Source organism: Camelus bactrianus, chromosome 11 (assembly GCF_048773025.1).
Source record: "Camelus bactrianus isolate YW-2024 breed Bactrian camel chromosome 11, ASM4877302v1, whole genome shotgun sequence".
Taxonomy (NCBI): domain Eukaryota; kingdom Metazoa; phylum Chordata; class Mammalia; order Artiodactyla; family Camelidae; genus Camelus; species Camelus bactrianus.
The window spans coordinates 67,965,670-68,200,697 of NC_133549.1; the positions used below are offsets into that span (position 1 = coordinate 67,965,670).

Consider the following 235,028-nt stretch of genomic DNA (forward strand, 5'->3'; position numbering starts at 1 on the left):
GGCCCCTCCCCAAAGAGTCAGAGATCAGTGTACCTTCAACCAACTCCAGACATAACAGACCCCCGCTTATACCCCATAATACCCAAGGAGTTTGGACTCAGGGTCCAAACCTGGTCTCTACCACATGCAAGCTGTATGACATTTGGCAAGTTACTGTCTTTGGGCCTCATTTCTACACATGTAAAATGAGGACGGACATGCCTGCTTTATGAGGCTGTTGTGAGGATAAGAGAAAATGAGGTACATGTGAAGTGTTCGTAACAGTGGCCATTGCTGTTGTTGTAAAATGCATTTTTTACATTTCCCCCACTGCTCCTCACCATTACCTATCACAGGTGGGGCCAAGTAGAATATTATTATCTTGGATCTTTGGGATAGAAATATGTACTGAAATCTTTGGTGTCTTTGTTTTCTTTTAAAGTTGATGGCCTCATCAACTTTAATGGCAGGAGTTCTGCCTGCTTGGGGACTTTATAGCCATTATTGTATTTAATATGTGATGAAGGACTTATATGACATCCATTATACAGATGAGAAAACTGAGGCAGGGAGCGGTCAGATAACTTGTCTCAGGTCACAGGGTCAGAAAGTGACAGTGCCAGGGTGTAAGCCTAGGCCTGCTTGGCTCCAGATTGTCCCACCACACAGGGCCCTTCCCGCCTCTTGTGTTTCTGCTCTGGGTGTTGCCTTGCCCTTTCCTGAGTGGGCCTCTTAGGGTGTCTCCAAGGCCAGGGACAGTCATGATCATTGCTTCCTTGTCTTCCAGGGTGTGGCCTGAGTACACAGTAGGTCCTCAGTCTGTGCTGCTGAACAGGGAAATTGAGTCCCACTTAGCAGGGAGATGAGTCCTATCAGGAGGGAAGTGACTCACCCGGGCCAGCTGAGTGTGAGGGCTGTGTCTGTGTGTCTGTGTGTGTGTGGGTAGGGGTGGGCGTGGACGTGGTTCTGCACAGATGATGTGGAGGGAAATCCAGGCTGGTGACCCAGTCCCTGCCATCTTTGCCAGCCCCAGCGTCACAGAGCCTCCCGTCCCTTCCCAGGCCCTCTCTGCCTGAGGCCTCTCTTCTCTTCAAGCTCCTTCCCCACCCCAACACGGTCCTCATGTGTCAGCCTTCAAGATGCCTCCTCCACACCTCAAGACTCTATGCTGAGCCTGCAAAGGGGTGGGGGTCAGGGGTTCTCAGAGCCACCCTCCCCTCCCCAGCCTAACACAGGCATCTGCCTGGGGTCACAGCCACTGTCAGCTTGGATGAGAAGCTGGCTCCTCCTTTGCCTGAGGAGAAGCTCTTTGGGTATCTCCAAGGCTGGGCCCTACTATTTTTAGATGCCATCCCCTCCCTTCCCTCCCAGCTTCATACCAGCTGGGGGAGGAAATGACTCACTCAAACTCAGACAGGTAGAGGCTGCCTTAGTGAGCCGCAGGCCAGCCCTGCCTGGCTCCAGCCCTCGGAATGCCCCACCTGGGGTCACCCCCGAGTGGCCTGCCCCTCATCCTGAGGATAAAGCTGTTGGGATCAAGGCCCAGGGTCTCGTTAGGCCTTTTGTGGGCTCCCTCTGCTATTTGTCTCACAGGACTGAGGGCAGGACACTTCCAACAGGTTGTGGACCCTCTGTTCACCTTAGCAGACTCCAGGCCTCTAACTCTCTTCTGGGCCTGTGGTAGGCCCCAGCCCAGTCTGAGGGGGTCAGGCAGGTCAAGCAGACTGACTGTGGTCCTACCCATTAGCCTCAGTGGAGACCAGGGGTACAGAAAGAAGAAAGACTGCTCAGTAGGGGAAGGGGAAGACATGAAGACCCTGGGTATGTGCGCCCAGCTTGTCCCAGCTTGCCCACGTATGAGGAGTTTACTAGGACCGGGGATTTTCAGTGCTAACCAGGAAAGCCCTGGGTAAGCCATGACAGCCGGTCACCCTGGTGCTGAGTTGTAGGCTGTATCTTCAGAAAAGGGCAGGTGTTGGGAGCTTGTTTGGATTTCTTGGCCTGGTTGCGCCCAGTCAGGACTGGAGGACCAAGTTCCTGGACAGACCTCTCTCTGGTCAGGGGATGGTTCTATTCACCTCCACTGGGGAGAGACTGGGCCTGGGCTGTGTGAAAGGCCAGGAGCTCTGGGCTGGCTGAGAGACCCAGGACGCACCTTGGCTGGGACGGCTCTCCTTGCTAAAGCCAGAGACGGGGAGGGCGGGCAAGTCAGCATGGGGTTCGGGGCAAGGATGAGCAGGGCTAGTATTGGGGGTAAGGAGAGGTGTCGGGGAGAGACACTGGGAATAGCAGGAAATAACGATGAGAGCATAGGGTTGGCATCAGGGAGGCTCGGTTCCAGGCCCCCTTACTGCCAGTGCCTCAGTGTCCCCAGCTGTAAAATGGGAAGAGGGGCACCTATCCCACGGCCTCAACTGCCTGTAGTGAGGAATTTGAGAGAATGCCCGGGGCAGTGGGCGGTGGCAAGCTGGAAAGCTGGGGCTGGGGTCGTTAGTTGCAGAGGCCTTGCTGGAGCTGATAGCCCACAGAGCTCTCAGCTGGTCAGGGAAGTGGGCAGAGGATGCCTTCGCTCTCCTCTCCACCCCAGATCAGCATCTGCGTCAACATGGCCCCTGGCCTCACCTTGGGGGTCATATCAGGGGAGCAGTGGCCAAGGCCCAGACCTTGATGGGGGCACACACTTTGCCATTGTCCTCCTCACCCTCAGGGTGTTGGCTCTTTTTCCACGGACCAGGGGTCAGTGGCCTAGGCAGCAGCTCCCACAACTGAACTGGGCAGCCTTAGGCAAACCACTTCTCTTTTATGGGCCTCAGTTTCCTCATTGGTAAAACTGCGGGGTTAGATGGGATCTCTGGTTTTTCAATATTTATTTTTGCAGTGGAACTTCTTCTCCAGTCAGAGTTCCAACTGCACTAAACGGAAGAGAGGACAGGGGGCAAATGAAACCTGGGCAGGGCTGGAGCACCAGGCCCCCCTCACCCTCACACCCCCAGGGGACCAAGGGCTCAAGGGGACACAGCATGAGACCCTCTATAGGGAGCCTGCCTTCTCTAACACTCTATTATTTGTGCCTCTAGGGCAAGGGTGTCCTGGTTTCCTTCCCCAGGCAGCCCAGTTAGGCCCCAAGCCCAGCACCTGGCACATTCTACCAAGTATAGAAATCTCTGAGTTCTCTAACGCCTGGTTCCTGCTGACAGAGGTCTGTTTCAGCCCTTGTTATAGAAGTCAGTGGGATCATAGGCCCCTTGTCGCTTCTCAGGGAAGTGACAGGACTGAAGCCTATGCCACAGCCAACCTTGTGGGGCACTTCTGGGCTTGTGAAGGATTTCCACATACCTCATCCCATGGGCTCCCCAACAGCTGGCAAGACAGGCCTGAGATTCCCACTTAGTAGGAATCTTAGACTGGCTCAAGATCCCCCCACTGTGGGTGCAGAGCTGGGCACCTAGCCAGGAACCCTGGTCTTTGCCTGGAGCCACAGTCAGGCGCACCCAGCCAAGGCCCAGGCTTTCCCTTGCTTATCTCTGGGATGCTGGCACCTGCCGGCACCAATGGCAGAAAGAGGAGGTAGGAATCCACGAGGAAGGCAGGAAAGAGGGAAAACTTTCTTCCTTATCCTGGAGGTCTAGGGCAGCCATTCTTCCTAGCTAACCAAAGAGTCAGGGTTACCTGCACTCCACCCCATCAACTTCCCTGCTTCAGTCAGAGAAGGGTGGGAAGGGGGAGGAAGGGACCTCAGAAGCTGAGACTGCATGAACAGGTAAGGGAGGATGCCAGCGGCCAGGCAGCTGACCCAGGGTTGCCCAAGGGCTCTCAGGAGGCCCCCCGTGGGCACTGACATCAGCAGTGCCCTGGAGGGACGTGCAGTCCTTGGGCTGTCTGCTCTCTCACGACAGCAGGCATGGGGAAGGGCCGAGCCAAGTCAACAGTTCCTCGAATTGTGTTACAGCCTCGGCCTGCCAGCTCCGGAGCTAATAATACAAACAGATGTAGGGTCACACAACTCCGTCCCATGACCTGAATCCCACCCTGCCGCGTGAACTCAGGCTCAAGTCCCGGCGTCCTGGGGTGAGGCTGGGTCCAGGGAGGACTCCAGCCCCCAGGTCGGCCTGTTTGTACAAAGCTCACCCAGGTCAGGCTAGCAGCCCATTGACTTCACTATTGACAGAGGCTGGCATTAAGGACTTAACCAGTGAGGTCTGTGAAATGATAATGATTGTAATAAAATTTTTTAAATGATACAAATGAAAAGTGTTTATGTATAATTTTAAAATTATAACAAGAAATTTTAAGTGATACGAATGAACTATGATAAAGATGCCCTTTACAGCTGAGGCTGGAAACCTAATCTCCAGACTTTGTGGCCAGGGCTTCAGTGCTGAGAAGGGACCAGAGGGAGACTGAATACCCTGCCTCCACCACCACCATATGCTGTGTGAGCCTGGGGCTCACAGCCTGAATGTCACAGATAGTCGCTACCGTTGTGGCAGTCAAGGAGGCTGTCGGACACACAGGGTCCAGGATGCCATCCTCAGCACCTGGGCCCTAGGCTGGTGGCCATCAGGTAGCAAGCCTGCCAGCAGTGACCCTGCAGCCATGGCCAGGGCAGCACTGGGGCAGCCCAGGGAAAGCACTGGGTCTGTGTCCAGGAGTGGGTGCTGCCACCCGGCCCAGGCCTGAGTGCCACTGAGAGCATCATCTTCTACCCATCAGGGGTGGGAAGCGCTTCAGTCAGCGAGCAGAGGTCCCCTGGAGGGTGAGCACTGTTCATAATTCTCACGTGAGCCCTGGTACAGCCATCCCCGCTCGGGGAGAGGAGACATGGGGGTATCTTCTGGGGGACTCTGCTTCCCCCAGGAGGTGGGGAAAAGGGAAAAGGTGTTACTCAATGCTTATCCCACAGGAGACTAGTTACCTCCCCCCACTCTCCAGCTAGATGCTGGTCCTCACTGGAGCCCTGTCAGGTCTGGCAGAAGCGTCCCTGGTCCTGTGCGTTGGATTATGGCTTCAAAGCTACCTACATGGCGACCCTGGGCAGGGTGGGTGAGGTGGAGAAAGCTGCAGAGGGACTGCCACGAGGGCCATCAGAAAGGCTTCTTGGTACTGGGGGGCCCTTTCTTCTTCAGCAGTGTTCATGGAGGCCCCGCTATGCCCAGGCCCTGGGACTGCAGCCCTGAACAAGTGGGCAAGCCCCAGACAGGAAGTGAAGGCTTCTTCCAAGAACAGCACAGGGACCTCCAGTTACAGTATGAGAGGGCAGGCTGGGCCAGGCTATGGGAACAAAGGAAGGCCTCCCAGAGGAGGAAAGTGGAGGAACAGCAGGGAGGCCTCAGGCAGAGGGAGGTGGGCAGCATGTCAGGGAAGGAAGGGTGGGTGGAGGAGGCTCTGGCAGGCAGCAAGGTCGAGTGTGAGGGCCTGGAGGCCATGGGGAGCCAAGAAAAGGCCTTCCCTCCATCCTTCCAGCCTCCACTTCCCTCATCTGTAAAGAGACAGCCACCATCCTCCTGTGCTGTTAGGGTGCCTGACTCTTGGGCCCCCTCACTGTGTCCATCAGAAAAAATGGTAACAATCCAGTTAAGGTAGTAATACTGCTGATCAGAGTCCCTGAAGGCCTTAAACTTGACCTCTTGGCCTTACCAGCACCAGCTCCACTGGGGAACTGCACCCTGCCCTCTCTAAGGAAAACCCCAGCCAGAGTCAGAGCTACAAAAGTCAGCCCTGCCCTCCCTGGGACTTTGTTCAGACTAAATTAATGAAAGGGAAGATGGAGGTGGATGAGGTGTGGCAGTTAGAACCCCACACTTCTCCCAAGCAGAGCCCCAACTCCTGGGCTCTGGGCTCTGGCAGGCTGCTTGGCCATGGGGGTTCCAGAGATGCCCCTTGCACCCCTTGTCCTGACTGGGCCCTGGACCTTTATTTCCTGCCCAAAGAGCTGTGGGGCTTTGGAAGCGACAGGAAGCCTAGGCCCTGCTCCTGGTGAACATCCCTCCAAGAGGGTCTTGGGGGGAAGGGGTGACAATGTGAATGCCACAACCTAGTCCTCCAGCTCTGCCAGCCTCTGCCCCCATCCTCTCCCTGCTTCCTGCAGGGCTGGCCTGACAGGGCTGTCTCTCTAGGGCAGGGCCCAGCACCAAGAAAAGCTCGACATGCTTGCTGAACACATAACTGTGTGGACAGGGAACAGCCCGGGTTCCAGAGGCACAGGGTCCCTTGTTTGTTCATCCCCAGTGAAGTTCTTCCTCTGCCCAAGGTCACTGGATATGACTGGCAGGATGACAACTGGAAACCTGGCCTTTGTTTTGTTCCTGAGTGCGGTCGCTCCCATACTTCCCCAGCTCCGGGACTTTGCTCACTGTCCCCTCTGGTCAAGAGCAGCACCTCACCCGCAGCCCTGCCCGCACTCCCACCTCCATCACTGATGCCTGTTTCTTTACCGACAGTCCCCAGCCAGAGCCGCTCGCACCTGCCATGCTCCCAGGTTTGTTTCTGTCACAGTCCTCTGCCCACTGGGTCTGCTGAGCACCGGCTTATCCACCCGGCCTGTAGTTCCTCCAGGGCAGCCGTCTGTCGCCTGTGTGGTTTCGGTGTCTGGTGCTCAGTTAATCTCCCTCGACTGAAGACAAATAACAACACTTAGAGCTTCTATGTACCAGACACTGTTTTTTAAGTGTGTATATGTGATAATTTTAACTCTTTATAGTAACCCAATGAGGTAGGTGGTTTTATTACTCCTATCTTGAAGATGAGGCAGAGGGAGACTAAGTGACATGCCCAAGGCCACCCAGCCAGTACATGGATCAGCCCAGGCACCTGGGATACAGGGTCCATGCCGACCCCCCACAACTGATCTACCGTGCTGCCTCCCGGGAGTGATGCCAGCTCAGGGAAGCTGCCCTGCATGGTAGAGTGGACACCTTTGTCACTGCCTGCAGACAGAGTGCACAGCTCATAAGAGCAGCCCATCCTCAGCCCCAGCCCTGGCCCCTCAGATTAAGTCCCACTTTCCTTAGTGTGGCCTTTCCCCTTTCCCACCCCTGAACTCAGGACTCCTGCCACTCGGCACAGGTGGGTGCGATCTCCCAAGGACAATGAATTCGGGTTCAGCAAACGTTTGCAAAGAATGCTCTGCTACACAGACCCCCAAAGGCACGCACAGCTTCATGGAGACCCTTGGAAAGGGAGACATTTCCCTCCTCAAGTCTCAGTTTCCTGCTCTGGGAAATGGGCTGACTCGCTCAAATCACATGGTGTGACATTTAGTAAGGCTTCTGACTTGCCCCAGAACCCACGCTACGTCAACAGTCTGTTTAACAGAGTTGGCACTGCGGTCTGTGCATCTGACCCGGACAGACAGGTGACTCTGCCAGGGAACTCGTGGTGGTGATGAGGTTATAGTCGGGCTGGGGTAGGTGCTCCTTGCCCCTTGGAGCAGTTCCCATCTCGAGACCAGGGGGCAGCCTGGGACGAGATAAGCTAGTTGATCCTAGGAGCTTGTATGGACTAGTGGCTTGTTTTGCCACCTGACAGTGGGTGGGGACACTTGTCAAAGGCTTTTTTGCAGCAAACAGTTGGACGGAGCCTGTCCCACCCCTTCTGGCTTGCAGAGCTGCAAGCTGAAGGCAGGGGGTTGGGGTGGGTGAATGGGGGCGGCTGGCAATGCCTCTGCCAACTGCAGCCAACAAGTGGCGGCTCGCAGACCGGGCCGGGCTGGCTGCGGTGACCCGGGCGAGGGCAGCCAATGAGCTCCCGGGCTGCAGTGGCACCACTGGGCAGCCTGCTTGTCTTTGGCTGGAGCAGTAGCAGGAGGAGCCTCAGGCCACCAGTCAGGGCTGCCGGGCCCTGTCTCTGGGAGGCCCGGGCAGATCTGTGGCTCTGTTCATGGAAAGCCCGACTCGGCTTGCCACATTTTTAACTTTCCCGACCTTCTGGGGGAGGAGGGCGGGCCGTGGAGGTGGTGTGGGAAACATGGCTGGGAACACTGTGCAGCCAGAGATGGAAAGAAACATTTCCCTTGCTCTGGATCCAGGGTGGGGAGAAGGAAGTTTCTGAATCTGTTTGACTGACACCTTGACATTCTGGATGGAATGAAGGGAGGGAGCAGGACCAGGGGGAAGCAGAGGTTGTGATCATACACCCTGGATTGGTGTCAGGGACCCCAGGGTCCTGGCCTAATTGAGTCTCTTACCTTTTGCTTCAGTGGAGTCAGCCCTAGAACAATTCTTGTGACCGAAGTGGCTGTCGGCTGGGGCAAGTGGTGAGGGGACATTCAAGCTGTCACCAAAAACTCCTTGACGTATGGGCTGGACATTATCAATAGCAACAGGGGCTTGTGCCCCCCCCCCAGCTCGCACAGATGCACCAACGCCAACCAATCACATAATAAACATATATTTATAGATATACAATTTCAGAATTCTAATTCAAGAAATACAGCTTCTCGGGGGATCCATTAGGACCTATGTTCTTATTGCACGTGGCTCAGCCCATCTAGGGACGTCTACCAGGACCAGATGGTCAGGGTGGTGGGGGCAGAGCACCGGGGGCCCCAAGGGTGGGGCGCTCTTACCCACATCCAGTTCTTAGCATCTCTCTGCACCTGGGGTGGCCGCTTCCTCACAGGGCAGGACCTTGTTTAAAAACCATGTTTGACATTTCTTGGCCAACCTTCCTTTCCCAGCAAGAATCCTATTTGTTGGGGGACTTTTAAAAAAAGAGCCAAGAGAGGCTCTGGGAGGGTGGTGATCCCACCCTGGCTGGCAGCTTGGGGTAGTAAGGCTTTGGAGGATGGCGGACTCAATGAAATATCCACCGCCAGAGGAAAATTTGGGAAAAACGGTAATTCCAAAAGGCCCAGTATAAACTGTGGGAATAAATAAAACCTCCCTCCCTTCCCCTGGCAGCAACTGCTGTTTTGAGAAAAACTCTCATTTGAAGGTTAAGATAAGAAAACCCTCCCGATTCACGTACATCCTTTGTCTAAAGCATGAGAGAAGGCTGGGTGGCATCATGTCCACAGAGGGTGGAGACAGAGGTGTCCAGAGTCACGGACTTTCTTCAGGAGTTGGCTGCTGCCCCAGGGTCCTGGGCACCACCTGGCTGACTCTTGGAGGAAAAGCCTTCTGGAGTCCTTGGTACATGACTTAGGAAAAACTAGACGTAACCACAGGGCTGTGCCCTGTGGCACCTATAAGGCAAAACTCACTTAGGGACTGAGTGGGGAGGGGGTCAGAGGGCTCCTGGGCACCAGGACCAAGCGCCCACCTGAGCTGGCCAGAGCGTGAGGTGGGTGGTCTCACCCCCACAGGCCGCCGTCTGGGGCCTCTACCATGACTCAGTACTGACCTGGCACCTGGCCCCACGGGCATTTTCCGCCCTGCAGCCTGCTCCCCTCCAGCTTAACCATAAACCTGGCAACCTTCCAAGTTTTCTACACATTTATCCCATCATGATTACTGCTGCCATCAAAAACAGGCTGGGGTTGAGGGAACGTTAAAAGCTACGACCCGACTTTCCTTATGCTGTCTGCTGTGCCTAAGGTCTATCCTTTGAAGGACCAGGCTGCCTTCCCCAAACAGGTCTCGTTTTCTACAACAGGGGAGAAATCAACTAAACAACTTAACCAAATCCCTGCAGAGGTTAAAAAGTAGACTATATATATATATCTCTTTATATATGCTATTTACATATAAATAGATATATATACACATACACGCATCTATAAATTACATTCTATGGAGAGTTCTCTTTCTTCCTCCTATCCTTGGCCAGCACCTCTGATTGCTTCCACTGAGGTGACTGCTGGTGGCTCCGGGGAGGAGAAAGAAAGGCAGTTGGGCGCCCTCTCCCCCAGCCCTTCCCACAGACACTTGCTGCAAGTTTGACATTCTACTTCCGTTGCCATGGTTTCCGTAGCCTAGGAGAGAGCCGATGTGGAGCCAGAGCCTCTGCCAGCCTTGGGAGGAAGGGAAGCAGCCCTGTGGCAGGTTTTCCTGTCTGTCCTAAGAGCTTTCTGCATTTACTGGGTGAGAGAGAGGGCAGTTGTGCGGCGTTCGGCCTCCAATTCCATTTTAATTTTTTTTCTTTTTATGTCTTTCCTTAAATATACAGTCCATCACCTTGGCTCAGTGCATGTCACCAAAAATTCTCCAGGGATTTCATAGTCTGGGGAGGAGAGGTAACAGTTAGCTTTGCAGTCACATGCCCTGGAGTGTCTAGCTTACCCTACACAAACTGGCCCCCCGCCCAGCCGGGCCCTGTCCTGTCCACCTCAGCCCTCCCGCCCATCTCCCTCCTGCAGTCTATTTCTTTCTCCCAGGGGCACTAGCAAATGGCCTCAAAGCAGACTCTGGAGCTGGATCCCTGCTGAGGGGACAAAGGCAAAGGAGGGGGTGGGCAGGCTACCATCACAGAAAAGAACCTTCACCGGCTCTGCCCACACGCCTCTGGGCCTGGTCTAAGCTGTCCCCTCTGGCAGACGCTAGGAACAGAGCCTCCTACCCACACACAGGGGTAAAGGAGGCAGGGATCCTGCTACCAGCACCTTTCATTTTTTCCCACCCCTTCTGTGCTGAGGGTTCTGTGTCTGGTCCTGAACTTATAACCTTCTGTTTCCTTCCTCAGACCACAGGTGAGATGCCTGGGCAGGCTGGATGCCTGTGGCTTCCAGGCTGCCAGGTGCAGCATTCAAGAGTGCCTCTGATCCCACCAGACGAGGAGCAGCCTGGTGCACGGGCCTCTCCCGCTCCCAGGCTGTCGGCCCCCTCCCCTGCCCATTGTCTGGCTGCCCATCCATCTTGTTCCATTTCCTCCCGCCTGGAAGGACAGGGGAAGAGGAAGGGCTCTTGGCCCACCCGTTCCCACATGGCTCATCCTGGTGTCAGGTGGGGAGCGTGTGGGCCCAGTAACACTTGGTAGCCTAAATCCCAGGGCACAGATAATAGTTGGCTGCACTTGGAAAAGGGCCAGGGGGACTTGATGGCTAGAGCAGACCAAGGAGGCACGAGTGGCCATTAGCAGCAGCCTCGTGCTCTGGCATCTGCCTGGCTCTTGGATGTCCCACAGCTCCGGAGCCAGGGGGTTGGTGGGGTGGGGTGGAGCAGCACTAGGGGGCTGAAACACACTTCAGCTTCCAAGCACACCCCAGAGTTGTCTGAATTCTGCAGGCTAGAGGTCAGGCCGGGGACAGGGAAACTGTGCCATGATCACCAGGCTCCCCACCTCCCCCTTTGCCTCACGACCAGGGCCAGAGCTGCCAAAAGTTGCAGGGCAGAGGAGGCCCTGGCTCATACTTGGACCTCAGTGGCACGGCTGGCCCAGGACTATCCATGCAGGGAGGCCTGCACCTCTGACAGTCGGTTACAGCTTGGGGTGCCCATCTTCTGTGCTTTGTGGTACATATCTGTGTCGCCAAAGTAGCGGGCCCGGTACAGCAAGCCTTCCTCTGCAAAGCAATGGGTCAGGTTTAGGGCACACCTCTAAGACTGCTATGATGCCTGCTTGGCCTTGGGCGGTGATGTGGGGAAGCCAGCTGCAGGCCCAGGAGCTGGGGCAGAGCTGGTTTCCCTTTAGGGTAGACCCTGGAGAAGCAAATATGGTCCCAACTTGGGAGCGGAATAGAAGCCCCTTTCTATAGAGTGTAGGTGAGGGCAGCCAACGTGACAACATGTCATCCTGGTCAGACCTCCCCAGGGTCCCAAAGATAGATCCAGATGCCCGTCAGTGGGTGGCCAGGAGATTTGCTCTCATCTCGCTCTACAGCAGCCAAACAACAGGCTGACTGCAGTGATGTAGGGGAAGCTGGAGGAAATCTCCAGGTGGCCCCGGCTCCCAGCCCTGGGGAAGTGCAGGGGTGGAGTCCAGCCCTTGGCTGGGAGGTGGCTGGCTGGCACAGGGCAGTGCCAGGTGCTGGGCCCACCAATCGCAGGGCAAGCAGGGCTTTCTCCTTCCCTGCTCTCAGGCTTTGTGCCCCCAAACAAGTGCACGTGAGCATGTGCGCGCGCGCGCGCGCACACACACACACACACACACACGCTCACACACGCTCACACTTACTTTGCTGCTTCTCCTTCCAACAGTTGTTTCGGAGATTGGCAATATAATCATCTTCCACGTTCCGTTCAACCATTTTGAGGCTGGAGCCTGTGTATTCCTCAGAGAACGTGTCCGCCACGTAGTAGACGACATTCAGGTGGTCAGTAACTCTCTTGTGGACGTGGCCCACTGATCTGGCCAGAAATAAACCAGGCACAAAGTGGGTGTGGGTCCCAAGGCCCAGGGCAGCTCTAGGGTTGATTTGGGCCCCCGACAGGCAGCACCACACAAGACACAGGAGTAGCTGCTTCCCTCCCAAACTGGAGCAGGAGATCTCACCACCCAAAATGAGGGTCTGGAGAAAAGGCAGGGTGTCCTTCCTGCACGAGGGGCCCAGACTATGGCAAGCCTTTCCTTGGGCTCTTTGTTTACCACACGGTTGGCCTGTTGACCCGAGGCCTTTGGGGAGAAGTCCCTTTCTGAGGCACCCTGGTCAGGGAAGTAGGGAACCTGGAATGACTCCAGGATCCACATCTGATGAGCTGTGTGACCCGAACCCCCTGTGCCTCTGTGTCCTCATTCATCCAAGCCAATCGTTGCTAGGGGCTGCCTGCCTATCTAGTCTAGAGTTAAGAGGCTTAGGAACAAAATGACAAGAAGGATTCCAATGAGTTACATCTTTCCAACTCTTGGATTCTATCTTCTAGCTCCAGCTGCAGGCTCTGCAAGCTCTGGGAAGAGCTTCAACATGCAGACAGGAGTCAGTGCTCTGGTGAGGACAGCCCCTGCCTGCCCCCTGCTGCCTCTCAGCTCTCCCACTGCAGAGAAGCCTGGCAGCAGGCCACAGAGAGCCTGAACTCACTGGTGGGGGTCCAGTGGACCGATTCTGCCCCCTGCTGGCTGACAGGGATCCTGCCAGGCTCCCTGGCAGAGCCAGGCCACTAGGTGGGGGCAGAGGGTTCTCACCAACAGAAGCTGAGCAGCTGCTCATATCAGATAGTGCCCTACATGCTGGAAACAAATGAGGGGAGCTGGGGCCTTAAGTGCCCAAGTTCACTACTGGTGGTTGAGACCATATATTCATCCAACTAGTGCTGTCAAGCATTTCTAAGGAGCCTGGCATACTGTGCGTATTATTCATTCAATTTTCTCAAGCAGGTAGATGATGTCCCCGTTTTATAGATGAGGAAACCAAGTCTCAGAGAAGTTACATAACCCATCCAGGGTCACACAGCTGTTTAGTTGGCAGAGGAGCTGAGATTCAAAGCCACCCTTGCTGACTCTAGAGCCCCTGTCCTTTCCATGGCCCCAGGGCCCCCAACCAGAGTGTAAGAGCAGCGGTTCTTATCTCAAGGTCAGCAGATAAGATGGGGAGAGTGTCATGAAACCTGTGAAGTCATATGCAAAACTGTGTGTGCAGAGTTCTGGGAAAGAGACCTGCAGACCTGCCTTTCCTTAGGGGACTGTGATTCTAAAAAGATCAAGAACCTGAGTTTAACAGGGAAAGCCTATTTTCTCAGTAGCTTTCTGCACTTTGATCAAGAACCTGCTGGACCAGGATGGGAAGGAAGGTCCCCTGATGGGGGTGAGACTCCCATGTTCCCTGTCTGCCCACCACCCGGCCTCGCCCCCAGCTGCGGGTACTCACGGTCGCAGGCTCAGACTGTAGGGTGGACTGGAGACCATAAGCTGGCTGAGAGCTGACACGAGGATCAGGATGAGGATGGGCATCAGCTGGACAAACACCCCCAGCCCACCCTGGAGGGAAGAGCCAATGGTCACCCAAGCCGGACCTGGGTGCAGGTGTGATGTTGGCTGCAATCACCACCAGTTCCCCCAGCACAACGGAGCCTGAGTGGTGGGAGTCAGCTGCCACGCAGGCACCACTCCCTCCTCCACCTGCCAGCTTCCCCAGATAGAAAGAAAGCAGCAACGGGTGTTAAATACGGGTGGAGGTGGGTACACATAGTTACCTGTGACAGAATACCAATGAAAACAGAGCAGAAGTGGCTGCCTCCAGGAGGACGGAAGGCAGGGCTGGAGGGACTCACACCTTTTTGAATTTTGAATCATACAGACTAAACTACCAATTAAAAAACTGCCAGTTAAGAAATTACAAAAAAGTTAATAAATTTGTTCACTGTGTGATAATTTGTGATTTAAAAAAACTCTCCTGTAGGTTAAGTACACACAAAAATAAAAGTTTAAAAAATGAATAAACAAAAACCGAGGGCCACATTGTCCCCTCTGTCTGCCATAATTTCAAATGCTCTCCAATTGTCCACAGTATTTTAATGTTAGCCAGTTGTTCTCATAATCTGTGGCATTCAAAATATGCTTGACACATTGCCAGTTTTTGTATACATATTTTTAAGAGCACTGAAAAGAAGCAAAGAAAAACCAGTCCTATGTTGTCATCCTTTACAATTCTCTCATGAAGTTTATCTTTCCATTGCTTGCAAAATGTCACTTTGGCCTTAAAAACAACTGGACTACACAAAGGCCATTCACACTCAAACCTGTCTGCAGGTAGAGAAGTTTCTGCATTACATTTCCCAAGAAAGACCATCAAGCCCCTACTCCCATTGTGGGTGATGTGGAGTGTGGCTCCCTCTGGTGTCCCTCAGCAGAATGGCAAGCAGGGGCCAAGAAGGCTTCCTGGCTGAGTCATGGGGGCACTGCTGTCCCAGAATAGTTGGCTAGGGATGTCACTCCCCAGCCCAGGTCCCACACCCTTGGGTGGGACTAGGCACCCTCCCCGTCCTCTCCCCAGTGCCCTCACTCACATCACCCTGGTTCTCCCTGCGGTCCTGCCTTTGATGGTACGTATAGCGCATGCGGCCGTTGCTGTAGACATGGACGTTACCTGGGGGTCAGAGGGACTGAGTCAGGAGATGGGGCTGCTGGGAAGGGGAGGGGCTGGCATCCAGGCGCCCACCATCACTACCAGGGAGACCTGACTATAGGGGGAGTTGGGGTACTTACTAGATGGAAAGCCACCGCCAAAGAACATGTTGAAGAGGTCTTCAGGGGAGATGTCGGCCTCAAAGCCACGGTGGAAGTCCCCATGCCCATGGCCGTGCCGGGCTGCCTGGCTCTTGTCATCACCAAACTGGTCATACTGCTTCCTTTTCTCTGGGTTGCTGAGTACTGCATATGCTGTGCCGATAGCTGGAAAAGAGATAGAAAGGTCAGGCTGGAGGTGTGGGTGGCAAAGGGCTCGATTCCTTCAGGTATTCAAGTGGTGCTCTACAAAGGAGTCCTTGGGGCCAGTGGGAAGTGTGGCTGTTTGGCAAGAGTTTGTATGTGGAGTCGGGGTGGGGTTTGGGGGGAAATACTTCTGCATCCAGGCAGCCCGCGCTGGGTGCACCACTAAAACTCAGGCTCCTCATTTTCTACCTCCTGACAATGGTCCAATTTTTCCTACATGCCAGATCCTTTACGGGGTTTATCTTACTTACTCCTAACAGCCCATCTCCATTTTACCAATGAGAAAACTGAGGCTCTGAGAGGTCAAGTGTAAGTTCACACAGGTCTGAGGCTGCAGAGCCAGGACTCAAATCCAAGTATGTCTTGCTTCAAGTCTGCTCTCTGACTTCATGAAAACCACCAAAACGCCCCCTTCTTCATTTCTCTCTCTTGACGTGTCCAGTAGGATGGGGCATTCCTTTCTGCAAGTTATGTAATCTTGAAGTCATAGCACAACTTGAGGGCTGAACACACGCATGATGTGCTGTTGTAAACTGAGGGCAGCGGGAAGTGCTGGCCACGTGCCTGGGCTCTAGTAAAGCCTCCTCCACTGCTGGTGGTGTGGCCTGGGTGAGCCCCCTTTTCCCTGGGGTCCTGTCCCAGCTGTGGAACCTTGGCCTAGCCCAAGTGGGAAGCCTGTGCTACAAGCCCTCCTTGCTCCTTTTCCAGTGGCCCACTCTCTCAAAGGAGTAGGTCAAAGCAGCAACTGCTTCAGAATGTGCAACCCCTGAGAATAAGGGCCTCGAGGGCCAGATCTGGAGAAACATTAACCACAGCTACCTTGCCTCTCCACTCCCATTCTCCTCCTCCCTCCTGGGCTGGCGGACAGGCAGTGGGGGAAGATGCCCTCAGACTGCCCCATGTAGCCTGGAATGGAACACCTGGGGCAGGCCCCAGGAGACGGCACACCAGGTCGCGGGGTCTGCTCTGCCGCGGGCTCCCCATCTGGCTATGGTCACAGCCCCGGGACTACACAGACCCTGTCTGGGCCAGGCAGGGCTAGTCAGCATGCTTCCCTCCAGAGGGAGGTCAGACTAAGACCCTGAAGGTCCCATTGAGGACAAGGTGGGCACAAGAGAAGAGAGGCCTAGGGGAGATGGGAAACCACAGCGCTCAGCAACATGGTGCCAGCACAGAGCCTGGTATGTGCCTAGTATGTTTAATGAAAATAGAAACATGAAAGGGCAGCTTATGATTTCAGCCAGAACTGCAGCACCCATCCCAGAACCAACAGGCCCTGAGGCCAGAAAGACTTCCATGCCCCCACCCCAGGCCTTAGGGCGTGCGCGCTGTGAGAGGGAGCATGTGTGTGTGAAGAGCCTGGGTGGGCTGTGCATGGCTGCTGGCGGGAGGAGGCCACCAAGCCAGGGGCTCCTGGCCTGGGGTAGCACGGGGAAACTACTACCAGGACCCCAGGATGGGGAAGTGAGGCAGGAGGCCTGCTTCTGCCTCGCAATCACTGTGAAACCTAGAGACACCATCAGCCCTCTTTTGCCTCAGCTCTGCTCCTGTCACCCCCAGGGAATTAGGAGGAAGGGGAGGCAGAAGCCGCCCTGTCTGAGCTCTGACAGGCCCGCTGGGCTAGAGGGGCTACTGGGACCTTCCTCCCAGGGAGCAGCTCCTGAGCTGTAGGACCTGAGTCCAAGACCACTCTCTGGAAAAGCCCCTATTCCCTCCCTCCCAAGGACAGAAGAACACCCAGACACCAGGAAAATGGGGCTGGCTTACCTTTGAAAGCTTCAGTGGCACCAGGCGCATGGTTCTTGTCTGGGTGGAACTTGAGGGCCAATTTGCGGTAAGCCTTCTTCAGGTCCTCATCTGAGGCCCCTCTGCTCACCCCCAGGATCTCGTAGTAATCTTTACACTGCTTGACCCTGGGGGAGGGAGCAGAGTGTGGGGGTGGGAGGGGAGCTCTACGTGGGCCCAGGCTGGGAGGTGAGGCGGGCAAGGAAAAGTGGTGTGGGTGCTCAGCTCCGAGCAGGCTCAGGGGACCAGCAGGACAGGCCCAGTGGGAACACCAAGAATACACTAAGGATTTAAGAGGGGGCAGCTGCTGTTTCTGCCAGGCCAGGAACCTCTTCCCTGAGCTAACGGCACCCTCACTGGAGGCAACCTCAGGACTGTCCATCTGTCACTCGGGCCTCTGTCTGAGGGCAGGTGCGTCCCAAGCTCAGCCAGCTCTACTCCCTCCTGGCAATCCAAGTCCGAGGGGCTAACGGAGAGGTCAGACAGGGCAGGTATCTGTTCACCTCATCACAGGGCCCTGAACAGACGCTAGTTCTCTTCCATCAGTTCTTACTCCTGAGGTCCCTGGAGACTCCTTGACTCTTGGCTTATTTCAGGCTTTCCCACCTCCCCACAATCAGTTTCTATTGCCTACAACGCATGGGCTTGTCCAGTCGAAATGCTGTCTGGTCAGAAAGACGTACTTTGGCATAAGCTCTTATGGCAAACTAGTCACGCTAGGCCACACACAGGCTGAACCCCAGGTCTGAAGCTTGCTAATGTCTTCACCAGCAGCCAGGACCATGTGGGAATGGCCTCGGAGGGGCGCCTCAGGCTAGCTGGTGGGGAGGCCTGGGGGAAAATGGGAGTGGGGGTATCTATTCCTGAGAAGCCTTGGCTGGACTGTCTTAGCCTGGTAGTAAGCGGCTCTGTGCAGGGCCTGCCCATGCCTTGGGAGGGATACCCTCTCCTGCCTCCTCTCCACCCTGCTTAGGCTCTGGTCTGAAAGTGTGGGCTGGAGGATTATCTGGAGGGGAGACCAGGCCTCATCTCTTGACAAACAGAGCCATGTAGAGGCCCAGGGCCTGCTGGCCAGCAGCAGAGGAAGCCAGCGGTGTCAGCATCTACAGCCTCTGCTGTGGGCTGTCTTGGCGGGACGGGACAGTGCAGCTCTGGTGCCCACACTCTATTCCAGGGCTTTGTGGGAGGCAAGGTGTGAGTAGGTGACAGGCAGCAGGAAGCTTCTCTAGATCTGAAAACATCCCAACAGCGCCAGGCTTGGGCCCCGCCCGCCGGGCCCCACCCTCTACCTTTTCACGGATGCTACTTGTTCTGCGGTGTAGCCTTTGGTGCTCTCTCCTCCTCCGGCTTCACCATTGGCTGAGGGGGTGTTGGCCCCACCTGCTTTCCTCTGGGTCGCATGGGTTGACTCTGTGGGTTGGGGTTGGTCACTGGCAGACTGTGGTTTCTGGTTGAGGGACTCGATCAGGGCTGTGCAAAGCAAGGAAAGCGTTCAGGGCTCCTGCTCCAGCAAGGCCACGTGCAAAGGCCGAGGGACTGACTGGCCCCAGGAGATCCCAGGACCTGCACATCCCATGTGCTCTTTCCTCCACCAAAGCCACCAGCTCCTTCCTTGACTTGGGCCTGTGAGGGGCTAATGGGATAGTCACCTGCTCTCTTAGGCCCACAGTTCTCAGGGTACAGGTCATCTTTAAACTCCACATAAAATAAACTATTAACTCTCTGTTCTTAAAATCCCAAAGTACTGTGTTTAACAGACACCCTCTGTTGAATGCCAAGATGGGTGAAGTACTCTGTAATGGGGATCCCACCAAACATGACCATCCGAGTCAGCTGGGATTGGTCAGAAGGCTTCCTGGAGGCCTTCGCTGAGCGGTGGAGAGGAACGGGGGCAATGATTCTCCCCCAGAGGGCGGAGGTGGTGTGAGACTCAGGATAGACATCTGCTGTGCTTACTACTTACTACTTGCTACTGTTAGCTTTTTCCAAATGGCTGACCATGTCAATGTCCTACTTCAGTGTTCAGAGTCCATACAGGGCATTAGTATCCCCCTCAGTGAGGGGCACAGTTATTCAATACCAAGTCCCTGGTCCCTGCCAACTCAATGAGGAAAGGCCCACATCTCTGGGCACAGACCTATGCCCCTATAGAACACCTCTGTGCTGAGGAAGGACAGTAGCATGGCCCCGCCTGTCCCCAGCTTCTCTAAATGTGCCAGATGTTTGCTGGGCTCCAGGCACTGTGCTGGGTATCAGACACTCTCTACTGCAACGCATGTGGGTCTCCCCCGAAGGGCGTGGAGCAGGACTTGCTGGGAGCAGAGCACTGGCTCACGTGGACCACTGCATCCTGACCCACTGCTGCCTTAGTTGCAGTAAACACGTGTTCTCACCGGGTCAGCAGCCAGGAAATCCAAACAGAGGTTGACAGGCGAGCTTGCCTACATGAGCAGGTGGAGGGGCTCCTGGAATAAACCCTGAGAGGGTGCTCAGCCAGGAGCCATAGTGATGAGCGCTTGCTGGAGTAAGCAGGCCTGGACATGGTTTTCGCCAGTTTAACCTTGATAGTGGCCCTGGAGGGGGGTCTTATTACTACCATCCCTGTCGTGAGGAAGGAGCAGCATCTGATCACCTGCACGAGGTGACTAGGCAACACGTGATGTTACTATGGGATGTTCAGCTCCCGAATCCACACCCTCGGCTGTGCTGCCATCCTAGAGCCCATCCGTCTGGCAGAGGGAGCCCCTTCTAGCACAGTCGTTCGAAGTACAGAAGAACAGCTCATTCTTTCATTTCATTCAGAAAGACCCAGCTTAAATCTCACCTCACTGCCTAACACTTGGACCCTGGCTGATGTGTGATATGTCTCCGATTCTCGGCTTCCTCACAGTGGGGGATGAGGAAGAAATGAGATGTGTCTAAACAACCGGCACAGAGACTGAAAGAGTAAAGTTCAAAATGAGGAGCTGCTGATACTGTGACAAGGGCTGATGAACTGGCTGGCCAGGGAGGTGAAGGGACCCAAGGTGTGTGTGTGGAGGTGGGGGCGGATCGGGAGGCTCCAAGGCTAAGGAAAGCAAAGTCTCAGGACCCAGCAGGCTTTGGACCCAGTTGTAACCGCGAGATTTCAGGCTGTCCCAGACTCCGGGTCCATGCCAGGCACCAAGGAGATGGCAAAGGAAGAAACCAACAGAGAAAGTGATTCTGATCAAGATGGGAATGAGGGAGGAGCTGGTTTGCTGGTTTCCTAGGGCTTTTAAAGAAGTCGTTTATTTTTGATTTCTCTGGAAGCCCCAGGAGTCCAGGCTGATACCAAAGGACAACATGATCAGCCATTCAGTTGCTGTAGGTACACAGGAGTGTCAGCCAGGAAATGGGATTGACTCGCTCCAGTACCTTTCCAGGCAGATTCTGGAAGCTTTTTAGGCAGTTGCACAGAACCAACCAGTCCAATTTCCCTCCACTGCAGAAAGAGAGCCCAAAGGGGAATGAATGTGTTCTGGGTCACAGACAAGGTTCCTACTTGAGTTGACAATTCAAGATTTCTGGTTGCTGACAACTGAGTATCTCTTGTGGCCTGGACACCCCGTCTGCCAGGCCTGTGGGATATGACTGCTTCATCGTGACTCACTGTTACATCCCTCATGGCACAGTGGCTGATAGGCAAAGTGACAAAAGAGTAGGAGATGGAACAGCTGAATGTGGCGATGGAGTTAGGACTCTGCCCATTCCCAGGAAAGCTGGTAGATATTTAAAAAGAAGCGAAACTGATGCAACAGACCAAAGCTGGGATGAGAGCAGTGGGAGATGAGGCAGATGTGAGAGCATTTCTATGGCCAAAGCTACCAGGGGCGGCCCCTCCTCAAACCCAGACTGGAGGGTCAGGCTGCCTGGGTTCAAATCTGGCCCCACCACTTGCTGGTAGTCATCTGGGACAAGTAAACTGAACTTCTCCATGTAAAACTGTACCTCCCTGAAGAGAGTTGAAAGAATAAATGACTAAATGAGTGAATGCCGACAAGGGACTGAGCGCAATGCCCAGCAAATACTATGTGTCGTCTGCTACCGTCACTTCATCTCCGGGCTCTCAATATCTGTAGTGCTCAAAGTTGGGAAGGGAGGCTGGAACAGGGAAAGAGCCTGGGAATGGGGCTAGACAGCCTGGTTCCCTCGCTAATTAGCCATGAGGCCTTGTCAAGTTATCTAATTCCTCAGTGACGACATGATCCCTGCCCTCATGGGACTGTTCTGAGGGGCAAGTAAGATTCAGTGAAATAAGGTAAATGGAAGGACAAGCGCACAGTGGGGCTCATAAAGGTTGACTAACCCGACCGTGGACCTCGCCAGTACTGGAACTGAACGCCAAACCCTTTCGGCTACCAATCCTCCCTTCTCCCTGTGTGCTGGCCTTCCTGACTTAGTCTGGATCCCACAGCCGGCCATTTCATAGAATCTTGGGCAGCCTTTGGCATGGACCTGCAGTCTGGGATGGGCTGAAATCTCATGGGTGCAACTTGTTCCAAAGCCTGCTGAGTGCTGAGACTTTGCTTTCTGAAGCCTTGGAGCCTCCTGGCGCCCCCACCTTTGGGTCCCCTCACCTCCCTGGCCAGCCTGCTAGCCAGTTCACCAGCCCAGATCATAATGTTACCAGCTACTCATTGTGAACTCGGTTGGTCTCTGTGCCAGGTGCTTCTATAGGACCTGAGGCAGGTGGGCTGACCTCCATGACTAACCCTCTCTTTGTTTGCTGGGGAAACTGAGGCCTGCCAATGTGCTCATCAGCTCCTGGGAAAACTTAGCACTTTCCACCATTGTTACTAAGCTTCAGGCGAAGCCAATGGCTACCAGGCTGCAGAAGCTGGATAGAAACTCTCATAAAGAGAATGACTGGCTCCGCTACCCCTGCCTTGTAACTCTCCAGCTCAGGGCATGGCTACTGTTCCTGAGGACAACTGTCCAGCCCTCAGTGCCTTCCCACCCCTCCTCTTGCAGTACGTGTTTCAAGTTCCCTCACAACCTTTCACTGTGAGGTCCCTCCACCCTTCAAGGTTTCTCTGAGCCTCCTCTTACCCCTAACCCTTCCCTCTGTATGTCTTTCCACTTCTCCAAGACCAATCCTGCACCCATGCTCTTGCTCCTTCCCCTTTCATTTTGAGACTTGTCCTTTTCCCACATGGCCGCTGCCACAACTGACAGTGCTGCTCACCACCTCCTCGACACATGGCTCCATGGCTACCTGGCCACTGCCCTCTCCTGGGATTGCCTCTTCCTGATGCTGCTCCATCTCTCTCTGCCCAGTGGCTAAGGGCAGATGTGACCCATGGCTGTGGCCGCAGCTGCTACAAGGTTCACTTTTCCCACAGTGACCTCACCCAGGCTCAACTCTAATGAGCTCCAACCAACGGATGATACCAGATTTTCAGTCTGGAATCTGGAGCTCTCTCCTGAGCCCCGAGCTGACACCTTCTTTGGAACATCCCAGTGGCACCTCACACTCTGCCCATCTCTTCCTACCTTTTTTTTTTTTTTTTACAGTGCAGGTCTTTTATTTTCTTTACACCTCTCATGCCATGAATTCATAGGGAATGGGTTCTAACAGTTCAGGCTCCTTTCTATTGGTTCTCACGAAGTGGGCTTCTCTGGGTGGAGCAGGCTGGCGCTTCAGCTGAACCCAAGTACCTTTCTCTTTGGCTTCCTTCTTTTTCTGATCATCTTCCCTTACTCGTTTCAGGAAGCTATCTCGGCTTTTAGAATGCTTAATATGCTCAACACACACATTAATTCTCTTGACAAGAATCTTGCCCTTAACTTGTTTGTTTACAATAATGCCAACAGCATGCTGGGTAACATTGTAGACTTTTCCAGTTTTGCCATGGTAATGTTTGTGGGGCATTCCTTTTTGAACAGTACCGGTTCCCTTGATGTCTACAATATCACCTTTCTTATAGATTCACATGTATGTGGCCAAAGGAACAACTCCATGTTTCCTAAAAGGCCTAGAGAACTTGTAGCGGGTGCCCCTCCTCTTTCCCTTTGTATTGGTCATTTCGGCGAATTACTGGAAGATGGCGGTTCCGGCTGAAAGGCCCTACCCATGTTCTTTAGCCTTGGTTTCTTCCTGGTTGCACAGGCTTGGATTCTAAGTCCCCACTTCTTCTCAGCATCCCTTTCTCACCGAAAGCTCGGTACTTCCTCTCCAATGTCTTTATCCTCATCCATGAGGCCTTATCTCAGGTCCTCTTAACTCATAACCTACATAATGCAATTGTCTCCCAACTGGTTTCTGCCTTGAGTCTCTCTTCCCACTCATTAACCCTTTATGCTGTTAAGAACAGCACCCTTAAAAAAAAAAAAAAGCACCCGTATCTTACTTTTGGTATGCAAAATGCCAATGATTTTTTCTAATTTTTTCTAATACTACAGAATAAAGTGAAAATATTCCAGCCTGGCAGGAAATGATTCCCACAATCTGGCTCCATTCTATTTTCCAAACATAGTCCTGTCTATTCTCAAATTACCACCTCCACAGCCTCCAAATCTTGCTACACCCATCCCTTCCCCTACACCTCTTACAATTTCCAGCCTCCATGTCCTTTTCCCCATATGCCCTTCTTCAAGTCTCCTACCTTCCTTCAAAGTGCAGTTAAAAATGCACCGCCCCCCACACTGTTCCACTCCCTGAAGCCTTCCCTCACTGTGATTTACCATTATTTTTACATCCTTGTCATGATACTGCTTATAATTTATCCTCCATGCTTCCCAGCCCGAGAATTCCCCTCTACCTCACCAGTCTGAACTCACGGAAGGCAGAGACTGGATTTTTCACGTCCATCCTCAAGTCCTCAGCATCTAACAATGTGCTTAATTTATGCTTAATCACAGTTCTTACTTTATGATTTGCAAAACTATTTTTTCTGTAACTTTGTCTCCTTCACTAGATCATAAGCTCCTTAAGGTGAACAACCATGTCTTGCCAATCCTGCTATAATCACTTAGCATCAAGCGGAGACTTTGCAAATAAAACAAAACAAAGACATCTATTGCATTAAATGAGCAACTGGAATGAGCTCAAACTTCAAACATTAAGTGTAGACAACTACTAATATTTTTTTAACCAAGGTTTCTCCATCTCAAGCCCAAATTACCCCCACATCCTTGTCAGCTCAGTGTAAGACTGCAGATGGCACAAGGTGAAGTGTACAGACAGGCATGAGGCATATACTCTTTCCAGAAGAACATGAATATGACAAATAGGCAGCAGGTCACTCTTCTGTCTGAGCAAATTCCAGTACTTGTGCTCCAGGAAGGAAACTCATCTAAGCACCTGAACTGAGCGAGGAGGCCTGCTGACAGAATATCTCCACAGGCCACGATGTTACCATCCTTTCCTGGCAGCCTGCTTCTGAACCCCAAGAAGTATCAGAGTCAAAAAGAACTCTGAGAGCTGGAGGGCCCCCAACTTTCTCTAGAGGGCTCCCCTCTTATAGAGTGTGATTTCACAGAACAGTTCCTTGAGCAAGTTACCTCAAGAGTCCAGGAAAATAGAGAATGAAACTCTCTCTAATGCACACAGGCCAAAGATCAATCTATAGAGTCAGGAGGGAGGAAAATTCAGGCATTCCAGGCTGCCTCTTTTGCCAGCATTCCCCTTTCTCAATTTCATAAAGTGGGCAGGGAAGGTCAGAAGGCTGCCTGCTGCTCTTCGGGTTCATTTCATTTCTTTAATAAACATGTATAGAGACACAGAACTTTCCAACTTCTAGCTGTGTAATCTTTGGCAGGTCCCTGGCCACTGAAGTATTTCCTCATTTATAGAACAAAGATAATGATCTTTGCTCCGACTCCCTGATAGGGCAGGCTGATGAGAAAATACATTCAAAAGAGCTTTCTAAACTGAAAAGTCCTATGGGGATACTTTTATTCACATTATCTGCCAACCCTCTAATTTTCCAGAAGAGGAAACCCAAGCTCAGAAAGATCACATGGTAGCAGTCAGGATGGAACCCAGGTCTTCTGATTCTGAGTACCTACTGCAGGCCAGACAATTTACTAAGTGGTAACTGCAGGCACAAACCCTGCATCTTTAATGGACGATCTCTTTCTCCCCTCCAGCTTGTATGACGAAAAACTCCTATGAAGACTTAGGTTAAAGAAAAAAAAGGATTCCTGGGTACAGTGAGGTGATGAGTAGTACAGATAACCTCACTATTCCCTCTGTGGTTTGGAAGCCTCAGTCCAGAGCCGCTTAGCAGCCTGGTGCTGTCCAGCTGTCCATATGACTGGCCACTGATGGACTCTCGGGGGCAAGGGAGAATGGGGGTGGCTGAGGTCAGCGTCTCCAACAAGGCCAAAGCTCGAATCCCGCAAGCGGGAGAAGAGGCTCCAGGAGGAAGTGAGGAGCCCGGTCTCAGGAGAGACAGTCCAAGGTGGTGTGTGGAGTGGGAAAAAGGCAGGCTCTAGTTTGGGGATGGTGGTCCCTGGCACTCGTCTGGAGTCGTGTCAGGGAGTGAAGATATGGAGACGCTTTTTCAGGCCGTCCGAAAGTCAGAAGTCTTCTTTCCCTCTCTAAAACCCATTCTCTTCTTCAGAAGAGTTATGTTTATTTTCCTAAACTATAATATTGCCCAGGCCGGCAACCGGCCCTGGGCCACCGAATGGCCCCTTGGGAAAAGTAGTTCGATTTTGCTTCCATGTAAGTTCCCTTCGCACCGTGTGCCACCGCTTCTCATTCTTGGGGGGAACTCCAAATCTCAAGAGGTTTCCACAAGCACTGGGAAAGCTGAAGTCGCTGTCGCCCCCGTCATCAGGTGTCCAGCATCCTGGAGAGGCTTGGAAGTCAAAAGACTACACCTCCCGGCGGCCACCACGCGTCTCAGTGCGCAGGCGTAGCCGCGCCTCGCCACCCCTCCCCCTCTTCCAACTGCTCCCGTCGGTCCGTTCCCGTATTCCCCCTATCAGTTCTAATGTCCCCTCCGTGTCTCCGGCGCCTCATACTCACCGCGAACTCGCGGCGTCGGGTAGAGCCGCTGCGCCTTCTCTAGGAAGCGGAGCGCCCGGTCGGGCTGGTTGCTCTGGATGGCCTTGAGAGCGATGCTAATACAGCGCTCGGCTTCATCCTTGTTGGATTCCATGGCGGAACCAGAGCGCGGAACCAGGGAGGGGGAGGCCGGGCGAGCGAAGGGCTGCGCCAGCCGCCGGCGCGTCGCGGGGCAGGCGGGCGCAGGATGATGACGTAAACATTCGCCCCTCCTTTTCCGAGATTTGAGCGAGATTTGAGCGAGGGCGGAAGCGCTACCGTATGTCTTCTAAGAGGGGGACGTCAGGACGTCTAAGAAAGGCATTAAGGGTGCATACCCACATTCCTGGAGCCTACGGGGTCCTTTTCGGAGGTCTTAAAGTTTCGTATGCTTGCATGTTCTTGGTAGTAACTATGCGTTTGAGACGAAGGTCGCTTATTTATTCATTCAACAGATATTTATTGAGTACCCACTATTTGCCAGTCTAGGTAGTCTTGAACAAAACCAAACCCATGCCAACTTACATTCGAGTGTGTGTAGTGGGGTGGGGAGACATCCAATACAGAGATACAGTAAAATAGTGATAAATGTTATGAAGAGAAAAAGAAAAAGAGAAGATAAATAAAGGGATTGAGAGAGGATGGTGCTATTTTAAATAGCCTGATGACTTCAATAGAAATCTGAATTCAGTGGAGAGAGAGCGAGAGCGCGCTCGCGCGCAAGTGACCGTGCAGGTATTCCAGATGTGACAATCTAGAAGAAAGGTGGTCCAGGCAGAAGGATAAGCAAATACGAAGGCTTTGAGAGGGGAATTTTTTGGTGAGTTCTTACGGGATCAACAAGGAGCATGTAGGATTCCACTTTATGGCTCTGTCAGGCTTTTCATGCCTACCAATCAATCCAGTGAAAGCGATCTTACCAACGCTACCAATGACCCACTTTGGCAAATCCATCATTTCTCAGTCCTTATATTACTTGGCCTCCCCAGCGAGATTTGATAAGAGGTTCCTACAGGTTAGGAGGTTATTACTATAATCCGGGTGAGAATTAATAGTAACTTGGATAAAGGTGACGGTGGAGGTGTTAGAAATAGTTAAATTCTGGATATATTTCGAAGACACAATCAAAATGATTTTGGATTGGATGAATGATGGATTGAATGTGGGATATGAGAGAAAGGAGGTGAGGATGACTCTAAGATTTTGCCATGAGTAAGTGGACAGTTTTCGTTTACAGAAATTGGGGGAAGATTGTGGGAGGAGCAGTTTGGTAGAGGGACTATTAAATGTTTGATTTAGGGTGTGTTAAGTTTGTGATGCCTTCTAGAGTCAAGGGGAGATGTAGATTTGGAATTTGTATGTAAGTAAAGTTTAGAGAAGAAGATGGGGCTGGAAATGTAATTTTGGAAATTATCAGTATATATAAATGACATTTAAAGCTTTGAGACCAGGTGGACAAAGAAATACGGTATTTAAAGCTATGGGGCTACATGCACCAAGAAAGTGAGTGTAGATGGGGAACAGTAGGAGTCTGATTACTGAGCCCTCTGCCACTCTCGTATTTAGAGGTCTGGAAGAGGAGCAGCTGTCCAGGAAGGGAGAATGAAGAAGCAGTCATGAAGTAAGAAAATTACTTTCACTTAACAGATGTTTCAAGAGGGAAGGGGCCAAACTTCGGCAAATCCTATGTCGAGGCCAAGCAATATGAGGACTGAGAAATGACCAAGAAATTTTACAAGGTGGAGGTCAGCGGTGACCTTGACAAGATTGTTTTCAGTGGGTGGTAGAGGTGAAAGCCTGATGGGGATGGATTTAAGAGAGTGCGAGTGAGGATGAAATGGATTAATAATAGTGGAGAGAGAGGAATGTGGGGAAGTTTTGTTTTTTAAGATGGGATATATTATAGCATTCTGTGATAGGAATTATTTAATTGGGCAGGAAATTTTGGTAATGAAGGAAAGAGAGGAGACAGAGGAGGTGGAATCTGGGGCACAGGGGAGGGCATGGCTTTAGATAGCTGCCTGGACAAGTCACTGATTTTCAGGAGGGATGGCAGAGTGTTCAGGTATGCTGCGGGCTGGCTGGTAGATCTGGAAGTGAGAACACGAGGAAGTTCTTTTTCAGATTGCTCTTATGGTCTCAGTGAATAATAAGCAAGGTCATGGCCTCGTTGGCTACATGGTCACCCTTGAAAATTTCTTCACCTCCAACCTTCCTTTCCATGACTGTACCCTTCCCAATGCAAACTCTTATGACTCCAAGCTGGAGAGAGTATCCCGGTGGTGAAGAAAACAGCCCCTTCTTAATAAGACAACTCTACGCTGAGAGAAAGTTAAGGTCTCCACTAATTGATAGGTCTTTCATTTGTCTTAAAGGATAAACCCTGGAACACCTTTCAAACAGCCTCTCTGAGGTTTGTTGACCTTGGGCTGGTAGGGAGTCCCCTCTCCTGCTAAGCATCATGAGGTGTCCTCTTCCATATCCTCAGTGTCATGAGGCCCTGCTTCTCTGGCTGACCACAGGTACTTCCCTTTGTGAAGAGGGTACTCGTGGAAAAGAAGACCCGTCATTTGTTGTGTTCAGGAACCAGACTGTAATTGCCCAGCTACTGGCTGGTAAGCCCTCCTCTGCTTTCCTACAATGTATACAACAGACAAAAATCTTATTTAAATTTTGAGTCCATCGTCAGTAACTTGGTTTGGTTGCTGGAGTCTGGAGAAGGATCTGGAGAGGCAGGTGGACTAGGTGTGTGGTACGACCTCTTCAGACCTCATTTTGGAATTTCCCTTTCCTCACTTCTGCTGCTGAGCTGTGCCCTGGAACTGCTTCAATTCAGAAAGGATTTGTTATTTCAGAAGGGATTATAAATTAAGCCTGAATGCTGGTCTAACCAGCCTCCATTATCACTACCTCCCTTTCTAATAGATCTTGAACTGGGTGTCTTGTTTTTTTGTCCCGAGGCCATTTGACTTTCTGTGGGTCCTTCTCAGTCCAAAGGCCAGGAAGAAAGCCACATTCCTGCTCAGTTCATGTTAAACCTGACAGCCCTTGGTCTATAGATGTTGTTTAAAAACCAAACTGGTATGCCAGGGATGACCTGAAGTTACAGTTTCTCCTTCATAGTTCTTGAAGTCAAGTTGTCATGATTCTGATCTAAGGAAAAAATTAGAAACTTCTATCCTGACTAGCTGGAATCATGGTATCAGTGGAAGGATGTAGCCTAAAAAGAGAGACAAAATCCTTTCTTGTCTCAATGGATATCGAGAAGTCACTGGGAAAATGAACCTAAGAATCTCCTCATTTTGCTCCTAGAACTGAAACAACCCTTATATTAGGTCACCACCAGCCTTCAGTTCCTCTCCTCCAGGGACACCAAGAATTCTTTCTGACCTTAACATGCTTTAATCTCCTCTTGTCCCCTCCCCATCTCTACTATGATACATTTAACCCCACCCCTGTCCAACTGCCTATTCTCCTTAATTATCCTTTCCACCGTCCAAGTCTAACTCCTTCTTCAGGGCTCAGCTTAAACTCATATCTTCTCTGTGAAGAGATGGAATTAATTTAATAGTCACATGTCCACACTGAAAGCCAGGCACTGTGCAGAGCTTTAGGGATTCAGAGATGCACTATGAATAAAAGACAGAACCTGACATCAGGGAGCTCCCGATCTAGTAAGGGAGACAGATTTTAAAAGAATTAAGAGTATTATGCTGTACACCAGAAACTGTCACAACATTGTAAACCGACTAAACTTCAATTAAAAAGAAAAAAAGAATTAGAAGACAGTGTGGTAAGTACAACGGGGGGCTGTGTGTGAGCTCGAAGAGGCTCAGTAGAGGGAGCTGTTACTTGTGTGTATAGAACTGGAAAGGCTTCCTGGGGGAGGTGACATCTGAGGCTGGGTCTGAGGCTGGAAAGGGTCTTCTCCTCCAGGAGCTCTCTCTGCTCTGAACTCCCATAGCACTTAAGCCTGGCCCCTCCATGGACACACACCCTCACTGCCCTGCACAGATGGTGCCCTGCAGTTGTGAGTCTGTTTACATCCTGTCTCCAGCTAAACCAAGATGAGATCTTGCCCTCAGTCTCCCCATGGTCTGAGCACAAGGCCTGATACCGAATAGAGGCTCACTTCCTATTTGTTAAATGAATAGAATAAATGAATCCCAGAGACAGTTTTTTCTCTTCCCAAACACTTGCTCCAGTTTCCCTGAGCTGGCTAAGGGGATAAATTCCTTCCTAAGAATTCAGGAACATTTGCCAAGTCAGTGGAATGACCCCCACTTCCTGTTCTTTGCTCTTTTGCTCTCTGACTCCCTGCTGCCTCCAAATGTGACCCTCCAGGGCCTCCCTTTCAAAGAGCTCCAGGCTCCAAAATCTCTCTCTGAAGAAAGCACCCTTCTTGATTAAACTACGACATATGATGGAATGCAGCTGTGGGAATGGTTGGGAATGAGGTTTTTCAATGTATGCCTCTTTTATATAAGTTTGATTTTTGGAAACATGTGAACATTTACCGAATAAAAAAAGAGAAAACCTAAACCTGACATTGAAGATGATGAAAATTCACCAAGAGTGTGAATGACTGATAAGTAACTGAATTTTCAATTTGAGCTTCAATAAATTTGTTGAACGAACACATGAAGATTTCCCCATAGCATCTCCAAAGTTCTACTTCAGGCTTTGCTCTTTCTCCTTAGAGGAGGAGGAGTCCTCCACACCTAGGGAGGGCCAGAGGCTGGAGGCTGGAAAGATAAGGGCAAGGACACTTGGAAGCCCTTTCTACCAAACTTGTCTGTTTCAGGGATATCCTAAGTACAGTTTCTTTGATTCAAACTCCTTTCATGTCAGTGGTCTCTATTCCCAGCTTCTCTTGGGGAAGAGAAGGAGCTGGTATTAGGACACTGATTTAGACTTCATGTGTCCGTGGTTATTTGGCCTTGAAATTGGGAGAGCCCAGGTTTTTAGGACATTCCCCAGACCCCTTTCCTGGGTCCAGACTCAGATCTACCTACCTACAAGATATCTCTACTGGGATGTCTCTCAGGCACCACACCATGTCAAAGAAATTGCTCCATCATTCTCCACCCAAACCCGGTTCTCTCAGCCTCCCAATCCCCCTGCAGAGCACTACCATACACCCAGGTACCCAACAAATCTGGGTTTCAGGCTGAATTATTCACTCTCCTCTATTATCCTCCAGTTTATATATTTCCATCCTTTGCCCTCAGGCCTGATTTTAGCATCTTACAAATCTGTTAGCAACTCTCCAACTCTGCAGTCATTCCCCTAATCCAGGCTTCCAAAATCTGTTAACTGGATTATTGTGGCAGTCTCCAACCTGGATTCCACTCTAATCCATCTGTAGCATTGCAGGCAAGTTATCATTCCAAAATGCAAAGCTCATTATATCATTTTCCTGCTTAAATCTTTTTGTGGCTCCTAAGTATCATTAAGATAAAGGTCCAAACTCCTTATTGGAGCTTACAGGGTCCTGTAGAACCTGGTCCTATTTTTTTTTCCCCCGCCCTCATGTAAAGCCATCTGGGTAAGTACTTTTTGTTGTAAGTAGATTTTTAACTACAGATTCAATTTATTATAGTCTATGCAGATCTTTAAATTTTTTCTTGTGTCTGGTAAATTGTTTTCTAGGCAACTATCCATTTCAAATTTATTGGCATAAAGTTGTCCACAGTATTTATTTAAACTGCTGTAGTATCTATTTATATGCATTAAAAAATTTCTAATATTATTGGGGGAGGGTATAGCTCAGTGGGAGAGCTCATGCTTAGCATACACAAGGTCCTGGGTTCAATCCCCAGTGCCTTCATTACAAATAAATAAATAAATAAACCTAATTATCCACTCCCCCCACCCTGAAAAAGAAAATTTCTAATATTATTTTTTCTTTTTTTTTTTTTTGGTTTGGGTTTTAACTTGTTGTTCTTTTTCCAACTTTTTGAGGCAACTTTCCAACTTTGATGCTTAGCTTATTGTCAGCCCATCTTCTAGAAATATGTATGGATGTTGTTAAGACATTTCTAAGTTTTGCTTTAGCTGTGTCCCACAAGTTTTAATATCTAGTATTTTCATTATCATATTCAATTCTAAGCATTTTAAAATTCCCATCATGATTTTTTTCTATAACCAATCTATAAGTGTGTTTCAAAATGCCCAGCTGTATTTTTTGTTATCTTAATTAGTCCTTGGGTCACAAAATCACTTCCCAATCTGTACCTCCTGGATACACCTTAGAACTTCAGTTTTCAGAAATGCGCTTTTTGGCCGTTGGACCTTTGCACAGTTGGTAGCCATTGCCTGGACACTACTTCCCCCTTTGTTAACGCCTGCTCAACCCTCAGGTCTCAGCAGTTTTTTAATTAAAAAAATTCTTTTCCCTCTGCAAGCCTGCCTTGAACTTCAAAATTTGGATTAGATAGCCCTTTTGCTTTTCTAAATGCTCTCATACACCCTATACTTAAACTTATTGCTTCCTTTGTCCATTTTCCTACTAAAATTTTAGCAAACTCCTTGAAGACTTTGCTCAGTGCCTGGCCCACAGTAGGTAAGCAGTAGAGTTGTAGAATGAATAGGGTGACTCTGACCCTTTCACTTGCCGGTAAAAACTCCCATCCTGGAGCCACAGAGAACAATACACGGCTGCTTTCCTTCCCTCTGATATCGTCATATCCTTAGTGTCTCTCTTCATGGTTATGCTCCATTTCTGGTTGTTCATCCTGCCCCGCCCTGCCCCATGCCACCGAGGTCCCTGGGAGGCCGTCTCAGCAGCAGGACCAGGGCCAGGCTGGGCTCCAGCCCCTTCCCCTCCCCTGCTCCAGGAAGTAAGTCCCTGCAATGAGCCTTCTTGCCAGCAGATGGCACCCAAAGCCTGAAAACAGAACTGCTCTGCTCCTCTATTCCTTTCCTGAGCTGCTTGTCGGGACACATAACCTGGCTTGGGCTGTGCTTGGGCTTGGAGAGGATGCTCTGGCCTGGAGACCTGGTTCCTATGCTGCTGTCCTTTCCTCCTTGTCTAGTAGCAGTCGTTGCCTGGAGTCGTTGTCCCTTTGTCTTAGAGTCTAATTCAGTTCTAGTGCACACACTACAACCAGAACTAAAACTAGGTGCACAACATTGTAAAATGACTATGACTCAATAGTAAAGTGTTTAAAAAAAATCCACTTTGGCAGAATAAGAGATTCTAAATTAAAGAAAATAAGTGGATTATACCACCCAGGAAGAAAGTTCTGAAAATAAAGTGTGATGAAGGATGTTCTATACCACATTCGGAAATTATACACTACAATAATACTGAATAGTATAGGAACTGCACAGATCAGCTGAAAACAAACCCTAGTATATATCAGAACTTCACATATAAATGTGGCATCAAAATAATAAGAAGAATAAATGGTGTTAGAACATGAAAAAAAAAAAGAACTAAAACTAGGTGGGGCACTAAAAGCTATTAAAATGATGACTTATAGAAAAAATTTTCTTTTTTACTGAAGTATAGTTGATTTAAAATGATGATTTTTGAATATCATGTATGTTCTTTTTCAAAATTGAACTATAGTTGATTTAACATATTGTGTTAATTTCAGGAGCAAAGTGATTTGGAGATACATATTTTATCAAAGAAGCCCAGCAGCTTGGCTCCGCTCTTAGTTTCTTTTCCTCCCTAAAGCCTATGGGCTAGAACTGGTCAAAAAACTGTTTTTCATAGTCGAGAACGGCTGTGGGTGTGCGGGAGGAATTTACTGAGGCACTGCTAGTATCACTTTTACATTGTTCAAGAGTTATTTTCTTTTTAGTTTTATTTATTTATTTATTTATTTTAAAATGGAGGTACTGGGGATTGAACTCAGGACCTCAGCTCGTGCGTGTTAATCACGCACTCTTACCACTGAGCTATTTCCCTTTCCACCAAGAGTTATTTTTAAACTAGCTTTTGGTGGTGGACTGTTTCTTTCATCATGCCACTGCTTTGGGTCTGAACTTCGTGGGTGACAATCTCACAAAAATTATACGGAATTACAGCAGTGTTGTTATGGGCAGGGGTAAGTGATCCCTGGGAGCCAAAAAAGGGGCTATTAATCCTGTCTAGGAGAGGAGCGAGGAAGGGACAGTTTGATCTGAATCTTGAAGGAGGTGGGGGAAGGCTGTTCTATCTAGGTGGAAGAAACAACGGGAAGTAGAGAGAATGGGTCTCCTTGATGGGCTCAGCATCAGCTAGGAGGACAAGCAGGGCGAATGTGGAGCGAGAACTACTAGGAAAAAGGGCTTAACAACAGACATGACAAGTTAGGAGTATGGGATTAGCAGATACACACTACCATACATAAAACAGATAAACAATGAGGATTTCCTGTGTAGCACAGGAAGCTATAGTCAGTATCTTGTAATAACCTATGATGGAAAAGAATCTGAAAAAACAAAAAGAGAAGCACAGATCAGCCTTTTGTGTTTCTAAATGCTCCCAGCCTACCCCCAAACTCTGCCTCCTACAAGCCTCTCGGCCTACTTATATGCTTTCTGGTTCAAGGACTTCCTTAGGGCATCAGCCTCTCCTGGGTGACTTAGCTTGTACCTCTCACCTGCAATGTTTACCCTGCTGTGCCAAAGTGCTGCTGTCCTGCCTTCTTGAGCACCTGGACCTCCTCTGCTTCCTCAGGCACTCAAAGGAGCTAATGGAGTTCAGTTGGAATTCCACATACCTGTGATAGCTGCCCTCGACCCTGGGTTTCCAAGTGTTGCAGGTGAAATCCTTACCTTCTCCTGCTATGCTCTGGTTTTCAGCTTCAGTGAACCCAGGCAGGCTAGCAGATCTCCTCTTGTAAGGGAATGAATGCCCCACAAAGGCTGTGAATGGGACTTTTCAGGCTAGAGAAACGAGGATTGGGGTAAAGAGTGATTTTGGGATTCTGGGACAAATTTAAGAAAAAGCTGATGATTTTGCTTATGATTCAACTCTGGGGGCAATGAGCAAGACAAAGGCTACATTGGGTACCAGGAATATATATCTCAAGAAAGGAAACAGTGGTAGACAGATGAGGTGCATGAATGGCAAACTCCTTTGAGAGATAATCTAATCTGCTCCCAGAAAGGACGTGAGAGGTGAGGTTGTTAAATTGCTCTGGAGAAAATGCTGGGGTGGGCACTGTCCTTGTGGAGTCACAGGTATAGACCCAGGTCTCTGTTCTTCTCTGGCTGATAAACGCTCCCTGCCAGCTTTGAGGCCTTGCAGGAAGCACTGGGTTTTTTGTGTGGTAGTTCTATTACATCGGTCGTGGGCCCCTGTCATGCCAGGGAGCATTACCTGGAGGTTCTGGAGGCTGCAGGAACTCTGGAGGAGAGCTGAAGGAGAAGTTTCTGGACCTGGAGGAACCTCAGGGCCCATTAAGCTCAACCCTATCTGTCATTTATTGTTGAGGAAACAGATGGGAAATTACTTGCTTGCTCAAGGTCACACTGAGTTAGTGGCAGGGTTGAGTCCATAAAAAACAATGGTTGCTACAGTTCTTAACACTTAGGTCCACTGAACCCAGATGATTTCTCATGTACTCGGCCACCCCATCTTAGTTCCTTATTGTGGGGCAGGAGTTCAAGGACTATGTACTTTGATCAAGGAGGAAATGATATCCTAACTGTGCTGGAACAAGGCCACCACTAACCTCCAAATGCCCTCACTTTTTGTTTATGCCTAAAGTGGCCTCCCAGCTGGAAGAACCAGACACCGGCGGAGAGAAAACATGTTGGCTGCTAGCAGGATCTCAAACCCAGTGGAGAAGGGAAATGAAAAGGGCCCCAGAGGATCCTAAAATAAAGGAGACAAGAGCCTTGGGAGGAGGGTATTGCAAACTGTTGTAATTAAAGTGATATTTTACAAGCGTCTAAGACAAGAGGGCAGACAGGCTCTGAGCCAGGCCTCAGCTTCAGAGGTGCACCCCTGGAGGGGAAATGGCACTTGCAGGGAACGTGAGCTCAACCACTGCTGCTCATTAATAAGCACAGTCGTGGTGAGTCTTCTTAGGGAGCCTGAGGGGAAAAGAAGGGAGTGGAGAGAGCCAAGGAGCAGCTGCTGTGAATTCCCAATCTTGCCCCATTCCCACCATGCCCCTTGCCTTCCTGGAGCAGGCCTCAGAGCTGCCCTGGGGACTGACACAAATCCCTCCTCTGGCACAGGCCTCCTGCCAGCTCAGGGTGCCCTGGACATCCTTGTTATCATTCATCACTGATTTCCTTTCGCCTGCCAGCAGCTTCCCTCATTTGTAGCTTAAAAACACCAGCAGGAGGAGAAGCAAGGGATGCTCTTGCTAATAATCAATCCACAGCAAAATGACTCAAGAACTGGGTGTTGCCAGGGTGGGCAGGTACGTGGATGGTTCCGCCTTCTTTATCAGTAGGGCGCTTGACTGGGTGGTACTGCTGAAGGTGCCAAAGGTCTGCACTTTTAGGACTTGCTCTTGTTTCTGAGAACCTATGGTGATAATCACTGGCTCAGAATCAGCCTCACAGAACACTGGGATAGGGGAAGGGTGGAGAGGGGAACTGGATGACCGCCGAGATCATTCCCAGGAGGATGCAGCAGAAGCAGCAACAGGGAGGGCTGTGCCGAGGCTCTGCTCAAGGGGCCAGAGTGCTGGGGGTGGAGAAGTGGCTCCTCTTACAGTCTGGGGCTACTGTTTGGGCAAAGCAAAGTCCCAGGCAGTTTCCTGTGCACATTTCCACATGGCCTGCATGAGCCGGGTGAAGCCCATGTCTTTGGGCTTCTCCAGGCCTCTCATCAGCCGCTGCTTCATGATGGAAACAAATTCCTTATTGCTCAGCTCCCCATTGCCTGGAAGAAGAGACAAACACAACAGGGACAAGTGAAGGCCTTCAACCAATGAGAAAACTGCACTGCTCACATCACATAGGTTCCAAGGCCTAGCGCGCTGTCACAGCCAAATTCAATTCTTGTGGCTTAAAATGAACTGGTTTGCATCTTCCATGACGTTTCCAAGTACAACTCAGTAGATAGTTCAGTGCAGTGTGACAAAAGCTGGATGAGCATGTATGTCAGGTCCTGTGCTAGGTGTTGAGAATAAAGAGATAAACCAGACTTTACCCCTTAAAATACCATCGGGAGAGACACATACATGATTTCAACAGTGTGGCAAACGCCCTAGTGGGGTGAATAGAGGATGCTGTGGGGACGCAGAGGAAGAGTATCAAACCCAGCTCGGGGGGGTTGTGTGCAAGAAAAGATCAGTAAAGGCTTCCTGGAGGTGACTCCTAAGTTGAATCCCAAAGGATGAGCAGGAATTGGCCAAGCAAAAGGGAGTGAGGTGGGGGAGGCAGTCCAGGAGAGGTAGGAGCACAGCGAAGGCACAGGCAGGATGCAGCACAGCTGCTGGAGAACTCCAACGGGGTAGGTCTGACTGGACACACAGAGGTGGGATATGGCAAGTGAACCAAAGAGACAGCGGGAGACAGGTCCCAAGGATCTTGTATTCTCATTAAAAGGGTTTGCACTTTATCTTCAAGGCAGGAGAGGACTGTAAAAGGGGAGTAAGATGTAGCTGGATTTCCACTTTGGATCGATTTCTCTGGCTGGATGAATGTCCTATGCAGTGATGTGGACAAACTGCACCAAGTTAAGGAATGAAAAAACTAGAAGGATTCAAAGGGGAAGTTTCACACAAGTGGGAGCTTTTGATCTGGTTCTTAAATTCTATGAGCACAGCTTCCTGGAGGAAGGTGAACAATGACTCCTGGCTGTGAGACGGGCAATGGAAGTTAATGTAGTACAGAGGGACGCAGCACAGTTCGGTTCAAATCCTGGCTTCGCCATCTCCTACTACCTTTGTGATCCTGGGAAAATAACTTAACCTCTCTAAGTCACAGCTTCTTTATCTGTAAAATGTGGTAAATAACAATTCCTATGTCAGAGGATTAAATGAGAAGCTAGCACAGTGTACCTGGCTCATGGTAAGTGATGAAAAATATGTGCACCTCCCTGGTTAATATTATCATTACGGTATCAGCCAACATCGCTGAGAAGTAATACCAGAGCAGAACCAGGATCTCTTACATGGGCTGAACTACAGAGCGGTCACAGACACGACAGACTACAGTGTGGAGGTGGAATGTAAATGACTAAATATTGCCCTGGGAGGCAGAGACATCAGTACCATCTTCTTCCTAGAGACATTCAAATACTTGAGTGCTCCTAATCTTCTAAGCAGCAAGCTGGGTCTAATATTTTGTTTCCATTTTTAAGATCCTTATGGTCATAAATGAATTTAGGCCTATAGGCAAATTGGAATTACAAGAAGAAATGGAAGACCAGGGTTTATATTTCTCAATGTCATGATGCTGAGAGCTGAGCTAACGATATGGGAAAGGGGTAAGGTGAAGAGGTCTGGGCTGGTACCCTGGAGCTGTCTGTAAGGCTCCAGTGAGGCTCAGTTTCTCCGCTTGACTCCAGAGGGCTCCTCCACTCACCATCACAGTCAAAGAGTGCAAACACCACATCACACACGTGGTCTGAGAGTTCCACTTTAGCCACTGTCCTGGCCACCTGCTGCATGGTCACTGAAAGAAGAAAAAAAGATGTTGAGTTAGCACAGCCGAGGGACTTCCATTTTGCTTTTCCTGAACAGGAAGACAAAACTATTCAGTCATAATTAAACATTTTCAAGTGTACTTTAGTCATATTTAAGAAAATGATAATTCAAGAAAAAAAAAAGAAAAAAGAAAATGATAATTCAGTCTTTAATCCATAAACTCCTTTCTTTTTCATCTCAGGTTCAATTTTTTTATACTGCTGCCACACTTTAGGAGGTATGTATATAATTAAGTAAGAACGCCTGAAACTAAATTCATAGAGAGAGAAAGTAGATTAGAGGCTATCAGGGGCTGGGGAGTTTAGTAGTTAATGGGTATAGATTTTCTGTTTGGGATGATGGAAAATTTGGGAACTAGTGGTGAAGGCTGTACAACATTTTGAATGTAATGAGTGTCACTGACTTGTATACTTAAAAATGGCTTAAAAGGTATCTTTTATATTGTATATATATTTCACCCCAATAAGAATTTAAAAAGCAAAAATCCAAAAATATGTGAGGATGGAATTCTAACAGTCTAGAGCATGCAGTGGTGGCTTTTCTAATAAACTCTTACCAGAAGAGTGCCTTGAAAAAAAAAAGAATGCCTAATATTACTATAGTCTCTTTCTTGGCATCTCCCTCCCACTAGAAAGAACACAATAACAAATAGTCAAGGAAATCACAGCGAAAGGAGGGGGAGGAGGGGAACAAGGAGGCCTGTCTGAGTGCACTGAGGCTTCACCCATCAAGCACTGATTGACAGCGGAGATCCTGCAAGGCTGAGCTTCTGCCCTCTTCCCGACAGGTCCTCCCCTCACCCCACCAGACACTTTGTCCTCTCCCACTGTGCCCCTTGCGAGAAGCAGTGGCCCCCTCTCGCTAGATCAGTATACAGCCTCTCTTTTCTTTTTCCAGACCTCAACAGAAAATCTCTTCTCTCTTGCCATTTTCTCTTTCTCTGACATTTACTGGAAAACACTAGCAATCATGTGAGAATTGGGTTCGCATGAAAAACCAGCTGGGAAAGACTAGGCAATTTTCCCTGCCTTCTTGGCCATTTAGCTTCAGTCAGATCCAGCTTCATCTCCAAATTATGTTATTGCTTACAGACACTCTGAAGTGAGGTAAAACTCAGAGCAAAGAAAAAGATGAATTTCTACTTATGAATCAACTAGCAACAAAGTGTTTTCTCTAAACCTCAGGTTAGATGCCTCCAGAAGCAACGTGAACTTCAAGTCAGTGTGGCTTCTGCTTCTTTCATTACTATCATTTCAGTTCTTTCTTGTCATTTTTTGCTGCATTTGATCTTTCAGTTCACCTCTAGCACCTACATATATTCAGCACAGTGCCCACAAGGTCAGCTGATACAAATGCCGGAGCAATGTGGAGAAGCAGGTGATGCCGCAGGAAACTGGGCCTGCAGCCCCAAGACCTGAGCTTGAGTCCTAGCTCTACCACCAACTTGCTGTGAGACCCTGATGGTCATATTCAGATGAGGGGATGCCACAAGATAACCGCTGAGATGGCTTAGCAGTGCAAAGAATGGCTTATTGGTCTTTTCTTGAATCTGAGGGTGAGGCTGCGGGTGGACATATACAGAAACAGCTGAGGATGTGTGTGGCGAAGGGGAGAGGAAAGGTCACAAGCTGGGCTGTGCCTTAATTGTGGTTCACAGCTTCTGGCTGGAGGGGGACTAGGCTGCTCAGGAGGCTGGGAAGAGCCAGATTCTTCTTCCTGCAGCTTTAAATTACTGTTCATACCACCCTTCTTTCTGCGACGTGAGTTAGGTTGAAGAGGGGATCAACATACTTAAGCAGAATATATTATTGTGTGGATGTTCAGGAGATGTGGTTAAGTGCTGACGGAGGAGATGGGGCCTCCACAAGACTGGAGAAGTTCTAGGGTTTAGAAACTTAGCCTCGTAGGTCTGGATACTTGATTCTCTCAGCTGGCTCAGGAAGAATTGATTCCTGCTAACTAAGCTGCCCAGGGAAGGAAGAGAAACCAGAAGGCCAATTTACAATGAAAACAGTAACTGTTAAGAGAACTAAAATGAAGACAGCTGGTCATTATACTTCTCAGTAGGAAAACCTACTAAGGAAACTCAATTCACCTCAGAAAACTGCTCAGTAAAAACAGAATCAGAAGACACTGGATGCTCTCAAACTGTGATCAGCTACTGAACTGCCCTTTGTGGCCACAGAAATATGTCCTGAAAAGTGGCTCAAAACCTGTTCTCTATCAGGTAAACAGGAATGCTTTTTGTTAACCATTCCTTTTTCTGCATTTCATACCAATCCTACACTTATGTTATAACTGATAATACCCCTCTTTTTCTCTTTCCCAGTTCCATTCTCTCAGGGCAGAGTGCCTACTGCCAATTCCTCTTGACATTCCAAGGGCCCATTCTTTCCCCAGGAAGATGTACCTTTTCCTCTAAATAATATCCAAGAATATCAGTGAGTGCACTTGGCATTTTTCAGTGAAAAGCTCATTAAAGTGGTATTAAGTGATTGGGGAACTTCTGGAAGCTACTGGCAGGAATGCCTTGTTACAAATGCCATCTCTCAACGGAACAGTTACAGATTACATTCCATCTCACGTGGAGAGGGCTCTGATGCCATCTGTCCTACAGGAGGGAAAACCAGGGATGCTAGGTTATTGTAAGTCAAGCCACTGGGACGTTACCAGCCAGCAAACAACCTAGCTGGGGTGCCCTCTCACAGTCCAAGATCCCCAGGGTATGAATCAGAGCAGTGGAGGAAACAACAATTAAACTAGCTAGTAAGCTGTCCAGCCGGGAGCCCTTGGGACAAGTAGGATGACAGCACATTACAAGCCAAGAGCTTGACAGCTGGTCCTGAGAGTTGGCTCATTCAGATTTGCTTCCACATCTCTGAATCATAAAGTCATAATTAAATCACAGCAAGCAGAATAATCCCCCCTTCAGATCTCGACTTCCCCACGCAGACCAGTTGTTGGCACTGGAATTTGGGTCTCCCCTATTTGATGATGCTAATTGATTGATGGTTGGGATTCTAGTTTCTAATCTGAAAAGATGTCTATATGGAGCATGAAGTCACCTTGGAGAAGACCTAGGTGTCCAAGGCTTCTCTTCTCCTTTTGTACAAATCTGGTCCAGCTGCCTGAACAATAGATGGACATGAGATTGGGTGATTTCTACTAGAATAGGATAGGGAAGAATTTGTAGAAACGGGCTCAACTGGCACTCAAAAATGTGCTAACCATCTGGCTTTTTGAAAAGTCCAGGCAGAATCTGAGTTGTGCCAGGTCCCCAGTTTATTCTCTGGCATAGTCCATGACTAGACAATTCACCAGCAAAAAGAAACACATACTGAGTTCGTGTGACTATAATATCAGAAGCTATATTATATAAAGCTATCCAGAAAGAAAAAGAATTCTGGAGGGATCAGAGTCCAAATATCCACTTAGAATCAGAGAATCTTAGAACTGGAAGAGACCTCAGAGGAAATGTAAAATGTAAAATGTAAAATGCAGAGAAGTTGAATAACTTTCTGAGAGTCACAAAGCCAGCTGGTAGCTGGGTCTAAAATATAGGTCTCCTGACTTCCAGCCTAATGCTGTTTTCCCTTTCACACTGCATCCGCTTGCTCCCTTATATGGATACAATGGGTCCCCCATGAATCTGTCACTCTAAATAAGGGAAAGAGCTCAGATGAAAGAAAAGCCAAATTGGGGATTACTCAGTGCTGGTGGGCAGGGATGAGTCACTGAATATTTGGGGGTTGTGAGGAGCCAGCATTAGAGTTTGACTACAGATCTGATTGTCCTATATGGTGGAAGACATGACCATTCCCTTGGAACTTACACTGACAGTTTTAAAGATAACTTAGCAGGTTGATTAAAATGCAATCCAATGAAAAGGAACTGAAACAAAGGTGGCCCTGGGAGCTTCTCCCCGCAGCTGCATCTGATACACAGATAGAAAGAACTATGGATGGTGTGACCCAGTTAGGAGCTGCCTGTCTCTTCCCAAAGCAAAGGTGCTTGGAAAGGTGATACGCCAAGTTGAGTTGACAGTCTCTAGCTGTGTGGCCATGTGATTATGCCTGTCTTCCTGGACTATAGTGGAGAAAATCAAAAGCTAGCTTGTGACTGCTAAGGTTAAGTGAGGGGAGACATTTCTGCTTCAGCTTTGGAAAGGCTTATGATGCAGATGTCTTAGTTTCTTAAGTCCATCCCTAGATGGGTTTGGGAAAGGTGGGGACAGGGGGAAGGATTTCCCCTTAAATAGCACTTGTCCTTTCTTCTGTATGCTCTTCTAAGATACTTTGGCTAATACAACACACACATTTCAATCTGATTGAGGGGGTCGGGGTGGGGAGGAAAGGACATTATTTAGAATAACAAGCAATTTAAGGAGCCAAGAGCAATACAGTATACTAATAATGAAAATTGTAACAATTCCTTGTTCTGCACGGTGCTTCTCGGCCACAGGCAGGCTGACCCCTCTATGTGCTCAGATTCCCCTTTCAGAGGTGATGCTGGTGATCCTGGCTCCTAAATTCTGGTACATGCCACAGAGAAAACCTGTGGTCAGGTTTTCTGAACCTCAGAGCATCATCCCAGACTATTGTTTCAATGGGCCTACCTGCTTAATCTAGTACAAACTAACTGGCAGTAAGATATACTGCCATTGCTTAGGATTAAGCCAGTGGCTTCAGTAAAAATGCTCATCATATTTTGTCCACAATGGGCAAGCATTTCTACCAGAATCATTAGGCTGTCAGTGACTTCAGATAAAATACCCAGAGGGCAATCACAGTTCACTGGGGGAAATCATATATACAATCAAGATTGAGAAAAACATAGGAGAAATATCAGAGCTATTAATAGACACATATAAGTTGCCCATGTTAGTTCATCAGTTGTACCAAATATGCCACACTGATGAGGGATATTGAGGGCTGGGGAGTATCTATGTGTAGGTAGGGAGGACTATGTGGGAACTCTGTATTTTCTGCTCAATTCTGCTGTAAACCTGAAAAATGAAAGTCTAAAAAAATAAAGTCTATTAAAAAAGACTAAAAGACAATAAAATGACATGAAGCCACATTAGAGGTACTAGTATACTAAGCAATAAAATAATCTACTCAGTTAAAAAAAAAGACATGTAAGTTACAGGGGAAGAGTCTGTACTTGGTAGGAGGTACATTTTGGATTCAAATTCTAAAGGATTAAAGAGACAGAGTGCTCCAGATTTGGTGTGTACAGTAGTGAGTGATGGAGAGGGGTGGAGGAATCAGTTTAAATAAAGCACTGAAAGCAGGAAAGGATGCTAAGCCTGACTAGAGAGTGAGAACTGTAGATGCAGGTGGGAGCAAGAGCATCAGGATAGATTTTGCAGAGGGCCAGTCAAGTCTCCTTGCAGGGAAACCTTTATAACACAGTCAGGCATTATTTGGAGACCAATTTATCATATTAACTTGCTTTGCCTTCTCTGCCTCTTTACATTTCATTCTTTTTTATTTTAAAAAGTTATTTTTCATTAGGTAATACATTCACCTGTTTCAAATCCAAATGGGACAAAAGGGTTAATGTCTCCTTCCCAAACTTATGCCCCAGTCCCTTTAGTTGTCCAGAGGCAACCCATATCTCATTTCTCCAGAAAGATCTTATGGATGTAAAATCAAATATTTATTCTTCACTTATTCCCACAAAATGGAACTATATTAAATATATGGTAATGTCTGACTCATTTAACAACATATCTTGGAAATAATTTCATTCCAATACATAAACAGTTCCTTTTTGATAGCTACATAGTATTCCACCAACAAGATGTATCATGATTTGGGGGGAGGGTATAGCTCTAGTGGTAGAGCACATGCTTAGCATACACAAGGTCCTGGGTTCAATCCCCAGTACCTCCTCTAAAAATAAATAAGTAAACTTAATCACCTTCCCTCCAAAATAAAATAAAATAAAATAAATTTTAAAAAAGATGTATCATGATTTAGATAAACAGTTTCTCATTTATTCTAACTTCAATCTTGAGGAGGAAGTGCCTTTTACCTCCCCTTTATAAAATTGCTTCCTTGGTGGCTTATAGTTGTTAGCTTCAACAGAGCCTGAATCTCTAATGGCTAAAGTTGAAAGCAAATGAGATATTTAAATTCAGCCTACTGAAATTATACAAAAGACTAAATATTCTTCACCTTTACAAGTATCTTATCAAAACTTCAGACACTTATAAGAGTAGTAATGCCTAAAGCCCCCCAAAAGCAGTGCTTACATTAAATACTAATCTCTATACTTCCCCAGTTAGTATAATTCCTTTCTGATCATTTTCATTGCAGGATGTAATGTTGGCTGATGCTGTTCTTACTTATCTATTTAAGATATGGTTTATCCTACCCTCACTCTCCCCTCTCCCCCAGTGGTAGTCATGAATCCCTAAAGCAGCTCTCTTCCTCCTTGGGGGTATTTACATAATTTTACTAAATCACAACACAGTCAAAGCAACATATTTAAGCCAGAATCAATCTTTAGAATTGCTAAGTGACTTTAAATTTGGGGAAAAATCAGGTCTCTTCAGAGAAAGTGCCTCATAAAGCAAACATTCCTTTCAGAATTTGAGCTTCATTGCCTACACCATGACTAATTTTGTTTTAAAAATTGATTAACTTTGTCTTAAATGAATGGAATCCTGGCCAACACTCCTCTTCACACATACATGTTTTTTTACAAAATGCAATAATGAGCTGATGCATAAGGGCTTGCCTCCCACAAACTTTATAAGAGAAATTATAAATAGGAGCTTTTTTCTCATAACCTTTTCCCCATGCATCTTTATGACATTCCTACCTCCTGCCTTTGTGTTATGGCTGTGTGGGGATGCTCTCCCATACATTCTTGCTGTGAACCTACCCCAATTTCTGCCTTCACATAAAAGCACTAAGTCTCCTATATAATTCTCTAGGTCCTACTAGCAGTGGGTGCCATGTACCAAAAACAACAGTGGTATGGAAGTCAATGAACCTGAATCTCTGGTCTCAGTTCTGTATCACACTAGCTGTGATTTGAGCAAGTCATTTTCCTTCATGTGTTAAGTGAAGAGGTTAAAAACAATAAAATAATAAGGGTTTAAGTAAAGTGATTTCTAACCTCCCTTCTAGCCCTAAAATTTTATGACTGCCATGTTAATTTTTTTTTAGATAACATGGCTTAGATTAGTTAAAATGTCCGTATCTTCAGAAGTCCTCAAATAATAAATCTAAAGGTGGTAATTTCTGGAATTATGGCTGGTATGGTGGGTAGAATTCTGAGATTCAGCATTCCCACATCTTGTAAAATCTCCTCTCCTTGAATATGGGCAGGACCTGTGAATATGATGTGATACTACCCTTGTGATTAGGTTACTTTATATGGAAAAGGTAATGGGATAGTCAATCCCATGATTACAGTTATATAAGAACCCATCTTGGCACACTGGGGAAAGAGATTCTCCTGCTAGCTTTGAAGAAGTGAGCTGTCATTTTGTGAGAGGGCCACATGGCAAGGAACTGTGGCAGCCTGCAGAGAGTGACCCCTGGCTCACAGCCAGGAAAAAAAAAAAAAAAAAGGAACCTCAGTCTTACAACCAAAAGGAGCTGAATTCTGCCAAGAACCCAAATGAGCTTGGAAGAGGACCATGAATTCCAGATGAGAATGCAGTCCAGCTGACATCTTGATTTCCATCTTGTTAAGGCTGAGCAGGAACCCAGTTATCCTATGCCCAGACTCTGACTTACAGAAACCAAGGGTGGTGTTTTAAGCTGCTAACTTTGTAGTAACTTGTTATGAGCAAGAAAGTTAAGTAGGGAAGGTATTTATGGTTGGGAATATCCTTTTGAGGTTCCTCAAATCAAACTTTACATATAGCTGTGCTCATCCTAGGTACATTTTATGGAACTATCACTTTTCTGCAACTACTATACCAAGCTCCATAAATTAGCTCTTTTAGAGGCACTATACCCAAGGTTTAATTAAAATTTAAATTTCTTAACAAGAATATGAATTAAAACTTCCACCTTTCTTTTGGGAATTTAACAGCCTTGCTCTGTTTTCAAATGAACCTGATAATTATAAGTTAGTTCATTATCACACAGATTTGGATACAGCTTTAGGCTGTAACATGTCCCTTAAAACATTACTGCATTCAGTAAAAAGCTGATTTTATGGTCATATGTAGAAGAACATTTGGAGACATTTAATATCGCTCTAACTTGAGGTCAGAGAAGTTGTGACTTGCCCATCTCAAGGAAACTAATGACATGGGAAGGTGTCATACTCCTATCATTCTTCCTATCATCGTAGGCCTTTATTAGGGCATTTCACCATCCTTTACAGTATCTGACCATGTTTATTCACTTATTCAACATTAACTGAACATCTACTGTATATAAAGAATTGTTCTAGGCTCAGAGTAGGACACAGAGATGCGGAAAACATGGTTGTTGTCCTCGAGAGTTTACAGTCTAGTAGAAAATTCCCCCTTGAATGCTGAGGATACTAGAGATATTAATAGGGCTTAGATACTCCTTGGAGCAGAGAAGTTAAATAATGGTAATGCCTTCTGAAAGTAATGATCCTAAGAAGTTTTGGATGAATGATAAACTTAGGAGAAATTAAAAGCTCCAATCCTCCTCATTAGTAAGTACAAACAACTTATAACTTCTAAACTAGTAAGAATCTCAAAAAGTGGCTGAACAAAGCAGTACATGCTGCTTTTCTACGAGAACGAAAGTAAGCCTATTCAGGTCCTAGGGTGATTTTTAAAACAACTTTTTGCCAAGTTTCCATATTGGGATAGGCTGTTTCCAGTCTGTTAGCAGGCAGAGGAAAGTCAGTACCTTGGAGCTGAAAACCAGAGCAGGCAGCTGGGTATAATTATACTTTCAATCTAGTATATTAATATAGGATTACTTCATTTAATTTTCATAACAGCACTGAGGCAAGTATTCTATTATTACCATTCTATAGATGAGGAAACCGAGATTTTGAGAGCTTCAGTGGTTTGTTCAAAGTCAGAAAGCTAGTGAGTAGCAGGGACTCAAAATCAGGTTTGAGCTTAAAACCAGAATTTATGGTTACAGATGTGTTGCATATAGTTAACTCATAATAAATGCTAGATGTTGGACCTGTCTCTAAAAGTGTAACAAAGCACTGCCACACCAATGAGTAGAGGGGAGGAAGAACACCTTGATCATTAGAAGCTGAGAAGTCCACATCTATACGTCCTATAATTTGATGTTGAGGAACTGACAGTGTAGACATATGTCTCTTCTGTTCTGTGGCATCCTTTAACAGGATACCAACTTTCCTTACTTAAGTGACTAGGCTTTTGTGTATTGGTTTCTTCACCAAAGGGTAATAGGATCAGAAAAGTGAAGAACACAGATATGTCTACTGAGATGTTCCTATGTGGAATAAGCTAGATTAGACAACTCCAAGAGTCTGTGTCACTGTAGGGTATGCATTGCAGATGTCAGAGTGTGTCCGAGCTGGAGAACCTAGTTCTGAACAGAAGAGACAACTGTAGGGGGAAATGTCGTATCTCATCTTCAAAAGAAGGACACTAACTCCAAAACGTCATCGTTTATCACAAGGACTTTACTCTCACCTAAGAATGGTCAACTCTTCACCAAAGGGAACTGGGAGGAAACAGCCTAGAGCCTCTCTTCTCTAAGCTACTGAGAAGCATGGTTCAAAATGGTGAACTTGCCTTGCCTCCTCCTGGACTGCGTTTCAGCAAAGATTTTAAAATTCCAATAGCATTCTGGGATATACTGAGGGACAACTGTATTGGAAACAATACAGACTTTGGGATCAGAGAGCCTTGAGCTTGAATTCTGGTTCTACCAGTGCTCAGCTGGGTAACCAAGAGTAAGATGCTTCATTTTGTATTTCCTCATCCATAAAATGGGGAAAAATACTACCCACCTTTCAGAAAAAATACTTGCGGCTGCAGAAAGCATCCTGAAGGAGTTAAGCCACACGTCTTACTATTTATTTTCTTGGCTTGTCAGGTAATAAGGTAAACTGTACACACAGAATGACTATAAAGAATTAAGGACAACCAAGTCATAAATTCTGATTTTCAATTTAAGTTGGCTTGTGCTGTGGCATGAGTACTAAAGGCCATGGACCATATTTGTGTGATTATTTCCTTTATTATAGTTCAAAGTACATAGGGGACACAACTGGATCCACAAATTTACCAAATCTACACTGTCCTAAGGTGCTTCATAATGGGGGCTTTACTGTCCCTGGAAAGTTTTTATTCTCTTGGCAGAAATAAGAACACTCTAATTCAGATAGGCCATAGCTCTTTCTATGCAGCTCAAATAGTGTCTAACTTTTCCATCATAGGATGCCACTGGGAATGAGTCGTGTTCAATTTTCCATTACCTTCTTCAGCAGACTAGGTAAATCATTCAGACAGCCCTTGAGATGTTATATCTAATTTTATGCCTAGTATGTATATAAATAAGCAATAGAACCAATTCCTCTTAAGTGCTAAACAAAAGAGATGACCTACAGTAGAAACGTATATAACAGTTTACAGAGAAATGGTCAAAATTCACCAAAGATGTTTCATTCTTGCCTGAGAATTGTCATTCTCGCCTGAGAATTGTCATTCTCACATGGACGATGCAGAACTAAAGAAATAGCCTCAACAAAATCTGGCATTTGTACCCTGGAGGGATTAGATCAGGCTGTAATGTAAATCTGCAGTTGCCACCTGCCTAGCTTCTCCAACTGTTCTAAGGAACATTAGCTCTGTAAATTGTTAAAAGACATTTTGGGGCAAGTCAAGTTTGGGAACTCTATCACTCTCCTGGAGATTAATAATGCACATTAGCATATTAAAAAGTTGGCAGGAGCAGTGCTGCAGGAAGAAATTCTGTATAACCTGGCATTTTCCAAACTTATTTGAACCATGGAAAACATTTTTTTTTTTTTTGGATTTTGTTTTAAACCCACAGAACCATTAACATATTGCAGTGTATAATGTTCTTCACAATGCTGTTTGGGAAATTCTGTGCTAAATTATGTCTAAAGACACGTTTGCAAGCTCTAAAATAGCCAAGGAAGAGAGTGCCAGGGCCTCTAAAAGGTGCCGATTTCTGAAGGTCCTAACCTTTTGGGAAAAAATGAAGACAGTTAAGACTAAGAGCAGCTAAGACAGAGCAGCAGGCAGACAAAAGGACTCTGTCTCCACCTCCGCCTCACTCTTTCCCCACCCCTCATATGGGTCAGAGGCTACACTTTTAATTTCATGTCTAATTAGCACTTATCGCACCAACTTGAACAGCTTGTACACTTTTCTTTCTCCCCTAATAGACTGTGAGCTTCTTGAGGGTAGATCCCTGTTCCCAGCATAGTGCCTACCCTAAGCTGCTGGCCGAATAAACGGATGAACCACATTGAGTCTGGTTTACATCATCAACCTCATAATGGAAGTAGTGAATTAAACATTCCCTGCATGACAGACACAAGGTTAAGTGTTTTCTGTAGATATAGCCTCATAACAATGCAACTACCCTAATTTTAAAAACATAGAAACTAAATTCAGAAATTGCCCAAAGCTACTCAGCTAGCCAATGATGGAGCCAAGATTCAAATCCAGACTGTGTTCTTAACCATTACACTTTTCTTTCTCTCTTTTAATATCCATGTCAGCAGTAAAATTCCATGTTTCTGTGGAAGGAGAATGTGTACAGAACTCAAACCAACGGAACAATCACTAGTGGGACTATCAGGATCAGGAAGGTGTAAAAGCAAAGGAAAGAGTGTGAAAAAGAGACTGCAAAAGACAAGGCACATGTGGCTGAGTGAAGGGACTTGGAATGGTAGCCAAGCACAGGCTAGTCTTCTCACGCACACTGCAGTACATCAGTTAACATTGTCTGCTGTCCAAGGTGAGAGGTTACTGGCTTGAGATCCTAAGTCTTGTTCATGTCTATCAAGATGTTCATTCACTCATTCATTTATTGATCAAATATTTATAGCATATCTAATATATCCAAGGTGTTGTCCTAGACACAGGGATGTATCCACAAACAAGACAGATAAGCATTCTAGCAAACAGAGACAGATAATACATAAACACATAAATACATGAGAAAATATCTGGTAGTGGTAAATGCTTTGACACAGGCTGATGGACCTACCGAGGAAGTGATTTACGTGAGAATTGAATTACAAGGAGCCAAATACACAGAGATCCTGGGAAAGAGCACTTGAGGTGAAGAAACAGTCAGAACAAAGGCTCTCAGGTGGGAATTAACTTGCTGTATCTAGACTATAAGAGATGAACACGTGGAATGGAGTGAGCTGGTAAGAAAGTGATATTTGATGTACTCAAAGAGTATACAAGAGCCATGCCATATGGAGCCCTGTGAAACCAGGTAAAGAGAGTTGGACTATGGTTGGCTCCATGGAGAAATGGAGTCAGATTCAGGATGTTTTGGAAGTAGAGACATGGATTCACTGAATAAATAAATATGGGGTTGAACGAGTAAGGAATCAACGATAATGCTTACTTTTATTCCTCATAATTCAGTTAATAAGTCTTTATTAAGGATCTACTATCTATGTACAAAATATTGCAGTTAGTAGTCTCTGCCCTACCTAATTGGCCATATTTGTGAAAATTCAAGCCCAGGTCTCTAATTTATGGATAGGAATTAATGACAGTAATGAAGGCAGAAGATTTTAGGTTAATGCCTCTTTTTAAAAATTATAAAAGCTATAGACAATATAGTTAGTTTTTTATAATTTATACTAAGTAGTTAGGGAAGGCCTCTTTGAGGAAGAAATAGAAGTTACCCAGGTAAAGAATATAATTAGGCTTCTAACACAAACTGAGTTTTTAAACAGACAGTATAAATATTCTCACAGTAAATTAAATTCATAGTTTTTCTTTCTATTTTTGCTTTATTTGTGGACTACATATGAGTGATAGTTCTTGGTTGCTAGAGTGGGTTGAATGTTCCCACCCCGCCCCCTAAGATATGTCCATCTCTTAACCCCTGGAACTTGTGAATGTGACTTTGTTCAGAGGAAGGGTCTTTGCAGATGTAATTAAGGATCTTGAGATGATCCCAGGTAAGCCCTAAATCCAATGACAAGTGTCCTTCCAAGAGACATAGAGAAGAAAAGACACACAGGGAGAAGAAGGAAGGCCATGTGAAGACAGAGCAGTGATTAGAGTTATGCAGACACAAGCTAAGGAGAGACAAAGGCACCAGAAGCTGGAAGAGGCAAGGGAGGATTCTCCCCTAGAGCCTTGGGAGGGAGCATGGCCCTGCCAACATCTTGATTTGGGATTTGTGGCCTTCAGAACTTGTGAAATAGTTCTGTTGTTTCAGCTCACCATGTTTGTGGTAATCACCATGTTTGTGGTAATCTATTATGGCACCCCAGGAAATGAATTCACTTGGCTTCTCCCTCTTAGCTTGAATCTAGGCCAGCTTCTCCTAGATATCTATCTTTTACACTCAGGGAACCTAAAATTATACAGATACAACAAACTAAAGTCAAAACAAATGCCACATATCATATATCTCAAAGCCAAACATACTTCTGGATATCAGATATGACTGCATAATTTGTATCACTGCTTCTATTAAGAAGGATAATGAGGCATGAACTCTCCGGAGAGACTAAACATCGCAGGAAATGAATGGCCTGTGTGTCATTTGAAAAAAATTCTATCTTTCTTTCTCTTACCACTAGATTGCACTTTCCTTTGCTACCATTACCCTGAATCATTCTATTTTGTACATCCTACAATTTTAACACAGATAGTGATTCATCCTATATAATTGTTCTTTAAAGTAATTCTATTGTTTTTAGTTGGACTTTTCAAAAAAGTTTGCAAATATGAAGAGGAGCTTATTGATTTTATTTTTGCAATAAGTGATGACTTCATATCTTACATCTTTGTATTTGCAGATGCTGTCACATCTGTTTTGTGAAACAAAGCAATAAAACCAATGCTATTCTGAAGAAACGACTCAGTGGTATTACACACACATACATAACCTCCATGATTTCATTAATTTTTTTCAAAGGATTCTACAAAGGTCAGAGGAAGTATTATTTTAAACAAACAAAAATAAGCAAAGAGATAAATGCTATTTTTAAAAGTTGTATGGATCAAGAAAATGAAATAAAAGGCATCCAGGTTGGAAAGGAAGAAGTAAAATGATCTCCATAGATGACATGATTTTATATTAGAAAATCTTAAGAAATCCACAAAAAAGTGTTGAATAAGCAAGACTGTGTTTATAAAACTGAGTCAGTGCTTTGGAGAGGTTTAAAAATCACACATTGTAGTACCCAATGGTGAAATAAAGACATTGTCAGATAAAACAAAAACTAAGATTATTCATTGCTAGCACATTTGTACCATAAAGAATGATAAAGGAAGTTCTTCAGACTGATGGGAAGTGATACAGGTAAAAGTTTAGATATTCAGGAATAAATGAAAAACACTCAAAATGGTAAATATGAGTAAACAGTAAATGTGGGTAAGTATAAAAATTATTTTTCCTGTTAATTTCCTTTAAAAATGTACCTGCTGAAACCAAAAATCATGTTATGTGATAGGGATTGTATAATATATACAAATGAAATATAAATGACAACTATAGCATAAAGGACGGAGTGATGGTAAATGGAACTGTATAATCACAGGGTTCTTACATTTCATTTGAAGTGGTACAATATTAACTTTAAGTAAACCATGAAAAGTTATCATTTCCATAGAAATCACTAAAATACACAATGCAAAGAGGCATAGCTAAAAGGCCACTAGACCCAGTTCTATGTCTAGAAGAGATGAACTTTTTTTTTTAAATTGAAGTACAGTCAATTACAATGTGTCTATCTCTGGCATACAGCACAATATCCAGAGATGAACCTTAAAAACACAAATATGTTGAACATAAAAGAATAGAGGAAGACATACCATGCAAACAGTAACTACCCAAAAAGCTGGAGTAATTATATCAATACCAGACAAAACAGACTTCAAGAAAAGGCATATAACTAAAGATAAAGGGAGAACATTTCACAAGGATAACGAGGCCAATTCATCAGGAAAGCAGAAAAATCATAATCATTATGTATGTAGGCACTTAGTACAAGAGCTCAAAATTCATGAAGCAGAGACTGATAACATTTAAAGGGAAAAATAGATTCACGCATCATACTTGGAGATATTAACATTCTACTCTCACTGACTGATAGAGCAATTAGACAAAAAAGTCAGTAAAGACATATAAGATCTGAGCACTATCAACTACTTTCACCTAATTGATACTTTTAACACTATATTCAAAAATGCAGAATGCACATTCTTTTCAAATGCATATGAGACATTCATCAGAAAAATGACCATATGCTGGGTCATAAAACAAAATTTTAATGCTTTGAAATTTTATAGATTGTTTCTGACCACAGTGGAATTAAATTAAAAATTAAAAACAAGTGTGTATCTAGAAAAAGCAAAGTATTTAGAAATTAAGCAACATACTTTTGAATAACCCATAAGTCACCAAAAAAACACAAGGAAAATCAGAAAAAATTTTGAACAGAATGGTGATGAAAATAGAACATGTCAAAATTTGTGGCATGTAGAAAAAGCAACGTTCATAAGGAAATTTATAGCTTCAAAGGCTTATCTTAGAAAAGGCAGGTAAAGTTCCATTGTAAGTAGCTTACAAAAAGAAAAGCAAGGTAATGTATACCGAAAATAAGTAGAAGGAAGGAAATAATAAAATTATGAGCAGAAATCAACACAACAGAAAAAAACCATAGAGAAAATTAACAAAGTCAAAAATTGGTCCTTTGAAAAGTTTAACAAAATTGCTAACCCCTTAGGTGGATTGAAAAAGAAAAAAAAAGAGAGAGAGAGAAGACATAATGCACCAATGTTAAGAGTAAAAGAGGAGATTTCAAGTTTTATAGATTCTATAGATATCAAAAGGATAATGATGGGATATTATGAGCAGCTTTATGTTAACAAATTCAATAACAGACAAAACAGGCAAATTCCTAAAAAAAAAAAAAGACAACTTATCAAAATTTACACAAAACAAGAACTGTGAATTCTTGTATATTTATTTATTCTTGTATATTTATCAAAACCTTCTCATAAAGAAAACTGTATGCCCAGACAGTTTCATTGGTGAATTCTATCAAACAATTCAAAAAGAAAGAACAGCAATCTTTTGCAAACTCTGAAAATAAAGAAAAAAAGCCCCCAACTCATTTTATGAGAACAGTATACTATGATTACAAAACATGAAAAAACATTACAGAAAAGAAAATTCCAGACCAATATTCCTCAATATTTAGCAAAATGTTAGAAATAAACTTGACAATATATAAAAAGCCAATACATCATTAAAAAGTGAGGTTTATTTCAGGATAATAAGGAATAATCAATGCAATCTACCATACTAAGCAAATAAAGGAGAAAAGTCATATAATCATTCCTATATATATAGAAAAAGTATTTGACAAACTTCAACAGTCATTGATGATAAAAACCTTTTTTAAATTAGGAAGAGAAAGGAATTTCCTTAATCTGATAATGTGTATCCATGAACGGTCTTATCTAAAATCTAACTTAATGGTAAAATATTGAATGCTTTCCCTCTAAATCAAGAAGAAGCCAAGGATACCCACTGTAATCACTTGTATTCAACACTGTACTGGTGACTGAAGCAAATGCAACAAGGCAAGGACAAAAAGGCATACATATATGAAAAGAAGAGGCAAAGCTATCTCTGTAGATGAAAGGATTGCCTACATAGAAAACCTAAGGAATTCCCAAAATAACTACAAGAATAAGCAGATTCAGCAAGACTGTAGAATACAAGATCAATATACAGGGGGGAGGGTATAGCTCAAGTGGTAGAGCATATGCTTAGCATGCACAAGGTCCCGGGTTCAATCCCCAGTACCTCCTCCAAATATAAATAAATAAATAAACCTAATTACCTCCCCCTCATAAAACAAAAAGAAAAAAAAAAAAACAAAAAAAATCAATATACAAAACCAATTGTATTTTATAATACCAGCAAATGGAAAATGAAATAAAAATTCCATTTTTAATAGCATTAAAACTATAAAATACCTAGGCATAAAATTTTAAAAATATGTGCAAGATCTATACACTTAAAACTACAAACTACTGATGAGAAAAATCAAATGGAGATAACATGCTCATGAATTGAAAGACTCATTATCACTAAGATGTCAGTTCCCTCCAAATTAATCTATATATTTCAATGTTATTGTGATCACAATCCTACCTCCCTTTTACATAGAAAGTGAGAAGCTGATTTTAAAATTTATATGGAAAAAAAAGGACCTAAAATATCTAAAGCAATCTTCAAAAAGAAGAATCCAATTGGGAGAATTTATAATACCTGATACTTCAAGACTTTCTATAAAGCCACTATAAAGTAATCAAGACAGTGAGTACTGATACAAAGATAGACATATAGATAAATGTAACAGAATAGAGAGCTGAGAAATAGAAGCACACTTAAAAGGTCATCCGATTTTTGACGAAGGTGCCGAAGCAAACTAAAGGAGGGGCTTTTTAAACAAATTTTGCTGCTACAACTAAATATCCAAGTGGAAAAAAGATATCTTGACATCTACCCACACCATATTTAGAAATTAATTTAGGATGGATTATATATAAAATACAAGAGCTAAAACACTAAAGCTTCTAGGAGAAAATACAGGAGAAGATCGTCAAAGTTTGGTGTAGATAAAAGGTTATTAAGACCAGAAAGTAATAAATTTTTTTTTGATGAATTAGACTTTATAAAAAAAAAAAAGAACTTCTGCTAATCAAAAGACCTCATTAAGAACGTGAATAGGAAAGTCACAGACTAGGAAACTATTCACAAAATATGTATCTGATATAGAACTTGTATTATTATTCTATATCAAGAACTTCTACAATTCAGTAAGACAAACAATCTTATAAAAATGGGCAAAAGATTTGAACAGACACTTCACCAAAGAAGATACTGAATGACAAGGACACAAAAAGCTGCTCAATAATAGAAAGTATCAGGGAAATACACATTAAAAACACCATGAGACATCTTTATATACATTCCAGAATCACTAAAATTAAAAAAGACTGATACTGCCAACTGTTGACAAGAATGTGAAACAACCATGAACTGCTATACATTCTTCATGAAAAAGGATCTGACAGTTTTCTTTATAAATGAAATATTCACCTTCCTCTGCACCCCGTAATTCACTCCTAGGTATTTATCCAAGATAGAAGAAAATACATGTTCTCAAAAACACTAACACAGGAATGTTCATAGTGACTTTATTCAAGACAGCCAATAACTGGAAACAGCCAAGGTGTTTAACAGAAGAGTGGATAAATAAATCGTAGAGTATGTACACAACAAATTACTATTCATAAAAAAGAAACAAACTACTATAAGTGCAACACATGGATGGATCTCTAAAACATGCTGACAGAAACTTTAGAAAGACTGTACATTGTATAATTCCATTTGTATGAAGCTCTAGAACAAATAAAATTAATCTATGGTGGAAAAAGACACAGAATTAAGGTTGCCTCCTGATAACTGGGGGCAGAAACTGACTGTGAAGGGGCACAAGGGAACTGTACATAACTACTGAACTTCAGTTAATATTCATGCTGAAGTATTTAGGAGTGAAGGACATTTAGGTCTCTTACTTTGAATGCGTCAAAAAAAGAGATAGAGGGATGAATATATGCATAGATATCTTATCAGGGAAATACAGCAAAATATTAGCTAAGCTGGATATATGGATGTTCTTTGAGTAATTATTTCAACTGCTATGAATGTTTGAAATTTTTCATAATAAAATGTTGGGGAAAAAACTGGTTCTCAATTCCTCTGCTCTCTCACATTGTCTGTACAAACTGGAACTGAATTTGTATGAAGTTAGCCAAGAGGGGGTGCTATTCTCAGAGTTAGATTTATGTTAAAAAAAAAACAAACGCAGCTTTAATACAAAAAATAAGTCAAACCATTCCTTCTCAACAAAGAATGAATTAAAATGAATACTGACTTCAGCTTCACATTATATATGTCATGACTGGCTCTGATGAGAGAACTTCTGCAGTTTCATGCAGTGTGCCTCAGGTGAGATGCCTGTTTCCAAGACTAATCATTTAAAGATGGGCATCTGCCTTGACTATAGTGTTTAGCACAATAAAATATATTTGCTGAACTCGGCCTCTTAGGGCGAAATGCAAGGCTCATGCGATATCAACAAAACAAAACAAATCAAAAAACACTTGTCAAGTAAGACTTGTATATTATCATTAAGGAAGGGTAATCACCTAATACATTACAGAGTCAAGAAAAAACTTTTGGGTTTCATTACCTTTATCAAGAGACGCCCCAGCCATATGGTAAAAGCTCAATGCAGTGTCTACATCATTAATATTCTTTAGGAAAGTAAAGAAGTTCTCCACTTCCTGAAATGTCAGACCCTAAAAGAAGAGAGCAGTGGTAAGTCAGGTAGGAACCTGTACAAAAAGCAGTATAAAATGCAGAAAACTGGGCAGTTATTCATCCTTATAAATCAGAAATTTATGCTATGTATAGAACAGAGACTGAACAAGTTAGTCAAGGAATGTCAAATTTGTATGCAGCAGGGGAACAAAACTTTATTCTGAGAAAGGCATGGTGGCGAATTGCCTTCGTCTTATATGTAAAATTTGACATGAAACTGTTTACAGTGATGACTGGATATCTTTAATGAAAATATTTCTAACTGTGCCCTCCGATTAGTCACAATATCAGTTGGGACACTTCCTAAATGAGCTGTAGCCACTTGATGTATTATACATCTTATTAAGTAAAACTCATCAAGACTTCCATTTTAATAATCTACTCATAGGCCAGCTAAGTTTTTGAGGTTAGTTAAGCTAATTAAAGAATCACCAAAATCAGTGATATACATGGGAACGGTTTCAGAATTCAGTAGAACCCAGGCAACTGGTAAAGCTATTCATTATTTCAATTTTAAAGCTGCTAACGAAGCAATTGCCATGTAACTTTAATCTGATGAAATTCTGTGAATGAAGAAACTCTTTTCAAAAGCTGGTCAAAGATTCGCTGATCTTTAATTCTACTTTCTATGATGGCTCAAGAGAGTAGTTGGATAAACAGAGATTATAGGAAAGATTTGTCCTATTTGCCTACTTCCCATTTCACACATCATGCTGTGATGGAAATGAACACAATTTCTAAGAAGTGAATAACACTGAGGAGACACTGAGGTTAATGTCTTTTAATGAAACATCAGGTCCTTTATGGATTGCAGATGTTGACTGGCTTTTACTTAGTACTGTTCCTTTTTCGATTTCCATTTCCCCAAACTACAAAGTCCAGGAATACAGATCGGTGACTTCGTAAAAAGGAAACCTTAATATAGATGATCTGTAGTACTTTCCTGGTACTCTCCAAACTGGCCAATGGTGTTGTTCTCATTTTATCAATCAATTTTGGGTTTATGATTATGTCACATGATCTTTTAGTTGTTTTCCCCTAGAATCACAGAACTTGAAAAAGCTGTGTATTGTGGAATATGATGACCATATAGACAGGTGCATAAAATATAAATGTACAGCTTAACAAACTGTTGTAAAATGAACCACCATAAAAACTCCATTCAGGTCAAGAAACAGACTATTATCAGCATCCCAGAAGCCTCTCTACCTCCCTCAACATGGCCCTTCCCAGTCACGAGCCTCTTCTCCTCCCGGTGATGACAACTATTCTGACTTTTAGAGAATTCATTTCCTTGCCTTTTGTAAAAAATAGCATTACTATCTATTTAAGCATCCTTAAACATATGTTTGAGGAGTCTGGTTTTGAATTTTATAAATGGAACCATGCATATGTATTTTATTATAGATGGCTTCTGTCTTTAAGATTTTTCCATGTTTCTGTGTATATCTGTAGGTTCATTCATTTTTATTGCTATAAGTATTCCATTGTGTGAATATATCATGATTTATTTATTCTATTTGGGCTATTTCCAGTTTTTTGGCAATTACGAACAGTAGTGCACCTGTATTTAAGCATTCAATCAAACATTTATGGAGTACCTACTATGTACCAAGCTCCATGACTTCTGGCAGTGAACTGAAAGGCCTATATTAAAGCATTTTTCCCTAACCTGAGGTCACTTTCATGGTCTTGATCTAGACCACCCAGGGCTAATTCCTTGTACAAATGCCACAGTATGCTATCTAATGTAAGCCCTAGGCTAGAAACAACATTGTAAGAGAATTACACTGGACCAGAAGCACAGGTTCTACAATATCACCTGCTTGTGGATAGATACACTAATACCTTCTTCTCTATCAAAAGGCATACAGAGGTGGAAACAACCCAAGTGTCCATCAATGAACGAATGGATTAAAAAAATATGGTATATACATATAATGGAAAAGGAAAGAAATTCCAATACATGCTACAACCTTGAAAACATTATGCAAAGTGAAATAAGCCAGTTGCAACAGGACAAATACTATATGATTCCACTTATATGAGGTGCCTAGAGTAGTTAAATTCATAGAGACAGAAAGTAGAATGGTGGTTTCCAGGGCCTGGGGGTGAGAGGAAATAAGGAATTATTGTTCAAGGGTATGGAGTTTCAGTTTGGGAAGATGAATGGTGGTGTTGGTTGCACAACAGTGTGAATATACTTAATGCCACTGAACCATTTAAAAATGGTTAAAATGGTAAGTTTTGTTGTGTATATTTCACCACAGTAAAAAAAAAAGCCATGCTAAAGCTGTTTTACTGTACTTATTAGGGTGTGGATTTCCACAGGCAAGGGGAGGATAGGGGTTGAGTTATGAAAGGGTTTCCAAGGCTAAAGGTTAACGTAAAACCCCCAGGACAGAAAGCGCATGGCAGAGGAAATGCTTCCCACTCTGATAAACAACCTCCAGTGCTTGTTAGTTAATTTATCATGAAACATCAAGTACTGCAGCTCAAGACCAGAGCTTATGCTGAGAATTATTTGAGGACAGACGGAGAGAACAATCTGAATTCAGTGGCTATTCACCTGACAATTTAGAGAAACAGTGGAATACAAATCACACTATGTCACTATTAAATAAAGATATGTAACATTTTGCCCTTTTTTACATAGGGATAATTAAAAAATATTTATTGAGCACTTATTAACCACTCAGCACTATGTCAGGAACAGTGAGGGAAATAAAACTGTGTTGGATGTGGGCCTTGATTTTATAGAACATAGAATTTAGAAAGACCTTCTTAAAGAGAGGATGATGCCAGTCATGAAATTCTTATTTCTTGGTAACTGCCTTAGAAAAAAAAATCCAGAGGTTTATTAGAATAAAGTTAGAATAAAACTGTAGCCTGAGGTTTCTGAATGGAAAATAAAAGGATATGCTTTCTGTGAGTTAAGCTGTTCAGACTAGAAGGCTACGGCTTAAGCACAATCTATTGTCAGGTGATGAACTATAGACATAATAGTCACAAGGAAATATCCTTCTCTTAGGCTTGGCATCAAAGGGGTTTTCTTGACATCTATGGGGACCTGTTTATTCTGTGACCACCTGTTCAGTAAACCAGTAATCTATCTACATTTGGAAAGAACTTATATAAGGTTGGGCTCTAGATGACTAAAAAAAGAAGGTAAGACTAATTGTACTTTGACAATCTAAACACTTATTCATGTTGCTTAAAAATGAATTTAACATTAGGGAAGTTGTTAAACTAGCAAGTAGAATTATCACTCAAAACTAAAAGCAATTGATTAAATGTTTAGAAGAAAACAGAAAATCTTCATGACCCTGGGTAAAGCAAGTTCTTAGATATGATACCAAAAACACAATTCATAAAAGAAAAAAATTGGTAAATTAGAATTCCTCAAGATTAAAAACGTGTGCTTCAAAATACTGAGAAAACAGAAAAATGACAGACTGCGAGAAAATATTTTAAAGTCATATATCTTATCAAGGATTTGTATCCAAAATTATATAAAGAATTCTTACAACTCAATAATGAGATAATAATAATAATCCAATTAAAAAAATATTTGAAAAGACATCTTCCAAACAAGATGTATAAATGGTTAATAACTAAATGAAACAATGCTCAGGATCAACAGTCATTAGGGAATGCAAGTTAAAATCACAATGAGATACTACTACACACCTGTTAGAATAACTGAACTCCAAAACACAGACAATCACAACTTTCGGTGAGGATGTGGATAAACTGGAACTCTCATACATTGCTGTGGAAATGTTACATGCTACAGCCACTTTGGAAAACAATTTGGCAATTTATTAAAAAGAAGGTTACACGTAATTTTACTATATGACCCAGCCATCCACTCCTAGGACTCTCCTTAAGAGAGATGGAAATTAAAAGAGAAAACTGTCAAACAGAAAAAAAAAAAAAAAAAAAAAAAAAAGAGAGAGAGATGGAAATATAGGTCCACATAAATACTTGTACTTAAATGTTCACAGCAGTGTTATTTATAGTAGCCCCAAATTGGAAACAATTCAAATGTTCACCAACTGGTGAGTGGAGAAACAAATGTAGTATATCTATACAATGGAATACTATTTACTATTCAGCAATGAAAAGTAATAAACTATTAATATAAGCACAACATGATTGAACCTAAGAAATATTGTAACAGAAGCCAGACACAAAAGACTACATTATTATATGAATGCATTTATATGAAATGTCCAGAAAAGGAAAATATATAGAGACAGAAGAAGACTGATGGTTGTGTGGGGCTATGGCAGAAATGAGAATTGACCTGGAAACTAGCATGAAGGACCTTTTGGGTGTGACGGAAATCTAAAACTGGATTGCAGTGATGATTGCCTAACTCTGTAAATTTACTAACAATCATTGATGGATGAATTGTACACTTAAAATAATTTATATATACTTCATGGTATATAAATTATACCTCAATAAAACTTTTAAAAAATAAAAAGCAGTTGTACTATGAGAAGAGGGGTAAGGAAAATTTGGCTTCCTCTGGAGTCAGTTGTAAAGCCAGATATCTAACGCTGACAGGCCATGGGCAGTGCAAACACACTGTAATGATTCTACTGCCTTATCTTTTAATTGGTTAGAGCAAATCCATCTCCTGGGAATCAGTCTAATTGCCTGAGTTCCTTCTACGGCCCACTGAAGAGATGAAAGAGTCTCCTTCCTTCTCCCTTACAAGCTGTGCCTCTCACCATTCTTATCATCTATCATCTGCTCAGTTTTTAAAAACATTTAAATCATTTTTATATCATGCAATTTATGAATATGGTACAAAGTGTTAAATACAGAGTAATTCTTCCTTTACCCCAGCCATCCAGTCTCCCTCCCTGGTCACTGTCACCAGTTTCTTGGGTGCCCTTTCAGAGGTGTTACTATGCTTGTCTGGTTCCAATAAAACATCTTACCATTGCAAAGCCCACACTTTTCTTCAACTGGTCGGTGCCTGGCAGCAGGGGGGAAATTACACCATTTCCATTACATACATTTCTACAAGTACCTAATTGTCCTGAAACATCACTTCCTTCATGTGTTCATTCCTTCTGCTGACAAAATATCACTGATTTCCCACTGTCAACTGGAAAAATCCCAAACTTCTTGGCCTAGTATTCAAGGTCCTTTACAATCTATTTCTGTAATTTATCTTTCTACCTCACTAAGAACCCCTAGGCTAGAGTCTAGCAACACTGTCTTCCTTGTTTCCCCCAAACCCTTCAGCTTATTCAAATCATGGAGAATAAAAAGTGGCAATAAGCAGGTTCATCAGTAGGAAGATTGTGGACTCTGGAATGAGACAGTCTTGGATTTGAATCCTAGTGCCACTGAGGATGGAAAGTAAAAATAAAATAAAATAAAATAAAGCTGAGTCAGAATTTTTTCTAGAAGAAAAATTCACAGAAAAAAGGATATTGAAAGGAATGGGGGAAAATATGATAGAGGACATGGACCAATCTTTAAAATGAAGCCAAAACAAAACATGTTTCTCATAAAAAAGAAAGAAAGAAAGAAAATCTGTCTTTGTTAAGTAAGAAATATGGTGGTTATGCATAGCATGAATAGAGTAAAAACATGGTGGTTACTCACAGCATGAATAGAGTAATTTTCCCAGGGGTGGCAGGTTCCCCAATTCTTCCAGCTATTACTCAAGGACAAAACAGCCAGAGACGCTGATGGAGCAGGCCCCTCCAGAGCAGTGGCTCACAAGTCTAAATGCATATTAGAAGCACCTGGGGAGCCTTTTAAGAACTACTGATGCCTGGCCTCACCCACTGAGCTTCTGATTTAATTGGCTTGAAGTGGACCCCAATAGCCATATTTCTGAAAGTTCCCCAAGCGATCCTATTGGGAGACCAGGCTGAAAGCACTGCTTTAGAGGAAGAGTGTGATTAGGAGAAACAGAACTTTGCTAGAGAAGGGACAATATCTGCAATATGAAGCCTTGGATTTTAGTCCAGACTTTGGGTGGGTCATTAATTTCTCTTTCTCTCTGTCTCTATATCCTCAAAGGAGAAATGAGATCTAACAAAGCTATTAGAGAGACAAAAAAGAAAAATGGCTGTGAAGCATTGCATGGTCATTAAGTAATACGCAAATATTTATTTAATACTACCACAGGGCCCTTTAATCCTTCAGGTCTGGTTTGATATTTTGTACAGAACCCTACACAGAAAACGGTTCATGTGAGCCAAGTGAAAACTTACATTTTTATGTTAACAAATCCAAAGTGGAATAAAAGCAGCATTTAGAAAGCAGATGGTGATTCCCTCTTTAATGGGAAATGGTCCTAGAGAGATGGGCTGGTGACCTTAGGAGCAAAGGCCCTTCATTAACTCTCATTTTAGCTAATTGCTATGTTCACTATTTAATCAACATGAAAGTACAATCAATCTCCATCTCTCTGCTAAAGCAGGCTAGAAATTCTGAGCCAGAAGTCATTTAGCATCCTAGATTATCATCATCTGATAAAATTTGTCCTTTAACTTCAGAGCTCTTTTGCAAGGTCTTCAAGGTCCTAAATTGACTCCTGCCAAGGCTAAAGCACTTTATTCCTTTAAGGGCGGTATCTCCAACATCCAATTTATCAGTTTAAAACATAAATTCATAACAAAACATGAATTAACCTATATTATTTTAAGGCCAAATAAATGCCTGGAGCAAATTTCAAAAATAAGTCTGGTCAAAAAAAAAAAAGGAGTATATCTTACAAAATCCACCTAGATATTTGCAATCAATTTTCTGAAATTATAATTTCCAACAGATACGAGCTGGGTACTAGGCAGTGTAGGAGTTCTCTCTGGGAGAGAAATATTGTCCTCTGTCACTTTCCATTAATAAGTCTTCCTCCACAGCCACGGGAACACCTTGAGACAGGCTGGATTGAACTCTCAGAAGCTGATACTTTCTCTCAGAGACCAGTCTACCCTCAGTTGCAGTTCACAGCCTGTTCAAAGGTCCTTTCAGCTTTTCAACATCTAAGACTAGGAGGAAAAGGTCCAGCTGATAAGAACTGCTTTCCACCAACCTGGGGTGATGCTATTCATGCAAGATTTCCTGCACAAAGACTAATAACTAGGAAAACTGAGTAAGTGCAAGCAATCCTCTATTTTTTATTTATTTTCAATTACTGAGTTTTTAAAGCTAGAAGGGCCCTTAGAGCCTGCATCTAGGACAAGGCTCTTAATTCATGAGGTCAATAACGTTAAGTGATTTGTCTCATGTCCATGGAAACTGCTGAGGCAGGACTTGAACTCAAATCTCCTAGCTCCATGCCTACCACACCACACTACTTTGGCAATCCCTCATGGAATATGTTTAGTACCAGCTCAGTTTCCTGCTCTTGACCAAATGGTAACTGTTATCAGGTAGAAAGGGTACTGGGCTGAGAATGAGAAGATTTGGGTTCTAGCCCTTGCATTGCTCTGTGTGTTTCTGAGTGTTGTGTGTGTATGTGTGTGATCTTTAAGAGGTTTGGCCTCTTTACTAGTTTCTGCTTCAGTTTGTCCATCCCAACTCCTGGCAAAACCCCAGAATCTGACTCATCTACCATCTGCCTCTTCCTGTACCTGGTACAGCTCTAAAAGGTATCACAGAGCAGTGTTGATTAGTGCCACCACAAACCTGTAGTCTCCAATCTCAAATCCTGCTCAAAAACGCCCCATCATCTCTTTCTGAAATCTCTAATAACCTTAATCTCAATCTTTTTGCTTTTACACTTGCACCCTTCCAAACCATTTTTCATAAAGCAACCAGAGTCATCTCTTTAAATATACACAACCGTGTCATTTCACTGATCACAACCCTTTGATAGCTTCCACTGCACTGTGACTAAAACCCCAACTCGTTCCATGCCTAGGAAGTCCTGCATGTTCTGGCCCCATCTCCCTCTCAGACCTCATCTCAGGCCACTCTCCTCTCTGCTAGTACGCTCCAACCACAACAGTTCCCTGGCAGTTCCTCACACATGCCAGGTTTGTCTTTCTTGCTTGTTATGGACTGAATGTTTGTGTCCCCCCAAAATTTATACATTGAAGCCTTAACCCCCAGTGTGGCTATATTAGGAGATGAGGTCTCTCAGTCCTAAATAACTGAGGTTAAATGTGGTTATAAGGGTGGGGCCCTGATCTGATAGAATTAGTGTCCTCATAAGAAGACATGTCTGAGAGCATACTTTCTCTCTCTCTCACTGCACAAGCGCCAAGGCAAGGCCATGTGAGAACATAGTAAGAAGGTGGCTGTCTATAGGATAGGAAGAGAGCCCTCATTAGAAACTCAATTTGCTGGCACCTTGATCATATACTTCTAGCCTCCAGAACTGTGCAAAAATACACTTCTGTTGTTTAAGCCACCCTGTCTGTGGTATTCTGTTACAGCAGCCCAAGCAGAGTAACATACTGCCTCAGAGTTTTTAACACATGCTATTTCCTTCTTTCTGGAGCCTCCTCTCCCATCTTCTTCCTTTTCTTTCTCTTTACTCCTTCTCCGCTTCCTTATTTCTCATTCTAATATGCCCTCCAGTTGAGCCACTGTAATAAAACAGCTCTTCCAAAGGTCACCATTTTACCAAAACCAGTGGGTATTTACCTTCTTACTTTACTGGACCCTCTCAGTCCCATGTGACACCGCAGACCCCTCAGTTCCTGAACCTCCTACTTCCTTAGCTTTGATTTCACTACTTTTTCTACTTTTTTCTCTAATCATTTCCTAAGATTTCCTTTCGGAGCTGCGTAAATATTAGTGTTCCACTTGATTTTGTCCTTCGCCCACAGTTCCTTTCTGTATAACACTCTCCTCGGGCAATCTCATCCATTCTCATGGTTTTAATTCTAATTGTGTGTTGATGATTCCCAAATTTACCTCAGTCCTCTAACGTAGATCTGAATATCCAACTGCCTGCTAACCATCTCTACTTCAATAGTCCAGAGGCACCTTAAACTCAAGATATATACAACTGAATTCTTTATCTTCCCCTGTAAACCAGCCTCTCTCTTGAAATTCTCAGTCGCAGTTCATAGTGACACCCTTTGTTGCACCAAAAAAAACTAGGGTCATTCGGGGCTATCCCCTCTTCCTCACCCACTGCTCATTGTTTTTTTTTTCAGGTACCAGAGATATATTAGTCATAATCTTTGGTTCACCACACTCTCACTATGTGAGTATCTTTGCAGTAACAATATGCTTCCACAGTTCCTTTCTTCCTTTTGGCAAAGGTACCTACCTTGCCCTCTTTGAAGTGCTTCTTGAGCTGTTTCTGCATGGCAGTCAACTTCTTGGACTGCACCCCACTGTAGGCCAGCAGCATGCCACCAAACTGCCTCTCAGTGATTCTCCCATCCACAGGGTCATGACGTTCGAACTGGGAAGGAAACAGAAAGAATGTCCTTGGGGTCAGATGGAAAGTATTTTGACATGGAATGTGGAATGATCCACTGTGTTGGCCTGCAGAAAATAGCTGATGGCCAGGACCATATTTTTGAACCACAATTCTTACCAAGATTTAAAATAATTAGTCAGAAACAGAAGATCAGGGTTCTTATTCCAGTTCTGCCACTAGTTACCCAACTACTCTGGACCTCAATTTCCTCATGGATAAAACAGAACTGCTGTAACATCTCATACACCTTCGAGATCAGGAACATCCTTGTGGGAAAAAAAATAATGTTGAAACTCCATTCAAATTTATGAGTAACTTTTTTTTTAACATTTTTAAATTGAGTTATAGTCATTTTACCATGTTGTATAAAATTCCAGTGTAGAGCACAATTTTTCAGTTATACATGAACATACATATGTTCATTGTCGTATTTTTTTTGCTGTGAGCTACAACAAGATCTTGTATATATTTCCTTATGCTATACAGTATAATCTTGTTTATCTATTCTGCATATGCCTGTCAGTATCTACAAATTTTGAACTCCCAGTCTGTCCCCTCCCACCCTTCTCCGCCTTGGCAACCACAAGTTTGTATTCTATGTCTATGAGTCTGTTTCTGTTTTGTATTTATGCTTTTTTTTTTTTTTTAGATTCCACATATGAGCAATCTCATATGGTATCTTTCTTTCTCTTTCTGGCTTACTTCACTTAGAATGACATTTTCCAGAGACATCCACGTTGCTGCAAATGGCATTATGTTGTCGTTTTTTATGCCTGAATAGTATTCCATTGTATAAATATACCATATCTTTTTTATCCAGTCTTCTGTTGATGGACATTTAGGCTGTTTCCATGATGAGTAACATTTTTAGTAACAAGCACTCTCAAGATCTTCCATATCCTTGCTACTCAGAGAAAACTTAAAAGCTAGTTACTATAAATTTGATCAATTACACATTTGTAAAAGTCACATTAATTCCTCGATCTGTACTTAATATTGTTATATACTCAGACCTTAAGGATTTCAAAAAAAAAGTAATGTGTTTTTAAGTTTTCCCCAAAATGGTAATCAAATGCTAGGACATCAATAGAGCTTGAAAAAAAAATGTGCAGAGAGTAGGATGCCTTAATTAGACATGTTTACTTATTACAAAGCTACTGAAAAACCATTAAGTATATTTAAATATGCAGATGGAAAGGTTAAGTATAAAGGACCTCTAGATAATCTAAATAATATCTGAAAACTAAGATTTTCATTTTAAAATGGAGACAAGAAAATTATCTCAATGCCAGCTGCAGCGTTACTTATAAACGCATAAATAATAAAATGGCTAGAGATGGTTCCAGAAACCAATTAGAAAGCAAAAAGATTTCAAGATGGTAAAAATTTTCCATGGTTTTATTGGAAAATAACAGTTACCAGGAAACTTTCAGATTCCTGTGTGGCAGGGCATAATCCTGTTCTCCTAAGAGGATTATATATAGACAGAAGACATTGCTACATAAGGTCATATCAACAAACATTTCCCAAATGTCTGCTCATTGTCTAGCAATGTGTTTCTCTTTGCAGGGTACAGGAAAGTAGGAAAAGATTCAGTTTCTGTCCTTAGGGGCTTCACCATGCAGTAGGGAGATAAGACTTACATATGGGACGCAAAATAAGGAAGTATGCAGTTAAGAGTGAAATTCTTCTCAATTTTCATTTCCTTGGTTAGTTTGGTAAGTTGACAGACATCTTAATTTGTTTCTTCACTTGTCAGAATATGTCAGTGAGCAAGACACAAGAATCACATTCTAACCACAGTAATCATCTACTGAACGTGTACTATGGACCAGGTACTTCACCTGTATATTCTTTCATTTAATAACTATAACAACCCTATGGAGGAGATATTGTCAGTTCCATTTCACAGATGAGAAAACTGAGGTAACATGAAGTTACATGTGGCAGAGCTGGGATTTAAATGTGGCTTTGTCTGGGTCCAAAGACTGTATCTCAATATCACACTGTTTCCTCTTTCTGAGCAACGGTATATATTCATCCTATAGGACAGTCTTTGTCCTTGTTCTTGATAAACTCATAAAGCAATGGGGCTCAGTCATATTTGAGTGAGAAGCAAAACTATTTCCAAAGAAATCAACATCATCAATATTAAGTGAAAGGCTCTTTTTTTAATGCAACCATTCAGTATTTCATGTTTGTCACACTATCACTTTTACAGAGCTGATTAATATTTGACAACACCAAAAGTTTTCAGGGTTCGATTTAAGTTTGATTTATGACTCAATTTACCACCCTGAAACAAAATGGAGGACTGATAAAAATTTTTGCAAATGGGCATACTTTCTGCAATGTTTAAATCAGATTTTCAGTGAAATGTGATACCCGGGCCAAAGTTGGGCTTTGTCAAGGCAAGCAAAACAAAGCTGAGGTCCCTGCTCTCGAGGCTACACTTCAACAATTTAAGGTGCTATTTTACCCTTATCTGAGAGATTTCACAGCTGTGAAGAAATCCCATATGTTTGAATTAGATGAGTTACGCTTTATCCCATAAGATAGAGTCAAGGTTGAAATGTCTCTTTTCATAGTGTTGGCAGCAGCAGCAGCGTGATCGAGGCTTCTGAAAGCCTGCATTCATCTGCTCTCCACGGGAGCATAAAGCCTCACCTCTCCTATGTTTCAAAGGCAGGGAAGACAATTTCCAGGGGAGATCCCCAAGTAACAGTTCCAGTGCCCAAAGTACAATTTTCACTAATGTTCTTTGAAAACACACACTTGTCTTTTTCTATTATTATTATTTTAATAGTTTGATGTGGTTGGAACCTGAAAGTGCTAAAAAAACTAAAATTCAGCTCCATGCAGTGTGGCCCACTTCACATTTACTACCTCCTCTGTAATTTGATTTGGGGTGGCACTGAAGACCTAAGATGCTAAGATGCTACTAAGGTTAGGGGGCTTTGAGGGTAGTTTCTCAAAGACTGGCATTAGGGCTAAATTTTCAAGGGCACTAGCTCAACATCATGTGGCACCCTATGAATACAATCCCCAAGGTCACGAGAGGATCTTTGGGGAAAGACATAGGTTATTATAAAATTATCCCAGTGTAGAAAGCTTCTAATTGCATATCTGGAAGCAATTCAAATGATTGGCCTGTGTTTTATTTACCAAACACTGATAAAGTCTCATGTTCCACTTCAGTGACAATAAAGAAATTCCATTCTATTTGATCCTGGGGCACAGAACCTGTGCGTTCTAGCACACCACCTACCAGTTGCATTGCTTTTTCAGACTATACAACAAGCTACAGTAACCAAAACAGTGTGGTACCAGCACAAAAACTGACACATAAATCAACAGAACAGAACAGAGAGCCCATAAATAAACCCATGCACCTATGATTAATTAACATATGTCAAAGGAGGCAAGAGTATATACACTGTAGAAAAGACAGTCTTATCAACAAGTGGTGCTGGGAAAACTACGCAGCCACATGTAAAACAATGAGATTAAAACATTTCTTCATACCATGCACAAAAATAAACTCAAATTGGTTTAAAGACCCAAATGTAAGACCCTAAACCATAAACTCCTAGAAGAGAACATAGGTGGAACAGTCTTTGACATAAATTGTAGCAATATTTTCTTGGATCAGTCTCCTAAGGCAAAAGAAATAAAAAAAAAAAAAATAAATGGGGTCTAATTATATTTAAAAGCTTCTGCACAGCGAAGGAAACCCTAACAAAATGAAAAGACAACCTATGGAATGGGAGAGTATTTGCAAATGATGCTGTAATCAACAAGGGGTTGATATCTCAATTATAGGAACAGCTCATAAAAGTCAGTATCAAAAAAACAAACAATTCAATCAAAAAAGGGACAGAAGATCTGAACAAATATTTTTCCAAAGACACACAGATGGCTAATAGGCACATGAAAAGATGCTCAACATTGCTAATTATTAGAGAAATGCATATCAAAACCACAATGAGGTATCATCTCATATGTGTCAGAATGGTGCAGCCACTATAGAAAACAGTATGGAGGTTCCTTAAAAAATTAAAAATAGAACTACCAGATGACTCAGCAATTTTAATCTTAGGTACCTATCTGGGAAAAATGAAAACACTAGTTAAAAAATATACATGCACCCCAATGTTCATAGCTGCACTATTTACAATAGGCAAGACATGGGAGCAACCCAAATGCCCATCAACAGACAACTGGATTAAGAAGATGTGGAATATTACTTAGCCACAAAAAGAATGTAATATTGCTATTTTCAGCAACGTGGATGGATCTAGAGAATATTATACTTAGTGAAATAAGTTAGACAAAGACAAACACTATATTGATATCATTTATACGTGGAATCTAAAACATAAATACAAATTAATGTTTATGCAATGCAAAAGCAGACTCAGGTATAAAGAAAACAAACTTGTGGTTACCAAAGGGGAGAGGGAAGGACAGAGGGACAAATTAAGGGTATGAGATTAACAGATACAAACTACTATATATAAATAGATAAGCAATAAGGATGTACTGTATGGCACAGAGGATCACATCCATTATCTTGTAATAATCTGCAATGGAGTATAATCTGCAAAAATATTGAATCACAATATGCTGTACACCTGAAACTAACACAAGATTGTAAATTAACTACACTTCAATTAAAAAGAAAAAGAAATTCCACTCCATTTGACCCTGTGGCACAGGATGTGTGCATCCAGCACACTACCCACCATCTGCATTGCTTCTTTGTGTCTAAGAAGAAAGCTGAATAGCCTAGTATTTTCTCTTCTGCAGCCACTGCCACTTTCTCAAACGGATACAAGCTGTTAGCTCCCTGTTGTTCCCCAGGAGGTTGCAGGGCAGGCAAAGAAGGGACAGAGGAGAGGAGCCAGAAAACTGTCTACAAGATTTTTCCTGGCTTTCTGTCCACACTGTGCCTCTTGTTCCCACCCTTGGCCCTTGTTGAGAGAAGGGACAGCTTTTTGGAAGGACAGATGGTCTACATATATCTAGACAAAATGATTTAAGAAAGATGGGAAGCCAGGAAGAGAAGAAAACATGTGTTATGAGCAAAGGCCAAAGTAAGATTAGAAAAATCGTGAAAGGAAAAAGAAATCAGTATCTGCAAGCAGGTCTTGATTTATTAAAGGCTTTTGAGGTTAATATATTTCAACAAATATAAACTTTCAACATTATTCTCCTTCATAAAATTATGTTTCAGGAGACTTTGTCCATCCCTCAGTATGACAATTTTCTTTATAGGCTTTTTTCCAGCTTTTGAACTGTACAATTCAAGTAATGCATAGTTAGATCAAGCCACTGAGCTCAATACATCTATGTTTTTCAATTTGACAGTATTTGGCTTTTGAGATCTTAACCATATCACTGCTGCTCCTACCAGGAGTCTTAGAAAAACTGTTATGCCCATCAGAAGGAAAAAGTGACTGCAGGCAACGTTCTCTACTGCAAAACACCCAGTGAGCATGACATACATTCCACAGTCTGAATATGAAGTCTGTGTTTCTACAACTGGCAACGGACATCAGAGATACCCAGGTCAAATTGCCTGGAGACTGAATTTTCTTTTTCTTTTTTTGGGAGGGGGTAGGGAGAGGTAATTTTAAAAATTTACTCATTTATTGAGGAAGTACTGGGGATTGAACCCAGGACCTCGTACATGCTAAGTATGTGCTCTACCACTTGAGCTATACCCTTCCCCTCCTGAATTTTCTTGATCTTTAAATATAAGATGCATCTTCACCATCAGCACTAATATGATTGTCTTTTGGCTAAGGAAGAAGGCCCACAATTTGGAACGAAGGAAACATGGTTCAGTGCCCTCAGCAAGGGCCAAAACAATCCATTAGCGTCTGGGATCATAAGATTATAGATGACCAAACTAAGATGCTAGACTTTTCTAGTTTAAATCCAAGGAGTCTTTCCATTTAAAAATGGTTTTTATAGGAAGTTCAAGCTGGTGAGCAAATCAAGTGACCGAAAGACAAGAGAATCAATTACACAGTTAAACTACAAAAAGATGAACTTTCTAGTCTGATAGTCAAAATCAGGAAGATAAGAGGACTGAGGCATGAACTTAACATAGGATAATAAAAATCAAGGTATATGTATATGGCTGAGGGTGTTGGAGGAAAACATTTTAGATCTGGAACAAAGGAATTCAAGGTTTGATAAGTTTTGGTTTCATTCCAGACAAGGTAATATATTAAAATGACTAGGAATCTGAGCTTTAGAATCAGCAAGGATCTGAATTCTGGCTTGAACCAATCCTTGCTGCTGTGACTTACTCGCTCTAAAGTTTCAAAATCTTCCCAACAAAAAAAAAAAAAAAAAAAAGGAGATAATATTCACCATCTCAAAGTGTTGTAAGGATTAAACGGGATAGTATATGTAAAGAGATCAGTCCAGAGTTTGGTGCATAGTTAGAATTCTAGTAAGTGTACAATTAATATTTTTATCACCATGATATTACTTCTCAGGAAAGTGCCTCAACTGACTATTCTGTTCTTCGTGGGTCTTAACTAAGTTCAATTTACTAGGTCTCACTCTTCTTTTCATAATTGCTTTTGCCCAGTCTCTGTTTACAAAATACTATTTTCACACTTGAAGAGCAGAAAAAGTAAATGCAACAAATTTTATTTATTAAACACAATAGAATGATTTCAAGATTAAACTATTTTGAGCTGGCTGAAGCAGAACACCAACTTATTAAGTCTTGTATCCTGGCCATATATTACCAGACAGAAAACTTTCATAAAGGTGCTCAGTAAATATGTAGGTAGTGAACACAGACAGAACACCAGAAAATTAATTCACAACATTCTGTCCTACCATTGAGAAGATTTCCTGAGGCAGGGATTACCTCTCCATTTCTACCTTAACGTCTATTTCTGCGATACTGATTTCTGTAAGGATAGTCTTAAGAATGTCATTAATTATGGCTAATCAGTAACATATTTGAGTACTTACTAATTTGCCAGGTGTTGTCCTAGGAACTTACCTTATGTAATCCTCACTATGTTCCGTAACAGGTATTACTACTGTGATTTTATTTTATAGACAAGGACACATAAGCAGAAAGAAGTTAACTTGCTCACACAAGTCAATCTGGGGAGAAATTTCTCTCCAGTCTCCATCAAAACAGTCGACTGGCTCTTATTGTAAAGGCACCATAAATCATGTTTCCCTTTTTATCCTGGCTACTAGAAGCTTAAGAGTCAAGTTTGTGGTCCATTTCTAATAAGAACAGAAATTTATGACTTTTTTTAATGATAATCTTACTCCTGGCTTTCTCTTAACCTTCTTCCTTCTTTTAACTTTCATTTCTCACCAAGTTTAAATCTACTTCTGGCTCACTGAATGTATTTTATTAAGGCCTTCTTAAATCCCTTCTTGAACAAAGCAGGATATAAAAAAGTGGTGTTGGACATCTAGGTTGTTTCAATTTTTGGTTACAATAAATATCATCACTGGGATAAACTTTTCCTGTATTTATTTTTTCATCATTATTTTTGGGCTGATCTCTAGAAACAGAATTATGAAATAAAAATCTATTGGCTCTTACAATTTTTTATTATGAAATATCCGATATATACAAAATAGCATACATTTAGACAAGTAATGAAGCATAATGATTAAAAAAAATCTCCAAGACCTACCACTTAATCTGTGAGAGGAAGCATTAATACACACAACTGAAGCTCATCTCTCTTCCTCTCCTAAGAGGTAATCATCATCTGGACTTTTTCTATTGCCTTTTTATATTTGTTAGTTTAAAACACATGTTTATGTCCCTGAACAATATTGTTTATTTCTTCTTGCTTATGAACTTTATAAAAGGGTATCATAACTGGATGTACTCTTCTGCAACTTGCTTTTTCAATCAACATTATATTTCTAAGATTCATCCATGCTGATATATTTAAGCATGCTTCCTTCATTTTTACTCTATTATAGATTTCTATTGTTTGCAAGTAGCACTGTTTATCAGTTTTCCTATAAATGGACATCTGAGTTACTGTCAAGCTTTTGCTATCATAAACAATGCTGTTATGAACATTCTTGTATCAATGTACTGGTGAAACAGGAACAAGAGTTCCAAGTCTAGGGTATATATCGAGAAGTGGAACTGCTGGCTTATCAAGATAATATCCAATTATTTTCCAAAAGAATCACACCATTACCTTTATCACCTATGTTTAAGAGCTCCCACTGCTTCACACCTTCACCAGCATTTGGTATTATCAGACTTTTTATTTTTTGCCAATCTAGTTTATAAAAAATGGTAGGTATAAACTTTTTTAAAGCTTTTGACATATATTGCTAAATTAATTTCCAGAAAGATGCATTAATTTACAATCCAAATAGTATATGAGAATAACCATTTCTTAGTTCCCTTCACAACATCAAGTATAATAAAAAAAAAATCTTTGCTAGAGGAAAAACAATAACCCATTTTAGTCAGTATTTCTTTGATTACTACAGAGGCTGACTGCTTTCAAACATATATATATATACTTTTTTGAGAGGCAAGGTAATTAGGCTTATTTATTTATTATTATTTTTTAAAATGGAGGTACTGGGCATTGAACCAGGACCTCATGCATGCCAAGCACACACTCTATCCCTGAGCTATACTCCCCACCAACACTGGTCATTTCTATTTCTTCCTTTGAATTTTTTACTTATGTTCTTTGCCTATTTATTTATAGAAGTGCTGATATTTGTCTCATTAATTTATAAGATTAAAAATATTTGTCCTTTATCAATACAGCATACATTTTTTAACCCAGTTCAACCATTTAAAATTTTTAAGTCTGTTTTATGTACAGAAGTTTTAAATCTTTATTGTAAGTGAAACACATGGAGCTTTCTCTTTGTAACTTGTTTCACTGGTTTATATCTAGCAACTATTTTCTTGTTAGATAAGAGACAAATTCGATATTGACTTAGAGTTTCTTCATTTTAAAAAAAAGGAAATATAACTTAAAATATTAAAACATATTTCTCAGTATCAATCAATAAAAGTGATTAAGTACTCAGAATAAAAGCTAAGCCTGTTTTAAAAAGTCTTCTAGTCTGCTGATTTTTTAACTAATCTGAACGCTTGGGGATTTAGACTAAAATGGGATCATTTAAGCCTTATTTACCCAGATTCCCCTATTGAGGGAATAATCTCAAAGTAAATTCAACCAAGTTAACTTCTTTTTTTTGTTTAAAGCTATATAAGCAGCTATGGAGTGATGGAGAAAGCAGGAAAAATATAGTTTGGTTCCAAAGGAAAGAAGGCCGAAAAGAGCTATTATACTTAGAAAAATCCCTTAGGTTGTTAAAAAATAATCCATGCTCTACTATTCATAACAGCAAATCCTTCTATAGCACTCATTATCTGCCGGATCCTGTTGTAAGTGCTTTCTATACTCTAATTCACATGGCATTTTGAATTATACAAGACTTGTGTGGTTATTTTTTCCTAAGAATGACCTTGATCAATATAAACAAGCCTTAAATTCTGGCAAAATTAACAGCTATTTAATATTCCAATCAATCTCTGAAGTTCATGTTTCCACAGGGAACTGCTATAAGGGGGTAGTCGCAAGCTATTTTTGACTCTAAGACAGTTCTTTCAACAAGCAGTAGATCTTATATCCAATTTCTGCTTTCAACAACCATTTTATTCGAAATCATAGCAAAAATGAAAAAACCTTAGTCTTGGCACTACATACTCCTTTGAGAGTTGAGGCTCAACGTTATTCAGAGTTCAAGGACATCCTTGTTTTCATATGAGATCACAAGAACTTTGGAAAGAGAAAGACTATCTATTGGAAAAAAAATATAAAAGCACCAAGTTTAGGAGACAAGAACCTAGGACTAATCGTGGTAGGAAAGCAAAATGCTATTTTCTCTCATGTAAGTGTCAGTTTGTTTTCCTCTGACTTCATTATTTCTGTAGATAGCTCTCTGGGATCTATTGTCCAGGTGAAAATACAACATATTTCCACAGGGCTTTTGTCCTCGTATTGCTGACAGCATGTCAGCACTCGTAAGAGAGCTGGAGGTTTACCTTGTTCATTACTTGACATCTACTGACCAGTATGAAAGGCCTGATGTGCTGATTTTACCTTAAGGTGCAGCAAACCCTGGAAGGCAGCAGCCAGTGTGAAAGGTTGCTAAAAAATAATGATGATAATCAAGACACAATTTACTTTGGGCTTGGTGAATTCATAGCTGATCACTTCCTCATCACAGCACTGAATAAAGAAAAATAAGAGCCTCAGCAAAACATTAACAAACCCAACCCAGCAACATATAAAAAGGATTAAACACTGTTAACCAACTGGAATCTATCCCATAAATCAAAGGATAGTTTAACAACTGAAAATCAATTAATGTAAGATGCCATACCAATAGCATAAAGGTAAAAAATTACATGCTCCAAAAAAAGTGAAGAAATAAAAAACCTCGTCAAATACTTTTGAAAAGCAATCTTGGGGAGAGAGGCAAAAATTTCTTCTTACTACCATTTTCATATGAGAATATGGGTAATTTATCCTACTTCTATAATGAAAGAAAACTCTAAGTCAGTAGATAGCAATTACTGGCAAATGATCAGAATATTAAAACTTGCCTAATAAAGGCAAGGAGGGTATACATTTTAGTGGGCACCCTGCCCTCTAAATTAGCCATCAACTCACTAAAATAAGCAACACAAACTACCCCAAGCTGTGCTGATCATGTACCTAGTGCTTTTCCATAGCAATAAAATATAAACATAAAAGCCTTTCTACAGCAAGAAGAATTCAAGCAATTTTAGACATTCTGTATTCCAAAGGAGCCTTTCATCAGCTGTGAAAGGACTTAGAACATCTCGTGACTCTAGAGAATAAACTTTGTTTTATGCTAAACATTTGCATTTTTCTGAGATACTGTCCTTTTTTTGTCTATCTGTACAAACCCTGTCCTTTCTTGAGCTGGGCCACACAGCATGTACTCAATAAATAATTTTGGTTGGCTGATTAAATCTCTGCCTCATTTATAAGACTCACCTACCAACTCTTTATTTATCATCTAGTAGGAGCCTAAGACAACTTTCCAGTCTACACGCCACTCTTGAATAGCTAAAGATAGACTGTGCCACTTCTCTGGAATTGGTAATTATCATCCCGGAAAAAAAATCCTAACATTGCCCCTAGAGTTTCAAGGATATGATTAGTTGTGGGCTCAGCTATGAAGCTCCACTTACTCCTTTACCTGAGTCCAGTTATATTTATAACATTTCTCCGTAATATTCATCTTGCATCTAACAAACTAAAAGAAACAATAAAAATGAGTAGGTAAATCAATAAGCATGCAGGAAGATGCAGACAAGATAGGCAACGCCAGACTCCGTAGACCAAAATAATTTGTACTGAGCGTCTGAAACTGTCCTGGAATGATAAATTAGGTGAGAATGGCAGGTACATTTACTCATTCAAATGAAAACCACAAAACTCATCAGTAAAGTTTCCCTTCTTCTGTCACTTGGTATTAGAAAACTACCGTATCATCAATTTTCATAAAATTCAAGCCAAGGTAGATGTCAAAAAATCATTAAAGTCACACTTTAGTCCATTAGGAAAATGAGAATATTTTGATCAAAACACAGAGACCCACTCATCTAAATTAGAAGTCTGAACTGTAGGATCTCTACTCAGCAGCAGATAATTTGCAGGAGTCTTTTCATTTGGTCTTTACTCACTAAAATTCTAGCTTCGAGTCTCTGGGAAATACTTTATACAGCTCTATATACTCTCTGTTCTGGCTCCCTGGAAGAATTAGGACATTCTTCCTGCATCCGTATCAGAGATCTTCATTATTTGGGGTGTCTAAATGGATCCAATAAATTACAGTGGCAAGAATATAGGATCTGCGGTCAGACTGACTTGGCTGTAGTTTTTCTTGGTCACTTACCAACTGTAAACTGTAAACTTCTGAGCAATCTGTTTAACTTTCCCAAGCCTTGGTCCCCTTTTGAAAAATGGGTATAATAATAGTACTTTCCTCTTGGGATTATTCTGAGGGTTAAGTGAGACAGTACACGTGAAAAATTACCCTATTTAATCGCTTATAAGATGTATTTGCTTATTTATTTTTTTTACATTTTACTACCTCCAAAATCAATATGCTTCTTATAACTGCTGTTGGCCAGGCAGGAGCTGTAACACTGTTGTCACTGCCTGTACAACCATGTCAAAGCTTGCAGAATGGCTGTCGGTGGCCTGGAAGAAAATCGCAGGTTAACAGTGGAGTATTCCTTTAGCACTGCTGCATTACCAGTGCTCTTGATGGCTCAAAGGACAATACTGTGTGGAAAACACAGACATTCATGATTCTGCGTCAAAAAGAAATTCAGGTGAGTTGGACCCTGAATGTGAGGAAGTTTTAGATCAATTTATTTTGCTTATAATGTCCTTTTATAAATGTACAAGGATGACATATAACAAAAATCTAAGCCTAAAGGAGTATTTTAATAAGTATTAACTAAATATTTTTAGTGCAAAGAAAGCATTTTTTTATGGTTTACTTGACAGCATTTTTTTCTTTCCTAGTGGTACATAAAATAATGGTACACCTTACCAATGTTTGTGTTTTTGATTCAATGAAATATGGTGGTACAATGCCTAGCATATACTAAGAATTCAGCAAATGTTAGCTGCTATCAATATTATTATTAATAATAATAAATGTTAGCTACAAATAATAACTTCGCTTCTGTTAATTTCAGCTCCATTTAAACAAGAAATAAACTTTCTGTGCTCTACAAAGACACTACAGGAAAAAAATTGAAAAATGGAAGAAAAATAAAAACTAAGTAATTCTCTTAACTCTCTTCTTTCTACTCTTCACTTGAACATTCTTCACGTTTATGAGAAGAAAAGGAAAAGAGACAGGTAAGAGTGGAACTATGCTCAGGGCATGGAAAGTTGAATTATAAACTCTTTCCCTATGAAAACTGGACTTCTGCAAAGATTTATGGAAATAGGAGCTGTAAGAATATCTATAAGTCCTGCAGTTACAATATAAGGGAAACAAACAAATGGGCCAAGGAATAATAATGTACAAAATGCTTCTTCTTCCCGTATTTGAGTCTCATAATTACCTTTGAAATAGGTGTAATAATGATTGTCTCCATTTACATAAGAGGAACCTGAGATTTGGAGAGTTAATGGACAAAATCAAGACCGCAACACAGTCTGGTGGGTTTTTGAATTACCCTACATGAATGTGTATTACTGGCATGATTAGTCATGCTAAAATTGTATAACATTGCTTTTTATGATTTTAAAAGGTCAAGACTAGAGGCTGATTTAAGACCATGTAAGAACACATATTCCTAACAAAGATTAAAAAAAAGGAAAATCGAGTTAGGCAATTATAAGTTAAACTGCTAGTTTGTATCTAGGAGGAGACAGTATCATTAAAATTAGTTATTGCTTGATGCTTTCTATAGGAACAATGTCACAGATGCAAGATATGAAAAAAAATCAATTGTGGCTCAATTTGAAAAAGAGCTGTGTTCAAGGAATCCACCATGACAACTCCCTATGTTTCACAAAACTCAGACAGTTTAATTGAAAGAAACAGGTTTATTATACTAAAACAGTAAAACTGTTATGGTTATATCTATTTTTACCCATATAAACTGAGCTGAATATTAAGTTGCAAATTCTCAAATTTCTACCTTCTTGGAAAACACTAAAAAACAATAGTTTAAGGACACTATCTGTACAATTAATAACACATTCCAAAACCCCAGAGCTCAAATCTCAGTTTATCTCACTTCCTGAAATGAATGACCCATTTTTGATTGGCTTAATCTTATCACTCATTTTAATTCTGACCATTCAGAAAGCCACTGCATAGGCAATAAGCTCATGCTCATTTGGTACTAGGGAACTGGTTAATATTTTCTAATGTACTCAAAATTATGTTGGAAACTGCCAATTTTTAGAACAGAAAACGGAGAGCTAGAGAGTGAAACACAATATATAGAAATCAGAATTCAGGTTAAGTTGACTGACAAGCATTAAGACAAAATGCAGGAAAGACTAAGAGACTGATGAAGCTTAGAAATATGTCACTCACTGAAGCTTTAATTTCAGAAAGTGGGAAGAAATGGTGAGTCCAAACACAGGCAGGTGAAAGGCAAAGTTGCTAATGGGCAAGACCACTTCTGTGGTCATTTTCATTAAAAAAAAAAAAAAAAAGAAAGAAAAGAAAAGAAAGAAAATATATGTTTTCCCCCGACATAGGAAAATGGAAGAAAGCCATTTAATTCTTTTATGATGACAATGGTGAAAAACAGAAAGAGAACTTGCTTTGTTTTTATTGTTTTCTCAGTAAGTTCAGCTACCCCTGGCTGGCCAATTACGTATTTTAGAGACCAAAGAGTAACCATCAAGCGAGGTTATATGTTAAATGAATCCCTCAGCAGTGAAGTTTTTTTAAAGTTACCAAGTTAACTAAGATTGTTTTTTTTTTAATGTTAGTTCTTCATTTTTTTTTAAAGCAACTTATGAGACATATGAGATACTTTCTGATTATGTCATAGCCTCTCAGTTTTTAAAAAGAGCTAATTAGGAATGTTTCAAGCTTAAGCACATGGGTCCTTCAACACGGCAGTTAGAATAATCTAAGTTAACTATAGTAACCTACAAGGCACCTAAAAGTCAACTGAAGTTTGCTCATTTTCTGTATGAGTTTAACAACTACAGAACCAGTCTTCTCTGAAGTTTGGGCATGTTTTGAGATCATTATTTTTAGTTTTTCTTGTGGTTTTAAGGCTTCTTTTTGGTTGCACATAATGGAAACCCACTCAAGTTAGCTTCAGCTAAAAAGAAATTTTGGAATCCCAGGAGACAAAGGTAGCTCATGGAAAGGAAAAGACTCAAAGCTAGGACCAGAAAGTTGGCAGGGCTCTCATTTCTGAGCAGCTGCTTCACTCCTTGTTTTCTGCTAGCCTTTCTTCCTCTGCACCTCCTGGGTCTACAAAGGGGGCAGGAGATGGTTACTCTGGAGTTCTGGAGTTTGTATGTTACAGTTCAATTACCAGAAAAGGCCAACTACCCCTAGTACCAATTTCAAATTTCCTTTAGAGAAACTGATTCTTCCAACCTGGGTTAGGCATCCACTACTGGTCCAGTTAGCTGAGGTGGGGGGGGAAGGGAAGCAGTGAGAGGCACAAGGTACAAACATGGCTTCCAGGAGCCCACACCTGTGTTTGGGAGGTAGAGTGCGACAAAGCCTGGAGAAAAGGGAATTGTTGGAAGTTGAGTAGATATCCCAAAGGTGCCTAATTCACTAATCCATAAGGATGCCATTGAGAGGATGTGTGCATGTGTGTGTGACTTTATCAGGCTTTTGTCCACATCCAATGAAATATTTACCAATTCACCACTATTTTCTGAGCATCTGGTTTGTGTCAGATACTGTGCCAGGCACTAAGGAAATAATAATGAGCCCAACACTCTCCAAAGTTCTCAAGGAGTGTTTGGAGACAGGTATTAAAGAAATAATCAGATGACTATAGAATTAAGTGATCTGAAGAAAAAGTACAGGGTGCTTTGGAAACACACAACATAAAAATGAGGTCTAACTGAGCTCTGAGGGATAAGAAGGAGGTAACTAGCTGAAGGGAAAGGAGGAAGAGTGTCCAGGCAAAACAACGGTAAAGCAAAGGGCCTTAGGTGGAAGAGTGATGGGTATGAGATGAACCTGGAGGAAGAGATGGCAGCGGTCAAATTATACAGAGCCCGGGGTATGAGTTTAAGTCTTTATTCTAAGAACAATAAGGAAAGCAAGACTGGCCATAGTAAGACTAGTTAGGAGGCAAATGAAGTTATTTAGGCAAAAGGTAATTGTAGTTTTGACTGGAATGGTATTGGATATGGACAGAAGTGGTGAGATGAGACGATCGTTACTTACTGACAAGGATTATGGGAATTGATGTGATGATATCTATGTCTAACAGGTTCTTTTCTGCTTCACACATCTCTTTGAATGTGACTCCAGCTACTTGCAAAACCTGTGGTTGCTTGCCTTTCTCACTGCTAATGCTGCACCTTTACTGAAAGTCAGATAACTCCTCATTTCTGCCTGGCAGGTCTTTCCTTGCTGGTGCTAGCAGAATGTTTTTATATGTGAAATTATCCTTCCTTAAATCTTTAAATTGGTTTTCATATCTTCCCTTCTTGGGGTCCTGTTTTACCTGCAACACCTGATACATCAATGGGGATGGCCAATACAAGGTAATAGGGGCAGCGGCAACTATTAAAGAAGCTGCTCCCGTCATCTGCAGCTCTCCAAAGTAGCAGAGATCTCCTACTTTCAAAGGTATTTGATCTGAAGAGCTAGATGTAACATAGAAGACAAAGATATTACTATTGGTTGGTCATTCTCAGTTCTATCCCTTTACTACAATTCAAATACCCACTTCTCCTCTGGCTGTCATGCAGCTGGGAGGCAAAAGTAAGTCTCAAATTATCTAGGGAGGAATAAGCTGTCCATGGCTTTGCAATACAGAGAAGACTGCCACATAAACACGAGGTCAAAGTCACTGCACTGTTTTCAGTACAGAGGCAGAGAGGAAGTTAGTTAGTATTTCAGATCTGAGCCAACCAATTAAGATAGACTAAAATTATGCTACCATGGTAACATGAGAAGAATTGTGCATTCTTCTGTCACATATTTACCAGCAAATACTGGCAGAGAGAGGCATGTAATTCAAATATTGGAAGCTATCTAGTAACTATGGTTTGACATATACTAATTATAGCTTAGCAGTATTCATTTACTAAAATCGTGTAACTTTTACTCTGCTCTGAGGATCTGCCCCGTTGAGCCCTCTGGCAGATGGACATGATGATTACTGAAAAACCTGAGTGGGAAGGTGAGCCTTTCTGGGTGACCTCTATAAAGCTGGTTTAGAAGGGAGTGGAAAGCTATGCCCCATCTTGCCAGTTTGAAATTAATCATGTTTCACTAGGCAGAGGAGGCTTCTGGGCACAGTTGACAAAGTATGTATAAAATCTGATTACCTTTGGTGACTTAATGATTCCATGTTTAAATAAATGGACTTCTTAGAACATTTACTGGATCAACCAACTCCACAATTTATTTTTCTTTGGAAGAAATTGAATGCAAAGCCACGTTAACATCACATTTGAGGTTATACATACTCAGAAGTGAGTAATACCAAAGAGATTGTTCCCTAGCTAGCACAACCCTGTCACAGCAGTTCAAATCCACAGTTAGGAAAAGAATATACCACAATATTCTTTAAGACATGCTCCGGAGATATCATATTAGCAGTTTTAATTAAACTTTCTGGGTGGAGAAAAGAAAAAGCCCTATTGGGCTCTTTAAAAAGTCAGAATAAGACAAAATCAGTGTACCGACCAGCACAATTTCCTGAGAATTAGAAAAATTTCGGCATTCTTAAGACCCCCAACTTAAAAAGTAGTCAATTAAATTCAACATGATACACATCTACTTAAATGCTAGGAGTTCTCTGAAAAATTTAGTTCAGTTTAGCTGATAGGGGAATTCCTGATGGATAGCAGAGTTTGTTTCCATTTTTTTAGTTAATATCACAGATGAGTAAGATGAGTTTATACCTAAGTGAATAACTGGAAATTATGTAAGAGGATAACCAAACAGTAGCTACTTACTGCTTAAAAGTTCAAAGTCCATTAGACCAAAGAAATCAAAATTTTCAGACACCCAGAAGGCTATCACTAAGTGATTTATTACCCAGGTGTTTTAATATGCATCATAATCGATTCATCATGAGAGCAAAATTCCTTAAATCTTTAAGTGAAAAAAGCAATCTGTTAGTGTTTAACACACAATCATTTTGTGTCACAGTGGGAATTTCCCAAATTGACCACAAAATATTTCAGAAAAAAATCAACAAAGTACTCTTATAATAGATGGTGAATTTCAAAGTGATCTTAACAGGCTTTTTCCTTATATTACAAGCATGGAAACTAAAACACACCACATTATTTTGGCTGCAAAATGATATTTGTTCAAAATGTCCAATACTTCTGCCACTAAGGGGAGCAAGAAACCATGGTGCACAGCAGTAATGTGACTAAACTCCATTCCTTGGGGAAAAAAACTGAATCCTAGAGATTTAGAGGTTTCCTCATCAATTCTAAAGCTGCGGGGTAGATGGAAGGGACTTGGACAAGAATACAGCAAGCATTTGCAGAGTCTGGATCACACGAACACGCAGCTAGGTGTCTGGTGAAGCAGAGAGAAACCACCCACATATGGTGCTTGAATACTATGAGGAAGCACAGGTCTTCTGGGAAGGAAGGGAATGAGGCTGCAACTCTCTGTTCCCTAGATTCATAGCTAATGAAATGTGTCGGGGAGGACTGTGGTGACCCTGAGCCGTGCTGGGAGGTACATGAAGGCAATGAGGCATCTGTAATAAATCACCCCAGGGCAGAAAGATAAACTCTACAATGAGTCAATTGCTAGGAAAGGGAGAGATGGTGGTTGATCCATAAGATAGCACTACTGGAGACAGCACATCACTGGAACTGCTCTTGACAGCCTTCCAAAGGCTACTCTTACATCCTGGGGAAGATCGTGTGTGCACACATGTGGTAGCCTATGCACAGACGGTCCCCAGTGTTCTCCATCTCCTGATATTCACACTTTTGTGCGGTCTCCTCCCACAATGAACCATGTCACAAGAGCCCCGTGAAGAGGTCCACAGAGTGAGGAACTGAAAGCCTCCTGCCCATGGCCATGTAAGGGAGCTTAGAAGAGGATCCTCTAGTTCAGTCAGGCTTTTAGAGGACTGCAGTCCTGGCCAATATTGTGACTACAACCTCATGAGAGGTAGCCAGAGCCACCCAGCTAAACTGCCCCTGGATTCCTGACCCTTAGAAACTGTGTGATAATAAATGCTTGTTTTAAACTGCTAAATTTGGGGATAATTTCTTATGCAGTAATAGCCAACTAATACAGAGTTGTAATGCTCTAATTTTGGAGGAGGTGGATTAGAAACTCTCTTCCTACTCTGAAGAACTGTGACAGCCCAAGTAGGAATCTGTATCAGTAGTGGTAATGACACCAGCATCAGAGCTGGAGATGCATGAGACACATTACCTTGGACAAGAACAACTGTTAAATCAGTCCTATTAACATTAATTCATCCCATATGTCAGAGAGTGAGTGAGCGAGCGAGTAAAAGAGAGAAGGTAATTGCTCTACAGCTAATGAGATGCTCCCAGAATTTCCGAGTTTGCACTTTCCCAGTCTTAATAGCACAAAAATCCATGAAAACTACTTCTAAATAGGAAGGCTCATAATAGTGTATTAATATTCTTAGCAATGATGGCAGCAATAACTTTTTTTTTAATGGAAGTACTGGGGATTGAACCCAGGACCTTGTGCATGCTAAGCACTGAGCTATACCTTCACCCCCATAACTTCCTATTAATGGTTCTGCATATGATGTCCAATAAGGAGAAAGTGACCAATATTGCACTGAAGGAAACTACTTCAGTTCCTTAATTTTTGGCACTATGCTCCATAATGAATCTACATAGAAGTTTGAAAGATATTACCAAATATCTCACTGAGCAGTATCTTCCAGCACAATGAATTCAATATATTTCATTTATTTTTCCAGTTGGATATCCTGAAAATCATTGATTTGGGATGAAAAACTGCATCAACATAAAGACTGTGAAGTTGGTAATTTTCTGGAATCTTTCCAAACGTTAATGGTGACAAAGCTGCAAAGAATATAAAGATGGGCCACTTGACAGAGATGTCAGGAGGCACAGGTCACTGATTCCCCACTCACTGCCTCTTCTGATAATGCAAGAGATGCAGGAGACACCAGCAATCTCTGCGAAGGGGCTCTGTGGAGCAGTCCAATGCTAGGCACCAAAACCACAAACAGGTGGCCATGGATGAATGAATAAATGAACAACCCCTCCTGGAGTGTATGATGGGTGCCCAGCATGGCGCTGAGGGCTCTCTTATCTCAGGGAGTCCTCCTTATAACTCTGTGAGGTGGATATATTACCTCAACTGTACAAATGAAGAAATTAAGGCTCCCAAGGTCAAAGAGGTAAAATTCAAATTCAGATCAACTTTCTAAAAATCCAAATGACATAACTGAATATTGATTATTCTCTCCACAAACATTTATTGTGCCCCTCTTCTGTATATACCTCCCTCATTATACTTTTCTTTCTGTACTGAAATAACTGTCTCATTTCCCAGTCTGATTATAACCCCTTAAATTCGGGAACCAGGGCGTTCGTGCTTTCATATATCCAGTATCTAACACAATGCCTGGCACATACCTAAACACCCAATACTTTTAATTTGTTATTAGTCCAAAAAAAAAAAAAAAAAGAAAAAGAGACTAAGTTGTACATTTTTGGCTTTTATTTTCTCTGCTAGGTAGACAGCCTATCATTTCTCAAGGAAAGACTGGTAAAGAAAAGGGATACCCCCAAAAGATTACTTGGCATTACTTCTTCTTAAAGCTAAAAAATGATTAAAGTTTGTATTTCATTAGTCCAAGTAACTTTAATAAGAAAAAGCATTCATGCTAGTGTTGTGGTAGACGGATACAAAATAAATAAGGCACATGGGTGGGGAGGGAGGAAAGGCACTCTGTTATTATAAGAAATGAAAAAGATTTGACAAAAAATTATTTCTGTGCTGTTAACTGAATTCAGAGGATAATAATCTGATGTAATATATATGACCCTCTAAAGTGGCATTTGCTCGGAGTCTGAATTCAACAGGCTGTAATGCATTATTTATTCACAAATTACTGCGAAGCTGGCTCTGGTTCCTAAGACATTGTCTAGACTCCCTAGTCTCCTCTAAGGCTATATGGCAGGCTAGAGGATAAAGATATTTTTAAAAAATCTCCTTTTCCTCTAAGAAAGAAAAAATACATCTACTAGAATTATCAAAGGCTGAATAAGTTGAAAGGTGGGGGGAGGAGGGTAAACAAGCTTCTTTCGACTCATTAGTACAGTTGTCATTCTTAATTTTTTAAATATATTTTTTGTTGTTTTTTGGGGGGCTATTTAGGTTTAGTTATTTATTTATCTTAATGGAGGTACTGGGGATTGAACCTAGGACCTCATGCATGCTAAGTACACACTCCACCACTAAGCACACACTCTACCATTGAGCTAAACCCTCTCCCACTACAGCTGTCATTCTTTAAATCCCTAATTCTTTATTTTAAAATGTCCATAAACCCCAATGGCCATAATTCTGAAAGGCATCTGCAGCTAAACATGGCTAGAAGAGGGATAAAAATGAAAAGACCTACTCAGATCCTCAAGACATCCTTTAGTCCCATCTTCTTCATTCCAAGTCTGATTTAAAGGCTAAGTTTGATCTGCCTACAGGTCCAGCTAGCTCCAGAAATCTGGAGAAGGAGTCTCTCTTCTCTTATCCAGCCCCTTGCTTTTCATCTGCTTCTTAATGATCTCTGCAGCCCCAGACTTGAGAGCACAGGGACCCTTTACCAACCTGAGAACTCTGAAGAGACACATAAATTTCAGGCTGGTTTGAGACAAACTTGCTAATAAAGGTCATTTTTTCTGTCACCCTCTCCTGGATCCAGACCCAGTGTTACTCAGTGCTCCCTTGCCTCTTCTTGTCTATCCTCCAACCAGAACAAAGAGCCAATGAAAATCCTTTCTTTAGACAGAATGAATTTCAGAGTTAAAGCTGACTCAAACACTGCCGCCTCTGGGAAAACTTCCTGAGCGGTCCCTCGCTTTCTTCCTTCACAGACTGATTCACATGTCGCCCTTTATACTCTAATTGCACCATATAAATATCTCTAGTACTGTACTTATAACACTGGGCAAGAATTTCTGGTTCACTTAGCTCACCTTTATAAGCTTCTTGGAAGCAGGGGCAATATTTTATTCATCTCTGAATCTTAAGCATTCAGCACAGCTCCTGGAAAGCTAGTAAGTTAGTGTAACTTAGTAGTTCAAAGCAGACTCTAGAGGCAAACTGCCTGGAATCAAATCTCAGCTCCTTCTTTATTATATGAGAGAACTTGGGCAAGTTATTTAACTTTTTTGTGCCTCAGTTTCATTTGTTAAATGTGGATAATTATAGTGTGGTGAAGATTAAATGAAACAAAGTACATAAAGCACTTAGAATAGTGCTTGGCTCATGGTAAACCCTCAGGAGGCCCTGGCTAGTATTTTTACTATGTATGCATTCAAATTTTTGTTAAAATGCTTGGTACTGCTAGAGGGCTATACCCACAGACTGTAGCTGGAAGAGCAAGTACAGATTAAACACTGAACTAGAAATTCAGTCATCTTCCTTCATACTACTTTTCATTTTACTGTATCACATTCGATTATATTGCAAGTTAGATATTCTGCTGTGTGTGAGACTAAAAAATTACCACTGCATTCTGAATTCCAAATAATTGATCTTTGAACCTCTGATATGCTGGTACACAGCTCATTCATAAGATAAGGAGCAAATGGTTGATAAGACTATTTGAATGACAGATTGAAGAAAAATTTCCACCAGAGAAAGATAAAATTTTCATGATTTATTTATGAGCTCCTTTTTTCTTGAGGCCAGTTTCAAATGAACTTAGAATGTAAAAGATATTTGATGACGGGAAAATCCTGGAGATTGCCAAGTACTACAAAAGGTATCACTAACATACTGACTCTGGAATTGCAATGTTATCGGCAAATCAAAAAATGTAATCTCTAACAGTTTTCTGCACTTTAATGATTACTCTGAAAGGTCAGATTCAGAAGTACTAATTAATGCCTTTTAAAAATCATGGCTAGATCATATATTTTAAGCAACAAACTATCATTCAAAATTTTTCCTTTCATTCTCCAAAAGATAGGAATTAGAAAAGCACTGCTTTGTACAGTTTTTACAGCATAATTATCAAGACTTCATTTACAACACCAAAGGAGCTTTACATCACCATGGACATTCTACCATGTATATTTCCAGTTTGCTTCTACAGTCAGAGAAACCTAGAAGCCTCAAATGATAGCAAAATGGAGCTACAGGGTGTAAAGGGAACTGCAAGAAGTTAAACCAGAGTTTGGCTTTGGGTTTTATCTCTCTCTTTCTTTTTTTTAAACATATTTTCTTATTTAACTCACCCTGAGGACTAACTTGGTTTCATCAGGGCAAGACTTTGGACCTACGTCACAATGTGGTACAGAAAGACAACAGAATTAGCTTTAAAAAGTGTTGAGATCAAGTCACGGGTTACTGACTTACAAAGAATTACTGAGGGCAATTAAGGTGTTATTCTATTATTTTTATGTATTTCTATTTTTTAAAGTAATTATTATTTCCTAAAGTATCTCTTGGTGAGCCAGGCAAAGAAAGATTACTTTGGATAGATCATGTTATTGATCCAATTTGTTAATTTTTATAGGATAAACAGATGTCTGGATTTAAGAAATAAGTAAAGTCAAAATAAATAACTTGAAAGACGCAAGAAATAAAACTATTTTATATGGTTAAAATAGCAGATTCCTGTTTTTTTGTTTTTTGGTTTTTTTTTTTTTTACATTTGGGGAAACAATGCTATATATGGCCTTTCCTCAAAAGAGTTTTATAAGGGTAAAGCAGTTCATGTTGGCTAAGTACTTCACATTTTTTAGAAAAAATAAACTAGTAAAAACATTTTACTACTGTGACCAAATATAAAGTTACAAATTTTCTATGGTGAGGAGTTATTTTTAATAGATTTGTTTGTTTGTTTCTTTAACCTTTAAACAAATACCTGGCTCCTTAGAGTTATAAATACCTAAAAGAGACAAACACTCTTTAATAACCCTTTTAATGATTTTCAGAAAATTCAAGCTGAAAACATCTAAGGATGAAATAAGAAAGTACAGATTTATTACTATCCACATTCTGCTTTGTAGAGGCAAGAGTGGAAGAATAAAACTAAAGGAAACCCAATGAACACATCTCATTTTGCGTCTCAGATTTAATTAAATCAAAAGCCAACTCTCCATCTTTAAGTTTACATAATAAGAGTCAGTTTCCAGGGGGGAAAAAAAAAACCAAAACAGGCTATTAAGATAAAAAGAAATCTGCTCTGCCAAGAGTGTTCTAGTTCTAGAAAATGTTTGATTGATAGCCTTGCTTTCTGGTCTCCTTTCCCACACTCTTTTGGCCAGGAAAAGAGCTGAGGTTTGTCTTTTGATATGGTCCTCTGCATTCAGGAAAAGATAGCTTTAATTCTACTCAGCATTTTAAAGAGATGAGCACAAAGACATCAGCTTGATGTCTTTGGGTAGGTATTCTGGAATTTCCTTAGGCACTTGTAATCATTTAGTTGTAGCTATTTTTATTAAGTTCCTTTAATATTTAAGTTAACCCTCTTTTTTTTTTTCTCTACTCTTATTCGCAGATGAGAATAATTAGCATAGTTCTTTATGTCTCCCTTTAATCTTTCTTTCTGACTGAATAAATCTAGTTAACTTCAATATTTTTTTCTTGAAGACTGGGAATATAAAATGTCACTGTTACTCTTTGAACTATAGCTAATTTGCTTTCAGATAATTGATACTCATGCCTTATTAAAATAAGATAATCTGATTGGTTATACAATAAGCATGTGAACCCCAAACTTATAATAAAAAAGTTCATGCTACAAACCGGAATGCTACTTGATGATGCTTCTTCAGTTTCCTTGTTGTGTATTCTGGAGTTGGCTTCTTCCTTCTTGTATAAATTAGTTTTTGGTTTTCTTTGACATAATGACAGTTCCTTTTTCTCCTCCCCCTCAGTTAAAATTAATCATAATCTTTCAAAGAGTTCTCTATTACCTTTCATTTTTGACTGACATCCTACTTGCTGCAGTCCTCAAGAAATCAATGAATATATTAACCTAAATTAGACTTGGCACCTGTCTCCAAGGAACTCAGCTCAATAGTTCTTGGTAGCCTTAGATGGAATTTTTAATAACTTCAAAAGATATTTAAAAAAACCTAACTGTGTATTCTTAAGTCATTCTTTCAAACTCATGTTTTTTGAGTTACCAAATAGAGACGTAAGGGTAGAATAAAACATGTATGACCAGAATTAAGAGCATTAAAACACTTTTAAAAATGTAACAAGCTAGTGATTGCCATGAAAAGAAACTGAATGGCTAGTTTAGGTAGTATCTTATAAACACAAAAGCACTGTACTCAGTCATAAGATTCAACTTGAGGGGCAAAGGAACTGGGAAAAGATGGTGCTAAAGAAGGGAGACTACAGATATTCAAGAAATTTATTTTATTTTTTCTGCTCCTAAAATTTAGAACATTTTGTTTTTCTTTAGAGCTCTAAATAAGTCAGGTACAGAAACCTCATCTCACACTGAAAGCAACAGCAATCAGACAAAGAAGAGGAAAGAGTTCAGTCTGAAAAACTGAGTTGGAATCCTGGTTGTACCATTTAACAGCTCTGTTTTAATTTTTATCTTTTTGAGTTTCAGTTTTTAACATCTGTAACACAGGTATAATACCACAAACCCAATAGCGTTGGCAAGACTTAAAATAAAGAAGGCAGTAGTATCTGTAAATTGCCTGGCTCATAGTTGGCATTCAATTAATGTTCATAGACTTTTCCCCTTTCTTTGACCCCTCTGGAAATTAAATTTGACAGATAAGTAGGGTCCTCTTCACTCTCAAAGCTACTGTGGTGAGAAAAAGAAATAACTAAATGGAGTTATAAATCCCCTTGATCTGAAATTTTAAAGTAGATAAGTAAGCAATGAAATAAAACTGGGACGAGATAAATAGAAAGAATGATGGAACTATAAAACCCACATGGAAGTTAAGATACTGTTAATTATTTCCATTTTCCTCTTGGCTGTGATGATATTATATTTCATTTTCAGTGAGGGGAGAAATTGCCCAAACTTGAAAAGTGAAATTGTTTCATAGAAACAAAAATTGCTTCCATTTTCCAATGTTTTATCAGAAAACTATTTCAAAATGGAATAAGAAAGCAAGGCCTTTCAGTCATTCATCTGAGATGATCTGTTATGTGTCTACTGTATGCCAACTGCCATACTAAAGGGCAGAGGGTACATAAGAGAAAGTGAAAGAATACCTATTAAAGGCATAGTACCTGCCAAGTGTTGCTGGGCACGTACCACTGTGCTAGTTTACTAGGGCTGCGTAATAAAATAACACCGACTGGGTGACAAACAATAGAAATTCATTTTTTCATAGTTCTGGAGGCTGGAAGTTCAAGATCAAGGTACAGGCAGGGGAGGGCATAGCTCAGTGGTAAAATGTATGCCTAGCATGCACAAGGTCCTGAGTTCAATCCCCAAAACTACCACTTAAATAAATAAATAAACCTAATTACTCCCCCACCAAAAAACCCCCCCACAAGAACCAAGATCAAGGTATAGGCAGAGGTGGTTTCCTCTGAGGCTCTCTCCTTGGCTTGCAGTTGGCTGCCTTCTTGCTGTCTCTTCAACATGGTTGTGCCCTACAAGCCCACCCCTGGTGTCTGTGTCTTTTTGTGTGTCCAAATTTCCTCTCCTTGTAAGTGTATCAGTAAGACTGGATTAGGGCCCATCCTAATGGCCACATTTTAACTTAATTACATCTTTAAAGGCCCTATGTCCAAACATATTCACATTCTGAGGTACTGGGGGTTAGGCCTCAACATATGAAATCTGGCGGAACAAAATTTAACCCGTAAGAAACATCATCTCCCGTAACCATCACCCAGTTTTACAAATGAGGATCTTATCCCTGAGAGAACAAATAATTCATCTAATGTTACATAGACAGTAAGTGGCAGAAACAAAATTTTAACCCAGGTCTCATTATGGGAGCACCAAAGCCTCTGCTCTTCCTCAAAGAATTACTGTCTAGTTGGGAACACACAGTACTGACTCATGAAACTTTAAATATGGGGGTTATTGATAAGAAGGCACTTATTCACTGAACTTGTATCATTATATGGAAAGAAGGGATTCAGGATTAATAAACACATTCATATAATACATAGGACATTTGTTACATGGTAGGCTGGGCTCTTTCATGAAAGAGTCTATTGGTTTCCTTACACGAGGAATTACTGATTGGCAAACGAACAGTCTTGGTATGTGTTGGTCCAAAGCCTGCAGATGATTCTAAGTCAATGTCAAATACATGAGGGCTCTCCAGAATAAGTATCTTAGATATGACTGTTTTTCAGATTTCTTTTTTCCTGCATTTGGGCATAGGCTGTGTGCAGGTACACACGTATGAAATCCCTAATTTGCTTTATAACATTCTACCTTATAGGCGATCTGCACAATACATTAGTGGGCTTTAAAGCTCTATAGCATCACAGGATAAAAGACAGAAGTCCCATGCTCTGTCTCTTGAGGCTCCCTTGTGTGTCCAGGAATGAATGTTAGGCTAGATTGTGGTCAGGTTGGCACCTGCTCCATGCTCTGGATGACCCTGTGTTGGTTTAAGGTTTGTTTAAAGCATTATTCTAGCTTGTGCTTTATTCTCTAAGTATATTTTATGGATCTATACGCTATATTAAATTGTAATTATATAATTAATAAGTTAAATAATTTACATTCCCAGATTATGTTCTGATGTTTCCAAAGAAGATCACTCCAGGTATGCAGAATAGGGGCCAAGGCATATGTCTAGAATCCGAGTGCACACCCACTCTTACACAAACTGCTAGACTTCTGAAAGCAGGAGGTAAAACTCCCAAGTGAAAGATGTCCTCCCTATACCAGCAGGTAAGAAACTAAGACACAACTGTGGACATGTAACTAAAATATATGGGAGACTAAGGAAGATAAGAATTATTTTCACAAGGTCTGTTTGAACACATTACTCTCAACTGTAAATCCCCTTTTCTGGTGATAAGAATGCAAAAATGGTGATAAAGGTAAATTGCTTCTCTTTGTTCAACTTAGTATATAAACAGTTAGGCCTAGCCACTTCTGTGGGTCTTCATTTTCTTATGGGGTTTCCCACGCTCTCCTGCTAACCTGTTTTTCTGTCAATTTAAAAATGTAGGTCCAGGTGGTGGAGACTCCAGGAGGGTAAAGTTTTGCATCCCTTGAACTATATACATAATAAATATAAAGTACTTACCATATATTAAAGGAGCTACAAGAGCCTACTGAAGGAGGCTAAATTGTGGTGATCCATTACTGTGTTATTTTGAAGTAAATTCTTTGAATATTAAATACATGATTTTCAAAGAAAACAGTACAAAAGCACACTCCAAAGTTAGATCTGATTTTTAGTATTATCTATGCTTCTGCTACTCTCCTTGAGAATGAATATTAAAGAGTGTTTTTATCAATAATGGGAATTCAGTTGTGATTTTTCCAACTGTCTCAACTGAGTTTAGTGGGTGGAAGAGGTGGGAATAGTACATCAGAATCTCTGGGGAAAAGTGGGGGAGCAGATAAACAGTCATAGTTTAAAAACAAAGCAGTGCTTTTCTCCAATACTTTCATGTGTTTTTAGTCATAGTATTTAATATTTTGAAATTTCAAATAACACTAAAGTAGGGCATATGTTAATTAAAAAAGGAGAAATACCAGCAGGAGGAAATTTTTTAAAATCTGAAGAAACAGAGACTTCACTTTTTTGTCTTCAGATAAAAGTGCAGATTAGAAGGCATTTAGTGAATGTTTTGAACTGAATGGACTCAGTAGCCAACTAACCCAAAACATACTTAATTCAACAAATGTATGCATAGAAAAAGGAAATGCTCTTATAGAGCTGTGTCCAGGAACTGAATACCACGATGGTCTGAAGTTTAAATGGAAAAGTAAATCCCCAAAGACAGTATGACCCCTTTGCAACTCTGAGCATACATATTTATATTCTGACATTCTGTGTTTCCAGCTGTTATTACCTTCGTAAACTTTCATAGAAAGAGCTCCTTTTTATTCCCTCATCTTCACCTCCTACGCCTTCTACATAATAAATATATATGCTCAAGTTGAGAACTGTTCTGACCCCTGCATTTCTTTTTCCTCAAGCTGGGTTTCCCAAGACAAGTAAGATTTTCAATTTGGACTTTTTCGGCTTTCAGTCTCAGAACCACCTTACTCTACACTTACTCTAAGACATTTTTACAGAACATATTATTTCCTACCTGCTGTCAGGCTACAGATCACTGATAAGGTTCACACCAATCAGTTCTTACAGCTGGAGGTAGACTGAAAGAATGTCTACAGTGCAGGCCCTCCCAACCCAGCAACTCTATGTGCAGATATGATGGACAGTGCCCTGAAGTTCAAGGAATACCTACCTCTAGCTTCAGAACATCGTGCTGAAGTTTACGCTGAAATTCAAGGAAGTTTTTGATTGTCAGCTTCCCCTTGAGATCAGGTCCAAAAAAGTAGGTTGTGAGGGCTGAACACAAGCCAGACTTGAGGGTGTTACCAGTAGTAGTACGGTCTCTGTGACGCATACCCATGCTCGTCTGGGAGCGAATGATGCTCTGGACCTAATGGAGAAGCAAACCCCCATACAGAAAATATTACAAAGTGAAAAATATAGAAAAGTAAAAATAATAATTCTTGTTTACTGTGTATCTACACTGTGCCCCAATTCTCTCTTTTCATGTTTACTACAATCCTGTAAGTCCTATGATTATCCTCCTTTTACAGACGAGGAACTGAGATGCTCTGTTAAATAACCTGCTCAAGGTCTAGCAGCTAGCAAGTAGCAGAACTGGTATTCTAACACAGAAGTCTGACACCTTTATAACTGGGCTGCTTTTAAAAAACTCTCTTCAGAAAGGAGTATGCATTTGTTTTTGAGGTTCAAAACCTCTCACACAACCTCGGGAATACCTTCCATATCTCAGGAGACTTTTAAAAATTTCACACTTCTCACTACCAACTCTCCAATTGTGACGAGAGGCAGTATACTTATATGCAAATACTTGATATCTAAGAGAGAGAACACATTTATTAGAATGATAATGTGAAATACAAAGTTGGCATGAAATAATTCTCCAAGAGAAGATGGGGAATTAGTTTAATCTTTCAAGAAGTTTTAAATGAACTTTTGAGAAAGGATAATTTTGGGGACTATCAACTGTGGCCTAACTATATAAGATGTGTTTTTTGAGGATAATGTATGATTGCTATAGCAATTTTTAAAAACTAGTTCCTGCAGTCTTTTCTACTTCTTTACCCGCTAAAAAACACAACTATTCAGAATAATTAAAAGTCACTATATGTAAGGATAGATAATAAAGGTATGTTATATAAATAAACAATATATATAGCCTTGAGGATGATGATTTTTAAATGGTCAAATTAGAAAAGCATAATACGTAGACACTTAAGGTATGTAACAATAGATTTATCTTAGTTAAATGTTTTTTATTTCTTTCATTTATTACCTATCACCATAAAAAAAGATTTATTTAAGGCAATTTAAAAGTGTCTGGCTTTATAAAAGGTCAAAATAGTATAATGGAAAGATACTAGATGAAGAATCAGGACACATGGGGCCTAATTCTGTTGCTCTGCAGTGAAAGCAGAATTTATGCAGGTCATTTAGGTCACCAAGGCTTCTTTGGGCCTTAGTTTTCTCAACAGAAAATTTCAGTTAGAGTACATATTTCTAAGTCTCCTTATAAGTCTAAGTTAATATCATAAACTTTTTTTTTATTGAGTTATAGTCATTTTACAATGTTGTGTCAAATTCCAGTGTAGAGCACAATTTTTCAGTCATGCATGAACATACATATATTGTCACATTTTTTTTTCACTGTGAGCTACCACAAGATCTTGTATATATTTCCCTGTGCTATACAGTATAATCTTGTTTATCTATTCTACATATGCCTGTCAGTATCTACAAATTTTGAACTCCCAGTCTGTCCCTTCCCCCCCACCCCGCCCCCTTGGCAACCACAAGTTTGTATTCTATGTCTATGAGCCTGTTTCTGTTTTGCATTTATGTTCTTTTTTTTTTAGATTCCACATATGAGCGATCTCATATGGTATTTTTCTTTCTCTTTCTGGCTTACTTCACTTAGAATGACATTCTCCAGGAACATCCATGTTGCTGCAAATGGCATTATGTTGTCGGTTTTTATGGCTGAACAGTATTCCATTGTATAAATATACCACAGCTTCTTTATCCAGTCATCTGTTGGTGGACATTTAGGCTGCTTCCATGTTTTGGCTATTGTAAATAGTGCTGCTATGAACATTGGGGTGCAGGTGTCTTTTTGAAGTAGGGTTCCTTCTGAATATATGTCCAGGAGCGGGATTCCTGAGTCATATGGTAAGTCTATTCCTAGTCTTTTGAGGAATCTCCATACTGTTTTCCACAGTGGCTGCACCAAACTGCATTCCCACCAGAAGTGTAGGAGGGTTCCCTTTTCTCCACAGCCTCTCCAGCACTTGTCATTTGTGGACTTTTGAATGATGGCCTTTCTGACTGGTGTGAGGTGATACCTCATCGTAGTTTTGATTTGCATTTCTCTGATAATTAGAAATATAGAGCATTTTTTTCATAAGCCTATTGAATATTATAAACTTTTGGTTATGATGTTTTTCTAGGTTCATGATTTATTATGTAAATAAGATTAATTGACATTTGTTTCTCATGCACATAGAGACTTGAAAGACAGGTATACAGTGGACTTTTAACATTATTTGTTGAAGTTTTTTAGACTTTAATTGAAGCACAGGATAATCAGAACAGCGCTTCTTCTACTTGAAGGTAATACACAATTCATTTTATCTAAGAGTGAGAATTGAAGAATCTTCCAGCAGCAGCGAACCAGTATTGGGCATCGGCAGCAGGACTTGTCATGAGAGTTTGTGAGGCAGTATCATGTGGTTTAACATCTGTGTTACTGAGTCCCAGAAAGAGAGGTGAGAGAGACTGGTGCCAAAAACAATATTTTAAAAAGAAATAATGACTATTTCAAGTTGGATAAAAATCATAAATTTACAGATATAAATAGGTCATCAAATACTAAGAAGTATAAATACAAAGAAAACCACACAGAGGCACATCATAATCAAACATCTAGAAACCAAAGATAAAAAGAGAAAATCTGGAAAGCAGAGGGAGAAAAACAAATTACATATAAAGGAACAATGATTCAAATAACCAGTTTCTTATCATCAGAAATAATCAGAAGCAATGAAACAACAACTGAGAATTTTGCTTCTCTATCAGGAACTCTATATCTAGAATTTCCTTCCAAAAATAATGATGACATAAATTAATTCATTGCCAACAAATGTGTTGTATAAGAAACACTAAAGAAAATTTTTCCAACTGAAGGGAGAAGATACCAAATGGAAACTAGGATCTTCAGAAAGGAATAAAGGGCATCAGAAACGGTAAATATGTGAGTAAACTTAACAAATGATTTTTTTTCTTATTTTCTTTTAAAAAACATGATTGTCAAAACCCTACTTCAAAAATTATGATGTATTATGGGATTTATAATATAGGCAAATATAATACATAGGATAACTATAGCATAAAGGAAGGAGAGGGGGTAAATTGGATATATACAAATATAAATTGTAAAATTTCTGCATTTTATATGAAGTAGTACAATATTAATTCTAAGTAGATTGTGTATATTTAAGAATGTATGTTGCGGGGGTAGGTTTAGTTCAGTGGTAGAGTATGTGCTTCATATGCACAAGGTCCTAGGTTTAATCTCCAGTACCTCCATTAAAAAAAAAAAAAGTAAACCTAATTACCCACTCCACCAAAAGAAAACAAATTAAGAATGTATGTTGTGAAGTTTGGGGTTTTGAGCAGGAGCCATCCTTCTCCTTGCTTGGTGCCTGCAACCACTATAAAAATAATGCAGAGAGGTATACCTAAAACACCAGATAAGTTAAACCAGAATTCTTGAAAAATATTTATTTAACCTCAGAGAAGGCAAGAACATAGACTAGAGGAACAGAAATCAGAAATAACAAACAGAAAACAAATAGCAAAAATGGTAGATCTAAATCCAATTAAATCAATGTCAAATGTTAATGGATTAAATACTGCAATTGAAAAGGCAAAGACTGTCAGAATGGATAAAAAAGCAAGACCTAACTATATGCATTCTATAAAAATTACACTTTAAATACAAAGAAACAGATTTAAAGTACATGAATGGAAAAGATATATTATGAAAACAGTAAGCATAAGAAGGTTGGAGTTGCTAGTCACATAAAACAGACTTTAAGACAAAGACTATTACTGAAGATAAAGAGTGACATTTAATAGTGACAAAAGGATTGATTCACCAGGAAGACATAACAATCAGAAATGTACAGAGGACCTCAAAATACATAAAGCTAATAAACAAGATTATACTGTATAGCACAGGGAAATATATACAAGATATTGTGGTAGCTCACAGCAAAAAAAAATATGACAATGAATATATGTATGTTCATGTATAACTGAAAAATTGTGCTCTACACTGGAAATTTGACACAACATTGTAAAATGACTATAACTTAATAAAAAAAGTTTAAAATAAATAAATAAAACAAAACAAAACATAAAGCTGAAATTGACAGATTTAAGGGAAACAAACAAGTACATAATTATAGTTGTGGATTTTAACAACCCATTATCAACAACTGTTAGAGCAATTCAGTTAAAGAAAATCAGCAGGGACACAGAATATCTTAACGACACTATCAACCAACTTGACAGAATTGACATTTATAGAGCAACAACTGCAGAATACACATTCTTTAAAATAACACATTGATGCTTACTAAGATAAACCATATGCTATTCTATAAAATCAGTCTCAATTAATTTAAAATAATTAAGTCATGCAGAGTATGTTTTCTGAGTAAAATGAAATTAAACAGAAATCAGTACCAATAAGATATCAAAAAAAAAAACCTCCAAATACATGGAAATTAAATGTCATACTTCTAAGCAAATATGGATCAAAAAGGAAGTAACACAGAAAACAGAAAATATTTCAAACTAGATGATAATGGAAACACAACATATCAAATTTTGTAGGATGCTGCTATAGCAGTCCTTAGAAGGAATGGTATAGTTTTAAGCGCTTATATTAGAAAAGAAGAAGACTCTCAAACCAATGACCAAAGATATTATCTTAACAAACTCATAAAAGGAGTATAAAGAAAGCCTAAAATATGTAGAAAGAAGGAAATGAGGGCAGAAATCAGTTAGAAAACACATAAACCATATAGGAAACTAACAAAGCCAAAAGTTGGTTGTTTGAAAATATAAAAAAAAAATTAGACTCCCCCAATAGCCAAAGCAATCTTGATAAAGAACAAAGCTGGAGGCATCACACTTGTGATTTCAAACCATATTTTAAAGCTATAGTTCTCAAGACTGTGGTACTGGCATAAAAACAGACACATAGATTAATTGAAAAGAATAGAGAGCCCAGAAATAAACTCATGCATATGGTCAATTAACTTATGACAAAAAGGCAAAGAATATAAAATGGAGAAAGGACAGTCTCTTCAATAAATGGTGTTGGAAAAACTGGACAGCCCCACGCAAAAGAATAAAACTGGAATACCCCCTTATACCACATACAAAAATTAACTGAAAATGCATTAAAGACTAAAGACCCAAAACCATAAAACTCCTAGAAGAAAATAAAGGGTGTAAGCTCCTTGACACCAATCTTGGCAATGATTTTTTGGATTTGACACCAAAAACAGAGGCAGCAAAAGGAAAAATGAATGCTCAGGACTACATCAAACTAAAAAGCTTTGGCACAGCAAAGGAAACTGTCAACAAAATGAAAAAGCAACCTACTGAATGGGAGAAAATATTTGCAAATCATATATTTGATAAGGAGTTAATATCCAGAATACATAAAGAACTCAACAACTTAATAACAAAACCCCAAACAATCCAATTAAAATATGGGCAGGGGATCTGAAGAGACATTTTTCTAAAGAAGACATACAGATGGCCAACAAGTACATGAAAGAAATGTTGTATGTTAATTCTATCTCAAATAAAATAAAATAAAATAGTTCTGTATAAAAAAATCACTAATTATCAGTGAAATGCAAATCAAAACCACAATGAGATATTATTTTACACCTGTTAGAATAGCTGTTATCAAAAAGACAAGAAATAATAAACACTGGTGAGGATGTGGAAAAATGGTTCCCCTCATGCACTTTTGGTAGGAATGTAAACTGGTACAGTCACTATAGAAAATAGGATAGAGGTTCCTTAAACATTAACAATAGAACTACCATATGATCCAACAACTCCACATCTGGGTTATTTATCCAAAGTAAACAAAATCACTATGTTAAAAAGAGATCTTCAGCCCCCACCATGATCACTGCAGCATTACTTACAATAGTCAAGACATGGAAACAACCTAAGTGTCCACTGACACTGACAGATGAATGGATGAAGAAACTGTGCTACACACACACACACACACACACACACACACACAATGGAGTATCATTCAGACATAAAAGAGAAGGAAATCCTGCCATTTGCAACAACATGGACAAACCTCGAGGGCACTATGCTAAATTAAATAAGCCAGACAGAAAAAGACAAGTACTGTATAACCTTACTTATATGCGGAATCTAAATAAAAAGCTGAACTCATAGATATAGAGAACAGGTTGTTGGCTGCCAGAGTGGGGGGAGAGGATAGGCAAAATGAGTGAAGACAGAATAAAGGTATAAACTCCTAGTTATAAGAAAAATAAGCCCTGGGGATGTAAGCATGGTGACTACAGTTAACAAAACTCAGTTGTGTATTTGAAAGTTGCTAAGGGAGTAGATCTTAAAAGTCTCATTACAAGAAAAAAATTTTGAACTATATGCAGTCATGCATGTTAATGAAACTTATTGTGGTAATCATTTCACAGTATATATACAGATCAAATCATTATGTCATACACTGAAAATTAATACTATATGTTAATTCTATCTCAATAAAAATAAAATAAAATTTAAAACATCAAAATAAGTTCTATTTATAATCACTTAAGGCCACCTGGTAATACCAGTAAAGAGCAGAATTGTGGAAACTGAAGATATTAGATGGACATAAGGTGCAAATTTAAATAAATACCTATAACTATTTTGAAATATTTGTTTCTATGTATTTTTTATTTAAAGATATACTATACCTGATAACTTCTTCCCACTTCATTTTTGCCCTTTTATTCATTTAAAATATAAACATGCTTTCTCCCACATATGTATTTTTTTCCTTTTTTGAAACCATTTCTAACAATCATAATAATTGTACCTGGAGAGGTACCATGGCCCTTCAATGACAGAAGTTTGATGGAAATGTAATCTCTTCCTAAGATTCAGAAGAAACTATACACATCTATGGCTGGAACCTGCTACAGTAAAAGGCATGGTACTACTTTTTCTTCTCTTAGAGAAATCCTTTCAGAACATACATCATTCATCCTTGTATTCTTGGCACTGTTTAATAAATGTTGACTGGATATATGACTGAATAGCCATAACAGCCTCTTGGCATTGTAGTTTAATTCATGTTGGGGAATCAGAGCAACCTTGACCTTAGTGATGCTCAAACAATTCCTTACATTTAGAGTGGAAACAAACAAAAACTCCACCTGTTAAAACTGAGGGTAATCTTAAAAAATAATACATTAGGTACTTTAAAATCTGGACAGCATCCGAGTATACTAAGGCCAATGTACCTCCAAGGTGCATTAAAATGTGTTAAATATTAATGCATTTAAAGGAAATTTCCAGGAAAACTTGCCTGTTCAAACTCTTCCATGTCTACTTCTCCATCTCCATTCAAGTCAAACATCTTGAAGGCAATTTCAAAATTTCTCTGAGGAGCTGCAAGTTAGGAAGGAAGGAAGGATAGGAGGGAAGAAGGAGGGGAAAGAGGGAGGAAAAATAAAAATATTTAGAAGGCATGGACCAAAAATAAAAAAAAATCATTCCTTTAAGAAAAAAAGATGGTTAAACACTATTATCAAGTCACAGAATGCCACCGTATTGATCTGGATCAACTTTTTAGCAATACTCCTTAAAATCAAAAGAGAATTTTACCATGTCCAGTAAAGACAGCACTTGTCTATCTTTGTGTTTCAACACTCTTAAACACTGCAGCTTTGCTTTCTTAGAAACCATCCTCTCTTAGCTTCATAGTATTAACATTGTTGCTCTGTTAATTAAATACAGTATTTATCTGGGCATGAAAGTCTATTTGGGGTGAGACATACTTCTGCAAAGAAGCTGAAACTCTAAGTCCTTGTCTTGTCTTTTTGAAACAAGCTATCTTTCTACTTTGTTCTTTCTAGTCTCTCCACTGTTAAGGACAATGAGGATTACAACGGGTATCACTCTGCCAACATGTTGTTATTTACACAGGTTTACTCATGATCACTACAGCTCTGTGGTAAGGCAGAAAAGCATGCTGTTAGCTACCCAGCCCTCTATTTTAACCGTATCAGCTGGGTACACAAACTACTGGGGAAGGTATACTTAAATGTTAAAAATTAAGCTGACATTTAAAAAACAAAATGAAAATGCAAAGCATGAGAAAATGGTTTATTTTCTTTCCCTTAATTGATGAAAGCGCTTCAAGACTTCTTTAATGTTCCTAAATCAGTCAAAATACAATTAATACACTTGTGCATCAGAATAAAATATAAATTTAACAACCCTCCTTTCTTACGTGTTAAATGTTCTGGTAAAGAAAACCAAGTTGTTTACTTCCTTCCTTTGGTACTTCAAACTTATACAGCTATGGAGAATAAATAAAATATCCTATGTATCCTAATACTACTGAATTAAAATTTCAGCTAGTATTATTTTTAGTAAAAAAAATTAAAGATTATATGTAGACAAAATAAAAAAGGGCTTAGTATATTATGCATTGTGGTAGAGTCCATATTCCCATCTCGTGCATAAATTTGTCAACAGCAACACTTTTGAGGCTTAAATTTCATTTTGAGCTAGATAGTCATCGAGGTCAGTAGGCTCCTGGTTTTTAGTTGCCCGGGTAAATCATGTGCCTGTCAGCTTCTAGCTGCCTGCCTCACTTGTAATGGCTTCCAGCAGGCCTGCTCTCCTTTAGTCCACCAGGATGACTGCTGAGAAGGTTGCAGCTGGGGGGATTCGATTTTTCTATATTTACTGTCACTTCTTAAATTTTTCCTACCTGTCTACATGCTTTTACTGAAGAGTTACCATGTGCCAAGCATTAACTTGGATAATTTTCAGCTGTTATCTGATTTTGTACTCTAAATCCTGAGAGTCTTCTCCTTCCTTCCTCCCTCCTTCTCTCTTTCTCTCTTTCACAGAGTAGGATATTGGGGCTCAAAGCCACTAAATAACTAGCTCAGAATCACAGAGCTAATAATAGGTAGCACAGCTGGTAAGTGAACCTAGGTCAATGCTGACTCCAAAGCCCATAAACTTTTCATTATATTCCACAGCCTCCAATATGCAGACAGTGGTACTTACAATAATAAACACATTCTCTTTATTCTGGTATGTTTTGACTTAGAAACAAAACAACAAAACATGACTCACTGATTGTGTCAGTCTCTGCAATAGCTGAGAGTTCCAAGTGGTTCACCTAAAGGACATGACTGCTATCAAAGAAACACTGCATGTGCAATGCTCAGTAGTTAAAGCTTGAGTGCACTAACCACGGGCAACAGAGTCTCCGACAGGTCTGTCACGTGTTTTTAAAAATTCTGAATATGAATTTCTTTAAACAGGAATGCCTCCCTTGTTTTCCCCTCTTGTCTCACATTTGGCCCACTTCATTCACATTATTTGCCTAATCCTTATAGATACCTGAAATTGTAACAATTGCAGACAATATAAAGCCATCAAAATATAAAGGGGAGGGTCACAATCATATAGGTATTTATAAAGGATTTCTCTGACTACAGTGTCAATGATGAGCTGGAAGACAAGAATCAGCTTCAGAGGTCATAAAAGCTCTTGTAAACATTGAAAATGTGAGCTGAGGTGACAGCAGTGGTAATGGAGAGACAGAAACACATTTGAAATAATTTAAGAAGGCAGAAGGTACATAATTTAATGATTAATTATCTGTGATGAGTTGAGAGTAAAAAAGGCTGACAGTATGACTGGCTTAGGCTACTGGGTAGCATGAACATCATTAACCAAGAGATAAAAATGATGTAAAAGATTTGAGAAATAAAATGAGCTCAGATAGGATCTGCTGAATTCAAGGAGTCCACAGCATACTGAGATAAAAATGTTCAGATGGAAGGAAATATGGGTCTAAAGCTTAGAAGAGATAGGTTAAAGCTAAGAGTCATTAGCATAAATACAGTTAGCTGCAAAGACCTGAAGTGAAGTTGCCCAAGGAGAACTGAGGGTTGAGAAGAAGAAGGAAAGGGTAGAATATAGTTGGAAGCCAGTATTTAAGGTGAAAGGAAAGCGAAAGGAAACACTGACAGAGGAGGTGACATCACATCAGGAGAAATATAGTCCAAATGAATAGAAATAGGGAAAGATTTGGCAAGAGACAGTCAGTATGTCACCTCTTATGAATCAAAGCAGCATTTCCATTCTCTATCTCCATTGATTACAGAGGTCACATAGAGTTCTTAAAACTTTAGCTTTATCAAAATATTTTATTCCTACTGTCCTATGAGTTCTGTGAAACCACATGCCTGGTCATCACTTACATGACGGAATGAATTATTTTGGCAAATCATACTTAATATGTCCTCCTACGAGTAAGGTTAAATTCATTTGTACCAAACAAAGCACATCCTGCACTGCTTGAGGTTTCTGTATATTTTTATCCTGGCTTCCTTTCAAACAGAGTATTTGCTTTATGTGGAGTGACTCAGAGTGTTTATTAAAGTATGTGTGCTGACACTCTCAGGCGGAGCTCCTCTGCCCTGGTCACTGATACAGCAAGTCAGGGCAGCAGCCTTGCACACTCTCATTTAGACCTTAGCAGTTTATCAGGCAAGGTCCTTCCAGGAGCAGTTCTCAGCCTACTCAGTCTTCATCTGCTAATCATGTCAAAGCACTTAAGACACAAGCAAAAAACCCAGCTTGCTTTAAGTGAAACATGCTACACGGGAATACGCTATTAAGCAAGTTTCTTGTATTCCCCTGTCTCCCTTAAAAGTAGGATTCACAGCAATTTTTAAATCCAGCCACTCTAGAAAGCTTTAAAGGTGTCTTGAGTTTACTGTTACTCACCACCTATTTCCAAAGAAAAGTACCAAGAGGAATTCCTTTGAATTTCAGGTTACTTAAAGAGTCAATGGTGAAGCCCTGCCCCACCCCCCTCTCCAGGTTAACAGCATAATCTACTTTCTGTACAGAGTTTTCCAAAATGATCATAAAATATGCTGGGTCATTAAAACAATGAGATTCTATAAAGTTCATTACCATACATCTTTCACTAAGAATTCCATGATAGTGTTTGCTACAAGTAAATGGAGATATGTTAGATCTTTTCTAGTTAAGAACCAAACATTTTTATACAATTCTGTTATTGACAATAATGACAACAATTCTAGACTGTTGTTCGAAGCACAGATTTTTCTATGTTGCTTTAGTAACAAGAAAAAAAATCCACATTTTTCCTATGGGTAGTAAGTTAAATAATCAGATATCAACAACACTAGATGTCTCAAGATTTTCATGACTATTTCACTTATTTTTCTTTAATAGAAAATGCACAAGACTTGGGCTCTAATTCTGGCTCTTCCAACAACATAGTAAGTCAGTATGCCTTAAATTCTTTTTTGGTAGTACTGACAGAATAACAACAACTACAAAAAATGAATAGGTTAGACTCTAAACAAGTGTCTTATTTTTTGTCGGTTTGATTCTCCTACCACAAAACTCCTACCTCTACTGTTCCTGTTTTAAAATGATGCATAGGATAAATGAGGTAATTAATATGCAATATCAAAGAAGTCTCAGGAAAAACTTTAAAATATGATGAACCTCTATTCCATGAAGAACCCGCCTACTGAATTTGTAGGGATCATCACAAGGCCTCTACTTATTTCTGAGAGGGAGGTCACCACTTCTGAGGTCTAACCATTGTTGACCATTCTAATTAAGCTTTTTTCTCATGCAGAGCCCAAATCTAATTCTTTGTAGCTTTTACAAACTGTCCTAGTTTAATTTTCTAGAGAAATAAAAATGTAACTGCCTCTTCACCTATGAATACATAAAAACTTATTGTTGTATCTCTACTAAAGGTTTCTCAGAACTTCCAGAACTTCAATATCCTAATAGCCCTCTGGGAGTACTTTAGATGGCCAATGTATCCCATTAATGCAGTCTCCCAAATATAGTTAATTCTGGAATAACTTATCCTTTCTAATAACAACAGGACTCCTTTTCAGACTAATAGACTAGTATTTTTCTTACATGAGGGCTTAGTGTCTTGTTTTCTCACATTAGGCTTAGGGAAAGGGGGAGAAAAACCTACGAGATTAGATTTCAAAGAAGTACCCCTCTCTCAATTCTTCTGAATTCTTCAAGGTATGATGGCTAGGTGCTGTCTGGAAGAATTCTTTCTGCGCTTTTTACACAGTAGAGAGAGAAAGCTCCTAAGGTATGATGCGTTGTAGTTGTACTAAAGCATTTCCCTGGGATGATGTAGCTTCAGAAGAAGGGTACTAAATAAAAGGAAAATATCCTAAGGATTTTTTAAAAAACATATTTAAGCAACAACAGCAGATCAATTTTCTTTTCATGACTTAGCCACCTTGTAAGTCTGATTTAATTTGTTAGTAAATATTTTACAGGTACTCTTCGACAATCTGTTAGCCTTTTCAGCATTTTCTAGTACCAGGTTTCATGATAAATGCCAGGTTAACACCATAGCTAATAAAAGGACTGCAAATATGTGAAAAACATAGAAGACCTAAAAAATGATAAAATACAATCACAACATAGAGAAAGATTTCTTTTTATGAAACTACATACTTTACATTTAATTTTTATATGCAGTTAACTTTGTACAAAGGCGTATTTATGTGAAGCAAGGCATAGCATGGATTCGTATCAGTGGCTCCAAAATTTAACAATTACACTTCCTGCTTCTATACACTTCCTATAGTCAGGCTTGCTCTTATCTTTGTCTTATAGAATTATCTCCTGACCAAAATATCCACTATTAAATCTAGCCATCTGAAGTCAACGGAGATGAGAATAACTAAGGCATTCTGCTCTGAAATCAGGCAAATTATTATTCTTGAAATGCAAGATCTGAAATGGCAAATAAAAAAAAAAATCCACAGACTATAACTGGTTATAGAAGACACTGTGTTACGAAAGAAGTTAAAATCAAGGTTTTCTCTGTTGGTTGTTGGTGTTGGTTGTGTAGCATGTTTCACAATAACTTTTTGACTATACTATAAACTTTAGTTTCTAACCATTTAGTGATTTAATATGCTCACACAAGGGTAAGTCAATTAGACTGTTCCCTGAATATGTTTTCTGTGGCTGTGCAACTGTATGCTCCCATTAAACTGAAGTTCAAGGAGACCAAACTATATAATACATAAGAGTGAACATTCTACCACTTAAAATATCTGGTTTCCCATGTGACACGCAATTTGAAATGATAAAATGATAAGACATTTTTATTGCCAATTTTTGGAATACAGTATCTAGAAAATTTCCTCAGTGGGAGAAAAAAAGACAATAAGGTGATCTGAAATAGCTGGAAAAAAAAAAAACCTCCCCTGGAGAAATGACAAATGCCAAGGATAAAGAAAAAGAGATCTTCAACTATCCAGGAGGGAAAAAAAGTTATCAAAAAGAAGGAAGTGTTAGGTTCTAGCATAACTCACCACAACACTTGAATACTACAGAGCAAGTTCTATAGAATCCAGAGGGCAAACAACTGTAATTGAAAAATTACATATAAATCAAGTCATCATTCACTACATCAGCAACAGAAGATAGTCTCAGACGTGGGAGGACTCTGAAACTGTATAATCCACAAACTCTTACTAATAAAATTCCACAAAAATCAGTAACAGAAGTCCTGAGCAAGAACTGGTGACCAGCTGGCTAGCCATTCACTTATGTATTATCCATAGCTGCTTTTGAGCTACAAGGGCAGAGCTGACTAGCTGTGACAGAGACCTTATGGCTTGCCAGCCAAAAATATTTATCTTGCCTTTTAAGAAAAAGTTTGCCAGTCCCTGGTTGAGGAAATTCTTTAGCCAACAAGAAGAACAAAAATCAATCAAAATAAAGAAATAAAGACAGGAAATGATTATAAATCAATAAAAAGTGTTAAAAAAAAAAAAAGAAAGAAAGCCAGGGAGATGAGATCAATTAAGAAGTAAGCAATAAATAAAGTGAGCAATAAAATCAGTAGAAGAGTTAAGCTTAAATAATGATTATTAATAAAATAATCATGGCATGTGGCATCTGTTAAATGTTTACTGTGTGTCAGGCACTTTATATGAATTATTTAATCCTCCCAAGAACTTTGTGACATTGTACTATTATACCCATTCTCTGTTAAAGAAGAGGAAATGAAGGTATAGTGTGCCCAGAGTCAAAGAACCATGATTCAAATCCAGACAGTCTACCAGAGCATGTGCCATGCTTAGCTATTGTACAAAAATGGTTATAAAATAATGAAGTATAAGAAATACTCCTTGAAAGAGAAAATATATAAATGTATAAAAATTATATATATGAATACATAAAATATATTTATAAAATATAAAAAAATAAATTATGTTTAAAAAATGACTTGGAATAAAGGATGCCAGATTAAAAACGTAAAAATTGAGAAAAGAAAGTGAAAGGAAGCTAAATTTCTAGACTTCCAATGGAAGACATCAAAAGAAATGGATGATTTCATCCTGGATAAAAAAGCCATGTCGCACCCCTCAAGACCCATAGCTATATATACAAACATATATTAAAATTAAAGGCTACCACGAATAGGAGAGCATTAAAATTATTTGGGAGAAAAACCCAAAGAATAAAGCAAAAACTTAAAAGAAAAAAAAAAAAACTGGCAAGAAAGTATATAAAACAAGATAAAAGGTGATATAAGTAAGAAAAAATAAATCACAACAAAGTTAAATGAATTGAACTCTGCTATTAGAAGAAAATGCTCTCAGATTGGATCTAGCTATTCCATTTATAAGAAATATATTGAAAACAATATAGAAAGATAAAAATAAGAGGAAATGCAAGAAAATAAAATAGGAAGAAAGCAAAGGTGATAATATTAATGAGATAGAAATGAACTAAAAGCAGAAGGATCAATAACAAATACTATTTTCATATTATTCATAAGTATCATCCATAATAAAAATCTATTATACATCTTTGTGTAAAGGACAGCATTGCATCAAAATATATAACAAGATATTACATGTAAAGGAGAAATTACAAAAATTACTGTAGTATCTAAGCCTTTGACATATTTTGCAGAAAATTTAATGATGCCATGGAGACTTTATATAACAAAAACCACAAGTTCAATTTAATTGACATACATTGAACACTGCTTTCTGGTAAACAGAGACTACATGTATTTTGCTAAACGTTCCAGGGAAATTTAGAAAGACATACTAGTTGGCATACAAACACACACACACAAATAATAAACATATGTTAAAAAAAGAAACTGCAAATGCAAGGTTTTTTATTACTATAATGCAATAAAACCAGGTCACAGGAATAAAGCAACTTTAATCATTAGGCTAGATACTGAAAAAGCATTTGACAAGATTTAAAAAGTATTCCTAATAATCTTCTTTTTTCTTGAGAAAAAAGAACTTACTCAATATGGTAAAGAATATTTATCTGACACGAAGATTCACAATATACTTACTTGAAATATGCCAAAGACATTTATTTTAACATAATAAACAAAGTGGGGATGCTCACTATTACTGATTTTATTTTGAAAGTTCTAGTCAAAGCAAATATATAATGAAATTAAATAAAGCACACGTTAGAAAAAAGAAACAATTATATTATTTGAAGATTATATAAATATAAATATCTTCCTAAAACTCTTAAGAAAGTGTACCCAAAACTTTCAGAACTACTAATAACAGTAACACATGCAGTTATAAGATAAATAATAGATATATTTGGGAGACGTGGAGTATATAAATACAACTGGGAAGTCCTGTTTCTAAGTCCCTTGGGGGCTGGGGGTGGGGACTCATAAAACTAAGATTGGCCGAAACAATTCTGGAAATTGAAGAATGATGACTTTTTTTGATTTAGTATGCAAACTTGGTTTCAGTTATTGACTAAATGGTGTGTATCAGGAGGGACAAAATAATGGGAATGGAAGAAAACTATTTTGAGGGAGATAATACTCATTACATATAGAAGTTAATAACATGTGGTTTTTTCCCTTCCAGTTTGACTGAGATATAATTGGCATACAGCAATGCATAAGTTGAAGGCATTACAGACAGCATGATGATTTGACTTCATACATACATCATGAAATGATCACCACAGTAAGTTTAGTGAATATCCATCATCTTATACGAATACAAAGTAAAGAAAAAGAAAACAGTATTTTTCCTTTGTGATGAGAACTCAGGATTTACTATTAGCAATTTTCATAAAAAAATAGCAGTGTTAATTATATTAATCATGTTATACATCATATCTCTAGTACTTATTTATCTTACAATTGGAAGTTTGTACCTATGGACTACTACCTTCATCCAATTTCCCCTCCTGCCACCCTTCCACCCCTTGCCTCTTGTAACCACAAATCTGATGTTTTTCATGAGTTCTTTCTAAGTTCATTTGTTTGTTTGGTTTTTGTTTTTGTTTTTTAAGTATAATTGACCTACAACACTATGTTAGTTCCTGTTACAGAACATTGTAATTCAATATTTCTATACATTACAAAATGATCACCATGATAATGAAACAGAACAGGACCCTCCAGGATCCTCCCAGATACAAATCCTTTCTTTGTCCCTCAATTCTTATTTGTAGGAAATAGGCATCACTCAGCTTCCTTGACCTTCCCTGAGCTTCAAAGGGCAGATTTAAACAGTTGCCAATCAGGGAAGGGAGGGAATGCAGAAACAAGGAAGAAGCAGTCAAATAAAAGTGCAGCATGGAGCAAGGTCCTGATTCCTCCTGAAGGAACATACGTAACAGTATCTTTGAGTTCTTCTGCAAGAATTAAGTCCCCCACCCAGAAAGAGGATGGTAACATCAGGTTAAGCACAAGATTCCTGGAACACTGCCCTATAACCTCACCACTAACCAGTCAGAAGAAAGTCACAAATCCTGAAGCCCTCACCCCAAATTTTGCCTATAAAAACTTGTCCCCCAAAACCACTGGGGAGTTCAGGTTTTTTGAGCACAAGCCACTCGTTCTCCTTGCTTGGTCCTGCAATAAACCTTTCTCTACTCCAAACTCTGACATTTCGTTAGTTTGGCCTCACTGTGTGTTGGGTACACAAACTTGCATTTGGTAATGGTAAGTCTAGTTACCATCCATCACCATGCAAAGATATTATATTGACTATATTCCTCATGGCATACATTTCATCCCTATGAGACTCATTTATTTTGTAACTAGAAGTCTGTACCTTTTAATTTCCCTCACCTATTTCATTCATTCCCCCAGCCCCTTCCCTCTGGCAACCATCTGCTGTTCTCTGTATCTATTTGATTCAGTTTCTGTTTTATGTTTGTTTTGTTTATTGGATTCCATATATAAGTGAACTTATATGGTATTGGTGTTTTTGTCTGACTTGTTTCACTTAGTGTAATACCTTCTAGGTCTATCCACACTGTCACAAATGAAAAGATTTCATTATTTTTTATGGTTGAGTAATACTCTATTGTATGTATATACATACACATGACATCTTTATCCATTCATCTACCAATGGGTATTTAGGTTGCTTCTATATCTTGGCTATTGGGAATAATGCTGCAATGAACGTAAGGGTGCATATTATCTTTTCAAATTAGTGTTTCTGTTTTCTTTGGAAAAATACCCAGAAGTGGAATTGCTGGATCGTATAGTATTTTTTTAATTTTTTGAGGAAACTCCATATTATTTCCCATAGCGGCTGTAACAATTTACATTCCCACCAACAGTTCCTTTTTCTGCACATCCTTACCAACATTTATTTCTTATCTTTTTGATAATAGCCAATCTGACACGTGTGAAATGATCTCATTGTGGTTTTGATTTGCATTTCCCTGACAATCAGTGATGTTGAGCAACTTTTCATGTATCTGTTGGCCATCTGTATGTCTATCCAGGTGCTCTGCCCATTTTTAAATTGGGTTGTTTGTTTTTATGATGCTGAGTTTTATGAGTTCTTTGTATATTTTGTATATTAACCCCTTATCCAATATATCACTTGCAAATAACTTCTTCCATTTATTAGGTGATCTTTTTATTTTGTTGATATTCCTTTGCTGTACAAAAGCTTATTATTTTGATATAGTCCCATTCGTTAATTTTTGCTTTTGTTTCTCATCTGAGGAGACAGATCCAAAAAAATGCTGCTCAGACTGATGTCAAAATGCGTATTGCCTATGTTTTCTTCTAGGAGTTTTACGGTTTCAGGTCTTGCATCCAAGTCTTTAATCCATGTTGAGTTTATTTTTGTATATGGTATGAGAAAGCAGTCCAGTTTGATTCTTTTGCACATAGTTGTACAGTTTTCCCAACATCATTTATTGAAGAGACTGTTTTTTCCCCATTGTATAATCTTGTCTCCTTTGTCATAGATTAATTGACCAAATAAGTGTGGGTTCATTTCTGGGCTCTCTATTCTGTTCCATTGATCTATGTGTCTGTTTTTGTTTCAGTACCATGTTTTGGTTACTGTGGCTTCGTAGTATAGTTTGAAATCAGGGAGCATGATACCCCCAGCTTTGTTGTTCTTTCTCAAGATTGCTTTGGCTATTTAAGGTCTTATCTAAGGTCTTCTTTTACTTCCTTAGTTAGATTTATTCCTAGGTATTTTATTCTCTTTGGTACAACTGTAAATGGGATTTAAAAAAAATTTCTGTTTCTGATAGTTCATGGTTAGTGTATAGAAATGCAACAGAATTCTGTATGTTAATTTTGTATCCTGCAACTTAACTGAATTCATCTATTAGTTCTATAGTTTTTTTGGTGGCATTTTTAGAACTTTCTATATATAATATCAAGTCATCTGCAAACAGTGACATTTTTACCTCTTCCTCTCCAATTTGGCTTATGTTTCTTTCTTTTTTTTTTTTTTTTTTTTAATCTGATTGCAGTGGCTTGGACTTCCAATATTATGTTGAATAGGAGTGGCGAGTGTGAACATCATTGTCTTGTTCTTGATCTCAGAGGAAATGCTTTCAGTTTTTCACTGAGAATGATGGTGGCTGTAGGTTTGTCATATATGGCCTTTATTCTGTTGAGGTGTTTTTATGTATTACTTGCTGACCAAGATGCAAGGAAAAGACCAATCAGTTTTATCTCCCAAATTTTTCTTTGGCTTTTGACAGTAAGTAGATCATAATGCTACAAAAAATATTAGAGGAAAGCAAGTTTTAGAGTTTGTTTTATCTGTCAAGTTCAGTAAGTAATTTAAAAAGGTATGAAATATCAAGTCCTTTATCCATTTTTTCCCAGCTCTATTGAGATATTGTAGTGTTTACCACAATAAGGTTAATTAACACACCTTTCACTTCACATAACTACCATTTTGTTGCTGTTATGGTGAGAACATTAAAGCACTACTCTCATAGCAACATTTATGTATACAATACAGTACTGATAACTATAGTCACTATGCTGGATCTTAGGTCCTGGAACTTATCTTATAACTGAAAGTTTATAGCCCTTAGCCAACATCTTCCTGTATCTCCTGCTTCTCAGCCCCTGGCAACCACCATTCTACCCTCTGTCTGAGTTTGATGTTTTTAAATTCCATGTTAAGTGAGATAATAAAGCATTTGTCTTTTTTAAATGTCACTCTATGGCCTCAAGGTCCATTCATGTTATTTTAAGTGTCAGGATTTCTTTCTCTTTATGGCTGAATAATATTCCATCTTATATATGACATTACATATAATACTTTATTTGTCACATATATTTTCATATATGATATATATTTCCTTTAAATACATAATACGTCATGTATATGAATACATATATATGTATATATACACGCTATATTTTCATTACCTTTGTGTATCTTTTTATGCCAGTACCATACTGTTTTGATTACATAGCTTTGTATTGTAGTTTTTAATCAGGAAGCATGATGCCTCCAGCTTTGTTCTTTCTCAAGATTGCTTTAGCTATTCTGGGTCTTCTGTATTTCCATATAAATTTTAATATTAATGTTTCTATTTCTGTGAAAAATGCAACTGAAATTTTGATAGGAATTGCATTAAGTCTGTGCATGGCTTTGGCAGGTAGAGATATTTTAACAATATTAATGCTTCTGATCAATGAACATGGGATATCTTTCCATCTATCTATGCCTTCTTCAATCTCTTTCCTCAATGTCTTATAGTTTTTAGTGTATAGCTCTTTCATTTCCTCGGTTAAGTTATTCCTAAGTATTTTATTATTTTTGATGTTACTATAAATGGGATTGTTTTATTTCTTTTTCAGCTAATTCATTGTTAGTGTGTAGAAACGCAACTGATTTTTGTATGTTGATTTTGTGCCTTGAAAGTTTACATACTTTGTTGATTAGCCCTAACAGTTTTATTGGTGGATTCTTAAGGATTTCTATATACAATATCAGTTCTTAGCAAGGAGAGACAATTTTAGTCTTTCCTTTCTTATTTAGATGCCTCTTACTTCTTTTTCTTGCCTAACTGCTCTGGTTGACAATATCACATTCTTAGCAAGGAGAGACAATTTTACTCCTTCCTTTCCTATTTAGATGCCTCTTCTTTTTCTTGACTAACTTCTCTGGTTGGGACTTTCAGTACTATGTTGAATAAAAGTGGTAAGAGTGAGCAACCTTGTCTTGTTTCTGACCTTAGAGGAAAAGCTTTCATTCTTTTACCCTTAGGATGTTAGCTGTGGGTCTGTCATACATGCTCTTTATTATGTTGAAGTATATTCCTTTGATCCTCAATTTGCTGAGTTTTTATCATGAAAGGATGTTGAATTTTGTCAAATATTTTTTTCTGCATTTATTGAGATGATCATGATTTTTGTCTTCCATTCTGTTAATTGGTGTATTCCACATTGACTGATTTGGGTATGTTGGATCATCCTTGCATTCCAGGGATAAATCCCACTTGATCATGGTGTATGATCTTTCAATGTGTTGTTGAGTTTTGTTTGCTAATATTCTTGTTGAGAATTTTTGCAAACATATTCATCAGGGATATTGGTCTGTGGTTTTCTTTCCTGGTAGTGTTCTTATTAGCTTTGGTTTAGGGTAACACTGGCTTCATAAAATTAGTTTGAGAGTGTTCCCTTCAAATGTTTTAAAAATTATGAGAAAATTATATTAATTTTTCTTTAACTATCTGGTAGAATTCACCCATGGAGACATCTGGTCCTGGGATTTTCTTTGCGGGGAGTTTTGAATTACTGATTCTGTCTCCTTATTTGTTATTGGTCTGTTCAACTTTTGTACCTCTTCATGATTCAAATTTAATACGTCACGTTTCTAGGAATTTATCCATTTCTTCTAGGTTGTCCAACTTGTTGGTGTATAACTGTTCATCGTAGTCTCTTATGATCCTTTTGTATTTCTGTGGTTCATTTGTAATGCCACCTCTTTCATTTATAATTTTATTTGAATCACCTCTTTTTTCCCCCTTGATCTAGCAAAGGACTGTCTATTCTGTCATCTTTTCAAAAAACCAACTCTCAGTTTCACTGAATTTTTTAATTCTCTATTTTAATTATATCTTCTCCAATCTTTGTAACTTCCTTCCGTCTGCTAATTTGGGCTTAGTTTGTTCCTGTTCTTCTAGTTCTAGAGGTGTAAGCTAGGTGGTTTCTTTGATATCTTTCTTTTTTCTTAACATTTGCATTGATCACAACAAGCTTCTCTTTTGGCACTGCTTCTGCAGCATCCCGTAAGTTTTGATACATTGTTTCCATTTTCATTTGTTTCAAGATATTTTTTGACTTCCCTTTTGATTTCATCTTTGACTCACTGGTTGTTCAGGAGTGTGTTGTTTAATTTCCATATATTTGTGCATTTCCCAAATGTCCTCCTGTTATTGATTTCTGGTTTCTTACCACTGCGATCAGAAAACTTACTTGATATGAGTTCAGTCTTTAAAAATTTGCTGACATTTGTTTTGTAACCTAATATATGATCTATTCTGGAATATGCCCATGTGCATCTGAGAATGTATATTGTACTTCTGGATGGAATGTTTTGTAAATGTCTGTTAGGTCCATTTCATCTCAAGTATAGTTCAAGTTCAATGTTTCCATATTGATTTTCTCTCTGGATGATCTATCCATTGTTGAAAGTGAGATACTGAAGTCCCTTACTATTACTGTGTTGTCAATTAATCCCTTCAGATCTGTATATATTTGCTTAATGTACTTAGGTATGCTGAAGTTGAGTTTGTGCATATTTGAATTGTTATATCCTCTTGATGAATTAACCCTTTTATCATTATATAATGACCTTCTTTATCCTTTGCTCTCATTTTTTACTTAAAAGTCTATTTTATCTGATCTAAGTATAGCTACTCCTGCTCTCTTCTGGTTTTCATTTGTGAGAAATATCTTTTTGCATTCCTGCACTTTGAGTCTATGTGTTCACTTTAGCTGAAGTGAATCTCTTATAGGCATCATATAATTGGATCTTGTTTTTTAATCCATTCAGCAACTTTGCACTTTTTTGAAGATTTAATCCATTTATTGGTAAAGACTTAGTATTACTAGCTTGTTAATTTTTTTTTGTAGTTCCTTTGTTCTTTCTTTCCACCTTATTGTCTTCTTTTGTAAATTTATGACTTTCTGTAGTGACTGATTCCTTTCTCTTTATCTTGTGTGTACCTACTTTATTTTGCGGTTACCATGAGGCTTACTTGAAACATCTTATAGCTATAACAGTCTTTTTAAAAAAATATTTTTAAAAAACTTTTTTATTGAGTTATAGTCATTTTACAATGCTGTGTCAAATTCCAGTGTAGAGCACAAGTTTTCAGTTATACATGAACATACATATATTCATTGTCACATTTTTTTTCGCTGTGAGCTGCCACAAGATACTGCCTATATTTCCCTGTGCTATACAGTATAATATAAGTCTATTTTAATCTGATAATTTAATTTTGATTGCATATAAAATTTCTATCCCCCTCAACATTTTATGTTCCTTATTTCACAATATATTAATCTTTTAATAGTGTGTATTCATTAGTAAATTATTACAGCTATAAGTGTTCATGAAGTTTCTTATGAACTCCAGAGCTATTCCAGAGGTGTTTTTGCTTGTAGATAGTAAACTGTCAATCTTGGTGGGAGGACGGAGACTGGGGTCTCCTATTCTGTCATCTTTATAATATTACAAAGTGGGACTCTCACTCTAGTGAATCCACTACTGGGTTGCCATTCACCTTTAAACAAGTTTCTGGGATTTCAACATCATGTCGCCTTCCTATTTGCAAAGATTTTATTACGCTACTACCACGTCCAACGCATGAACCTCACCATTTAGGGAATCATGTGGACTTGCAAGCATCTTCTTGAAAATACTTCTAGAACTATTATGGGAATTTAGGGGTCATTTATAATTTAGTGTGAATTCATTTAATCTGAGGATTCTTCTTTTTTAACCTAAATTTATTGGATTATGAGAAAGGTAACTCTGCTTTTTGAAATAAAGGGTGAGGCGCCTTTCTGGCAGTGATGACCTCCCCACGAGAACATGCCTGTTGCAAAGGATCTCCTTCATCCTTCTCCAGAAGAGAAGAAGAGGAAACACAAGAAGCAGCACCTGGTGCAGAGCCCCAATTCCTATTCCATGGATGTGAAATTCCCAGGATGCTATAAAATTACCACCGTCTTTAGCCATGCACAAACAGTAGTTTTGTGTGTTGGTTGCTCTAGTGTCCTCTGCCAGCCTACAGGAGGAAAAGCAAGGCTTACAGAAGGATGTTCCTTCAGACGGAAGCAGCACTAAAAGCACCCTGAATCAAGATGAATGGGAAACCATCCGAATAAATACATTTTGGAAAGAAAGAAAGGAAAGAAAGGAAAGAAAGAAAGAAAGAGAGAGAGAGAGAAAGAGAGAGAGAGAGAAAGAGAGAGAGAGAGAAAGAGAGAGAGAGAGAAAGAGAGAGAGAGAGAAAGAGAGAAAGAGAAAGAAAGAAAGAAAGAGAGAAAGAAAGAAAGAAAGAAAGAAAGAGAGAAAGAAAGAAAGAAAGAAAGAAAGAAAGAAAGAAAGAAAGAAAGAAAGAAAGAAAGAAAGAAAGAAAGAAAGAAAGAAAGAAAGAAAGAAAGAAAGAAAGAAAGAGGCAAGACAAATAGAGATGTTCCTTTGGTAGCTTAGCAAAAAGCTGGCTTTGTAGGTCTGAATTAGCTCAATGGAAGAAGAGGCTAAGAAGTGGAGTGGAAGCTCCCTCTTTCTAATAAGACCACTTTGTCAACCAGTTACACAGTCTCCTGGATGTTCCTTACCTCCCATCCCTAAAATTATAGGAAGAGTCATGGGGACAGCATCTTTTTCTTAGGGTCCTCTCCATGATATGCTCCAGCTGCGTCTGACCCAACCAAGCACCCTCTTCTGCTAAATAGCATGAGGATGGGAACTGGGTAATTTTTCAGCTTTTCTGCCTGAGTTTCCCCACTAGACCATATTTTAGATTACATTTAGACTACATAGTACTAGTTGCATGTGTGCTGGTGTTCCCTTTGCATAACAAAGGGAAAAATAATTTATTTGGATGAAGAAATTCCTAGAAGGTGGAGGATTTTTAGGCTACTCTTACATTTCACCAAAGACCAGTATTTTCCTCCCAATTTGTCTTGGTACAGATCTAAGGGCTTCGATCTATGTGTCCAACTAATGTTCCACCGCTGGAAAGCCTATGGAGCCAGGCACAAAACAGCATTATGAGCTGGGTTAGTCCTATAAAATGCCAGGGAAGGATTTTCTAATGAATTCATAAACAAGAAGACAGGTGAGTCTGACATCGGACCCAGTCAGGTTTTTTAAGTCAAATCCAGTCCAACTCTGGTGGGTTTCCAGATGCAATTCAGAAAAAGAAATGTTCAAAGTGTAGGCACTCATACGGCAAAAACTGCAGAGCCAGAATCCAACAGGGACTCACCCATCACCTCCAGAGGCAGTGAGAAAGCAGTGAGCTCAAGAGGCTCAACGGCTGAGAGATTCATTATTGCAATCTGTGGAAATTTTCTGCACATTCTTTCTTCTCCTCAGTCTCTAAGTAAGAAGTCTTCCTGAGATCAAGAATTAGAATGGGACGTTCAGGAACCTGCATTCTCAGCCTCAGTAATGCAGCTGCTCAGACACTGTCCTGGGAAGAGACTGCATATGACACAGCATCACATCTGGAGACAGACACTTCTTTATGATGTGCAGTTCCACTCTTAGTCTCCTGTCCTTCTATTTTTTGAACCTCTCTTCCCCATAAATATCTATAAATATTAGAGCAAATATAAGCACAAGTACTCTATTTTTATCCCTAATGATAGATATGAACTTCGTCAAGTTACCTCTGTTTCCTATTCTAACTTGATTAGTTTTATGGAAATTGACAGATTAGTAGTGCTATAGTAATATACACAGAAATCACTATATATACATTTTATATACTGAAATAAGTCAATTTTAAAGGGTGTTACTATGTGTCTAGAGATCAAGCAGATGAGTCCAAAGGGAAACACTATTTAAAGTATGCCCAAACCACCAGGATAATTTGGTCTGATTTCAGATAAAATTTTCACTACATCTGCTGTTTTTTTAGGAATTAAAAATAAACTCCTCAAAGCTTAGAGATAAATAGATGACAATGTATGGTTTATGCTGCTAATGTGCAGTAGGTGAATCCAAATAGATTTATCTTTAAAACTGTAGGCAACTTAAGTTTTGTTTTGAGGGTTCTGTTAGAACCCTCTATTTTGGCTAGAAATAAAGGAAAGTAGATTTTCCTTTACTTGAATAGCCATAGTTCTATACAAAGAATGTGACATGGTCACATAAATTTTATTCTTATTTAGGTACATCCTATATCATATACACAGAGAATCTATATCAATATTTATAGATATATCATAAAACGCATGTGACATAGAACATTATATATCATGTATATCTGTGTGTGTGTGTGTGTGTATATATATATACACTTCCTGATTGATTCTAATAGAGTTGAGTTGATTTATAAAATATGTTTCTTCCTGGTTATAATCAAGCATATAAACCTGTAAAATATATTCTTTCTGGTTACAATTAGTTTTTTTTTCTTTTCAAATCATCAGAAATTGAAGTCATTTCTTTAAAATCATAAAATGTAGGTTTCATTTGATTCTCAGTAAATTTATGTGTCCATTTCTGTTGAAGCTCTTATTTCTTTCCTATCAAACCTCATCACACAGTGAAGGCAAGAAGCCTTCTAGTATTAAAAAAAAATCATAGTCTTTTTTTTTTAAATTCAGAACATTCATTAAAGAAAATCTTATTTAAAGGCTGATAACATTTTTGATTGAATGGGGAAAGGGATGAAGAAACCCTGAACCTTTCCTACCCTCCTTCCTCCTACCAAGGAAGTCCATAAATGGACTCTGCAGATCTCCTAATGTTTTGTGGACTGTGGCTTGTATATACAGCACAGGATATATACTTAAACTAAAAAAAATTATCCATTGCTTATCTGAAATTAAATTTCAATTTATGTTCTGTATTTTTACTTGCTAAGTTTGGCAACCCAATTTACAAACTACTATTTTAGTGAAAATAGCTCTCAGTTATATAACAGAGAATAGGACTGTCCCATAGTAGTATGTATACACATCTTGAACAAGTGACACTTCTCCAATTTCAGTTCTCCAACTAACAAAAGGGTATAATAATTAAGGCCCTAATTATTTAACTAGCTATTCTAAGACAGAATTAGGCTTTAGCCTAAAGGTTCAAGATGCATGAAGTTATCATTGCTACTGTTTTGTTTTGTTTTTATTCTATTAAAAAGCACTAGCTACTAACAGCATATCGAGTCATTAATAGAATGCCTAACAATTAAGTATTCAAAACTCACTCTGCTTTCTTCAAGCTGTATTGTAGTCTGAATGTAAATGATTTAATAAATATTTTAAACAGAAAAAAATAAAAGAAGACAGGTGACTCCATCCGTGAGAGCAATGGTGTTAGGATAAAACAATGCTCTGCTTTGATTATTTTCACTGCTGGATGCTGAAACAAGTTAAATTATATACTATTTTGCAATAAGCTCCAACATATGATTTGTTATTCTCTTAAGTCTATGAGACAATTTCTTCTCATTAGAATCAAACAGTTAAATATTACTTTACATTTAGCCCATACTTGAAAAGCAACTACTGAAGGAAACGTTGCAGTGACTCCTTCTGTGGAGAAAACAACTATCTTTTAATTTATCTGCTTTATAAATCTAGATTTTGCATCATTGCTTTTCTTTACATGAAGCTTCTGATACCCTTTCTCTCATAAATTCATATTCACCCATCTTAGAAGCAACTCCATGACAGATGAATGACAGAAAGACTACAATTAATTATATAATTGTCTAGGGATTTCATAGAGTTAATGTATCTAATTTGGTCCAAAATAACAGATTAGATATCTAAAGGATTTGGCCCATGGAGGTATTCTAGGTACATAAATATATTTAACTGTACTCTAAGCCTCTATATTTTTTCACTATAAGATCTAACATCTTTTCTTTTTTTATTTCTTTATACATATAAGGTACCAGTAAAATGAATTTCTGGAATTCTGCAGTACCAGTCAACCTAGACATGAAAGACAGATTTTCAAACACAAAAAATAATTAATCTTAAGTATTAAAAAAAAAAAGGAAAAAGTTTTAAAACCTTTAGAGAAGCTTAATTATGCCTATCATCCCAAACATCCTTAACTATTGTTGTTAATTAGCAATAGAGTAGCTATCCTTTTTTCACTATGTCTAAAAGGAAAAGGAAAAAGGCTAAAAAGCAAAGGAAAAAGGAAAAAGTGTAGAGAATTCCAGTGCCCACTGATATCTGTGGTTTCCTTGAAAGGGATGGTGGTGCGAGAGCACGTGGGACCTGATAGGCCACTGTAAAGACTTTGGCTTTTACTCGGAGAGATTAAAATTCAAAGGAGATCAGGAGTATTTGGGGGATTTTAAGCAGAAAAATGACATGATTTTTATGGTGGGATTCTGGATTATTTCAAAGTAGAGCTGAAAGGATTTGCTGACAGATCAGAAATGCAAATATTCAGACTGTTTTTTAAAAAATACAAACACATATAGACACACATATTTTTTTCCTTTTCCCCAAATGGAATCATACAGTATGTATGTTTTGACTCATCAATACACTGTGAACAATTTTCTATGCTAATAAATCTCTGCGTTGCATACACCATATTAAGTGCTGTACTAAATTTCACTGCATAGATTTATTGCAATTTGTTCAGCCATTTGTTTGATATTTGAGTTCTTTCCAATCTATTTTTTGACCATCAATATTATTATACATGTGATCATTTTACTTGCCTAAATTTGTAGAAATGCAACTGCTGGGCCAAAGGGTAATAATCACTTATGAAAGTGTTTGAGAAACACTGTCAAGATTCTAAAAAGGCATGTTAATGTTTTATCCTTCACCAACACTACACAGTCAATTAAATTTAAGTGTCATTCCAATAGTTAATTCTGATGCACAAATAGCTTTGGGTACACTATGGATTTGGCAATCAATGGGAGGAGGAAAAACTAATTGCCCCTTCGAAAGAGGTAATCAACATTAACCTTTGTCCCAGTTTCTTGGAGTCCTTTGTACCTTTGCCAGTGATCTTAGTTTAGGAAAGACTTACTCACCACATGCAGTTTTGAGGACGAAGCCCAAGTCTAAGCTAGTTAACTATAGGGTAGACCAAGGGGTAAAGCTATCCAAGATGCAAGGTACAATCACAATGCTTACACTTTGTATAGATCCTAGACACATTTACAGGTCTGTAGTCAGCCACAGGGTAGACAGGACCCCACGAATATGGGGTAGGGGAAAGGGAGTTAAATTGCTATTCTTAGAAGCACTAATTAGAAGGATCTAGTTAGAAGACCCATGTTTCTCCTCTGACCGATTCTGACCATAAGGAAAACACTTAGAAATTTAACGTATATTCTCAGTACAGACTTAAAATTCATATTGATTTAGTCTTGCTTTTATTTAAAAATTATACGACAATGAAAGAAATACATGAGCCGTTACTATGAGCTTACCATCATTACATACAGATTCTGCAATGGCTACAAAGAGAGTTCTTTATTCTTTATTGCATCTCAGCTTAATTTATTTAATGTCAACTGGGGAAGTTTTCTAATAATATGAAACTCTACATGTCAAAAATTTGAGTTTTAAAACTTTTCAAGGTTGTGAAATGTTTCTGAATTCCTTCAGCAAGGATTTATCTATACAGACACATTCCTTCTAACCACTACTCTTCTTTCATTTATATTTTTTCTAGAAAATACATTTCAGCCTGGATTCTAAAATAGTTTATATTTATGTATAAAATTTAGATGACTACATACCTATCTATACCTATATACCTATAAATAAAATTTCACACCTGAAGAAAAGAAATAGCTAACGTTCCCAATTCATGGTACATAACCTATCTTTGCGCTATATCTCAACCTCAGTTACTGGATGACCTTCAGAGAGCTGCCAGAAACAGTCTTTCATTTAAACTCCTCTTTCTTGACACTCTTATTTGACACTTGTGCTACAGGAAAAGTATTCAGTGCCAGAGATGTCAAAAAGTTTTGATCCCCCGAGAGTTCCTGGGAGGCAGATTCTAAAAGGCATGCCAGGGCTTTACCTGTGTATTAAGGATCCCATTGTTTTTTTGAAATATATTTTCTTCAAAGGCACGTTACTATTTTTATGCTCAAATTACATATGCTTGTGTGATAGATTTCCCACCCCTATCTTCAGAGACCTTAAAAAAAAAAATCTGCTTGACTTCCATTTCATTCTGTGTGGTTTCGTTCTACTTCACGTCCTCAATAATAGCCAAAGTGACAACTCCTGCCAAGATACAACTTAATTCATACATGCTTACAATTAGCTACTTTAATAAAGAGAGTGGATATTTGATACCTAACCTATGCTCATTTTGAAGGACCCACTTTACATGTGACTTGGTTTGGTGTTCACCCAAAAGCTATTTTGTTTTTCAGTTTAGTACTCAAATAGAAAAAATTTGCTATTTAATTTTCTAGCTTTCATTATGTATATATAGATAGAGAAGACCTATTATTATAAAACAGTTTTAAATACTAGGCAGGAAACTAAGGATACTTGGAGCAATATAAAATTTTAGTTTGTATACTAAAATAACTATTCAGAAAACATCTTAGGTGTTTACTTAGAAAACAAATATACATGAAGTACTTGCTATATGCCAGATACTGAGTTGGATATCTTCTCCAGAAAGGATACTGATTAGGCAAACCATTCCATGACAACCACAATTTCTTGCCTTGATTTCCCTTTTGCACCCTCAAATTCTCCAGCACAACAAATAAGCATTTTCTAAACTAAATTACAGGAACAGGTAGGCAACACATTATAAAGCCTAAGCACAACCAAACACTATTAAGTTGTGAGTTTTAGGGAAAAGTCAGACATATAGATGGATAGATACATATGATTCCAGTCCAGCTTTAAAGACGCAAACAATGTGAAAAAGTGAGACTCACAGACTACAGCAAAAATTTTCAAACAACATCAGTTACTGAGGGCTGAATTCCTACAGAGCCATCTTAACTATCAACAGAAGAAAAACAAGACGGGGTAGAAGTTGAGGAGGACAGGACAGAAGTTAGGTGAATTATAAGAGGGCAAGTTTCTATAATCCGTTCTAGGGAAGTGAAGGGAAGACTCTGGCAGAAAGGTAAACTGAGGTCCAAGTGACACTGTAATCAAGGGTATGGAGATGGATGGGTGCCTGGGCCACTTTTCTACCTAGAAAAGACCCAGAGAAGCCACATCCCAAATATCCTTTCACTCAAACAGTTCTGGAATGACTTCTATTAGTAGGATACAATGTTAGGTACTATGGTATACAGCCATATGACATAGTTCCTGTTTCAAGATATTATTTAGTGATAACATATTCACTGTCTAAACCTTCATCAATTAAGAGATTCTTTTGAACTAACAAATATCTCTTGAGCTGTTATGAGGCATCATAACTCATTCACAATTCAATGTAAAATTTAAAAAAAATCTGATGTTTGTTTAAAACAAGTAAACCCTAGCTGAGATATGCTAGGAGAAAGGGAGTTTTGATTTGAAGAGTTGAAGAGAGAAAAAGAAGTAATATTATAGGTTATGGTACTTTCTAGAAGGCAGGGAATTTATTTTATTTTATTTCTTTTTTTTAATTTGATTTTTTATTGAAGTGTAGTTGATTTACAATGTTAGTTTCAGGTGTACAGCAAAGCAATTCAGTTATATATATACATACATATATATTTTTTCTTTTCAGATTTTTTCCCATTATATGTTGTTATAAGAAATTGAATATAGTTCCCTATGCTATACAGTAGGCCCTTGTTGTTTATCTACTTTATATATAGTAACGTATATCTATTAATCCCAAACTCCTAATTTATCCCTCCCCTTCCCTTCCCACTTTGGTAACCATAGTTTGTTTTCTATGTCTGTGAGTCTGATTTTGGTTTAAAGATAGAATTTGTATCTTCTTTTTTTAGATTCCACATATAAGTGATATCATATGATATTTGTCTTTCTCTGTCTGATTTACTTCACCTAATATGATAATGTCTAGGTCCACGCATATTGCTGCAAGTGATATTATTCCATTCTTTTTTGTGGTTGAATAATATTTCATTGTATATATGTACCACATCTTCTTTATCCATTCATCTAGAAGACAGAGAATTTAGCCTATTTTGGAATTTACTTTTCTTGTGTCATGAATTTCCTCCCATTGATAAATGAGACCTAAGAAAGAAGAAAGCCTTTCTGAGAGTCTAAGGAGCAGAGACAGAAAACCAAGGGCAGATCTCTTCCTCTTCTCTCTTCTAGAGTTCCTATCTGAATCTCACATATCACAGAGAACTGACTCCATGGAAAAGTAACAGAAAGCCTTATAGGCCAACATAAGCCATTAAAGAGAGGACAAAGTGTATGCAGACATAATAATTTTAGCGGCAGCATTAGTATAGAGCATACAGAAAACATTCATGATAGCTCCATCTTGACTATTTACATTGAAAGGGTTGAGCTCTAGAAATCATGTGTTTTCAACCAGATTTCCATTAAGATTTTAAATCAATTATTAGAATTTTATGAAAATTCTTACAATATTATAATTTTCAAAAAATGAAAATGGATCAATTCAAATAAAACACAAGTATGAAAAGGCTAATAAGAACTGATTCCCTCATGGGTGCAAAATTATAAAATCTTCCTCAAGATACAGTCAAAATACCTTTAGGTCTTATTTTTGTTGTAAACCACAATTTGCTTCTTTAGTCTTCGTTCTCCCCTTGGCCTTGTGAACCTTCAGAACAAATCTCAAGCAACTGATACCAAAGGATAAACTCCTTTTGCAGACAAAATATTTTAATCTTCTAGTATAGTCACAAGCAGATTTGAGAGAGTTAAACACAAACACTACTTATTTCTTGCTCTTTTGAACTAAAATTCTTGTGTGGTTGTTGATACAAAGATTTAAATGCTTCAACTTTCAGTAACAGCGGGGGCTACTGAAATGACATAGTATTTTCAGATACCTCTGGCTCAAAATGAATTTAACATCATAAATATCTGATACATTTAAATATATTATTTTATTGTTTTGACAGAAGCTGCATCATTATAAAATCAATGAATTAACCATAAGAACAGGTTATGCTAGAGAAAGAAGCTACTGGTAAACAACACAGTGAGATACTTTTGGTCTTACAGTTTGCAAATTAATATTTCTGAAGTTCTAAGCATTTTTATAAGCTTTCATCTGCTTTGTCTTCCCCTTCATCATGTCAATTAAGCAGGGGCAGATAATCCTAGACATAAGAATTACGCAGGTAATAGCTAAACCAAATTTTCTCTATAACTTCTCCAACTCCAATGTCCCAATAAAAAAGATTTGTAACTGCCTTAAATCTGTTGAAAGATCTCAGCATGTTGCCCTGCCCATATTTTTCAACAGGTCACTCAACCTGAAAACCTTATTTTCATCTATAACTTCTATAACATTTTCATTAGTCAGAATGGCACGGATCAGCACCATTATCTTCAAGTCATGTACACTTTGTGACCTGCTCTTGACTTCAATATGGCAAGAGAAATAAAATATTACAAACTTTCACTTGTATACTGTTGTAATTTCTCAAAAGGTTTGTATATTTGTGATAAACATGCATCACAATGAGAATGTAGTTGAATTGTCAGTAAATCAAATTCTGCAAACAGTGCAAACCCACTTAATTAAATTTCTCCACTGATTGCTTGAATCTAAAGAGGTCATCAAAATCAGAACACAATGACTTATGCATGATTTTCATTAGGTCTGTTCCTAGGTACTGAACATGTCATAGCATTTTTTGCTTTTGATTTTTCTGGTGGCTTTTCAAAGATTAATAGCAAATAGTAAGTATGCTTAATAATCAACTTTTAAGTTATTTTATTATTGCCTCCTCAAGCTAACTAGAATTGTTTTTATGTTATTAGCCCACAGGGTTAATAACTTTAATTAGAAAATATATGAAGATGAAGAACAAAAAAAGTATTTCATAATTGTCAACAGACGAGATCCAGATTCTGAGTTATATTATCATAACCTAGTGAATCTTAGCACTAGTTACTGAATAATCCAAATCAATAAATAATATATAGCATTCTAGATAAATTCTTGATGACCTTTCACTACACCTGGATAGGGAGAAAAGTCTCTGACTTTTATTATAAGATTTAAGACCATCAGCTAATGTTGTAGTTGGTTAGTGCAGAGAAATAAGCCATTAATAAGCTATGCTTCTGTATCCTCATTCCATTCCTACTAACCTACTTTAAGAAACAGAGGCTCTTTGGAAATTATTTAATAATAGTAACTATTAACAGTCTCCTTATCTTGCCTAGAATAAATCAGAATTTATTTTATTAATGAGTAGTTATTTAATAAATAATTAATATTCTACTTAATACAGATGCTATGGCTCATGTTGAAAAATCTTTAAGTTAATCCATCAAACTCAATCAGAGAAATAAGGTATAAACCAACAGAATTTATGAATTAGGAATAAGATGGGGATACAAATATGTGACTTCTGAATTATAAGAAATCTTCTAATTATTAGAAAGTATACACAATTATATTTCTTATAGTTATAAGACAGCTTGTTTGGAAGTAGACTAATTTAACAACATGTTTCCCTTGCTTCACTGGTACTGGCTGCAGACCGAGGACATCAACAGCTATAAGAATTATTCTCAATTTAGCGTATAAATAGCAAAGCCAAGTCTTTTGTTTCACAAACTTCCTTTTGGAAACAATTAAAAAAGTTATATTCCTGCTTTGTTACTTTGCCACAATGCTTTATGTACAGTAGATATGTTTGTAGTGAATATCACTACAAATTTGTAGTAAGTATCATTACAAACCTATGATCACTATCATGCAGTTACATTCTAGGTAGGAAGATGGACAATTAGCAAAATAAATCAATTATCCACTTCTGGGTATTTATTCATAGAACACCAGAAAAATGGTTTGCAAAGATATATGCATTCCTATGTTCACATCAGCATTATTTACAATAGCCATGACATGGAAACAACTTAAGCGTCCATTGATGGATGAATGGATAAAGATGATGTGGTATAAATATATATATAATATATAATAAGTATATGATGGAACATTACTTAACCATAAAAAAGAATGAAATCTTGTCAGCGGTGACAACCTGGATGGACCTTGAGGGTATTATGCTAAGCAAAGTAAGTTAGATGGAGAAAGACAAATACTGCATGATTTCACTCTTACATGGAATCTAAAAAAAAAAAAACAACAACAAATAAAAAAATAAAATAAAAAACAAATAAACAAACTTGTAGACACAACATACAGATTAGTAGTTACCAGAGGGAAAGAGGGTTGGGGAGTGGACGAAATGAGTTAAGGGGATCAATTGTATGGTGATGAATGTAAATAGACTTGCGATGATGGTCACTTTGTAGTGTACAAAGATGCTGAATTATAATATTGTTCACCTTCTTTTTTAAAAAGAAAAGAAGTCAATTATATAGAATGTTAAATAGTGGTAAGTGCCAAGGAGAAAAAATAAAGCAAAAAAGGGGGTTTAGGAAATGTGTATGTTTAAGTGTGTGTGTATGACAGGATAAAAGGCATTTAAAATTTTACGTGAGCCAAAGAAGGCGCCCATTATCTTCAGTATATACAGACAAGAGTAAGAAATTTATGCCACTCTTATTATAAGCACGAGATATTTCTGCCAAATGGGTGGTTGTTACTCTGGGTGTGTGTCCAAGAAATTCTTACTTAGCTAAAAAAATCAAACTTTTAAAAAGTTTGAATAAGAAGAATTAACTCTATTTAATGGGGTAATTATATTGTGTAGCATGTTTTTTTAGAAAAGCAGCTTTCTTAATTTTATTTTTAGGAAAGGCAATCATAAATCAAGAAATAAAACAGATGATTTACTACATGTAGTTGTCAAATTTTATTTTAGACAACATAGCAGAATTTCTAAAGTATTTTGAGGTTCCAAATGTCAATTCATTTGAGCAGTGTTTACATTCTTCAAAATGATGGCAATTTCTTGAATACCAATGAGTCTATTAATTTTGAAAAAACCTCAGCTAATCAGAAATATGACAGTCTTGAATTATCTGAGTTATGCTGTTCGCACTCTCTCACTGGTTTTCCACTAAAAATCTCAAGGATGGTCCATGTTACCCACCAAAGTAACAGATGAATGAATACACCAGTGCACTTCCCCTACTCCCAAGCCACTTCCTGGCAAAGCTTTTGGTGTTTAAAGAATTGCATTCCCTCTTGCAAGATGACTTGGGAATCACTTAGTGTATCTAGATGTGATGATTCCTTTTTACCTACAAGGAAGCTGATTTACTAAGCACCTCATTTCCTATCATAGTAGCAGCAGCAACTTGGCTGTGGGGAAGAGCTGATCTCAGTGTAATTTCTGTGGCCTATTTTCCCCCATGGCTTTTTAGATAAAGGAAACAATGCAGTGATACAAAGTTCAGACTGCATGGGTGTTTGAACTGCCCCTTACTACAGCAGAGTTTATGACTAGCCTTTCACCGTCCAGCCTTAGAGAAAGAAGAGGCGCCACAGGAAGTTATGTCTTACCACCACTGAAAATGTGACCACAGTGGTAAAGCAAGTGACAGGAGCCCAGATGCTGAGGTGGCCTGGGTTTAAACCCTGAATCATCTACTTACTGTTGGACTTGAGGCAAGTTCTTTAATCCTTTGTATGCCTCAATGAGGATAAAAAACTACAAACATTATAGGGTTGACATGAGGAAAACAGATATGTAATTGGAGTCCTCAAAGAAGAGGATGAGGAAGCAAAGTACTTGATGAAATAGCAGCTGAAATTTTTCCAAATTTGATAAAAAATGCAAACTCACTGATCCAAAAATTCAAAGAACCCCAAGACAAGAAACATGAAGAACAGTACATCAAGGCACATAATAATGCCAAAAAACCCACCCTCCAAAAAAACCCAAATACAAAACCCCCCAAAACTCAAAAAACAAACACAAAAAAACCCCCAAATCCCTGCCAAAAACTGCATTAGTAGCTCTCAACCAGGGATGATTCCTCCCCATTCCTACTGCTCCGGGGACAACAATTTCTGAAGACATTTTTGGTTGTCACAATTAGGAGAGGGGAGAGCATGTGCTAACTGGCATCTAATGCGTAGAGGCCAGGAAGGCCGTTAAACACTCTATAATGCACAAAAGAGCCCTCACCACAATGAATTATCCTGCCCAAAACATCAACAGTGCTAAGGTTGAGAAATACTCAAGACACATAATAATCAAAATGCTTAAAATCAGTGATAAAGAGAAAATCCTAAAATCATATCCTTATTACATTCTCTCATTCCTGACAAATATAGAAAGTATATGACATGATAACATTAATAAGCATTTTTCATAAATCACTCACTATGTTTAAGCCAAGAGCTGAGCACCAAGAAGTAAAGGAGCCCAGACCAGTAGAGCAACTTGGAGGGGTTTCCAGAACTCATGGGTCAATGAGACTTCTTTTTAAACCTGCTTTTAAGTGACTGAATTTAGGGAGCTACACAATGTATCAGGTATTCTGAAGGTTCTGTTCAGTGGTTCTGCTGACACTGACCAAGATATGAAGGTAACAGGACTAAGCAGCTGATGCAAGTTAAAAATCTCATTTCAGCTCAGTGAACATTTACTAGGGCTACTTCCCTAGTACATACTGTATATCAATGCAGTTCTCCCAGTTGGTCTCTTCATTTAATGCAGTATTCATTCTGCCACATCATGCTCCCACCAATTCTGCTGTTTCCTTTTTATGACAAGATTTATAAATCAAGATTTATAAATTTAAAAACATCAGGTATGAAATAATATGTTGTGACAGGATATCAAGAATAAAAACCCAGACAGACTGCATACCTACTAAATACTAGGCACTGAATTCGGTATTTTATGTTCATGATCTCATAATTCTCAAATAAATCATTTAGATTCACTAACTTGCCTCTAATCACAGGTAAAAAGTGCTGGGACCAGGATTTGAACTGAAGTCTGTTTTGAACACCCCATGCCCTACCAAAATAATAACTCATAATACACAATTTAAGACCATAAATGTTCTTTTAGCTTACTATTTTGGATCTTCATAACAGGTCAATGTGTGTCTTCATTGCTAGGGTAGTGGTCCATCATAAATTTATTCACATACTTTGGTACCCCAAAGATAGCTACAGTAAGGCATATTAGTCTGTATCTCTTTATTTTTCTGTCAGTCAGAGGGAAGAAGAGTGAAAGCGGTCGAATCGTGTATGTTAGTTACTGGAAACTGTCTTATATTTTAATCTTTATACATGCCTAACTTGGAGAAGGGAAGGAAAAGACAGTTATTTTTGTTTGTTTGATGTGTCCCCCATGGAAAAAAGCTGAGAATCACTTCTTTCACATAACAAATCAGATCTCTTTAAATCAATTTAGGTAGATCTTAATAAGAATGTACACAGAGAGCTAGAGACATACAGTTTCTTTCCCCCTGAATGATTAAAAAACAGTCACATTAAGGGTAATCTTAAGAACAGTCACAGAAGCGTACTAATCAACAAAACTATTTAACTTAAAAAAATCAGAAATTAACCAGTGCTCTAAATGAATCAAATTTGAGTTCTGTGTCTTAAGAAGTAATCTTTCAAGATTCAAAAAAGAACATTAAACACAATTAGAACAACTGAGACAATTTTCTTCTTTAGTAAAGAAAATGCTAGATCAATTATGTGTTTTATTGAGGAAGTATAAGCAGTAATGAAGCTACAGAAGAAGGCAATATATAATTCATCTTGAGCTTCAAACAGTTAAAGGTAGATGTAACCTCACAGTTGCTTTTTTTTTTTTTTTTTTTAACTTTACCTGGATACTTTTTCTTCCACTTTCTCAGGTCGTTCTATAGACAAGTTACAGAGAACTCAAAACAAATGAAATTTTATATAACTTATGATTCATTAACTCTATGAACATGTCTTGCTTCCCCTTCTAGTCAACTTAACTCTTTTTATAGTCCTGTATGCTTCCTATGAATGAATAAAAAGAAAAGTTTATACTTACTAGAAAGAACAGTTGTAAGAAAAATGTAGTCTGAAAAGGATATGAGTCCACATTCACCAAGGGTGTAAAATATACTGCCTTCATCAGCAAATTTTTCTCGTTCTTGGGCAATTTTCTATTGAATGTATGGGTCCAGCCAAAAGATAAAAAGAAGATATAAAAGAATGAGAATATAAATAGCTAGAGATGAATTACCATTTATCTGACAATTTAATGCTATTTATCATAAGCATTTCTCTGATGGCCATTCCAAATTAATGGATCCTTTACAGTTTTTAAGATGATTAAAATTATAAGATTATAAGATTATAAAATATATAACAATGGATTAATGTCAACATTAGAAAATAATTTCAATTTTATGAACTTTTGCCATTTAACATACACAGGCCCACTTCAGAGCTGGTTTTGTTTCTTAGTTTTAACAACAATCCACCTTTTGCTATAGAGATATCTAAGGTAGGAGAAAAAAAAAACCAAACAAATGAAAAGCTAAAATTAAATCAGTCCTAACTGCCCAAGAAAAACTATACAACTAGTGATTACAAGTGAAGAGGTAAGCAACTATTGTAATGCCCACATGAATGCTCAGAAAACTAATTCCTGAAGTAGTAGTTTTAATTTTTACCTTATAACCCTGAAGAATCTTAGTTTTAGAATGTATGACAGCAGAACAAACAGCATCTCTGAAGTATAATGGCAAATTAGACATACACACCAAACTTTATGCATGATTTAATTCTGTTATATTTACTGTTACCTTGGTGGAGGCTCCTAAATTTCAGGTATTTGAAGAAACTCTCCTAAAAGCTAGCCTTTATTTTAAGTATGCGTTTATTTTCTTTAATCTATGAAGTTCACAAAAAGAGTTAATTCTCAGGTTCAGTAATGGTCTGTCTGGCAAGTGACCTCTTCTTGGGTGTTCAAGCAAACCTACCCTGCTTTCTGACTGCCTACCAAACCATAAACTTAATGGTGACATTAAAGATACTTTCAAAAACTGAAAAGGATCCACCAAAGAGTTAAGACTTGAAACTCATTTCCATAAGTTCTGGGCCAACCAAAGATATTTAAAGAATTATTCTGGGTACCAAAAAAAAAAAAAAGAAATAGGTCTTAAAAACCCAAACCAACAAAGCGCAATCAAAGTAATAATGTCATGCAAGCACAAATAAGAAGCAGCACTGCAAACAGAACCTTAGGAGGAGTATCATGAAAACTAAACCAACAAGCACCATCATACCAGCATCCAGGTACACAACTATCCAATAGGTTACCTCTGTCTAGTGAAGATCCCATCATACATCACAAAGGAAAGAGAACTGGTTAACCAATTGAAGACACAAGTGCCAAATGAATCATAATGACCTTTTCACAGTAAACCCATTTGAAATAGCCTCTACTGGATATCTGCTTGTGATATGAACCAGTAACTATGGACAGGCAAAAATTCACAGCTGAATGCCAGCAAAGCAGTATGAGCTTGGTTTTTTTTTTAAGTGCAAAGTTTTGATTTTAAAGTACAAAGTTTTGATGGCAGTTTCTACTTAGGAAAGGGCTTCTCTGACTCATCTGTGGTGGGCAGAAAGCCTGGTCCGGCATGAGAGCATTTAGAGATTACTTCTTTGAGCCAAAAGCAAAAATAAGCACACAGTCCAATATGTTCAATTAAGGTTAGATTTCATATCACATTTGATTTTCACCAAGAGATTAAACACAAGTTTCAGACAAAAAAGGCTACTGGATGAAAACTAGAGCAGCAAAACTGTTCACTGGAAAGTTAATGTTTTAATTTCTCAAAATAAAAGAAAGAAAAATTTTTTTACATTATCCAAGATATTGCAAAAGTAAAGCATGTAAGAAAAATACACAACATGAGAATAGGCTACCAAAGGTATACCATTATTAGCCAGAATAAATCTATACAGAAGCTGAGTACTCCATATTAATTACATAACAATCTTAAGGAGTAGCTGCTATGAGCAAAAAAAAAAAATAAAATAAATAATATATCAAGATCCAGAAGTTAAGAATCAGACAAAAGTCTGAGGAAAGACTGAAATGAGGTAGTTAGGTTGAAAAAGCATATCTAACATTACTTTTCTAACAATCATCTGGACTATGCTGCTACTCAGAACATAAAAAGACAAATCTAATTTTGTTGGTAACTTTAAATTCTGATATAGTTTCTAACTCAGAAAAGTGGAAAGATCCATATGAAGAGCTCTCATATACTCTTCACTCAGATTCACCAACAGTTTACCTATTATCCTATTTGTCATTTTATATAGATACATATATTTTTCAAATACTTTTTAAAATTGAAGTATGTTCAGTTTACAATGTTGTATCAATTTCTGGTGTACAGTCATATAGCATTTTCTTTTCTCTTTCTGGCTTACTACACTTAGAATGACATTCTCCAGGTTCATCCATGTTGCTGCAAATGGCATTATTTTATTCTTTTTTATGGGTGAGTAGCATTCCATTGTATAAATATACCATAGCTGCTTTATCCAGCCATCTGTCGATGGACATTTAGGTTGCTTCCATGTCTTGGCTATTTTAAATAATGCTGCTGTGAACATTGGGGTGGCTGTATCTTTTTGAATTAGAGCTTCCTCTGGAAATATGTCCAGGAGTGGGATTGCTGGATCACATGTTAAGTCTATTTTTAGTTTTTTAAGTAATCTCCATACTGTTTTCCATTACGGCTACACCAAACTACATTCCCACCAGCAGTGTAGGAGGGTTCTCTTTTCTCCACCGCCTCTCCAGTATTTATCATTTGTGGACTTGTTAATGATGGCCATTCTGACTAGTGTGAGGTGATACCTCATTGTAGTTTTGATTTGCATTTCTCTGATAATTAGTGATACTGAGCATTTTTTTTCATGTACCCATTGGCTGTCTGAATGTCTTCATTGAAGAAATACTTGTTTAGGTCTTCTGACCATTTTTGGATTGGGTTTTTTTTTGTTTTTTTTTTTGTCATTAGGTTGTATGAGCTGTTTGTATATTCTGGAAATTAAGCTCTTGTCAGTTGCATCACTTGCAAATATTTTCTCCCATTCCATAGGTTGTCTTTTGGTTTTGTTTATATTTCCTTTGCTGTGCAAAAGCTTCTAAGTTCAATTAGGTCCCATTTGTTTATTTCTGCTTTTATTTCTATTGCCTGGGTAGACTGCCCTAGGAGAACATTGTTAAGATTTTATGTCAGATTATGTTTTCTTCTGGAAGGTTTATAGTGTTTTGACTTATAATTAAGTCTTTGTGCCATTCTGAGTTTATTTTTGTGTATAGTGTGAGGGAGTGTTCTAACTTCACTGATTTACATGTGGCTGTCCAGCTTTCCCGACACCATTTGCTGAAAAGACTGTCTTTTCTCCATTGTATATTCTTGCCTCCTTTGTCAAAGATTAATTGACTGTAGGTGTGTGAGTTTATTTCTGGGCTCTCTATTCTGTTCCAACAATCCATATGTCGGTTTTTGTACTAATACCATGGGGCTTTGATTACTGTAGCTCTGTCGTATTGTCTGAAGTCTGGAGGAGTTATTCCTCCAGCTTCATTCTTTTTCTTCAGTATTGCTTTGGCAATTCTGGGTCTACAAACTACATTTTTATACAGTGTGCCCATTAACAGATTTATACTTACTGTTTTATGCATTTGTCTTTTAAATCATAGAGGGAAAGACGAGTTAAAAAGCAAAAATAAAATGATACTGGCTTTTATATTTACCCATGTTGTTACCTTTACTGGTGTTATTTTTTAATATAGCTTCAAATTACTGTCTAGTGTCCTTTCATTCCAGCCTTAAGGACTCCCTTTAGCATTTTTTGTAGGGTAGGTCTGTTAGCAATAAACCCCCTCAACTTTTGTTTATCTGGGAATAGATTAATATATCCTTCATTTCTAAAGGATAATTTTGCAGGTATGGAATTCTTGATTGACAGTTTTTTTTTCTTTCAGCACTTTAAATATATCATTCCCCTGCCTTCTGGCCTTCATGATTTCTGATGAGAGATTAATTGTTAATCTTATTGCATATGCTTCATATTTAACAACTAGCTTCCCTCTTAATGCTTTGAAGATTCATTGTCTTGAACTTCTGACAGTTTGATTATGGGTCTCAGTGTGAGTTGGCTTGAGTTTATCCTATTGGGAGTTTGTTTAGCTTCTGGGATGTGTAGATTCATGTATTTCATTAAATTTGGAAGTTTACAGCCATTATTTCTTCAAACATTCTTTCTGTCCCCTTCTCTCTCCTTGCCTTTGGAATTCCTATTATTCTATATTGGTATACTTGATGTCACAAATGTCTCTTAAACTTGGTTCATTTCTCTTCACTATTTTTTGAAATTTAATTTTTCTGGAGGGAGGTAATTAGATTTATTTTAATGGAGATTCTGGGACTTGAACCCAGGACCTCACGCATGCTAAGTGCTCATACTACCATTGAGCTATACCTTTCCCTCTCACTAATTTTTCTTTCTGCTTCTCAGACTGGTTAATATTAGTTGGCCTATCTTTAAATTCCCTGATCCTTTGTCCAGTTTGCTCAAATCTGTTCTTGAATACCTTTAGTGAAATTTTCCTTTCAGCTATGAGAACTTTGCAGCTCTAGAATTTCTATTTGGTAACTTTTAAACAATTTCTGTCTTGTTACTGCTATTCTCTACTAGTTCATATATCATCTTCTTTGTTTCCTTTAAGTTCATTGCCTGCAATTTCCTGTAGCTCTTTGAGCATACTTTGAACAGTCAATTTATTAAAGTCTGTTTGTAGTAAGTGTAATATCTGAGCTTTCTCAAGGATAGTTCCTATTTCTTTTTTTCCTGGGCCATACTTGTTTCTTTATAAGCATAATTTGTTGTTGAAAACTACCACATATTACAATGTGGTAATTCTGGAAATTGAATTCTCCCACCTCTTCAGGGTTCGTTGCTGCTGCCAGGGTGGGTTGTAGCCATTTCTTTAGTGACTCTTCCAAATTCTTTTTGTAAATACTGTATGCTTTGTCAAGCATGGTCATTCTAGTCTCTGTTTCATTACCTTAGTGATCAGTAGTGTTTTGACAGAGATTTACTTAAATTCCAGGAGCCAAAGGGTGAAAAAAAATCTAACTCTCTAGATCCTTGTAGATTTGGCTCTGTGTTAGGCATTCCCTCAATGTTTAGCCACTGCTTACATTTCTGCCTTTGCCTACGTTTCCTGCTTGCACGGAAGCTAAGTATCAGCCAGAGGTGAAAGATCAGGGTCTACTGAGGTTTCTTTTAAGTATTCATTCAGCCTGGGGCATACACATGACCTTCCAGACTCCCTAGGATATGGTGAAGCATTTCAAAGATTTTGTTCTCTCTCATATCTCCTGCTGCTGCCTCTTGCTTCTCAAGCTTTTTGGTTTGTCTCCTGCTTGTCTCAAGCTGCTGTGGCATGTATAAGGCTTTATGCTCCTAACAGATGCCACCTGGGAGACCACTCTTGCTCTAAGAAAGCTCCAAAGTAGGCAAAACAGAGACAAACCCCAAGATGATTTTTCAGTGACCACAGATCAAGGCCCATATTCACATTCTCTAATAACAAGGTCTGCACTGCTCCCTCTGGTACCAGCAAGCTGTACAGAAACAGGGAGTGCAATCTTTATGGCTGCCACTGTGCTGGGGAGTGGGGGATGGTCATCAGGTATTTTCAAACACCACAACATTCTCTTACCAAATTTCAGCAGCTTCTTTAAGTATTTTTCCTGGTTGTTTAAAGTTTTTGATTAGTTAGAGTCCAGAGATCTAAAAAAGCTGACTGACAGTTTTTACCAGCTTAATTATTGTCTTAGTAGAGCAATACAGATTTGGAGTTACCTATTCTGTCATTTTTAGTCTCTTTGTACTTTTTGACCTTGAAAAATTTGAAAAGGACAGGTGAATTGTATTGTAAAATATCCCTCAATTTGAATTAGGCTGATGTTTCCTCAAGATTACATTCATATCTATCTATTATAAACTATGAATTCATATTTATACCTCTAATTCCATTCTAATATCACAGAGTACAATTTAATCTTGCCCCTTACATGCTTGTTATTCCCTTCTCCAACAGGAAGAAATCTAGTTCCAATTATCCTCAATATATTTACTCATTTGATTAAGCTTAGAATACACAGAAAGCAGTTTCACAATTACCGATCATCTCTGCAAAACACAAACATATCATCTAGAGGTCAATTTTTGTTACAGTTTTAAGTAAAATCTACTTATAGTGAAATGTAGAAATCCAATGTACAATTCAATGAGTTTTATAACCATATATCTGAGTAACCCACATCCTTATTAAGATATAGAACATTTCCACTACCCCTGATGTTTCCTTTATGCCTCTCCACAGCTAATTCCCATCATATTTTACACCTTAGATTAGTTTGGCTTGTTTTAGAACTCCCTATAGATATTATCACCAGTGTATATACTCTTTAGTGTCCAGCTGCTTTAGCTCAGCATAATGCTGGATTCATCCATACTATATTTATCAGTAGTTCATTTTTACTGCAGAGTAGTACATTACTCACCAATAATAGGAAATATAATGTAATACAGTTTATTTTGTGTATGATGACATTGTGCATATAATAATAATGCATACAAGTAATACCACAATTTATTCATTGCTTTATTGATGAAACACTTAGGTACTTTTCAGCTTTTGGCTATTTCACTTTCCTCAAAGTTGTACCTTTTTTACTTGCACCATCATTTGACAAGAGTTCTAGTTGTTCCACATCACTGTCAACATTTATGTTGCCAGTCTCTTTAATTTTAGCCATTTTAGTGGTATCTCATTGTGGTTTAATTGTGCATTTCCCTGATGATCAATGTTGCTGAGCATTTTGTTTGTTGGCAATTAATATATCTTTTTGGGGGGAGTACTGTTCAAGTCTTTTGTCCATTTTTAAGTGGGTTGTTAGTCTTTTTATTACTGTTCATCATATGTTATGGATGTGAGACTCTCAGTGCAGTAGCTAGACTCCAAGATGACCCCAGTATTTCCTGCCTCCTGGTATTTCTGTTCTTATATAGACCTAGTCTTTTCCATATTGAATCAAGGTTGGTCTGTATGACTAATAGAACACATCTAAAGCGATAATGCGACTTCTGAGGCTAAGGCATAATATGGCATTAAAGGCACCTTGCTCTGTTGGAGGGACGCCAGTTGCCATTTGAACACAGCATTCAAAAAGGCTTGTGGAGAGCCTATAGGGAGATGATCTGAGCCATCTCCCCTCCCCCCTAGTCATTTCTATCTTACCAGCCATTTGAGTGAGCCACATCAGAAATCAATCTTCCATCTTTGGTCAAGGTAGCTGATTAAGGCCCTACCCAACATCTGACTGCAATTTAATGAAAAAACCTGAGCCAAAACCACCCAGTCAGACTGCTCCCAAATTCCTTAATCACAGACAGCATGAGAGACAAGAAATGATAATTACTGTTTTAAGCCACTAATCTTTGTATTTATTTGTTACTAAGCAACAGGTAACATAGTAAAACATATGTATTAAAAGTATATTCCATTAGTCTGTGGCTTATATCTATTTTATTCCAATAATCAGAAGTTTTTAACATTTATGAATTCGATTTATCAATTTTCTCCTTTATGGTTATTGCTTTCTATATGCCATCTAATAAATTTTTGCCTATCTCCAGTCCATAAAAATATTCTTATGTTTTTTAGAAGACTTACAGACTTTATATTTAGGTCTATGACCAGTTTCAAATGAACTTTGTGTATAGGGAAGTAAGGGGTAAGGTTTATTTTTTAAAATATGGATATGTAGTTGTTTTTAAACCATTTGTTGACAACACCTTCCTTTCCCCATTTAATTATTTTGGCACCTTTGTTAAAAATCAATTTACCATGTAAGTGTGCACCTACTCTTCTTTGATAGTTTCTGACTTTAGAAGCCCATTTTCTTTTGAAGGTTTTTTGATTACCAGCAAAGTATATAATTGTTTTTTAAAGTATAAATAAACATGGAATTATATGAATGGTTAAAAAGGCAGTTTGAGAGACTCTGCATGAGATGCATTTGGGGTCATGGTTAAAGTCCAGCTACCTCCACCACTACGGTGATTATAAAGTCTGCTGAAATAATAGAGATGTCATTGAACAGACCTTCAATTGTATATTGATTGAGAATTACTATCAGAACATATCTCCAAAGGGCAATTTTATAATGACACTTTACAATGCTAATTTAGTTAGTGTGATTTTCTCCAGGAAGGCATCCCTCTTCTACTGTATTATATAGGATACGTCCATGTTTGCAACCCTTAGTCCTCTAAAGGAGAAAATACCTCTGTTCGTGGGGCTATGTATGAGACCTCTGCTATACTGAGCAGAGTGATGGGGAGCAGGGGAGGCCAAAGCAAGGCCACATTGCTCTATATAAGAAAAAGTTGAAAAAGACATCTTGAAGAAAAAATTTAGAAGGAAGAAGGACCATAGAAAGGTGAACCAAAAAGGGGAAGGAGATGTGACCAGACAGGAATAGAAAGTCAGGAAAACAGAGGAAAGAGAAAGCGTGTGAGCATATGTGTGCATGCATATGTTTGAGAGAAAGAACAGAGAATGTGTTTTGCAGTAGCTCCTTAAAAATGAGAAAGATGCTTAAAGAGGATTTTAAAATTAGCCATGCTTTGTGATGTGCTCTGTGCAACATAATCTCCTAATTCTTTGGTAAAGGTCTGTACTGTTCTTCCATGCTTCTGGAGGTGGGGTGGGGGCAGAAGGAGAGACGGAGAGAAATTACTTTATTATATTTTCTGAGGCACCCACTTGTCAAAGAGTAGTTCAGGTACATTTAGGATTACATAACTATTTATTAACTCTGAGAATTTGTAAGTGGGTTTTCGAGTATCCAAAACTCCAGATGATTCTTAATAAAATTCATGACATATATTAATCACAAACACCAAAATTGTCACAAAACTATCAAACCTTATCCCTCAAATTATTTATGGCTAGGAGGAGAATCAAATAAATATGTCAAAATTTGGAAAATGGGAGTTATTGGAAAATCAATTTTTAGACTATTTTGTGTTATATGGATGTTTCTTAGCTGGCTTTTTAAAATCAAAGGCCCGATTCTACCATATATGGTATCTTCAAATCAAACATCCATGGCACATAAGAGAATTTGTGAAAAGACAGAGATTTAATTTGATAATACATTTTTAAAGCACCAAGGTATGCTGAAAATGGAAAATCGTGATTCAAAGAAGGAAGTGGAAGAAAGGTTTTTGGTTATTACTTCTTAATCCAAAAACTTTATCCATGTTTAATTTCACAAGTTGAGAATGTCAAGTAAATTACTCCTTCACTTAAACTTTTGGATAATGTTTCATCTTTGACCAAATTTTAAGTCATTTTTGTCCTAAGAAAATACCACTTAGACATTTCAGGGGTGACAGGGATGCACAGTCAAAGGAAAACATAATCTTACTTAACAGATTATTAATAATGTTCATTTTCTCTGTCTCAGAGGTGGTTATTTTTATTTTTTGTTACTAATGAACATTTATATTAATATGTATTTTTAACTGGAAAACTATCATAATGATTTGAATTTAATTCAATATCAGTAATAAATTTAATATAAATAATAAACATAATAAGATGAACTAAAGGAAGAAATCTCTGTACATAAAAGTCAAAACAAACAGAATAGATTCCAATTCCTTTGAAAGGCCATATAATGTGAGATTAAGTAGTACATGTTCAGTAAAAAAAATTATAGTAAGGGTCTAAAAGAAACTTATTTCATATTAAAGTTCCTGAAGTAAGATTTTAGCAGTTACTTCAGTGTATATGCTGAAAATTAAACCGAATTGGGTATTTTAAAAAGAAATTGTATTTGCAGATACCTTACAGAGCAGTATACTAACATTATGCAAAATACTTCAAAGCAGTATGCTCACTGACTTAAATGAAATTTAACTGTTTTACCATTCATCTACACGATCTAGTCTTAGATCTTATATTTTAAAACATTCAAATTACTGACCTCAAGCAGAGACAAAAAAATTAATAACCCCCTAAGCGTTCCAGTATTGATCTCAACTATACCATATCCTGAATCTTTCTATTTTTAAGATAAGCAGAAAGACTTAAGAGTAAACTTATAGCAAATCATACCCTACAGACGTGTAATTGCTACACTTCTCACTCTAAAACCTCAATTGTTTTACCAGGATGTCTTTGTGCTAAAGCATACACATTCTGGTTTCTGACTAATCACAAAAACTGATAAAACATCTGGCTAAAGTTACATTTACCATCAGGAGCCCTGGGGCTGGGGTTTCCAGGCAAGATTCAAACTTGTTAATAGTCACTGTGCTTAAACAGTGAATGCTGTTGAAAAGGTTGATAAAAATAGGGCCAATAATTTTCTTTTAGGACTCAACTGGATAAAGCCAAAGACAAAAGTTAAATCTAAAAGTTTAACCTCATTATTCATTCTAGTTAAGATCTACTTTTCAAGTCCTACAGCTTGAAATAAACTTTTTCTATCAAATAGAAGTCTATGGACTATGCTGGCAAAATAGATACTAAGACATCATCTATAATCTCAAAACATCTCTGGCATATAGAAAATCTGATAAAGAACACAGCTTGACTATTTTAATTAAGATGTCATCCTTTGAGACTGAACTAATTGGATTGTTTTAATATTAACATTTCTCCATATTTGTGAAATACATTTCAAAGCCTATCTAAATCCCTCAAGAAATAACTGAGGTTGCACTTCAAAACCAAATTACTGATAATAATATACTTCTTTCAGAAGATGCAATTTCAGGACATCATTTCCAAATGATAAATAGTATTTCTACCTAAGGTTGGGGTCAGGGCAGGGAGGAACGGTGTTAAGAGAAAAATTCAGCAATTTTCCCATGCAATTAATGCTCACACTTTATTGTTTAGTTGGTGCATAGATGCCAAAGCCTTGTGTAAGATATCAATCTTAAACAATCACTATTCTCAGTCAAACAGGAAATGTTGCACAGTTAAAATACGTGTTACTCTTTTCCTCTCATCCCACACCCGAACTTGCAGAAAGGTAGTTTGGGGAGATGTTAAATAAAAATTAAATTGAGGTGTTTCTAATTTAGAGTAATTTATGATTTTTTCTCCTGATTCAGTGTTTGCAACCTTTTTAAAGTTATTACTACTGCATTTGAGGCAACAGACACAAATTACTGTGCAACAAACAGTGGAAGGTGAATGCTTAAGATCCTGGAAATTTCACTCTGCCAGAAAGCCATTCTCTTTTCAGTCCCAATTCTAACCACTTTAGCTCTGAGAACAACTCCAAATACCTACAATACAAATGTTTTCCTATTTCATTAACTAGGTGGCTATAGAGAATATGGATATAAATGAAGATGCTTTAAAAAAAAGTGGTAGAAGATTTGATTAAGGCAATGATAAAAATTCAAAAGTCTGCTAGAATAGATAGCATTAATTTCAATGAAGTTACACAACTTTATTGAAATGATTTATTTTGATCCTCACTATCTGATGAGGTGTTATTAAAATCCTAAAAGGGGAAAATCATCAACTCTATTATTTTCTACCACATTATCCCTGCACACTTGCTTCAAAGCAGGTAGGAGAATCTATGTTTTGCCATTACTGATTATCTGCTACCTAAATCTAAGAATTTAATTTTGAAAGATGGCCACTCAAATCAATCAGTGCTGAAAAGAACTGTCCTGGGCTCTGCAGCAGTCTTGGTTTCAGTCACACGGGTTAGAAAACACTTTTCTGTCACTTCATGGAAAAATAACCTCACATGCAAATTTTGAAAAATAAGTCAGTATAGTATTTCACTTTCTCACATTTGGAAAAAGTTATTACAAGAGAAAATGGATCAAAAGAACAAAAATAAAAGAGTTTCATTCTGAGGATTGCCATTCATACCCTTGATTTACACTGTTCTAGTAACTATTATCTTCCAGGAAACCCTTTAGATGAAGAATTTTTAAATCACTTTAAAATCAAACATTTATAGGTATCTCTTCACTACCACTGACAGTTAAAAATATATCAAGAATTTAAAAATTACAGTTTGCATATTCTTTGCTAGGCATTGTGCTAAGCACTTGCATTATCTCACTGCAATTCTACAAGGCAGATGATACTACTATCTGCACTTTACAGATGAGAAAACTGAGTGTTAGAGAAGTTAATTAAGAAGCCCAAGGTGACAGTGCTATAAAGTGGCAGGACAGGTGATGGACTGAGTCCAGAACCCATGCCACGAACCTATATATGTTGTATTGTATCAAATGAACAAAAATACACCAGGTATCTGTACTGTTTGCAATTTCTGAAATTGTTAATGGGGACTGAGTATTTCTGGAGCAAAACATAGTTTATTATTGTAAAATATTAACCCTGAGGCTTAGCTTGTATTAGCTCATTTATCTTGAAGTTGAAGAGGACAATCTAGTTAATGATGTGAGTACACATCATATTTTTATGCCCTGATTTGTTCAAATGCATATTTTAATCATTTTCAAAATGAGAATCACTAGAAGAATGTAATGGTTCTTTATATTCTTCTTAATTAATAGATGTCAATTAGTTAATAGTTGGAGAAGCTTTTTATTTAAGTTGAGAACTTTAAAAAAAATGCATCATAGCAAAGACAAGTATGCAAACCAAGGACTATCCTCATACATTGTCTGCAACCAGAGGTCATCAACAGATTTAAGTTGAGAACCTATTTTTATCAAAAGGAGAAGTAAAATGTTTCAAGTAGCTTTCAGAGAACTTTGTGTACCTTTAAAACATGTTAGAATATTTGTGCTAAAATAGTAAGAAAAAGGAAGTTAGTTTGGAACCAAGTCCTCTTATATCAAAGTGAATTTCAAATCTGGTTTTATGATGGAAAAGCTAAACAAGGTGTTGCAAATGTAATGCTTAGCCATGTTTATGCTTTCAAATCAACAATGATAAATCAAATGGGCTCACAGTTGATCCCAAATTCAAACAACAAAATCTGAAATAACAATATATTTGAAGACATCTTAATAGAATTCTTAATATTTGAGACAACCAAGTAAACTACACCCTCCTTGGAAGCACTTAATGATTATACTATTGTTTCTTTCTTCAATCTGAATAATCAAACACATGTGTTAAATCAACAGACTTTAGTAGTGGTGGAACTCAGAGACTGGAAAGAGACATTACGGATACTCCTCACAGCAACAGAGTAAGTACTGACACCATTCATAAGCTGCATCTGAAGAAGAGCACTCTATACTACCAGAAAAACAAAATGATTCCAGCCTTCCCACAGGCAATAGGAACTTAGCATGCAAAGGACAAATCTCTGTAAGGAAACAAGCAAGAAAGCCCTCTTCTATAAAGTAACTGCTCATTTACTTTTGGAAGTTTAAAAGATGTATACTAGTGTCACCAAAATGAGTGTTATTTATAAGAACCCAATATAGATAAGCAATCCTCCCACTACCTATTCTAAGAAAAACAGTATCATTTTAAATATAAAATAATTACTAACAAGATATCATTAAGAACACAGTAAAACTTGATTTTGAATCCTTGATCAACAAAGGATATTACATTCAATAGTTAAAGTTTAAAGAAGACTGGTGCTCTTTGTCAACTGTGGGAGTTGACTACTCAAACCTGCAGATTCCAGAGACTTTCAAGCCCTTACCAAATCATACTACTTTTCTCTTCTCTTCACTGTCTAGGTAAGGCCACCTATCTGAGGCAAGTCATTTAAAATCTGTAAGCCATAAACCATACAATTATCAAAGGAAAGGAGAGCTTTTGGTTGCCTCCTATAAGCTGTCCTCCTGTAACCAGAGAACTGGAAGTGGCTTTCCTCAGTCACAGGTGTTAGCATCTCATTTGATGTACTCTCCTTTGAACTCTGCATGATGGTTGTGCCATAGTTACTCTAAAACAAAATCTCTAGGATTAGAAACATTGATACTGGAATTATCTATAAATTATTTTCACATAATTATTTAAGCATTTGTTGGTTTGTTTCAGAATACAGTTAAAGGCAAAGGTAAGATAATCCATTACACCAGTAACAGGATGATTGGTTTAGGGGTTTGGTAAGGAGACTACAAAAAATATGTATGTACCATTTTAAGAAGAAGGAAGCACAGGAAAAATGTTCTATAAAAATAAAGAGCACTTTGTGATCTTCATTAACTATATAATTAACTGTTTTAAACAAAAAGATGTTCTAATTCAGTTAGCTTATATTTTTATTAAAATTGCAAGAGTAATGTTTTTAATGAATACATTTGAGTAGTTTATAAATTAAAGAGTTTAAGCCTTCAAAGATCAATTTTAAAAGTACTTCTTAGGTGTGTCTTTGAAATTCTTTGTTAGTTTACAATATATGTATTATTTTTCATGATTTTCTCCATGTATTTGCTTGCTTTTCCAAGCAGAAGTTGTTAATTAGCTCAAAAGTGCAAAGTCTTTCTAAATATTCCATCTGTTTCCCCTTAAGCCATTTTTACTGAGTAGAGTGCAACTAAGCAACTGCTTATCTGTATTTATTATTTGAGAAATTTCAAAAGAAAAAAAAAAACCTGCCCATTTTTCACTTGAAGTTACTGTTGTCTCACCATTCCTGTTACCGTTCAACTAGGAACATGGCATCCCTACTAAGACTATTTAAATGACCCAACTAACAGAGTATCCCTTATACAATGATTAAAGCAGTTTCTTGACCTTTTGTGTGACACATAATGTTAAAATATCCTTTTAAATTATGCCAGGTACTATATTCTCAAGGACTTGTACAGTGTTTGAACCGTCATATTAAAGAGAAAGTATGTTAATTTAAAATGACAGGAACTGAACCATTCTGAAGGGAGAGGGAAAGGACATGAGCATGCACTGAACCTTTGTCCCTGAAGCATTACTATAGGTTTTGAAACATTAATTAATTTAAAGCACATGCTGCTGAATCGGTACCTGCCAGAAATCCTGATCAGAAGATGAGGAAAAGAAAAAAATTGACATTGTTTGATTATATGAATAAAAACTCCCAAATTAAATATATATATCACAAGATACTGTAACATATAAAGGACAAATTATGATCTGTAATAAAAACACTGAACACTTGGAAACAGGAAATGAGAAATACATAGAAATGTTTTACATATTATCTGCTAGGTACAGTAAGACAAAACAAGACAAAACCCCCAATAACCCAATTCCTAACCTCCTCAAAATAAAAACATACAATTACAGAAAAACTTCATATTACTATATAAAGAGAACACATGAATAATTACCTGTTTCTTAAAGAAAAGGAAAAGCAAACATTTAACTTTTTTTCATGGGTAGTCAAACCATTTCTTTAATTAAGGTTTCCTATGATGTCTCACTATCATTTCATGATATACTATTTTTTAACTTCATGGCAAATATGTTGCTTTACCACCCATATTTAACATACAGGCAACAAAATTCAGATGATTTTAGAGGATTAATAACTACTCTAAGGAAGAGTTCAGAATGACTATTTAGAAACAAGTCTCTTGCAAAATTATGCTGCACTAAATAAAGTATTATTCACATTAGTAATAAAAAGCGAGCCATCATGAAAGCTGGCATTTGACGAAGCAGTTTAGGTTAGCTAATTTAGCTGGATTCCCCTGTAAAAAAACTTTCAAATATCAAATGCTTTTAAAGATTTTTTTTCAACAAATAACTACACTGGCTGTAAAATAAAACTTGACCTGAACTTACCATATTTCTGAAACCAAGCTTTGTAGCATGATAAAAGTTCTTGATTGAAAAATATGCTATCAGCAATTTACAAGCCTAAGGCTAGGACTGATATGACAGAAGCCCAAAGGATTTTACAGCACTGGGGTGAGATGAAACAGTGTGAACACAGGACAGCTCAGATACGAGAAATCAAACCAGAGGTCTCTCTTCAGTTCACGGACTAGCTATTTAATCTTGGCAAACTGCTCATTACAAAGATAGCACAAGAAGATTTTTATAGCTGATTTAACTGGGAAGGAAAGAACAACAAAAAGAGCAATTACAAAGAGGGTATGCTTTTCTGTAGCATTTCATACAAACCAAGAAAGATGATAATATACATGATAACAGGTAATTCCTTTCATAAATTGAGTAAAGGGCTCAAAGTCATTCAAAATAGCTGTCATTTGTAGAGCCAGAGACTTTGCCTATTGTCCTGATTTTATAGTTACAGAAGATAACTGACGCTCAGAGAGGTTAAGTGGCCTCTTGCCCAAAGTTATCCATCAAGTATGTGGCAGAGTCCATACATATCTGAATATAGGACTGCCTATGTCCAAAGTCACACTCTCTTCATCCTGTGCTATAACACAGTAAGCAGCACAGCAATCCATAATTTTGTATTTTTCATATTCAATTCAGCATACTTATAACATCTACTAATCACTTACATGTAGCTGTCAAATACTGAGATGTTCAAATTGGAAATCCCTTGTGAAATATTTCAGACACCAAAACCAGATTTTCTGAGGGGTGTAGTGTGTACAAAAGAACTAAAATTACTACCTTGTAAGAATAGAGAAAAATGAGAAAATAGTTTTAAAATAATTTAAAGAATTTGGGTGGGAAAGAAGGAAGATGAAAAAATCTGAGACTAAAAATAAAACAGAAAATTACAATAGGTGTCAAAGGATTTTTCTGAAATGCTGATTTCACTTTGGTAACGTAATTACATTTTAAACTTTTGCTCGTCTTACTATGAGTAGCTCCATTCAAATGATGCTACATTTAACATACACCCAATCAACATTTGAAAGAGTAAGTAGTTGGTAACGAAATAATACTCTACTACCTTGATTACAATGAGCCAGGATACAATTTTCTAAATATAGATGACAGTGTTCACTTTAAGAGTGATGGCTTCAATCAAAAAAAAAAAAAGGACACAGCATTTTTCAAAATGCCAATTGATGTTCATGGCATATGAGAAAACAATGGAGTAAATAACAGTGAAGTTAAAATTCTAATTTCTAAATTCAGGTATTAAAATTTGTATATCTCATGTTCTCTTTCTTTAAAATGAAATACTATGTGGTTTCTCAGGTTAATATTGGCTTCCAGCTATACTTTATCAAAGCAGAAAAAATTAACGTCAACACTCTTAGCAAAAACAAAGTGAAACACCAAGTTGTTTTTTGCACAAATAGCATTGTTAGTGAAACGAAAGTTTAACAAGAGAAATTCTATTTACAAATAGATCATATAGACCGACAGCTCAGATACATGAAAGGTGGTATCAAGATGGTGAACACTGGAGCCAGACTACCAATTTGGAATCTTGTCTCTACCACTTCCTAATTGTATGATCTTAGGTCAAAAAATAAAAAAGTTAAGTTACTTAATTTTTATGTACTTTAGTTTCTTATTTGTAAAATGATAAGAATAGTAAGCTATCTAAAAGAGTGGCTGTGTGGATCAGAGCTATGTGTAAGCATTTAGAACAGTGCTTGGCACATAATACTCAAAAAACTCCAACTGTTCTTTTTCATATTATTATTAGTACTAGCAGTAGTAGTAATTCCTTCAAGAGACAAATAGAGTCAAGCATTTTTCATTTAGAGATTTTACTTTCAACTGGAAAAATAAGCTACTGACAACCAATGACTAAGTATGTTAATAAGGTTTTTTTTTAAAGGGCTAAATTATCACCCTTAAAATAATATGTAACTATGAAATATTTGTGGAGAACTTCAGGTTTCAAAGAATTGAAATACTCTATGTATCCTCTTGAAATCTTTACACTTATAGAATTTTTTTTTTATTGAAGTAAAGTTGATGTACAATATTTTATTAGTTTCACATGTGAAATACGATTCAATATTTTTATAGGTTATACTCCATTCAGGGTTATTTAAAAAAAAAGGCTATATTTCCCTGCTGTTAAACTTTTTTTAAGGCAAGAACTTTCCTATTATAAAAGAAAGAGAACACAAGTGATATGTGTGTATCATTTTAATACTAATTAAAATGAAATGATACTAATACACATTTCATTTTAATACTATGCTCTAAAGATGATACTGATGGGGCAAATGGAAACTTGGATCCAAAAAAAATGGAGCAAAAGCAATAAAATTCTATCCATATATTCATATTTATCAATGAAAAATCTGGATATGAATTCACCAAGAATTTAGAATCAACTGGTTTCAAGTCTCTGGAAACAAACAAACAAAAAAAGAGCGAGAGAAAGATGTGCCTAATTAATTAGCAATGCAGAATTCATAAGAACATCAAACCTGCTATATAAATTTAAGCAAAATTAAAGCAACTCATATGAATGTGAAGATTTGCTAAACTCTGTCCCAGGAGAACTGCAGTCCCTCTCTCCTAATTTACATTGCCTTGATCTGTAATACATTTCACTCTTAGAAGACAGGAAATCTCTTATATAATTTACAATACTTATCAAGTAGTCATATTATACTTGACCTTATTTCAACTCATTTTATCTGTGATATGAAGTAAATAATCACAATTCAAATAAAGCATTAAGAGTATTATATGACAAGATAAAATGTGCCCACACTACCCTAGGGGAACACAGACTTTCCCCTAAAGGGAATGGCATATTAAAGTTCATTTATCAATATTTTTAAAAGAACTTTTACCTAGAAAACAACTAAAAGCATTTGGCTAAGTATTTTCTTTTTTAAGTTTTGGCCATACTTTTATTGCTTTCATCTTAATGTGGACACATTTCATTTTAATTTGATGTAAAATGTTCTCCTGTTTCATGTAAACAAATACTCTTGTAGATATTATAAAGGAGATGGAAATAAAACACATGTTAATTCTTTCTTCCAAATTAGGAGAGATTCTAAGGGGACTGTAATCACAATAATGAAAAAACTCATTTCAGGGGCATGTTTTCTGAGATGTTCATGGAGAGGTTGAGGGAAAAGGGAACTTGCAGGGAGGAAAAGAATAAAAAATTTATTTTCTAAAGAAGAAATACATGGTGTAATGATAATGATGGACAATTAGTTTCAATAGGCAATCTGTTATTACTTTAAAAAGAGTATGAATTTTAAAGCTTTTAAAAGAGAGAAGAGAACTGATGGGGTCAGTCCCCTGGAATACTGGTATTATTTGCTTAAGGAACAATTTTTTACCTAGACCACACAGTTTTCTACTGTAACTTATAAAAAAAAAGGTAGTGTTTGAGATGAAGGTTGTCTATTATATGCAACAGGAACAGAAAATATATAATATAATTTCTGTCTGTGGTATGCCAAGGAAAAAAAGGAGTGTGAGAAACAGAAAAATTAAGGGTGTAAACCACTTGAGATAAACCATACCAACAAAGCACAGCAACTAAGTGATCAAATGAATGAATATTTGACGATTATGTAAAATAGACTCCACTTAGAAACTATACTTTGTTTTATAGACCAATAATTGGATGATAAAAATTAAACCCAGAAGAAATACAGTTTTCATTAAAGAAATAATCCAAAATTCATGAAATGACTGCATTAACAAGTCATAAGGAGAAATGCATGGATATTGTAGGGGGAGAGTGCATTTAAAAAAAATCTATGACATTTTACATTAAAACAAAAGTCAGACCATATTTTGTATTACCGTCTGTATAACAGTGCTAATACTCTATTTATAATGATTTTCAAGTATTCTCTAATAGAAAATGTGAACTTTTTCAAGCTGTAAAGTTTTTAAACTTTTAAACCTAATTCTGAATATTTTAAAAAATATCACTTATGTACAAAATACATTCTTAAAACCAAAGGCCACTGACTAGCTTCTTTATACAAGGCCTGTGTTAGATAGTTTTGAAATGAATAAATGATGCAAGTGCCAATAAAATGTACTGCATGACTTTTCTACAAAGGAAATTGCTAAGATCCTTAGAGTAAGGGATGAGTGTACATTAACATAAGGTAGTGATGGGGTCTGGAAAAAGATCCTCCCCCAAATTCAAAAGCTACTTAATCAAACTCAGTTTCACTGATGATCAGTTGAAACAGGAATGTTTCATTTACTTCTCGGGAATTTTCTAGTCAAAAAGAACAGGAGAAAAGATGACAAGTATCAAAGTAAAAAATCAATTATTTATCATTATCAGTTGGGCCATTCTTTTCTACTTTGTATCTGAGAAAACATCCCAGGAAAATGATATTACTCTACATTTGTTCTTGCTTTCAATGACAAAAAGGCAAAAGTGCAACTCAATTAGAAGGCAATAAAATAAGCTAATATTTCTTACTGGTCAAATGATGGGTTTAATTAAAGGTGTGCTGAATGTTAAAACAATAGGGGAATGAGAGGATGGGATTAAATATTTCTCTAAGCAGTTCATAACATCTTCCAAGTTCAAAAAGAGAGAAAGAAAGAAAAAATTACCCATTTAAAAATCAAAGTTTGAAAGGAAATTCCTCGAGCGTGTTAACTTTGTACTAAATTTCTAACCATCTTGCATAAAATTTACTATAATTACCACATAAATCTGTTTTTTCAATAGGAAATTATCTTAGGATTTATATATACTCTGGAAACTACTATGTAAGAATTAAGATTTTCTGACTGAGAGAACAAAAAAGTCATGAAGACTCAAAGGAAAATAAAATCAAGAATTGAATAAGCACTGACTCTTATAGCTATCAAGTGAAAGACTTCATACTTGGCAAAAATTTCTGGAAAAACTACTAAAGTGATTAAACACTGAATGAAATCTATACTCTTCATTATGTAAGATTTAAAAACAGTATAGAAACTTCTTTCTTAGACTTCATATGAAATAAAAGACAATTCATAAAGACATAAACTAGAGGTGAACTCAGTTTAAGAATCTTATTTAGGAAGCATAACCTTCATTTCAAAATAAAACTGTAATAATATATTTGATGGAAGTCAATACAGGATTTAAATGAAGAACCTGGCAAAGGAATTAAACATGATGAGGTGGATGAAAGGGACCCCTCTTTGCTAGGGGATGAGCTAACTGGCCACTGGCTCACTGGCTCAGTTCCACACCTCCTAACCTAAGTATCCCATTCCTCTGTCCTTTCAGAGCCTGTTCCCCTAAAGGAAGTCAACATATGCCTGGCTTTCATACAAGTCATGCTTTCAAACAGGATATACTGATATCCTTAAATCTTGCCTTTCCTACTTTGATTTCAGAATGTTATGCTTCAGTGCATAAAAATTTCCAACTATAATCTGTTAAGATTGCCTTCCAAACATAGAAGCACTGCCATTTTTGTCTCCATAGCAAGATGGGTACATAAATACTTTAATGTTTTATTGCATTTTACTCTATCTTATAATGAATGGAAAACAAAAAAATGCAAATAAGGCGCTATATTAGCATCTTAATGAGTCATACCTCCAAGAAATATGTGATTGACTAGTTGATTCTTTCCAAGTCATCAAACATTTACTGGTTACCTCCTATGTGCCAGGCATACTCTGGACTCTGAGTGACATAAAGACAGATAAGACAGGCCTGATCTGCCAGAGACTTTGAAATCAGAATCTGACATCAGTGTCTGTACTAACGCCTTACATGAATATGGTATTTTATCATACATAAAGCAGAGAGACCAAGGATCAGAGAGAAGATGTGGCAGCCTCAAAGCATAGCCAGGACTCTGAACTTGGGTCCCCTAGTATCTAAATGCCCTTCCTTTTTGATCATTCTTTCTTATAGAATATGTGACTTTAAAAAGAGGATACCCATAGATGGAGGCACTGTGCCACCTGAAAAGAAATGGTAATTTTTAGGCTGGAAGCCTTGGCTGAGATCTCTCAACTCTTAAGGCAGCCACTCGTTCTTTCCACATGTGCAAAAGACCTCAGCACTTATATTTTCACCTTACCAGTACATGTGGTTTTGCATAATGATGCAGGATTGTCACATTCCTGCAAGATCAGTTTCTACTAAGCCTGGTTTCTACCCATCTAGACCCTTGTTTGTAATCCTGCCTTTTTCAGCCACTTGATGATTTTCCTTTTGATTTCCTTCTCTTTAAGTTTTATAGAGCCACCTCGGGCTTGCTCTTCTTCCTGCTGAGCTTTCTTCCTCCTCTTTAAAATTGAACTTTTACTTTTCTTTATGACCCTGTGTAATATTTTCTTTTTCTTTTTGGAGAATTCCGCCTGAAAGGGAAAGACATGTTTAACCGACTGCTTTGAGATAATAAAATTGAAAGTTTCATTTTTTATACTTAAGAATGATTTATTATATGATTTATTCAGGCATCAACTAAAGAATTCAAAGTAAGTATAATGCAAATTTATATGCATATTTGATGGTGGTCTTCATAATTGTTATAAAAGAAAAGTACTAGTAAGGACTTCTGTAATTTTCTAGTTAGGATTATTGCCATAGACTCACAAAGGATGGGTGTTTTTATAAGAAAAGCAAATGTAATATTGGGAGGCTTGTTCACCTTTACAATGGCGATCGAATTAAAACTCAAACGTCAACATACACTGAATTAGCCCTTAATATATACAGCAGACAACCCATGAGTATTACCTTATATGGAAAAACACAGAAGAACTTTCTGCTTGATTCTTTCTGTAGAAGCATCTGCAGGCACTTACAGGCCTCCCAACCTAAGCAACATGCTTTTTTGATAAGATAAACAGGTATTCAGAAATTTCTCACGAATTATTCTAGAGGAACTTGGAAATCTTAGTAAACAACAGGATATACAGTTCAGGAGTGTCAGAGTTCACTCACCTTTCCATCAAAGCGCTTTATTGTAAATTGATCCAGACCCAAGTCTGTAAAAGAGAAAAAAAACAATACTTAGTCACTGATTGTAACTTGAGTAAAACATGAAATGACAGCTCTTAGTTTTGTTTCTAGTCATTCAATTAAATGTACTAGGTGGTTTAATCACAACATTATTCAAACGCCACAGAAATAAAAATTGTGCCCCACTTTCAGACTCAAAGTGTCATCGCTAAAAGATATCAATCTTTCATTTTACATATGAGAATGTGAAGCTCTGCGAGGATAAAGAGGGTAAAAATTCATGTGCAAACCTATTTAACAGTAGAACCAAACTAGGACACTGGGCTCTTCTCAGGTGTGTTCTTTACATTCCATCAAAATGATATATTACCTCTAAATAAGATGAGTGATATTAGTTTAATCTGAATGCATAATAATTTTTTGTATGAAGTTAAAGAGAGAAGAGTTTAGTATCAGAAGACATTTTGCAACACACCTGAACAGATACAAATAGACCATCTTAATGGTGGGTTAAATAATAAATTTAAAGTTGGGAATCCAGGGGAGGGTATAGTTCAAGTGGTAGCTTAGCATGCACAAGGTCCTGGGTTCAATCCCGAGTACTGCCTTCAAAAATAAATAAGTAAACCTAATTATCTCCACCAGACCAAAATATAAATTAAAGTAAATAAATGTCACACACACACACACACACAAGAAAGAAAAATGTCAAAAAAAAAAAAATTGGGAATCCCTAGCATTGTAAAATCCTAAGCACTGTGAAAGATAAAAGCAAATATATTAAGTGCTCTTGAGGGCTGGGATTTTTTGTCTCTGCCTACTGCTTCATCCCAGCACTTGGAATACTGCTTCAATGAATTCATAAAAAAAACCTGAATGAGTAAGATACAATCCCTGCCTTGAAGAGTCATAATTTAGTTAGAAAGATATATGCATATAATAAGTAGTATTACAGGGCTGCACACAATTAGTTCAATAAGAGGGTGCTGTGGGAGTTTCTAAAGTGGAGAAATCAGTTCGCAATTATACTTATTTTTCTTGAGTAATTACTCAGTTTTTTCCTTTCAGTTCTCACTTTATTCATGCTAGTCCAGGCCCTCTCATAATGCCCACAGTATTACAATGATTGGATTATCACTGCTCCCAGAGGAAGCTTTTTATATTTCTACTTCCACACATTTGGTTACACAGTCTCCTTATCTAAAAAGTGCTTCACCTTCTGGAAGTCTGCCCTGAACAAAACGAACTATTGACTGCAAAAGAAAGATAAATCAGGAAAAAGAAGGAAACTTTAAAAACAAATCTAATTTGAAACCTCACATACATTCACAAAGATATCACAGTCTTCAAGGCAGAACATGCGTCTATGATAAAAGAACAGAGAACAAGAAAGAGTTGTAGACAAAACTATGATTGCCTATCTCCCCCTATTTCTTAATATACTGTCAAAAGATTAGGAAAAGGTTATCTTCCAGGACCACTGCCTAAAAGACAACAGAATGGAAAATATAAAACATGAGAGAATTATAGAAAAACAGAGACTCAATACAAGGTCTGATGCCATACAAGACCTTTTCTCATTCAGAAATAGAGGAAATAATCCAAAAAGGATTGCAGAAAATTTCTCAGAGTTGAAGAGTGACACAAATTAAAAGGGCTTATTTAAGCAAAATGAACAAAACCTACTTTAACTCAGTGTATGCTTGTGAAATTTCAGAATACCAAGAACAGAGTTACCAGAAGAAAACCTTTCTAATTTTTTACAAAGGAATGACAATCAGACTACGATCAGATATCTCATGAGTAAAACTTGGTACATCAACTAAGAGAAATATATGCTTACTAATTAGAGCAGTACTTTCCAACAGAAATATAATGTGAACAATAAATGTAAGCCACATGCATAATTAAATTTTTTCTAACAGCCATCTTTAGAGCAGTAAAAAAAAAAGGTAAATTTTAATAATATATTTTATTTAACTGAGTATATCCAAAATAGCATTATTTAAACATGTAATCAATATAAAACTTATTGAGATATTTTACATTTTTTTTTATACTAAGTTTCCAAAATCTGGTGTATACTTTACAATCATAATATACCTCAATTCAGACTAGCCACATTTCAAGTTATTAGGGTCAAATCCCAAAGAACTCAAAAGTTAACTTAAAAATTTTTAAACTGATTGTATCTGTGACATAGCTGGGAGGGTGGAGAAGTTGGAACAGATTTGTGTTTTTCATTGAATTCTCTTCACTATAGTTTGGAAAATATTTTACTATGTGCATTTGCCAAAAAAACTGAAAGAAGGAGAGGCATGTAAGGACAGCTTGGCACATAGTGAGAATTCCTGTCATTTATAAGCAAATACAGACACAAAGTAGGCCAAGAGAGTCATAATTTCAAGCTGGAAGAAATGACTATTTTATCTTATTATATTTAGATGTCTTTACCTGTCAAATTAAGTAGATGGTTGGATTGGATCAGTTCTTAATGCAGTTAGAGGTGGAGTGTGGGAAATGTGGATGGATGAAATAATTCATGCTATCCTCACTCACTACTCCTCTTGAGATTCTAATAGACCCAGTTATTGAGGGGAGAGAGAATATGGAGAATGAAAGGAGACAAAACACCATGTGTAGTTTGAATATGTAATCAGATGACTCCCCTCTCATTTCTTCACCTTCATTCTTTGGGAAAACCCTGGATGTATGCTGTTTTCCCTAGCTAGCGAGGGTACTTGCTATAATCCTAGACTTCTCTTCAAAGAACTTTTACAGTCATTTAATGCTAATAGGAGTGATTTAAACACTAACTTCCCCTTTTCATTAATGAGAAAGCTGATACTCAGAAGGATTAAATGACTGTTTCTGATTTTAATTATAGCGGTTGCCTATCTTCTTGAGTCCACACCAACAGTAATGTAAATGTGCAGAAAATACTGTAAGAACAGTTTCAGTTTAAGCTTCAGAGTGAACATTTAACAGAAGACTTGTTTTAAAGATTACAGCAACTCATTCTGACAAAAGACAAAAGTGAAACTGAATCAAATATATCATTTCAATATGTATAATTAGAGTTTAGGTAAATGGAAACTCTATATAATTTTACTGAAGAAGTCACAGCTATCTCTCAAAAATTTAGAGATTCATTTTTTCAGTTTAATATTAGGCTTTATCCTAAAAATTACCCTAAAATTTTATTAAAATAATTAATTTTAGCTAATGTAAGCCAGCAAAAGAAAGTATAGTTCATCAGACACAAGAGATACATTTAAAAAAAATCAAACAGCTGAAAACCAAAGGCAAAGAAAAAACTGTTTGAAGCAGCCAGCTTAAAGTGCTAAAAGGAAAGAACTCCAACCTAGAATTCTTTATTTAGTGAAAATATTCTTCAAGAATGAAGATAAAAAAAAAATATTCTCAGATGAAAAAAATCTTAAGAGAATTCATCACCAGTAGATGTTCTATCTTTCAAGGAGGAAGGAAATGACACCAGAGGGAAATATGGAATTTAAGGAATAAAGAAAGAGTCACAGAAATTGTTACTATCTGTATATATATAACTGACTATTTTCTCTTCTTAAGTTCTTTATGTATGACGGTTGAAAATAAAACTTAAAACAATGACTGGCAGAGCATTCAACATATGTATATGTAACATATATGACACTCTACCATAAACTGGGGAGAAACCTTTATCGTGCTTAGATATCTATATTCCACTTGAAGCAGCAAAATATAAATTCTCAGTAAATGAAGAAAAGTTAACTGTGTACATTATAATCCCTACAGCAACCACTAAATTAAAGATATACAAAGAAATATAGTCAACCCCTCTCCAAATCAATTAAAATGAAATATTAAAAATCTTCAAAGAATCTGAAAATAAGGCAAGGAAAGGGTAAAAGAGAAACATAAAAAAGGAAAACATAATAAAATGGATACCTAAATCCAAACATACCAATAATTACATTAAATATAAATCATCTAAACATCAATTAAAAGGTAGAAACTGTGATATTGAATAAAAAACAAGATCCAACTATATGTTGGCCATAAGAAACCCATCTGAAATACAACGATTATAGGTAGGTTAAAGTAACACGATGGAAAAAGATGTATCAGGAAAAGTGAATTAAAAAAAAGTGGCTACATAAATATCAGACTATATGGACTTCAGAGCAAAAAAGTATTAAGCAATGATAAAGAGGGCCAATTTTATAATGATAAGAGGGTCAATTCACCAAGAAGACAAAACAGAATAATCTGAGGTATGTACACACCTAATAAGAGAGTTTCAATATATTTGAAGCAAAAACTGATGGATCTGAAAGGATAAATAAACAAATCCACAAATAAAGTCGGAGATTAACACATTTCTCTCAGTAATTGACAGAGAAAGTAGACAGAAAATCAGTAAGGATATGGAAGACAGATCTGTAGTTGCCTGGGATTTGGAGGGTAGGAAAAAGTGGGAAGAAAGGATTACAAATGGGTATGAAGAAATTCTAGGGAGTAATGAATATGTTAATTATATTGACTGTGCTGATGCTTTCACTAGTATATATATGCAATTAGTATATCAAAACTCATCAAACACTTTAAGTATGTGCTGTTTATTCTATGTTAATTATACCTCAAATAAAGTAGTTAAAAAGGACAGTACAAACTACCAAGGAGAAGGCTGATATGTATGAAATCAGTAGCAACTTCTGTATATTAAAAAATTACCATAAACAAAATTAAAAGATGGGCCACAGACTAGGAAAAGATACCTGCAATATATGACAGATTTCAATAGAAAAAACATATAATACTTTAATGAACCCCAAAGAAATCAAATAGAAAAGTGAGTAGAGAAGATAAATAAGCATTTCATAGACATGACAATGTGAATAGTCAATAAATATTCAGAGATGATAAGCTTTACTAGTTGCAAGTGAAACGCAAAACAAAACCACAAAGATATAATTCACTCCCATCAGATTGCTAAAAATTTAAGTCTGACAATACCATGTCTTAGCAGGAATGCAGAGGAGGAAACTCATACATTCTTGGAGAAAATGTGAACTATTATATCTACTCTGGATAAGGCAATGTTTAGCAAATTTGAAAAGGAACGTACCCTATGGGCCACCAAGTCCAACTTCCAGGTATGTATGTTGAAAATAACTTCTTGCATATGGAAGAATGTTCACTGCAGTATGGTCTGCAATAGTAAAATCACTGCCATATTAGATTTTTTCTCCTCAAATAGTCACTTCCTCTTCCTTGACCTCCATGGAAAATCCTCTAACTTTGGGCTTAGGCATGTGATTTGCTTTGGCCAATGGGATATTAACAATTATAACATGAACAGATCCTTAAAATGAACTTCTGAAGTTGACTTGCTTTCTTGCACCTCTGCCAACACTATGAGAAGACTATTTCCTAGACAGCCCTTTGGTCTAAAAAGTCATGAGAAACACATAGAACAGACTGACAGATCTGACAAAATCATGAAGCAGAGCTGACCTAGCCTAGATCAGCCAAACCTTAGCCTATCTACAAAGCAAGGCAAGTTGAGATCAGCAGAGCACACCTCATGTGACCTGCGGATGCATAAGCTAAATAAATACTTGTTGTTTTATGCCACTGACATTTTATACAATTGTTTGTTACACAGCAACAGCTGACTGATAAAATTGGCAATGGTCATCTACGTGAACATGGGTGAATTAAGTACTGGCTTATTTACATAAGTTTATACAACTGATATACATAGCTATAAAGCAGAAAATAAGAGAACAACAGCTATCTGTATCAATAAACATATAAACATACACAGAATATTAAACATAAAAAAAGCATGAGAAATGAAGCAGCTAGAAAAAGCTAGGTTATGCTGCAGTAAGAACTTTAAGATCTCAGTGGCTACAACAAAGAAGGTTTTAAACAGTGTTCATGCTACCTATCTATCATACTGGCTGTAGCGCTACTTCACATGGTATTAAATCTGGGGCCCAGACTGATGGGGCAGCAATCTCTACTGGAACATGGCAGAAGTAAAAGAGAACATAGTAAACCACAAACTGAGTCTTAAAGCTTTTGCTTGAACATACTGCGTAAAATTTCTGCTAGCGTTTCTTTGGTCAGAGGAAATTACATAGCTAGGTCCAATGCCAATGCTGGGAGATGAATATAATCACCCCCTGGATGGATATATGTGAATGTTATAGTCGTCAATAAGAATGGTAAGCACCAAATTAGGGAAGGTGGTTACCTCTAAGAAGAAAGGGAGTGAAATGAGTTTTCAGAGTGATGCATGGGGTTTTCAACCATAACTGTAAGGTTTTATTTTCAAAATAATTAAAAATGAAAATCTGAAATGAACATGGGTAAATACTAAAATTCAAGAAAATCAAGTAATGGCTACAAAAATATTCTCTATTATTTTCTTTATTCTCTGTATATTTGGAAAAAAAATTCTAAGTCCAATTTAATACCTATTTATAAGTTGGTTCCATTTCAGGGATAAAATATAAAGGAGAAGGAGGACAGAAGGAGGACAGGAGAGGAATGGACTTCTGAGACTGACTTGCCTTCTTGTACCTCTGTCATCACTGTAAGATGAATATATGCTGGGTAGTGCCTAGCACTTTATTCACAAGAGTTTTAGGAGCTCTGTGTCAGGAACCAGAAGCAGAGATCGATATATATGTTTCTTATTATTCCACAAGGAGTCAGCAAATGTTTTTTCTGTAAAAGGCCAGATAGTAAATATTATAGGCTTCGTAGGCCACATATAGCCTCTATTGCAACTTCTCAACTCTGCTGTTGTAGCACAGACACTGCCGTGAACAACACATAATGAATGAGAGTGGATGTGTTCCAATAAACCTCCTTCTACGGACTCTGAACTTTGAGTTTCATAGAATTTTCAGGTGTCACAAAATATTCCTCTTTTGATTTTTTTTAAGTGTAAAAAACATTCTCTGCTCATGGGCCATGTAGAAACAGGGAGTTCATTGTCGCTGACCAACATCTACTCTCCGCTCAGCATCACAGCAGGAAACTAATATAAAAAGTAGAAGACTAGGTCTTTGTACTGAAGGAACTTCTCTTTTGGGGGAGAAAACATTAGCACAAAAATGTTTCAAAAATATGTTCACTGTATATACTTTCATATCTTTCTTATTACTAATTATAGCCCCTTCATTTCTTAAAGTAGTAATTTCCGTATTTCCTGTAAGGCCAGTCCAGTGACGATAAAGTCCTTTAGCTTTTGCTTGTCTGGAAAACTATTTCTCTCTCCTTCAATTCTGAAAGACAATTTTGCTGGTAAAGTATTCTTGCTTGGCATTTTTTTTTTCTTTCAGCACTTTGAATATACCATGCCACTCCCTTCTGGCTTGCAAAGTTTCTGCTGATAGCCTTATGCAGGTTCCCTTGTATGTAATAAGTTGTTTGTCTCTTGCTTCTTGCAAGGAGTCTCTTCTTGTCTTTAACTTTTAACACTTAAGTTATAATGTGTCTTGGTATGGGTCTCTTTGGGTTCATCTTACTGGAATTTTCCAGGCTCCTGGTTCTGGGGAAGTTTTCAAATGCTATTTCTTCAAGTAAGTTTTCTGCCCCTTTATATTTTCTCCTTCTAGAACCCCCATAACATGATTCTTGGTCTGTTGATACTGTCCCATAAGTCCCTTAAGCTACTGTCACACTTTTCATTCTTTTTTCTTTTTGCTGCTCTGATTAGATAAGTTCACTGATCCTTTATTCCACTTCATCTAGTCTGCTGTTGAACCCTTCTACTGTATTTTTCAGTTCAGTTATTGTGTTGCTCAGCTCTGTAGCTTCTATTTGGTACTTTATTATATATTCCATCTCTTTGTTGAAATTCTCACTTTATTCATACACTGTTCTCCTGAGCTTGCTGAGCATTTATATGATTATTTTGAACTCTTTATCAAGTAAGTCACTTATCTCCATTTCATTTAGGTCTTTTTCTGAGGTTTTCTTTTGTCTGGAACATAGTCCTTATTTTTTCATTTTCCTTGACTGAGTTGCCATCTGTGCCTCAGAGAAAATAGCCACCTCTCCCTCTTCCCTCTTAGTCTTGAAGGAGTAGCTTTGTGGAGAAGCTGAACCTTATCCTTCAACTCTCCCCTAGCTCTTGATTGTCCTGCAAGCATTTGTGATTGCTCAAGCAGCTTACTTTATTCTTAGAGGCTCACAGTAACTGTGCCAAGACCTGTCAGCACCCCAAAGGGGAGGATCTCAGTTAGCACCTAGATTCAAGCTGACTGGAAGCCAGACCCTCAGGCAGCACTTTTTAAAGTATGCAAATGTACTTCTTTCAGGGGAAGACTGGGAAATGAGTGTTTGTTCGATTCCTCTACACTGAGCCCTGGGGTGAAAGCCAGTTAAGAACTGTTACTTTTGTTTGCTACCACTTGTTGAACCCATGAACACAAGCCCCACTGGTCAACAGAGTCAAGCAATCAAGGGATGTGTCTTCTGGGTGGCAGCCACAAAACCTGGGGAGCCAGATATGTACACCAGCTCCTTTTTCAGAGACACCAGCAACCTGGGGCAGGGCAGAGGGAGCACAAAGATGGTGCCTGCTGGCCTCCCCAGTCTCTGGAGAGGATTATGGTCAGATCATAGATGTGCATTTAATTAGAAGCCTGTCCCTCAGCCCACAGTTATGAAGATAAGTCAATAATCCTCTTTAACAGAAAGACTGGGGTGTGTTTCACGCTGGTTATCTGTGCTGTGCCCTGGGAGTGGGTTAACTGGTTGAGAATTGCTTCTCCATTTGTTAGAGTCCTATGGCACCCGAGAATATAAGCTCTACTGGCCACCAGAGCCTGGTGATGAACGTATGTGTCCTGGGTGCCAGCTGCAAAAATCAGGACACCAGACATGTACACAAGCTCCCTTTTGGAAGAGATATCAGTGACCTGGAGCGAGGCAAAGGGAGATGCAAAGATGGCTCCCACTGGCCTCTGCAGCCTTTGGAGAGTATTTCAGCAGGCCTCCAGATATGTGTTAAACCAGCTGAAGCTGAAGGTTCAAGGCAAGCAAATAAGCCTCTTTCACAGAAAGAATGGAGGTATGTTTTAGTCTGTGGTCTCTGCACTGTGCCCTGATGATGGTAGCCAATCAAGAACTGTTTTCTCTGTTACAGTTCTATGGAACATAAACCCTGCTGCCTACCAGAGGCAGGCGATCAAAGTGTGTTTCTTGGGCAGCTGCTGCAAAAACCAGGGCACTAGCCATGTGCACAAGCTCCTTTCAAGGAAATACTGGAGACCTGGAGTGAGGCACAGGGAGAATGCAAAGATGGAGCCAGCCAGGCTCTGTCTTTGGAGGATATTTCAGTAGGCCCCTAGATGTGTATTAAAGTTAGATGTCTGCCCCTCAAGCTAATGCTTTAAGATAAGAAAATAGGCCACTTTCATGGAAATACTGGGCACTTTTTTCACTCAGCTGTCTTTGCACTAGGCGCTGTAGGGTAGCCAGCCATGAACTGTTAAAGAACTCTTTCTCAGTTCACTATAGCCTTATGGGTCTTGTAGACCCAAGCCTTGTTGGCTTTCAAAGCTAGATGTTCTAGGGACTCATCTCTTAGGTGCAGGTCTCAAAAGCTGAGGTGCTATATGTAAAGTTCAAACCCCCTACTCCTCAGGTAGAAGTCACTCCTGACCACTGTTTACTGTCCCAGGGGTGGAGTTTCTGTTAAAACTGTGTCTCAGCCTCTCTTACCCATTTGATGTGCGTTTTTTCTCATTTGCCTGATGCGAAGAAGTTGCTCATCTAGTTTTTGGGTTGCTTTCAGAGGAAATTGTTCCACATATAGTTGTAGATTTGTTATGTACATGGGAGGAGGTGAGTTCAGGATCCTTCTACATTACCACCTTAAACCAGAACCCCACTGTATATAATCAAGTGTAAAATTTTGTGTCTCAAACTAAAAGTGCTCTAGGTAAGATTATCACTAAGGGCATGAAGCATCATCCTAGAGAGAATATGGAGTCCAGGACAAATAAATCAGTGTGATCTGTGTTTCTCCTTTTATATCCTTTTCATCTTCCATGTAGACAAAAATCAGATCAAGATGAATAGGGTCAGCCAGTGGGATATGGTGAAAAGGAAATAGAGATCCTCTTTGCTCTGACCGAAGCTCAGGTATGCTTTGCTCTGACAAAAGCTTAAGTTTTTCTATATAGTACTTTAAAAACTCTCTTCCTTCTGCTGCTTCTCCATGTCCTTGGCTAGTTATGCAAAACTGGTTACTACAAGCAGCAAGAGTCATTCAAAACCTAGAGCTTGAAGCAACTACCTTATCTACAACACCCAGGGATGATGACATTAAGATTGTACAGAAAGGGAACTGAGATGTATTCAAATCATACACTATATATATTTTCCCTTTTAATGTCCTTCCTACTTATCTATGGCAACTCTAAATTTTCTTGGTATACAGTACAAAAATATTCTTAATTAGCTTTTTAGTGAAATTCATTAGCACTCCACCTATTTAAAAACTGCTTAATTTTAGGACTTTGGGTGCTTTTTGAGTATTTCTGAACTGTTCTAAAACCAAAACTTACAAGTTTAGATCTGTTAGGTATCCTGGGATATGACATGTGCAAAAAACATGACAAAACAAAGTTGAAATATGAGCTACTGACTAGAGTCCAGACATCTGATGGTAGAAATTCAAACTACAAAAAAGCAGCCTCACTCTTTTCTTTATTTCAACCCATATTTGAATAATATATATTTTACTTCTGCTACATCAACATTTGTGGAAATTGGTGCTCATGAGCAAACAAAAATGAAGCCAAATTTTCCAGTGAATCTCATTTTAATATATCACAATTTTCCCTCATAATTATTATTTTAAAAGAAAAGCAATCATTATTTCAGCTTTTTATGAAAGCCAGAAATGTGCTTGGCATATTAGACATTTAGTAACTATTCTGTTCACGTAACAGGTCTTTTAACAATTAAAAGACAAAATTACAAAACTAAATGAAAAAATGTGTGGAAGCAATTAGAATATACAATGATTTAAAAAAAAAAAAAAACTCCGTTAAATGACCAGATAATCTTTAATAACTGCCTAAAGTGTTGCTTCATTTTCACTGTCATACTAGAAGCAAAGTACACTTTTATTTAAAGTTACTGATACAAATTAGACTTTATCTGGGTATAAGAAACAATTTGACAAGTATAAAATATTTTACTATCATAAAAATCAGGAATATACCTCGCAATCCTTTTTTTGTCTTACACACAAACCTTTAATCTCTCCTTCTATGTGTCACAAACCAAGGTACTAGAACTAATTCAAAAGGCTCAAAAATCTAAAATTCAGTGCAATTAATGAAAAGTTATTATACCTTCTTTCTGATTATAAAAGACTGTATACACTATAAAGGCAGAAATTTTTGTCTGTTTTATTCATTACTGCATGCCCTGCACGAAGGAATATCTAACTCATAGCAAAGCTAACTAGTCAATACTTGATGAGTGAACGTATAGGAAGTCTACTGGAAAATAAAGGAACATATAAAGAAGAATAAAATAATTCCTTATAATATGAACATTCAGAGAGTTAACATTTGGTATATTCTCTTTCAGCTGCTTTCTATATATTTTCCATGTGAAATACAAAGTAGAGAGGACCATATTAAAAACACCATGCAGATATAGTTTGAGTTTCCTAAAAAGCAGGGAACCAGTGCAGGAAGACTGGGAAAAGTGAAACAGGAAAGGAGGGAAAGCCAATTCAAAGGTGTGTCACTGAGCTGATTACTGCTGTAGACACCTAGAACTCAATTCCCCTTGGCCCATCTGAGAAACCATGTAGTCTGTGTCCTTGGAAGACAGTGCAGAGGAGCAATTATGCACCAAGCCCCAACAAAGAGTGAAGTCTTTTGTACCTCTGTATGTGTGCATGTGCCAACATGGCAGAGTGGGCTCCCGTGGGGGCCCCGTTCTACAGCAGCAGAGATGCCTTACAGCAGAAATAAGAGACACATAGCAAAGCTGAGGGTTGTTTCGGTCTGGCTGTATCTCTATACCACTAACTGCTGCAGCAAAGGTCTCAGCAAAAGGTGAAAGGTGGGCTGAGATATGTGAAACAAGGTATAAAATTTGTCTTACATAAATGGCAAGGGAAAAAAAAAGAGAAAAAAAACCTTGTAGATAAAGAAAGACATAAGAGACAAAATACAGTGTTATCTTTGGAGGTTGATTTGAATAAATCAACTGTAAAACATTTTTTAGATAGGGAAATTTGAACAATGCCTAGACATTTGCTATTCAGAAGTTACTGTAATATTTAAAATTTATTGTTATTACTGGTACTACTCTTTTTTAAAGAATATCTTTAAAATTGCTTTAAACTGGCTTGAAAACAATCTTGGGTGAAAGGAGGAAGTAAGAAAGTTATAGATGAAATAAGATCAGCGTTGACAGTGTTGAATCTAAGTGACAGGAATATATGGGTTGATTATATTACTCTCTGTATTTTCTATGTTTGAAAATTTTCCTAAGGGGGAAAATATATGGCAACTTTCCTGCACCTTTGAGGGTTTCACTTGTCCTAGAGATGTATGAATGTTAATAAATATGGGCAAAACATTATAAACTCTCCTGTTAGAAAATGCCATAGTGTTTTTGGTTCCCCAAGTTCACACTGCTATTTCACGTCTATATTTTTGAACAAACAATTTACTCACTCTGAGTGATGCCTCTTCTTGCTCACATATATGATGAACTATTATTCCCTTTTCAAAAAACAGCTCAAATGCCATCCCCTTCAGGATACCTTCCTTACAACACACTCTCTAAAGAAATAGTTTCTTTTTCATATCCTACCACTGTACCATATACAATTGGTTATAATTCTGATAGTTATGTTCTATCAAGTTGTCACGAACAATGAATTGGTGAATATTGACCTATTGCTCCTAGGAGAAATACAGGGTTAGGTTCCTAAGATCCTCTGGTCACAGGATCCTGATATTTTAACCGGTCAATATATAACCTTACTTAAAGACACCTTATTTTCTCTCCCTTCCTCCCATATATATTTGCTACACATATAACTGTATATATATTTGATTCATCCTTTCTCTATATATATATATCCCTGATTCATCAACATTGAACTCATGGCTAACAGCACTGAAGAAAGCTTATCTCACACACATTTTCTTCTTAAGGTACATCACAGCCATCTTATGCTTAAGGACACTAGGCAGGACTTCAGTACTACACTGGGTGGTGGGAAGAGAAACAGTGATCACCAAGATAAAGCACAGAAGTTCAAAAAACATGGCACTAAATACACAAAGCAAAGGACACCTGTTCAAAGTATGAACCTTGAAACAAAAGGACAAAGCACTTCTTTGACCTCAGCTGGGAACATGCACAGGGGGTGACTCAAATTTTTCACAGGACTGTGCAAAGCCACAAATGACTACAGAAGCACCATTAAGTACTGATTATGGTGTTACAAGTAAATTTTAATGAGCATGCAAATTTGCAAATACAAAATCTGCAAATAATGAGAATTGATAGTATATTCTTTTTTCCCCTTTTTAAACTAAGCTGAAATTCAAGTAACATAAAATAACCATTTTAAAGTGTCCAGTTCAGTGGCATTTAGTACATCTGCAGTGTTGTGTAACTACCACCTCTAACTAGTTCGAAAATATTTTCATCACTCCAAAAAACAAAAAACATCTCGTACCCTTTAAGCAGTAAGTCCTCATTTCCCCAACTCAGCTGCTGGCAACTGACAATTTGCTTTCTGTCTCTACGGATTTACGTATGTTAGATATTTTATACAAACGAAATCATATGATATGTGACCTTTTGTGTCAAGTTTGTTTCACTTAGCATGTTTTCAGGGTTCATCCACATTTGCATTATATTCCATTGTATGTATATTCCACAATTTGTTTATCCGTTCATCTGTTAAAGGACATTTAGGATGGTTCCACTTTGGGGGCATTATAAACAGTGCTGCTATGAACATACATGTATAAATACTTATCTGAGTACCTGTTTTCAATTCTTTAGGGTTTATACTAGGGGTGGAATTGTTGAGTCATAGTAATTCTTTGTTTACATTTCTGAGAAATGGCCAAACTGCTTTTCACAGTGGTTGCACTATCTTACATTTTCACCAGCATCTTATGAGGGCTTTGATTTCTCCACATGTTCATCAACACTCGTTTGCTTTTAAATTAGAGACAATCTAGTGGGTGTGATGTGAAGTGGTATATCGTGGTTTTGATTTGCATTTCTCTCATGACTAATGATATCAAATACCTTTTCATGTGCTTATTGGCCATTTGTATACCTTGTTTGGAGAAATGTTTATTCAAGTCCTTACCCATTTGTTACTGGAGTTGTTTGTCTTTTTGTTGAATTTTAAGAATTCTTTTTCACTTCTGGCAGTTTGTGTTACTAGGAATTTGTCCATTTCATCTAGGTAATCCAATTTGTTGGTATATAATTGCTTATAGTATTACCTTATAATCCTTTTTATTTCTGTAAAGTAGGTAGTAATGTCCCCATTTTTATTCCTGATTTTAGTTTTTTGCTTCTTCTCTCCTTTTTTCTTAGTCTAGCTAAAGGTTTCTCAATTTTGTTGATCTTTACAGAGAAACAACTTTTTGTTTCATTGATTCTCTCTATTGTTTTTCTATTCTCCACTTCATTTATCTCTGCATTAGCTTTTATTATTTCCTTATTTCAGCTATCTTTGGATTTTGTTCGCTCTTTTTTTCCCCTAAGTTCCATAAAGTATGAAGTTAGGAAATTGATTTGAGATGTTTCTTCTTTTTAAATGCAGGTGTTTACAACTGTAAGTTTCCCTCTGAGCACTGCTTTTGTAGCATTACATCAGTTTAAGTAAGTTCTGTTTTCTTTTCCATTCTCAAAGTATTTTTTAATTTCTCTTGTGATTTCTTCTTTTGATCTGCTGCTTGTTTAAGAGCGTACTATTTACTTTCCACACATTTATATATGTTCTAATTTTCCTTCTGTTATTGATGGACAACTTCATAATACTGTGATCAGAAAAGAAACTTTGTATGATTTTAATCTTTTAACACTTTTATTAATATTTGTTTTGTAGCCTAACATGTGGTCTATCTGGTCTACTCTGAAGAACGTTTGATGTGTGTTTGAGCAGAACACGTATTCTGCTGCTCTTGAGTGGAGTGTTCTATGCATGTCTATTACATGGTTTATAGTATTAAGTCCTCTATTTCTTTAGTGACCTTCTGTCTAGATGGTCTATTCATTACTGAAACGGGTACTGAAGGCTCTAACCGTTACTGTAGAACTATTTCTCTTTTTAATTCTGTCAATCTTTCTCTCAGATATTTTGGGGTCTGTCATTTGGTGGGTATATATTTATCACTGTTACACCTTGTTGATGAACTGACCCTTTTATCAATATATAATCTCCTTCTTTGTCTCTTATAACAATTTCTTACTTAAAGTCTATTTTGTCTGATATAAGTACAGTCACCTCAATTCTCTTTAGGTTACTATCTGTACCCTTTCACTTTCAACCTATTTATGTCTTGGACCTAAAGTAAATTTCCTGTAGACATTAAATAGCTAGATCATATTCTTTTATCCTGTCAATATCTGTCTTTTAATTAGTGTATTTAATTCATTTATATTTAAAGTGATTACTAACAAGAAGGACTTGTTTCTGCCATCTTGTTATTTGCGTTTTGTATACATCTTTTATGTCCCTCAATTCCTCCAATCATGCCCACTTTTGTGTTTGATTTTTTTCTAGTCTTCCATTTCTATTCCCTCTTCATTTTCTTTTCTGTACTTTTATAAAAGTTATTTTCTTAGTGGTTAATCTGCAGATTACAATTAACATCCTAAATTGATAATAAGCTAGTCTGAATCAACATTAATTCATTTATAATGGTTATTTTACACATTTGTCTTTTAAATCATATAGGAAACAAAAGGAAATTAAAAACCAAAAATAAATCAATACTGACTTTTGTATTTCCCTATGTAGTTACCTTTACTGGTCTTTATCATTTAAAAATTTTCTTTTTATGACTTTGGTTAATATCCAGTATGCTTTCACTTCAGCCTAGAGGATTCCATTTAGCATTTCTTGTGGGGATATCATTAGCAACAAACTTCCTCCACTTTTCATTATCTATGAATGTCTTAACTTCTCCTTCTGGGACTCCCATTATGCATATGTTGTTACACTTAATATTGTCCCATATGTATCTTATTTTCATTCATTTTCATTTAATTTTCTTGCTTTCTGCTTCTCAGACTAGAAATCAAATTGACCCATCTTCAAGTTCTCTGATTTTTTTTTAATCTAGCTGCTCAAATCTGTATTGAACTCTTTCAGTAAATTTTTCATTTTATCTACTGTACTTTTCAGCTCAATAATTTCTACTCATTTTCTTTTTATAATTTCTATTTCTTTAGGGATATTTCCTATTTATTAATACATAATTCTCCCTATTTTCTACAGTTCTTTGTCTATAGTTACCTTTAGCAATTTGGGCATATTTAAGATATCTGATTTAAAATCTTTGTCTAGTAAGTGCAGTGCCTGGGTTTCCTCAGGATGGTTTCTATCAATTTCTTTCTTTTCCTATTAATGAGTTATACATTACTGGTTATTGTTGGTATGCCATGCAATTTTTTAAATTAAAAATTGGACATTTTGAATACTGCAATGTAGTAATTCTGGAAATCAGATTCTCCCTGCTTCCCAGGGTTTGATGTTGTAACTTGTTGAGGACTACAGTCATCATTTTGTCTAATGATTTTTCCAAACTGTTTTTGCAAAGATTGTATTCCTTGTCATATGTTATCACTGAAGTTTCTGTTCTATTATCTCAGCAGTCATCAAATGACCTCACAGAGATTTCCTTAGATGCTGGAGGCAAAAATAATGAAAAAACAAAACAAAACAGAAAACCCCATAGCCCAACTCTCCTAGTATCTGTAGACTGGCTATGAGCTAGGGCCTTCTTTTGATGTTTTGCTAGATCTCCTATGACTCTGTCTTAACTTTCACCTCCTTCTTGTATGGAGCACAAATATCAGCAAGAAATACAAGCCCACTCAAGTCTTTTCCAAGCATGTGTCTAGCCCTGAGCATCTCTCTGAATTCCCCAGTATCTGCAGTAGCCCTTCAAAGCCCTTATTCCCTGAAATACTTCTCCTCAGCCTCCTCCTTCCCAGGCTTTTCAGTCTGTCTGCTGCTTGTCCCATCTTCCCTCTCTTGGCCCAATGGCTACAGGTGGTATATGTCTTTAATTTTTCTCAGTAGGTAGACACCTGGGAAGCCATTTCAGCTTGAAGTGGGTGAAACAAAAGGGAAGCCTTTCTGCTAGGAGCTCAGGAAACTACCAGATGAGTCAAAATGCACAACCACAATTTTATGAGGAAAAAGTCTGTATTGCCCCCTAGTGAACTCCCTCCCCATCACTAATAAGCCAACACTAGTAATGTAGTCTGCTATCTTCATGGCTACTGCTAAGCTGGGAAATAGGGCATGGTAGGCAGGTAAACAAAAGGCCACAAAACTTTATTCTCAAAATTTATCAGCCTCTTTCTTCATTAGGCATAGTGCTGGTTGCTGTAAATTTTTAAATTACATCCCAACATTTCCAAAAAGTTGATTCTGTCCATTTTTGGCATCTTAATGATTGCTTCAGTGAAAGAACTGTTTTTTGGAGCTCTCTATTCTGTCATATTTCCCACCATGTCTCCTATGTACATTTGTAATTTATTACCTTTAATTTATAATATTACGCCATTTATTTTCTTTTCTCACATCTCGTTTGTTCAGGCTGTTTCTGCTAGAAGAGACATACTTTCCTTTATTCTTTGTCTAACATTTATTCAAATTTAGATGTATTCTCTAGAAACCATTCTCTAAACTTCCAGATTGAGTTAAGTGCCCCTTCTTTATATTGTCGTAGTATCTGTTCTTTAACAAATCACCACATTCCTGAAATTGCCTGTTACTATCTCTGTCTATCTCACCAAAGAGTAACTTGATGGCAGTCATATCTGTATCGCATCGCCTTCAGGAATATTCTCTTTACAGGCAATGAATCTCAGCCAGAGGGGTACAACCCCTTCAACCCTTTAACTCTTAGGCTCCTCTTTTGTACACCTAAAGCCTAATATAATGTCTGATATTCAGTAGCTACACAGTGAATATAATTATTGCATGACTTATAAAATTAAGGTAATATATAGAGAAACAAAGTAGCATATAATAAAATATCACAATCTTATTTTTCACTTTAGCAACTTACGTTCTGGTTGTTTTTCATTGGGTGTTATGGATCGCACGAAATCTTGTGGTGTCATAAACACTTCAGATTCACCATGCTCACTGATTACTTTCAAGGTGGCAAAATATCGGAAGATTTTGTCTGGTGTGGAATATGCGCGAATCCTATTCTCATATTCCATCACCTAAAATTAGAAATTCAGAGAGTGTTACTATATTAAGCAATTCTCATTTTCATGTATTTCCTACCTTATTTTGGGGGGAACTTTCTATCATTTTTTCTATAACTGGATTTTTTACATTAGAAATTACTCGTGTTTCAAAAAATTGTGAACCTCTTTCTTCTGATATACTATTTATATTCTAGTTGACGCAATGCTTGTTTTGTTCAGAATTTTAAAAATAATTTTCTGATTTCTTAAATTGTTGAAAGCTAACAAAATTGAAAAATGTCACACAAGAATTCAAAAGGTCTTAGTAACTGGATATAATACCATATATAGAGTACCCTGTAATTTTTTAAATATCAAGTTTTTAAAAAGGTACTGACTTTACAGTTTTTATTTCTTTGCAATTTCCTGGATCCTAAAACAGAACAGATGTGAGACTTCATAGGTCTGAATAGTTCACAGTCTTTCAAACACAAAGTACATTAAACAATAGCATAAAAAAGTAAAATTACATATCATAGAAACTCAATTATTAACAGGTCTGAAGCAATAAGATTCTTACTTTTGAATACAAAATTAAACAAACTTTCAGAGAACATTTAAATACAGCATATTTAGAAAAGAGTACTTTTAGGAAGAACATAAGCAAATATTTGAATAGGACAAAATCAAATATGGCATACACTTAACTAAATGAGTGTAATGTTTACATAAAAGCCTATCTCTTTATCTGGCACGCAAGCCCCCATTCTGTGCATGGACCATACAAAATACTGTATCTTTTGCGTAATATTCTTCTACAAACTATACAGTACTTTGGTAAAAAGATTTCTCTCATACTTGAATTTCCTATGTTAAGATTACCAACATGAAATAGTACCTTATAAATAAGTGGTTAGAGACTATATCAAGGCAATACAATCTAAAAACCCATTAGTTCAATGTCTATAAAGCAATTCAGTATATTATGAAAAGCATTATTAATGTTTTTAATTTGCCTTATTAACACAGCTATTACTGTAACTGTCAGTTCTGGCTAGATGGTCACTTTGAGGTCACTGACAGCAGCTGTTTAACAATGGTCTCAATTCCACTACCAGATGTGCTTTCAGCCACTAAGGAAGTAATGTTAATTTGTAACTATACATGTCAGGAATCTTTCTAATGCTAATTTTCATTAAAGTCTGATTTGAGAAAAATTTTCAATAGATTTGGCATGAGGAAAACACACTAAGAGCGTTTCAACTCTTTATCAGCCTTGAGACTTGGCTAAAAGTCTTAAATTAAGGGTATTTTACATTTCACTACAAGTATCTGCTGGGTCATACTGCCTACAGAACAAAAAATAATCAGTTTGGAATATTTAGGGTATAAACTACCATTACTACCAAAGGTGGCTTTGTGAACTAAACAGTTACGTCAATCATATATAAGATAAGGTAGAAAAATAAGAACTTAAAAGTCAATGATTTTCAGACTGCAAATCAGATCCTTGACTGTTGCCAAAAAATATGCTTAATATTATGAATTCATTTTTGTTTTGAAACAACAGGTCAAGGAAAGTAAAAAATTTTTTGCATTCCCGCATTGGTCGAGTTTAGTATAGACATACTATATAGTGTATTTTTGCTTTTTTTCACTTAGCATTGTATCTTAAAGATCAATTTCATATAATTTGATAAGGAGCTGCCTCCTTTTAAGTAGTCATGTTAAAGGAACACTAACAAATTAACATGTAAAGAGTTTAAAATATAGCATCCAAGATAACAAAGGCTTGGAAGTTATATATAGAAAACTGTTGAAGGATTTTGGAATGTTTAGCCTGGTGAAAAGATTTATTAAGGGAATTATAATAGTAACATTCAATCATTCACTTAAAACATTCTTGAGTTTCATGATGTTAAGATAGCTGTTTTTACTAAGCTGCCAGACTCAACCGGATCAAAATTCAGGCATTATATTTCCTACATGAAATGAACAAGAACAGCCAAATAGTAGTTGCACCCAACTACTCTGAGATGGTAGAGTGAACAGGCTGGGCTGATGGGCCAGGTGGCTGACACTTTCCAAAGCCATGCCTTTGGCCAATCGACCAAAACCCACAACTCACACCATCCTGTGCGAAGTGACTCTACCCTAATGCTGCACATCCCAGTTAGGCTCACACTATCAGCCCCGAGCATTTTGCTGTATCCAAGACCTCTGCTCCTACCTGGAGGGGACCCAGAGACAAGGGTGCTAATCTTCTCCTACTCTGGGTTTGATTGGATGGATCCTCTCCCACTCCCCATCTTTCTTCAATTTCCCCTGACAGCCTGGTGGACACATGTGAAGGGAAGCTGGCACTGGGCTGCAGCCTGTTTCTGGAGCCTCTTGAGAAGTTCAGAAGACCCCAGCAAAGGCCCAGAGTAATCTGGGTGAAAGAGTTCCAAGTTCACTTCTAGTATCTGTGCCAGGGGAAACAGGCCCCTCCTAATTCTCTAGTTGGCAGCCCTGGCAACTACAACCCCTAGAAAACAAGTAAAGAACCAATATCAAGCTGACAACTGCCGATAAGGCTTCTAAGGTCAATTTTGGTCATAGCAATTCCAGTCCTCAGGGAGGGAAAAAGGGTGTTGAAAAACCCTGTGGGAGATTTTATAAGCCAAGTCTAGAAGAATAAGAGTGTTAAGAATGGACACCTTTGTCTTGTCCTCATCTTAGAGGAAAGATCTCAAACATTCCCCATTGAATACATTAGCTGTGGGTTTGTCATATATGGTCCTGCTTACGTTGAGGTATGTTCTTTCTATACTCAACAGAAGCTTTTATCATGAAAGGATGTTATATTTTGTCAAATGTGATTTAAAAATGTGCAGAGGATCTGAAAAGTTTTCCAAAGAAGACATAGAGATGGCCAAAAAGTTTATGAAAAGGTGTTCAACATAAGTAATCATCAGGGAAATGCACTGTAGAAAACAGGATGGAAGTTCCATAAAAAAATCGAAATTAGAATTACCATATGATCCAGCAATTTCACTTCTGGGTATATACCCAAAAGAATGAAAACCAGGGTCTCAAAGAGGTATCTGAATACTCATATTCATAGCATCATTATTTACAATAGCTAAAATGTAGAAGCACCTCAAATATCCATCAAGAGATGAATGGATGAGAAAACGTGGTATATATAGACAATGGAATATTATTGAGTCTTAAAAAGAAAGAAAAGTCTGACATATGCTACAACATGATAAGCCTTGAGAACACTGCACTAGGTGCAACAAGCCAGTCACAAAAAAACAAATACTATACCATTTCACTTGTATGAGGTTCTTTTAAGTATTCAAAATCAGACAGAAAGTAGAATGGTGGTTTCCAAAGGCTGGGATGAAGGGAGTAGTAGGAGTTACAGTTAATGGGAATAGAGTTTCAGTTTCGTGAGATGAAAACAGTTACGAAGATGGATGATGGTAATGGTTCCACAATATTATGAATGCATTTGATACCACTGTACTGTATACTTAAAAATGGTTAATGTGCTAAGTTTTATGGGATATGTACTTTATCACACACAAAAAAATTGAAAGAAAAAGAAAGTAGAGACCATGGGGAAGTAGGGGAAGAACTAAAGAAAAAAATATGAAAAAAGTCTTTAAAAGATATGCAGGATATGTTATGAGGATCCAACATACACTAAAGAAGAGTTCCAAAAGAAAAGAAATGACAATGAATCAGTGCTGAAGCAATGTGTGAGAATTTTTCAGAATTGAGAATGTGAGACTTCAGAAGGGGAAGTAAAATAAAAAATAAAAAATAAAATGAAGCTAAATAAAATGAAAGAGAGATGCATGTGTAAACTAACAATAGTACGCCATGAACTAAGTGATATGATTGTCCTAGCTCTTTGTATTTGAGGACTTTTTAAAAATTATAATAAAATAAAACAACCAGGCCATGTGTAGGAGTAAAAAAATAGCAAATTTAGGACACTGGTTTACATCTGAAGAGGAAGAGTGAAAAGTGGACCTAGGAGAGTATTAAGCAGTGTATTTTTAATATTCATTTTGTTTCTTCTTAAAAAAAAAAAAAAAACGGAGGCAAATACAGCCAAATGTTAAAACTTAACAAAAATAAGTGTGGGTACATATATGTTCATTATACCAATCTCTATTTTTTTCACTGGATATTTGAAATATTACAGAAAAATCAAGAGAATATAAAAGAACAAAAGCAAAAAGTTTAAATGAAAAGTGATGATGTCAAAGACAGTATGTAAAGACTAGAGCAGTTTGATATTGTAGGGAAAGAATCTGAATGGGACTGTAGCTAGAAAAAATGCATGCTCAAAAGTAAAGTTTATTATTTAATTAAAGATAGAAGAATTTTTGACATGTCTATGTGGACTATGTAAAAGAATGAATAGCAAAGAGTAACTGAAAAAATGAGATAGAGAAAGAGTAAATGTTTAACAGGTTCTTGGTTATTCATTTACTGCGACTTTAGTGAAAGAAGTAAGAATTATTTCAGATACAGATTAGAAAGGTTTTATAGCTACGGGAGTTACAAATTGAGTGAATTACACTGCCAGCTTTCATTTTTTTCTGTGAAGTATGAGATACAGTCATCTGCTAAGCAGAAAGTGGCAGTGGAAAATGGAAGACTCAAAAATAAATGTTTATTTGGGTTATTTCAGCCCTACATTTTAAATGGAAAGTCTGACTATAAATGAAGCTGCTGGAGCAAAGTAAATTTGAACTTTCCTTGAGTTCCCTCACAGCAAAAGATTAAATAAATGTATCATTTTGGAAACAATGGAATAATTGACAATTAACTTGTGATACATAACTTTTATTCAAATTTACCTTAATCAGAAATGGATTTGGGAAATGAGAAGACATGTTTAATAGCTTCACCCAAACAAACAAAAGATCAAACAGAAGATCCAAATTTCTCAAAGGAACTCCTTTTGATTGAAAATGCACACACACACCCCCCACCACACACACTCACTAACTCAAATTATCTTGTTGCATTGATTAGCTATATTTCAGCAAGTGAAGGTAATTCCCTAAATTTCAATGTTAACATACAAAATGTTTAAGAAATTCACTCCTTCAACTTTTGATAATTAGCCTGCTGAATTCAAATGCCCAATATCATTGATATTACTATAGCAGAACTAAAATTTTCTCAGGTAGAGCTATATAATAGCAAATTGTGTTAAAGATATAAAATGCTAAAGTTATATGACATCTATGCTATCCTCAAAAGTAGTTGATTTTTTGGAAATATTTGTATCTTTCCAAAGAGATTTCCTTCTGCCTTTACAATTAGACATCATAAATCAGGATACCACAAAAATCAACTTCACATATATATGAACATTCAGCATTAGAAAGACCCAAAAAGCGACAGTCACCTCAGGCAGTTGAATTGAAAGAACAAGGAAAATATATGCTAATCCTGATTACCAATCTTAGGTTCTTTTTACTACCTCAATTAACTTCACATTCAGAGTACATTTGCCTTAGAACATGAAAAATAGCAAAAGGGTGAATAACTTCAAAGTGAATATGAACCATCTGAAATACATGATAAAAAGGACTCAATTACATTATTCTAATTACGAATTAACTACAGATCTAATTAATTTATAAGATTGCATTCCATACTTTTCTGTCTCTGAATCCAGAACGTTTCTTCTTTTTCTCTTCTGGACAGGGCTCAAGACTAATACCTGCAGCCTTTTTTTCATGGTTACAATCTTCCCCTTCATCTTTATTCTTCCCTTTATCACCAAGTTCACTCTTTAGGTTGTTTACAGATGGTGGAGATTCTGCAAGGGCCCTGAATGTGCAAAAAAAAAAAAACCCCAAAAATCTGTATTAATCAAGAAGATTTATCATATCAACCAAATAAAGATTTTCAGATAGAGCTTAGCAAGAACAGTAACAATGAAATTCGTAAAAACTTCTACATGAAAATGTTCCTCAAAAAATTAAAAAAGGAACTAACATATGATCCAGCAATCCCACATCTGGTTATATATCAAAAAGATTTGAAAGCAAGGTCATGAAGAGATTTTTGTACACTCACATTAACAGCAGCATTACTCACAATAGCTAAAATGTGGAAGCAACCCAAATGTCCATTGACAGATAATGGATAAATGAAATGTATTATATACATATAATAGAATAATATTCAGCCTTAAATATAAAGGATATGACACCAAAAGCACAGGGAACAAAAGCAAAAACAGACAGGCAGGATTGAGTGAAACTAAAAACCTTCAGCAGAGCAAAGGAAACAATCAACCAAATGAAAGGGCAACTTACAAAACTGTTGAAATTTTGGGAGAAAATATTTGCAAACTATGTATTTAATAAAGGGTTAATATTTAAAATGTATAAGGAACACTTATAACACAGTAGCAACAAAATAACCTGATTTTAAAAATGGGCAAAGGAACTAAATAGACAATTCTCCAAAGAAGATACACAAATAGCAAACATAGATATGAAAAGGTGCTCAACATCAATAATCATCAGGGAAATGCAAATCAAAACCACAATGAGATATCGTCTCACATCTGGTAGGATGGCTTTTCTCAAAAAAAAAAAAAAAAAAAAAAACCCAAAAGATAATAGATGCAGGCCAAGTGTATGAGGAAAAGGGATCTCTGGTACACTGTAGGTGAGAATGTAAATGGATACAGCCATATGATTCAGCAACCCCACTTCAACCCCTTGAGTATATATCTCAAGGAACTGAAATCAGGATCTCAAAGAGATATATACATTCCCATGTTCACTGCAGTATGATTCACAGAAGCCAAGATACCGAAGCAACCTAAATGTCTTATCAGTCAACAAATAAAGGAAACGTGGTGTACACACATACAATGGAATATTATTCAGCATTAAAAAAGAAGGAAATCCTGCCATTTGTGACAAATACAGGTGAACCTAGAGGACATAATGCTAAATGAAGTAAGCCAGACACAGAAGAACAAATCCTACATTATACCACTTACATGATTAATATAAGACAGTGAAAATCATAAAGGCAGAGAATGAAATGGTGGTTTCCGGGGGTTGGAGAGGTATTAGTTAAAGGATACAAAGTCTCAGTTACACAAGATAAATAAGTCCTAGAGATCAACTACACAGCTCAGTGCCTGTAGTTAACAATACTGTACTGCATACTTAAAAATTTGCTAAGGTAGATCTTACATTATATATTTTATCAAACATAAAAACACATAATAATAATTAACAAGAGGGTAGGAGGAAACTTCTGGAGGTAATGGAGAGGTATACAGCATAGATCACAGTGATGATTCATGGGTGTATACTTATCTCCAACTCATCAGGTTGCAGGCATTAATTATGTGCAGCTTTTTGTAGTGTCACCTCACACCAGTCAGGATGGTCGTCATTCAAAAATCCACAAATGACAAATGCTGGATAGGCTGTGGAGAAAAGGGAACCCTCCTACACTGCTGGTGGGAATGCAGTTTGGTGCAGCCACTGTGGAAAACAGTATGGAGATTCCTCAAAAGACTAGGAATAGACTTACCATATGACCCAGGAATACCACTCCTGGGCTTATATCCAGAAGGAACCCTACTTCAGGATGACACCTGCACCCCAGTGTTCATAGCAGCACTATTTACAATAGCCAAAACACGGAAACAGCCTAAATGTCCATCAACAGGTGACTGGATAAAGAAGATGTGGTATATTTATACAATGGAATACTACTCAGCCATAAAAACCGACAACATAACGCCATTTGCAGCAACATGGATGCTCCTGGAGAATGTCATTCTAAGTGAAGTAAGCCAGAAAGAGAAAGAAAAATACCATATGAGATCGCTCATATGTGGAATCTAAAACAAACAAACAAAGAATCAAACAAACAAAGCATAAATACAAAACAGAAACAGACTCATAGACATAGAATACAAACTTGTGGTTGCCAAGGGGGTGGAGGGTGGGAAGGGATAGACGTGATTTCAAAATTGTAGAATAGATAAACAAGATTATACTGTATAGCACAGGGAAATATACACAAAATATTATGGTAGCTCACAGAGAAGAAAATGTGACAATGAATATATATATGTTCATGTATAACTGAAAAATTGTGCTGAACACTGGAATTTGACACAACATTGTAAAATGATTATAAATCAATAAAAAATGTTTAAAAAAATTTTTTTAAGAAAACTGAAAAAAAAAAAGACCCCAGAAAAGGAAAAGCAATCCTGTCACATACTACAACATCAATGAACCTTTAGGGCATTATGTTAAATAGAATAAGCCAGTCAGAAAAACACAAATATTGTATGATCCTACTTATATGAAGTATCTAACATACTCTATTTCATAGACAGAAACTAGAATGTTGGTAACAAGGGGATGCAGAGAAGGGGCACAGAGGAATTGCTATTTAATGGGTATAGGCTTTCAGTTTTGCAAGATGGAAAGTTCTGAAGATCTGTTTGACAATAGTGTGAATATACTTAACGCTACTGACCTGTATACTTAAAAATGGCTTCGATGGTAAATTTTTTCTTTTTTTTTAATTGAAGTATAATTGATGTACAACATTATATAAGTTACAGGTGTAAAATATAGTGATTCACGGTTTTTAAAGGTTATATTCAAGGATGGTAAATTTTATATTGTATATATTTTTACCACAGTTAAAAAAAAATGCACTGAAAGAAGAAATGTGAGACCAAAAGAACTGCAAACAGGTATTCAGATAAAAATTTGTACATGAAAAAAAAATTCTACATGAAGACAAATGATCTGAAGGGCTTTCCAGGTTTATTCAATTATCAATAGCAAGAAAAAACTGAATGTTGAGTAGACGCTCCTTGGGCTGATTAGAGATTGAAACTGATAATAATAATGGTAATGACTCTTTTCCTTCAAACTCCTACACCGTTTAGTGACTGAACCATACTATATAATTTAGTACTCTTTATGGTTATTTGCTTTCCCAGAATTTACCTTGCTCTTTACCAGGTGGACCGAAATGCCATTGTTGGTTTTACAAATCAAAAACTATCAAAAATCAGCAATGCCATATGTTTCAATCTAACAGATAAAGTCATTAAGAAGAGTGGACATTGTATTTTTAAAGTTCTTAGAGTTTCCAACCTAGTGTCTTACAAAGAGGACAATGTCTGTAGCTGATTAAGAAACAAAATGGAAGTCCTATGTTGACCAGAAAGGGGGTTAGAAAAAAAAACTGTGATTAAGATAATTCAATCATGAAAATTCTAAATGTGTTCCTTTCATTTGACTATTTAGAGAAGATTTAAACCAATAGTTTTTATTTCATTTACTTGAAAAAATGTTTTCTGAATATTAAAAAAGGCAAAGAATTATTTGAATTTGTAAGCAAGGCTAAAGCCTAAAAATAACAGGTTTTTAAAAAGCAACAAGAAACTATCACACTGACTTAAGCTTTTTTCCAATCTGATTCAAAAACGACCGTTTGACCTTAGTTCAAATTTCCTTTCAACCTTGACCAAGTGAGGTACTGGATCACTTCACTGCATTTTTCCCTCTAAAGAGTCTTTTGTAGCTAAAAGATGATGGGCTGGTAAAGAGGAGATCCAAACTATTTATCCACAAAGAAAAGAGACAGTATTCATTTAATTCATCATTTAAGCACTTTAAGAGCTATACTGGTTGCTAGGATGAGTATGAATAAGACCATCTTTGTCCTCGAGAAGTTCACAGTCAATAGGGAAAGCAACAAATGAAATGATAAAGGAACATGTAAGGACAGAGAAGGTCAAGAAAAGCCTTCTGGAAAGGGTGATTTATGAGCTAACTTCTCAAAAACTTAAAGTTCAAAAAAGAAAATCTACAGACATTCAGTATTATCTGGTATAACAGAAACTCTCCTAACCACACATTAGTTTATTCATTTAATTAAACAGCATTAATAATTTCTCCTGACAGACTTACAGGCTGATATCCATGATACTTTGAATGTTGCTCACGTATAATACATGGGTTACACCCTATTACCACCTAAAGAGTCGCACATATACAAGAATCACTTTGTTTTTTCCCATTTCATTCCCATTGTGGTTATGATATAGTAATATAATGATTAAACATTACAGAATTGATGAAACACAATGATGTACAGAAAGAGGACTTGTGCTTCTAACCACAGTGGAGTAACTGCACAAGACTTGCCTTCCCACAGAGGGGATGATACAGAAAATAAAAAAAATTAAAAAAATAAAACAAACATTTTTAGATACTGAACTATACAAAGCAACTCTCTAAGAAAAAAGATGCCTATAATTGCCCCGAAGTTCTGTTTGGAGACATTTTCCAGATTATGAGTAGAATTCCAAGTACAATACAGTGATCATGCTAAATTTAGAAGACAGATCAAAGTTTGTAGAGACTGAGGTGGCTGGAATTGGTGGGGAAGAGGACCAGAGAGGAGGATATTAAACAAAGAAAAACTTCCATAAATCCACATGGGGTTTCCCTGAGTTAACATTAAGTTGGGCATTCTTAGGATTAAACTATCCAAAATTGGGTAAAGAAGAATTACCAAGCAGTTGTGGGACAAATAATTTCCAGAACTGACAAGCAGAATATGCTCAAGTTGTGACAAGTCACTAAACACCCAAGGTTTTTAGCAAAGACTGCAGAAGAGTTATGCCTTGTTAGTAGGGCTAAATTAGCCCTAGAGCAAAAATACTCATGTATTTTTTTTTAATGCTTAAAAATAAGTTTTGGAAGATCAAGCAGGTTCTTCAGTAAATTAGTTGCCTGCCAACATGAAAATCAAAACTTTTAAAGGAAAACAACAAAATTCAGACATTCAACAATGTAAAATTCACAACATAAAATATACAATAAAATAATTATTAGATGCCAGCAAGGTGGCAGAACAGGAAGTCCCAACCTTTGTCCTCACCAAGAACACTGATTTAACAATGATATACAGATCAAAATACCTTTGTGAGATTTCCCAAATTCAGTTAAGAGTAGTACTATACCAGGCAAGCACAATGCTAAGAACAGAAACATTGAAGTGGATAAAAGGAACAATTTCACTTTACCTATGTCAGCCCCTCCCCACAGTAGGCATAGCTCAACACTGGAAAAGAATATCTCAGCCAGCAATTCCTCCCTCAGGGAGGAAAGAGAAGAATGGAATGGGTATCCAATATTCTGGCTCTTCAGAGGGCTATCCAAGGGACAGGTTTCTGCTCACTACACTTGTACAGTTGTTGGAAGTGGCATAGTTTGCTAGCCTGATGGCCACTGAGAACAAAGAAGAGCAGGAGGTGGCCTGCTGCAGCTGGGAGAATTTTAATAGCAGGAGGGAAAAAAGCAGTTTATCCTGTACAAGAGGACCCCATGAGACTATAATGAGATTTCTCAGCAGAATCCTTACAGGCCATAAAACAGTAGAATGATATATAGTGTAAAAGATTAATAAACAAGAAGGGGAGGATATAGCTTAGTGGTAGAGTATGTGCATAGCATGCATAAGGTCCTGGGTTCAATCCCCAGTACTCCATATAAATAAATAAACTTTGGGTTTTTGAGATTTCACATATAAGTGATCTCATACAGTATATGTCTTTCTTTGTCTGTCTTATCTCAGTGAGCAAAATGCCCTCAAGTTCCATCCATGTTGATACAAATGGCAGGATTTCCTTCTTTCCATGGCTGAAAAACATTGTGTGTGTGTGTGTGTGTGTGTATTTTCTTTATCCATTTACTCATTAATGGACACTTAGCTTGTTTCCATATCTTGGCTATTGTATAATAATGCTGAATTGAACATGGGAGTGCAGGTATCAATACAAGATCCTGTTTTCATTTCTTTAGGATAGATACCAAAAAAGAGAAAATGCTGGGTCATATAGTTCTATTTTTAATTTTTTGAGAAACCTCCATTTTTTAAAATTGTTCCATTCATTTATTCTTTTTGCTTTTTTCATCTATCACTGTACTCATTTTCAGTGGTTGGTCATGTGGTTACAATACGTATTATCACCTTATAACAGTCTAACTTATTTATTAACCTCCATATTTTTTCTCATCAATTTACATTTTCACCAATAGTGCACAGGGTTTATTTTTCTCTATGCTAGAACTTGATCTCTTTTGTCTTTTTGAGGAAAACTATTCTAACAAGTGTGAGTGGTATCTCATTGTGAGTTTGACTTACATTTACCTGATGGTTGGTGATGTTAAATTAAGCACATTTTAATGTACCTGTTAGTCATTTGGATGTCTTCTTTGGAAAAACATTTATTCAGTTTCCCTGCCCCAAGTTTTAATTGGATCATATTGGGGTGCTTTTTGCTATTTTGCTGTATGAGCTCTTCATACATTTTTGATATTAATCCCTTAACTGATACATGGTGTGCAAATATTTTCTCCCATTCCACAGGTTCACTTTTCATTTTGTTGATAGTTTCCTTTTGCTGTGCACAAGTTTTTTAATTTGATGCAATTCCACTTGTTGATTTTTGCTTTGTTGCTTGCCCTTTTGGTATAGTATCCAAAAAACAGTTGCAAGACCAATGACCAGGAGTTCGTTCTCTAAGTTTTCTTATAGGACTTCAGCAGTGTCAGTGCTTATGTTAAAATATTTGATCCAATTGAGTTAATTTTTTGTGAATGTGTTAAGACAGGGTCCATTTTCATTCTTTTGTAGGTGATTATCCAGTTTTCCCAACACCATTTATTGAAGAGGGTATCCTTTCCCCATTTAGTATTATTGGCTTCCTTGTCAAATATTGACTATATGTAAGGTGATTTATTTCTTGGATTTTTAAAATTTCTATTTCTGTGAAAAATCCATTGGAATTTTGATAGGAATACTGGCCTATAATTTCTTTTGTTGTGGTGTCCTTGTCTGGTTTTGGAATCAGGGTAATGCTGGCCTTGTAAAATGAGTCTGGAAGCATTCTCTCCTATTCTATTTTTTGGGAGAGGCTGAGAAGAATTCAACATTGAAAAACTGAAACCCAAAAAGATCTGCAGAATCAATGCAATCTCTATCAAAATCCCAATATCTTTTGTACAGAAATAGAAAAAAACAATCCTAAAATTCATATGAAACTACAAAAGAGCTGGAATAGTCAAATAATCTAGATGAAGAACAAAACTAGGGGCCTCACGTTTCCTGATTTTTTAACATATTACAAAGATATATATATATGTGTGTATACATACACACACACACACACACACACAGATATATATATATATATATATATCCACTCAAGCAATTATTTGGACTCAAATAAATATTTGTGCGCCTATGTTCACAGCAGCATTACTCACAATAGCCAAAAGACAGTAGGAACCCAAATGCCCACTGAGAGATGAATGGATAAAATGTGGTACATAATCGCTATGGTTTGAAGGTATTCCCTCTAAATGTATACATTGAAACCTAACCCCCAAGGTGATGGTATTAGGATGTGGGGCCTTTGTAGGTTATTAGATCATGAGGGTTCTATCATCATGGAATTAGTGTCCTTTTAAAAGACGCCTGAAAGAGCTCCCTTGCCCACTTCTGCCACATTAGGTTACAGTGAAAATGAGGAAGCTGACCCTCATCACACACTGAATCTTCCGCTGCCAAGATCTTAGACTTCCAAGCTTCCAGAACTATAGGAAATAAATGTCTATTGTTTATAAGCCATCCAGTTCATGGTATTTTTGTCATAGCACTCCAAACAGACTAAGACACATATACAATGGAATATTATTCAGCCTTAAAAAAGAAATTGACAAGTGCTACATATAGATGAAACTTGAATTCCCTACTTTCCTCTTTTCCTTCTTTCTTGCCCCTCTTTCTTCCTCCTTCCCTCTTTGTCCCTCAATCTGATCTCTGTCTCTCTGTCTCTTCCTGTTCATTTTACCTGGAAAAATTTCAAAGCCTATCCATTTCTAAGGGTCCTGTACCTTCATTATCATCTCAAACTAGTATTAGCGTCTGCCAGTAGCTTCTCCTCACTCTTATCTATCTCGCTGTTTTTGCTATATTAATCTCTCTTAAAACTTGTCTATTGCCAATATCTTGTTTTAAAACCCCTTAGTTCACCACTGCTAAGATTAAAATCTCAACTCCTTCACACAGTACATAAGATCTTTTATATTATGATCCCAACTTTTTTTGGAAAGTCAGTCTTTTTTGCTAATATTCTCTCCTTTCTTCACCATCACCACTCTCACCCTTAATAATCATCATAACAACCCTATGAGATAGATACTATCATTATTTCTATTTTACAGATGAGAAATCTAAGCATGAACACATGCACATGCACACTCACACACGTAAGCACAGACACTCATACATTACTGGTGGGAATGGAAAACAGTCCAGCAGTTTCTCAAATAGTTAAACACACAGTAACTATAAGATTCAGCATTTTCATTCCTAGGAATACACCCATGAGAAATGAAAATATATTCCACCCCCAAAATTTGTAAACAAATGTTGATAGCAGCATCACTCATAACAGCCAAAAAGTAGAACAACCTAAATAGCCATTGACAGATAAACAAATAAACAAAATGTGGTAAACAGTCCACATCATGGGATAATATTATTTTGGCTATAAAAAGGAGTGAAGTACTGATTCATGGTGCAACATAGATGAACCTTGAAAACATTATGCTAAGTGAATGAAGGTAGTCACAAAAGCCCATACAGTATATGATTCCATTTACATGAAATGCCCAGAATAGGCAAATCTACGGACAGAAATTAGATTAGTGGTTGCCTAGGGCTGGAAGGGATAGGGAAAGTGGGAGGTGATTGTCAAATGGCATGGGATTTCTTTAGGGATGATAAAATTTTTGTAAAATTAGATACTGTTGATAGCTGCACAACTTTGTAAATATACTAAAAACCACTAAATTGTACACGATAAATTATTAAATTGGTAAATTACACAAATTGTTTGGCAGAAGAGACAGGCAGACCTTGAAGCAGAATATTTCCTATTTGTTACTTTGACATGACAGCTCACTTTCCTGAAACATCTTATTTCATAGATAAATATTATCAATGCCAAATGATTTGGCCAAGAAATGTTGATACAAAGTTAAGCCAGAAATCAATCCCTTTAAGATAGCAGAGAAACTGGAAGAGTAAAAGTACATGCAGGAACAGGATGCTCAGATAATACTGACCTCTTCCACAAGAGACCAGTACTTGCAGTTACTGCAGATGCTCCAAGAAAAGCCACCATCATTAGCCGTCGCCTGATCTGAGTGGGCTGTGATCCTCCATGGTACCATCGAGAGCCCACTGCCAGTTCTGCCAATGCAGAAAGTGAGTTAAGACGAAACATCCTGTGGACAAAAAGTAGAAATGTTATTCCTAACTGGTGGTTTTGACAATGATGATGATGATAATAACAGTATTAACAACACCAACAAACACTAAGTACTTACTCAATGATAGACGGCAATCTAAACACTTTGCAATACTATGTATTATCCCATTTAATTCTCAGAACAATCATATAAGAAAAGTACTACTGCTTATAAACCTGCTGTATCAGACAAGGCACCATTAGAAGACAAGAAACCACATGGTAATTTGAAGAGGGAAAGTTTGATATGAAGTATTACTTATTAAAACAGGCAACTAAGTATTAATGAGTAAAGAGACATCAGATACAGGGAGCAGCCAGTACCTAAAATGCTGTTCTAGAGCAACAAAAAAGGAATAAATTTGTAAACGGGCTATTCCCAATTGGGCTGAAATTGAGACAGTGTAGTAAGGAAACAGCCACAGATGTCTGAGAAATTTACTAAAGTGTTATACCAAAAGAACTCACTGTAAAGCCATCCACAGGTAACTGAAGGAGAAATGAGTATTTCTTCTCGGTTACGTGAATTTTTGTAGCAGCATTTCATTCAAATCATACAAATTATCCATGCATCTCCCCTTTAACTTTCTCAGAGCATAGTTTACTTCTTCCTAATTTAAATTATCTCCACTTTGTACGTATGGCAATTCATATACTGATCATACGTAAGAGTGCTGCTGTCCCCTACCCTTCCACACACTTGGCTCTTAGCTTCCTTTAAGGCCAAAAAAATTTTTTTTTCCTCTTTGTAAACACATAGTCTACTACAGAGTCTGTTACATCACGGGTGCTTAAAATATTTAACTATTTCACTTTAACATGAAAAATGTCAAGTTACAAATTATACAGGTACTGGCTCCTAAGTATACTTTCAGCTCCAACATACTAAGAAAACTGTCTTTTATTATTTGGGTTCAACTCAAGTTAGACTACTTAGCTCTCTCCTAACATCACTGAGCCGGTTACTGACTCTTCTCTGGGACCTACAACTGTAATTTCTTAACTAAACCTTTCTCCTAGCCTCCTTCATTCAACCGAGGTCCAATTTCAAAGCTGGAGCTAAATCTTACCCTTACAGATAAAGTTGGGAAGAATTAATTTTTTTCTCGTATTTCCTATGACCTAAGCTTCAGCAACAAAATTCTTATATCCCTCCCAATCCTAGAAATCATCTCATTTTATTGCACATACTCTAGCAAAATTCAGCAGCAAGGAGACTGCCTTTTATCTTTTCTTTCTGCCCATCAACTTCTGATTCATTTTTAAATTAACATCTTCCAAACCCACAAATGCATTCACATATGCAGCACTGCTTTTGTCTATAACAAAAATGAGCATAACTAAGACATTCATGACATATGATCAAACAGGAAAGCCATGATCACTTGAGAAGATCCTTTGAATGCTGAACTGAGAATTTTGATCACATATACAAACGGGGAGTCACTGAAGTCCTTAACTAGGAAAAGAATATGATGAAAACATTTTAAAAAGAATTCCAACCTATCTACCAGCAGTGAATGGAATAAAATGCAAAGAACCAGGTAGGCAGAGGGATTTAACAGGGAAGTAGTGAGTACAGTCAGAGGCAACTAATAAATGAAAGTATTATGAGTGCCTACATTAGGGTGGAAAGTACAGAAACCAAAAACAAAATAAAATAAAAATGTCCAAAAAGACAAAAGTATCAGATATCAGTGGTCAACACACACAAATATCTACCTGCATAGGAGATGTGGAAGACAAAAAAGGTAAAGAAATTAAAACAATAATGGTAACACTAAGTAATATGGAAGAAAGTGAAATGGAGTAATAGGAATCCGACAATCCCAGATCTAGTCTCAGCTCTACCACTAAACAGCTGTGCACAAAGGACGCTCATCTCTCCTCTTCAGGGAAGAGTTTATTCACTGATAAAATGAGAACTGCCTCACGAGCTGTAGGGCTTCTTTTACCTCTTTAATGCTCTCATACCTCTGGTGAAAAAAGAGGTAATCTACTTAATCTACTTCAGTTGGGGGAAGGGACTAAGACCATATCACATATTCAAGATTTATTAGCTTTGAGAATCCTTTTCTGTATGCTACGGCTCCAGAGGATTTTACACTTTGGAGGCTCTGAGTTATACTAACATTCCACTTACATTTGATGTTGTAATTCAGATGTTACTATCTACATCTCAGTTCACCACTGGTTTTAATCTCATTCCCCAAAGTACACATCAAAAGATATATCTATCCATCTTCTCTAGTGCAGTTTTCATAGATGCCAAGTAAACAGAGGTAAAAAAAATTATCCCACTGAGAACAGGCTCTATTATAATTTAATTCCCAGCTTTGTAGAAAAGAAATAGTGTAGCTAGTTGAATGTGTTAATTTTTGATGAGAGACATTTAAACAGATTTAAGGAGACCAGCTTTCCAATTGAGTCTGGAAAGTTGAATAGGCCAATTGGCAGCATTTTTGCAGTAATGAAGATTAACATGCACATTTATAGCATGGATTAAATTACATCAAAAGCAGTACATTTTTCTTCCCTAACAGTCCCCATTCCCCTCCACAAAAAAGGTATGCCTCTAAAAAACAGCTTTGATGTGAACTGAAAAAAGATGAATAGGTATTTCTAATCAAGAAATGTCAAGGGAGGCAAGTAAAAGATAATTTTGTTACAAAAGAAAAGCATTATTTATCCAACAAGAAACTGAGTAAGTTTTTTAAAAACCTGTAACAGTACATCATTGCTGCAGAATATCATCTTATATACATATATACATACATATAGTATTACAGTATATTGTTGTTTCTCTATTATTTTAAAACTATTATGCTTAATAAATTGTGATAAATTTCAAAGGGTCACAGAAAGAGAGAAATCACTTAATTCAACATTCTTATTTAACAGGTGAAGGAACTAAGATCCATATAAGTCATGTAGTTTGTTCATAGCTAATTAGTACAAAAACCTATAATACATCATAAAATTCTTGATTCCCAAATAAATAACTTAAGGAGAAAAAATCTTTTTAATAACCATTCTCAGCAAAATAAATACAATAGCCATACTCCAAAAGGAGATCAAGTGTCCAACTACAGAAAGATAAACAATGGTAAAACTGAATACAATGTAAGATAAATACTAAAAACGATAATCATAGAATATTATTAAAATATTATTTCACAAACAACAGAAGCTGGGCTAAAGATATAAAAAGATAGTTGAAAAAGAAGTAAATATGAAAAGACAAATTAAGTAATAAGAGAATGCAATTAAAACTATACTAACATACTGCTTTTCATTCATCAAGCTGGCAAAATCCAAAAGTTTTGAAAACACACTTGTTGACAATGCTGTAGAAATGGAACTGCTGAGGAATGTGTAAATTGATATAATCCATGCAGGGCAATTTGGTAATATTCATCAAAATCACCCATATAAACCGTACATATTGGACCTAGCAATTCTACTTCTGATATAATACCTTACTGATATACTCACATACCTTTGAAATTACACACACACACACACACACACACAATATTCACTGCATCATAGTTTGTAACAAACAGCAAAAGACTAAGAACCACCCAAAGGATGACCAAGAGAGAACTGGTTAAACTATGATAAATATATACAAGGCAATACCATGTAGCAATAAAAAGAAAAATTTAAAAACTATGTACAGCTTTGAAAAGATTTTCAAGACATACTGTTATCTTAATAAAGCAAGATGTGGGATAGCATATATATAGTATGCTGGCGGAGGGGGGAGATGGGTGACATAAAAGACAGGGAGATTTTTATGATACACTATTTCATTTAAAAAACTATGCTTATGTATGTATCCATGAAAACAAAGATATAGTATTTCATATGAGCATTTTCATTGAATTTTAAAGACAATACAAGGTAATATGTGTGTGCCAATTAAAATAATGTAAAATATATGTGCATTTTTAAATTTATTAAATAATGTAAATGACACAAATAAAATTTAATGATTACTCTGGTCGAAGAGTTTATGTTTAAACTTTTCATTTGAAGAAAAATAAAAGGCAGGCCCAGGTAGATGTTTCATTCTCCTCAGCCAAGGACTGTCATTTAGCAGCCTTACAAGTGGGCTCAGGCTCAACAACATCTCAGCAATCAACCCATATCACAGCAAATTTCCCTAGTAAGATAAGCCTTACATCAAATTCATATCCTGATACTCTTATTACTGGCACATCTTGATTTAACTTATCGAACTACTAGAATTCCAGACCTTATCCTGAGCCTGACTTAAAATATCTGCTTGCACTTTCTAAGGTATTATGTTCCTTGTATTTATGACCTCTGGCAACGGCACATTTAAAGAATGACTGTTTGCCTCTTCCAATCCCGACGCTGGCCTACATAAACCTCCATTGTACTATTACTGATTGTTACCCAGCACTATTGTTCAAAGCAGCATCTGTTAATTGTGAGGCCGTGATAGATTTCTGAGACCTACCTAAATTTGGTCACCAACAAAACTCGGACCTCAGTTAACTAAAACTTCAAGGTTTCAAAGTGTTTAGTTTACATGAACTAAGAGCCTGAGAAAATAAGGACTGAGTAGCCTTTATACCTGTATTTCTAGAACTGAATATAGCATATGGCCCAGCTAGTATACGCAGGTGATGATTCAGTGCACCCCATGAACCTGGAAATATGGTTGCTGTCTGAGAACTACACTGTAAAATCAGCACTCTCTGCAGTGCCCACAAGGATTCACCCTAGTCATCCCAGTGGCAGCTATACACTAACCATAGATTTGGATTCAGTAGGCCACAGAGCCTCAGCATTAAAAATCTGAATTATATACTTAACTCTCCTTTATTCTACTTCCATGCTCCCTAAGTAACTTGTGATTATAATTCAGCTTCCTATGTAGATTGCTTTCAAGCAGAGAACATGTTGATCAAAAGATGGGAATTTCTAGTTCTCATAGTAAATTAATAAATTGGCAATCTGCAGTCTGGTTTACATTTCAATCTCCCGTGGTACCAGTCAGTCTAAAGAAGCTTCTCTGAATCTGACCAATTCCAAGGCAATGATAAGATCCAGTTTGAGGATTTTCAAGGTTCAAGGCCCAGGTCTTGGATTGTGGTGACATCTTGCCCCCCCCCTGCCCTGTCACTTCATTCCAACTTCCACCCCAGTGAGAATTTCCCATAAGTTTTCTATGGCCAGAGTCACTGACCCTAGGGAACCACACTCACTTTTCCTTTTGCCTGGGATGTAATCAAGTTTGGGGAAAGCGATAAATAGAGTAAAGAAGGGGACATGATGGGAATACTGTTTTGCTGGACATGAAACAGATTTTTGTGTGGAATAAGAAACACTACTCGCATTTTTGTTACAAATAATATAGGAATACATTTTTATTGTTGAAAATGTGGAGAAATATATAAAGGAACTATATATTCTTTTTTCTATTAATAGACTATTTTTTTAGAGCAGTTTCAGGTTCACAACAGAATTGAGCAGAAAATACAGTGAGTTCACATATAGCCTTCCCCACTCACACATACATGCTCCCCTACCCTCAGCATCCCTCATTAGTATGGCATATTTGGTACAATCAAAGAACCAACATGGACACATTATTACTAGCCAAAGTATATATTCTTTTTCATACATCTAGAATTCTACCACTCTCCTTAGAAGTAACCTCAGAAAGAAGACGGCATCTATCTTTCCTGAAACTGTTCTATATATTTACATATAAATATTACATATGCATATGTATACTAACATACTCAGCATTTGGGATACTTTACATTATCCTTTGTCTTATATAATAGACATACCATACACATTTGCAACTTTTCAAAATTTCATAATAAATCTAAAATCATTCCATCAAGGGATATACAGATCTACCTCTTTCTTTTTAACTACTACAGAGTATTTCATTGTATGACTGTTTCACAATTTCCAACTATTTGCCAATTAATACAGCAAGGTTGTTTCCATACTTGCCATTACAAATATAGCTACAGAGACTTTTTTCCCTGCACATTTATTATTTTTTTTCAGGTATATCTGTGGGACAGATATCTAAAAATGAAACTGCTAGGTTAAAGGACTGTGATCATTTTTAACTTTGATAGATATTGCCAAATTACCCTTCAATACTGACATTCCAATTTACATACCTACCAGCAGTGTATCAGGGTACTCCTTTCCCTGTATTTGCTATTCTCAATCTCTTCCATCTATATGATAGATAAAACCCAACTAATTTAATTTATATATACCCCTTATAGTAAATGAATTTGAAAATATTTATTTTTCAAGAGTTCATCATTGGTGTTCTGAGGACTATTAGAATACTAAGCTGTATTTATTTTCTTTTGCTCCAGTCATATTCTCATCCTTGAGGCTTCATCTTTTCTTACTTGCAAAAACAGGGGCATTCTTTTCATCTAGATTTTGTTTTTAGATACAAAATAATATATTCAGGTTAGATGTAATATTAACACTATTTCATTCAACGTTATTTATGAGTAGAATGTTATTTTTATTAAGCAACAACAACAAAAATGCTAGAACTTCCTTAACCTGAACCATTGCAATACTTTTCTAATTCAATCCAACTGGAGCTGACCGGGAAGATTTTTCCCACCTAATGTTTTGCTTTCTCATGGCTGGTTATACTTTCAAAATACTTGAAGATTATTCATTCATCACATTACTGAAAAGAACAATTTAATCTAAACAGCAACAATGCTCTCAAAAATATCCCTCAAGTATTTCATCTTCACATAAGCTAAAATTTACACCTCACACGTACTAAAAATTACAGTATGCCCAATTCAACTGCAGTATAGGGACACAGCTACTTCAGTGTTTCACAACACAGATGGACGTACTTTTTCATAACTTATTTTATTAAAGCTACAACCTAGAACAACTTATTAAGAACACACTAAGCAATAGTGTAAACATAAACAAGCATATTTAGTTCGCTGATATTTACAATACTACTTCTTTGCAAAGAATGTGTATTATCCCTAAAGTACATGCAATCTATGAAAACAACAGTTGTCATGAACATAGGAGAATAAATAACAGGAAAAAAATGAGCATTTGCTATTGCTATATTTAAGATGTATGGACTTCAGATTTAAGTAGCTTCAGATGATATTTTTATCAGTGATTTCATATTCATAGTTTATATACCCACAGAGCTCACTAAATGGGGCTTATGTGTCTGCATGAAGGCTGAAACATGAGGACTGTGCCTAATACAATACACAACGCCTAATACAATACTTTGGGCATTAGACACAGTCAAATGTTTGTTGACTTAAACAGAAATACAGTAATTTGAATAATGCCAAGTAATTATTAAAATATTGACTATATAATAGTCAGGCTATTGGACTGCAAGTAAGGATAGTCAAGTTTCTGGCTTGGTTCTATCATTGGTTCTAAATATCTTAATGTGACAAACTATTTCTGTACAATTCATCTGAACAGACCTTCTTTAGACTCAAATGAAATCCCATCTTACCCATAAAAGTTACGTAAAATGATCATTACCACTGTTGATTTATTCCTCTAAATTCCTATAGAATTAACATTCTATACCACTATTATGGTTTTTGTTTATTAAATCATTTTAATATATAGCTGTCAATTTGCCAAGGAGATTGCAAATATACCAATATGAAGTATGTTTTTGTCTTCTTAGTATGTTTTAGTCTTCTCAGGACCAGTTAATGAATCTGAAGTTATTACTAACAGTAAATAAGTAAGTATTATTGTTCAATTACACTAGAGTAGATACAGAAAACTTACAGTCTCTCTCTACCTTTACTACTACCTAGCTAGGTGACCAGTAAAAGCCTTATCCTCTCTAATAAGGCAGGGAGATGCAGGGCATAGTGGTTATTTGTAAATCCTTTCTCGCTTTAAGAGTTCATTTCAGAAAAACAATATGTAAAGGTATTTTTTACTTTTTGGAAGAAGAAAGTTATCCTGAATAGTTATCCTACACTAGCCTCACTGGCTTAAGAAAATTTCACATAATCCAAAACATCCAACTGCCATTACCTCATTCAAGTCATTAGCTATTTATTGAGCAAGATACTGTGAGAGCACTGCAAGAGGCACAAAGATGAGCAAGACACACAAACACCTTATAATTTGATAGTGCACATAAAATAACTATTCATATAACCATACTGAAAGGCAGGAAAAAAGGGAAGGGCTACAAGAACATATTAACATAAACTGAAAGAAAGGAAAAATTGTATTACATTGGAAAGTGGAAAAGAGCTCAAGAAAGGCTCCAAGGAAGATGATTTACTTAGGAAAAAGCTAAGCATTCTTAACAAAGGACTCTGGCTGAATGCATTATCTCAGAAGCCTTTGTCATTCTATTGCTTTGTCATTTTATCTGAGGAAGGGGATAAGCTATTGGAAATATAATCTTTACTGCACAATTATGACATTTCTAAAAATGCAACAATATATTAGATTTTAATTAAGTCAAATAATTTTTAAATCTTTCCATACATTTCTTTTAGATGAAATGAATCAGTCTGAAAGTTCTGCAATGAAGACACCAAGATGACTGCCAAAATACAGAAGAGATTAATGTTCACGTCTAGACAAGAGGCATTTTCATAGCTCAAAGTGATGTTACTGACAGCATAAATAAGGAAACCTCACATCTCAGCTAACTCTGTTCCAAGAAGTATTTCTCAACAGCAGAGAAAAAGCTATTTTATTTTATATTATTTTTTCCTTTTTCAGTTTTATTAGGTAGAATCATTACATTTTACACATATATATTATATTGCATGTAAATACATATATACAATATACTGCACATTTTTTTAGTTTACATATATGTATTGATCATTGTTTCTAAGAACAGATTAGAGCTTTAGCTTTTTAAACTTACATACTTATCAAAGGAAAAAAGCCAACCACTAAATAAGAATCAACAGAATGTGGTAATCCAATCATAAAGGACAGTCAAATGTGCTTACACATAGTCAAAAAATCAATCATCTAAGTTATAAATAATAAGTAGTTCATTTGTGTCATTATTATTATATTATTATTTTTAGATTCCACATGTAAGTGATACCATAAAGAACTATTTTATTTTTTTAACATTTTTTATTGATTTATAATCATTTTACAATGTTGTGTCAAATTCCAGTGTAGAACACAATTTTTCAGTCATACATGGACATATACACACTCATTGTCACATTTTTTTCTCTGTGAGCTACCGTAAGATCTTGTGTATATTTCCCTGTGCTATACAGTATAATCTTGTTTATCTATTCTACAATTTTGAAATCCCATCCATCCTTTCCCACCCTCTGCCCCCTTGACAACCACAAGTTTGTATTCTATGTCTATGAGTCTATTTCTGTTCTGTATTTATGCTTTGTTTTTTTGTTTTTGTTCTTTGTTTTTGTTTTTGTTTTTTAGAGTCCACATATGAGCGATGTCATATGGTATTTTCTTTCTCTTTCTGGCTTACTTCACTTAGAATGACATTCTCCAGGGACATCCATGTTGCTGCAAATGGCGTTATGTTGTCGGTTTTTATGGCTGAGTAGTATTCCATTGTATAAATATACCACATCTTCTTTATCCAGTCATCTGTTGATGGACATTTAGGCTGTTTCCATGTCTTGGCTATTGTAAATAGTGCTGCTATGAACATTGGGGTGCAGGTGTCATCCTGAAGTGGGGTTCCTTCTGGATATATGCCCAGGAGCGGGATTCCTGGGTCATACGGTAAGTCTATTCCTAGTCTGAGAAAGAACTATTTTAAATGATTTGGGAATGTAAAGTTAATTTAAGTCACTGAAGTCTCGAACAATTAAAAAAAACACAACCGTAGGTACAAGAGTCATCTCACAGAAATGTTAGGTTTGACACAGAACTTTTGTACACAGTCTTGCTAAATGAAGATGCTATGGAAAAGCAAGTCAATATCCTATAGTACTGAACCTTCTGATACTCTGTGAAACATTCCTTCATCCAAGAACCTCAACAATTCACTTATACACACACACACAGACACGCATGCACGTACACACACCATAGAACCTTTTTACTGCAATGATAAAACCTAAAACTCATATCTGGTAAAAGAACTGAAGAGTAGCAATTTCCCTTCCTTGAACAACTGTACACACACACATACACACACACAAAATCAACCAAAGAAAGTCTATTTAAAACAAAAGCAAAAAAATCATCCAGGAAACTACACAAATAATGATAACCAATATAAATTTTCTAAAACTTCTAGGATGTTCTAATGTGTTGAGATGAGTAAGATTCAATATTTAAAACTTCCATAAAACATTAACCTACATTTTAATTCAAGTCTTGGAAATTAGAGCTGTAAATAGCTTGTCTGAGCACTGAAAGTGTACCCAGTGTGGAACGCAAACAATAAGAAATGAATCTAATTGTATTAAAAATGAATAATATAAGCACATCAAAGGAGGTAAGGAAGAAAAGATTACACTTAGGTAACTTTGGAAAATAGTATTTTCACTGTATATTGTCAGGATACAGACAAAAGATACTATAAGTAAATATTATATTCTAGTTTGTAAATTTGCTTGCCACAAGTATATGCGTCAGCAATTCTGAAACTATTTTATGTGCGTATTAGGATGTAGTAAATAAATAAGGAGTAAATAAATAAATAAGAGAAAAGAATGCTTCCAAACTCATTCTGAGAGGCCAGCATTATTCTGATGCCAAAACTAAACAAAGATACAAGAAAAAATAAAAATTACAATTCAATAACCCTGATGAACATAGATGCAAAATTCCTCCACAAAATATTAGCAAATCAAATTCAACAATATATTAAAAGGATCATACACCATAATCAAGTGGGATTTATTCCAAGGATGCAGGATGGTTCAACATCTACAACAGTCAACAGTCAACATGATACTCTACATGAACAAAATGAAGGAGAAAAATCATATGATCACCTCAATAGATGCAGAAAAAGCTTTAGACAAAATTCAACATTTATTTATGATTAAAAACTCTCAGCAAAGTGGGTACAGATGGAATGTACCCCAACATAATAAAGGTCTTATATGACAAAATCACAGCTAATATCATACTCAATGGGGAAAAGTTGAAAGCTTTCCTCTAAGATTAAGAATAAGAAAACGATGCCCACTCTTGCCACTTTTATTCAACATAGTATTGGAAGTCCCAGCCACAGCAGTCAGAGAAGAAAAAGAAATAAAAAGTATCCAAATTGGAAAGGAAGAAGTAAAACTGTTGCTATTTGTAGATGATATACTATAAACAGAAAACTCTACAGACTGCACCAAAAAAAAAACAAAAAAAAAAACAAAACAACTATTAGAACTAATAAATGACTTCAGTAACATTACAGAATACAAAATTAACATACAGATATTTGTAGCATTTCTATACACTAATAAGAATCCATCAGAAAGATAAATTAAGAAAACAATCCTAATTACAATTGCATTAAAGAAGAAAATATCTAGGAATAAGTTTAACAAAAAAGGTGAAAAAACCTATACTCTAAAAAAATTTAAGACACTGTTGAAAGAAATTGAAGATGACACAGATGGAAAAATATACTATGCATGGATTGGAAGAATTAACATAGTTAAAATGTCCATACCACCAGAAGCAATCTGCAGATTCAATGCAATTTCTAACAAAATACCAGTGGCATTTTTCACAAATAGAACAACAAATAATCCTAAAATTTGTGTGGAACCACAAAGGATATCCAAATAGCCAAAGCAATCTTGAGAAAGAAGAATGAAGCTTGAAGTATCACATTCCCTGATTTCAAATTATACTACAAAGCTACATTAATCAAAACAGTATGGTACTAGAGTGAAAACAGACACATTTTAAATAATGGAATAGAACAGAAAGCCTAAAAATAAACCCACACTTATATGGTCAGTTAATCTTCAACAAGGGAGGCAAGAATATACAATGAGGAAGTGACAGCTTCTTTAATAAGCAGTGCTGGGAAAATTGGACAGCTATATGCAAAACAATTAACTGGACTGTTTTCTTACACACTATATAAAAATAGACTCAAAACAGATTAAAGACTTAAATGTAAGATCTGAAACCATAAAACTTGTAGAAGAAAACACAGGAAGCATGTTCTTTGACATTGGTCTTAATAATATTTATTTGGATCTGTCATCAAAAGCAAGGGCAACAAAAGCAAAAATAAATAAATAGGACTACATCAAACTGAAAAGCTGTTGCACAAAAAGGAAACTATCAACGAAATGAAAAGGCATTCTACTGAATGGAAGAAAATATTTGCAAATGACCTACCTGATAAGGGGTCAATATCCAAATTATATAAAGAACTCACACAACTCAATATCAAAAAAAAAATCTGATTAAAAAACGGGCAGAGGATCTGAATGGACATTTTACCAAAGAAGATGGCCAACAGACACATGAAAAGATATGCAACATTACTAAACATCATGAAAATGCAAATCAGAACCACAAGGAAATACCACCTTACATCTGTCAAAAGCTATCATCAAAAAGACAACAAATACCAAATGCTGGCAAGGATGTGGAGAAAAGGGAACCTTTGTGCACTGTTGATGGGACTGTAAATTGGTACAGCCACTATGGAAAACAATATGGAGGTTCCTCAAAAAACTGAAAATATAACTACCATATAGTCCCACAATTTCACTTCTGGGTATTTTTCTAAAGTAAACAAAAACATTAATTCAAAAAGATATATGCACCCTTATATTCAATGCAGCATTATTTACAACAGCCAAGATATAGAAGTAATCTAAATATCCACTGATAGATGAATGAATAAGAAGATGTGACATGCATATATAGAGACACATATACATATAGAGAGAGAGAATGGAATATTATTCAGCCATAAAAAAGAATGAAATCTTGCCATTTGTGACAACATAGAGGGAACTAGAAGGTACTATACTAAATGAAAGAAGTCAAATAGAGAAAGACAAATACTATATGACCTCACTTATAGTGGAATCTAAAAAACAAAATAAATGAACAAACAAAACAGATACAGACTTACGAATACAGAGGGCAAACGCGTGGTGGTTAGAGGGGAGCGGGATGGGAGGGTTGGACAAAACAGGTGAAGGGAATTAAGAGAAACACACTTTCAGTTATAAAATAAGTCATGGGATGTATACGGTATAAGTAATACAGTCAACAATACTGCAATAATTTTGTATGATGACAGTTACCAGACTTGTAATCATTTCATAGTGTATTTGATTATTGGATCACTATGTTAGACACCTGAGACTAACATAATACTCTACATTAACTGTACTTCAATTAGAAAAATAAAAAGAAGAAAAAAAAACATAATATGAGAAAGCACTCATCAGGTTTCATCATCCTCTCCAAATACTTTCATTATCTCAATTAAATCCCATAGATTCATCTAGCTAGAAATTCATAATTCTTGTTTTGTTATTTTTAACAAGATTAGAAAAGCAACCAATATAATAGAAATTTATCCATTACAAAATTAAAGACTCTGCATGAATAAACATTTTTAAGCATCAAAACATTAAAACATTGGTGTTAACTGGCTGAAAATGAAAAAATATGAACAGGGACAAAATTATTTCCTACATAAGGAATAGAATTAGGAGGAAGAGGTGTATGTGGTTTATTCTTTAAAAAAATTCCATTTCTGGCATTTAAAAGAAACCCCCAAACCCATCGTAAAATTCATATGAAATTGACACCTTACCAAAGAAGACATACAAATGGCAAATAAGTATACGAAATCATGCTCCACATCATATGTTATCAGGGAAATGCAAATTAAAACCACAAGTTACCAATACACATTACAATGGCCAAAATCTGGAACACTAAAAACACTAAATGCTGGAGATGATCTGGAGCAACAGGAACTGTCATTCATTGTTGATAGGAATGCATTGGAGTACAGCCACTCTGGAAGACAGCTTGGTGGTTTCATATAAAGCCAAACATACTCTTCCCATTCAATCAAGTAATTATACACCCTGATATTTACCTAAAGGAGTTGAAAATTTATGTCCACACAATAACCTGCACATGGATTTTAAAGTAGTTTTACTTAAAACTGCCAAAACTTGGAAGCAACGAGGATGCCCTTCTGTAAGTGAATGAATTAATGAAATGTGGAAGATTCAGCCAATAGAATATTATTCAGCACTGAAAAAAACATAAGCTATCAATTCATGAAAAGGCACTAGGGAACTTTAAATGCATATTACTAAGTAAAAGAAGGCAATCTGTAAATGCTACATGCTATTGATTCCAACTATATGACATTTGGGAAAAGGTAAAACTATGGAGACAGTTAAAAAAAAAAAAAAGTTGCCAAGGGTCATTAGGGAAATGCAAATGAAAACCACAATGATAATACCACCTCACACCCATTAGGAAGGTAACTGTCAAAACTAAAAAGGCATTTCTCAAACCTTTAAGATTTTTTAGCTAGAACTCAAATATGTAATATACTGACATGATAACAACATATCACAGGAATAACATGTTTATCATATGTGGTTCTAAAGCTATTGTTAATTTCCATAACAGCTTAAAATAACTACTCTGAACAAAAAGTTTAAGGCCAAAAAAAACTATTTTTAGCACCCTGTAACAATACATTAGACTTAGATAACACAACAACATATTATTACCTTACAGAACTTCAAAAAGGATTGTGCAGGATAAGAAAAAAATGTATCTGTAGGAATATTTTTAAAACCAGTAAGGATACAAAATATTTTTATCAACATGATGAACAACTTAATGTAATGGACATATGTAGAACACTGAACTACATAGTACACATTATTTTCAAATACACATAAAAATTATAGAAATTGACCCCATGAAATGAAATGGCATCTGAGTTTTGCATTTAAAAGTCAAGTGACAGTGGGAGTGGGAAGTTATAGATGGACTAGCCAAATGTTGATAAATGATGGAGCTGAGTAATAGGTACATGGGGGTTTGGAATATATAAGATATTTTTCATAATTTTGTCTATGTCTCAAATTTTTCCTAATGAAAAGTATTTAAAACTTGGTTATAGAGGTTCCGGCTCCAGATAAAACGAAGTGAGCACACCCTTTCCTATTTCTCCCACTGCATGCAACTAAAAGCCCTGGATGGAGTAATCACCTGAGGAATATAAAAAGTAAATGTTAGCAGGCAACATGGAAAAGGAAACAGATCTCAAGGGAGCACTGAAATGGCAATGAGTTTCCCTTTTTTTTCCTCTGGTCTCTCCATGCCAGCATTCAAACTTAGCCTGATACCAGACGTGTGCACTGAATGCAAACAGAAAGATCTCCAAGAAGAGCCATTTATTTCTGGTTTGATGAGTGGGAAAAGAGACTTTTATGAGTAAGAGAGAGTGGGAGAAATCCCATGGTTTTGTGTGTGTGTGTGTGTGTCTTTTTTTCCTTTTCTCCCATCCCAGCAACAAAGCACTCCTACATGAGTAAAGAGGACCAGCAGCTGGGAAGTCATCCAAAATCAGAAGTGAAAAATCCTTTCTAACCAGAGGAACTGGGTCCCAATAGCACTGGGTATCTCTTCTGTTTATTTTTCTATCCTCTGGTCACTAGATCCAGGAAGCCGAAGTAGTTGAATTATGTGACAGGGTAGAGAAAGGAAAATTTCAGGTTTGAATCAAAAGAAGAGGGGTCCTTGGGAGCAAGTAAGTGTTGGGAATATTACAGAGAAGAGAAGCTCAATAAAGTGAACCATAAGATTCAGTATGATCTCCTGAGCTCACCTTCAAGGTACACGTTGTGGATCTTACCCTAAGCAACAGAGCAAAGGATGTGTGAACTAAAATATGGGGTAGACAACCACCAAGGTTCAAGACTGGCCACTGTGTGGTGCATACAAGGGACAAACAGGAATAGCAGTGCAAAGGCTATGAAAACTGAACTGACATTGAAACTACAACCCATTAAAGGTGGGTCAGAATTTGCAGCCTGAACATAACTAGGCCAACTGGCTGCTAAAGAAAAAAACCCAACATTCTTTACAGGATTTAAATAAGATCTGTAGTGTCAAAACATGATATTCTAGGAGAATTCTTTGCCCACAGACCTGTTCTAAAAAACTATATAAAGTTCTTCAGATGGGAAAAAAAATACAATACTGGATGAAAACTTGGAAATCCAGGAATGAAGGAATAGCAACAGAAATTGGCTTTCATCCTTTCCAGGAAGTTTTCTGGAACTCTTACCTTTGCTCCTTTGTATGTAATATGTCATTTTTCCTCTGAGTACTTGTTACTTGGTACATGCTAGCTTGGGAGCAATGGGTTCTCTGTTGTCCTAGGTTAGCCACGATTTTCAACAGTGACCCTGTGTCACTGGGTCTTGGGCATCAGGCTTTCTCAGTAGCTCTTGTCTCTCCTCAGATGTAGACTTTTGAAGATCTCGGCTTCTGACATTTTCCCGCCCCTCCCCTAGGGGTTGAGGATTTCTTTTTTTTTTTCCCTCCTATAGCCCTAATAGATTTTCACCAATGCTCTGAGGTGACAGGGTTTGCTACCCCTCCCTGGTAATTAAGGCCTTTGTTATTTAGGGGTAATCGGCGTGAAATGAGCTTTTTGTTTTCTCACTGCGGTGGATGCTATTCAGTTATGGGGCTGAATCCTTGAGAAGGGCTTTCTCTTTCTCCTTCCCTTCCCCTGGTCTTACAGGTGAGCTTCTGGCTGCGATCCATGGGAAGAACTTGTGAGTGGGTGTGAACTTTCTTTGTGCATAAGGTTTCTGGAGAATCCATACTCTAACACCACCTCAAATTTAGTCTTTTGCAATTTATGAAAAAAATAGCTCAATTTTAGGTAAAATTACTCTAGAAAAATGAAAACATGTTCACACAAAAACCTATAAAGGAATGTTCACAGCTGCTCTATTCATAAACAAATAAGCACATAAAAAGGTGCTCAACATCATCAGCCATTAGCAAAGTGCAAATTATAATCACAATGAAAAAAAAAACCTCAAGAGATACCACTACACACCTATTTGGCTAAAAGAAAAATTGCTAAGAATACTAAGTGCAGCAAGAATGCAAAACAAGTGAAACTTTCCTACACTGCTGACAGGAATGCAAAATGGCACAGTCACTCAGGAATAAAGTTTGACATATTCTCATGAAGTTTAACATATTTCACATATGACCCAACAATCCACTTCTGGGTATTTACCCTAGAGAAATGAAAACTTATGTTCACATAAAACCTGTACATGAATGTTTACAGAAGCTTTATTTATAATTGCCAAAAACTAAAAATGATACAAATGTCTTTCAACAGTTGAATGAGTAAACAAAATGTGGCATCCCCATAGAATGGAAAACAACCACAATAAAAAGGAATGAATTCTTGACAAATGCAACAACTTGGAAGAATCTCAAATGCATTAAACTGAGTGAAAGAAGCCAGCCTCAAAGCTTACATACTGCATGATTCCATACATACACATTCTTGAAAAGAAAAGACTAGTGATGGAGAATTTATCAGTAGATGCCAAGGAATAGAGGTAGAGGAAGATGTGACTATAAAGGGATAGCATGAGGGGGTTGTTTGAGAACTTTTCTGTATCTTGACTGTGGTGGTAGTAAAACAAATCTGTATTATTAAAATTCATTGATTAAACTTCACAGAACTGTATACCAAGAAAAAGTCAATTTTACTATATGATAATTTTAAAGCAGTTTTAAAAGCTAGGTTATACGCTATATGATTCCATTCATATGACACTGCAGAAAAGGCAAAACCATAGCAAGAGAAAAAGAGATCAGTGGTAGCCAGGGCCTGGGGTAAGGGGCAGAGGCTGACCACAAAAGATGCATTAGGCAATTTCTGGAGTTGAAGCAGAATCAAGATACTTCTCTTGACTGTGCTTATCAAAACCTAGAGTACACAAAAAAGGGTAAACTTTATTGTAAGTAAACTATACTTTAATAAATCTCAATATAGTTGCTTTTAAAAATACTTGTGGGATGCACTATTTAAAAGAAAATACTTAGCTTTAAATACATTATACAAGAAAGAACAAAATAAAGTATCCATCTCAACAATTAAAATAAAAACAAAATACAAACAGAAGTAAAAAGCAGAAATGTAAAGGACCTGGGAATAGGTCTAATAAAAGATGTACAAAAATGTATAGAGAAAATTACAAGTCTTCACTGAAAGATTTCTTTAAAGGAGACCTAAACAAATGTAGAGATATACCATAATAACTGAAAAACAAAATTTTGTAAAGATGGCAATTCTCCCCCAAACAAAATCGATGCAATCCTAAAAAAAATCCCAATGGGATTTCAGTGGACTTTGACCTAGATCCTAAAATGAATACAGAAGTACAAAGAGACAAAAAAAAAAAAAAAAAAAAAAAAGAAGAAGAAGAAGAAAAATAAGAAGAAAAAAAAGAAAGACATACTTGAAAAAAAAAAAAGATAGGAGAACCTGCTCTAACATTAAAACTCATTACAAATCTTAGTACTTAAGACACAGAGGTACAAACATACATACAACAATGGAAAAAAAAATTTAAGCCCCAAGACAGATCCATATACTACAGGTACTTCATGTATGACAGAGGTGGAATAGCTAATCAACAGGAAAAGGAAGACTTCTCAATAAATGGAGCTGGGATACTGGGTATACATAAGGAAAGAATTAAAATGGATTTGCACGATACACAAATAGCAATTGTAAATGGATTAAAACCTCAGTATAAAAGAAAAAAAAGTAAAGTTTTTAGCTAATGATATGAGATTATCTTTATGACATCAGAGTAGGAAAATATATTTTAAATAATACAAAAATATTAAATATAAAAGACTGAAGTATATTAAAAATAACCATAAAAAACATAAAGGTATAATAAAAGATATCATAAAAGACATTACAAAAGACAACACCACAAACACTACAAAGAAGGTGAAAAGTTAAGTCCAGAGAGTTGCTACCCATATAACCATCAAAGGACTAACTGTCAGACTATACTAACAGTTCCTAAAAGGGGGGAAAATATCAAAAGGAAAAATGGGCAAAAGAGGAATCCAAATGGCCAATAATATATGAAAAGATATTCAACAGTATTCTCAAGATAATATAAATTAAAATTTGTATTAAATACCATTTCACATCTTAAACAGACTAGTAAAACGGAAAAGTCCAACAATGCCACGTATTGGCAAAGATGTGGAGCCAATGGCAACTCTCATACTTGATGCCTGAAGTGTAAATTAGCTCAATCACTTGAGAAAAGTTTGACACTAACTTGATAAATTGAAGACATGAATATCTTTAAGCCTGCAACTTTGCTATAGAAAAATTCAAAACATTTTCTGAGATATGAACAGAAATGTTCACAGCAATATTCTCTGTAATAAACAAAAACTAGTAACAACCCAAACGTCCATCAATAGTTAAATGGATAACAAATAAAGAACACTAAGGATAAATCTTACAAACACATTGTAGAATAAAAGAAGCAACACACACAAAAAAACCCAGTGGTATTGCATTTTTACAACATTCAGAAAATCAGTATTAAACCGTATTACTCAGGGATGTAAAAATAAAAGAAAACCAAGAAACAGATCATCATAAAAGTCAGAAAAGGAGTTGCCTCTGGAGGAAGGGAGAGAATTATGATAGGAACATACATGTCAGTGGGGCTGGGAGGGCCTTAGGGACTGGCAATATCCTAATTACTACTCTGGATAGTGAATAAACAGGGATTCACTTTAAAGTCATTAATGCATATTTTTTTTAAAATACATTTTTACTTCAAAATAAAACATATTAAAAAAAAACAGGGAATCACTAAATTAATTTTGGAAAATTTATAGCCCCCCAAAATGCTTTACAAGTAACACACGGTAAGTCTAATAAATGTAAATGTTCAGGTGGAGAAACATATCGGAAAAGAATATACATGGTTAGATTTCATCTATATAAAGTCCAAAAACAGACAAAACTAAGTGTTTAGTGATACACATAATCATAATTATCACCAAAATTCTGGAGGATAATTTATCTCCTGAAGATATAAATTGTTTTGGCAAATTATGCTCAGACACTAAGACTGTCTTTCCCAATATTTAGTAACATAGGTTCATTGCAGGAATTATATAATAATATATCACAAGCCAACAGCATACAGGATAATGTCTCTTTGTGAGCCAATAAAGAAATAACAGACTCCAAAGTAATGATGGATGGCTTTGAATGGTTGATTCAAATGATTATACTATTGTTCCAGGAAAAGGGGATATGAAAGAAATAAAGCCCAAATTTAGTTCAGGTGTACCTTTCTATGAGTTGGTTTCCAGAAGAGTCAGGTTAGCCAACCAAGAGGTGCCAGTGCAAACTGAAAGTCCCGTGCTGCTGGAGGTGGATGCTAGTGGGATGAAGGCACCACTGTTGCTGGGAAGGATATTGCCTTCATAGGGCCACTGCACAGTTCACCTCTGCTGGCAAAGAGTAGCCTTGCCACAGCAGGTCTTCGGGTAACTATTTTAGAGTGGCAAAGAGTAGTCCTGTCCAGACTGAACACTCTCAATAAGTCTTCATACATCCTTGGTATTTAAAGTTTAAGTGTTCATTACATCATAGTCATGCTTCCCTATGTGCATATCAACAAGTACTCACTAGCACAACAATTTTGATAATATCATCTCGACACAGACTCCCCAGTGCAAATTGACCCTTAGATCAAAACAACTTCACTTAAGCCATAAACAAGTGGAAATGAAATCATAACAAACTAATACACAACTGGCTGTATGATCCAGGAAGGGGCGTATCAGGGATTTCTGGGGTGATGGAAATGTTCTTTTGGGCCTGAGTGATGGCACCTATATGGTTCACTTTTTAAATTATTATCTAAAGTGTACATATGTTTCAGGTAATCTTCTTCATATATGCTATATGCCATATCTGTATGTGAAACTTACAATATAAAATTCTTTTTTAATGATACTCAACCATTCAAAAGGCTGTTATCACGTTGAGTTAACAGTCATGCATCAGAACAAACCTAAACGGCCTATATAAACCCACAATCACATCCTCATTTGTAATTTGCTCATCACCTAATTCATTCATTGCGAAGTCTATTTGCTTTGCCCATAAAGTTGTAACATGGGAATGTACAGCAAAAGCACTGGTTGACTAAGACTAACTTGAAAAAGGCTGAAACTGAGCCCATGATGAGCACATTTTTTTAAAAATAAGGAAAACACAAAATTTTCATCAATAATAATACATTATATGTACCACAGAACACAGAATACTTCATGAACTTCTCTATTAAATTAAAAGCTCTAAATTCTACTGTGATACAGAAATGATATGTGAAGACAGAACGAAGGAATCAATATTTAGAAAGAAAGTCACCTTGCATTTGCAGAGAATTTTATATTTTAAAATGCTCCAACAAATACTCTCTCATTTGCACAATATTCAATGTCCAGACATGGAAAATGTGTATTAAAATGTAATAACAATTCCATGTCAGAACTCAACTGTGAATCCATGACATGTTTCTCAGAATCTTGTTTAACAGTAGAGAATTGATTAGCAGTAGAGACCAACGTGTAACAATAATATGTATTTCTGCCAAAGGAAGTCTTTCTACATAAATAACAATTTCAGTGGATTTTTTTTTAGTATTCACAGCAACAGACATCTTTATTGATACTCTTTTGTAACAATCTATCTATATTTATGTTCTCTCTAGAAACAAACCTGCTAGGTTGACAGGCGTATCAGATACTTAACAGGATGTTTTCTTGCCTTTTTTAATCTTTACTCTAACTTCTGTTTACCCAGGTTTTGTTTTTTTAAGATTCTCCCTTATTTTCTTGAAGATGTTGCTTAAAACTTTAGGATTTAATTAAAGTAAAATCAGAACATCACAAATTAAAGTTCTACTAAACATGTAGATAAGTTTGTATTGTATATTTTGTTTTGTTCTGCTTTGGTTTAATAAACTGAGGCCCAGAAAGTTAAGCATCTTACTCAAGCATCTTACTTAATCTAGTTAATTAATTAATTCTAGATACCAGACCTTACTAACTTGACCTTACTGGCCATTAATTTTTTTTTTTCCACTGGCCATTAATTTTGAAGTCAGCCAGACCTGTGTTTCTGGCAAAGAACTATGAGGAGGATTAAACGAGTAAATGCTTGTAAAAAGCTGAGCACAGTGCCTAACATGCAATAAATTATGAATAAATGTTTATTTGGAAGGTATTATAAAAGAGTGTTGCTGAGAGTGACAATTCAAATAAGAACTGTATTATGTAATATAAATTTCACTAAAATGTTACATCAACATGTAACATCTAAATATCTTAATGAAAACATGTAATTAAAACACAAAGTAAGACTGTAATCATAAACTTATCTATAATCTGTACTTGCTATCTAATCAAGGAAATAGACGTTTTTGTTTTTTTTCTTCTAATCTAAATACCATTTCAAATCCATGAAATCACTTTGCCATTTCTAAGAAACCTTGTATTTTGACTTTACACTACCTAGCCCAACAAGAAAAAAAACAACCCAATTCAAAAATGGAGGGCAAAGGAATTAATAGACATATCTCCAAGGAAGATAAACAATAAACAAATGGCCAAAAAGCACATGAAAAGATGCTCAACATTATTAGTCATTAGGGTAAGGCAAATTAAAACCACAATGAGATACCACTTCAAACCCATGAGGACAGCTATTATCAAAAAACAGAAACAAACAAAAAACAGAAAATAACAAGTGTTGCAGAAAATATGAAGAAATTGGTCCCTTGTACACTGCTGGTAGGAATATAAAACAGCGTAACCACTATGGAACACTTAAAAATAGAATTACCATGTGATTCAGCAATTCCAATCCTAAGTATATAACCAAAAGAATTGAAAGCAGAGACTCAAGCAGATACTTGTATACCAGTGTTCATAGCAGCATTATTCACAATAGCCAGATGGTAGAAATAGCCCAAATGTCCAGCAACAGAAGACTGGATAAACAAAATATGCTATAACTATTCAGCCTTTAAAAAAATTAAATTCTGATACATACCACAACATAGTAGTCAGATTCTATTTTCAGCTTTGGCCCCTTTAAATTCCCCTGTACCCCTCATGGCAGAGTGTGGTGCAGCTACAAATGCCTCCAGATCATCTTCCATCAGAAATAAACTAATAAATGCACTTTATGGAGTTGCCTGCTATGTTTTCCAACCTCAAAGTTTCTTCTCAGTTTAGAGGATATTTAGTATCTCTGCCTTCCAACATAGGTCAACAACAGGCTATCAGTAGTTAAGTTTTTTTTTTTTTTTTTTTTTAGTAGTTAAGTTTTGAGGGAGTCAAGAGTTATATGTAGATTTTCAACTGCTTGAGGGGTCGGTGCCCCTAACCCCCATGTTGTTCAAGTGTCAATCATAATTACCAACCTAAAAACAGGGAGCCAAGAAAATATATACCCAAGCCTCACTCTCCTCCCATCCTTTGTCACTGACCAAACCCCACCAGATACCAAAGGGAATGGAGCCTGTAATGTGTAGTCCATAAAGGTCAGCTTGAAGCATAAAGCAGGATGGAGAAGGGTAAAGACTGAATATTGAGGCGGCAAATGAAGACTACCTAGCACAACACAACGTACTATTTTACTTCATATTTCTATTTTATTATACAAAAGGAAGGATTATAATAAATATATTTTCAGTACAAAGAGAAAGTTCCTGTTGCCACAAAAAAGTAGGGAAGTCAATGGGTTAAAAAACGTTTTTGTTGCTGTTTAAAAAGAAAAGGAACCCACACATTTCTGACAAGTACACGGTCTGCTACAATGCCCTCACAATGAGATAAAATATGAAGAAAAAGGAACAATATACCAGAATATTAGAGCTAAAAGAAACCTGAGAAACTTTCAAATTTTCAATATGAGAGGAAACAGGCCAGAGAGGATGATACTTCAAGTAATTTCATCAAGATCACAAAGCTACCAATAAAGTTGGAAAGAGAAACCAGATCTAGTACTTCATCTAATTCTCTTTTCTTCATACTTATGCTGCAGAAATAGACCTGGAAATACTTCATACTGGAAAAATTAACTAGTAAACAAGTTAAAAAACAAGAACCACAACCCAGACTCATAGGTTAGAGTGTTTCTTACAGTAGTAGAACCCTAGGTTTCCCACATTAACAAAAGATTTTGCCATCTACCCTCTTAACCAAAAAGTGACACTTCTTACATCTTAAAACAGCACACACAGTACCTAGATGTTTAACAGAGACTGTAATCTGAGTTTAAAGAAAACATGCGGTCAGGAAAGAAATTATCACTGAGTTAAGATCCACTTTCCTATAGAGTATGATATTAAAACCTCTGGATTAAATGAATAATGGGAGTCATCCAAAGCTTTGACAGTTGAATTGCTCCTTTAAAAGCTGGGGTATATATGACGAACACATACTTTACAAAAATCACTTCCTAAAGGCACACTAATTACATATATTTTTAAAAAAAAAAGTAAAGATGCAGTACCTGGAAGATCATTTATGCAGATAAAATTCAAAAAAAAAAAGGAGAGAAACTAAAAGTGTTAAGGATTAAAGTAAATTATTTGTAAAAGTAAAAGCAAATAAAAATGGCCTTTTCTTTTCAGAAAATAAAAAAAATTAAGATTAAACCTTTGCAGCTTATTTAAAAACTTTCAAACACTCAAAATTTCAGAGACTACTACTATGAACACCATATGTACACTACCTAGATTGAGCAGTTAACATTTCACCTATTTGCTTCATCTACCTTTGTCTATTAAGCTATTTTTAATGCTGAACTCTTCAAAGTAAGTTATAGACATTATAAGACTTTACTCCTATGTATTTCAATATTTTCCTACCTAATTATAATACCAATCACATTTATTCAAATTAATAAAAATTTCCTAACATCTTCAAATACTAGTACATATTCAAACTTAAACAAAATTTATACCTGATTTTTCAAACTAGGAGCCACACAAAAATCATGCATTATCTTTGTTTCTCCAGTTTCTCTTAATCTAGAATAGTTCCTTCACATACAACCTTTTTCTCCCCTCACAACCATAATCTTATTTCACTAGCTATTCATAACATAAAATTTACCCACACCCAGTATAATGGCTATTACATATTTTTTTATTATATATATATGAAAGTGGAATCCTTGTGTACAGCTAATGGGAATGTAACATGGTGCAACTGCTACAAAATCAGGATGGCATCTGTATCTCCTCTTTTGGAAAAAAATGTCTGTTCAGTTCTTTTGCCCATATTTAAATGGGCTGTTCGCTTGCTTTTTAATTGAAGTACAGTTGATTTTAAAAAAAAGTCTTATTAGTTTCTGGTGTGCAGCATAGATGGACTTGGAGGGCATTATGTTAAGTGAAATAAGTCAGACAGAGAAAGACAAATACTATGTCACTTACATGTGGAATCTAAAAAAATACAACAAACCAGTGAATGTAACAGAAAAGAAACAGACTCACAGATGTAGAGAAGGAACTAGTGGTTACCAGTGGGGAGAGGGAAGGGTGTGGGGCAACATGGAGGTGGAGGATTAAGAGGCACAAGCTATCAGGTACAAAATAAGCTATAGGGCTGTATTGTACAACACAGGGAATATAGCCAATATTTTACAATAAGTATACCCTAACCTTTAAAAATTGTGAATCACTATACTGTATACCTATAATATATAATATTGTGCATCAACTATACTTCAGTTAAAAAATATGATATTATAAAATAAACACATAAATAAATAAAGTTTAAAAAAAGATTAAAAAACCAGCATGGCAATTCTTCAAAAAAGTTAAACACAAAATTACCATATGAAACAGCAATTCCACTTTGGGGTATATATTCAAAACAATTGAAAGCAGGGACTCAAACAGCTATTTCTACACCCAAGCTCATAGCAGCATTATTCACAACAGCCAAGAGATGGAAACAACTCAAGTGTCCATCAACTTGAATGGATAAACAAGATGTGTTTTACACATAAAATGGAACAGTATTCAGCCATAAAAAGGAAGGAAATTCTGACACATGCTACAACATGGATGAATCTTGAAGAAATCATGCTAAGTGAAATAAATCAGTTATGAAAAGAAAAACACTGTGATAAGTAGATGATTCTACTTAAATGAGGAAACTAGAGCAGTCAAACTCATAGAGACAGAGAGTAGGATTGTGGTTGCCAGGGGCTGGAAGGAGGGGGTATTGGAGAGTAATTATTCAATGGATGCAGCATTTCACTTTTGCAAGATGAAAATATTCCAGAGATGGATGAGAGCAATGGTTTCACAAGAATCTGAATGTACTTAATACCACTAAACTGCACACTTAAAAAATGGTTAAGATGGTAAATTTTATACTATGTGTATTCTACCACAATAAAAAAAATTGAAAAAAAAGGAAAGAAATTCTCATATATCCTACAATATGGATGAATCTTCAAAACACGTTAAGTGAAGTAAGCCAGTCACAAAAAGACAAATAGTATATAATTCCATTTATATGAGGAACCTACAGTAGTGAAATTCACAGAAACAGAAAGTAGTACAGTGATGCCAGAGACCAGGGGGAGAAGGAAGCAGAGAGCTACTGTTTATTGAGTATAGAGTTTTTGGGGGGGAAGAAGAAAAAGTTCCAGAAATAAATGGCTGGTGATAACTGTAGAATGATGCAAATACACTTTAGCCTCCCTACTGTATACTTAAATGGTTTAAACAGTAAATTTTAAAAACAGTAGTAAGTATTTATAAAATTTACCATTTGAACCATCTTTAAGCTTATATTAAGTATATTCACCACATTGTGCAATCACAGCACAACCCTAATTTTGTAAGAGAACCGGACATCTGCATTGCAACATTTCTCAAATTCCGTATTAACCTGCTTCCTTGTAGCATGGTTTGAATATTTCTCTAGCTCCTTTATTTCCTGTAAACTGGAAGATACAGCTAAAAGTCTGACAGAGTCAAATTAAGTACTCTTAGCAAGAACTCTTCAGAGATAATTTTGTATACACTTCATGAGCCTTGGCTGAAGTTTTCTTCCATGTCTAATCTGCCATTAATAACATCTTTCATCCCAGAGACTGTTGTTTCTATCTCTGGAGGTTCAATTTGGGTCTTTTTTAGTATCTTCCATGTTTCTTTTTTGTTGTTGTTGTTACATAAATTAACCCATTTATTATAGGCTAGCAATGTTTCAAATGGTGGTGCTTCTAATGGTCCTTCAATTCCTTCAGTCTTCTGATGGCAGACTTCAATGTGATGGCAGAAGTGGTGTTGTAGGTCCAGGCACCACCAGCTACCGTTTTCATGCAGGAACCACAGTGCCAGATGCCCACGGCTCGTCTCTTCATCTTAGTTTTGCTGCAGAAGGAGCAAGTGTACTTGGCGTGCTGGCTGATTACAATTTTCTTCACCATTTTCTGGAGGGAGGCACCATAACAGGTCCCATATTTACCGACGATTCCGACCTTCTTGGTGCGTTTGGCCATGTAGGCGCAAATAAGTCTGAACCCAGAGAGCTCTTCCATGTTTCTATTTAACACATTCAATCTCTCTTCTAGTTTCTTTTGAGCATGTGGAATACAGTTATAAAAAAATGTTTTAACAGCTCTCTCCACTAATTCTATTACCAGTATAACTTCTGTTTCAGTTTTGGTTTTCTTGTCATTGTGAGCCAGATTTTCCTGCTCCTTTGCATGCCTAGTAATTTTTGACTGGATGCCAGATACTGTGAATTTTACCTTTTTGGGTGCTAGATATTCTTGTATTCCTGAATCTATTCTTGAGCTTAGTTCTGGGACATGATAAAGTTACTTGGAAATAGTTTGACCTTTTCAGGTCTTGCTTTTAAGTTTTTCAGTCTTGGCCAGAGCAGTGTTTAGTTTAAGGCTAATTCAACCCTCTACTAAGGCAAAACCCATCTGAATACAGCAGTCTCCATTTATCTGTGGTTTGGCTTTCTGTGGTTTCAGTTACCCACAGTCAACCTTGAACCAAGAATACTAAATGCAAAATTCCAGATACAAGCAATTCATAGGTTTTAAATTGTGTGCTGTTCTGAGTAGCTGGATGAAATCTCACCCTGTCCAGCTCCATGTCCCTTTCCCTGCCCCACATGTCCCCCCATGTGAATCATTCCTTTGTCCAGCATGTCCATGCTTTATATGCTACTGACCAGTTAGTAAATACAGGGTTTGGTACCATCCACAGGGGGTCTTTGGATGTATCCCCCACAGATAGGAAAGGACTACTGTACCCTACTTGATGACCTGTTAAAAAGTATTCTACTCTGGCTAGCAGGAAAAACACTCTTCTTGCCTGTGTTTGCTCTTATCTTTTCAGGTGGTTCTTTTCCTAGCCTCGGGTAGTTTCCTCACACATACACAAGATCAGTTCTCAGCTGAATACTTGAGGGTTCTCCCTTTCAGCTCTCTCACTATAGTATTCTGCACAGCAAACTCCAGCTGCCTTGGTGTCCCTAGACTCTCTCAATTCAGGAAGATCACTGTGCTCTGCCTGGGTCCCCCTCCCTGCTCTGCAGCTGGGACATTCACCAGGTAGCAAGCCAGAACTATCATACAGCTCACCTCATCTGTTTCCCATCCCATCTCTCAGGGCTCACTCTCCTTTGCTGCACAATGTCCAAAATCCAGCAAACAACTGTTTGGTATATTTTGTCTCCCCTTTTAGCTGCTTCAGGCAGGCGGGTAAATATGATTCCTGATATAGTCTTTCCTCACCAGAAATGGAAGTTAAAATCAATTTTTTTGTCCTTTTTAATTCCTCTTTGTCTTCATGAATTATTTTAAAGCAACTCTCAGACTTTGTATAATCTCACCCATAAATAGTTTAGTATGTCTCTCCAAACGTACGGACTTCCTTTTCACATAAATGTGTCAGTATTACACTTAACAAATTTAACAAAAATTCCTTGGTATCATCTAATATCCAGTCCATATTCCAATTTCCCCAACTTTCTAAAAAAGTGTCTTCTTTTAAACAACAGGCTGTTCAAATTCTCTTTAATGCCAGCATTTAATGAATACTACTCTATGAGGGCTATCATGCTAAATGCTTGATATCCATTACCTTATTTAATCTATTAATAATCCTGAGGTAAGTATTATTACTACTCCTATTTTACTGAGGACGACACCAAAACTCAAAGCTTTTAACAAATTTGCCTAAGGTCTTAGCCAGGGGATGGCAGGAGCAGGTCTCTCTGATCCCAAAGACATTGTTCTTAATCATTATGCTTCATTACTATCTCAGGAATTATTAGGACAGAAAGTCAGGTGACATCAATGCTTAAGTTGAAAATCAAATTCTGAAAGTACTTAATTTAAATGCTGCTTTATTTGACATATATTACAATAGAATCTACCTGTTCATTGTTAAAAATACAGTTTCAAAATCTAAAAGTCATTTTTATTTGAACAAGGAAGGAACATAATTGAAACGAAAATTGACTATCATCTGAAACTACAGGATATAGATTCAAGTGTATTTACAATGTTCCACAACAGCTCTGTCAAGTAGGGTATGCTGTAATGATAGAAGTGTTTCATATCTGCACTGTTCCATACAGTAACCACTAGCCATACATGGTTATTGAGCACTTGAAATGTCTCCAGTGAAACGAATAAACTGAATTTTTTGTTTTGTTTTGTTTTTAATTTATTTTTTAACATTTTTATTGATTTATAATCATTTTACAATGTTGTGTCAAATTCGTGTTCAGCATAATTTTTCAGTCATACATGAACATACATGTATTCATTGTCACATTTTTTTCTCTGTGAGCTACCGTAAGATCTTGTGTATATTTCCCTGTGCTATACAGTATAATCTTGTTTATCTATTCTACAATTTTGAAATCCCGTCTATCCCTTCCCACCCTCTGCCCCCTTGGCAACCACAAGTTTGTATTCTATGTCTATGAGTCTGTTTCTGTTTTGTATTTATGCTTTTTGTTGTTGTTGTTGTTGTTGTTTTTAGATTCCACATATGAGCGATCTCATATGGTATTTTTCTTTCTCTTTCTGGCTTACTTCATTTAGAATGACATTCTCCAGGGCCATCCATGTTGCTGCAAATGGCATTATGTTGTCAGTTTTTATGGCTGAGTAGTATTCCATTGTATAAATATACCACATCTTCTTTATCCAGTCATCTGTTGATGGACATTTAGGCTGTCTCCATGTCTTGGCTATTGTAAATAGTGCTGCTATGAACACTGGGGTGCAGGTGTCATCCTGAAGTAGGGTTCCTTCTGGATATAAGCCCAGGAGTGGGATTCCTGGGTCATATGGTATGTCTATTTCTAGTCTTTTGAGGAATCTCCATACTGTTTTCCACAGTGGCTGCACCAAACTGCATTCCCACCAGCAGTGTAGGAGGGTTCCCCTTTCTCCACAGCCTCTCCAGCATTTGTCATTTGTGGACTTTTGAATGATGGCCATTCTGACTGGTGTGAGGTGATACCTCATTGTACTTTTGATTTGCATTTCTCTGATAATTAGTGATATTGAGCATTTTTTCATGTGCCTATGATCATTTGTATGTCTTCCTTGGAGAATTGCTTGTTGAGGTCTTTTGCCCATTTTTGGATTGGGTTATTTGGTTGTTTCTTATTAAGTTGTATGAGCTGCTTACATATTCTGGAGATTAAGCCTTTGTCAGTTTCATCTGCGAAAATTTTCTCCCATTCCGTAGGTTGTCTTTTTGTTTTACTTCTGGTTTCCGTTGCTGTGCAGAAGCTTGTAAGTTTCATTAGGCCCCATTTGTTTCGAATAAACTGAATTTTTAATTTTAATTATCTTAAACTTAATTATCAATTCAACTGTTTGTCTCCACCATCAGAGTGTGAGCTCCTTGATGAATGGAATATGTTTTCTCTCTCTCACCAGTGTGTAGGCACATATCAGAGAGAGAAAATATATTAGTTGATGTATGGTAGAATGTGTGGATGGAATTTTTTAGATATGCCCAAGTAAGTTCTCTAAATGCATGACTGATAAAGGTTACAGTGTAGACAATCTATTGGATTATACCCTTTTTCTACTCTGATTTTTAAGGCAGATAAAATACCTTATTTGCTAATTTCTTCACCAAACATGTTCTGAACTTGTATATGACAGGCACTCTGTTGAGTACTCAGGATATGATGAGGAATAAGCCTTGTTTCTGACATTAAAAATCACTTAGTCTCCTAGAAAATACACACAATTGCTCCACAAAATAAAAAGAGTATTTTTAAAAGACAAAAATTATTACTATGGGAACCACCAAAGAAATAACTGCCTGAGGGTAGAAGGAAATTTACAGATTGAAGAACAACTCATTAATCTGCAGATGAACAGTAACTCACCAGTTGAAAGATGGCAGGATGGTGAAGAGGCATTCTAAGTGCAACAAACAGCCTACACAAAGGCATAAAGACACAGAAAGGCATGGCTTGCAGGGGGAGCAAAAAGTAGTTCACCATGACTAGAACGCAGGGGAAAGAATAGGAACAGAAGGTAGAGACATAAAGAGATATTAGAGATAGAGTCTAATGCCCTTTATGTGCCATGTTATATAGAATGCTCACTTAATTCTACTAGGATAGAAGCAGTCAAAGTACTGATGCTTATTTTTTAAAAAAGAAAAAAATTAACTTGTTGGTTTAATTCCAATATCCCAATGAACAAACTTTAAAAAGCAAAATCTAAATTGTAAGTAGAGCTTATAAATAGACAGCAATAACTGTCCAACTCAGAATAAGCAAGGTTTATTAAGACAGGCACTTTAACTTTTAAATGACCAACATTAAATCACTTTGAAGAGAAATGGAATATTATTTGCACAACTGACATGAATGATGAGGATACATCTCTCAAAGATTACACTAAAGTTTCATTTCTCTCATAGTAAACCCTACCTTAAGCTTGGCTTAAGTTGGCTAGGAATATTTACAGTTTGCAAAAACAAAAACAAAACAAAAAAACCCCTGATTACTCTGTCAGTTTAGGGGAAAAAAAGGTTATCTAGTTCTAGTTGTTTATTTTCTCATTAACAGAGCTAAAAACACTTCTCCTCCCAATGCCGCAGTATTTAACTTCCCAATGCCAGATCATTAATTATATCTAATGTCAATCACTTCTCACAGTTGTTCAATTCCACAGTTGCCTTTCATGGTTTTTCAAGCAACATTCTAAACTGTTATCTCTTCCATCTGCAGGTGTCCAGCCCATCATGTTCTCAAAGTATTACTTCTCTGTAGGAGTATTACCCTGAACTTACCCTTAAAAATAAAAACAAATTCATTTTTACCATTTCTCCCTATTACCTAAAGTCACCATATATTCTCATCTGAACTTTCAAGGTACTCAACACCTAGCTCCTCTTGTATAATGAAGGAACAGGCTATCTTCCACTTTCTGAGCTTTACCAAGCTCAGAGTCTGTGTAAAATTCACTCAATACATTCCCCGAGCCTGACAGTTATCATATTTGGATTAAGCAATCTTCAAATACTTGGGTAGTCCACTAACAATTATGTCACTTAAACAAAGTTTTCTAGTTTATTGCTATATATGCAACATGGAATTTTAAAACCTAATGAAATCAAGACAAACTGAATAAAGAACAATCTAGTTCATTCCTCAGACATGTATATATTTTAGCCTCTCTGGGGCCAAATATTCTGAAATTGGGAAAATAAATTCTTTTAGACATTATTTTTTGTTACTGTTATTATTAGCAATTACATTTAATGAGAACCTACTATACTATACCCAGGCACTTGGCATACATTAATAAATCCTCACAAAACCCCTATGAGATAGGTATTATCACTTCCATTTGCAAATGAAATAAACTCAAGTTCAGAGAGATTAAGTAACTTGCTCAACATCAGGAAGTGATAGAGTTGGGTTTCAGAATACAGACTAAAACCTATGCCACAGCTGTCAGCAATTAAAGTTCAAACAGCCATTGAATTGAGATGCCAACATCTTTTAAATGAAAACAAGAGAGTGGAGTAAACAATATGTTGCTTGCTTCAATTATATTTTCTCTTAAAAAATAATGAACCATCAGAACCGTAAAGATACAAAACCAGACATTAATGTTAACTATAGTTTTAAAGTTAACACCCAGCACTTACTGCAATTTTCATTTTTTATACAATGCTTAAAATGAAGTAATTTCTACACAGATTTTTGAACATGGAATAATTAAAAGAATCAAGCAAGTAATCATATTCACTATGCATACTTAAATATTTATTTGTTTGTTTGTTGGCAAGGGGAGGTAATTAAGTTTACTTACTTATTTTTGGAGGAGATGCCAGGGATTGAACCCAGAACCTCGTGCATGCTAAGTATGTGCTCTACTGCTTGAGCTACACCCTCCCCCGCTTATACTTAAATATTTAAAACACTTTAATTTACTGTTTATAAACTGCAATTTAGATAATCAAGTTCACCCACAGTACAAAAAAAAAATACTTACCAATAATCAATTTTAAAAAACTGGCTAAGTATATACCATACGTTTAAAGTTAGAAAAGCTGAATACTCCAGAGAATGGGTACTATACAACTAACAATGATACAAACAGGTGCACTTGAAGACTTTAAATTTCATGTTCTATAAATTAATAAAATAACAAACATTTAAAAAGGAAAAATCAACATGCAAACCATAAAATACAATTAATTTCTATTAATTGAAAAGCAATTAATTTTTTAAAAATACATGTAAAATTATTTTAGCAAACATCTGCTGTTTTTGCCTGCCCGGCAGTCTTTCTCCCTTCTTTAAGAAATGACACCTCAACTCTCCTTTTGGAACTATACGTCACCTCCTCTTAATTAATGTGATTTGAAACTGTATCCCCCTTCACCCCACTCTAAGGTGGGAACAAGATGCAATCCCAGCCACATAAACCATTCCATCTGCCTGGCCACAGAGATTGCCTCTAGGATGGGATACCCAAGTCAGGCCAATGGGACTCCCATACAGTAGTTTGCTGGAATTACAGAGAAAGGGAAGTTTTCTCTCTTCTGAAGTTTCTGAGGTTGTAGGATGTAAGCCTAGTGCTATTAGTACTATCTTTCCCAGGGAGTTCAACTCCAGACTCTACTTTTCCACATAGATTCCCAAAATGCAAGAGGAACCAGTGGTTACCTGATGGCAAGGGAAAAGATAAATTAGGATTCTGACTTTCAGTGTTATATTTTCTACAATGTTCCCATTTTTCAAAAATAAGCAAATGTTACTTTTATAACAGGAAATATAAAACATTTTCAAATACAACTCCTGTTTCCTTCTCAAATATGCTCAGATATCAACATTTAATGTCTTAAAAGCATTAATAATTTTCTCATAATTTACCAAAGTGAGTAAACATCTACTTAAAAAAGAATCAACTTTTTCCCATGGTACAAAATAAAGTTATTTTCATTTGGGGGAGGGAGGGTTGTGAGTAAACTTCTTTAAAAGATTGGTACTCTTTTAAAGGAAATATTAAAAAAAAAACCCTCTACTCCATATGGAAAAAATTATAAACGTTTAGTTAGTGCTGTAGCCATTGTAAAACCTGCTCAAGAGGGAAAACTAAGGATTAAAAGTGGCCAAATTAGGGGGGAGGGTATAGCTCAGGGGTTGAGTGTGTGCTTAGCATGCACGAGGTCCTGGGTTCAATCCCCAGTACCTCCATTAAACAAACAAATAAACAAATAAACCTAATTACCTCCCTTGCAAAAAATAAAAATAAAAACATTTTAAAAAGTGACCAAATTAGGTGTAATAACTTTATCCATTTCTTTAGTCCTATAATTCTGAATAATGTAAGATCTAAAGAGTCAGTTAAATCTTTCAGTTATAATTATTTTACATAATATTGCATTATCGAAGAAATTACATACCATTGTTAAATACAGGAAAGTCAGTCTCAAGATGCACCACTCGGGAATGTAAAAAGTCTACTGAATACAGTAAATGTTTTTACAGACTATAAATTTAGATAGCAATGCACTCTTTTGTTCTGTTGCTCTTATTAGTTTCTATCACTCTTTCTCTTTCTCTCCAGGCACACAACCCACTCCTGAATCTTTACTTTTTGTTAGCACTACTTTGTGTTTTATAATCCTCAGTCAGTACACTTAGAGTAGCTAGAGGCTAGAGCCAATATCTCACAAACAAGTGGCAGTGGGTTCTAAAAACAATATTTAACAAGCTCTACCTTACTCAACACCAGGAACATAATGGGTTGGTTGTCATAGCCAACACCTATGTTTCAAGATGCTGACATTTTATTAATTTGTCATATGGTTTAATGAAACCTAAACTCTCCTACAGTTATCAACCCTAAACCATTTGACTTCTTTCTATGGCAAGATCACTTGCACAAAGTGCAAACCCAAAGGAATACTTCAACATAAACAAAGGTATACCCAAGAAACCGCCCCCAAACTTACACACTTATCTATTTATAAAATAGAAATAGGTCTTTCCAGGTACCACAAGGAGAATAAAATGTTTTACTCTAGCCACTTAGCTATAAAATGGTTATTCTACTTATATTTAAAAATACCTAAAAACTTTTCAGGCATCTGAAAGAGTAGGTAAAGAAACCGTAAGATTACAGAGATCGCAACTTAAAATACCGGTCGTTTAAAACTCATCTCCCAACATTCACAATGAATCAATAACGCCTGGCTCATTCTCAGAACATCGTATGGCGCGCCAGAATGGCATGGTGAGAAAGAAACCTGAGAATGAAAACAGGTAAGGCACTGGAAAAGATAAAAACTGAACAGTCCAAGAAGTCTGCACTTTGTTCCTTCAGGCTTCCACTGATTTTTCCACTTCTTTTTTCGTTTCAATGATTAATACTTCCCCCATCAGAGATCTAAATGTATACTCCCTACCTACTTCCAACCACATCCACAAATCCCAGGGGATATGTCCCTGGTCGCCCGTTGAGAAGACGGACGTCAACGCTCAAGTGAAACCTGCGGTCGGGAACTCGGCAGAAGTTCTCCCGAGACAGGGAGACGAGACGGGGTGAGGTGAAGGAAAGAGGAGGAAGATTAGCAGGAAGGACTAAGGACTCGTCTCAAGCCCCTAAACTGAGCACATCAGGGAGAGACAGCTATCCCGCTCGACCAGAGAAGTCGCCTGATCCCAGAGCTGACAAACGGCCGGCCCCAGAGGTCAGGTCTCCAAAGCGTTCGCATACCTTTCCCCGTGGTCTTCCCTAAATGGCTGTCGTCTCAATCCCTTCAGGGTCCAGGACTTACCTGACTACACGCTGGAGTTCCAGCTGCTTCCCAGTCAAAGCCGCCCACTTCTGAAAACCATAGAGACGGAGAGACAGGCGACAAGCCACCAACTCCTCCGCCCACCCTCATGTGACTCCCGTGGCCGCTAGGCCTGTCGGGATCGTGGCGAAATGCCTGTGGGAGGGGCAAGGAGGAAAAGGTGCCGGGGAAGCAACCCGCCCAGCCCGGGCCTCGGGCCCCACCCCCGCCTCGGGCCCCGCCCCGCAGTGTTGAGGCGGGAAAGTGGGAGGGCGCCCAGAAGCTCTCCGGCTTTTTCTGGGGCGTTCCCCCTCACACACAGAGCCCGTACAGGAGTCTGTTAAAGCGATTTCTCGTGCCGACTGCTACTTTGTTGGTACTTGTTTACGTGTTGACGAAGCGAAAAAGAGTCAGTGAAAAGAAAATTGGACCACAGTGAGTTGGGATTCGTTCTTTTCGAACTGCATTTATATTTTAGGCTTCTGGTAAAATTTGCCTATTTAGTGACCCTGAAGCTTTTTCCAATTTAAAGACCGCCCCGCCGCTTCCTCTACTGTATAGGTTTTTCAGGTGTTCTCTTTGGAAATTAGCATCATTGGAATATTTAGCCCCTAAGCTGCTAGTAACGTTTTTTTCTCTGCTGTTCCTCTCAGCAGTGAGGCTGGAGAAGGATCCTCTCTTCTGCCATAGAAATAGAATGAAACTATACTGATTAGGATACCAGAGAACTTTTAAATAAAAATTTCTTCAACAATTTCCTTAGCCGAACTAGAGGAAAGCCTACAACCATGAAAACAAAAGAAGGCAGACAAAACTTATCTCTGGGTTAAATTGTGAAGTAAGCAAAACCCACTATTTTCTCCATTTCTTCTCAGAGGACGGTCCCTCCCCACTACCCTAAGAACCACAAATGATTGTATTCCTGACACTGCGCTAGCACTTTACATGCAACCCAATGTTTGTTTACAACCAGCCTATAGATGGAGACTGTTTTTATTCAATTGCAGATGGGGAAGCAGGCTAAGACCCCCAGGTCATGGCAGAGGCTCTAGCTGTATACCTGATCTGAAGGACACCAAGGACAACTTAAGCAGTTTTCTTCAATTTCCTGTCCTCTCGATCTACTTGCCACAGGAGTTGGGAAAACCTTTTCTGCTTCTCAACTATCAAAATGTTCCTTTTCTGTGTCTCTTCCCATTTGGAGCCTGTTCTCTGTTAAATGAGAAATCTTAACAGACATCCCTCCCAGTTTACTAGTGGGCAGGTATCCTTCCCAGGCAGCATGTCCACTAACACTGATGATGGGAATTTCACGTTATGTCATAGGTTACAAGAGAACACTCTGGGGGCTCGTGGAATCTTCACTAGGAGGCAAGTGTTTCTCAGAATAAGGAAAAAAGAGAGTTATACATACATAAATGTTGAACAAAGATCAGTTTTTAAGAATTGGTGAAATTCAATCCTGATTTTAGTCAAAATTTGTCCATGTAAAACTAAATAACCAGTTGAGCTAATTATTAACTAGTGTGTGAAAACATAAATCACTGGTCGCAAACTCTGTGGTCTCAGGACCCCTTTACACTCTTAAAAATTATTGAAGACCCCAAACAACTTTTGTTTATGTGTGTTATACTTAAAAATACTTACGTTAGAAATTAAAACTGAACATTTTTAATGTTTTAGTCATTAAAAATAATAAGTTGACATAAATATTTTAATAATAACTATATTTTTAAGTGGAAGTGCAGCATAGTTTTTCATTCTTATAAATTTCTTTAATGTTTAGCTTATAGAAGACAGATGATTCTCGTATCTTTTCTTCATTAATCTGTTTCAATATCACTCATCATTGTAGCCTCTGGAAAACACTGTACACTCAGAATGAGAGTGATAAAAGGCAAATAACAGTTTATTACTATTAGGCAAAAAATTGTCTTTATGGATCACCCAGAGTTTCAGGAACCTCCAAAGTCAGTGAACCACACTTTGAGAACCGCTGTTTAAACCATACAAATATTAGCTATTTTTTTAACCATTTTGTTATCAAGCAGAACATTTCGTGGACACAAGAACAATACAGAGACAATTTACAGGCTAGACCAGTCTTATAAATGTGAGTATTCTTTCTTCATTTTTCAGGAGTATAAAATAAGTTAGCAGAATTCAGAGTCATAACTAAACCCAACTACATTCTGCATTAAAATTCAGCCCACCAATCCAATATTGTCTTTCAGGCTGCTGTGTCAGATGGCTGCGGTCACATGAATACATAACGTAACTAAAGTGAGTTTATATTCCCTGCACAAACTAATATTAAGACTCCAATAAAATTTGAAGTCAAAATTCTTTTCATAAGCATGTATTGAAAGTCTACTATATGCAAGGCTCAGAGTAGGTGCTGGGCTTATAAAAATTTATAAGCACAGTTCCTGCCCTTGGGCAATATATATATATATATATATATATATATATATATATATATATATATATATATATATATATATATAAATGAGGCTTACATCCTGGTATAAATGTATTTTTGCCACTTTCAGTAGTTCCCAAATCAGTTTGATGATCGACTGTCTCAATTATCTGGGGAGATTTTAGAAACACAGATTCCTGGATCAAGAGATATGCTGTTTAAGTGGACCAGGGTGGTGCTCAGGAATTTGGATTTTTAAAAAGTGACCCAAGTATTCCCATAGAATGATGGATTTGGGAATGAATAAGAAATATATGCAACAAAGAAATGGATTTGGTTTTTGCCCCTAGTCCTATCACACATAAATATGAGCTCATTATTTCATCTTCAATATTTCAAAAATACATCATCGTTCAAAGACCTGTGTTAATCAAGAGACAGAGTATGTATTTAGTTTCATTTAGTTAAAATAGAAATTGATGTACTTACTTCAAACATTCTATGGTTCATCTGCCTTTATCACATAAAAGTAATAATGTGAGATGTTGCTACAGCAGTTTGCAACACATCATACACTACTGTTAGAAGCAAAACATCTTTAGCAACAAGCATTTGACTGCAAAATTGTTATTTTATAGAGCTTTGATTCAGTTTCTTTAAAATGAATTCAATGAGGTGTCCCATGTTTCATTATACTTATCTTCAGGATTCTACAGATTAGCTTATAGTATTTCAAAACCTATGCAATCTTCCATCACAAATTTCTTTTGAGAATATATTATATTCCAGCAGCTACTGAGAGACTTAAGATCCGTAGCTGCTGTTGCAATGAATGTTCTTTGCTAATATTGTAGCCAGAATTAATTATATTCAAATAAATAAGAAAAAGTTTTAAATAAGCTTAATGTTTCCTTCCTTCTGACCACAAAGTTAAAAAAAGGGAAATAGCTAAATCAGCCATAAAAATGATGATTAATAAAAATTGATATATATTCCTCTTGATTCTATGATTGAAAGTAACTTCAAAATTAAAGACTCCCTGCCCAGATTTTGATTTCTAAATATCTTTCCCCATGAAAAGGAATCAGAGCTTCTTGGCAGAACAGCTGATTTCAGGGTTAGGGCAGGAAGGTACAAGACAACCTGAAACATCTTATTGTGCCAGAAATAAGAAAGTGCTCAGAAAATAAAATGGGGGCAAGTCAATAGGAGCCAGCTTGGAGGGCCTCTCATTGGCCAAATCTGGGATAACTGGAGTATCAAAATAAAAACAGTAATGAATTATGATCCATTGAATAAAATAGTACTCCATTAGCCTATACTAATGAGAGAGAGAGAGAGGGAAACTGGGGAAAAGGAAAAGCTGTTCTCTTAAGAGAATGCCCACTGATAAACACAGAGGGAGTAATGGAGTTGAAAAATCACCATTTCACCAAACATCATAGAAAAGATTGGTTTGGGGAAACATTATCAATGGATTCTAAATCTAGGGGAGAAGGTTTTATGAGAAGCAGTATAATTTTATATCTTCAGAATATTTCTCTACAGATTATCTGTTAGGAGGGGGAAATATTAACTATACTGTGGAGAAACTAGACAACACTTTGATAAGTGACCATGTGCCTCCTGGTGTGATACCCTGAGAAGGACATAACATCACTTGAATCTAATCATGAGGAAACATCAACCAAACCCATATTGAGGAACATTCTATTAAATAACTGTCATAAAAGACAAAAAAAAAATGCTGAGGAACAAGTAGTTACATATTAAAAGGGATTAAAGAGACTTGGCACATAAGTTGATACATGATCTAAACTGCAGTTTATACCAGAGCATGGGAAATGCTGTAAAAGACTTGTTGGAACAATTGACATAGATTAGAAGAAAGTAACTCCCACATTTGATAACTATGTGATGGTTACATAAAGGTGATGAAATAAAATTTATATTTTGAAGCAGGACAAGAAAAAATTAAACATCAAATTCTTTCTATGTGTTTGTTTGGGCCTCCTCCCTCCCTAACGTGCAGGGTGCATCTACATTACACATTAACCAGAGCTCCTCAAAGATGGGAGTGCCTGCTCAACCGTAAAGATCAATTTTTTTTCTTTCTTCTGACACTACCAGTGTAACTTCTTAAAGAATAGTGTTCTTTCTCATCTCTGTAGGGGGTCATGGTGACTTGCTGCTCACTTTGTAGGTGCTTACCTGGACTATGTATCCTTGCTGAGTTTTGTGTAAAATATCAGTATGTCATTTTGATGTATGATCCTTTGTCTCGAAAGTGTGTATGTCTGTGCCTTAGACTTCTAAAAGGCAGAACAGTTCTCAGAGCTTTCTAAGACTCTGCTTCCCAGGTTATAATCCTTAGTTTGGTTCAAAGATATTCTTTTTTCTTCTTAACTTGATAGTTAATTGAATTTTTTTCAACAAGGAATGTCTTTTTTCATAGTAAATACACACTGGTGTATGAAGAGGTAAAGGGGCATGATGTTTGCAATCTTTTCTCAAGTGGTTCAGAAAAAATAAAATATCTAGAGAGAGAGAATGCAAATGCAGCAAAATGTTAGAAGTTGGTGAACCATGAATAAGTGATATGCAGGAGTTCTCTGCTCTGTTCTTAAAATTTTTCTCTAAGTTTAAATTGTTTTTAAAAAGAAAAAAGTTAAGAACTCTCCAATTTCTCTCTTTCTTAGACTCCATTCCAAAATGGGCTAGAACACTTATCATGAACCTCTTTATTTATTTTATCTCTACTATTACTATTAGTCAGGTGGTAATTTTCTTTTGTAATTTTAGTTAATTATTTACTACCAATAAGAAAGAAAGCAGCTGACTTTATAAAAGGCAAAAAAAAAAAAAAAATCCTAATCCCAGTTGCAGGAGCTTTCTTATATTTGCTACTAAAATTTGATTCTAGATGTTTTAAGAAATTGACTAATTGAGACAATTATTTAGATGAATCAAGGTTAAATAAGGGCGAAGAAAGTACACTTTATGTTTCCTTAAATTATTTTAGAAAATTAATCTTTCAGCTTTCTATAAGCATCATCAAAAGTCTCTAAAATAACTGGTAAGTCAGGGTTTTTTTTTCCTATTTTTTAGTTTTAGCTTGTCTCACAATTTTTAAACATTACTTTCTAACTACAGGAATATGCACGCCCTTCAATTCAAACAATTGTGAGTTAAAAAAAATAGGTCCTCTTTTCTACGCTAATGTTACCCATAAAGATAACCACTGTTAAGTTTTTGTATATCCTAGACTTTTTCCATGTTTGTATCAATGTGTCCATCTGTATGTGTGTACAATTTTTTAAAAAATGGGAATCATCCTGTATAATTTGTTTTTATTTCTTATGTAATAGGTGAGTCTTTTAAATTAATATTTAGTTAATCAAAGGTGTGCATATATAGTTTTTTATAAGTAGTCAAAAAGTAAAATAATTCAACTAGTAAAAATTGTTTCTAATCATTATGCAACATTCACATGGTTTAAAATTCAAAAAGTGCAAAGTGTATACTATGAAAAATCTCCCTACCTCTTGGGAAGTAATGGAAATGTTAGCTACCTTGATTGTGGTGGCAATTTCATTGGTGTATATATCTATAA

At 37.6% G+C, this 235,028-nt stretch overlaps 4 protein-coding genes and 1 pseudogene across 6 annotated transcripts; 1 reads left to right on the plus strand and 4 right to left on the minus strand.

Moving 5' to 3' along the window:
- Window positions 1-8,351: 8,351 nt before the first annotated feature.
- Window positions 8,352-26,237, minus strand: DNAJB12 (DnaJ heat shock protein family (Hsp40) member B12). Of its 3 annotated transcripts, none has more exons than XM_010963200.3 (9): window positions 26,003-26,237; window positions 18,294-18,474; window positions 16,987-17,132; window positions 14,995-15,180; window positions 14,796-14,875; window positions 13,658-13,767; window positions 12,031-12,203; window positions 11,322-11,419; window positions 8,352-10,140 (listed from the first exon to the last, which is right to left on the minus strand). In XM_010963200.3, the coding sequence occupies exons 1-9, from the start codon at window positions 26,133-26,135 to the stop codon at window positions 10,111-10,113; spliced, it is 1,137 nt and encodes a 378-aa protein (XP_010961502.1). In that variant the 5' UTR covers window positions 26,136-26,237; the 3' UTR covers window positions 8,352-10,110. The 3 variants fall into 3 exon arrangements, with proteins under 3 accessions (XP_010961502.1, XP_010961504.1, XP_010961503.1); XM_010963202.2 differs by having other exon boundaries at window positions 11,274-11,419; XM_010963201.3 differs by having other exon boundaries at window positions 11,268-11,419.
- LOC105075387 (large ribosomal subunit protein eL21-like) lies at window positions 22,520-23,086 on the minus strand (annotated as a pseudogene).
- Window positions 26,238-35,867: 9,630 nt separating the features above from the next.
- MICU1 (mitochondrial calcium uptake 1) lies at window positions 35,868-229,151 on the minus strand. The gene is made up of 12 exons (XM_010963199.3): window positions 228,994-229,151; window positions 192,336-192,497; window positions 182,781-182,955; window positions 176,979-177,141; window positions 158,614-158,657; window positions 135,792-135,906; window positions 104,482-104,564; window positions 97,009-97,206; window positions 67,471-67,608; window positions 58,078-58,186; window positions 38,510-38,599; window positions 35,868-36,860 (listed from the first exon to the last, which is right to left on the minus strand). The coding sequence occupies exons 2-12, from the start codon at window positions 192,494-192,496 to the stop codon at window positions 36,700-36,702; spliced, it is 1,437 nt and encodes a 478-aa protein (XP_010961501.1). The 5' UTR covers window position 192,497; window positions 228,994-229,151; the 3' UTR covers window positions 35,868-36,699.
- LOC105075384 (small ribosomal subunit protein eS27-like) lies at window positions 120,587-120,841 on the plus strand. The gene has a single exon (XM_010963193.3). It carries the CDS (start codon window positions 120,587-120,589, stop codon window positions 120,839-120,841), a length of 255 nt encoding a protein of 84 aa, XP_010961495.1.
- On the minus strand, window positions 215,954-228,959 carry LOC105075385 (large ribosomal subunit protein eL43-like). The gene has a single exon (XM_074374180.1). It carries the CDS (start codon window positions 220,230-220,232, stop codon window positions 219,915-219,917), a length of 318 nt encoding a protein of 105 aa, XP_074230281.1. The 5' UTR covers window positions 220,233-228,959; the 3' UTR covers window positions 215,954-219,914.
- Window positions 229,152-235,028: the final 5,877 nt, after the last annotated feature.

Coding starts and splice junctions, on each gene's coding strand:
- DNAJB12 (XM_010963200.3), bottom strand. CDS start 26,135: ATGGAATCCAACAAGGATGAAGCCGAGCGCTGTATTAGCATCGCTCTC. Junction 18,475..26,002: donor CCCGACGCCGCGAGTTCGCG/GTGAGTATGAGG, acceptor TGCTTTGCACAG/CCCTGATCGAGTCCCTCAAC. Junction 12,204..13,657: donor TACAGTCTGAGCCTGCGACC/GTGAGTACCCGC, acceptor ATTTCTGGCCAG/ATCAGTGGGCCACGTCCACA.
- LOC105075384 (XM_010963193.3), top strand. CDS start 120,587: ATGCCTGTTGCAAAGGATCTCCTTCATCCTTCTCCAGAAGAGAAGAAG.
- MICU1 (XM_010963199.3), bottom strand. CDS start 192,496: ATGTTTCGTCTTAACTCACTTTCTGCATTGGCAGAACTGGCAGTGGGC. Junction 182,956..192,335: donor ACTGGTCTCTTGTGGAAGAG/GTCAGTATTATC, acceptor TTGCACATTCAG/GGCCCTTGCAGAATCTCCAC. Junction 36,861..38,509: donor TGCACTCTTTGACTGTGATG/GTGAGTGGAGGA, acceptor CTCTTCTTCCAG/GCAATGGGGAGCTGAGCAAT.
- LOC105075385 (XM_074374180.1), bottom strand. CDS start 220,232: ATGGAAGAGCTCTCTGGGTTCAGACTTATTTGCGCCTACATGGCCAAA.